Source organism: Onychostoma macrolepis, chromosome 21, assembly GCF_012432095.1.
Source record: "Onychostoma macrolepis isolate SWU-2019 chromosome 21, ASM1243209v1, whole genome shotgun sequence".
NCBI classification, from domain to species: Eukaryota; Metazoa; Chordata; class Actinopteri; order Cypriniformes; family Cyprinidae; genus Onychostoma; species Onychostoma macrolepis.
In genome coordinates, this window is record NC_081175.1 from 5,912,207 (window position 1) to 6,154,076 (window position 241,870).

At 37.0% G+C, this 241,870-nt stretch overlaps 3 protein-coding genes across 12 annotated transcripts; 1 reads left to right on the forward strand and 2 right to left on the reverse strand.

The window, feature by feature from the left end:
- The first annotated feature begins 9,836 nt into the window (after positions 1–9,836).
- Positions 9,837–41,381, forward strand: LOC131528883 (short transient receptor potential channel 5-like). 3 transcript variants are annotated; one of them, XM_058758336.1, is made up of 12 exons: positions 9,846–10,227; positions 12,559–13,079; positions 18,948–19,284; positions 20,809–20,948; positions 21,084–21,406; positions 24,189–24,384; positions 30,233–30,374; positions 34,456–34,463; positions 35,148–35,192; positions 37,419–37,460; positions 39,163–39,252; positions 40,075–41,381. In XM_058758336.1, the coding sequence occupies exons 1-12, from the start codon at positions 9,846–9,848 to the stop codon at positions 40,909–40,911; spliced, it is 3,063 nt and encodes a 1,020-aa protein (XP_058614319.1). In that variant the 3' UTR covers positions 40,912–41,381. The 3 variants fall into 3 exon arrangements, with proteins under 3 accessions (XP_058614318.1, XP_058614319.1, XP_058614320.1); XM_058758335.1 differs by lacking the exons at positions 34,456–34,463; positions 35,148–35,192 and having other exon boundaries at positions 9,837–10,227; positions 30,233–30,442; XM_058758337.1 differs by lacking the exons at positions 30,233–30,374; positions 34,456–34,463; positions 35,148–35,192.
- A 5,772-nt stretch (positions 41,382–47,153) lies between these two features.
- On the reverse strand, positions 47,154–65,784 carry alg13 (ALG13 UDP-N-acetylglucosaminyltransferase subunit). Of its 6 annotated transcripts, none has more exons than XM_058759062.1 (26): positions 65,216–65,784; positions 64,106–64,225; positions 63,818–63,901; positions 63,667–63,717; positions 63,427–63,473; positions 62,902–62,974; positions 62,229–62,310; positions 61,929–62,091; positions 60,732–60,801; positions 60,549–60,657; positions 60,366–60,430; positions 60,074–60,174; positions 59,881–59,996; positions 58,663–58,707; positions 58,464–58,560; positions 58,214–58,324; positions 57,452–57,596; positions 56,699–56,843; positions 52,555–52,590; positions 52,396–52,454; positions 52,069–52,140; positions 51,801–51,984; positions 51,566–51,658; positions 51,438–51,478; positions 49,331–49,514; positions 47,154–47,877 (listed from the first exon to the last, which is right to left on the reverse strand). In XM_058759062.1, the coding sequence occupies exons 1-26, from the start codon at positions 65,228–65,230 to the stop codon at positions 47,594–47,596; spliced, it is 2,592 nt and encodes an 863-aa protein (XP_058615045.1). In that variant the 5' UTR covers positions 65,231–65,784; the 3' UTR covers positions 47,154–47,593. The 6 variants fall into 6 exon arrangements, with proteins under 6 accessions (XP_058615045.1, XP_058615044.1, XP_058615041.1 ...); XM_058759061.1 differs by having other exon boundaries at positions 58,214–58,327; XM_058759058.1 differs by having other exon boundaries at positions 58,464–58,707; positions 65,216–65,783.
- Positions 65,785–87,264: 21,480 nt separating this feature from the next.
- dacha (dachshund a) lies at positions 87,265–235,214 on the reverse strand. Of its 3 annotated transcripts, XM_058759063.1 has the most exons (13): positions 234,529–235,213; positions 171,868–171,983; positions 142,566–142,697; positions 119,604–119,756; positions 118,793–118,855; positions 118,057–118,229; positions 116,719–116,854; positions 116,399–116,473; positions 101,787–101,932; positions 101,174–101,321; positions 99,885–100,031; positions 95,409–95,474; positions 87,265–88,719 (listed from the first exon to the last, which is right to left on the reverse strand). In XM_058759063.1, exons 1-13 carry the CDS (start codon positions 235,026–235,028, stop codon positions 88,682–88,684), a joined length of 1,893 nt encoding a protein of 630 aa, XP_058615046.1. In that variant the 5' UTR covers positions 235,029–235,213; the 3' UTR covers positions 87,265–88,681. The 3 variants fall into 3 exon arrangements, with proteins under 3 accessions (XP_058615046.1, XP_058615047.1, XP_058615048.1); XM_058759064.1 differs by lacking the exon at positions 118,793–118,855; XM_058759065.1 differs by lacking the exons at positions 118,793–118,855; positions 119,604–119,756 and having other exon boundaries at positions 234,529–235,214.
- Between the last annotated feature and the right edge of the window lie 6,656 nt (positions 235,215–241,870).

The following is a 241,870-nucleotide window of genomic DNA, read 5'->3' on the forward strand; positions in this document are numbered from 1 at the left end:
GAGACTCAACTATTTTCTGCGATTCTCCAGCTGTGATCCTTGGAGAGTCTTTAGCCACTCAAACTCTCCTTCTCACCGTGCATTAGGACGATATAGACACACGTCCTCTTCCAGGCAGTTTCGTAACATTTTATGTTGATTGGAAATTCTTAATTATTGCCCTGATGGTGGAAATAGGAATTTTCACTGCTCTAGCTGTTTTCTTATAGCCACTTTACTAATTTGTGAAGCTCAATTATCTTTTGCTGAACATCAGAAATATATTCTTTGGTTTTTCTCATTGTGATGGACGATTAAAGGGGTGGTTTACTGCTTTTTTTCTTTGCTTGATTGTGTTTATGGGGTGCAATATAACATGTCTTCATGTTTCGTTTGTTAAAAAACGCCTTATTTTTCATATATTTCACCTTTATTGTAAGCCGCTTTCTCCTCTGTCATTTGAACGACCGGTTGACTTCCTGATTCTCTGAAACCACTCCCTCAGAAACAGGCAATGGGCTCAGATTGGTTAGTTGGGCTGGTGTGTTGTGATTGGCTAAACTGAGTACTGCACATTGTCCAGAAACTTCACGCCCATTACCTTTACGGGCGACAGTTGCATGTGCTCCGGTTAAATGTAAATAATGGTGTCAATGTTGCCGAATCAGTTTGAGCCAGAATCAGTCGACCCAGAAAGCGGTAATGAAGAGAGTCAAGCAGAACTTCCGCAAGCACGGCTCTTACAAAACGTTTCTGAATGGAAGTTTGCTGTTGTGATTACATATAATTTTGTACGTTTGTACACGTTTGTCTTATACACACAAAATAGCATCGAACTAACTGGCTACTACCAAACAGCGTTGGCTTGTGTTTACGTTCTTGATCAAATCGAAAAATTACGTAATAAAGTATACATGGAAAATACATTTACAAAATTAGTACATAATTACAAATTCGGTTTCCAAAATGTTTGAATTAGTAAACTCTGTATATATATACACACACACACATATATTATAAATAACAAAAAATATAGAATTTGTAACATATATTTGTTATACAGAAGTATTATTTATTACTGAAAGTTCAACAGCAACATTGTGAAATAATATGTTTAAAAACAAAGAAAACAACAACAGCTTTCAGGCACAAATAGCAGCGTTTCTTGACAATGGCCCAGTAAGGCAAGTGAGGAAAACATCTCGATTTTTTGACAGCATTGAAAAAAGTTCATGAGCATATGAGAAGATATAAAAATTCTTCAGTAATACAGTATGTAGGTTATAGGCACGTTGCACTGATGGTCACAGGTGTACTTTGATGTACTTGACTTCTGATGTCTGTTTTCAGGTTTCAGGCTCAGATCAACCTATGTGTAAATAACATGAAATTTCAAGGTTGCTTTCACATGTTATGTAACACCATGTGGGTCAGCATCTTTAGAGTTCATTTCTGAACACAGACAATTTTTGTCTGCTCGTTTCATTTGACTCTTCGGCAAGAGTCAATAGTACTGAAATAAGCTGTTCTCCATATGAAAGGTTTCCATGAATATCTCACAAATGTGAAATTGTTACACAGAAACAAGGTGTGAGTCAAATGCTCAATTATCACTAAATGTGTGCTTGATAATCGGCTCATTAGTGTAAACGGTGCATGCATGTTGCTTAACAGTGTGCATTTAAATTATTAAGCAAACTTTTCCTAACAAAACTGGAAATGGTGTCCCAGTTTACCCACTAGATGAGGGAGACTCGGCCCACCCAAAACCTTGACTATGAATTCAAAGGACAGCTCTGAACAAATATTATTTGTTGCTATGGTCAGAATGGAATATTAGTGTACTGAATGCTGCACAGTATATACTGTATACAATGTGTTTAAAATTTCAAATCACAACTATAAACTTTCCCATATTGTTATGAAATGATCAGGCACAATCAATATTATCACACTGGAAATGAAAGGTTGATTTGAGCACATTCCATTAAGGAATACAGTATTTCATACAGTGTGCTCTGACTGTATACTCCACATTTGTGCATCCCATTCATACAGAATAGTTGCATATTAGGCACAGTATACATACTGCATGCCACAAAAACAGCATGAATAGTATGGTTGTATGCCATTCCGAATACATACCTCTTGTCTTTGTGTTTACTGTAGTCACATTAGTGAAAAAAGCTCTGTAATTTTGTAGCACTGTGATGATAATGGTACTGATGACAAATAATGGTACTGTGATGCTTCCTGGGATCATATTAGTGTGTGCTTAGGAATACAAAAGCCCAAAAATGATCCTATTGTACATCTCTGTGTTTTATCACAGAACAGCCATCTGACATCACCTCACTACATCCTGATGGCAGTACATCCGGCTAATGACCCTGTTCTGTGGTGAGAACCGTATATGGGGCTCTTGTTACTATGATTCACTTTAACAAAGAGGTGTTCAGGTTTTACATAGACAAGCCCTCTCGTCTGCTGTCAGTGATGCTCTGTAAAAAACAGCAGCAAAGGGATTGTGACGCAGGTCGGCTCTGTAGAGTTAACAGCAATCAGTACAGTGAGAGACACAGAGAGAGAGAGGAAAAAGATTTCTGTGCTGTGGCTTCCCCACGCTCTAGTAAACAGCTGCCTGTGCCTAATTAGCGTTTCGAACTGAATGTCTGCACTTTGTGTGGGCTCCAGTCTCAAAAACACTCTCACTGTTATGGCCAGCCGATGCTTTTACCAAATACCGACTGCCCTGATGCTGTCTGTGTGACTGTGGCTTCCTTTCTTTTCTCTGCAAGCCCCACGATTCCTGACAACTTCATTTTCCACGGTCTACTCTGTTGAGCACACAAGACCTTTCAAAGTACACTCCATTGATGCACTCTTTAGTTTCAAGTGCTCAAATCAGCGTGATTTTTATGTCTGTGGCTTGTCAGTGGACAAAAGCACATATGTGAGGTATTTGACCGCTTGAAAAGGAAGGTCCACCAATAGGGTTGCCAGGTCTATGAAACAAATTTCTGCAGTTTTCCACTTTGTTGATTTGAACGTACAACAGAACCAGCCTACGAATGGCTTTACATATTAAAATGGAATTGTCCAAATCATGCCTATCTGGTCATCCAGTGTACCCTTACCAATCACAATGCAATACGATTCTGGCATGTAATTTGTCTTTCCAAATCAGATGTGACACGGCTACAAGATGCGACAAACTTTATCACCAATCACAGCCAATTAGAAGAGCTTCTCTCTGTGCAAACGTTGCCTCACACTGACAAATTTGAAAACTACATAACCAAACTGAAATAAATTTAAGCATTATTAAAAATCTCTGAAAATTTTTGTCATTGAATGCACTTGTTTGTATACAGAGATCACGTGTTTAATTTTCTTGTTTAGTTTAATTTATTTTAAAGATCTGAGGTAAACTATCCTTTGTTGCTTTCATTGTGGTTATTAAAGTCAGTAAACCTGATTAAAACTTTATACTTTGCACATATTCAGTACCTTAGATTTTCATTGTCATTGGACCCATTGTATGTTCTTGTTCTCAACTGTCTGTGACGTCGCAGAAATAGAAACTATTCCAAAAATAGAGTCCCCTGTCACTCATTGCGTATCACCGTCGCGACTGGTTAAGATACCCAAAGGACCTCACATTCCCAAGTTTACCAGTTCTCCTTTCCATTTCCTAGCTTGTCCCAGCTTCTAAAGGAACATTGTGAGCAGAATTTAGAAAAACCTGCTGCGTGTTCTCCTCCAGATCACTGCAGCAGCCCCCACTCACATTTCCAATCAGTTTCAATTCACTGCTGAAATAGCCATGGTTTGGAAACTATTAACTGTGCAGCCCTTATTTAAAAGTTGTGATACGATAGAATCTAACTCGTGTAGGCGGCGCTCTATGGTACTATGTATCCAAAAAGGGCTGGAAAAAACTTGACACCCATGGTATCCAATACATGATGTTCAGATATCTGTCATGGTTCACTAACTACAGAGTTATATAAAAGTAGAACATCTAGATTGTCATGTATCAAGAACAGTCTTAGCGTTAACATTTTTTTTTTTAAGTCTATACTAGGTCAATTCAATAACATGCCACAAGCTTTCAGCAATGCACCTTCCATGGTCACACTTTTCTCCAATTCTCAGTATTAACTGCTTTTGCCTCAATGAACTCCTTATTTGCTGCATATTAATAGTTAGTGAGGTAGTTGTTAAGTTTAGAAATGGGGAAGGGTTAAAGGATCTAAAATATGGTCATGCAGAACAAAGCATTAATAAGTGCTTTATAACTATATAATAAACTTATAACTTTATAATAAACAGCTAGTACTGTATTTAAAATACATTTATTTAATACTATTCTAAACATAGTTGAAATCTATTAACATATTTACGGACATATCGCTCGAGACTTTCTGATATTTAACTTTATTTGGTGTACTACTTGTGCACAATGCACATAATTACATTATTTATACAGTTATTTTTGCACCACATTACAAAAGGGCTATACATAGATGACCGATCATGATTCATGTGTAAATGTGATCCAATTTATGTGGCAATCAAACCGCATGAAAAGAGTAAAACCAAGCTACTTCTTTCTTTAAACTATATGTCAATCACTCCCTCTTACCCATCCCAAACTAAGCCACATCTATACGACAAACTATTAAATTATATGGCTATACTGTATGTGCTCTTAAAGGGACAACATTTTACATCATTTAAATGGTTATATTCTCTAAGTCTATAAAAATAGGGTCCAATGTACTGTTAATATGAAGGATTTTATCATATACCCTCATTCACTTGCATGCTCTCCTGCACCCAATGACTCAAATCAGGTGCAAAAAGCTTTGAAACCTGTCGCCCTAAAAGCTTTCACATGCTCAAGTATGGACATTTTTTAACAACTCCCCTTTTTAATCATAGTTTTTCCCTTAAAGACATGTTTAATACAAATTTAATATGAAAGGCAGAAAAAAAGGCAGAAATGTGAAGACTATGATTTTATAAACGCGCTTATTTATTCCTAATTTAGTCTTCTGCTAAAACGTGTGTATTATATGAAATTGTAAAGCTGTTTAAGTTATTTTTATTTTAGGGTTTTAATGTTTATAGTGTTGTCAAGGCAATGAAATTGTAAAATTGGCTTTAACATTACACAGAAAATGTTAGTGAGCGATTACTCGTTACTATTGAAACATGTTTTAACACATTTTTATGAAATGGCCCCATTCACTTTAGTTGTAAGTGTCTCACTGTAACTCAGATTCAATTTCTTTCCATTTCTTTCTAAAAACTCTTTCATCCCTTTTTTTTTCTTCCCATCTTCCCCTTGTAAATAAGATTGCTCTTGTAGAGCCAGCTTGATTAAATAAGTTAATTAAAGTAATCGTTTCTGGTACTTGTGGACCATGATGATTCCTGTCATGGCTTGGTATTTTGAGGTCGATATTCGAAAAAGCATCTTGTGTTCCCACTACATCTGAACCAAAATGATATGAAAAAAAAAGCAAGCTTATCTGTGTATACTCATTCTTCGATCTCTTGTCAGGAGTATATGATTCGGGCCAGTGAAGGAAACCCGATCAGAAACCTTAACATTTATAATCTCCAAATCACTGCTCCACTGCGTTAAACTAGCAAGAAGCAAGACAGAAGGGAAAACACACAGCTGCCTAGGGAGATCAGTGTGAACTTAAATATGTGTGTTCACACTAAATGCCAGCAGATGCTCATGGAACGCAATCAATGAATCCAATCGCTCTGGGATGTTTCTTTGAGTTTGCAGACAGTATGACGTTGCTTCTCTAGCTTTTTCTTCAATGTCAGAATCTAAGTGCTAGGCTAGTTCATCTTTTGAAAACAGCTCAGCTTCTGTTTATAGCTGGAGGCAGAGGTCTGTACGGCCCACCACCAGTGATTTCTGCTTTTGCTGTTTGTTTCAAATGAGTAATTCCTGTTGTTGAAACATGCAGCAATAACATCCATCTCTTACTCTCTCTGTAAACACACACATTGTTAGTGCTCTCTGTTCTCACAAAATCATTGTTACTTAAACTGAACTTACTGTTGACAGTAAGTGAACATTTAGTTCAATTAAACTTACTTTAGATTGTGGAGCATTCAACAGATGACAATAAACCTTTACTTTCAAGAACGTCCTTCGTTATGAAATCAAATGAAATCAAAAACAATATGGTTAAATTTAATAGAAATCAAAAACAAGACACTTAAATCTAATTGAAATACATTTGAAATACATGAAAAATATCTAGAGAGATCAAACATAATTTACAAACATGACAAAAATCACATTCCAGACAATTACAGTCACTATAAGTGTGTGATCCACATCATTCCATATTGTGCATTTGATCATCTTCATTAATAAGCTGGACACAAACAGGGTGCTGATCAATAAACATTGCCTTAACATCACTGGAACATCGTAAAAGGAAGCTGGCCTTTAAAATGAGCTTGATTAATGTTTTATGCAACCCAGAGAGACGGTTCTTGTGCTGTTTCCATCTGGAATTGTTTAACCATGTATATGTTAGCGATAGTATTGAGTCTGTGTACATTCACTGCCAAACCATTCTAATGAACAAAGGTGTCCGTCCAGGTCTACAAACATGCTGAATAAAACATGGGTCGATTCCCTGTGGAAGCCTTGTTTAGCTTTTATGAAGCAGTGAGGTGTGAAGTACAACAGCAAACGGGAAAACACACGGTCTGTGTTCTACCATAATGAAATAATGAAATGCTCACAGACATGAGTATAAAGTGCATCAAATAAAATTTTATGATATTCAAATTGACTGGGTCACAGTAAAACTGGACAGCTGTCTTGCTTTTGGCAAGGTCCACAAATCCTCATGCCAGGATGGTTGAATTGCTGCAACAAACTCAGAGTGCTAATATTTGATAGAGTGAGAAAAAAGGCCTGAAAAACAATTCCTGTTTCCTATGGATTGGCCATCACAAGTCTTTAAAATTATGAATAAATGATGCTCTTTAAAAATGTTTAAAATTTTAATTTGAAAGATTTTAAATTATTTTACATGCAGTTTGTAAAGGTTACATTTTTATATTTAATTTGTGAGGTTTTACATTATTTTACATTTCATTTAAGAAGTTTACATTATTGAACATGCAATTTTACACGTATTTACATTTAATTTGTAAGGTTAGGTATTTTATTTTTATTTTATTTAAAATTAAATTTTACATTAAATTAAAGATGTTATATTATTTAATGTTACATTTGTGCGTTTTAATTCATGTTACATCATGTCATTTGAGAGATTTTTTACATTATTTAACATTTAAATTGAGATGATTTACATTATTTTATTATTAAATTGTGGACAAGGATGCTAATTACTCCTCTTGGTGTACCTACTTGGCTCTATTTATCTACAATACAATTTCATCAGTTATTTGTTAATAGGGATTGCTTACTAAAGTCTTGCATCTCTAGACAGGGTGAAGCAAAGCAACACAAGCCAGCTCTTGGCAGTTGCTCACATAATTTTACGCATCTGTTACCTGCCATGTTTAGAAATCGAAGGGGTGTTATGGACTGGTAATAGTGTGTGATCATGTTTAGAGATGTTTACTTTTCATATCACACCAAATATACTGGTAATGCATGAAGGAAAATGGAAGAGAGAGTCATCTGATAAAAATGAGAGATGGCCCTGAAATAATAATGCCTTAACACCCGTGGAGGGAAAAAAAAAATCGTAATATTCAAAAGTATGCAATCTTATATATTCAAAAAAGTATTCTTAACACAACGTATTATTCAAAAGGCTTAAATCTTAATTAATTTTCAAACTAAAATGGACATTACAGCTCTAACACTTACCTTAGAACAAAGGATAGACCCATTAGAATCGACCCTGTTGATTAAAAAAACAAACAGTGAAATGTATGCTTACATCAATAATACTTCAACAAATTATATTCCCATCTCACCTTCATTGATGTGGTTCAGTTCCTAATTATCGCAATGACAGGCGGCAGTTTGTCTGCCGCTACTATTTCCCAGGGCGTCCCCCAGGGATCTGTCATTGGCCCTCTGTTCTTTCTAAACTACATGATTCCCAATAGACAAATAATGTGACGTCAGTCCCGGTCAGACCCTCATTACTGCATGATTTCATGGCTGAAGCTCTATATGGATTCTTTCTCATGTTTCACATAGAAAAATGAGAAGTTTCATTCGCATATGTTATGCTTCTAAACAACAGCTTGTATACTGATTTTTTTTCCACCAAATGTGTCATGCTGAGCATTGTTGGGAAATGATACTTTTAAATGTAACAAATTACAATATTGAGTTAGCCATAAAAATAATTGATTAACTATGTTTTCAATTTTTCAAAGGGGCCATTCACACAAGACATCTGTGTAAGGTTTTAAAATCTGTTGGTTTATGTAAATATGCACTAAACTGCACGCATCTTGTCGTCAGTCAAAGACACCATTCCAAGTTTAAAAAAAAAAAAAAAACAAACAAAAACATCTAAAGAACAATTTTGTGCACCTAAAAGGACTAAAATATATTCTGTAAAATGACTAAAATGTAAATAATTCTAAACAGATAAAAAGCCTAAAAAATTGCATAATCCTCTGTAACCTTCTAGTTTCTTACTAAATAAGTTGACCCCAGATGTTTAGAGGGATCTCTTCAGATTGATGATTTCAAAAAGTCTCAATCACTTGTATAACTCTCCTTGGAAATCAGGGCTCAATCAAGTGTGAACAAACTGAGGAAAAAATCCTCTTTATATCACAGTGTGACACCCTTGGCCAGCTGACTCTCCTGGAAACCTGGGTGGAGCCATCGTGGGTCATCTGGATGTAGCACAAGTGTATATAATATTCCATGTTCCATCTGCAAATATGTGCTGGATAGATAATATCATTATGCATTTCAACATCTGATTAATACACGTCTTCAGAAAACTGAAGAATATAGACTTTAGCTCTGAGGTTTCATCTGCATTAGTGCTGATCTAAATGATAGATTTTAGGTTATTTTAACAAGATATATTCCACCATCTCTTATATAGAGCCTGAATAAAACTCATCAGTGAGCACAGCTTGAGCTGTAGCTACATTAGTTAGTTTTTAAGAAAAGTAGACTTCAGGGACATTGCCAATCATTTGTAAATGTAGGGATAAATCACCCAAAAATCTCACACTCATGTCATTCCTAACCATAGGCTATCACTTTCTTTCTTCTGTGGAACATAAAAGAAAATGAGAAATATGCTTATTTTGGTCCATAAAATGGAATTAAATGGTTGCCAAAGCTGTTTGGTTATCAACATTGTTTAAAATACATTTAGTATCTTTTGGAATGACATGAGGGTGATTAAATTTTTGGGTTAATCACTTTAAGTCAAGGATCATCATTAAAATGCATGTATTTTTATATAAAAATATCAGGGCGGAGCAAGTTGCCACGTGTTTTATAAATGTTTTTATTTCAAACTTTTCTCTTTTTTTTCATGTAGTCAAAATATGTGCTGTATCTTTTTAAGAGCAATAATGGTAGAAATGTTTAATGATTTAAAAAAAAAAAATCTTTGTTTCTATACTGAAACTGGCTTTAAAAAATATCTTCATTCTGAGAAATATTAGAGAGGTTAAATTTAAATATTCACTGGAGTAAAAAGTGTCTTGCCTCACTCCTGGATTTGTTCTGATTTGGCATGTCAATTATGAAAGAAATGTAGTGTCATTTTGAAATGACTAACTGATTGCTTGCTCAATCTCTGCACAGCTTTGTCTGGACTTGTGTCATTTTATGTCACCGAGTCCACATGAACCCCATGGCGCAGCTGTACTACAACAAGGCCAGTAACTCCCCGTACCGCGATCGCATCCCGCTGCAGATCGTGAGGGCGGAGGTTGAGCTGTCTGCCAAGGAACGAGCCTACCTGACGGCGGTGGAGAAGGGAGACTACGCTGGAGTTAAACAGGCCCTTGAGGAGGCCGAGATCTATTACAACATCAACGTGAACTGCCTGGACCCATTGGGCCGCAGCGCACTCCTCATCGCTATTGAGAATGAGAACCTGGAGGTGATGGAGCTGCTGTTGAGTCATGGCGTGCACATGGGTGATGCACTCCTCTACGCCATCCGCAAGGAGGTGGTGGGAGCGGTGGAGTTACTGCTATCCTACAAGAAGCCAAGTGGCGAGAAACAGGTGTGTGAGGGCATGACTTCCTTTAAACACACATCCACATCACATCCAACTTTTCTGATTGGATAGCATGCAGCTGTACTGATATGACAGTGCATTTAAGTCCTCCTGGCAAGTTCGTATTTATGAGTTGGGAAGTCATGAAGTTGAATGTATATTATTATTATTATTCAATTTATGAAGGTGGAATTGTAAACTGAATGGTTACATCTACCGTAATTTTACAATACTAGCGTATTTTGTACATGCAACTTGTATAGTTGTAAAATCTACAATACATCTATACAAGTTGCATGTACAAAATATGGCGGTATTGTAAAATTACGTTAGATTTACAGTGTAAATGAACAAAATAATAATAAAAATGTAATGCATTTCTCACTGTACTTGGGGCTAAAAGAAGTTCAGAGTTTCCTACTCGTAATTACGACTTTGTAGTTCAAGTGCGTTCAACTTGCAAATATTTCCAACATAAACACTGCTGATTTTGAGGAGAACAAAAAAACTGAAAAAATAATATGTGTTTCAGTGCTGGGGTGATTTGTTTAAACTATTTTGTTTAAACAAATTGTTTAAACAATTTTAATAGCTCTTATTTTGATTAATCAGTATTGATTCTTAAAACCCATGAATCGATGGGTATGATTAGGCCTATTTTATGCGTGAACACACCATCACTGAACAATATTAGCACGCCTCTCATCTAACAATCGCAAGGAATTTGTGCTTTGTTACCTTTGAAATGAAACAAAGTCTCAGCTTTCAAATTCTGTTAATTTTATCACAAAATTCAAAGAACAAATGAACATCAAAAGGTATGTTGAAAAAAATAGGACAACTTACTGAATTGTCTCAGTCTCATGTAATCTTTCAATCAGTGTTCCAACCACGAAAAGACGTAAATTAAACAGTTTAGTAAACAATGTTGGGTAGGCCATCTGTTATTATACAAATTAAGCAATTCAAGCTTGTTAGTCAACTAGAAAAAAATAACCCCAGAAGGATCATTATATTTTTGCTTAACTTAGCAATATCTAATTTATTTGAATAAATCTGTCGTAACAACAAGCTACCGTTTAAATATTTCCACCGTTTTATATTTCAGTAGAAACGTAACTATATAATTAAAAAGTTTGTATAAAACTGACTTATGTGCAATTTAAATGTCTGTATTTAACCTTTTCAGTGGTGATTATTATATCCAAAATAAATAGTATTTGAATTTGTGTGCATTAATTGAGAGATTGTTTTTAGCATGAGTTCAGATGTTGTTTTCAATAGGCTGACTGACATGTACCAAACGAATCAATACTGAATCAAAATTGCACATGAATCGAATCAAGAGCTTGCAAATCTGAATCTAATGGATTTGTGAAATCTGTGTCAATATCCAGTCCTTTTGCATTAGTTTCAGCCCTTGCTGTAATTTTCTATTTATTTTTCTATTCTTTTCTCCTGCTGGAAGTTCTGGACAGCACAGATTGAAATCATTTTGCATTCTTTCTTTTCCCACAGCTTTTCACACCATGTGAATGTGAGGTGCCTTTAGGAAACACCTCTGAATTCAATCACTTGCCTTTTTTAAGTGAAAGGTATAGATATCAGGGTGACTCATTTCATTTCTGAAGCGGCTCATAAGATGCCTCAAAGGAATCAGTTTGTCCTTGATCTTTTGATATCAAAAAGCTTGATGTGCTATGAACACCTAATGTAACATTCAGAACTCAAAAATTTTCACTCCAGTCCAAAAAGCGTAGGCTATTGAAATCGAGCATCAAAACAACTCATTCTTTCTAAACTTTGTGAGATGTATTCATCAGCTCAAAATTTGGATTATATTTCTAATATGGTGTACTTAGTTTTGCTTTAATGCACCCAAAGAGAATAATCGTACGAAATGTGTGATGGCATAGAAGGCTCTGTGTATTGTCAAATATGCCAAGTTCAAGTGTCCATAAAAAAGATTACAGTACAGTAAAAACTGATGAAAACGTTGATTTTATTAGAGCCATAACCATAGTATGAAGCCATTTTGTCCATTTCTATGCACCCTTAAAGGGAGGCGAAATGGGCTGATGGCACAATAAGCCGCTCTGAAGGGTCAAGGGTCCTTGAGGTCTCTAATCAATTTAAATTTAAAAGGCCAGTTCACACTGCACCGACATACACCGACAAATGGCAACAGACACATTCGTCGGGTTTTGTCTGTCGGTGTTGGATGGCAGTGTTCATCTTTAATATTACGCACAGTACATAGGACTGAACTGTAAATATTGACAACTTCCTTAATAGCGCACTTTTACTTTTATTTATTGCTCTCTTTATTTCACTCTTCTAGGTCCTTCTCACATGATGGACACACAGTTTTCAGAGTTTACACCCGATATCACACCAATCATGTTGGCTGCCCACACTAACAACTACGAGATAATCAAGCTCCTAGTTCAACGAAAAGTCACCATCCCGCGGCCACACCAGATCCGCTGTGATTGCGTGGAGTGTGTATCGAGCTCCGAAGTGGACAGCCTACGGCACTCTCGTTCACGTCTGAACATCTACAGAACTCTTGCCAGCCCCTCTCTCATCGCCCTTTCCAGTGAAGATCCCATCCTCACTGCGTTCAGGCTGGGCTGGGAGCTGAAGGAGCTCAGTAAGGTGGAGAACGAGTTCCGGCAGGAGTACGAGGAGCTGTCACAGCAGTGCAAACTTTTTGCTAAAGACTTGCTGGATCAGGCCCGTAGCTCTTGTGAGCTGGAGACCATCCTCAACCATCGGGATGACCACAGCGAAGAGCTGGACCCCCATGAGTGCAGAGACCTGGCCAAGCTCAAGCTAGCCATCAAGTACCACCAGAAAGAGGTGAGTATCCTAGACTGACAGATTTTAACAAGGGATTGAGTATCACTTCTCCACTGTCCACGGTTTGCAGGGGTGCGAATCTTGGTTAGACAGCAAATCGTTTCATAGGTTTTTGATTCAGTTCAAAAGCGATTCTTGCAAATTCATAATGATTTGATTCATCATAAAGTTTGATTCAGTTGATGATTCGAATCTGTATTTAAAAATGTATAAGATTCTTTAAATACTTCTTACTAATGTGTCTGATGCAAGAAAGAGATGCAAGACAATCTACTTTAGCTTGTTCATTGCACAAAAAAGTAACTTTTCCATGACCATAAAAACCCTGAGTCAGCATTGGTCCAAAGGCAGAGTTCCAGTTTATGAATCCAATGTTTCCGTACAATGAAAAAGTTTCATTTTGATAGTGGCCATAAGGCTGAAGACAACAGTGCACAATGTCTCCATTAATTCACATAACTAATTTAATGTTTATTATATATTCTGAAATGTGCTACTTTACCAAATCATGATTCATCAACAGTTACTGACCAAAACAACAACAACAATACTACTACTACTAATTATTATTATTATTATTGTAACCAATTAATGTTTCAGAATCATATTTCATTATCAGTGCATATAAATTGGCAGATTATTTTATTTTTATTATTTTTATTTTTGTTACATCCAGAAAAGTGATCCTTTACAACTATAATAATGTGGATTTGGGGCGGTGTGGTACTTCGGTTAATTATCTTGTTAGGTAATTAAAAGGTTGTAGGTTTGAATCCAAGTCGTCAAGGGTTTGGTGATTTTTTTCCTGGTGGAAATCCCTGCTGATAGATACTTCAACTACAATTATACTACCAAAAAGGCATCCTTTTGTATTTCATAGATGTTATTTTTATTTTATTTTTTTATCATCTTTGAAAGTGAATTGTGTGGATTTTTATTTGTGCAATTATTTTTTACATTTTATTATTATTATTATTTTTATTATTTTTATTTTATTAATTTTTTTTGCTCACAGCTTATGATACACTGTAAAAAAAAAAAAAGTTGAGCCAACTTAAAATTTTAAGGCAACCAGCTTAAGCAAATTTTTGAGTTTTTTGTTATTTTAAGTTTATACAACAAAAATGTGAGAATCTCCCACAAAAATAAGTTGAGCAAACTCAAAAATCTGCTGAAGCTGGTAAAAAAAATGTTTTTTTAAGTTCGCTCAACTTTTTTTTTTTTTTACAGTGTATAGTCTCCAGTGCATGGATGTGTAAGTTAACCTTAAGCTTGAAAACTTTACTATTATCATCAAAAACAGGGATTGGTTTAGTCATAGTGCAAGCTCATTCTCCTTGTGGCATTTTATAAGCAGCTTATGAGATCAATATAAATTAAACTGCAGTGTTTTGGTCAACCTTAATGTCAGTAGACGTGTCTACCGCTAAACTTTTGTCTTGTCCTGAGGCATCAAAATAAGTTTCACTACATGATGTTGCCCTATAAGTGTATCATATTTTGACTGTGCATCAAATACAGTGGGAATCATGTTAGGCCTTCTCATGCAATCATTTTATTGATTTTGAGGAAGTCCTTGTTTTTTTTCTCTCATTTTTCATCAATCTCTTGCTGATAAATTAGTAAAATCTTTCATTTCAACAAATGAAAGACAAAAATGAAATGAATTAACAAATAAAAATAAATAAATGACTAAACCAGGGCCTTAAAAAAAATTCTTAAAGTAAATTAGAACGTTTCTTATTTCCCTAGAAATGTCATCTTAAGATGAAGGGCCTTTATAAGAACTGTTGTTTTCTAATGCTGATGGAATCATTGCAAAATGTTTTCATGAGAGGTGACAGTTCAAGTTGCCACTGCATTTTGAATCATTCGTCTGTTTAATAGGATTCCACGGCAGAAATGACTCCTTTCATAAAAACATAATAACATTGCAGAGCAATGTAGGTCAGGCAGCAAGAGAAAAATGTGATTTGACAAACATTACTTATTCAATTATTATTATTATTATCATATATTTATTCAATATATATGGACAGGCACATCATTTTACACCTGCATTGTGTAAAAGGGAGCCATTTCTGGGTGTTTGAGTTTTTTTTTTTCTGCAGTGCTAAAATCTAAACCTAATTTTGTGAGAACATGAAGGGTTGGAGTGGTGTGGCATGAAAGTTTGATGAAAGGGCTGATTTGTGAATCATCAACACTTCTTGAGCAATTCATTCTAGGTTACTCCAAGGCAATAGATCTTGCAATAAGTGTAATGTAATTTTTAGATAAATGTTTTCCAGTGATAAAAGTAATACTAAATGACTTCTTACTCAAGGTCTGACAGTTTGATTTAATAACTGATTTCACCTCAAATGCCTGTGGGAAAAATATTACATAATGACATGAATGTCAAACCTCACTGATGTTCACTCACTTAAAAAAAATTTCAACATGTATGCTGTTGCATAACATTTGTCGTTTGTTGTCATATGTGCACTTGGCTGCTTTTTTCTTAGGATGATTAATAGATAGTAGTTTAAAAAAGACATTGTTAATACAGTATATGAGCACGTCACAAAGAATGGCCAAGGTGACTTACAATGGAGAAGCGTAAGCACTTTGTCACCGATCGAAGTACAAAACAAATGAAAAAAACAAAACAAAATTTTTTACAAATTTACTAATACTTGATTTGATTGTTTGTTTTTGCAATACATTTGTATAATAATCTATGAGAGATTTTTAAAATTTTTGGAGGAAATGTGCTTAATTTTCATCAAATTTGAATACATTTGTCTATTATATAACTCACCTTAATCATTAGGTGCATCTATAGATATCTATAGATATAGATTCAATAGTTTCTAAAGAAACATAATTTTTGTAAGGATAGGTTTAAGAGTAGGGTTAATGTAGGGAGAAAGAATATTTGTGCAATATAGAACCCATTGCTCCACATGCTTGGATACAATACACGTACAAGATCATTTGCTCATTGAACTAAAATCACCGGTTCAAAATGACACAACTTAACATCAAAGTATTACTATTCCAAAATGCAACTCACACAATGGGCCCAGAGTTCCTAGTAATGGCACATTGCAGTCATGGTTTCAGGCCTATCCACAGTTTATCACCTTTTATTTTTCCACATACTCCCCTTTCCTCACCGTAACCCACCTGAAGAATTTTTCTCCACATGGAGGTGGAAGGTTTACAAACAAGTCCCTCTTCTCCAGGCCATTGATGACGTGTGCAATGACGTCACAGGAGACCAGTGTCAGGCCTGGATTTGCCATGTCAGAAGATCTTTAGCTAATGAAAACATTTATTGAGATGAAGATGAGAACCTGTGGCCAAATCCACAAGACGAGGTTCATGAAAACAAAGAAGTGCAGTGAGGAACACTCCAGTTGACATTTTACTGTACCGTTGTTGTTTTTACAGTATCTTTTTTTGTTGTTATCTAATTTTTTTCTTATCTAAGTTTTTGAAAAACCTATGTTGTGAGTTGATCATTTCATCATTAATTTTCAGATCTTGTTCAGTGATTCCAGTGTCTGTACTTTTCTCTCTAGTCTACCTTAATGATGTATGAATGTGTAGAACCATAATGAAACCTGCATCATGCATTTTGTACAACTATATTTAACGATTGTACTAACAGTGAAACTATGGGTATCTTGTGTGGGGGTGATCTAAAGTAATGTTCCTATGGTATTTCATGATAAATGAGTTTCTACAAATGCAAGGGTTCTTTAAAAATATGAACGCAATATGCAACAATTTGAATATTGGACAGCCTGTTACAAATAATGACTGTTTTGAGTTTTGTGTCTATTGTAAAAAGGACATCAAGGTTCTGAAATTGGTGCCAAAATGATTGTAAAAAACTGTAGGAATACCTGTGTGTGTGTGTGTGTGTGTGTGTGTGTTTACCTGGTATTAATCACATTATGGGGACCAAATGTCCCCACAAGGATAGTAATACCAGTACATTTTGACCTTGTGGGGACATTTTTAGGTCCCCATGCGGAAACAAGCTTATAAATCATACAGAATGAAGTTTTTTGAAAATCTAAAAATGCAGAAAGTTTCCTGTAAGGGGTAGGTTTCGGTGTAGAGCGCCAGAAAATACAGTTTGTACAGTATAAAAACCATTACACCTATGGAATGTCCCCATAAAACGGAAACACAACGTGTGTGTGTGTGTGCCTAATCATATTTTGGGGACAAATTGGTACCCAGAAGTGAGCAAAACCTGATAAAATCACCAAAAACCTCCCCTTGAGAACATCCTCATTTGTAAAACTGTGTGTTTTGCAATTTGTGAACATACAGCAGGATAGAAGGGAGAGGAACTGATCAGAGATGTATCAGAAGAAGGGAGATAGATGGCATTAAATACAGCATTTTACATTGCATTATGCCATGTGATACTGTATAGTCTTTACCATGGTAGAGACTGCACATTACTATAACTCACCTTACATCTGAAACGTTCATATGTCATACTGCATTGACAGTAATATCTGTTCTAGCACAAAACCTTATGGCGATGTCAAAGCTTCATCATCGTTCCTTTTGATACAGTAACACACTGTATAAATGCTTTTACAAACTTTATGGATTTTATGTGAGTTATGCAAGTTAGGTAATGTAAGTGTATTTTCTAACATGACAGTTATTGCCTGTATTACTGTAATTATTTCAGCAGCAAAGGTGATTTGACACATGTATCTTGCACTGTTTGCTCTTGAATGAACGGATTGTTAAAAGTACTAAATTGAAAGAAGATCACAATGTTGTGTTTCGGGGATTAAATCAATTGTTCTCAATATATAGTACAATAATCTGAGTGGATGAAAAAATGTGTAATTGCAATGAAAGCATGAGATCAGATTTTGAAAGAATGACTGGTGTTTCAAATGTGATTAGTTTGGATTTTTGTACTAAGAGTTTTAAAAATATGCACCTTACTTGCGAAAATAGTACCAAAGCAAATAAAAATAAATGTAATAGCATAATACAAAGAATTCTGTTAACCACTACATTTATTTTAGACGTTTCTTGACAGTTTTTTTTTTGTGAGATTACCCTTTATTCAATTTTCACATACGTTCATGTTATTATCAATCATATACGAAGTTACTAAGAATATGTATAAAACATCTGTATAATCTTAATATATAACACCACGAAACAAATTCTTATAAAACTTTTGTTTCACCTTTACATTTAATGTTTCTTTTTAAAGCGTGACATGCTAAATACGAAAATCGCATTATTTTTTGTGTCACAGAGCTCATGAAAAGTAAAAAACAATATATTGACAACTTATAAGAACTAAATCTGTTTTTACTAATACATAAAAATGACATGATACATGCATAATGCTAACAACAGTTTAGTATAAACGGTTCTCAAAAATGAGTCGCCCAAAACTTTAGAAATATATGTTGGATGTTTTGTCTTTTATGACTAGTCCCACGATGTTCTGGAATGTTCCAGAAAGCACTGGAATATTACAGAATATTAAAGTTCCGATCCATGCAAAAACAAAATATCTTTAAAAAAAAAACAGAAAAATAGTACAAAACGCACTAAACTAGTGTTCCATAATTTATGATAGAAGTTCTAAAATGTACCTGACCTAAATATTTATTAAAAGTATTGATACTGCATGAAAATAAATAGTATAATAATAATTAGCACCACAGAATTACAGAAGTTTTTGTTCCATCTTGTCAGAGCATTTAATGCTTAAATGTCAGGTAGTTCAAATGTTATGCCAGATACTGAATACTGTCTTTATCTGTATTTGTCATGAATTTCACTGACTTATTAGATCATTCAACTATTATTATATTCTCACAGTTTGTAGCTCAGCCCAACTGCCAGCAGCTCCTGGCAACACTGTGGTATGATGGGTTCCCAGGATGGAGACGACGTCACTGGGCAGTGAAGCTTGTCACTTGCTTCATCATTGGCCTGCTCTTCCCTGTCTTCTCCCTCATATACCTTCTGGCTCCAAAGAGCACCCTGGGAACCTTCATCAAGAAACCTTTCATCAAGTTCATCTGCCACACTGCCTCCTACCTGACCTTCCTCTTCTTCCTCCTCCTCGCCTCGCAGCATATCGTGCAAACTGACCTGCATGTACAGGGACCTCCACCCACCATCGTGGAGTGGATGATCTTACCCTGGGTTCTAGGTAAGGCTTCTTTGGGACATTTGAGTGCAATAGATAACATTCATTCAGTTTGCACTAAAGTAAAGTGGGTGGACACTGTTGTGCTGGAATCCAAAGTGTGAAAATCTAGTCTCAAATATCCATTTAGCTCAAATAATGAAGAAACGCTGATCTGTAAGATTCGCTTAGCTGGCTCATTTCTCAAGCAGTAAAACTGGTGGCCTGCACAGGAAATAGATACGGCTATGGTTTTATCCCTCTCATGAAGTAAATGAATACTCATGAAATATTGATATCATAATTTATTGACCTCAAGACAAACGCAGAGGAAATCATATCTCAAGTCCCAGTTCAGGATTGATTACACCAGGGCTCAATCATAATGGCTTGAGGTTTTCTCTCAAAGCACACACAAGCCCAGAAGTAGACACAAGTGGAGGCTTGAAACAAATGATCTGTAGTCTGGAGGACAGGTGCAATCAGCGAGAACAGAGTTTGCTTTACTTTTGTGAATATGAGCACTAGGCAGTGGAGCAATGAAAATGTATAATGTTAGCCTAACAACATTTTTTTTTGTTTTCTGTTTTGTTTATTTCAATTAATTAGTTTTGGGGCATGTTACAGAGGCCCTGAGGGGCAGGGTGAGACAATTTAGTTTTTAAGTACATGTTTTCCAGTATTATTTATTTTTTTGTCTTTTGATCTTAACAAAAAATAAAATTAAATAAATAAAATTAAAAAGTACATTAAATTAAATAAACTAAATTAAATTAAACAAATAATATATATATATATTTTTTTTTTAAATCTAAAGGGCAAATGTTTATTTTTATGCATTGGCAGAACTATTATTTATTTATTTTTATTTATTTTTTTGCCTTTTGATCTTAACAAAAAATACGGTCACACTTTATATTAGGTGGCCTTAACTACTATGTACTTACATCAAAAAATAAGTACAATGTACAATTGTGTTCATACTGTATTGCAAAACACTATTGCTGCTTTGAGGTGGGGTACGGGTAAGGTTAGGGGCAGGTTTGATGGTATGGGTAGGTTTAAGGGTGGGTTAAGGTGTAAGGGATGGGTCAACGGTGTAATTATAAATGTAATTACAGAAATTAATTACAGATGTAATTACATATAGGTATTTTAAAAATATAAGTACAATGTAAAAACATGTATGTACACAATAAGTGCATTGTACCAAATTATTAATTTAAATGTAAGTACATAGTAGTTAAGGCCACCTAATATAAAGTGGGACCAAATAAAAAAAAATAAAATAAAATAAAATAAAATAAAATTAAATAAAATTAAATTAAATTAAATTAAATTAAATTAAATTAAAAAAAATTATCCAAAGGGCAACTGTTTATTCTTATACACTGGCAAAACTGGGGAGAAATTATGCAGAAGAATGACTTTAATTTAGTAAATAAAATATTTTTTGTTCATTTTGCCCTAAAGGACTTGTAGTGAAAGTGGAGGAACTGCACATTTTGTACTGTTTTGTTTTTAATATTTTCGTTTTGGCCCATGCAGGCTTCATCTGGGCGGAGATTAAAGAGATGTGGGATGGCGGTTTCACAGAGTACATCCATGACTGGTGGAACCTGATGGATTTTGCTATGAACTCTCTCTACCTGGCCACTATATCTCTTAAAATGGTGGCCTACTTTAAGGTTGATACCAGCATTTTAATGCAAGCTACAGTATTACAGAAACTATTACAGAAGACCACTTCTGTTAATAATTTCAGCTTGTAGTAGGAACTAGAACTGTCTCCATTTATCTCTCATATCTTCTCTCTCCATCAGTACAACAGCTCTCGTCCTCGTGTGGAGTGGGAGATGTGGCACCCTACGCTCATCGCCGAGGCTCTATTCGCCATCGCCAACATCTTCAGCTCTCTGCGTCTCATCTCTCTGTTCACCGCCAACTCTCACTTGGGCCCACTGCAGATCTCTCTCGGCCGCATGCTGCTGGACATCCTCAAGTTCCTTTTCATCTACTGTCTGGTGCTGCTGGCTTTCGCCAACGGCCTCAACCAGCTCTACTTCTACTATGAGACGAAGGCGTCCGAAGAGCCCAACAACTGCAAAGGGATCCGGTGTGAGAAGCAGAACAATGCCTTCTCTACGTGAGTGAAACACATTGTGAAGTTCTTTAGTCAAATGCCAAGACTAAAAAGAAGCATACTTTAGCCTACTTTTAAAGAAGCTATATGTAGAATTCATAAAGCTTTGTTATTAGCGACACCAGTGGCTGTTAAGTGAACTGCAGCCAGCAACGTAATATTTGTAGCAATAGCCAACAACACATTGTATGGGTCATAATTATCGATTTTTCTTTGATGCCAAAATTATTAGGATATTAAGTAAAGATCATGTTTTCATGAAAATATTTTGTAAGTTTCCTACCGTAAATGTATCAAAACTTAATTTTTGATTAGTAATTTGCATTTATAAGAACTTCATTTGGACAACTTTAAAGGCAATTTTCTCAATATTTAGATTTTTTTTTGCACCCTCAGATTCCAGATTTTCAAATAGTTGTATCACGGCCAATAATTGTCCTATTCTAACAAACCATAGGTTATATCAATGGAAAGCTTATTTATTTAGCTTTCAGATGACATATAAATCTCAGTTTCAAAAAATGGACTCTTATGACTGATTTTGTGGCCCATGGTAACATATGTGCTGCATGCTGTCCTCTCAATAACAAAATAAACACAACATAAATGACAGCAGTGAGAAAACAGCAGTTAAGAAAGCATCTGATCATAGCAATGTGGATATGTTTACATCAGCTCTGCAATTCACCACCATCATGTCGACAGATGAGGTATTTAAAATTAACATTGTTATGATAGCTTGATTATAAAGTGTATTTAAGACTATAGACTATGTAGATTTGGCTCTGTGAGACTATAGTACAGAGACTATATTCCATATGCAGTTTTAAGCTTGAAGTACACTACAAGTGCATGTTCAGTACAGTTAAGTTCACTTATTATCCACACATTGAAAAAAGATGGTGACCACTGTCACGGTACAAAATTGATGGTACAAATTACAAAATCAGCCTGGCCATTGTTTTTTCAGAGGAATGTCTAATTAAAGCAGTCCAACTTGAGAATTAAATTCCAACTTTTCCGAAGCCAAGATCAATTTGTTTCTAGACTGAATGGGGCTCACTAAAAACAGTGTTAACTACATTAAAGTAGTTGTCTTAGCTGGTTTAAGCTGATCTAGTTGATATCTGAGCCTGACCTGAACCTGAGGTTGGTTGGACTGGTCTGTTGACTGGTTTTAGAAAGGTTTTGGTCACTTTTTATCTAGTCAGTCTGGGAGGTCTGGCTAAACTAGCTGAGCACCAGCAGGACTAGGCTCAGAGACCATCTTATACCAGCTTTTTGTTCTCCTAGAGTCAGACGTAAAAAAAAAAATGTCCTGTGTGTTGAGGACATCAGACATTAGATGATAATGACACAGCTCAACAGTTGAGCTCCCTGCTTGGCTTTGCAGTAACAGAGGTCTTATAGCTTTGCTAATAATCAGAATAAATTAACTGTGATGTACATATTACAAAACCCACACAGACACTTCGGTCAAATTGATCAATGAATATAATGTGGCCAAGATGCCACACGCAGCTTAATGCTAACCTCCTGCAGAGGTCCAAATGAGAAAGAAATGAGAAAGGAAATGAGAGTGGAACTGGTTATGATCTTCCTGAATTTTCACATCATAGCATGAGCCTTGCAGAATCATTTGATCTCAGAGGACGAAGACAAAATTATAGAGCAGCGCGTCATCCATCAACTGTTGTGTGTAATGACGAGAATCTGTTGCTCAAGGCTGTGCAGTAATAATGTGTTCAGAAATGGGAAGAGATTTCAATGATACCAGTATATTTTAAAACTACAATTATTTGGTTTGAGTAAAAACAGTCAGGAAAATCATCCAATCCGCTTTTTCTTTCCCGTTTCAGTGTATAATAGGAGGTTGAATTTTAATTGAATTGGCCACTCCCATATATGAAATTGAATAGGAATTTGAATCGGATATCTGTCTGTCTGTCTACCACTCTATCTTTCCATATATCCTTCCATACTTTTTTTTTTTTTTTTTTTACTTTCCTTTAAAACATTCTAACAAGGGTTTGTTAAGTTTGTCTTGAGAAACTTTGCTGTAATTAGTTAGTTAGTTATAATAATTATTTATAATGTTCTTTCTTAAAGCGATGCTTCACTTAAAAATTTAAATGCTGTCATTAATTACTCTCTCGTGTCGTTCCAAACCCGTAAGACCTTCGTTCATTTTCGGAACACAAATTAAGATATTTTTGATTAAATCCGAGAGCTTTCTGACCCAGCGTAGATAGCAAGGGAACTACCACGGTCAAGGCCCAGAAAGGTAAGGACATAATTAAAATAGTCCATGCCTTCAACCTTCAAGCTATGAGAATACTTTTTGCGTGCAAAGAAAACAAAAATAATGACTTTGTTTAGCAATTTCTTCTCTTCCAAGTCAGTCTCGGCTGCGCGTTCACAATTAATGACAGAATTTCCATTTTTGGATGAACTAACCCTTTAATTGTACTCTCTTAAGTATTTGGTCACTTACAGTGAGTTACAGTGTTTTCAGGGAACTCAGCCCTCTCTGCTTATTAAACTGGGATAGTAAATTATCATTGAAAAAGTTGATGTTTTCAGTTTGTGTGGTTCCTTCTTAGCTATATTTGATAAAAACAGTATGTCATTACTGATAATAGTACAGGCTTAAACCCATTAAAATTCAGTGCCCCATTCAACTTTCCCTTAGTGTGTGTATGTGTGTTTGGGAGAAACTGGAGATATGACAATTCTTGCTTTGCTTCTTTCTTTATTTCCCTCTCTTCTCTCTTTGACTTCTCAGGCTGTTTGAAACTCTTCAGTCTCTCTTCTGGTCTGTGTTTGGGCTGCTGAATCTGTATGTTACCAATGTGAAGGCTCGTCATGAGTTTACCGAGTTTGTGGGGGCCACCATGTTCGGCACTTATAATGTCATCTCACTGGTGGTGCTGCTGAACATGCTCATCGCTATGATGAACAACTCTTACCAACTCATTGCTGTAAGTGCCATCTGATACTGATGATTTTTTAAACAGGTTTACACTACTTTGACCTGAATCATTTAAAAGAAATGAAAGTAAGTTTGAGAGTGGTAGAGCAAATAAGGGCCAGATTTACTAACAGCTTGCACCAGCTCAAACCCTATTTTAGCGTTAAAAAACTACTGTCAGAATTTACCAAAGACATGCAGTGAAAAATTTGCGATGAAAAGGTATGGCCACAGTCATTTTTGCAGATGACCTTATTGCAAATGCATTTGTAGGAGGTTCCATTTCAGACACAAACTTTATGGGAGGAGAGTATTTAAATGATTACGCAAGATTTACGAATTTACTAATTTTTGCACTAGTCAGTTTACTGGTATTTGTGCCATTATTTACTGCCCCCCAAAAAGATACGTCTTAAGGGAAGCCACTGCAGGCAAAAACACTGTTTTTTCATGCACCTGTCAATTTTGAGATTTTGGGCTTTTTGGTTTTTCATAAAGTGTTTTTTCAGACTAGTAGAACTAAAACATCCAAAAAACACTGTTAAGTGTTTCTTTTATAGCACTTTATCTATTTGTGTCAATAGATTTCAATTACAATACATATTTTTAAAGGCCGTTTTCTCAAAAAGAGTTTTTTCTCTGACACTGAGCCATAAATCTCCACTTCAGCAGCACTTACACACACCAAACTTTACATTTTTATTCCTGTCTATATCCTGAAGGTTTTTACTGAGGGATTTGTTCATATATAATTTGCTTGATTATATACAACATTTTAATCCCCCGCAAAATATAGTGTTTTCTGTCTGTTCTAAGTATTTTCTGAATTATGGAGTAACAAAATGAGATACCCAAAATTCCCTCTGTAAAAACTTTTGATTGTAATATGTCAAAACAATCTGAAACTGACTTCATCCAGTGTTTAGATTTTTGTACTAGAAATGTATGCAAATTAGCACATATTTCATTAAATAATGTCTCATTTGCATATTTAAACCTAACATTTTAGAAAACTTGTAATACAAAAAATTTTGCAATTATCAATGTAATCAATCAACTAGGTAAGTAAGGCGATAACTATTAGTAAATTTTTTTACCCTATTCACCTGCAGTGTCTCGCCTTGAAGGGTTACTCCACCCCAAATTGAAAATTTTGTCGTACCAAACCCGTAAAAGCTTTGTTCGTCTTTGGAACACAAATTAAGATATTTTAGAACTGGGAGGTTTGTGACTGTCCCATTGACTGCCAAGTTATTAACACTGTCAAAGCACAGAAAAGTATGAAAAGCATCATCAGGATAATCCATCTGCCATCAGTGGTTCAATCTGAATTTTATGAAGCAACGAGAATACTTTTTGGACTTCAAGGATGCGCTATTCTACATGTATTTACGCTTTGATTTGAATGAAAATAGCACATCCTTGTGTTGCGGCTGATACAGAACTGCGTATGCAGTTTGCGTCCAGTGGATAATCTCTAAAATGGCGCTACGGTGACGCGGAGAGACAGAGAGGAGACGAATTGTTGTTATTCTTTGCATACAAAAAGTATTTTCGTTGCTTGATAAAATTCAGATTGAACCACTGATGGCTGGACTATCCTGACAATGCTTTTCATACTTTTCTGTGCCTTGACAGTGTTAATAACTTGGCAGTCACAAACCTCCTGGTTCTAAAATATCTTAATTTGTGTTCTGAAGACGAACAAAGCTTTTACGGGTTTGGTACGTCATGGGGGTAAGTGATTAATGACAAAATTTTCATTTTGGGGTGGAGTAACCCTTTAAACCAGAGGCTAATTTGGGCAGTGGTGGAAAGAGTACTGAAAATTTGTACTCAAGTACAAGTACTGTGACATTGCTGAAATAATACTCAAAGCACTGGTGCCAAAACAGTACTTAAGTAAAAGTACAAAGTACTCCTCTCAAAAACTACTCAGAGTACTAGTTAGGGTTGTATGTTACATTAATATTTATTGCGTATTTCAGTTTAATGAGTCTCACCATGATGGTGTTTAGTGCACTGTGCACCTTCTATATAAGTGTTATTATTTAAAAGCTGCTTGTGATGGGCTTTGGTTCATCATATGACTTTCTCATCACCACCTGCATTTGGTGGCTATCAGTGTATTTCAAAGGTACAAAACAGATTTCAGTACTTTAATAGGTTGGTAAATGAACATTCTATCAGTTAATTCAATGACGGTATTTAACTGTAAATTTAAGTTAAAACCGTAAAACCTAAAATGTTGTTACCGTATTTTTTACGGTAGAATTCCGGCAACCACAGCCGCCGTTTTTTTACCGTAAATTTTACGGAATTTTTTTTACAGTGTAGTTACTTTTTAGCCGGTGATATTTAATGAAAACAATATTAATTCATATCAAAGATCTATGTGGATAACAGCTACTTAGAACAAAACCCACTTTTATCTTATTGACTGACATGGAATATTGGATATTGAACACTCCACCTCTTGCTCATAGCAGATTCACGGTTGGATAGGAGTGGCTAAGAATATCTGCTTGCAACGTCTGACATCACGCCTCTCCGCTTCTGGGTCCTAACACTCTGCTAGACGCCCCCAAAAAAACGCCAAACTGTGCTAATATACACCCATGATGTCATGTAATACTGAAAAATTATAACCCTAACCTTTATTTCCATACTGAAAAATATTAGTGTCTGAGACTGTAGTGTGCACAGTACATTTTTAAATGCTTAGCTTAAATATGTAATATTAATTAAATAGTGCTCATAAACGACTGCTGAGATAGTATTCTCAAGTGAAAAAAGTAGCGGCACTGACCCAGAAACAGCAATGCTTACGTCATGACTTAACAAGAGGATTTTCCCCAAGCCGTCAAACTGACGTCATCAGAGCGAGAACGCCATTCAAGAGCGGAAGCAAAATTTTCAGTTTTTGATTAAAGATTACGACGACAGGCAATTTTTTTTTCCAGTGTATCGACTTGCACGGTTGAATTGTTCACCACAAGACTAGTAATGTGCACTAAATAGTAAATAGGGTCATTTTGATTTCATGACTACTAATCATTTTCAATACCATCAAAACTACCACATACTGTGTACTGCCATATAGATATTTTGGTAACACTTTACAATAAGGTTCATTAGTTAACATTAGTTAACTACATTAGTTAACATGAACTAACTGATTTCAGCATTTACTAATGCATTATTAAAATCACGAGTTTTGTTTGTTAACATTAGTTAATGCACTGTGAACTAACATGAACAAATAATGAACAACTCTATTTTTATTAACTAACATTAACAAATAGTGTAATAAATGTATTGTTCATTATTTGTTCATGTTAGTTAATACATTAACTAATGTTAACAAATGACACCTTATTGTAAAGTGTTACCGATATTTTAATATTTTACTTTTTTTTTGTCCATCCATTTTTTTCAAGGCAATCATTATTTCAAGCTTTGAAACTGGTTTAATCCAAGTCTTCTAAAAAAGACACATTCGCTTTATACGATGAACAGATTTTAATATAGGCCTTTCTGTACATACATATAAATATTGATCAATTACCATTACAAAAAAGTCAATCTTAAACATTTGCTCATTCTGTGTATTTGTGTCTTTAAAATAGGGTAACTTTGTGGCAAAAGCTTACAATACAAGGAAGCTTGATTTCAAATTTGATTTCAAACAATTTAATTTACAAAAAAAGTACACAGTCAGTAATAAAATGATAAAACAAATGACCTCAATTTAGTTGAGGTATTTGAAATGTGACAACACTGAATTTTTATAAGCAGTGATTTAAGAGCCATATATTTTAGGCCTATTTATTTAGATAAATGGAACAACAGATTGTTTTGTTGTGTAATGTCTATACAATGTAGTGATGCAGTTAGGCAGACTAGGATATTTATATGTACAAATCAGACAAATATCCCATTCCAAAACATTTCTAGAATAAACTTACATTGTAAAGAAATTAAAGTTCCATCTTTGATTGTTGGAAGACTTTCTGGTGCATTTCACTTACAGCCAATAAAATTTCCAGTAGAATTTCCATCGGTCAGGCGTGGACGGATCTATTCTGAATGGTTGATAACTTTCGACAAAGTTTAATCCAGGAGCAAAGAGAAATAATTTCTAAAGTTACTTTAAAAGCACGGAGAGATCGCGATTGCGCACAGTCTGCGCACAAGCAATATCGGAGAGAGTACAGGCAGTTCATTTATAAGTTAGGCCTATTTGAAAGCTCGCATCCAGTTTTCTGCGATTACATGTGTTTTTATGTTACAATAAAGCGCTCGCCACATTTGCGCGGGAATGATTAAAATTATGCGGAATACCTGCAATCCTGCGCGGACATTCAGACTCTGTTATTGACAGGAGCGATGCGTGTCAAACTCACTGTCGGAGAGGAGAGCGAGACGCAGCTTGTATCGGTGTATATAGGGTAGATACTGTGGGAAATGAGTAATGGAACAATGTCAGATATTTCAGTATCGGTACCAAAATATAGAAATTTATGATAACACTACCATGTAGTTTGTTTCTCCAACCTTTGAGTCCATAAATCACGCTCAGCTCCCTCACTGTCTGATCAGCTCTTCAAAACCTGCTGCAGCGGCGGCTTTTCCCGCGGTTCAGATATCAGGGCTTTTATTGGTCCATTTACGATCGGATATCTTTATTGGCTACTGAAGTGCTGTCAAAGGTTTGAATATCAATTCAAATTGTGGGCCTACTCAGTAACGAACTATGATTTAAAAGTAACGAAGTAGATATTTTGCTTAATTTGTACTTAAGTACAAGTAAAAGTACAGCTTTTAAAAAAACGACTCAATTACAGTAACGTGAGTAGTTGTAATTCGTTACCTCCACCACTGAATTTGGGCTGCTCTTGGTAGATTGAGTTGGTTAGTATGGAAATGAACTTTGATGGGATTGAGCTCTGACGCTTATTTGCCCTGTTTGGTAAATCTGGCCCTTAATGTCTAAAATCAGTTGTAATGTGGCCAAAAAAGGGCCAAATTCACTAAAAATTTAAAGTGGTCATATGATGCGATTTCAAGTTTTCCTTTCACTTTGGAGTGTTACAAGTTGTTTGATATGATCCCTGAAGTTGCGAAGACTAAAGTCTCAAAACCAAAGAGATATTCTTTATAAAAGTTAAGATTTGACCACGCCCCCCTAAAACAGCTCATTCTAAAAAAAGTGGCAACCTTTATTTCAAATATATTTAAATATATTTCCTCATATTTTCTTTATTTACTTATTGATTATTTATTTATTTATTTTTTAAAATCAGTTTTGGAAAGTTGCACCACATGACAATTTTAATCTTCTACATATGTCTTGGTATAAAAAGGTCAAATTATTTGATATTAAGAATCTTACTGACCTCTGACAATCATGAGGGTCTTTAGGGGCCCAGTCTATGATATAATGGCCTGTTATATGTTTCTACATGTTTTATCAACATGACTTCACCTCAAAACTTTTAAAATCCCTAAATTACATAATGGTTTTGTGTATGTATTCTGAACATTAAAGCCATTAGTATCTTACTAACAAACCATCATATTTCTTCAGTTTTGTTACAGTCAGATGGGCTCTTATCTATGCATTTTTTCTGGAGATTAGTTTTGTGCTTATATAAGCTACATTTAGAGGCATTTTCACCCCTGCATGTGTCTCACAATGGGAGCTGTTATTTAAGTAAACACAATTCTGAGTAAACGCACATCATCCAATCACAAGATGATTTTTGCCGCAACAAAAGCCAGTCTGGGACACTGTCCCAATTGGCAGTTTCAGCACTCTCCTCTTGTCCAACTGGCTGTCTGTTTCTCTGCTGTAGGATCACGCGGACATCGAGTGGAAATTTGCTCGTACCAAGCTGTGGATGAGCTACTTTGATGAGGGAGGGACTTTACCACCACCCTTCAACATCATACCTAGTCCGAAGTCTGTGTGGTACCTGTGTGTGTGGCTGCACTGCCGTCTGTGCGAACATGGAGAGCCTAGACATGAGGAGGAGTATAAACACGAAAACCTCAAAGAGTTCACGGTAATGCACTGCGATCTTTCATTGTGTATGCAGTGTGGGTGGCACATTATAGCTTTCACTCAATAATTCTCACACAGTCCTTGACAAAGCAAACAAAACAGCATAATTGTCATTATAAAATAGTGATTTTTGAAGAATCACTAGAATTAGGGAAGGCAAGCTACTCATCATTATTACTCATACTTTGTTAACTCTGTCTCCCCAAGTATTATATTTTGTTTGTGCTGTGCACATGATTTATATCTCAAAGCATGCAGTTTATTGAGGAAAGTTTTGCTAATCTTTTTCAAAAAATCTGATTTTAGGATGATTAAATAAGCAAAAAGAAAAAAAAAGAGAGAGAGAAGGGACCAAGCCATCTACAAACCTTGAATATACTGTAGCTATTTCGACTTCAGCCAGTAAGCAACCATTCAGAAAACCATTGCAACCACCCTGGAGTTCCTTTAAGGTTCCTTTAAGGCAAGTCAGTTCACATGGCAGTCATATTGTCATAATGCTCTTGGGTGGCTATTTCTACTCACACAAGAGTAGATATACAGGTGCATCTCAATGAATTAGAATGTCGTGGAAAAGTTCATTTATTTCAGTAATTCAACTCAAATTGTGAAACTCGTGAATTAAATAAATTCAATGCACACAGACTGAAGTAGTTTAAGTCTTTGGTTCTTTTAATTGTGATGATTTTGGCTCACATTTAACAAAAACCCACCAATTCACTCTCTCAACAAATTAGAATACTTCATAAGACCAATAAAAACATTTTTTTTAGTGAATTGTTGGCCTTCTGGAAAGTATATTCATTTACTGTATATGTACTCAATACTTGGTAGGGGCTCCTTTTGCTTTAATTACTGCCTCAGTTCGGCGTGGCATGGAGGTGATCAGTTTGTGGCACTGCTGAGGTGGTATGGAAGCCCAGGTTTCTTTAACAGTGGCCTTCAGCTCATCTGCATTGTTGGGTCTGGTGTCTCTCATTTTCCTCTTGACAATACCCCATAGATTCTCTATGGGGTTCAGGTCAGGCGAGTCTGCTGGCCAATCAAGCACAGTAACACTATGGTCATTGAACCAGCTTTTGGTACCTTTGTCAGTGTGGGCAGGTGCCAAGTCCTGCTGGAAAATGAAATCAGCATCTCCATTAAGCTTGTCAGCAGAAGGAAGCATGAAGTGCTCTAAAATCTCCTGGTAGATGGCTGTGTTGACTGTGGACTTCAGAAAACACAGTGGACCAACACCAGCAGATGACATGGCAGCCCAAATCATCACAGACTGTGGAAACTTCACACTGGACTTCAAGCAACATGGATTCTGTGCCTCTCCACTCTTCCTTCAGACTCTGGGACCTTGATTTCCAAATGAAATGTAAAATTTACTTTCATCTGAAAAGAGGACTTTGGACCACTGAGCAGCAGTCCAGTTCTTTTTCTCCACAGCCCAGTTAAGATGCTTCTGACGTTGTCTCTGGTTCAGAAGTGGCTTGGTAGCCCTTTTCCTGAAGACGACTGAACGTGGTGACTCTTGATGCACTGACTCCAGCTTCAGTTCTCTCCTTGTGAAGCTCTCCCAAGTGTTTGAATCAGCTTTGCTTGACTGTATTCTCAAGCTTGCGGTCATCCCTGTTGCTTGTGCACCTTTTCCTACCCAAAATCTTCCTTCCAGTCAACTTTGCATTTAATATTTAATATGCTTTTAAACAGCCACACCTTTCAGTAATGACCTTCTGTGACTTACCCTCTTTGTGGAGGATGTCAATGTTCGTCTTCTGGATCATTGCCAAGTCAGCAGTCTTCCCCATTATTGTGGTTTCAAAGAACAAGAGATACCCGGAATTTATACTGTAGGGATGGTCATTAATTGAAACTGTAATATTTTGAGATACTGATTTTTGACTTTCATGAGCTGTAAGCTCTAATCCTCAAAATTAAAACAAATTTGTTTAAAATGTTTTACTTTACATGTAATGAATCTAAAATATATGAAAGTTTCACTTTTTGAAATAAGTTACAAGAAAAAAAATGAACTTTTTCACGACATTCTAATTTATTGAGATGCACCTGTATTATAGTGAAAGAAGACCAAAATCGTTTTTTTTTCTCAGAATTACATACATTGACTATAACATATTTCAAATCAGAAATACTGTATAATCTATTTCAAAAAAACTATTTCATCATAATTAGTGCTGCTTTGGCCCATATCACTCAAAAAAAAAAAAAACATGTACATGCTAATTGTAGACTATACAAACAGGCTCATTTAAATGTAAAGGTATGGTCACCAGGGTTATTATAGTTCATTAAAACTAAAACCATAAAAGAAATACATTTTTGTTACTAAAAATAAGCATTAAGTGAAATAAAATGAGTTTTTTTACAGTAGTTTTTTTTTTATTACAGTATTTTTTCCCCACTGCTTTACAAAATAAAATCAAAGTGTGACCTCTTTGAATGGCCTATTAACAATCTATCTAACAATAAAAAATAAAATAAAAAAAACTCATACAAAAAATATTATTTTTGCATATTTTAATAATAATTTAATGCAATAATAATAATAATAATTTTAACATTAAGGATGCAAATAAACCTTCATAAATCCTAAACTGCCTTTGAAATGATTTTAAGGCTGTCCTGCCATTAAATAATGTTTGGATTGATCCTGCCAGTGCTTGTCTATTTGGCGTCCAGCCTCAAGTTGCCCTAGGCCGATGTTGGTTGCTAGGCAACCCCGCTTCAACTGTACCAATTCCCGAGACATCTTTCGATCAGTTGAACTTCTCTCCACTGTGAGGTAGGCTCTACTGTTTCTGCAAGCGCGCTCACCCACGTTCTCCCACACAAAGCACATGGCGCACACAGTTTTGGGTTTAACAATCATTATGTAAGGCTGCTATTATTTATTTTTGAATTTGTAGCTGGCGTTTCGGTGAAGAATAGGCATGTCAAATGCTTTCAGAGGGTTTCGGGTCATTTCAAAGAACAGTTTGTGTGAAAATGAAACATCTGTCATTATTTACTCAACCTCATGTTGTTTCAATCCTGTATGACTTTCTTCCATGCATGGAATACAAAGCCAGTAGATTTTAAAAGATAGTGCTGGTCGCTCTTTTTTTATACAGTTACAATGAATGGGGACTGGAGCTGGCAAGCCTTTTAAAAGTAAAAAGTTACATGTTATATGGTTTCAGAAGTCACATGGACCTCTTTAATGGTACCCCTTTTAAAGCTTCAAATCTTATATCCTTTTCATTGTCATTACACACACACAAAAATTAACTTCTAGCACTATATTTTGTGTTCCACGGAAGTCAGTCATGCAGGATTGGAACAATATGAAGTTGTAGAAATTTACATTACATTACATTACATTACATTTAGTCATTTAGCAGATGCTTTTATCCAAAGCGACTTACAAATGAGGACAATGGAAGCAATCAAAATCAACAAAAGAGCAATGATATGCAAGTGCTATAACAAGTCTCAGTTAGCATCTATCTCTTAGGAAGAGATGTGTTTTTAGTCGATTCTTGAAGATGGCTAAGGACTCAGCTGCTCGGATTGAGTTGGGCAGGTCATTCCACCAGGAGGGAGCGTTTAATTTAAAAGTGATTTTTAATTTTTTTAAATCCTGTCGGCTGTTAATGATTTCAACTCAAAAATCCAAAAAGACTCTTTGTGACAATTTTCTATCACGGTTACCACCTCTCCGATGCAAAAGAACTCTCTCAATGCCCAGGAATTTGAAATCAGAAAAAGAATGTTTTGCAGACTCAAAATGTCAAAAAAACGGAGAAGTGTGATCTTGTCTCCTGATAGCACTCATATGTTCAACAATTCTAGTGCGCAATGCACGTTTTGTTTTACCAACATACAGTAAAGGGCAAGAACACAAAAGTCTCATAAACTGGCTATAGGGCAGACCACGTTTCAAAGACACGGGATGAGCACTCTTTGCATGTAAAAGAGTTTCCTTTCTATACAGAGAAGATACAAGTTGGCCATTAATAACAGATGTTTTTGTTTGTGTCCAAAAAATTCATGTCTGCTGTCCCCACATGATAGGTGAACTTAATGGATGGCCTAAGACAATTCATATAGATGGCAAAAACTTCGAAATCACTAGCAGAGCCTTTGTAAATGATGAAACAGTCATCAATATATCTTTTGAACAATACCAAATTATTGATAAAAGTATTATTAGTAAAGATATATTGATCTTCAAGATAGCCAAGATATAGGTTTGCATAGTCAGGGGCCATAGTGGCACCCATTGCTGTGCCCTCAATTTGTAGATAAAATTTCTTCTCAAAAAGGAAATAGTTCTTTGTCAAAACCAATTCAGCCATATCCACAATACATTTGGTTGGCAGACCTTCATCATCACCCTGCTAAAAAAAACAACAAACAAAGCCCAATAGAAACCATCACAGAAATTCTAATGGTTTCCATTAAAATACCATTATAAACCATTAGCTTTTTCCAGTAAACCCATTACAAAATACCTTTTTGTAGTGTGTTTTGGGCATTTTTCCAATAGGATTTAACATCCCACCAATAGAATCCATCACATACCAGTAGACACCATTATAGTTTCCATTAAAACCAATACAATTCCCATTATAACCATTAAAACCATTACATTTTCTATTGTGTTTTGGGCATGGTTCTATTGGTTTTTTCAGCAGGGCACTGTGCAAATCAAGAAAATATTACAATGCCAAAAGACCCTCAGTGTGGGGAATGTTAGTGTATAAAGAGGTCACATCCATTGTAGCAAGTATAATGTCTTCCTCTAGATCTTTTATGACTGACAGACATTGAAGAAAGTCTCTGGTGTCTCTAAGATAGCTGGGAAGAGATGTCACTTGAGGCCTCAAAACAAAGTCCACAAAATTAGAAAGTGGCTCTGTTAAACTATTAATACCTGCCACTATAGGTCGTCCAGTAGGATTTTTTAGATCTTTGTGGACTTTGGGTAAGATATAGAATACAGGTTTGGTTGGAGAGCTGTTGAAAACTGTCGAAAGACTTCGGAATTGTAGAGAGGTCTGGGCAAAATTACTAAGCCACCCCCTTTATCTGCAGGTTTAACCACTATCCTTGTCTCTGCACAATTTATCAAGAGCATCTTTTTCTGATTTCGATAAATTGAACTTTTGCATCGCATCTCTTTCCAGCAATCTACAGAAGGTATTCATTGAAGGATTTGTGACATAAGGACAAAAGGTGTTCTTAGAAATTCCCACAATCACTGTTAGTAATTACATTCTCTTGATCTGTTCTCACATTCGTATAGAAACATTTCAGTCTTGGAGATTGAAAAAATTTGAACAGTTCAATTTTCGTTACAAAATTACCTGCTGTTCTAGTGGGAACAAAACTCAACCCTTTTTTCAAAAGACTTCATGGGGCTGGAGTTCCTTGCCTGTGAGATTGAAGATCAAGTTGTCCTTTGACAAGCACCCCTCTTTTGAGTCAGTTGTGACATTCCTCCTCTCGCCAGCCCGTCTACCCCGACGGGTCTTCTTCGTCATAGTTGGTAATGGCGTGAGATTTTCCGATGATTATCTAAGAACTATTTCCTTTTTGAGAAGAAATTTTATCTACAAATTGAGGGCACAGCAATGGGTGCCACTATGGCCCCTGACTATGCAAACCTATATCTTGGCTATCTTGAAGATCAATATATCTTTACTAATAATACTTTTATCAATAATTTGGTATTGTTCAAAAGATATATTGATGACTGTTTCATCATTTACAAAGGCTCTGCTAGTGATTTCGAAGTTTTTGCCATCTATATGAATTGTCTTAGGCCATCCATTAAGTTCACCTATCATGTGGGGACAGCAGACATGAATTTTTTGGACACAAACAAAAACATCTGTTATTAATGGCCAACTTGTATCTTCTCTGTATAGAAAGGAAACTCTTTTACATGCAAAGAGTGCTCATCCCGTGTCTTTGAAACGTGGTCTGCCCTATAGCCAGTTTATGAGACTTTTGTGTTCTTGCCCTTTACTGTATGTTGGTAAAACAAAACGTGCATTGCGCACTAGAATTGTTGAACATATGAGTGCTATCAGGAGACAAGATCACACTTCTCCGTTTTTTTGTCATTTTGAGTCTGAAAAACGTTCTTTTTCTGATTTCAAATTCCTGGGCATTGAGAGGGTTCTTTTGCATAGCAGAGGTGGTAACCGTGATAGAAAATTGTTACAAAGAGAGGCTTTTTGGATTTTTGAATTGAAATCAATAACAGCCGACAGGATTAAATGAAGAGATGGATTTTGCATGTTTTTTATAAAGGGAAATTGTTGGCATGACAATTATCCCTCATTGATTAAGATCAGCTGTCAACAATTTGCAATTGTGCCTATGTGTTGTTGCTTTTTTGCCTCATGAGCACTGACTGCCAAATCGGTTGTGCGGATCACTCCGCTGTGGCGACCCCTGATAAAAGGGAGCAAACCGAAGGAAGAGAGATATGAAAAATAAAAAACTATATTTTCTGATTGAATTTTTCAGTGTGTGGACAAATTCAGCTACCTATTGGACTAACAACTTTCTTCTTTTTGTTCTACGCACCTGAGAACTTTTTGTTCATTTTGAGCGCACACAATTCTTGCTTGATTAACAAAAAATATTTTTCGAATATATATTTTATTTTAGCTAGTGACATGCATTTCCATTTTTGTTTAGTTTAACTTAAAGTTCTAAAATAATTAAAACAAACTAATAAATGAATAAAAACCATATATAAAAATTTAAAGATAATGAAAATGACAAAAACACATTTTAAAATCAAAGTGAAAATATAACAAAAATAAATTCAAAATATGAATTAAAAACTATATTAGTATATCAACGATACTAAAATAACAGAAATAGTTCAAACTATTTACCTTTGGTTCATAAGTATTACATAATGCCACATATGTATTGTTGAAATTTGCTATTGTTGTCTGTTTCAGGAAAGGCATGCCGATAACCTCATTCAGAACCAGCACTACCAGGTAATGACATTTGGCCGTTCCCATCACATTTTGGCATCCGTGTAATTAATCCGTTTCCCAGCATGCTGTTCATGTTAACAATTCCAACAGTTTATTTAAATGAGAAAACAAACATTAGCCTATGGGCATCATGCATATTAATGAATTATTAGAGCTTTGCACATTGTATTATTTGCATGTCTTTTCGTCAATGATAGTTCTAGGTGCTTACAAACAGAAACATCACGTAGAAGGGATTTTAAATCTGTTTAAAATAAATAGTGCATGATCACACTGAAAATAAATATTATGTTAAATTGTTAATCAGTACATATTCATTACTTGCTCTAATTGCATTACACCCTGTCCTGCTTTGAACTTTATAACCACTGAATCCCTGCTGATTGCTAATGCATTAATACATAGCCATCCAGACTCCAGCAACCTCTGGTGCAGGTCGCGACACTGTAATGAACATCCATTATGAAACAACACAGCTGCCACTAAACAATGTAACGTATGTGAACGCAGGGAGGAACTTGAAGCAGTAATCACACTTCTCTCATTTGTAAGCTTTTTGGAGGATATTTAAATAGTTATGCACTATAGTATATAATGGTAATTCACAGTGAAAAGGGTGCCAAAACACCATAAATGATGACGATGCAACATTATCAGAGAATGACAACTCTTACATTTACACAACAATGATTGTACTAAAACTGAAAAGTTTTTCCTTTTGCGCTTTTGAAAAGTTGTCAAACTTGACAACAACGTAGTCAAAATGACCCCTATTCACAAAGGAACTACAAATACGAATACTACGCATTATGCATGCCAGGCCCGTAGATGGCGATGTCACTTTGTAAAGAAAGAAATTTTTATAGCTTATATGGAGTTGATAACATATCATTTTCAAAAAATTGCACTTTGAAGCCGTTTTCAAAAGTTTGCAATTTCAGGCCCCCAAACGCTCTTGTCGTTTAAATGAACGGCCAAAACGAATTAAAAAAATTCAATTTTTTGTTGAAAACAGTGTTGCGTAAAACCCCCGTTAAATTTCAAATCTACTGAATGGATTTACAAGATATAGCAGAATATTGAGTCATATGACGTTTTTTGATACATTGTTTTTTTTTTTTAGGTTGACAGCTGTGCTCGTTATCTTGTATAGCAAGAGCTGTATGATGATTGTTCAAAATCTCTTATGTTGTGTGAAAAAAAAAAAAAATAGTATCATACAGACTTGTTCTATTAATCAGGGTCTTTCGTGAGTGTGAGGTTGTATATAACTGCTACAGACAAATGTTTCTCCCCAACAATTAAGAGCTGCAGTAGCGGATATTGCACTAGCTGTTATTTTGTTGTTTTGCGTAAGCGTGTTTAGAGAGCCACCGCTGGCTCATTCTTTATTGGATATGCAAATAAATGCTAATGAATGCACATCCAGATTTTCACCTCCAGCTAATACATATGTCATGAATATGCCCAAAACTGATTTTCACCGCTTATTAAACTGAAATCACAAAATATGCGCATGCCAATCAAATTCAGAGCCCATCACCCTATCTCACCCCATCCGAGAATAAATCATCACCTCCTTTGGGGATGTGGAAAGTTCTTGTGATTCATATTGAAGAGGAAAACAGGGTTATTTGTAGATCAGAATGTAATACGTCAAGAAAAACGTATTGAAGTCCATCCTGTTTGTGTCTGTTTTTAGGAGGTGATCAGAAACTTGGTAAAGCGATATGTTGCAGCCATGATCCGCAGCGCGAAAACAGACGAAGGGCTGACAGAGGAGAACTTCAAGGTATGAGGATTTTTATTTTTTTGGTTATCTTATTCTCTATATAAGCATTTATAGAGGCCATGATGATCTCATTTGTATTTGTGAAGTGTTCATTTTTATCCAAGTAGTCAGTCATGCAGGGTTGACTGTTACATGTGGTAGAAACACACTTTAGAAATTAATACTAATGAAATCAACGCTGAGTAGATACACAATATGAACCATTTAAATATTATTTATAGAATAATTTAACTTTGAATTAGAGCTGCAAATTATTTAATTCATAATTATTTACTGCCTATTAAGCCGAATTGCTATAAAAGACTACAGTGTTTAGTAAATATTTACCGTCAGTATTGTTATTGTTAATAATTAAATTAATAGTTCGTTAGCCCAACTGTACACTGTTTAAAGTGCAATACAGCAACTTCTATAAATATAAAGTTTGGTTGATGTGCGATCACAGACGTGGGTTCAAACATGGCTCATCCAATCAAATTTCAGAGTGGGAAACTTTATCTTATAAAATTCATTTTGCTTGCAATTCATAGCCTAAATAGCGATTTCCTTTTAGGACCTTTCAGTGCAAAGTGAACTAGGTACAATATGACAAAACTACATTTTATTGGTTGCTTGGTTCTCCTGTATATTAAACCTCAGACATTTGGGGAGAGACTGATTATGGAAGATGATAAACTCAAGATACGATTCATCCCTAAAGTCTGCAAGGAAAACCATAAGAACCAGAAGTCATGAAGCTAATGTCATAACGATAGAATATTTTCTGTAATTAGGCGGTGCAGTTTACGCTCCGGTAATTGCATTCCGTTTCTCTGCACTCAGGAACTTAAGCAGGACATCTCCAGCTTCCGCTACGAGGTTCTTGACCTGCTGGGCAACCGTAAACCATCGCGACGCACATATTCTTCTAGTAGTGAGGCCACTCAGCAGGATGAAACAGCTGAGCCTGAGGAAGAAGAGGAGGACGAGGAGGGAGATAGGCTCGGAGGACCCAGAAGTGGGGATGGGGGAGAGTCGTCCAGATCCAAAGCATCTACATCCTTCTCCCAGTGTTACAGGAGAAACCGAGAGTCCCAGTTCAGCGTATCGGCTCTCTTCAAGTCCATGTCGGGACCGGCCAGAGAAAGACCGGAAAGCAATGGCTTGAGGAACAACATATCCCACTCGTCTGCATTTGTGCGGACCAGCAGCCGCCTGCAGCGCTTTTCTCGCTCCAAGAAAAACTCTTTGCAGCGTTTGGGAATGCTAATGTCTCGTATGAACGGACACATCCCGGACCAATATGTGGAGACCCCGGGAGATCAGCAGTCCACATACAGCATCTCAGACCAAGTACCGCAAACGTCTTGGCATGGCCCCCAGATGCTGTCGAAGGTAACTCTGAGCGAGATGCACCTGCACACGCTGGGACTGGGGCCACCTGAGACTGAACAGAACCCAATGCAGGCCACATCTCAACAGTCAAACGGCAGGGACAGTCTCGTCCTCCGGCCGCCCAGCCACTCACTGCCCCCGCTGCACTGTGCTTCCAGCCTGACCGCCTCCAGCGCTCAGCTCTTGGCCTCCAGTGATGATCTGTGCCATGGCTGGGTGGGACCCTGTGACAGTTTGGGCTCCTCCAGCTGGGAACAAGAGGACTCGGTTACGACACAGCTGTAGAGGCGAAGTCAGCTCATTAACGTAATGTTTCACAGCTTAAGGCAGGAGTCTCCAACCCTGCTCCTGGAGAGCTACTGTCCTATCAATTTCAGCTCCAACCCCAATCAAACACACCTGAACCAGCTATTCAAGGTGTTCGGGGTTACTTGATAATTATAGGCAGGTGTGTTGAAACTGACATTTGCTGGATGGTAGTTCTCCAGCAGCAGGGTTGGAAATCCCTGTCTGAAGGTGACTGGTTCAAAGCTTCAACAACAGTCAAGGGACTGAGACACTCATACTTTAGCATCTTTATGCTTTGCACACACCAGGCCTTATTCACAAAACACGAGCAGAACGAATTGTGTAAAAACATTCGTAAAACGTCAATGCAAGTGTCAGTGCTACCATTTACATATCGCCGATCCTAACAATTAGGAAAATTTGTTCGACTTGTGTTTCTTGATTGAGGCCACTGGGAATTTATATTCAAAAGTGAAGTACGTAATTTCTGTTTTTTTTTTTTTACAATAATGCCTAACACCCCCTCCTCCTCCCTCCTCCTCCTCCTCCTTCCTCTCCCCTTGGTTGGATACTCTGAAGTAAAGTGAAATTGTGGGCTGCATCTGAAATCACATTCTTTCCTACTATATAGTAGACAAAAAAAAAAAAAAAAACAGTATGTGAAAAGACTGAGTAGTATGTCCAAGTTCATAGTATTCATAAAACAGTATGCAAAAGGTTCAGAAGTATGCATCCAGTGGACACTTTACTATCCCATGAGGCCTCGGGAGAGGATTTGTGAATAGGAAAATAGCAGAATATACCAGTGAAGCGACGCAACTGATGCTGTTAGGTTGCATGAATATGTCCGGATTACATTCATACTACACACATTCATACTATATAGAAAAGTGGTTCCCAACCCCGGGGTCACTGAAGATTTGCAAGGTGTCACCGAGCTTATTCCAGTTTGAGGGTTTCAAACAGAAATGGTTGCAGTTTGAACAAACCACAATACAATTTTAGACGTGTAATATTACTGTTTAATATTTTAATTATCATTAAAGGGGTCCTATTATGCTCTTTTACAAAGTCTTGATTTTGTTTTGGGGTGTACTAGAACATGCTCTCATGCTTGGTGGTTCGAAAATTGCATTATTTTTCACAGAATTTACATTATTACAACACCTCTCTCCCCAGCCTGGCACAAACGGCTTGATTAGTTCTGGGTTTGATGGAGGCCTGCCTTCCGAAAAACGAAATGTGTTGTGATTGGTTAGCTGTCCCAGTGCGTTGTGATTGGCGAACAGCTTAGATGGTGTTTCAGTACTGCCCCGCCCCTTGCCAAAGCAGCAAGTTAGTCAATGGCCGTTTCTCAAACGGAAGGCTGCATCCTCCGAAGGTCGCATTTGTAGGCTGCATACGTCATCAAGCCGGGTTTATTTCAGTTAACCGAGCATTACATTTGCGAGTCAAAAGCATATTACAACAATTTACACTTAACTAAGAATAATAGTCAAATTTATAACCATTAATATACTATAATAAGATCTTCTTTGTGACGTATGCAGCCTACAAATGCGACCTCCGGAGGATGCAGCCTTCCGTTTGAGAAACACACAATATTGCCATATCAATTCAGACCCCGAGAATATTGAACAAGAGGATCGCACGGATATTGCAAGACATATTAAAGTGGTCACGTTATTGTTGTTGGTTTTTTGTGTGGCTAAATCACATTTTGGATATGATGTCAACAACAGCTTAAAAATAACTACATTTACTATGTACAGATAAGTGCAATGGTAATATGTATTGTTTATTGTTAATTCTAACATTATAACATGAATTGCAATGTTGTACACGAAACAGAGCTCCGCTCACAAACGCTGCTTTATCAGACATTACATGCAAGATGAAATGAAAATGACATCCAAAATTTTCTGAAAACAGTCGGTTTCCTTCAGAAATACAGTGATATAAAATTACCCGCACCGGGTTTTGATTTTGAAATGTGCAGTGCTCAACCAAGTGTTCTCCCGCCAAACATTCGAATTGCCGTAGGCGGGATTTATTTTAATGATATTCTAATGGGTCAATTTGTGATATCACAAATACAGAAAAACAGCTTTGTAGTCCAAACGAGCCGTTCGTTGTAGTTCTTGAAAAGGGATTTTTAAAAAAACGAAATATCTCCCTTTGGAGTTTGAGATTTGTAACTTTGTAATCTTTTTATGCCCAAAAAGATGAAAAAGCATAATAGGACCCCTTTAAAAACATTTTTGATTAACTTACCGCGTTTGGAAAAACTCACTGTAAACACTGTCCAACAGTAAGCTAGTTACAGTCTCATGCAGACATAGCATAAATGAATTGAATGAATGCATCTTTGAAGGGAACCAACTGCCTTAAAACAAATTTCCATTGCATTTTCTTGTCATCTGAATGTTCCTTTTCATTGCAATGCTGCTTTGTTTACAGCAGCCACCAGGGAAACAGCTTTTGCTGCTCTTCCATAAGCACCACCTGCTGTCAGACAGTGGATTTGCATTTTCATTCACCCCATCTGCTGTTTTTGTTCAAGCCCATGCAAAAAGCAGACTGAATTTTGGTGCACTGTTGTAAAGTTTAACCGGTTGATGGAAAATAAGCTAATGTGCGTTCTAAAAATCTAAATTTGGATAAGGTACCTAGAAGTATTAACAGAGCAGATAAAATACTATTACAAATAGAAATGGTTTTGATTCATATCCATCATTTTGATTCATATAGTTTGGAATGAATTGACTTTGGACAGAGCCATGATCTATGCATATGTGTAGCATAAATACATACTACATTTACCATGTTGGCATTAACATATGACCTACAACATCATCAGTCGTGTCACTTCCCCATAATTTACGAATCCTCTCACCTGGCCTTACGGGTTAGTAAAACGTCCATCTCTGCACACTTCAAAGCATTGGTAGAAGTAGTAGGTCATCCAGGTAATTTTCACATTTTATGAATACTGTGAACTCGGACAGTGCTGATTTGACTTACCTTTCGCATACTATTAGCAGGGAAGTAGGCATGTTCCGTTACAGGGACTGCATTACACTTTTCAGGAAATCAGCTTATGAATGTCGTAAGCTGCATTTTCGTTGCACAGAACATTTAAATATGACTTTTGGAATTCGCCCCCTTGTGGCAATAGTAATGAGCATGGGCTATGTTTCCACCTCCTGTAGCTTTGATTTTTTTGTTTTTGCATGAATGTTTTTTTAATTTTATTTTATTGGCAAAATTATGTCAGAATATTACAACCATCAAAAATCCCAAAGAAAGCAAAACTTTATACACTTCTGAGCTCTTTAAAATATTCTATGTGAGTTGCTTGGATGCACCCTTAAGTATGTGTACTTGCAATATGTATTTCAAGTACTTGTTATATGGGAAGGTGCACAGATGCACCCTTAACAAATGTAGCAACCCTCTTGCACAACTCCATCCAATGTTAAAAACCTGTGTTTATTTTGCAAGGCCATAAGTTAATGTTTTAAACAAGATGCATTTACTTCTAAATTACGCACCATCTGCACTGCATGCTAAGTTCTGGTGCTGTAACGTCCTTCATTGTCAACGCTAGTGCAATATTTTTGAAAACAAGCTTAAACTGCAGACTTGAACACGTGTGTACTAGGGTTGGGCGATGTGAGCAAAAATTTATATCTTGGTATTTTTTGGCTAATGTACGGTATATATCTCGGTATTTTGTATTTGGATTAAACAAATAAAGTGAATGTAAGCATGTAGGCATATATTATGTGAAAAAAGGGTTAAAATCACATTACACTAAAAGCATTATTTTTGTTTTTAGATTGCAATGCTAGAAAGCAGAAGTTAAATTTACTAAACTAAAAATGAAAATAAAAAGCACAGACTAATTAAAAAGGCTATTTTGATTACCCCATTACACTTTACAGTTAGTGCCATCATACAAATACACTTACTTGCAGGTTTAAAATTCAACGTCACATTTATTGTCCAACTACAAATATTTCAGCAAAATGTATATTATAACAAATGTAGAAAAAAATTGTATTATGCACTTTCTCCGCAGCAGTTCAGTCTGTGTCCTCCCTAGAATATTTTCAGATGCGCTCGTATCAATTGTACATCAATATTAACAGTATTGCTTCATACCATATCGCTTATAAAGAATATATCTCACTAACTCGATATACCGCCCAGCCCTAGTGTGTACTATAGAAAGTCCTTTTTAGAGCTCAGAAAGTGGAAGTAGAACCAATATAAGAAATGTCTGATACAATGTCAATTATTTACAGATTTTGAAGTGATATTATGGTATCAGAAGATAACAGAATGTGGACCTAAAGACATATGCATCTTTGTAATACACTTGTGTCTACACTTAAATGTTTATAAAGGGCACCAAATGGTTTCAAATGAAGCTTAAAAATATGCATCTATATGACTGGTAATATATTTTCACAGATGTTTTATAGCAAATGGTGTTAAATAGTGAATTGGCTCCTAAAAACACAACGCATGATGTAATATTTAGAGTTTGCTCAATACCAGGAGCTTAGTAGAGTTAGTTTCTGTCATGACTGGTCTGACCAGGGGTGGGGAACATTGATCCTGGAGGGCCGGTGTCCCTGCAGAGTTTAGCTCCAACCCTAATCAAACACACCTGAACCAGCTAATCAAGGTCTTCAGGATGCAGTTAGGTATATATATATATATATATATATATATATATATATATATATATATATATATTTTTTAGGGTTGGAGCTAAACTCTGCAGGAGAGTGGCCCTCCAGGATCAACGTTCCCCACCCCTGCTCTAGACACTGTACCAGTCACAAATAATACATCACATCCATTTGTGCATTAGTAACCTCTCATTTGTGTTGCTGCATTATGGTTTTAATTTAAGCTGTAAGTTATCTACAGTAGATTCTAAATGTCTTTTTTGTAAAATTTATTTTCTAACAAATTATTTTTCTATTCTTTTTTTGACATAAGGGGTATGTTTTTGTTACACTTCATGTAGAATTTATGGGTGAAGATTTTTTATACCTCGATTTCAAATAGTAGCTTCAGAGGTTTTCTATTTCATTTTTTGTTTTGTGGTCACATGAACTAAATAAAACATACCTGGGTTAACATCGCTAATGATTGAAACTACACTTTTTGCTGCTTTTAAAGTCAACATGATATAGACCCTGCCTACATTTTTCTGGTGTTATTGTTAATGTTATTGAAAAAAATGAATAATGTAATCTTTCTTTGAAATGTAATAACTTGCTCTGCCTCTCAAAGACTTTACTTTTCAGATGATGTCACAAAGGCCACACAAGCTTTTGGTTAACATTAAGGCAGTTTTTAGGCTACTATTGTAGAAAATATTGCTACGACGACAATTGGGACAGTGAGATTTACTCAAAGAAGCTAACAGAGAAAAGTTTAAATAAAGACCGAGGATGAAACCAGTTAAAAAGTCTCTCCACATCTTGCTGAAGTTAAAAACAGTTAAACATTTCCCTTTGTGTGTTTCGTTAGCTAAAAAGCTAAGCTTAGCTCAGCTCTAACTGGTTAAAAAAAAAAAAAAAAAACCAAAGCAAAGAGAAGGGGTGAACTAATCTGGCCTGTCTTCTGAAATAAATTGCTCAATTATCACAATTAAATCAATTCCCAATAGATAAGTGTTCCACGTGTTAATATCCTGTTTTGTGTGGAAATGGGTCATATTTTCAAGCAAAATGGGCAGCTTCAAAGATCAGATTGTGAAAATGTGAGTCATTCATCAAGTTGCCAAGCAACTGCATGGTTATCCAGATAATGAATTGTAACCAGTTCGTCTTGCATAGTATTAATCACAAAGTCAAATAATAGCAAATAATTAACTGCTTAATGTAGCTTTAAAGATTCACATACATACAAACACAACCATTCAGAAATCAAGATTTTTGTTTTTGAAAGAAGTCTCCTACAATCACCAAGGCTGCATTTATTTTAGAAAAAAAAAAAAAAAAAAAACAGTAAAACCTAATATTTCACAATATTACGTCACAATTTAAAATAACTTCTCTATTTTTATATTGCAACATGAAATTTAATCCTGTGGTCAAAGCTGAATTTTCAGCATCATTACTCATCTTCTTATAATATCATTTGCTACATTTCAGGATGCTTTAAATGGAAAGTTAATTTCTCTCATATAAATAGGTTTCAGCTTGTAACTTCATGGATTTGGAAACAACTTGATTTGGTTTCTTATTTTTTTATTTGTGCAGCTATAAGTAGTGATTTTTTGGACATAGAAAAACAACAGACAATGGTTTCCTAAGGCTTGAACTCCTGGTGTGTTGCTAAACGACTACATTCTAGAAGTGTGCAAACATTTGTAAAAGCAAATGAGAAGGGAACTCTAATTACACTTAGAATCTGTCACCTTTTAAAATCCTTAAATAATTAGGGAAAAAATCCAATATATGCTTATTAAATGTTAAATGATGTTAATTGGGGAGCGAATGTGCGGGGTGGTAAAAGCACACCTACTCTGTCCTGCCTTTCTGTTTAAGTGCCAAGTAACACTGCAGGATCCCTAAATAACCATTCGTCTGTGAAAACAATACAGAACTAACAACTGAACATAAACAAGAACATTTCTGCTGGTAAACGAGACTTAGACAAACTGTGAGTGTGGCAGATGTGTGGGGTGGGTGGGGGTGGTGATGTAGTTGACGGTGGGGTGAGAGGACGAGGGGCAGTATGTGGCGTGGTGGATGCGGGGGTGTGGGCCGGCACTGGGCGTCCAGGGCGTGAGGTAGTGGTATGTTGTGGAGAGCACAGGCATGTAAGGATCATAGGAGGGGTGAAGGGGCTGCTGACCACACTGCTCCTGCACCAGGGGGTAGAACACCGTGCCGGGGACCACCGCAGGAGAGCTTTCCATGGCCAGAGGGGTGCCTGAGGAGAGGAGGGCAAGGGTGAGAGTGTACTAGGGCTGCCCTGACTAACGATTTTTCTAGTCAACTAGCAGTCGTTCATTTAAGCCATTAGTCGACTAATTGCACGGTTATATACATTACTTAAATACATATCATAATGAGCTTTTAAAATGTAGTAGGCCTTTCATGATTCCTCGATTAAATTAAGTACTCTATTATAAACAATTCTTGATTGCATGTTGCTCATGTCGATTAACTGGCAAAAGACCAGAAGCGGCGCATTCCACAGATGAAAATCCACGAAGAGCATTATTAGACCGTTTTCTAAGGCACCTCCATTTCCTGCGCTAATAGCTTCTACGCTCCACACAAACACTTGGATATAGGGATGCATTGATCCGATACTCAGTATCGGCTCCAACAGTGGCATTTTTACCAGATCCGGTATCGGTCAGACAAGACCAATCCAAATCCGATATTGTGGATATACTATTCTATTTTATCATTAAGCCCCACGAAAGGCACAAAAACAAAGCACTATAAAATTTCAAGTGTTCTTAAGCCGTTCCATAGTTTAATGTGAGGTACAGATGAATATTTAGCCTGAGTCAAGTTCACGTAAACTCTTCTCTCCACTGTGGCTGTCTGTCATCCTCCATTTAGCATTCAAACTGCATGTCGCATTCGGTTACTACAGTCAAAACGATGAAACTCTTTTCAAGAGCGTACAATAACTGAGATTTAAAACATAAAGGCTCAAACTGTCGCACAGACATAATACACTACGCATCAATATCTCTTCCCTTTCTGCTTTGATCTTTTTTAAGCGGAGCGCTGTGCACTGACTCTGTGTTGCTTCAAATACATCATTCTGCGCATGGGATATGCACAAGCTCTTTGTGCCGCTCTGTTTTGGAGCCATACCCTTTTGTATTATAATACTTTTGCACAATGAAAGATTATTAATATTTCTTGTTCTGTCTTATCTATCATATGTTGTTGCCTTCATTACTGTGCAATACATTTAAAAGAAATGTCTTATATTTATACATAAATATATACTATAAAATTATTTACTTGTTTTTCATAAAACTGCGCTGGGATCGGAATCGGTAGATACTCTGAATTTTCAGTACTGGATCTGTTCTGAAAAAAAATGGTATCGTTGCATCCCTACTTGGATATGCACCCAATAGTGCACATTTATCCAAGTTAATGTTAGAGGGACTGGTCATGTAAAGTTGCTGCTACTTGCAGGTTTCAATTTCAAATAAGCCATATTTGAGGTTGATGAAAGATAGGTGAACGTTTGGATTTCCTGCCCAATGTACTGTAATCACCTCTACGACAAGCTCTTAATCTGTCCGTCTAAGAGACAAAAATGTTTTTGGTCGAATAAGAGTAGATGTATGACAAGCTCAAGATGACCATGAAAGCTGAAGCTTTGGAGGTTTGCGGTAATGATGACTTACCATTGCTGGCCACGTCTCCTTGTGGATGCGGGCACATGCGGACAGGATCATGGTAGGCCTGGGGGACCGTGTGGTCAGCAGTGGGAACAGTGCTCGGGTACGGCTGGAACTGAGCCTCTGCAACCTGCTGAGGATACACCTGCTGCATGTGCACCATAGAGTGCCAGTAACTCTGCTGATACCACTGGAACAAATACAAAAACATCAATGCATCACATAGAAAGCAATTAAATGTATATGTACATTGAGGACAGTAAGCCACATTATTTGGTTTCTGCTGACAACTGTTAGTTACTTTAGTATTATTTGACCTGTAATATGCAAGGGCTCTTATACAAACACTGTCACACAGTGGTTCAATTTTGTTTATGCATTGGTGAATCAAGCCAGCGATTAAATCAGCTTCACAACACCGTTCCTGATAGTAACGTGAAAAACGGTTCTGTATTATAATTGTTTGTATACAGAAAGCGATCAAAGAGCGATCTATTTATCATTTCTGGATCAATTCAAGAACAGTGATTTGATTTCTACATTTTTACCAAAACTCCCATTCTAATCAGTGGCTACGTTTACATACAAATAATACGTTATAAATCAGATTGATAGTTCAATCGGATTGAAAAGCCTTCATGTAAACACCTTAAATCGATCCAGTTGAGCTCGATCTGAATAAAATTGATCGGATCGGAAGGGGTGGTGAGGACCTTTTCTAATCTGATTAGGAGGACATGCAAAAACTTGATTGGATTGAAAACCAAAACTAGAAAATTACTGCGCATGCGCAATGATATAGAAATGGTGTAATGTTGTATGATGCATGGAACAAGCTGTTGTTTTTGTAGAATGAAGCGTCATACTGTAAATGACTCATGTTATTCTAAAATTCTCCTTCCACTCATCGTCTGTGAAGTGGAGAAGAACAATGTCCCATAAGTCCTCACTACATACTCGTCCACAGAGGGCTTGTTTTGGCCACAGGAATGGGCGATTTTACTGCTTGATAAATAAAAACAGCACGGCACAAAGCTTTATGTGCTCGTTGTCTCCTAATTAGGACCCGAAATAGATCAAATATTAAGTCTGCTCTTTGTAATAAAAGAACCGATGGTAGGAGAACAGTATTTGCAAACTCTGTATATTCACGCAGCGTGTCCATTTCAAAAGATCAAATCCGATACTGAAGCTTGTGACATACTGTAAATGCGCACATCAACTTGAACACTTTATTTAGCGTACATGTAAAAAGTAAGTTCAGATTCAATCAATCAGAATTATTTAATTCCATTGGAAACAAAAGGTGTCCATGTAAATGTAGCCGATGACGGTTTGCATTGCTTAACCAGTCTTTTATTTATATCATATTTGCACTGTTAGTTATGATGAAAGCATTTGATCATTGCATCATGTGTCCAGCAGACATGACTGTTTGGCTATAGTACAGCGCTGCGACCTTAGATACTAATACTACTACTACAGTTGCATCAAAATATAATGCTATGATCAACACTTTTCATGATTAGTTCATCTCATTATCATTTCATATGCAAAAATGTTAGCCAATCATAGGAGTGGGAGTTTACATTTAAGTCGCAGCAGAAATGCCCCTTCTAATGGAGGCTAAATTTAGTGTAGAACATGACCATTTACAGTATATCTAAACTATGATATTTTTTTTTTTAAAGAAAGTGCTTTTGATGAAAGGAAAAAAAAAAAAAAAAAAAAAAAAGATTAAGTGCACCAAAGGAAAATTATAAAATAATTAAAAAAAAAATGCATTTCGTGAAGTCATACGTTATGACTTTTGTCAGTATTGTTAATACTGATGTACAGAATTTTCATTTTTTCTGTGCACTCATAAGACGTCACTGCATTTAATAGTTATAGATGCACATTATGATTGTTTTATATCAGTATTAATATTTTAATTCCTTATGACTTTCCATGCTGCTTTTGTTTAATAAAAAGACACGAGGCCACATATTACTAATAAATGAGGCAAAGTTTGTGTGAGTTATGCCTAAATGTAAGTCCAGGACATTACATATGCTGTAAGTCTCTAGAGATAAGTCTCAATATGGAGATCAAAGGCAAAACACCCACTTACCTGAACCCCCAAATTATAGTAGTACTGGAGCACTTTGCAATCTGTGGAGATAAAAAAAAAAACAACAAAAACAAATATGCAGAAAATATTATGCACAAATACTAGACAATGAGGTGGTTCCCTCTGACCTCTTGGAAGGTCACTGCCATTGGGGTCATAAGAGTAGGGTGGAGGCGGCGCCATGGCGACAGGTTCTCCCAGCTCATTGACAAACCACGGAACTGCTCAGGAAAAACGGCATGGATAAAACTACACAATGACTAATGAGGAACAGTGTCTAGAGTCATCTCCTTCGCTAACACTAGTATTTGATGACTGTCCTTGACAATCACTACATTAATTTAAAAAGCCATAACTGTGTACCAGGCCTGCCCAGAACATTCTGGGGTGGTGGCTGTCCAGGGGTTAAGATGTTGTTGGGCTGCAGTGGGTTCGGGGGGGTCTGGGAGCTCCCAGTGGATGAGGAGGAAGAGTTTGATGTGAAGATTGCAGCCGGGGCAGAGTTGATTGATTGAGAAGAGGAGAGGACAGACGACTTCACAACCACCTGAAAAGATCGAGTTACACATGTCCCCTCCAAGGCAGGGCAAAACTGTGTAACAAATTTATGAATACTGTGAACAATACATGCCTGTTGTGAGTAACTGTAGGTAGCGACACCCTCTTGTGGTGACCCGGCACGAGAACCTCCTTCCTGAATGGTCTGCAAAATGCGTCAAAATTCAATCCGATTAGCAATCTTCATTTATAACAAAAGCAATTTTAAACATTTCCACAATCACTCATCTAATGAGTGTAGTCACATTTTCCGTATTCTCAAATAAAGGGAAAATGAAGTTGGTTTAGGAGAGCCTGTGCAGAGCACATCTACTCTACGTTCTCTCACTGGACCTCTTGTCAGCTACAGTATTAGCATTTTGGTGAGCATTTTTAACAAATGAAGTTTGGAAGACAGTACCAGATTGGTGGTAGACTCTGCTGCTGCAGCATACACCGATGGACTCTGATATCCTGCCTCTGCAATACAGAAATGCGTTTTTAATATCAGTGCACACAGGATATCATGACGAGTATAAAGCTGAAATTTCACTAAAAATGTAGCGGTTAATGAACTAACCTGCGGCAGAGTAGATGTACTCCTCAGAGTATTCACCTAGTCAGGACAAACAGTTAAAATTAACCGCCATCCATCATATCACATATGGGCTGTGTCAAAGCCCGGTGAGCTGCCTACCAAGACAGCACTTTTAAAATGGTTGCGCACTTCCACTTTTCAGCTGTAGCGTTAAAAAAAATTCTTCTGCATTGAATTATTGTTGGTTTTAATGTGCAAATCATTACATCAGTATTTACCAAATGTATATAAGATCAATTGCAAGCATGAGTTTCAACTTGGGGGACCTGAACAGTGTCTAATTCTTTTTCTTCATGGCCTTTGTCCGAAGTGGTGAATGGAGAACTGAATGTCAGACCTTGTTGAATACTAAAATGGAAGATGACACTATGCAAGGTCTATTAATAAGAAGGAAATTTGTTTACACAATTATCAGAGCCAGATTTGACAACATCGATAAGAAAAAAAATAAATAAAAAAGCGATACCTGAGCGAAGGGCACTGAGAGAGTCTATGATTCATAGTTCCATCCAATTAAAAATATATTATACCACAAATATTGAAATATTGAAGACTAGAGGTGTCACAATATACCAGTATTAATGATGCGTAGTACTAACAACGCAAAAATGCCATTTATGTATGAGGTGTTCTCACTTTTTGGGGCCAGGGACCCAACACAGGGGAGACAATTTTCCAAAGACCACATTATAATTATAACACTGATTAAGCATAAGCTCACTACAATTTGTACTCTTAGATGCCACTGGAACTTCCATTTGAATATTTCTGTAAAATTGTTTTTAAATGGTTAAATTAAACTGTAGTAGTCAAAAAGTATCTCTAATTATACAATTTAATGATTTCTTAGTTCAAGAAGAATTACATTTTTAGGGCCCTATGAAATCAGTTTTTATATTTTCTCAAATTCTGTTTTATTGTTCCCAAATTCAGTGTTTTCCATTTCAATTATTAATATAATTTTTTTTTTTAAATAGCCAAAAAAAAGAAGTTGTCTTAATTTGTCTGGATTTATGTACAAATTTATTACGAAAACTGGTGGTAATCAAACGAAAGCATAAATCATTAACTTAAAGCTGCAGTCCGTAACTTTTTTGGGTTAAAAATGATCCGAAATCAATATTTGAGCAAGTATATAACCAGCTAGTGTTCAAAACTATCATCTCACTTTAGCCCAATTCACAACGGTTAGCTTATAATAATGTTTTGTAATTTGAGTGGTACGGGTAGGTTTTTGTGGGAAATTCGAGCATGGCACTGCATCATTACGTCACACTAGGCTCTCTCATCTGAGGATCCTGCAGGTGGCGGATCGTCTATAGCCTTTTCTCACAGCAGCTGGAATAATTAAATGTATCATTTTCAGAAAGTATTGCGTTTATATGAAACATGTGAGAATGAAATTAAATTATATTCCAGTTTTAAATGTGCTTCTGATAGCCTGGGATTACACAGGATTTGCATTTTAAAGAAAACCAGTTCGAAGGGAGCATAGTTAGCTTTTTGGGTTAAAAGAATTTAACGTGAAATTTGAATGGTATGACAATTAGAGATTAGACTGTACAGAAACTGAAATCTACATGCTAATACACACGATACTCAGTGTCACGCAATGCTGATGTTGTTAACATTAATAATTTGAGAATGAAGTATAACAATAATTTGCACGGTTAGATGTGATATGAGCTAACCGATCGTTAGATTTAATTATCATTGGGAGTGCAATTTATTGTAATTCTTTTTCCTCAGTTGGGCAGAACAAACGTGGCAGACTTGTTACTTGTTCAGATGGCAATATACAGTGGGTACGGAAAGTATTCAGACCTCCTTAAATTTTTCACACTTTGTTATATTGCAGCCATTTGCTAAAATCATTCAAGTTCATTTTTTTCCCTCATTAATGTACACACAGCACCCCATATTGACAGAAAAACACAGAATTGTTGACATTTTTGAAGATTTATTAAAAAAAACCCCTGAAATATCACATGGTCCTAAGTATTCAGACCCTTTGCTCAGTATTTAGTAGAAGCACCCTTTTGATCTAATACAGCCATGAGTCTTTTTGGGAAAGATGCAACAAGTTTTTCACACCTGGATTTGGGGATCCTCTGCCATTCCTCCTTGCAGATCCTCTCCAGTTCTGTCAGGTTGGATGGTAAACGGTTGGTGGACAGCCATTTTAGGTCTCTCCAGAGATGCTCAATTGGGTTTAAGTCAGGGCTCTGGCTGGGCCATTCAAGAACAGTCACGGAGTTGTTGTGAAGCCACTCCTTCGTTATTTTAGCTGTGTGCTTAGGGTCATTGTCTTGTTGGAAGGTAAACCTTGGCCCAGTCTGAGGTCCTGAGCACTCTGGAGAAGGTTTTCGTCAGGATATCCCTGTACTTGGCCGCATTCATTTTTCCCTCGATTGCAACCAGTCGTCCTGTCCCTGCAGCTGAAAAACACCCCACAGCATGATGCTGCCACCACCATGCTTCACTGTTGGGACTGTATTGGACAGGTGATGAGCAGTGCCTGGTTTTCTCCACACATACCGCTTAGAATTAAGGCCAAAAAGTTCTATCTTGGTCTCATCAGACCAGAGAATCTTATTCAGGTGTTTTTTAGCAAACTCCATGCGGGCTTTCATGTGTCTTGCACTGAGGAGAGGCTTCCGTCGGGCCACTCTGCCATAAAGCCCCGACTGGTGGAGGGCTGCAGTGATGGTTGACTTTCTACAACTTTCTCCCATCTCCCGACTGCATCTCTGGAGCTCAGCCACAGTGATCTTTGGGTTCTTCTTTACCTCTCTCACCAAGGCTCTTCTCCCCCGATAGCTCAGTTTGGCCGGACGGCCAGCTCTAGGAAGGGTTCTGGTCGTCCCAAACGTCTTCCATTTATGGATTATGGAGGCCACTGTGCTCTTAGGAACCTTAAGTGCAGCAGAAATTTTTTTGTAACCTTGGCCAGATCTGTGCCTTGCCACAATTCTGTCTCTGAGCTCTTCAGGCAGTTCCTTTGACCTCATGATTCTCATTTGCTCTGACATGCACTGTGAGCTGTAAGGTCTTATATAGACAGGTGTGTGGCTTTCCTAATCAAGTCCAATCAGTATAATCAAACACAGCTGGACTCAAATGAAGGTGTAGAACCATCTCAAGGATGGTCAGAAGAAATGGACAGCACCCGAGTTAAATATATGAGTGTCACAGCAAAGGGTCTGAATACTTAGGACCATGTGATATTTCAGTTTTTCTTTTTTAATAAATCTGCAAAAATGTCAACAATTCTGTGTTTTTCTGTCAATATGGGGTGCTGTGTGTACATTGAGGAAAAAAAATAATGAACAAATGATTTTAGCAAATGGCTGCAATAAAGAGTGAAAAATTTAAGGGGGTCTGAATACTTTCCGTACCCACTGTATGGTGAAAATTCTTATTTGGGTCATATAATAGGGTCCAAGACGTAGGCTAGAATCTGTGATTCCGGAGTACAGTATCCACACCGGTGCGGTGACTGACTGCCACACATTCACCTCAAAACATTAGATTCATCTGCGCTGGAGCCGTGCCGGAACACCGGATCACAACCCCGTGCACGGAAGACAATTCTGCACAGAGCTGCAATTACAGGTTTTCAAACAGAGACGGCGAAAGAGAGGCAAAACATACGGACTGCAGCTTTAAAAAAAAAAAATAAAAAACACTAAAATGTAAATCAAATGAAAACCATTCTTGTGAAAACCAAACTGTGCTTGAGTTTGTTTAGTAGTCAAAACTGTGCCATTTATTAACATGAAGACTTTATATTAACATTGCGGTTTAACATTCACAGACAGACAGTAGTCCATATTGCAATTTAATCAAATGTACAGCCATAATTTGGATTAATTCATCCCAAATTTGCATGAAATTACATGCTATTGAGTAAATTACTTTTGTTTATATTTTTTTGACTGGATTCTGTCCGCGTTTACCAAATCATAGGGCACTAAAATAATTTTACAGACCCCCTGGCTATCACAGACCCCTGCAGGTGTCCATGGACCTCACTTTGAGAACTCCTGATATAGATAATAGACCATGTGGGTAGATGTCAGCTCATTTGGTTTTGACACAGAGCCATGAGACATTTTGGCTGTACCTTGGTCCTCAGCATTACTCCTCTCATCAGGGTCCTCCTCTGATGATGTCATGGGCTGTTTGCCTGAGGGAGGAATTGGACTGGGAACTCTTGGCACCCAGTAAGCAGTGGCCCCTGGAACCATGGGGCTGGAGACTGCTTGACCCTTCAGATACACAGTGAGACAGACATAACAGTTATCTTAGTGTCAAAGCCTAAAAGGCCTGATCACACCAAGGACAAAAGTATAAAGTTTTAATTTGAATGATGGCTCTGACTTTGTGAATAGGGAATCCACCTGACTTTAAAGAGCTTGAGCATTTCAAGCAGCAAACTTTTAACAAACATAATGGTATCGTGCATTGGTGTAGACGCTAATATACGTAGTTATCTTGGTGTGAACAGGCCTTAAAGGGATTGTTCACCCAAAAATGAAAATTCTGTCATCATTTACTCAAGTAGTTCCAAACCTGTATGAATGTCTTTGTTCTGCTGAACACAAAGGAAGATATTCTGAAGAATGTGGGTAACAGCAGTTCTGGCACACCATTGACTTCCATAGTATTTTTTTTCCTACTATGGAAGTCAATGGTGCTCCAAAACAGCCTGGTTGCAAACTTTAAACTCAAAATATCTTCCTCTGTGATCAGCAGAACAAAAATTCATACAGGTTTGGAACTACTTGAGGGTGAGTAAATGACAGAATTTTAATTTTTGGGTGAACTATCCCTTTAATGCTCCCAACGGTTACTGAAGTAGAACTGGGTGTCTCACTGGTATTGGTGAGAAGGCACTCTCATCAGTCTCCTCAATTTCATAGAAGGTGATACTTCCCTCTATGTCTTGGGTTTCCTCTCCTGGCTCAGGAACACAGCTCAGACACTCTTTATTCAGAGAGTGCATCTGCCGCCGACGACTCCTATACATACACAATTTAACTCACTTTGTCAGCAGTTTGTTGAGAAAAGAAAAAAAAATATAAAATTCAACTGAAACATCTTGCAATATTGAAAATGATGCAATGGATTCACAGAAAATAATTTTACACAAAAGGAACATGATTTCTAGTGAGAAATTAGTATTGTAATGACTATTCTTACTGGCCAGCGCAAGTACACGGACACAGTCTTTGATAGCATAAACATTCATATTCCTTTGCTTTTTCCAGTAATCAATTGATTAAAAAAAAAGGGAAGAAACTGGAAATTTGGAAAATGTCTTCATAGCCATTTTCTGTGCAACAAGCTTTCAAATGGAAGGTAAACAAAAGGGTAATGACTTAAAACATTTTTTTTCAAATACTTGAAATGAGCAAACAAGCAGCAAAAGTGCACTTGTAAAACCATTTCATAAAGTCTTTAAGTCATAATTCATAATATCCACAACACATTTTTTTAAAGTTGAAAAAAAAAAAAGTTCAAAATATTTTAATACATTATATTAAAGAGACTGTATCCATCACAGGTTCATTATAGTTTGTTTCATTTCTAGCATTATCCATTTCTGATGTAGATTTTAAAGTAAATGTTTTCTTACCGAGACCTGAACGAGTAGTTATCAAAACTCTGGTAGCAGCGCTTGCTGGGACTGGGATAATAGGCTAGGTCTGGTCCAATAAGATGGTGCCTATTCAGGAATCGGGTTGAACTTCTGACCAAAAGTCGTGTGAAAAAAACCACCAAAAAAAATAAAAATAAAAACCAGATTCATACAACGAGTAAGGACAGGTTATATGTTTAGAAGATACAACAACAAATAAGCATCTGTAAAGAATTTTGTGTCTAACCTGGGTGGGGCGTAGCCACGTGGTGGTCTCGGTGGATGGTGGGGTCGGTAGTGTTCATAGGCCAGACCTGCAGGTGGTGGAGCGGGACCGTGTACCCCTGGAGAACGGACAGGATGAATGTTTCCTGGCCCGGGCTGCAGACGGGGAGGTAAGCCAGGTTGAGGACGACTGAAAGACACTGCCATCAACATCTCCTTACCACGAGGTTTCTTGAAGTACCGTCGCCGTCCACGCAGCTCTGGGTCTTTAAAGAAGAAAACTTTCATGACTCAATAATATGCAATCTGCTCTGTTCATGTGCCCTGCTGATAAATCTGGTACCTACCAGTAACAGACCTACACACTAATCAGCAACAACATTAAAACCACCTGCCTAATATTCTGTCTGTCCGCCTTATGCTGCTAAACAGTCAATGCATTCACTCTACAAGACCTCTAAACATGTGTGGCATCTAGCACCAAAACATTTATAGCAGATCCTTTAAGTCCTGCCAGTTTTGAGACGGGCCTCCATGGATCAGCTTTGTTGGCCCAGGAATTGAGATCTGGGGAAATTTGGAGGCCAAGACAACACATTAAACAAACCACTCCTGAACAAGTTTTGCAGTGTGGCAAGGTGCATCACGATGCTCATGTGTCCATTGTAGTGTGGTGGTCATCATGGGTACTCCAATCAGTCAGCAGCTACACAGCCCCATATGCAGAAAACTGTCATGCACTGTGCTCCGACACCTTTCTATCATGGCTGGCAATAAGTTGTTTTTTTTAGCTATTTGAGCTACAGTAGCTTCTCTGTGTGATCATGCTCTCTGCGAGACAAGCTTTCGCTCCCCATGTGCATCAATGAACCTTGGGCGCTCATGACCCTGATGCTGGCTTGTCCTTACTTGCATCATTTTCAGCAAGTACTAACCACTTCATACTGTGAAAACCTCACAAGACTTGCCATTTCGGAGATGCTCTGGCCCAGTCTAGCCATCACTATTTGGCCCTTGTCACTCAGATCTTTTGCTTGGCCATTCATTCACATGAAATTCAAGAACTAACTCATAACTTACCGGCTAATATATCACACCCCTTTACAGGTGTCACTGTAATGATGTAATCAAATGTTATTCACTTCACCTGTCAGTGGTTTTAATGTTGTAGCTGATCAGACTATAGACACACAAAGTATATGACAGGCCAATATCTGACCATTGTCTGAAATTCAATATAAACAATATAAGCATTATTATACACAGTTCATTTTAAGATTAACACCAGCAGTGCATGCATACTCAATGTTTTAGTATTTTAAAAGTTCAGCAGTTTTATATACATGCACTTAATTACACAAAACAAGTAATCACCCACTAAATTAAAGAAAAACAGCCTTACTGTACATCCCAATACAAATGAAGTTGAAGAGGCAAACCTATTTCTCCGGGGTACTGCTCAGGATGGTTGTAGGAATTTCCTTTTCTGCTTGGTGTGATGTTCCAGGCTGGCACAGGATTCACTGGCTTCAGATTGGTCAAGGGAACCAGGTGTCTAAAACATCAAAGAGCAGGTTTAAAAGATACTCAGGGATGTCTGCCTGTGAGAAAGTACAGAAGGACACAGCTTACTTTTCCCCAAGTTCCTCAATGAACACTGTCACCGCAGTGGTCTGAGTCCCTACTTCTTGAATGAAGGCATTGTAGTACTTCCCTTTTGGATCCAAGCGGACCTGGGAAACAAAACCATGAGCATGACAGAGGCTGCAGGGACATGAAATGCTTCAGAAATAGGATTCATTATTATGGAAAAACCCATAACAAGAGTCTGTTTTATCGAAAGAGGTGTGACAAAAAAAAATTAAAATGGCATGCCAATTTGCAATATGTTAACATTTAAACCTGATGCAAGGTTTTGTCCCACCTGACACTTATCTCCTAAAAAATACTGTCTGCCAGCAAACACCATGTAATCGGTCTTCTGTAGCTCTATAACACAGGATTATCACAAAGCACATCACATTAAAGTTATCCAAATATTATACTCCTAATTTAGGGTAAGAATCTTTTAAACTTTTAAAAAGTAACCGAGGTAAAGTAAACCAACCTTTGCGGCTGTCTTGCCACACATCAAACTCCACGTTGCGGTACAGCTCTGGCTCTAAGGCCTTCAGTACCTTGTACGGCAGAGCCAGTCTTCCTGACCCTTCTGTGGCCTGGAGCAAAGAGATCCGGTCAAATACTAGTGAAAGTTTAACATCTTAATCTCTTAAATTATGGTTTTAGTCACCTTCTGGTCCTCAGCTCCAGCTTTGGTTTTGTCTTCCGAGCGGCTGTGACCACTCGACTCCCATTCTTCTCTGGAACAAAGTCACGCTATGTACATAAACTTAAGACATTCTTTGGTGAAACACAAATGGAATTCTAAAGAATGGAAGCATAAAGCGACCAGCAGTGTTGGAAAAGCTACTTGCTCCTGCCTGTAACTTGTCAAGCTACAAACTACTCATAATTTCTAAATTTAACTACCATCAAATATCATCCTGCAGATTTGCTTTATACAACGTTAGGAAGATCAGGCCCTTTCTTTCGGAACATGCTACACAACTATTGTAATGCTCTCTTGGCAGGTCTTCCAGCCAGTACTATCAAACCTCTACAATTAATCTAGATTGTGGCTGCAAGATTAATCTTTAATGAGCCGAAAAGAACGCACGTCAAAATCCTTATCCTTGCTATGTGTACTGCGTTAGGCTAATCAAGACTTGTCATAGCACTGGCATTTTATTGCTCTGTTGTTGGTTTTGATTGCTTCTATTGTCCTCATTTGTAAGTCGTTTGGATAAAAGCATCCGCTAAATGACTAAATGTAAATCAAGCTACTATTTTTGAAAAAGTACAATACCATTCAAAGTTTTAGAATCTGCAATATATAAAAGCTGCATTTATTTGATCAATACAGTAAAAACAGTAATTTGTGAAATATAATCATTTAAAATATAGTTTAAAATAAAATTTTTGTAAGTAAAGTCTTTTGACCAATTTAAAGAATCTTCTACTGAATAAAGGTAATACTCATCTCAAAAAAAAAAAAGTATTTCCCCTCACATGAAGTAATCATATGCCTTGGAATATAATTGCAGAAGCTGTATAGGCTACTTCTGCAGGCGTTTTTTTTTTTTTTTGGCATTTTGGAAGCTTGACAGTCCCATTCCCTATTCACTTTCATTGTATAGTAAAGAACAGCTAAGACATTCTACTAAACATCTCCTTTTTGTGTATCACATGAGTCTGAACATCATGAGGATAAATTAATGACAGAATTTTGGGTCAATCATTTGCTTTCAATCTATACTCTCAAGGCATGTGAGCTTTCAACATTTCTCCATGATGAAAGAACACTTTGTATTTTAGAGATAGCAAGAACAACAAAGAGAAACATTGAGGAAGACAGAGACTACAATAAAGACAGGAAACAAGAGAAGACCTCTGAAGGCGGTCTTCTGGGGTATCGTATCCTGCGTCCTCACTGCACATAGACTGGCTGTTTCGGTATCGTCGTCCTCCTCCTTTGAATCCCTCCATCGCCACCTGCAGCTCTTCTTCCTCAACTCCCAGAACATGAGTGTACAACAGTTCATACAAAAGCGCTGAAAAAAAAAAACAAAGCAGCACATACACCATCCCAGTACTGTGATGTTACAATAAAGATACAAAATGTTTACAGTTTGGGATTGTTCAGGATGCATCATACACATGATTTGGGCTTGATGAACTGCTAACTCACCCTGACATATTGCAGCATCCACTGGATAGTTCTTGGGGTAAACAATGTCATAGTGGCCGTTGTTTGAGCAACACAACAAAATCTGTGGGGTGGAATTCAAGATGGTAAATGTGCTGGGAAATATAATGAATGCTGCACAAATTACATAGTACTTGATCAACGACGTAATGCTTAAGCATAGAAAAAAAAAAAAAAAAAATGAAACACTAAAACGGTCATCTTATTTCTTCAAATTTCAAAAGAGAATCAGATGATGGATGGAACCAGAACAGAAGACTGTGTGAATGCTGCAAACCAAAAACTGATCTCAGCCTCAGACATCCCACTCGCATGATATACATTTTGTGCACTAAAATATCTAGAGCTGATGGATTCCACTAAACCCCCTCTCATTTGATGGCCACTATGTAACTTCTGGAGTCAGGGGTCCAGCTTCCCAGGCGTCAATGGAACAATTTCCTGCTCAGATTCATGGTGTCAAATCTCTCATAAATGTTCAGATAGTGGCAAGCAAGCAAAAAATCCTCAAGCAGCTATATATACTGCTTTGGTTTACAGAGTTATTTCTGTAACCGCAGCTGCTGTTTCAGTTCATGGTCAGAATAGCAAAACCTAATTAGAACTGAACTTGAACTTTTGAATGTGAACTAATGGAGATTAACCAATTCCTCACCTTAGGCAAATTGTCCTCCTCTGCAATCTCAGTTGGCGGCTTACCTGGATACCTGTAAATGACAAAGCACCGCCTGCGCCAAAGACCATTCACATGTGAACACGGGCACAAAATTCCACATTTTAAATCTGAATGTATTTAAATAAGTGTAGTCCACATGTACTGCATGTACACTTTTTGTAGTCCATTTGAGATATTTGGTGGACGAGAAGATTAACAGTTTATGAGTTTTGGTCTGTTTATCACATAAAACTATCAATGCGACTTGGGACACAGCAAAGGAGTCTCCTTTTTGTAATTTTGATACCTCACAGCATATCAAATAGAGCAGCTAGGATTGTCCTTCAGAAATCAAACTGTTCCACAGAAGAAAAAGACGTATGGGTTTGAAACGACATGAAAATGAGTAAATGATGCGTTACCTTTTTGAGTGAACTATTCCTTTAATATGGTTACTTTAACAGATTAATAATGTTTCACAAAAAGGCCCAAGATTAAAGAAAGAGAGAGAGATGCAAAGCATACCTGTACAGCAAAGACAGTGCTTTTATTTCCACTTGACCTGTGGTTTCCTATTGAATTTGGGATATTAAAAGGACATTAATAAGAAAACCCACATTTACATGGCTGATAACCATTTTTTTTTAGTTATTCTGATTCTTGAAGCATTAAATAGCCTAATCATTAAGATGCAAAAAATAAAACACAATATGCATTGTTAATATTTTAGTGACAGCAGCCAGATGAAAGGCCCTGTATTCAAACCTGGGGATCTTCCAAACGTTCCAAATACTTCTCAAAAGATCCTTGAACAAACTGAAAGACATGGTAAAACCATAACACAACACGTTATAATGTTTAAACTTAAGGACAGTTTGTACAAAGGTTTCTGTTTGTGTAGCTTGAATTCACTCACAGGCTCAAAGTTGCATCTGTTTGCCTTAATGAAGTTGACACACTCTTTCCTTATTCTTTGATGGTAATTCTGGGAGTAATAAAGCTTATAACAAAATAAAACATCAGTTTAGCAGCATATCTCAAAACACCTGGTGCTTCATTGGAGAGGTATAATCATAAAAATGTCGTCAAGCTACTAATTTGACCAGCTATGCTACAGCATACACCACTTTCAAAATTCATACTTTAAAAACTTCTGAATGTCACAGATAAAGGTACAGTTTGAGATTACTTTGATAAAATTTACCTGCTCAGAAACAGCTCGAAACAGACAGGACGCGTCTCTAGCCATCATTTTTCGGTAAAGCCCGATGCTGGCCAGATACTCGTCCATGTTTACAAAATACTTCTTCAAGGCTTTCTGCATCTTCAAGAAATAATAAATAAAAAAACAATACACATACAGAACTTCACGGCTTTCCGAATAAAAGCGGAAAAAAATGTGAAGGTCGAAAGTTTCCTTTCGGGCTTGAGAGTGACACAGGTGCTGCAAATGAAGCCTAATTGAAGCGCATCACTGTCTTTTGGCGCGACTTTACACCTCAAAACTGTTAGTAGGCTCGCTACATTGACGTGATGTTTTATGACAACACTATTGCACGATTTTTAGCTAATAGTAAAGTAGATTTATTACACAGGGGGTGTCTGTTAACCCTTTCAAAAAAAATATGATTCATATTTATTTCATTGGAGTTTGGTGCCATCAGCATTCATCTACAAGTAAGTGGATTTCAATTCGATTTAATTCAATTCAGTTCCATTTAAATTATTATTCGGAGACTAAAATTTTTTTTATGTGTAATATAGAGAATCACTTAACTTACAGGCTACTAGGCCTACATGTATTTTTTCAAGGAAAAAAAAAACTTTCTCAAATAGCCTAATTCTTTAAATAAATCCTGTCAGTTTGTAGGTTACATTACTATATTAAAACGATTTGTAAACAAACACACAAGGCAGTGTTTTACCGATAACAACAATTTATTATATAATAAAAATGTAGCTATTAGACTATGATAATAACTTTCTAATAATAGCATGTTTCTACTCCAGTTTGTTGTGGAAATGTACACGTTTAAACAGTGAAACTTGTTTTCATGACGCATTTATAAAACGTAGGCCTACATTAAATACTGAGGAACAGGTTAAGCTAAGTAAAAATATAGGCTAATGAACTTGTAATGTAGCAAAAGGCCCGAATTATGGACTTTGAATGAATGAATGGCTTTCCTGTGGTAAATGTGACATTGCGTGACAGGCTATTTACAAGATTCACTGACATCTTTCCGCGGTTGAAACCCTCTGTGAGCGATTAGTTACATGAGGCCTGCGGCCTGTACATTTCAGTAAGTTGTACCGTTTCTTTCAGCATCCCTTCTGATGTCCATTCATGTTCATATCGTGCAGAAACTGGAAGTGGATCGGTCGCTTGTACCGAGGCGCTGCTAACGTTACATGAAAGATAACCAAAACGCAATTTACTTTCATATCAGAAGTAACAAAGATAATGATTTATTTCATGGGAGGCGCTCTACAAATAAAATGCTGTTTCAATAAGTTCTTCATCAACCGAAAACAGACCGATTCTCGAAATCGATTAATCAAATGACAATCGATCAAAACTGAGAAATCGATATTTTCAACCCGTAGTTGCTAGGCTATATTATCTTTAGGCTACTAGCCTAACTGTTCGAACTTGTGGTTTTCCTAAAATGGACGATCAAAATTCAGAAAAATCCATAGGCTTATACTGAGGGAATGTTTAATGAGCAAAAGACTATTCAAACTCCAACCGTCAAATCTAAATGTATGCCCTTTTAAACTCATGTTAGCGTCCATTCCATCTAATATCTGTAGCCTACAGTACATCGACCTGAGTCATGCTAGAAACATGCTAGCAACATGCTAAAGTAAGCTAACAACATAAAAAAAACATAGCAATTGCATAGCAGCACTCTAGCGAACACCCTAGCAAACTATAGATCAGGGGTGTTGCTAGGAAGAGATAAGGAGCTTATATAAGAGATAAAGGGCACACCCTGCTAAAAAAAACAAAAAACAAAAACAATAGAAGCCCAATAGAAACCATTACAGAAATTCCAGTGGTTTCCATTAAAATACCATTATGAACCATTAGCTTTTTGCAGTGTGTTTTGGGTATTTTTCCAATAGGATTTAACATCCCACCAATAGAATCCATCACATACCAGTAGACACCATTATAGTTTCCATTAAAACCAATACAATTCCAATTATAACCATTAAATCCATTACATTTTCTATTGTGTTTTGGGCAGGGTTCTATTGTTTTTTTTTTGTTTTGTTTTTTTGTTCAGCAGGGCAGTCTATCGGATAGTCTTGGGGAGTCTTGTCATTTAGGAATTGTTTGGGTGATTGAATCGAGATTGCAGTCTGGCTATTTAAACAGGGCATCAAAGCTGTGTTTAGAGGAATGAACATGTAATGCAGGGCTGTACGTAAACTTTCTTTACATATAGCACTGGTGCTACATTTGTAGGGCAGGCCACACAGAGAATAAAACATGTTACCATCTTTAAAAACAACCGCAAGTATTGCAGTTCATCACTTAAACCGGACATTAATGTTCTAATATTATTACTATATAAAAAGTTCAACAAAATAAGAAATGTTGTAATAACACTGTTTCACTTTAATATACAAAACAGAGTATTTAAGAATAAATATAATTATTGTATTTTACAGAAAACTGCAGGCTGATCTGTTAACATGCAGGAAGCCATTCATTAGAAATGTTTAAGGTTTTATTAAAAAAAATATTAAATTGATTTAAAAAAAAAAAAAGGTAATTCCTTTTTTTACAGTGTGGACCGAGGCATCCAGCCTTTGCTGTAGCGGAGTAAAATGTTGATATAGAAGTTTTACCTGATTAAACATCAATACAATAATCATACAATTGTGACAATCATTCATTTGTGATCTTCAAGCCATCTCGGGTATTTTTATGAGAAGAAAGTATATTTATTATTGCAATGTTAATTGATTTGGCTTTCTATCACTGTATAGAATACTATAAATGGTATGACTTCAGCCTCATTCTCTGATATGAAACCATGCAAAAGGAAGTTATTTCAAACACTCGACTGATGATATTAAGTGAATTTGGAGTAAAAACACATCATTAAATGTTCTCTTTGTTTGACATCATATGTAAACGCACATATTTACACGGTTGCTGCTAAATGCATTCATCACAGACCGAATTTTGTCAAACGGTCGGTAAATTATAATCTTCTACAGCCAGCGGCGCATGGCTTTCTAGTGCATTTCTACTACTTCTGGAACAAATTAAGTTATTAAACATATTTTATTTGGCAAGTCAAACATATTCTATCTTCAAAAAGATCAGGGGCTTTTGACAAAACATCATAGCCAATGTTATAGATGGATGGCCTTAAAATCTTCAAACTTTGAGCTTTTAAAACTACTACGTTTGTCTTGACAATCTAGTTATGTTTAAAGGTGTGTAACGTGGTTACAGTATAGTTTTAGACAGGTGTGTTTGCATAGGATTCAGACAGTAAGCTCTTTAAAGTTTTTAACTTTTGAAACAAGTTAAACTGAACAAAATTTGACTAAAGTACTTTTCCGCAAACTTACTTTTTGCTAACACACATTTAATGTCTCTACAGTAAAATATTAAATTGTTATGCATGTATGTATACATTAAATGAATTAACCTTATTCATAAAGGAATGGGCATCCCTGTATTTCCATTCATGAACTATCACTTTTACATTTGCATTTATTCATTTAGTAGACCCTTTTATCCAAAGCAACTTGCCACTGAGGAATACAAGCGATTCATGAGTAGGCAAATAAAAACAGGAATTGCTCACAATACAAAGTTTCAGACATCGTTCAGATTAGTACAAGCAAACTTTCATTTAAATATTTATGTTTCTCTTATTGGTTAGTTAATGTGTGCTTAGTTAATGTTATTTTGGTTTGTCTTATCAAAAAATGTAGTTTTAACTATATGTATTGTGAGGCATAACACAAGACACCAAAATAACATCAACTAATCTAACCAATTAGTTTAAACGATTCTGTTGAAGTGTTTTTTTTTTTTTTTTTTGTAATATAGGCCTATGTTGCCAATATATATATTTTAAGTTTCTCTTTTTTTGCTTGTTTGAAATAAAATTTTACCTGAAAAATTATTCTCCTTGCACAGATATCGGTACCAACAAATAATGTATTGAATTTCACACATAAATGCACTTTTAAATTCCACTTTTACTGCATGTTGTGACTTTATTTAAAGTGTTGTTCTTCGGAGTATCCACACGGTGGCGCCAAAGCTCGCGATGAGAGACGAGATCTCAGTCCCGGCAAAAATTGCTATCATGTGTTTTTGTTAATATTACTTCTGTAGCGTCGCATCTATCTGTATTATTAATACTTTTATACATGAAAAACGTAAAGTGATTAAAAAAGCATGGCAGGATGATTCGTTGAAATATTTGTCAAAAATCACTTGATTTAGTTACTACATTTGAGGTTACTCTACTGCATTGTCCTGCAGTCTCAGTACTTGAATGTCTATAAAATAATCAGTTATTTTCACCCTTAAAAACATCACACTCTTAAGAATTTCTGTTCTAAATATAGTACATGTTAAATGGCTTTTCTCTTTTAAATGGTTAATTGTGTGCTCATAGACAACACTAAAATGCTTGACACACATTTGGTAGGACTGTATGTTCTCAAGTTTGAAGATGCCACATAGGATAAAAATATAAAGTGTCTATATACAATTTATTTATTTTTTTTGTGCCGTTTATTAATGATGCAAATGATCAATAGTGAAAAACTAGACCCGGACTCCTCAATCTGGTGACAGACATTATTTACAACTTTAAAAAAAAATTTTTTTTAACAAAGCAAAGATTTTTGGAATATGTTTTACAAAAAAAATGCTATTTCAGTTTTTGTACAGTTTCACATTTAATTCAGTGTGTTGCTTGCTTTTCTTTATAATTGTAACATTTACTAGCAGTTTTTCAGTGGAAATTGTTTCTACACCAATTTAGTTTTTTTTTTTTTTTTTTTTTTCAGTGTACTGTAAAGATTATTATTCTTTCGACATGCATAAGAATTAATGATGATATTCTTTAGCAGTATAATTGATTTGGTTTTTCTGGTAGTGCTCTGGATTCTCTCCTTTCGCTAAGGACATGGAGTGAGATGCTGCATATTTGCCTAAAAGGCCTTTGACACCAGAATCATTGTTGTATCTGGTGTCGTTCCTTCCCCCTTCAACTAATGGATGGTCAAACACTCCGGAACTCAATCCTTATAATGAAAATACTGCATTAATTTTATTTTGTGATGTGTCATTGTAATTCAAGAGATGTTTTTAATCTTCAGATTGCTCCGGCACAAGCCATTTCAAAAATATTTGGCAGCAGCCCATCTCGCCCCACACGGGCGTATGCTCCTTTTATTGAATGCCGTTTGTCAGAGGTGGACATTAAAAGCTCCCCTTTATTTAAATGAACTATTCAAGTTTTTAAAAAAAGCCACTGTAAAAATATGTAAATTGATCCAGGGAAGAACGCTTGGCTCACACGTAGTCTTTCATATCTCGATGCTGTCCATTACAAAGTGCATCTCCTTTCCACTTTTTCATGTCATCTTGTCTTTATTGGCAGGTTGTGAGCTGCTCTCTGATGATGAGATGGTGTTAGCCTGTCCTGCGCTCTCCAGCGGAGATCCTGAAGAGGATGTGATGGACCATGAAAGGTAAGATGATTCTTCAAGTGATCAGCATACAATGCCATTACTGCAATGCTTTAAGCTTTGACATCAAATAAATGCGTATGGCCTGTAACCACCATTTAGGATGACATGTGCCCCAATATTCAGAATAGTGACTGCTGATCAGTAATATTAATTTGATCCAAAAAATATAGTCGTTGTTACATTCATACATATTACGTTGTCGTTAAAAAAAAAAAAAATAAGAATAAGATTATTTAACCTTTGATGGCAAGGTTAACCAAGGTTCTAAAATGTCATGTGGTTTGACTGTCTAAAACTGTAATATTTCATGAATTATTAATTCATAAATATCTTTTTTTTTTTTAAGTATAACTAAAAATGTGCACATGTATACAAGATGTAAGTAATTTATTGACTTTTACTTGGACTGCATGATATTTAAAAAAAAAAAAAAAAATTTAAATCATTAAATTGGAATTTTCCTGAAAATGGCAAAAGTTTTTCCAAACCGTAAGAAAACCAACATGTAGACACTCTTATTGTAGACACTCATTGAGCCTCCCCCAAATCTGGGTTACATTATTGATCTGGAAATGATCATATATGCACAATAAGTGCAGATGAACTTAACTTTGAGTCTTGTTGTGTATTAAATCACAAACTTTCATTGCTTCCAGAAGCAGTGGATTGGAGATTGAGCTCAAAATTAGGCCACAGACATTACAGCCTTCCTCCATTATAACCATGCTTGCTTTTGCTAGTTTTATGGTTTTAAACCCCTGGTGGTGAGCTATTCTTGTGTTATTTGTTCTGTAAAACATTGCTAATTTTCTCTAAGGGAGTTTTAAACATATTTATCAATGGGTATTTAGTAAAACATGCACATTTCTGAAAAGCAGTTAAGCTAGTTTCCCTACGGCACCATTGAGCGTTTGACATTGCCGCCCATCTTTGTTTAGTGTTCCTCTTTATCCAAGTTGCCTCACTTACAACACTCTAATACTGCAATAAAATCCCTACCGAGTGCATGCTTGGTCACCTTGACATGCTGTTAAATTGCATTTGTGCTCCAGAAACTACGGATGTATCTTTCCCTCCATTAGGTGCTCATGGGATTGCTTTTAATGACACTTTGCTGATTTGCTTTCACTGTAATAACAGACAGCTTTTGTGACATCCACTGGCTTCTGCAAACACCATGCTAATCTGACCACAGAACGTGTAGCACAGCACCAGCGTAATTTGATTCGCAGCACATTGTGCTTACACGCTCCAAATCTGCCTTATGCCTGTGATATCGAAGCACCTCGGCGTTTGCTGGAGCCGCACCAAATGAACACTGGGAAGAAAAAAAAAAAAGCTCCTGAACCAGACGATGGACAGTGGGGGCCAAATGAAAGCTCTCAGAATCGCTGTACGTACCCATCGGTCAAACAGTCCATTTCTTCCCTGACGTCGCTGTGGTCTGGCATAGGAGGAAGATGGAATAATCTCTGGAAATATATGTGTGTATCCTATGCCATTTTTAAATGCCACTGAAGGTCTCCAGGTGTCCCACATGAAAAAAATGTATAAATTAATGATTTATTAGTTTATTTGCATTTGTACTGTTGTAATTGTGGGACACATCGTGTTAGAAGGGTTTTTTTTTTTTTAAAGGGGCAATGTTTGCCCCCAAAACAGGTTTTAACGTTTATGAGTGTATGTTTTCCTTTTTTCGATACTTCAATTGAAATACAAAATATTATTTACAGTTATGGCCTAGCAAATACAAAAGTAGCTGTAAATAATGTACAATTTAATAATATTTATCATTTATAATATAATGTGTGTTTGTATATATATGTGTATCGATAGATCCAAAATAAGTTTGTTTACATAATGTGTGTACTGTATATTTATGTATGTATAAATACACACGCATACATGTGTATATATTTAAGAAAAATGTTAATTGTATATATTAATTATATTTATGTAATATAATTTATATGAATATAAATGTATACATGTAAATATTTTCAAAATATGCTATATGTGTGTCTTTTATATATACATAATAAATATATACACACACATTATGTAAACAAAAATATTTATTTCAGATGCGCTTTAATCGTTTGACAGCACTAATAAATAAATAAATATATAGTGTGTATGATATGAATTTTACAGTATATAGGAGAGAAGAATAAGTCTAATATGATTTAAATGTTAACAGTTGTCAGTTATTTGCAGCACACTCTCTTTCTCTCACTTGTATTCAATTTATCCATTTACTGTTTTTTTTTTCCCTTGCAATATGTTTCTCCATTTCTGGATACAGGTCACTTTGCCATTTCTTTTCTGTCACTGTGAAAATAAGTTATTTAAAGCAAATTCATCATTGGCGTTTGGATTTAGTCGGCCCCTCCTCTGAGTGCTGCTCTGACACGTGTTTATACAGCTTTTATCCTGTCCCCAACTCTTTGCTGAACAGACACTTTTGTCGTGCTGGCTGGTGAATTTTTTAACAGATCTCATGGCCACTTTCGCCTTTACGATTGCCAGGTTCACCAATTTACTGTAATGGACTGAAGTAGAGAGACTGTGGCATTACAAATGATTTTGAGAGTGAAAGGAGCAAGTGAATGGAAAAATAAACAAGCAGATATAAAACTCTTTATTTGGAAGAGCCAGAGATTAATATTTCATAAGGGGCCGAGTATGTATCGAGCCCCTTTTTCACAGGCTGTAAAAAAAAGTTCTGTGCTGTAGTTTGTGTCATAGGCTATTACTGCATGCACCATTTTCAGATCATAGTATTGACTCCTATTTAGGAATGGGAATCTTAAAGAATTGAACCATTCTGTTTTGCAAAGGTTCAATTATGCATTGTTTTTGTACTTTTAAAGAAGTAGGTATTAGAAAAAAAATTGTCAATGTGCCAAATAAGTTAGTTTTGTGACACATTTGTATTTGTAAATGTACTTTTAATTTTTGAAGAATGTAAAGAAATAAAAAAAATAAAGTTGTAAAGGAACTAGAGTTTATTGTAAAGTCATGCATTTGAACAATATTGGCACAAAAATATGCATATTTATGCTAAATAAACCTATATTCACTCTTAATTTTATGCGGTACGCCTAATATGCAGAGATTACAAATTACATTAATTTAAATTACATTTATTAAACTACAAATATTGTGCATGATATTTTCAGTCTAAAATGCAAAAATTTGAAAAGATTTGATAAAAATTTAGTAATTTGAGTTTAGTTTAACATTATTAAACTAAGCTGTCAAATATTAAATGTTTATTTACTGACATCTTACCTCGCACTCTTTATCCATTAAACTGATGCATTGTGGCTTCTGTGAACCATAACGTTCACCTTACTTAATTTGATTGGCCATTCCGATCATTTTGACATTAGACCGCTGAGTGTTATTGTTATTTTTCACTCTTAAAAATAAAGGTGCTTTACGATGCCATAGAAGAACGTTTTATCAAAAAGGTTCCATAAAGAACTTTTACATCTGAAGAGCCTTTCTGTTTCACAAAAGGTTCTTTGTGGCGAAAGAAGGTTCTTCAGATTATAAAAAAATAAGAAATAAATGGTTCTTTAAAGAACCTTTGACTGAATGGTTCTTTGTGGAACCAAAAATGGTTCTTCTGTGGCATCGCTGTGAAGAACCTTTTAAGCACCTTTATTTTTAAGAGTGTTGGTCCATTAAAAAGAACTGACTCAAAAGTGTGATTCATTTGGGAATCAGACTACACTGATCGTGCTCAGTTTTGCACTCTAGAATCACTAGCAGTGTTATGGCGAGTGAATAATGCAGGAAACGCTCTCAAAGTATTTTAGTATGGTATTCTGGTTGCCTCAGGAGAAAACTGCATGTGTGAGAACTCTTTAACAGAAACAAACATCATTCGGTTTCGGTATTTAAAAAAAAAAAACATTTATTAATAATAATAATAATAATATTATTATAATATATATATATATATATTTTTTTTTTTTTAAATGGAAAAGTTTCCATAGCCTTTTCCTTTTCAAAATCTGACATTTGGGTATTTGTCACAGCCTAGAGTTAAACCTGTGTTATCTGCATGAGCACAAAGTGATAATGGCCCGGTTTCACAGACAGGGCTCTAAACCAGGATTAGGCCATTGTTCAATTATGAAATGCAAGTAATTTTTATTAACATGCCTTAGAAAAAAACATTACTGGTGTGCATCTAGAGACAAAACAAAGGCACTGATGTATTTTAAGATCAGTCAGTGCAAGTTTCTTTCAGTTAAAACAGCTCAGACTTGCACTTTAGTCTGGGACTAGGCTTAAGCCTTGTCTGTGAAACCGTGGGAACATTTTATTTTTCCATTTCTGATGGCATTATTAATTTTTCTTACTTTTTTTTTTTTTGCAAACCTCCTAGATGGTGACCCCAAATGCAAAGTCAGTTTGCATACATAATCAGTTTTTATGCGTTTTATTTATTGTGTGACTCTTAATATCTGTGACATCATCACAGTGGCTGTGTATCACTATAAATGAGCGCTTCTGAACGCAAAGGTTGCGCAGACGACACACAGGCTCGCTGGATAATTAGCGGCAATGACAAAGGAGCAGTGCGCTGAGCCGTGGTCTAATGCGTCGCTGGTGCCGGGACAGGCATGTGCCCCCAAAGCTCCAGTGCTGCCCCATTATTAATGAATGACCTTTGCTGATGTTAAAGGGTTTGGAAACAAAATTAACGTCTGCGCTCATTTGTTGCTGTCACATTCCTTCCTTAACTTTCCTCATGGTGTGCGAGAGATTGCTTTTTTTTAGGTAATACTATTAACTCATTCACTTAAAAGCTCGATGAGTCACGTTAGATTGATGCATTCTGCTGTGATGTGCGCTTTGGCACTGGAGTCATTTAGTCTTCTATTCTTCTTTCCATGGTGACGGTTTGTGATTGTTTTGGTCATTATTGTTGCTTTTGTTTACAGCGAGTGAGCATTCAGGAAGTGTAAACAGTGGCACACATCCTCTTCTACCCAGAAGCTCCTCTACGGCCAGCCAGACAGAGCTCACTTCTACCTTACTTCAAAGAAAAAGGAAAAAAGTTCAACTCTGAACAGTTTCCTACTGAGTCTTGTTAAAACCGTGTGTAAAAAAAGAGGCACTTCAAAGGACCGGTGCTGCTGACTGTCTCGAAAGCACAGAAAGGGTTTTTACTGGCATGTTCTAGGTTATTAATTTCCACTGCACCTCACTAAATCTTAATTAGTCTGACGATAAAGAAAAAGTCAACTAACAAAAACAACATAAGATCTTACGGCTAATCTCCATGTAAAGTTCATCAAAATGTCCGTCTGTAAATCGTCCAGTTGTGTTGTTGCCATTTGTTCAGACTCTGTTTGCTCTGAGAGAATGGGAGATAAGAAATAAACACTGAAGTCATAAACATGCATATGTTCACCAGCAGCTCTTGTTGAACGTGTGTGAAATGTGAATGTAAAAAAGGTTTCAAGTTCTAAAGTCATTATGACTTCTGTGTTGTCTGGGACAGTATTGTATTTTGGGGAAATTAGCTTTTAACCTTTTTTGGGGGTATGGTATGGTAGACAGTGTTTATCACCTCAAAATAAAATTATACATCAAGTGAATTTTATTGTTAAAAGCAAGCAACAAGTTTAGGTAGTTTTGAGGACGTGTATTAGGGGTGTAATAGTACACAAACATGACGGGTCGGTACGTACCTCGGTTTTGACGTCACTGTTCAGTATGGTTTCGGTACAGCAGGGGGAACTAATTGGGCTTTCTTTAAATAAATTGTTATAATTAACATTTTTCTTATTTTCTAATCTACCTCAACTTATGCTCTAAACTATAAAGAGCCCTTTTACATTACTAAAAGGTTATAATTAACAACAGAGCCCAAACTTAAATTTATTTTAAATATATTAATCAACACTAAACTTAAAAAAAAAAATGCATGCAAACGTGTAAATTGCACATAATTCAGTTTTTAAATTAACTTCTAAATTACATAATTTCTATTTGTTGAAATATATTAATTTAACAGTGGCTGTCATAACGTGCTTCATAACACATTTATAACAACAGATTTAAACATACATTAAATGATTATGACATCACTAACAGGTTAAGTAAAATATGAGTATATAGTCTAATATTTTGCAAAATAATCTTCTCTGACTTCATTTCTCTAGCGAACTGTAGACACTGAGGACTTGCCTGAGGTAAATGAAATGCTACGTAACATTTTGCTTTGACGTCTTTCCGCGGTTGAAAAACAGATTGAGCGATTACATTGTCAGACTTTTGTCTTGTGTTTTGTTTTGCTCCCCATGTGCCTCCCTTGCCCTAGTTTCTACCTCTATGTCCTTATTTGGTTTTTCCTGTTCTGGTTTGGTCCTAATTAGTTGTCATTTGTTTCCAGTTGTGTCCCATTCATCTCCTCCTTTAGTTCTGATTATTTAAGCCCTGTGTCTTTCTATGTCCAGCATCTGGTATTGTTTGTCTTCACCCCTGCTCGATGTGTGTTACCCCTGGATTATGTCATTAAAAGAAATGCTGATTATTCCAGCGCATCGTGACATATATGAGGCACGAGATGTTCATTCATGTTTATATTGTGTTAAAACTAGGAAGGGATGATCGCGCGCACTCGCGCTTCGCCCTGCTGCTTGAATTTAGCGTTTATACAGCGATCCGTCACTCCACATCAAAGAGCGTCAAAACGCCATTTGTTTGAATTTCCTGAATAAAAAAAGGACACATTTTGTAATTTGACAATTTGTTTCTTACCAAAAGTAGCAATATATAAAACTACTAAAGTTTTGATGAACCATCCTGAACTACAGATCATTGTCCAATCAGATGCTCTTTAGAATGAGAACGCTCCACCCCCTAATTTCACCTGCCAGCAACTACCAATAACAAATAGCCCTTTGATGTCTTTTCCCAACTTATTGTTTAAATAGGAAAAAGTACACTTGTTTGTGGAGTCTTTTAAAAAAATCTGGAAAAAATAAATAAATCTGACAATGGAACAAAACTTAATTTTATTGTTATTGACCGCTGATATGGCCACATATAACTTGTCGTTTGAGTCTGATTTCACCTCCAGTGTGAACGTATCCATAGTGTCAATTACTTTTCAGGTAAATGAATCTTGTTCGTTCTATTGGAAAGACGATACTGATTAATGTGGGCTTTTTTATTTTGCTCCTGGTTTGTCCTCTCTTTCACCTCAGCAGGGTCATTGTGGCATATTAGCTGAACTGGAGGTGGCGTGTATTTTTCTCTCTTGCTGTACTTGGTGCTCTCTTTCACTAAATGTTTATACTTATGTATTATATTTATATCTCTATGCCTGGAATGGCTGCTTATGAGATCATTTCTTTTGCCTTAGGGGAGGAAGTGTTTTTTGTAGCGAATAAAAGCACTTCCTTCTCCCTTACAGGCCCAGATTTTATGTTTATCCATGTCGTGAGAAAGCTACCGCGTTGTAATGCCTTTTCCATAATTAGGCTGATGGCAGGAAACTCAAACTAAATAAATTGGTGTATAAATGGTGGAATGCGGTAAGGAAAAAACACAAGACATACAGCTAAAAAAAGGAGGTAATTTGTTATGGAAATCTGTCGTACATTTCCGAAGACTGACTTTTGGCTTAAAAGGACAACGTCCGTGTTGTGTTTGTTTGTTATCTTCATCTGTGTTGCTCTGTTACAGTCCTCCAGTGTTTCTGAGCTGAGATGAAGTTGTAATTGTTTCCGTACCGCAACACTGTGCTCTTTGACTGGATTGTTTCCTGTGTGTAATCAGGCAGATCTATTGAACACTGATCACTAAGGTTTTGTCAAGATTTAAAGCACACTTGAGTGCTTCTTCCTTGTCTGATTGGTGTAAATCGCAAATTTGCATTGATCAGTGTTGCACAATTTATTTCTTATCTTGTCATCACAGTGATTGATTGACACATTCTCATTATATGAGAAGTAACCGTGTCATTTTATATTGTTTCAACATGTCTTTTATTTTGCCTCATGTTGTTTCAATATTTAAATATTTTTACTGCCACTAGTGTTCATTTCTGCTTGGAACTGCATTGAATTTACACCAAGTGATCATTTCAAACCAGGCCTAACGTAGCATCTGCTTTAACCCCTCTGTTGCATAACAATATTGATAAATCCTAAATTAAAAGGAGAATTGGAGATTAGTGTTTAGATAGCAGACGTGTATCCATATTCAAACCATATTTGAATGCTAAAAATCCATTATTGTATGATTTTGTTGTTTACATGCATGCAACAAGATGAGTAATTATCTGTCCCAGGTGTCAGTGGAATAAAAAATAAATACATTTTTGTGATAAATGCAGCCTTGATTAAATATTAGTCTATCACATGTTGCCTCAAATTATTTGAGCCAAGTTTCATGGTAAACGAAAATTCTGTGTATAATACATTTTAATCCGATTGTGTAATAATTATTTTTTTATTATTATTAGTCATTTGTATATTTGATCATTTTAAGTGTGTGTGTTTTATACACTATAATTCAAAAGTTTGGGGTCCGTAAGATCATTTTTTCAGAAGTGCCAGTTATAGCATACTATTATAGCTGCAAAACATTTCTATTAAATAAATGCTGTTCTTTAGAAATTTATTCATTAAAGAATCCTGAAAAAAATGGACCCTTTTCACAGACTGATTACGTGTCCTGCTAAGTTTTTAATATTTTCAATAAATATGATTTATATCTATTTTATTTTTAAAAATTGTGTACATTGAAAACACTATACTTTCTGTTATATTATCTTTACATCACTTTGCAGAAAAAAAAAAAAACTGTTGTGAGGGTGTTTCTAAAACAGCGCCTGTGGGAGTGAATTTGACATTGTTCTGTCTGCCGCTCTTTTTTTTTTTTTTTTTTTTTTTTTAAGTTGTGAAAACAATATTGTGGAGGTTTTTCTTTTGCTATTTGAGCTAATAAAAATATATTTGAGATATTTGATTATTGTCTCCGTTCACAGCTATAGACGTTTAAGCAACTATGATGACTTCTGTGTCTGAGAAACCTGAGAATCTAGAAAGAGCCCATGTATTACAGTTTCCACAAACAGCACAACTGTTAGATAAATTAGATTTTTTTTTTTCTTTCTGCCACTTTTGCTCCCTTAATAGGTGCATGAGCTGAATCAACTTCTGTGAAAATGGGACAAAGGTACAGGCCACTAGAAAAACATGATTTGGCACTTTAAATGCATGTAATAAATAGCATAGAGTGTAGTGTCCTCTGTTGTAGTACCATAGTATCCAGCGTGTCTGTGGTCTGTGGCCGTCAGTAGGTGTGTGGTTTGGGTGTGGTGGTGTCTCTGTGTCCTCTTCCTCTGCAGGGACAGACGGCAGCAACGCACACGTTAACACCGCGCTCAAACGCTTTCTGACAGCTTTGGCATATGCCACCCGCTAATTACAGTGCCAGTCCTCCCCCACTGCTGTTTACTCACCCTTCACTGCTTTATCTGGATTAGCCTGACGAGCCACTGCACACTTTTATACACACACACACACACACACACACACACCCGATTGCTCATCTCTGGATCTGAAATCTCTTATTTTCACACTTTAAGGACTGCCTCCCACAAACAAGCACATATTCACATGTCACATGTATGTGAGCAACCATTCATATTTGTATATTACTGTTCAGATGATGCATGTGTCCCAAAAAGTTCTCGTCCTCCTTATGCAATGCATATGAAGTCATACTTATGGAGAACATTCATAGCTGATGGGCAGGTTAAAGGAATTCAGGGCTCAATGCATGTTAAGTTATCACATTTTGTGGTATGTCATTGTCATATAAAATTAAAACTCTTTCCTCAATTAAAAAAAAAGCAATTACAGAAATACTCTTACAGCCAAGGGTTTAAAAGCAGAAATGTGAAACATGTAGTTATATTTTATATATATATATATTAATAAGAGAGATAATTTTTTTTACTTTCGAAAAGTGTTGTAATTTTGCTTTCTGGTATCCTTGTGTGTATTGATGGGTTTATCAGCTTTAAATGGACATGACAGACTTCATATTGGCTTTACACAAACAGTATATTGATCTTTTATTCAGTAACAGTAAAGACATTTATAATGATACAAAAGATTTATATTTCAAGTAAATAATATTTTGATCTTTTGAACTTTCTATTCATCAAAGAAAAAGGGGGAAAAAGAATTAAACTAAGAACATTAAACTATAAATATATTTTAACAAATCAACATTGATAATTTTTAGCAAATTAAACTGATTTCTGAAGGATCGTGACACTGAAGGCTGGAGTAATGAGTCTTTGATCACAGGAATAAATTACATTTTTAAAAATGTAATTAAAATTGAGAAGTAATATTACATTGTAATAAGATTTCACACCTCACACTTTTGAATGGTAGTGTATAATCTTAAACTTTTGTGGCTGCATATTCAAAGCTGTATTTTTAACCCATTGCAAAGAATAGAAGTATTGTCATAGTTTGCAAATCTTTTATTATCAATATTTCAGTCAGACCTTCAGCCATTGTGTATTTCTGTGCAGTGCTTTTACTTATAGATGCATTGCACACTGTAAGGATATTACGTTTCCTTATTCTTTCCTTATATACAAATAAGTCAAAATAATTTGTTATAATTGTCACAACTTGTATTGAACCTGCCACATTCCTTTAATATCCAACATAGAGGAGATTTACTTGTGTCAGCATGATTTTAGATGACACGTACAGCTTTCATCTACATGTAAAGAGAGATGAGGAGTCCGAAAGGTATGTTTTACGATGACTCCACGCAACTGAAAAGATGGCCGATGTCTGTTTCAGCTTTGATGGCATATGAAGCACGAGGTAAATGTACCCATAAACACTCTCTAACTGAGGAAACGGTGTGGCTGCATGTGTATGTGTGTGTATATGTTTTTGAGAGGTGCATCAATAATAGATGAGGCCTGTATGGACCTGTCTGCCAGACACGCGGCATTAGCAGATGGTCCTGAGAACTGAGCCTCGGTCGCCACGGCGACACCAGCAGATGCCACTCACTCGCACCCACACACAGCCTGCAGTTTGTATACCGCGGTAAAAATGATTTACCATGATCGCTTTGCTCAATATAATCAGGAATCTTTTAGTAATCACTTCCTTTAGTTTTGCACTTTTTCAACACGCATTGAAACTTTTTATTTGGACAGTATTAATGGTGAAGTTGACAATTAAAAAATAACAAATTTTCTATGAAATTTCAACCATTATAAATTCTGGAAAAGAATACATTTACATTCAGTGACACAACTCAAGTCATACTGGTTTAACAAACTTCTGTAAATTATTACAAAAATGTACATTCCAAGTGGCATTTGTTAAAATACACTATATATTGTCATTTATCTGTTAACATTGATGAAATGCCAATCTAATTTCTCTATCGCTGTCCTAATAACACATTATTAAAATCACCCATTAGTCAGTTTGATTCAGTTAAATGAGTCCGTTCATTGGAACAGACTGTAATGAACTTGTATTCACTGATTCACTTCAATCATCATTTAGTTCCTGGAGCACCCTGCGCTGCATCTTGTCTTTTGTAGCAAAATTTTTAGTTAAACACTACATGCATTAGTTTTCTTTCAACTTGCATAAAATGTGCTGTTGTGAGGTGTTTAATTTGATCATTTGTGTAATTTAAAATATATTGCCCCATTGATACTGTAGTTAGTAAATTGTAGTGGAGCTTACTAATTTTTTTTTGTAGCTTGACTGATGTTGAACTACTTACAAAGTAGCTTTCCTTAGCACTGGACACCAACAAATGTTGCCCGTGTGTGTGTGTGTGTGTGTGTGTGTGTGTGTATCCCCCCCTCTTCATTTAATCGTTAGATGTGTTTGTAGAAGTGTGAACTCCCTCTCTCGGTGTCTCTGTTTTTGTAACAAAGAACAACATGTTTTCCACCAGTTCTGCTCCACTTACAAGGAAAACTAAAACAATCCATCAGTTGTCAGGATCACTGGACCAACTGTGGGAGAACTAAATGGATCCTGGGTCTGGGAGTCTTCCCTCATGTTTCAGTGTGTCTTCCTGAGTCTGCACTTGTGCTCTCATATACTTGGAGATGGAACTCACAGAAGTGATCCAACTTGCATCCCGCTTCACAATAGGAAAGAATAATCATGTCTTAGTTGTTATAAACATTAAATGGAGAGCATATTGAAGATGTTTTCCTTCAGAAACAGACCCTCATACAGTAATCGCATATCTCTTCTAGAATTCTAGACTAAATATGTTCTCAGATTTCTCAAGATGCCAACGTCTCAAGTTAAAAGTCAGAGATTTGAATATGAAGTAAAACATTTCTCATCTCATTTTTCTGGCCAAATGATCTGAGGTTTTCATTCCAGTTTATAGCTGGGCGCTGTAATAAATTATTTTTCAAAGTTCTATATTAAAACAAAGATTCATGGAGTACAAAAAATAAATATATATATTCAAAATTTTGTTTAATTCTGTGTTAATTCCATTTCTTTGTAGCTGTTTGAAATTTACTTAAGTCCTACACCATTTTTTTCAGTGTTTATTCTTATTGTACATTATTAACTAAAAACTTCTGAGGGTATTATTGTACAGTATATATTTTAAGAATAATTTTTTAACTAATATCTTAACAGTCAGTTTACAATAGAAAATACAAATGCTAACAATTTAATTACAACGTGTATTTCCTTGCAATTCATAAAAGAGGTTCTTTATTCAAGAACTTGTCCTACTAGAAAAAAATCTTAAACATGTACAAAAGAAACAACCGCTCGCAGCTCTAAATAATGAAACACACATCCAGCGAGAAACGGCAGCAGTGGACAGAACTTGGAGAGCTGCTGACCAGCATTATCGCCCGCAGACATCTGAGTCTGCCCCGCTTTAAAACATTCCTATTTACGGCGCGGCGGCACAGAAATAAATAAATGTGTTAATATGTTGGGAAGGCTGGTTGGAGGGACCGCTGGTGCTGTTTGGTTTTTCTGTGATGATGCCATTTATCACGCGCTGACAGCCCGTTTGTGAAGTGCTGCGCTACGCGGTCCACTTCAACTCACCGTCCCGCCGTCTCAGCTCTTTGGGAGAATGCATAAACGAGACGTCACGATGCAGAACGACTAGCGTACCTTGCCCGTGGGACTTCCAGGGTGAAAAACACTGGAGATTCTCCACAGTCAGACGTACGCACAAGTCGATGACACAGATTTTGTGTTTATTTAATGTTTTTCCTGAAGAACATGCTGTCTGGCTGCTTTGTGCTGTCTTAGTGAAATGTGTAAAGGACCCATGACATGCCCTGGGGGTACACCATATCATCAGGTGTGCGAAAGGGAAAATAGAAGTTCAAATGCATCATGAGGATGTTCCAGGAGTTTTTCCATGTAGAGGTGAACTATGGAAAGAGGGCACATTCCTGTGACCTTCATTTTTTTTTTTTACGTGGATGTGTGTGTGCAGGTTCAAGCAAATAGTACAGGTGGTGATTTATGATTTTCAGTGCAGCGAGATGCGACTTGACATTTTCCTGCTGTGGCGTAGCCCAGTTCTGGCTCCATGCTTCATTACGTGAGCCTCCCCACGCGATTCCCGACCCAGTAAAAATAAGCCTGCTCACCTCAGCTATGAGTGAATGAGCATGTGTGGATCTGTCTCGGGGGTGGGCGGCTTCAGTGTGCTCTGCTATTCTCACCTTCCCCAAAATTTCCATATGGCCATGATGCCACTGCTCCAGTCAACCCTTAAATACACACACACGGCTGACAGCAACTTTCAAAGTCTTACCTGGTAAGATAAAGGAAACTGATAAATAAGTAAACAATCACATCTGTGAGCACAAATGGTTGACATTTGGCGTGATGCAGATCATTTCTTATTTATGTGTGTTTTCATGTCCCTCGACCCACTTGCACAGGTCATATGACTAATGCCTAAAATTAGGTGATGCATTTCTGTGCTTTATACACTTTTGTTTTTACCACTACTACTACAACAGCTAATAATAAAATCACATCTTCGATTCCAGTAAATGTTGCTTTTTTTTTCTTTCCAAAATGTTCAATCAAAATCTTATAATTTTATATTTTGGTGAAATGACAGACTTTTTCTGCCAGCCTTCTCCAATTATTTAGTTATTATATGAAAAAAATTAAATCTGCCGTTACTTCTGTTATATCATGGAAAATGTACAGTCCCTTCCAGATTGAAACAAAAACAGACGACTCCTGTAATTTTATTATTTTTTTTTTTAATCCATTAAAATTTTCTGTAGACACTGCTTGAATCGACTCCTATGGAGATACTCCAAAATGTTGCCTCTTCACTTGATGTCTGAAGTAAAATCAGACAGACCCAACATATAATAAATGACCATATAGCACATGAATAGCACAGTTTTAAATAGTGGAGAGAAAGCTGTTCAAAAAGTTGTCTGTGGAAAACAATGCATTCTCATTCCCTTAAGCCTGCCACAAACCGCCACTACTTTTAACATTATTTTCATAGTTTTAATTATAATTTTATACTGTGCAGAGTTAGTCATAAGGGTGATGTACAGTGGTTTGTTTTTTAAGGGACAGCACGTGTAGCGTAAAATCATTTGAACGTGTTCCCCATCAGTGCATTTAAAATAAATAAATAATTCAAAGTCATGTTACTGACTACTTAAATTTGTAGCAGCCTACTAGCAAATCATGGTATGTGGCTGTGATGTAGTCAGAGTCTATATATTTGAAAAGCGTCCCAGCTAAACTTCATTCGGTAGGAATTGTGTAAGCACAGGAAAGAAAATTGCACTTGTCAAGTGATTTTCATGGGCTTTTTAATCTGCCACGAACCTTATGATCTCAGAAAAGTACAGTAGAGACATAAGTAGGCAGTATTTAGCATACAGTATTACCTTTGCAAAACTACAGTCTCTGCAGAAATTCATTATTCTTAATTAGCATTTCTGTAAACAGCATCAACCCCCATCATTTGCCATACAGGAAAATCTCTGCGGTGCATTTCCACTAACAGTCGCGAACGCAGCAATTTGTTGCAGTTGTTTCTACTTATTACTTCAGTTGTTCAGCGAGAGAGGAGGGGGAAATAGAGTAGAACATTCCTAGACACTGCTTTGTCTTCACAAACACACATCCAGACACCTATTATTCACTATTATCTTTTAACAATGAAATTTACTGCTGTTTGAATTGTCTTTAATGCAGCCTGGAGGTAATATCCCATGATTCCCCACTAGACAGCCACTTTAGTGAGCTCTTTAACTCCCTTTCAACTGCCTTTACTCATCTATTCATTCATTTTACAATAACATACTCCCAACTTTAACAGCCAACAACAACCTGTGTTTGGGTTTTATTTAGCCTTGTAGTGCTGGTAAGGAGTGTGTGTGTGTGTGTGTGTGTGTGTGTGTGCGCACATGGGTTTTGCTTGTAACATTGTGTATGTACACTCAAGGTGTGGGATGCCAAGTGTTGGCTTTCTTGTAAAAAGAAATCACTATTTTGGAACAAAAGGAAAAGCAACAAACAGGAAGACCATTAAAACATATAAAATTTCACAGAATTTGCTTGGCTGTTTTCAAATACAGAGATACAGACTGTTAAAAGCATTGTTTTTTTTTTATCATATATAATTTTTTTTTATAATAATAATAATATAAAATGTATATTGATGAAAGAAATCTACAAATTTAACAGATATTGAAGCAAGCCATTTCAACAAACAGGTCATGGATGTTACAGTTGTTTAATACTTGATCACAAATAATAAGCTAAAAACTTTTAATTGTGTAATTATTATGAATAGCTTTTTTCATTACCTTAAATGAACTGAGACTAATATTTCTTATAACTTTAGAAATTCATCACTATTAAAGTGAGCTGCCAAAACTAAAGGATTTTTTTTTAATGATGAAAAACTGATAATTATGATGAAAAGCATCTATGATATACACTTTGACCTATTCATTTTAACATAAAATATTGATGTTAAAATACTCCAGTGCAGTTCATATAGCGTTTGTTTAATTGAAATGTATCTCAGCACTTCTCTCTAAGAGGGAGACATCCTGCAAAGTTGCAATGTTTTCATGTCGTTCATGGTCACGGTGGCAATAATCTGTCCAAACCGCTCCGTTCCAAAGAGGTCGCGAGTTATCGATCCCGGCCACGGTCATATTTCATCTCCATGAACGTTTTTAATTGACGTGGATCTGCACTTATGGATTATAGGTTAGAGAAAAGAGACACACACCTGGCTCTGATGTCAAGCTTGTATGACTCTCCATATTCGTCCGCTCCTTTAATCCCTACCTTCTTGTTAGCCTTAATCAGATTCAATGTTTTTAATGGAACGTATGCAAATGATTCTGTTTTTATCTTATTTCCACTGATCAAATAGTCCACCGCAGCGATTGTGTTTCAAACACTCACCTCAATCCCACCCCTAAAAACATCACTAATCATAAATGAAGTACTTTGACTACTTTACATAAAGCCAGTTAGGGAGGAGAAGGGCTAATCAAGAGTAGATCAAACGACTCGTCTTTAATTGAAGTGCAAAACCGGACCCTCTTTCTTTCTTTTTTTTTTTTTTTTTTTTTTTTGGTTTGTAGGGCCAATTCAGGCAGCGGCTCTCAGGGCTCTGTCAGGAGGCCTGCTTCTTTTCCCACAACTCCCAGAAGTCCACACAGCTACAGACAACAGATGAAGTGCAGCGGTCGCGGTGGGAAATGTAGTCTGCTGCTCGACGGCTTGACGGTACGTGACTAATTAGGTCAGTTCCTTTGGCAGCTGCAGGTGAGAGGTGCCCGCTCGCGTTTGCTTCGTGTTGAACACCCCCGGGACGGTGGAGCTTCAGAGCCGTGGGTTTTTATGGATTGCTAGGGTGATGGGAGTTTCAGGCTGTGATGCGAGGCCCATGTGTATATTTATGAAAACGCTCCGCTTCAAAAAAGTACTACAACATCCATGACGTGAAGATATTAAAAAAGTTATAAAGAACCAGTGTTCCTACCATTTGTACCGATCCTGAAAAAAAAGATAATTGTTTCCACAAACATTATTAAGCAGCACAATGGTTTTCAACATTGATGATGATGATGATGATGATGATGATAATAATAATAATAATAATAATAGTGTTTCTAGAGTAGCAAATCAGCATATTAGAATGATTTCTGAAGGATCATGTGACGCTAAAGGCTGGCATAATAATGCTGAAAATTCAGCTTTTAATCACAGGAAAAAAAATACATTTTAAAATATATTCAAATTGAAAACCCTTATTTTAAATTGTAATAATATTGCCCATAACTTACTGTTTTAACTGTAGTTTTGATAAAAAAAAAGTTACAAAAACACACTTTTGATCAGTAGTGTGTGCGTGTGTACAGCAATAATAATAATAATAATAAACTTTGTGCTATAATTGTCACATTTTGGAACTGACACAAGTGGTTATTATACATTAATTTCAAAATGGCCAAATACCAGTTAACTTGGGGAAAACATCTCTGAAAATAACTGAAGCAAAACAAGCAAATGTTTCCATCTTAATTTTATTACTCAAAGGAAAAAAAACAAACAAAACAAAACCTACCAAGATGTCCATAGGGGTGTTTTATTCGTTGTGGCATGTGCAAGGCTGTGATAAGTGTCTGTTGCCATTTTAAAACAAGATTCAACATCATTGATAGCTGCCGATTTGTGATTGCATTACCTATGGAGTCGCTAGAAATGTTTAAAAATAGATTTGAAGAGGCAGCGTTTTATTTTCAATCAATACGTGTCATTTTTCATCGTTGTATTTACAAGCATGCTCGCTCTGGATGTGCATAAGGGTACTTCTCGTCTCTTTTTCGTCACTAAAAATGTATCCACGTAATAACAACGTAAGGATAGCAAACGCTAAAGCATTTTTACAAGTCTTTATAAATGGGTAAAAACAGAAGGGGGAGTACTGTAATACTGTGTTTATAGCAACATCAAATGAACACTTCTTTTTTTTTTTTCTTTTTTTTTTTTTTTTTTTTACTTTTTAAGTTAAGGAGCAATAGAGAAAACATTGTCGCGGGGCAAAGTAAGACAGCAAAGACGTACAAAGAACGTTTGTTTCAAGATCACTTGAGCATCTGTTTGAAATGCTGATTAAAATACAATGGAAAACAACAAACCAGATAATAAAATAAACACCAGAATAATAAACATAGGGCAGGGAAAAGACAACATGAGGAAAATATTTCTACACTTTCTAAAAAAAATACAACAAATTAGGGAAAAAAAGGAAATGTTGATATAGAATCCCTTTCTTAAAGGCAAAACAACAAATGTAGACAATGTTTATTAAAGAAGCACATGTGTCTTATTTGGAGTCTGTCCACATAATATTTGTCTCTTTTGTCCCTTTCATGTAGAGGTGCTGTGGACAAAGTTCTCCACAGACTCGTCAAGACTGTTGTGCTGTTCAGAATCACTGGTGCACAGAATCATGGGGGATCAGCAGATAACACTCAATAATAATAATAATAATAATAACAAACTGAAGATAGGTTTAGATTAGGGTGATGCTGTGTGCTTCACATAAAGAAGGGTAATTCATCAGGTAATGACATTTTAATCAAAAAAAAAACACTTCTTTTAATCTCAAAAAAGTGTGGGATGTAGAAGTAGTCAAAACAAGAGAGAAAGACATTTTTTTTTACAAGTCGGTGCATGTGCTGTTGAAAGGTCGCCAACAAGCAGTGCTCCAGACACACACACGCGTCTCATGAGGACCGCAAACGCACACATACACGTACATACACACTCAAGTCCTGTACACGGGTTCAGGTGCCTGGTCTTCAGCACCCGCACCACTTTTCCTCTGGGGAAAAAGCCCCACAAACCCCTCTCCACGTGGCCCCGTCCGTCTGTGGGCTGCGCTGAGCTGAGCTGTCGTGGGACTAAAGATGCCAGAGGCTTCAGTACATGATGGGAGGTTTGGAGTAGGGTCTGTTTTCTGTAATGAAGAAGATAAAATGCATGAGAGCCAGTGAATTTTATATAGAATTTTAATCATGTAATCCATAAAAAATTAACTGTAATCTGAGCCTTTTTAAAACGTAATATAATCAAGTACTGCATTTTTGGAATTTGATTACCAAATTCAGAACACACACACATAATATAAAATCAGTTATTTATATAAAATATTCATCAGATTTTAGAACTTTAACTAACCATTATATAATATGAAAACGAGGCATAATATAATTTTGAAAACATTCAATTTTAGAATAACAGTGTTCAAATTAATATTCCACCACCCCCAAGAGAATCACAAGACTTCGTAATTCAAGAATCATAATTAAAAAAGGAACAAAAACAAAGACATTAATGTCTTCCAACATCAAAACTTAGCAAGTTTAGAGAATGAATCATGTTTGCGGTGGCCGTAAAGCACTAGATCAGAGAGAAACAGCTGGTGGTTGAGGGGCAGGAGTGCTGCAGATGCATGTTAATCGGAGAGCTCGCAGCGCACCGTCACACAGGAAGCAGTTCATTAGGACTCGAGTGTTTTTACATGTTCAACATGCTCGTTTCTGCAAACACCAACAGATGAGCTAATATGTATGCAGGATGTAAACAAAACGGCACTCAAGGTACATGGACGGAGAGAGCGTAAGAGAGGGAGAGCAGGACATTAAACTGAGCGCGTTTATGTCCCTGCGCATAATCTATAGGTCACCCCAAATCTGTTCGCTTTGAAAGCGGACATGGAAAATCACATTCCAGATGCCCTGGGGTTATGTAAAAAAGTCACATGTCGATTGGTGTGGTGCCCACAGATTGGGCATTCTTGACTCTCTTCAACAATTTTGATTTAATTTGTTGAATTAGTATACATTTACTGGTGTAAAAATGATCAAATTATAATAATTACTACACTTAATTGCCAAAATTCTCTCACATTTTGTTATGATCTTACCTCAATTAGGGGGAAAAATTTAACATTCTTTGAACAGGGACACAGTAGAAATGATCATTTTCTATAACTTGATGGTAATTTCACACAAATTGTTGCATTTACTGCGCTTGTCAGTGACACTGAAAAACATCTACTTATCCAACTTAAGAAAAATTATCAGTAGCTTCATTAATAAACGGCAATTTGATTCAAAACTAGGTATGCCATACTGAGTGACAGCTTAATTTACTTTGCTAATACATACTTACATTTGTAAACCTATTCTGCTGTCTTTTTAAAATAATTCAATTCACTTGATTTATAAAATTAATCTTTTTTATTACTATAAATAATAGAATCACAAATTAGGATTAGTTTTAAAACGGTATTCAGACATGTTCCAAATTTTGCCAAGATTGGTTGCAACCATAAAACAGCTAATATAACATTATTTTAACTTCAAGAGGTTTTCAGCAAATGACATAAACTGTTCTTAACCTTCAGAAATGTTTGACTCAATATCAGGCCTTATTTTTGTACTCTCTATTTGTGCAAAGTGATTTTCTGATCAACTGTCTGTGAACTGAAGTGCATTCTCATTCAATCCTTTTTTGTTTATAAAGGCACATAGAGCATGAATATTAAATGAGCCATATAACATATTGCATGTGACATTCATTCTATACATGAACCATTTGAAATGTATGAATGCCACATTGAGGCCTGCTGGTGCTGAAAGGAGGGAGAGACACTAGAAGAGATAAATAGAAGGCGGGTATTTCACTTGCTCTGAAATATGAGTTACGAGTAATATCCTGAAGTGCAATTAATTGAGTCCTATGGCTGACAGCAGACTAAATCTGCCATGATGAAGCTGCACCCAGGAGAGACCGGAGCAAATAGTTCATACACTTAATACAGAGACCTGACAGAGCAGGACACTATCTGTTTTGTTAAGCAGGAGGTGGGCCAAAATACTAGTATTCAATGCATCAAGATTAATTTCTCTTTTGTGAAAATCAGTGTTTTCACCATGTCACATGCTAAACTCCTATCTTAAAGAAAAAAAATTATTTTATAACTCATTAATTGTAAAAATATTACTTAAAATATTGTCACAGGGCAAGTTTAAAATTAAATTGGCAACATTTTACTCATTCTTTTAGATTTTATAACTTTACATTTAATTGTAAAAATATTTTTACTTAAAACAAACTCTTGACACAGGGCACCTAGCAACAATTATTTTATCATTATTCATTCAATTCAAGATGAAATGTAAAATTTAATTCTAGCATTGAAGAATGTACCACATTTGGACAATATGTTCTCAGAATTCACAGAATTCTATGCAAATGAATGAATAAATAAACGTGCATTAGAAATAAAAAAAAATATATTGTATATAAGGAGACTATGAATGAAATGATATTTGCTGTTGGATATTTTCATATTCACATTTTCTTCATCAATTTGATCAATTTTTAGCCCTAACAGAAAGCATCCAAGTTATATTCAAAGGCAACCATTTATACATCACATTCTCCTCCTTACATCGGCATTTCAGTAAATAACTGTTGCCAGCGATGAGGTCAACCCTATGAATCTTTGGCTCTTTTGCCCCACATGTAGGATACTGTAAATAGATGGATGGGGAGGTGAGGGTGGTCCTCCTCTGGGACCTTCTCCACAACACACGGCTCCCCTCCATATAACCCTGGACTCATTTATTCTCGAAACGGAAAAACCACTTCCTCATCCTTGATTATTCATGCTCGTTATATCACAGCATGATACCAATTAATAGGTTGAAAACTTCTAGATACGGATGGTGTGCTGAAGTTACGGAATTCCATACGGAATCTGCACACTCGATTGTTGGAACGCGTACGGAATTCTCCGGAATGACGCCCATGGAGTGTGACTGCAACGTTTTGAGTTCGGTTTGCTCCATCTTAATTACATTTTCACCTCGCCTCCCTTCTTCACTCCCTCTCTCTCCCACCACTCCACACTTCTCTTAATCGGCTTGTAAAATGATGTCACCTTCTTTTGTGTTCAGCAGTTTTCTGTTAGCGCCACTTGTCTTGATTAATCAGAAAAGGCACGGGTCATCGTAATGGCCCAACACAGGGGTGGAACCTGAGAAAGCGCAAAAAGCTTTTAGCCCGACGAGTGGGATCTCGGCAAGGACAATCAAACCTAATGAAATCAGCTGTCACTGCTAAGCTTGCAAAACTGTGAAGTCCGACTTGGGAGAGAAGCATGGGCTAATTAGATTTTTGCCGGCTGTAATGGATAAATGTGGTGAGGCGCGGGAGCTCGAGGAGGGGTGGAGCGGACAACAGACTTCATACACAAACTCCCCAGGTGGGGCGGCTGCCAGACTTTGTAAGCTGATTGCACGGACACCTTTCCTCTTTCAGCTTGATGGAACTTCTAGATAAAGAAGTGTAGAGAGAAAGTGATGATCTGTGCATCCGAGAGAGTGCGGGATCATTATGTTTTCCCTTCCTGGACAAAACCAGGCATTCCGAATTAGATACGCTCTTCCTTTTAGTTTGTTACAATTTACATGCTGTTTGCACCGAAAAAGGACAAATGAAGAGTTCATTTGCAAAAACAGATGACTCCATTTTTATTTATTTTCAGAAATCATGTTTTTTTTTTTTTTTTTTTCATTGTACATTCCAAGTAATATCAATCATACTGCAGTTGGGTTGATTTGATTAAGTAATAATAACTCAAACAAATACAGGTAACTTACAAAATTAAAGTTCATTGAAAGTATGTTTTTTTATATATTAAAAGTTTGTTCTATAGCAAAAGCAGATAACTCCAACATTTTCAGAGTTAAACAAAAACACCCGTTTAATCTTTGTAATCTTCTCAGCTGACAATGTAGACGCCTGACAAACGTTGTTGTTGTGATCATAGACCGTATGGATGTGATTACACGCAATACAGGGAGGGAGCAGATTTTCTCTCACCATTGTAACGTGCTGCTTTTGCAAGGTTCCGTGAACAATTTCAGCTTTTATTTTCCTTTAATGCCCTGAAGAAGATATCACGGGTTCATCGAAATTAAATTATCCATCCTCGATCACTTTAGTCAGCTGTGACGAAACTCCCCACAGCTAGCGCGTCTCTTCAAAGTGACTGGCAGCCTTGTCACCTGACCTGAATATAGCGTGCTCATTCGCTAAAACGTGAACTCGCGATGCCTCGAAAGTGGACAATACTAGCTTTTTTGACACAACGCGTTTAGGGTTCAGATCGCGCTATATGTGAAGAATAATGCACTGCACTCAGTTCATTTTTTTTTAAAAGTGGCGTTTATCGGTTTTTGCAAATGAACTCTTCAAATATTGTATTGTTCAATATTTCTCTTCATATTACAGTGTTAATTTTGTGGCCTCCATGAACAAAAGTGAACCTTAAAACGTTGTGAATGAAATGGTTTAAAGTCATTACTTTCTATAAGCCAATTATATTCTCAAATAACGTACTATTAACTTTACAGCGCTAAACTGAATTATCAACTGTAACTGTATTGTTTTTCCCCTTTAGTGAGGTATTAGTGTTATGCAAAGCTGTTTTTTTCCATTGTACTGTGTCAGAGCGATTACAGTCCCATTGCAGAGAGACTCATTTGCACCTCGTATTAGCCTCTGCATTATAGAGGAAAGGTCTGATCTTCACGTTTCCTGGTTCTGCTCGTTGCTCTAAAGGTCAGGGGCATTGTGACAGAGCTCTAACACTAATCCCTGCTGTTATGCTCACATTAGTGACGCCTCAACTCAAGTCACAGACTACATTCCACAGGCCTCCAGAGTGCCACTAAAATGGTCGCAATTGAAACAAAAAAATGTTTCAGTTTTTCAAAATTAACTGGGAACTGTTATTTGTCATGTAAAGATACATTTTATTGTAATAAATGGTATTCATTATAAAAAATAAATAAATCACAATCGTTGTTAAGCATGGTGAGGTCTCACTGTAATCTTGTACAGAACCCCTAAAGGGACATGATGAAAAAAGAAATATAAACTTTGCATTCGTGGGCAATTTTTTTGCATTCCCCGATAAATTTTCTTTTTGCAAATGTTTAGTGTTCCCTTGAGAAACAAACGTGAGGCTTCTTGGGGAATTCAAAAATTTGTGAGTGAACACAAAGCATGGAAATATAATTTTTCCTCCCATCTCATCTTTATTTCCATCACCATGTCTCTTTAGGGCCTCCATAATGTTGAATCCATTGCAAGGGAAACTTTGGGAGTAATATGGAGTAACATGTTAGAACCATCAACACAATTTTTCCCCTCCAAAAAGCCAGAAATATTCTTACAAAACAAAGTGACCTTTATATGACACAGATCAGGATTACTAGTGACAGCATGGGAACTAAACTGCTTCTTATCAACCGCCTTTATCAAGCGATTCTATAATTTGTGATAACTAAAAAAAGCTATTGGGTCTAGGAGCCAATGGCTCTCTAGTAAATTTTTAGGCCTGAATGAAATCCAGAATGATTTCAAGATAAGTGCTTCTCAACTAGTGGGTCGCAAGCCAAAATTGGTTTCATGGTCTCGTGACTGTTTAGATTTGTTTCGGGATTGTTACTTTTTTTTACAATAAGCAAATGTGATTTTTATATGATTTATATGATATATTTATATATTTATATGATTTTTTTTTTTTCTCAAGTCATGAGTTACTCTGTCTCACAAGATTTGACAACAGCATGCTCTATTCTGTCTCCAGATGTCGGCCTACAAAATAACAATTGATGTATTTCTCAGTCTGGTCTAAGGCTGCGTGTCTTTGATCTGCAGGTTTTGCAGATCTGACCTGGAGTTGAAAGTTACAGACTTTGAAACATGAGATGTGCAACAGATTTAGGGTGAAGTTGTGTCTCTGATTCAACCCGAGAAACCTACAATCACCCACCGATGACCCCTTTACACTGCGAATGAACTCTGGTGCCGCCCCAAAGAAGAAGAAAAAACTGGCGATATCTACTCTGCAAATGCTTCAGCAGTGCTCTGTTACAGCGCCGCTGTCAAAGCCAGAAGAAAAATGGACGTCTCTTTATTTGCAGACTGTGAAATTGGCTATATAGGGGAAAAAAACATTTCGCTCATTTTCAGCGGAGCACTTTGCAGCCCATTTCCACTGCATCTTCTGTAAACATATGTATTTATTCACCTTCCCCCAGCCCCACATTTCAATAAGATGTACGGCAGCGGGTCTTTAATTCGCCGTCAGACGTGTTGATAATAGGTCCCATTTATCAAACACAACTTTTGGCCAGATTTGGGAGGCTAGCTTGGAGGGAAGGGGGAAAGACAGATGGAACAGGGAAAAGAATGAAACTGTATGAGTGTGTGCAGAAGAGCTGTAAAGCGCAAATAGATCTTGGGGAACGGAAGCGTGAAAGGCACATGAAAACATCAGTTTGTAATCTCACTCCTGAAAGAGTTGGACATCTTCAAAGGGACCCAATGAGATGTAAGGCAAGTTCAGGGATTTACTCTGGTAGTTTTGCTGGGGTTCGGCCCCAGGAGAGAGGGGGCCTCTGGACCATATGTACAGCACATGGCTGGTTGCATCTTCTCAACTGCAGCCATTTTTACCTTTCATTCAAATACTGACTGTTGACGGTATGATGTCAGGTCTTTATTTCGAGTTTTATAGTTTGTGGTAGTCACACATGTAGTTTAAATACAGTCAATTCTTACCTTGTACAGCTGAGTTCTCCTGCTGGCTGCCATTATGTTCAGACTTCACCTCTGGTATCACTGCCTCTAAAATCAAATATATCACACAATGAGTCCTCTCGGTGCTTTATCAGTAAAACATGCCATTGGTACCTCTGTCTCAAATAAATATATTTACAAATAACATTTTTAATAATAATAATTGTCACATTTTACAACCTGAACTACATCGACCTCACTGATGGTTTTCTGGATCCTCTCAAGGGAAATAAAATAAAATGAATTAAAAAAAAAAGAGGTGGAGAAAGCTTCATTACAAATACACATTCAAAACTTCAGTAAAGTGTTTTTTTTTTTTTTTTTTTGCATTAAACTCAAAATTTGTTATTTTGAACTACTTCTTCATTAAAGCATTCATTAAACATATTAAGTGCCACAATTGTTTTCAATATTGATGATAATCAGAAGTGTTTTGAGCAAAGTCTTGAGCAGAATGATTATATTATATAGTAGAAGGACCGTGTGACACTGAAAACTGGAGTGATGATGCTGAAAAATCAGCTTTGCATTACAGGAATAAATTACATTTTAAATTTTAATAAACTTTGTGCAACTGTTTTTATGGTATATTTAATCACATAAATGCAGCCTTGGTTAGTATCAGAGACTAAAAACTTACTGACCCAAACTTTTGAACAGTAGTGATTATTACACATTAAAAAGTTTTTAAATTCATGTTGTCTGCCTAGCTCACTTGAGTTGAACTGCACTTGGAAAATCTCCACAACAAAGGCTGTGTTGCACAGATAAACAAAGGAGGAAGTAGCTTTATCTGAGGAGAGATGTGACGTAACAACAGACCTTCACAATATGGATCTTTTTCTAGCATTCCCCTCAGATGAAAGGCAAAAACAAAGTGCATTTCTCATAATGAATTCGCGTCTAATCAGCCTTGGCCTAATAATTGCTCCAGCACTCATGAAAATACTTGCAGATGTCTTGCAAATGTACCTGTTTTTTTCCTCATTCAAATTCTGCTTCTGTTAAGATATTCACAATTAAACAAGTGTAATCAAAACAACAGCAAGCGATTAGGAAAATGGTTTGGCCTTGATAAGTGTGCGTATTTAGAGCGTTTATGATAAACATCAGACTCCATTTCCTCAGCTGAGATTATGATGCTAATGCATTGCTAATAGTTATGACCTAGACGGAAATACCAATATCAGCACTGACTAAAAAAATATGAGAATGAACAGAAGGTTGAACAAAATATTAATGAACAAACTGAGGGAAGTTCTGAACAAACAGATCTTTAAAGATACTGTGAGAGAGTATCACAGGATAGATTGTAAAGAGAAACGGTGTACGTCAGTGCATGCACATGTCCAAACAAGGCGAGTGACGAGTTTCCAACGTTACGTCAATTAAAGTAAAAATGCACCACAATACAACACAATCTTAAACATAAAATGTTATATTTGGCTGCGAAAGCGTAAAATCCACTGCCTACATTTTCAGTATTCTTGATGTATTTTCCAGTTCATTTCTCCAAACAAAATACTCAATACTCAATACTCATTGATTTGAGCCAGAAATTGGTATAAGAAAATATAAAAAAGAGAATGCTGGAAAACCATCTTTCCTGTTGGATAAATTCTCATCCCATAAAAGCACTGTGAACTGATTCAAATCACATTCAGTGGTTTAATATTGTACAGTTGTTTGTAAGTCATTGATTAAATACAACACATTTGACATTTACTTCAAAATATGCATATACATATATCAACTCAAATTGTGAAATTTGTTTATTAAATAAATTCAGTGCACACAGTCTGAAGTAGTTTAAGTCTTTGGTTCTTTTAATTGTGATGATTTTGGCTCACATTCAACAAAAACCCACCAATTCACGATCTCAACAAATTATAATACTTCATAAGATCAATAAAAAAAAACATTTTTAGTGAATTGTTGGCCTTCTGGAAAGTATGTTCATTTACTGTATATGTACTCAATACTTGGTAGGGGCTCCTTTTGCTTTAATTACTGCCTCAATTTGGTGTGATCAGTTTGTGGCACTGCTGAGGTGGTATGGAAGCCCAGGTTTCTTTGACAGTGGCCTTCAGCTCATCTGCATTTTTTGATCTCTTGTTTCTCATTTTCCTTTTGACAATACCCCGTAGATTCTCTATGGGGTTCAGGTCTGGTGAGTTTGCTGGCCAGTCAAGCACACCGACACCATGGTCATTTAACCAACTTTTGGCAGTGTGAGCAGGTGCCAAATCCTGCTGGAAAATGAAATCAGCATCTTTAAAAAGCTGGTCAGCAGAAGGAAGCATGAAGTGCTCCAAAATTTCTTGGTAAACGGGTGCAGTGACTTTGGTTTTCAAAAAACACAATGGACCAACACCAGCAGATGACTGCACCCCAAATCATCACAGACTGTGGAAACTTAACACTGGACTTCAAGCAACTTGGGCTATGAGCTTCTCCACCCTTCCTCCAGACTCTAGGACCTTGGTTTCCAAATGAAATACAAAACTTGCTCTCATCTGAAAAGAGGACTTTGGACCACTGGGCAACAGTCCAGTTCTTCTTCTCCTTAGCCCAGGTAAGACGCCTCTGACGTTGTCTGTGGTTCAGAAGTGGCTTAACAAGAGGAATACGACAACTGTAGCCAAATTCCTTGACACGTCTGTGTGTGGTGGCTCTTGATTGCCTTGACCCCACTCTCAGTCCATTCCTTGTGAGGTTCACCCAAATTCTTGAATCTATTTTGCTTGACAATCCTCATAAGGCTGCGGTTCTCTTGGTTGGTTGTGCATCTTTTTCTTCCACACTTTGTCCTTCCACTCAACTTTCTGTTAACATGCTTGGATACAGCACTCTGTGAACAGCCAGCTTCTTTGGCAATGAATGTTTGTGGCTTACCCTCCTTGTGAAGGGTGTCAATGATTGTCTTCTGGACAACTGTCAGATCAGCAGTCTTCCCCATGATTGTGTAGCCTAGTGAACCAAACTGAGAGACCATTTTGAAGGCTCAGGAAACCTTTGCAGGTGTTTTGAGTTGATTAGCTGATTGGCATGTCACCATATTCTAGTTTGTTGAGAGAGTGAATTGGTGGGTTTTGGTGAGCCAAAATCATCACAATTAAAAGAACCAAAGACTTAAACTACTTCAGTCTGTGTGGATTGAATTGATTTAATACACTAGTTTCACAATTTGAGTTGAATTACTGAAATAAATAAACTTTTCCACGACATTCTAATTTATTGAGATGCACCTGTATATGTGTAAGTGTAGGGAAATTGACGTTTGCAATGCTTCATGGGAGTGGACGTCACTGCTAAGCATGGTGCTCATTTCCAGTGACTTCTCTGATTGGTGGAGCTCGCTTCACGGTTATGTGTAGTATGGATTTCACCTGGAGTTCAACAATTAAACAAGTGGTTTTGGCTTCTATGGAAGCAAATATCATAAGCTGCTTTTCCACCATTGGGCCAAACGTTTCTCGTACCTTAACCATTCTGTTCTGTGCCGATCCGGGTCAATTGGCATGAGTATGGTTTCGTTTTCCACTGTGGAGATGATAGCGGAGCTTGTAATACTAATGCATCAATTGTTGCTTTGGTAATGCAAGTGTTTACATACATTATGAGACATGAATAGCGACCGTGTTATGGAAGATGACCAGATATTTCTGTTTACTTCGCTTGGCCAGCTACAGAGAGAAACTAGTAGCCAGACAACAGACAATTGACCAACCCTGAGTGGCGATGTCCCTACACATTTTATGTTGGCTAACCGTGCTGAGAATTTCAGGCCGAGAACCGTTCCTAACTGTGCCGAGCTCAAATGGAAACGCTACTAGCGATCTCATAATTATATGGAGCAGAATTTTGGACCAATGAGATTTCATTGTGGGCTTGTCATTTATTGCTTATTGCATCACACCTGCTTGGTTGGCTTGTCCCAATACCACACTTGCGGTCTTGACCACTTGTAGGTGCACAAGACTGTTCCTGGTCTCATAAATGCCAAAGCTCAGTGACTTTAACACACACTAAAATCTCTAACTGCATCAAAGTGGTATTTTCAGCTCAGTGTATCCCATCATTCATCATGTTTAGAACTCATGTGTTTTGAAATCACTAAAATGTAAGGCACATTTTACTGGTGCAGAGATGTGTATTTAGTAAAATGTTATCAACTGCTTTTTATCTTTTAATTAGAAGCACCACACTTGCTTTATTGTAAGTGCAAAGTATTGAAAATCAAAATGTGTAAGTAAACTTTAGTAGGACTTAACACTATGATGTGTGTCCCATCTGGTGATCAAAAGTTCTGCGCACTTGCAGTCTTCAAAACCACTTGAACACTTGGGCCAAATACAGGAAATGTCATGTAAGTAGACAAGTGGTCAAATGAAAAGTGCGGGTATTGGGACAGGCCCAGTGTTGTGTGTGTGTGTGTGTGTCAGAGCAGAGCCCCACCGTTGAGACTCATGCGGAGACTCTCAGGAGATGTGGCCTGTTTGAGCGCCTGTTCCACCTGCTCTCTCCTCTTGGACTCAAACTCCAGAGCCTCCTGCAGTTTCCTCTTCGCCTTCTTTTCCTTCTTCAGACGCTTCTGAATAGTGGCTGAGGGCGAGAAGAAAGAAGTTTGAACAAACATTCAAACGTAAAACACTTCTCTCGTTCAGCATGGTGTCTGAAAACACAAGGAGACTCACGTTCACACATTAGAGACTTGAAAGTGCTCATTAGCACTAGCAAAACAAAAACATATGGTGCGCTACGTGCAACAGCTTTCAAAAAGGATATGTAAAATTGCTAGGTTTTTAGATGCTTGGATTAATAAACGTTACGGAAATGTGGCCTAGTTAGTGGTGTTTGCTAGGGCATCGCTACTACCATTACTCGTATTCAGGGTTCAGAGACTGCAAGAATAAGCAATCGTTATAGCAATAAACTAATAAATTCAACCTAACAATGTGCATTTATGGGCCAACACAACAGCTGTACACACCTAACGCCAACACATCGTGTTCACACAGCACAATGTTTTCACACAACACAATCCTCTGAATATGTGCAAACATAATCAACTCTGTGTATATGTGGATTCACAGCAATTAACGGTCTTTTGAAACACGGAGTCTGGCAGAAGACCTTAAAACAAGCTCCCAGCGTGTTCACTCGCTTGCGGTGTTAAATGTATGTCCCTTCCTCCTCGCACCTCTAATTACTTGCCTTTGATTGGCCAAATCATCCACCATATAACAGTGCGCATTAAAAGAACATGAAATGCTGTAACAGCCATGGCTAATAAATTATTGAGGTGTTTGTACATATTGTCAGAGTTGTTATCCAGCTGAATAATTGGCTTAATTTCTTGGCGCAAACGGCAGGAGTTGAATTGGCAGTAAATCCACTAGTGACACGGTTTGGTTGCGATGTAGGGAGGGAATTGGCGGCGCACACACTGAGGTTTTTCTGAGTGTTCGTCATGCTTTAATGTGTTTCCTAAAAAAAATAAAATGAGGACCGTAAGGGTTCATACACATTGTGACCAAAGAATTTCCATCACCTTTTCCAGTAATTTGTTATTACTGGATAAAGCTTAATTTAACATCATTTAAAAAGGTAACACTATATATCAGCACACACACATCAACTCTGAACCTAAAATATAACTATTATAAGAGCAAGTTGAATTATGATCCAACACGACGTTCTTTAGGTTTAATTGTGTGTGTGTGTGTGTGTGTGTGTGTACGTACCTCGGCTGTGCAGTTCAGAGGTGAGTTGTCTCTCCAGACTCTCTCTCATCTCTCTTTCTCTGTACAGCTCCATCTTTAACTCCTTGCGTTCCTGTTGCACCTGTTTCTCCTGCACACGGGCATTATCCACGGCCACCTTCAGCAGACCCTGAGCCGCCAACACAACACAAGACACACTCGATTTTAATACACCAATAAACATTCACAGTTACTATACGCAACATGCATGTACTTTTAAAGCACTGCTTCTTAACCAGGAAGCCAGGGTCCACTAGGGGGCCTCAGCAAACTTCCACTTAAAATTATGTAAATTAATATGATTATTTATTACTATTATTATTATTATTATTATTACTACTACTACTACTACTATAATTGATATTTATATCAGAATTAATATATTAAAACAATCTAACAAAAAAGGGTATGACCTGAAATTATATTTAATATTTTTTTCCCTCAATAGCTATTGTTTTTATTGAAGAACATACAGTTCTTGAAACGGCTTGAATAATAAAATGAATGGGTTTCTAACATGAGTATAAATACATTGACTTAATTTTTTCATTAAACTATTTCTAACAAATATACATAAAACACACACTGCATGTACCTGGATGTTAGTGAGCAATGTCTCCACGGAAGAGAGGCCATCTGCAAACAGGAAGGGTGCGGGGAAGCCTGGAGGAAGAGTCTGAGTGCCCAGAGGCAGCTTCTCGAACCCTGGTTTCTGCATGGGCAAAGCTAACTGAGCCTCATCTGATAAAACACAGAACAGAACGTATGTTGTGAATAGTCACGGCAGTGTTTTTAGAAAGATAACATGTTAATGCATGTGACTATTTACATTTTATATAAGCTCTTAAAGCATGTATTAATATATTTTTAAATAATGTAATATTATTCAATTTAGCACCAGAAGTTTTTTGTTTTTATGTGTAAAATAGTGGTTGGCTAATATGGAATTTTACTGATAGCTAAATAAATAAATAACACATGCTGCAATTAGAATTATTTAATTTGACATCATTACTAAAAATGAAAATGTAAGATTTACCTCTTGATTCTATAATCCTATTATAGTTTTTTTTTTTTTTTTTTTTTTTTCCTTCAATAAAGAAATTGTTAGAAACTTGACTAAAAAGGTTGTAACCTACAGTAATTAGGTTCATGTACACTGGAACTCATAAGACCAAGTAGAAAGGCAAACTCTTTTTCTGTCAAGACTTGTATAATAATTTATACACTGATATACAAACATTTTATCTATATATAAATTTGTATCAAAATATCAGTTGACCACTACAGCAAAATATATTGAAATTAAATTAATAGCTTTTTAAAAGTAAATTGTGTCATTTCCGTGTCACCAAGCAGAATTGAAAAGATAAAAACATGTTTTCCAAACATCCCCCATCTACCATTGGTCAAACAAATAGATAGCTCCACCCACAACCTCACCCTATTGGTTGAGCTGTTGCTGTGTCAGGCTGGTCAAGACACACAGAGCAAGTTTTAACAGTCCCACAATTAGAAAAAATCTACCTACAAATTGCACACTTAGTCTCTGCGTAACAAACTGGAAAAAATAGAATAAAGTAATTTCCAAAAAATTAAACCCTTCACCCTTAAGTGAGTTTCATACAGCCTACAAATTTGTTTCACAGAGGATGAAAATCAAAAGCGAGGCTATAATCAAAGCGAGGGTTTACCGTACACCCAGAAACAGTAAACGTGAATATCACTCAGCGGGGAGAAGATAAAACAAGAGAAACAGAAAGCTGCCGTGTCCAAACCTCCGTATAGCAGTTAATCTCTTACTTTCACACACACAATCCATATTTTACCCACAATCCCCACAGGCAACCCCTCCCACCCACAGTGCCAGGCCGCAAACTCTAGCCCCACTGCAGCAGCAATAACAGATAGAACTGGGGCTGAATAAGAAAGAGCGCGAGCGGTCATGATTCACCCCGGCTAATCTGGCCGGGGCCTCTCTCCACGCACGTTGACACGGCCCGTCCAGGGCTCCCTACGCAAGACAAATAGGACGGCTGGGGTGGGAATTGTGATGACAGTGTATCACGGGTCACATCGATTTCCCCGCCGCGCGCTCTCCCGCGCCCCACCAGATAACCCTGCACTGTTTTCTGCCCATTGTTCATACCCCACCTGTCCCACCAGCCATAAATTTTCCCCCTTCTTTCCTCGCCACCGCAAAGGGCATTAAAGAAGAGAGGAGCCGAGAGAAAGAGGGGAAGGATTCGCCCTCCTCCTCCTCTCCTTACAGGTTGACAGTGTGTGATTAAGTTTTTGGTGCCGGCTGAAAGTGGCGAGCAGATGAAGGTCACACAGATAGAGTGTGAAGAGGAAAACGCGCGAGAGTAAGAAGGATAGGGTGAGAAAAGGGGTGAGCGGAAGGGGACGCTGGAGAGAGAGGTGTGAGGTGAACTGTGAGATAAAGCTGGAGGTGAAGACCGCAGAAATGTTTAAAAACACACGAGGGGCTGTGCGTCGGTTTCCTACATTTAACATGAATGTTTTGATAGCATGTTTCTGTCTTATTGTGTACGGTTCATCACTGCACATTATTCCGAAGAAAAATGTCTTCATAATCTTTCACTAAAACATAGCTTCTTCACCGCTAAAATGGCTTTAGTTTCAAAATTTGCTTCAGTATATTGTCTATTTTGTTCCTGAACAAATCTGTCATTTCAAACTAATGATTTTCAGTCTGACTGATCAACTCATCATAAGAGTTTCATTCACAACAAGGAGAGAAAGAAGTGCATGAATTATTAATGTGTTAAAATATCTGATTTATACTTTATTGAAACCTGCTTTGCCCACTTTCTATGTGTAATATATAGTACATCCAACTTTGCTTGCATTCAATAGATGCAAAGCAATATACTATATGGCAAATCTCAGCTACGTGATTGTTTATATCATTGTAAAATGTATTATCGCACAGCTCTCTATATACAATTGCATATATTATATACAAATTTATCCGCATACATATACTATATACAGTAGCAAACCTATTTATGTATATAATACTAGTATTGCCCAGCTCTATATCCAGCTTTACCCACATACATACAGTAACTTACATAAATCAATATACTATATCTCAACTGTATACTATATCTCAAATAGTTTTTGTGTCGCCTCGCCCCACTCTAATCTGCTAAACAAAACCGTAAGGAATAAAGAGATGAGGTGCTATAAACATTAACATGATTTTATGTAAAGCTGCTTTGAAACGATGTGTTTTGTGAAAAACACTATACAAATACAATGAGACTCAATAGACGGTAGAATTTTTTTTTAACAAATGGACGATTCAGTGACTCATTTGTAATACACAGACATTTAAGTCAATCGTGACCACCTACTGGCATAACTTGCAGAACGAATCAGCAAACAAATCTTGAATTGATTCAAAAGATTCAAGTCACCTAAATGAATCATTCTGTTTTACGCAGAAATGTCACTTTACAGAAGCAAATCGGGCTTTCAACACCGTTTCACGAACAGGTCAAATATTAGCATCAACCTCTTTGTAGTTCTTTTTGGTGAGCGGATGATGCAAATTCAGGCTTGGGGAACTAAAAACTACACTTCCCAGGTCAATGCGGCAGTAGAAAGGAGGTTAATGGCAGCAGGCTCTTGAAAGCCCTGCCCTCCTGCTGGCCCCTGCACACCTAATTGCAAGTCCCTTTTAAACGACAGATTTATCTTGCTGCGGCTGCTGATAGTGTTCACTTCAATTCATTTTATTCCATCCAGCAAAGAGGGTGGAAGAGCCCTCGGCCCATGACATTTACAAAGTGCCCCCGTTCTGTCTCCTCTCACTGTAATGTGCACGAGTAATGATACCGTGAGAGTGTGTGCGTGCGTGTGTGTGTTAGGCCAAGCACAATGGGATCTGTTTGTTTGTACATATTGTGTGTATGCTTGTTTGATAAAAATGTCTTTTTGGTTCTAGGCAGAAGACAATACTGAATCGTTTTTTGCAAATGTAAACATTTTTACAAGATGCAAGTACTGAAACAAAAAAAACACCTCTGACCCACGGAACAAAACACATCCATCCACTCAACCCTACAAAACGGCACCAGCCGAGAGTACAAAGTGAACAAACAGATAAATAAATAAACTAACAAAAAGAAGGGAAGTGCTTTTTTTCTTTTAACTGACCATTGCAATCAATAATTCATTTATCAGACCTTTTATTTGCTGTCCACTAAAAATAAAGACAATATGAAGTTTCTAGAAAAAGCTTTCTTGCCGGTTGCAAACAAAGAAACTCAAGCACCACCGTGGCCACCAGAGAAAAGCAACAAAAAAAAGAAAGAAATGGGGCAAAGCATTGTTTTGAGATTTAAAACAGTTGGAAAGCTCTTTTTTCTAATTTTAATTATTAAAATATTAATATATCATTAAAATTAAATAAACAATACATTTCCAATTGGTAACTGGATACTGCAATTCTTTTAAAATGTAGTTAGTGCTTTGACTAGCCTTATCCAGGTAAAGTGTTCTCGAATCTATGAGAACCTCATCAAATTTGTAAATGCTTTCTCCTCATGTCTCTTCCTCCAACTTTTCTTCAAAAGATGCTTTTCTCTCAGCGAGTTGCTTGACATAATGTCAGCCTTCCCAGAGACGGTAGATTCTGCCCCCCGTTCCATATGGATGAACAGATGCCAGGGACAGGAACGAGAGAAAGAAGGCTATCTCCCTCAGCGCCTTTAACCCCAATGTGCTTTTCTTGCCCCCACATATTTGTTAGTTTTTATTTTGTACATGTGTCGGAGGGGACGTCTCTTGAATATTCAAAGGGATCCAATTAGGGGGTAATTTAGTGAGCGTCTACAGCACAGTGTTTTTGTCAGGTACGTGTACATGATCGCACCCACACTAATATAGGTTTGTTTACACAAAGATTTACATATGAAGATCAAGGCACACAACTAATCACCATAATTGCCAGAGTAAATGTTAAGAGATGGGCAACAGCTAATTATTTGAGGTTGTTTTGAACTGCGAGGTCCTCTTTTAGCACTATATTAATAATGTCATGAAAGAAGAAATTAATGACAAGTGCGTATATAATGCTGCAGTCTGAGCAAAAAGTTCTAGATGCTGACTTTGTTTAGATTAAATCAGGTCAGGATGAGGACTGTTTAGGTGTCTCAAGGTCATTTTCCACCAAGAAGATATTTTTTTAAATCAAAACAAGCCTTTTAGTATCATTTAAGACCGTGTAATGATGTTAATATAATGGCAATTAAGCATATTTTCTCCTACATTTTTATTACTGTAAAATGTCTGGATGATTTTATTATTATCATTATTATTATTGTGAATCCCATTACTCAAAGTTCTCATGTGATCAATGTAATTAAGTATGCATGTAAGTGCAAATTTTAGAATAATAAATGTAAAGCAATGTTTTTTTTTTACATGCTAATATGATGTATAAATGCTTTAGGGTTTTATTTAAAACATTATTTACATTATTTTACATTTATTTGACCTTTTTGTTTTTAATTTGACACCATACATAAATAAATAATAAAAATTATTATAACTATTATAACTATTATAATTAGCATTTGAGTGAAATATTTAACAGTCATGAAAATAATGTTAGAATCCAAATTGTCTTAATGGTCCTAAAATATGCTTCATTTTCTCGGTTTCTATTCATTTTTGGATTAAATACGACATTGTTTTGACCTATGAACAGGTGAGATTCACTTGTCTCATTTGTCAGCTTTTACTAAACATCACAAAGGTTGAGAGAGCACACAACACTTGTTCTGAACACTTTGTGTCTCTGGAAAAAATATTGGAAGGCAGTGGTTAGAGGAGTTTGTATTCGTAATTAAGAGAAATCGGGATGGGGAGGAAAATGCAGGAGAAATAACCAAAAGTAAAAACTGAGGGAAAACGAGAGGAGATCAGACCTTCCCGCCGAAGCTGATGCCACACAGACTCTGATGGAGCGTTAGCCCGCTAGAGAAAAAAGCTTGAGAGAGACAGATCGCCCCTCTGCCAGTTAGACATTTATTCCCAACAAGATGGCAGTGTTTGACAGGAGGCGCCGGGGGAGCCCTAAAGCATGGGGATCCAAACGCCTGGGTGGTATTTATAGCTGTGAGACACAGTCCAATCAGAACCAACTCACAGAGGAGTAACACGACGGAAGAAACTCCTAGATGAACAACCCCACAGATTCACAAACACACAGACGTTTGTTACTGGGCAGTCCTCAATCTACCAATCTACCATGCAATTTATATGAAAATAGAGGGTTTCATAGTGAACCTACTGTATTGTTTATAACAGTAAAGGTGCGGTCACATTTGCAGATGCTTGGCGAAATTTTGCGGGCGAAATCCAGTCATTCCAACAAGAATCCACACAAATTGGGAGTTTCACATGTCTAAAGTTGGACATGCTGTTCAACAGAAAGCGTCTGTGTGAGCCATCCTTCATACATCTCTATGCTATTGACAATGGAAAAATAAAACTTTTTTTGCTAAGTAGACCAGTAAGTAACCGCCTGAATCACTAGCTACTGCATAAATACACACTTCACAACACTTTAGCTTTGTGGCAGCCTATGCAACATTCACATTTTCACATCTTCAAGAATGTACAAGTCTGGTTTGACATGCTATAACACAAATTCAACAAAGCACAAAAACTTCCTACCACTAAACCACAAGCTATATTACCGGCACAGTAAATGGAAGTCAATGAAAGCGATACAGCGCACGAGTCACTCCCTATCACCTCTTAATTTCGTTCTTCAACTTCAAATAATTCTCAGGGGTTACACTTCCAAAACTTGAGGTCCACGGGGCCCCTGATTCACTAGAGCGCAGAATAACAAGCTACATTAAAACCAGGCCCCCAAAAGGAAATGCACAAAGCACTTAATGAGCTCAACCAAAGCAAAGGACCAATGTTCGTTAGTTAACCCCCACGATACATACGTATACACAAAAAAAGATGAAAGCAGGACAATAAAACCCTAGCAGTAATAGGTTGGAGGAGGAAGTGAATGAGGGGGTATTAGTGTATATTACATTTTAACAGCCATATGCAGGCTGGACCGCAGAACACGTCTGGGCTGCTCGGGAAGATAGAGGATGCTGGGAATGTAAAATGAAAGAATAGTTGGCGCAGTGAGAGCTATAAAAGTGGCACTGCATTGATCTTTGCCCTGTTTGGCTTGAATATTCTGAAACTGGAAAAGTACAGTGTTTTTCAAGTATAGTAGGAACGCCAACTAGCAGGAAACAATACAGCGAATTGGAGAACTAGAAAATTCAAATAAATCCATTTTTCAGTTTTTGGCCAGTTTTTCTCATTTTGATCAATGGGTATAAGAGAAAGGAGATGACGTTTAAGGAAATAATATGAACTTGACTCAAACCTCTGTCTCCCAAGTAAGCACTATGGCTCAATGGGTCACAAATCACTAGGCCACGGTGGCAACAAAACCATCAGGATTTTAAGATCCACAGGCACCGACATGTTCGAACTTTCACCAAATGTAAAACTCCTTTTTAAAGAACGACGTAGACTAAGAACAAACAGAACTAATTTGGCCGCGTTCTCACTTATGTTTTCAGGAGACTACAGGAAAGGGCAATTTAAACGAACAAATACACCTGCAAATAAACAGGAAAGTAAACAAACTAGAAAAGAGGCCAGGCTGCATTTTCCTGACACTCCAGCCCTGCGCCTAATGAATATGTGTACATGAAATGAGCCTTAATGAGTGCTTCCTTCTCCCCCAATTAGCGTGTGAAGAGCGGTAGGTGGAATATTAAATGAGAGGAATACTAGGTCAACACCGCAGCCCTTAACCTGCGCACAGGAAGAATGGACCTGCGAGATGAACGCGTCTCAAGGGATGATGAAGAGAGCCCGAGAAAGTTTCTCTCATACAGTCCGAAGTTCTTTCATTTTCTTTATTTAGAAATGTGAACTCATTTGTAACTTTCTCTGTTTTTACAGAAAGATCAGAATATGACTTGAAACACCACATGAAAGGAAAAGGCCTTTAGCTTTTATGAAAATGAACCATGGTTTTATTGTAGTAAAAATGTAGTAACCATGGTTTTTTGGCATATTGATTACCATTTGTATAACCACAGTTGTACTACAAATGGTTAGACTAGCAAAACCAGGGTTAATTTGTGGTTACCATGGTTCAACTATAGTAACCATAGTTTTTTTGGTTTTATTTGTAGTAAAACCATGGTTATTTTTTGTAAGGCTTGGGTTGCATATGTAAATGCTATATGTGACCATGGACCACAAAACCAGTCTTAAGTGTCAATTTTTCAAAATTAAGATTTATACATAATCTGTACATAAGATGAATGAATAAGCTTTCCATTGATGTATGGTTGGTATATTTGGCAGAGATACAACTATTTGAAAATCTGGAATCTGAGGGTGCAAAAAAATCTAAATATTGAGAAAATCGCCTTTAAAGTTGTCCAAATGAAGTTCTTAGCAATGCATATTACTAATAAAAAAACGACGTTTTAATATATTTACAGTAGCAAATTTACAAAATATCTTCATGGAATATGATCTTAACTTAATATACTAATGATTTTTGCCATAAAAGGAAAATCTATAATTTTATACTCCCATAGGCCGTGTTCACACTTGGCGTCTTTTTTGACTAGAAAAAGTTGACGAGAGCGCTTTTTTAATGAAAAAAAAAGCTGGCAGCGTCTGTTACAAATAGCAGAGCGTCTTTTGTTTCCATAGCAACAGCGGCAATGGAAGCTAGCGATGTGTGCTGCAGAAACGTCTGCTTTTGAAGTTAATGGGGAGGGTGTCGGTTCACAACGACGTTTGTGGGAGCGCGACATTATACGGGGAAGGAAACTGTATGCTGCTTCCAACAATTTAGTCCAGGACCTCCGGTTGGATGATGCACGGTTTCATACTGTTCCTTGTGCTCCGAAACTAGTACTTCTCCTTTTTTCTTGTTATTTTTGTTGTTATGGAAACGACTCGCCACTCGCTTGCCATTGGTCAGCTGTCAAAAAGGCGCTTGACGTAGGGCGTATTTTTCAGAAAAGTTAAACTTTTTTCAACTTGAAAAGACGCTCTGAGCTGCAGAAAAAGACGCCGGCGGTGGCGTTTTAAAAAGCGCTCAGGACTTTTTTGAAAACATGGTTTACTCCATAGGATTATAATGTAAAACAGACGCTGGCAGCTTCAAAAAGACGCCAAGTGTGAACATAGCTATACAGTGTATTTTTGGCTATTGCTACAAATATATCCCAGCAACTTAAGACTGGTTTTGTGGTCCAGGGTCACATATGTATATCTGTATAAAGGTTGATTCTGTCAACTTTTACAAGTATGCTAGCATATAAAGTAGCTTCTGGTACTCAAATCTTGCTCTCAGGGCTGTATACTATTATTTTATTTATTATTATTTTTTTTTTCACAGTACAATGTTATCTACAATGAGAATGTCCTCTTCCTCTGATACCAGTCGCCAACGACTAGCATTAGAATCTAGCTATGTTAGAAGAAGTTAATTTTACTTTGCAAGGCTGTACACGATTGTGTACTTTTTACATACTTAAATACTGAACGTACTTTTTAAAGGTCTTATTCAAATGTAGTACCTACTAAACTGTATGCAATTTCAGATGCAGCTACTTTTTTTCAGGTAGCCTTTGGTTAGCAAGCTAACAGTTTAGCCTATAGCTTAGCATAATGCTAAGTGGTTAAAAGGGCAATTTGATTAGAACTCACAATAAACTAAAGGACAAATTTGTATGTATATGATGTAGAGTTAGACCTGTACATGTCTATATGTTCATGGCTTTGTTTTCTCTGTAAACTGGTAATTGGCATTATTTAATTCTGGCTCTTGTATTGTTTTCTTTTATCGGAACGACTGTCTCTGTCTGCCTTGGGGCAACTTTACTTCGGATGCGATAGTGACACCGCACAGGAGAGTGCGCAAGCCTGAGAGACAAAAACCTGTTCCAACTCTTCCCTCAGAACCAGAGCAGAACACAAGCACCTGTCCTCACCCTTCTCCTCCTCTCTGCCTTCATCTGTGTGTGTGTGCGCGGGAGAGAGGAGGAGATAGAGCGCACATCATTTATCACTTGTGTTCTCGTCCAAAAATGTCGCTTTTGTGGGGTGACTTTCAACCGTGCTAACCTTGCCCCAAATTGCTAACTGTAACAGTTTACTTTTTCTTTCCAACATGTCATTGATTTTTCTCGCCTAATATCTGTTCCTCGTCATTAACACAAAGAAGAAACGCTGTGTGCCGCGAGCAGACCCTCAAACCCTCCAGCCGGAGAGCTCTCGAGGGCCGCTGGGGGCCCGCAAAGGGTCTTGGTTTAATTAAACCATCACAAACGCGCTTAGAACAGCAATCAACCTAATGATCAAAAAGGGTCTTCAAAGCCCATGGATGGTCCCCTTTGCACATATCTGAAGGAGGAGCTTGCGAATAAACAAACAAAAATGAAGATTAAAAATACGAGGCTCGAAAAGCCAAGCACTTGCCGTTTGAGGCCTGATCCCTGACTTGGAACGAGGTAAAGCGATCGTTTCGTTTGTTGTGACTTATTTACCAGCACGCTTATCTCAAAGGGCGAAACAATGGCGCACATTTCTATCAGAAATCATTACAGGCCATTTCAAATCATTTCCGCGCAGCTAATTTCATAATAGCGGAGGGAAACATTGATTGTAACCAGATGCTACGTATCTACTCAGTGGAAAACTGGACAGAGCAATTACAGAGCGCAAGTCTCGGCCTACCCATGCTTCTTCTCGTACACTCAAACGTACACTAAGTGCTTCTATAGCCAAAGTGCTTCACATCAGCTCAAGCCAAATACATTAGCACACTATCATACAACACATATAGACTCTGGACTAGACTTTATGTGTACAATGAAGTGATTTCTGACACAAAAGCCAAAGAGAAACACACTGGTATTGTCAAGTCTGTTAAATCAGACATCCAGATTATGGATGTATATTTCATCCTAATCAAGGTGTAAATGAAACATCCGGTAACACTTTAGTATAGGGACCAATCCTCACTATTAACTAGTTGCTTATTAGCATGCCTATTATTAACATACTGACTGTTTATTAGTACTTAGGAAGCACATATTCTGCATGACCAGATTCTACATCCCTAATCCAACCCAATATCTAAACTTAACAACTACCTTACTAACTATTAATTATGAGTTTGAGGCAAAAGTCGTAGTTAATGGTTTGTTAATAGCGAGAACTGGACCTTAAAGTTTTAATGGCTGTAAATTGCCCTCCTAAAAAACATTAGTCTCTCTTTTCTGGAAAACACCCATATATTCATGTAAAGTTGGTCACTTGGTTTCTGCTCGCAAAATAATTTGGGATTCAGTTAACCGTAATAATAGGCCATATCTAATGTCACTGATGTGTGGAAAAGCATTCCGTTTTACTATTTAACTAAACGAAATCTTCTGCATACCCACTGCATGGCTTGGTCACACTTTTCTCAAAGGCATGCGAGAGTCAGTGGCCTGATTGTAAGATTAATGTTAGTGTGTGCTAAATGCTTCGCACATGAACCAAAACCACACAGAATAATATCAGAATTTCCTTTTGCTCTTTAATGGAAGAAAGGAGAGACCCTGCCTGCAGTGAGAGCAGCTCCTGTTGGCATTCAACCAGCCCTGAGTGAAAGAGAGGAAGAGAGGTAAAGAGAACGAGTGATTTATGGAGAGCTAGAGAGGGGGTTCACTCGCTAAAGTCCCACTGAAACACAGTGCTCCTGGCCCCGGGCTTCACCATTCATCACCACGTACCACCACGTCACTTTGTTTATCATCACCGACACACACACACAAAGGCCAAACAGTGTTTAAAATTCAATGGCCTTTTCGTGAGGAGTCGGGAAAATGGGCCCCGAGTAATCTACATTTGTGAGTCTCTGATCTTTTTAACTTTAGGTTGTTAACTTTAGATTTGAGGTTGCAGATGAAATCCAGTCTTTGAAATAAAATCCATGTGATCAGGAATTTTGTACGAAGGCGGAAGTTTTGTCTGCGTGGATTTCATATCAGGTTTAAGTGTTCACAAACAGAAAGCTGATTGGTTTAAAAATGATTTGTTTGTATTGTTACTAGAGCTGGGTAGTAACTGATTACATGTAATCTGGATTACATAATCAGATTCCAAAATTAATTACTTGTAATTTAGATGAAATTACTTTTTAAATTACTCTTAATCAGACTACAGTTACTTTTTTATGGATTATGATGACATATTATTTAGCAATAGTTTAATCAAAATTTATTGATTTTCCCTAATTCCTCTTTTTCATCTTTAAAATTTTCCTTTCTAAAATAACCTTCCGCTTATGTACATTCAGTAAGTCTTCCAGTTCTGTGGACATTCACACAGATATCAGTCATTACAGGATTTACAACATGGCATCAACTACTGATGAACACATACATTTTTATTTGAATTATCACTTAGTCTCTGATTTTTACCATGTATTACTTTGGAAGGCGTTTGTCTTTCAAACACATTAAAATGCACAAATTCACCAATATTTTTGTCATCTTTTTGTTAAAATCAATATTTTAATAATGAAGCAATGAAGTGTTTTTTGATTCATTTTTAAATTATTTGTTTTAATTTAACATTTTTGTGATTTTTAATTAGTTATTAGCTTTTCATTAAACTCATAAACCCCCTGCAGTTCCTTCACAAACCCAGTTTGGGAAACCTTGACGTAATATAATATATGGTACAGATCACCCTATTTAAATCAATGTAAAAACGAGATGGGTCAAAAGTAATCTGAGTAATCTAAAAGTAGTCCGATTATATTACCTAAAATGTGTAATCCAATGGACTGTTACTAACTATAATTTGTAAGTAATCTACCCAGCTCTGATTGTTACACTGTTGACAATAGACAATGGATCTCACTAAAATTTTGCTAATGTGACCATACTTTTTCTTTATTTTTACTTTACCAAAATAAAGGGATATTACAGTAAACATTAAATTTTAGGTATTAAACTGTACTTTATAAATCATTCCCTAACCATTTATTCTACAAATATAAATGAATCTATGCAAATTATGCTGCTCTTTGAAGACATACGTGTTATCAATTTTCTGAGTGATTAGACTTTCACCTGTCAGGCAATTAAAAATGTGAAAAATCCCATAGACCCAAACCATATGTAGGGGCCAGAATATCATAGAGACTTAGGGGTGGCTTTTTTTGAATTAGGCCAATAAGCAACATCCTGGCAACCGCCCAGAACACCCAAGCATCGTGGTGGCAAGTTTTGCTCAGGCAAACATCACTCACACTTTCTGCAGAAAATATAGAAATGAGCTTTTCTGATATGAGAGCTTAACATCTATCCGTTCTGGGTCAAATATGTGGTTCTAATACCTTAGAAAAATATGCAAAAATAAAGTTTAATAGGTACTTGGAAAAGGAGGACACAAAATGAAGTGGAAAGAATTACTGGTCAATGAATATACACACACTAACAAGAACAGAAGAGAATTCATAGCACCATGTAATACAATTGGACAGCACATTGCAGAAGTAAACTAGAGCAGACATATTTGATATAATCATGGCCAATCTTTACTAAGTCAATCCTCTCAGGTGTTCAGAGCGGCCCGCTGCTGTGTGTGTGTGTGTGGGTGTGTATGTAGGTTAAACTGACGCTCAGATTGGATAAAGTAGCGCAGAAGTCTACTGATACGTGTTTGAAGATGTGTGACGGTGAGTTTGGACTATCCTGGAATGAGCGGGAGAGATTAAGAACGTGAATGTAAGAGTCATTGGTGGTCAGTGACCTAAATTTCCTGGGTCCTGCATTCTGTTCTCAACCCTGCATTAAATGCAGCATGCTGCACTTTTAAAAACAAGAGCGGTTTGCGGTGTTCACACATTTGTGTGTGTGCGTTTGGGGTGGATTCTTTTCCAGACGCATTAATAAAATATGGTTGGAGGCCAGGTGCACACTGAATCTCTTTAAGAGAGCCTCGGGGCATCTTTGCATCGTCTCCTCCCAGCAGCCCAGTGTGTGATGTGCGTTAGGGGCCGCCACCTGCTGTACCAACACACACAAGTTACGCTCCAGAAACGGTGCCCACACACACCACAACATTCGCTGATTCTCACACACGCAACTGCGTATCATTGCGTCATAGAAAACGAAAAAAACATTTTCTTATAATGATGAATTACGCACTTAGCTTCTCTAACAGCTCTCTTACACTCATCTACTCACACAGGCCGTAAATATGAACTTCATACATGTTCAGTTAAGCTCCTAATTAAGTCATTAATTAAAAGAGAAGTGTTGTGACGCTGATATACTGCCAGTCTAAACCAACGGGGTGTAAATTTCACTAACGAGCATCAGTCCGCATTAAAATGTTATGCGTGATGTCAATACAGCGTTGAACCGATGGCTGCGTTTACTACATTGTTCCTGAGACGATGTTTAAAATGTGCTCTACATCTCACATCTGAGTGGTATGTCTTCCACATGGGTTTCTGTATTGTTACTACAACAAAATAATAATTGTGGGATTATTTGTTTTTATGTGCACAGGAAACTTTAAGAATTTAAGATAAAATACCTATGTATTCAGTTTCATTTTGACATTTTTATAAGGCCACCCAAAGTGAGATATTTTTCTGTAAATGTAGATCAAATTTAAGTAAAAAAAAAAACACGTTATTGGTGAATCACGATTTGTTAGTAAAATGTCCATAGACATTTCACGCACAAATTTGTGGATTGCTTTGTAACGCATTTTTACTTTCAATGAGGACAGAGATATTATTTGACAATGGAAATTTGCATTACACCTGATTAGGATACAGTGTTCATTTACCGCTGTATAGCAAAATTTCACAGGTGAACTCCAGTTATTTCAGTCAATCGGGAATTTCGCAAAAAGATGAAAAATTCCCGCACAGAGGTTTTTCCTCACAAATTTGTTGCGTTGACTGACAAAGGTGCGAGAAAAAGGTGCTTGATACATTGCTACACTATTGACAATTAAGCTTTTTTTGCACACACAATTTCGTAAATGTGACTGCACTTATGTGGTGTAGACAGTGTTTTAGAGTGCTGTTGAGGAACTAACCTTTCTCTTTAAGGATTTTCTTCATATTGATGCCGCTGTCTCGTTCTGGCAGTTCTCCATCGGTTGGGTTCAAAACTGCACACATAAAGAGAAAGCATGCGTCCTCATAGTTGTCCCAGAAGTGATGTAATTGCCTACCATTGGGAATATTTTGTCATTTGTAAAAACTAAGATCTTTGTTTTGTTATTCAAAAAAGTTTTCTTTTGTGAGTGGCTTAGTCTGTAGTCATTATAATTGGCTTTATAGAAAACAATATGCCTATGAGGGGTATTAGACATATTTAAACTAAATGTACATAGTATTGTGTGTTTGTACTGACCCAGGCGTTCAGGACTCTGTGTGTGTGGGTTTGGGGAGCTGGACACACTACTGCTGGGGTGGGAAGAGGGCTGTGATCCGGGACGATGGGTTTCCTCCAGAGACGGAACAGGAGACGGACTGTCCTGTACACACTCCTGACACACATACACACATATTCAGTTCACATTTTCTTTACAAATGACTCAAACAGGCCTGCCATTTTAAATGAACAAAACTAAAACCAAAACCATAAAAAAACTTTTTTGTTGCTTGACAAAAAAAAATTAAATGTTAACTGAAATAAAATATAAAAACTTGCTTGTTTTATTTCTCGTTTTGGTTTAAGATGAAGTACTACAATAACTAATAAACAAAAAAAAAAGTAATATCATATAGACATTTTAAAAATAACAAAAACACAACAAAATTACTAAAACTATAAACCTATAGTGAAAACAGACAATGTAAAAATAAAATCTAATTCAAAATATTAAAAACAACATAAATAGCATATCAATGATAGTAAAATAACACTGTTATGGAAATATAAGTGATTTTAAGATTTTAATCAACACTCTCTCATCACATTCTTCCAAAACAAAATTTTCACTCATTCTCTACAGTAATTTCCTCATTGCGTCTATTCATTTCCAAAAAGAATTTTAGGAGAAACATCTGGGACAAAGTTGATTCTTAAATGAAGCATAACTAAAAAGTCCATTAAATCTCCAGAGGTATCAACCAAACCAATTCTGTATGTTATATAGTGGTACCCAGATGGAAGCTATTGCTATTTTAAGTGCATTTGTGTGTGGCAGTGAATTTCTATGTAAAGGGGTGTGTGTGTGTGTGTGTGTGTATGTGTATGTACTGTACGCCTCGGGCCTTTCTGCATCTCAGAGAAACACACAAGTGTCCTCCTCGAACTGTAAATTGACTCTCACACTCTCCTCTCAGGGGGGACATGGCAGTAAGATAACAGATAGTGTTTGTCTTTAAAGTCTGCATCTAATATTCCCTAACACGCTCTCCGCACGGACCCGACACAACATTTATTCTGTTATTCCTCCTCCGAGTATTTCGAATCAAACTCTCTCTTGTAGAAATTAAGATGGTTTGGTATACAGCTCTCTCCCAGGTGTTAAATGGCTCGTAGAGCGAGACCGGCTCGTACCGAACGTATCATCGGAGCGAGACACCAATCCGAGGGGATCTGCAGTTCTCTGACTGATGCGCTGTGCACGCGGTGAAAATGAGCTGACTCTAGCGGAGAGATCCGAGTGCACATTAGAGCCCTAATGAATGACTTCTCTGCGTTTGGCCGCTAAAGTCTCAACTTTGTGGCTGCGTGTATTACCTTGATGACGGACGCTCCTGCTCTGGACAGGGGGCTGTGCATCTGAGCAGCTGCGGCCATGTTGGCGATGGTGTTCAGGTGGTTCATCTGGTTCATCGCCATGGCAACGGAGGCAGGCGGCAGACTGACAGGCAGCAGGGGGTGGGGCATCATCATAAACGGCAGGTCCAGCCCTGAAAGACCACAACAGAGACAGGGAGAGACTGTTTATATGGAACTTGGTTGGTAAACTGTAACTGCGATGCACTAATCACTTCTGTTTACCTCACTTTATGTTTAAAGGCAACATGAAATCAATTCATAGTTTTCACATAACGTCACATTCGTATTGCACTTGGAGGGCAAAACTAAGACAGTAATGTAAAAATACTATGTTAACTTGCATGTTAAGCCTTTTCCCATAGAAAACCAGCATAAAGAAAATGCAGTAATATTGGAGGATCACATATTAATAAAACATACTATGTACAGCCAACCAGATGAACCCAGAACATGAAGGCGATGCACAAAGTTTCATTCGTATTCTGGGCTCATCTGCTTGCCTGTATATAACATGCATCATCAAGAATGTATATATAATTTGATCTTTTAATATCACTGTCTGAAGACATAAGGGCACAAAACATTCTGCAGCAGGTGCTGTATGACTTTCAGTTTGTTCACATATCTTTGTTTTTCTTCTTTTGAGAGGTGATGTAAATATTTGTGGCTTGAAACAGATGGAAAATTGACCGACCTGTGCTGCAGTTCTGTGGATGTTTTGCCCTCCAGGTCTCTGCGCCAGTCACGTGACTGAAAACTATGAATACAGATTATTTTTTCTATTTTAAAGGTGATATTAATATTCAATAAAAACAATCACACCAGCCTGACACAGAAACACTGGCTCAACCAATGGCATAAAGTTGGGGCAATGACTATCAGGCTGTCTGACCAATGATAGAGGGGGGCGTATTCAGGAAACCTGTTCGAAAACATTATTTTTACATATATTCCACAATTCACCTTTAATAAATGTTTTGATTTATTAAAGATAGATTAGTCAGTGCAGATGTTTTTATGCTAAACAAGAAAAATTATTATTTATTTACTTATGTATTTATATAGCACTTTATACAAAACAGAAAGTTTCAGTGTCACAAAAATGCTTTTTTCAGTTTTTCAAATAACTTCTCTTTTATAGTTATGTACCTAAGAATGTGCAGGTGAGGGAATACAATATTAAATATCATAGCTAATATTTTACAATCCAGTCAAATCCCAGTGGATAAAATCAATGTTTTCCTCTGTTTCACTCAAAATATATCACATGACAGAATTAAAATGTGTTTGAAAAGCTGTTTCAAAAAAAAAAAACACTTGCTAGTTATGAATACACTATACATTGACTCGGAGAACAGTCTAAATGTGCGGCTTGAACGGCAGTATGCACTGAACCCAAGAATGAATGACTAACACGACGTGTAGCTCAATCGGTCTGAGCAGAATCAATACACCTGGAGCTGGTGATCAAGTGAATGAGTGGATGTGATGAATGAATGACTCACGGTTAGCCAGGAGATGACTCTGCTGTAGGGAAGAGAGATGAGACCCTGACAGGCCGTGCTGAGCGGAGAGACCGGCGTGAGCCAGACCATGCTGGGCTCCGGAGGAGGGGGGGGACTGGAGTTTCTCTTTATCCCAGGACGACTCGCTGCCGCCTGAGGACAGCAGAGAGATAGAGAGGGAGATGGAGTGAGAGTCTGGATCCCTAAACAGAGCCAGAACTCCACATGTAATCACAGAGACAAGACTGGAGAATACATGGGTAGAAACCAAAACCAGGGCTTCTCTTGCTCTTATGAAATAAAACTTTTGATTTATACTATGCAAATATATTACAACGTTCAGACTATCATTTGATCAAAGATAATTTGATCAAAAATATTATTTGATTTAACATTATTTGATCAAAAATACAGTAAAAACATAGTACTATTTTTTTTGCGTGTTTTTCTATTTAAAATAACGTTTTTAATTTTTTATTTTAATATATTTTCAGCATTCATTACTCCAGTCTTCAGTGTCAAATGATTCTTCAAAAAATGATTCAGATATGCTAATATCTGAAAGTTTAAAGAAAGTTTAAAATGATGCATTTATTTAAAAAGTAAATTTTTTTGCAAGAATGTAATGTCAATTTGATCAATTTAATGCACCCTTTCAAAATAAAACTATGAATTTATTTTAAAGAAAAAATCTAACACCAAAACTTTTGAACGGTAGTGTGAGCATAAATAAATATATAAAATAGAGATTACAATCAGTATAAAAATAAAGGCTATTTTTAAGACTATTAATATTTATTGTATTGTGACATTATTTTCATGACATAATTTCTCATTACTTTACTGTGTCTGAATGTTTGAATTTTGAGCTTGTTTAATTTGACAACATTACTGTAATATTTTTTTTTTTATTATTTAATTAGGAGAACAACAAGTTGGAACAACATTATATTAATTTAATATTTTAAATATGTGCAAAAAAAATCATCTTAAGATGGCTAAAGAGGACACTTGTAGGGGGTATTTTAAGTGATATTACAGTGAGTAAATGAAAGGGCGGCGGGGATTCGGATATGACGCAGTCCAGATTCGAACCCCGTGTTCTCGGCAGTCTGACCGCCTCCACACCTACAGACAAAACTCCTGCACAAAATCCCATCTCTTCCCAGGCCGTTAAAGAGTTAACCCCTCTGCCAATCACTCCGAGCTCATCCCAAAACACATGACATCTGGGAATTAATCACTGGAATGAAATGCAGCAGAAAAGCTCGTTGCGAAGTGCCATAAAACAACTTAAGTTGAATTAGTTGAGAGAGGAGGGAGAAGGAATGCAAAGCAGAGGAGAGGAAATCATTGTCTAATTCTGCCTAATAAGCAACGGAGGTCCTACGAGTGATCCAGCAGATGGTGTTTTTGCAACAGATTGCAGTGAGTGATTCTTTTAATAATAATACGAATTAAAATCTCTCTCTGTAGAACGCGGGGGCGCCGTTCATCAGGGAGCCGTTTGAATGAGCAGGAAAAAACAGCCTGATAAAGTAATGGCTGTGCCCAAACACCTGAGGCCGAGCGGAGAGCGAGTGTACATGTGTGTTTGTGTGTGAGATGAGCGGGCCGGACGGCTGATGAAACACAAAACGATGAGGGAACAATGACATTTGATATCAATATTCAATCCATAAGCAATAAGCGCCCTGTGTAATGAAGTCGTAATAGGATGTAAACTGCTTTAGAATGAATTCTGAAGCCATTTGTGAGGCCCATCAGCGCGTAATGATGCATAGATATCACTGTAATCAGTTTTACTATGCCTTCAACATCAAACTCAGCGTTACGACAAAAAACAGAGTGTTATTTTTTCCAATATTGCTTTGTAATCTCCTCCTGAAATCGGATTCGTGTTTAATAAACACTCCTCCTCATATGTTAATATTCAGATAACAGAATGACGAGTTATATTTCAAGTAATGTATTCGAAAAGAACAAGATACCCAGAAAAAGATAGAGGTCTGGTCTGAAATGTCATGATGGTGAGCAGATCATGACAGAATTTTATTTTTGATTGATCTATCTCTCTTTAAAGAGAGATGTGGATGAAGAGGGACAGAGAGCAAAAGTGTGTGCATTGCAGATTCCACATGACCTATATTTGCGCTTGTCTAATATAATTAATTTCTGAACATACAAGCCGAGCTCTGAGGTCCCACAGTGTAGGTGCTAAATAGCCAACGGGTGTTTCTGGCCATTTTTAGCCCTGCGAACTTAAATAAACTCTCTTAAAACATACTTTTTATTTTCATTTGTCTACCAACCAAGAGCAGACAACCATATATCATTAGAGAATTTTGTAATTTTGTGTCAAAGTCATGAACATTTCCACAGTGCTGTTTTCATCACATCTGAAATGTGTTGTTTAATAACATTCTGTGGTGGAAATGACATTCTAAACCTTGCTAAGGTTTCATAGCTAGCATTTTCTTGTCAATTACTTGATTAATCTAAAATGGTTTATATACACTACCATTCAAAAGGTGGAGTTTTTTCAAATTTATTCAGAAAGGACACGTTCAATTGATGACAAAGACATTTGAAAAGATTCTTATTTCCTAAAAAACTAAATATCAGTTTCCATAAAATATTAACTGTTTTCAGCATTGATAATAATAATAAGAAATGTTTCTTGAGCAGCCAATCGGCAGATTAGAATGATTTCTGAAGGATCATGTGACACTGAAGACTGGAGTAATGATGCTGAAAATACAGCTTTTCATCACAGGACTAAATTACATTTTAAAATGTTAAATTCTAAAATTATTGCACAATATAATTTTTTCAAATAAATGCAGACTTCTTTCAAAAACATGAAAAATAATTACTTCTAGCTGGTAGTGTATTTTGGAAAGGTTTATATTGATCTCAGTTCAGATGAACACTGTTTAAAATTTTAATAATATATTTGGATTTTAATATTCCAGATTTAAAGTCTGTGTCTGAGAGGATAAAACCGAATCAAAAATAAATAAATACATATACAATTCAACCAAAATGTGCCTTCAATTGAAGAAACTTCCACATATCCATGCACATGTATGCATGAGTTTGTCTCACTGTGTTCCTCTACATCATTAAAAAGGCTTCGTAATAATCACAATGAGCACATCTCAACAGTTCTGAAGTGGCATATCTCTGTTTATCATGTATCCAATAACTCAATTCTGTGACCTCTGTAAGAGGCCAACTGCAGTAGAAGACTTTGCAAGCGTGTGTGTGTGTGTGTGAGAGAGCATGCAGTACATCAGAGCGAGTGTGGAGTTGAACTATCCACAGCTCTGGTGCTGATGGCCCATTTGGGTTTGGTCCAAGAGCTCCTCCAGTGTTGGCTGCTAAAGTAATTAGCCTAAAAGTGATGCCAGCCAGTGGAGCTAGAGGAAGAGCAAGCAAGCACGAGAGATGGAGAGTGTCTGTTTCGGCATCCCGTCCAGCCGTCAGTCATGCTTTGAGAATGTGTCCATCACCGCGATGCTCCTTAACCACACGCTGACAGAGCTGGTTAACTGCATCCCTTTTTAAAAAGTCTGCTGTAATTGCGACACGCATCTGTGGGCATGTGTGCAGAAACTCTGTTCTCCACTTCCCGATTTGAAACTCAAACTGATAAACACATATTGAGACTTGGGAATTTGTGTCAACCAATACGCCTATTAAGCATTTAAATCTAAATCATTAACACCTAATTGTTTTCTGTGATCAAACTCACCCCGGATACAGTCTTCCGTCTGACTCACACTCACAGTCACACACTCTCTGCCGTTATTTACAGTTCATTCCAGGTATCTAATCACTATGTGTGCTCCTGGGAACCTCGGGTGTTGTTAGCACCACTCATTGCCATTTAAGCTACAGGAACAGTTATTTTTATTTGCACATACATGCTGGTTTTGACGTCATGAGTAGCAAAGGCTCATGAATGTTAATTAGGTGGTGCACAAATAATTCAAAATGACTCCTTACTGTTTTGATAAATAAATAGTCTAAGTGGTGTGTTGATCCAGAAATCAGGTCTGTAGAAGAGCATTTGCTCATTTTTGAATCTATTTTCCACATAAAACAAGTTCCCATCATTCTCTCTGACTAATTTAAGCGGTCAAATGAACTTGTGACAAACTGCATTTGATAATTTGATTAAAACATCTGTTGCAGTTGGAAGTAGGCATATGCAACAAAAGTGACCAACTGGTTATAGTGCAGCATACTTTAAAAATGTAAAGTTTGTTGCTTATGCACAGCCCTTCATAAACAGAGTGCATCTGTTTTTATGTAAAATGCACACTTCAGAGTGCTAACAGCATTATTTCAACCTATTTTTTTTTAAAGAATCATCATGTTTAACAGCAGAATTCCTGATGAAAAACCATGATTCTGCAAATAATCTCCAAAAATCAGTTCACAGTGAGCAAATCATTCCAAAAGAGCTCTGCAGGGAACGTCCACTCCCATGAAGCAGAGCGAAAGATGTAATCAAGATGATCTCCTACGCTCTTAAAATACTTTAGTTGCATAAAAAAAAAAAAAAAAAAAAATATATATATATATATATATATATATATATATATATATATATATATATATATATATATATATATATATATATATATATATATATATATATATATACACACGCATGCATGCATGTATATATTTCAGAAAAATAGGTTGTCAATATAATAAATATATTTATTTATAATATAAATTATATGAATATAAATATAAACATGTAAATATTTTCAAAAAATATACTGTATGTGTGTGTATTTATGTATACATAATAAATATACACAGAACACACACATATTATGCAAACAAAAACTTTTATTTTTTATGCAATTAATCACCATTAATCGTTTCACAGCATTAGTTTATATATTTATTTACTTTTATTATTATTTATGTTTATATTTATTAATACACACGTTTGTGCTGACACAAAGAATATTTTTATATTTCTCCACTGTTTTTAATTTGATTATGTCATTTGTAATGCTTTATGGGATTGTAGTTTATCCCCTCATTAAAGCCAATTTTCAAAAGGTTTTTTTTTGGGTTCAAATCAAAGTTTGTAATGTTGTAATTCACCTAGTAGCTGGTTGGTTTTGTTCATGGCTAATAAACCATTTTGAAGCCATATGAGAAAAATTAATGGAAAAAAAAAAATACTTCTAGAATGGTGCTGCACTTTATTACACAGAACTGTTAAATGCTGTCAGAATAAAAGTCCTAGTGCTGTCAAAATAAAAGCTTTGGACACTTATTCAAACAGAAAAACTTATTGGCTATTGTCGATAATTAAAAAATGGCAATTATCAGCCAATATGTACGGCTTGGCTATATATATATATATATATATATATATATATCTTGATCGACCACTAGTCCTGACCCTTTATTTGTGGGAAAAGATGACACTAAGTTTCTTCTTCCTTTAAGCCACTGAAGTGGAGTGTTTTTTTGGCCAGTCAGACTCACCATCTGGCACCTAAGCCTGCCTCCACCTACAGAGTCCCACCGTTCACTGCCTGGAGACTCAAGTACATGCGTGTGTGTGAATAATATAACACTGGGCAGCGCATTAGCACTGAGGTCAAAAGTATGGTGTCTTAAAAGGCTCACGGCATTAGTAAGCACAAAATATGGCTCAGAAAACGACACAGATCAAAACAAGAGCAAGCAAGCTTTGATCAGAGAAATATACAAATATTCTTGTGTTTTTGGGTGGGTCATTACTTTTTTTGTGGCCTGTGAATCATCTTCTCGGCTGTGTTGTTTGGGCCCCTGATGGGTTTAGGGTCTTCAGGCCCCCATTTGAGCGGTCGCATGTGTTGATGTTGGCCCTGTCAGTGTGTGGGACTGTAAACAGTGTGTGTGTGTATGTTTATGCCTTTGGTCAGTGAAAAATCAGCAAGTGTGCGTGTGTGTTTACTCCACCCCAAACAACATCCCGGGCTAAACATCTCACATTCAAGAACAGACAGGATTCTGGTACTTGTGTCACAACATGGGCTAGACAAATGCAAAATTATTAATTAGGTTCCTCAAATGGTACCCCTATTTGTTACTTATCGGACAAAATGGACATCCCGCCTAAAGCTCCATTAGTTGAGCCAATAGAGTGCTGCAGGGATGACGATTGAGCATCTTAACACTTCCTGATCCATCATCCTTATGGTGTGTGCACACCAATTATTTGCACACCAATTATTATTATTTTATTTATTTGCACGAGTAGATTACATACAAAGAAACGCAATGCGAATGATGCAAATTGGGCAATGCGTTTGCCACGAACACTTCATCCGCACAAGTTGAAAAATTTTAACTCCAGTGGAAAATTTGCATGAATTTGTATGTCCAGATGTATCAAAAATGTTTTTTGTTTTTGTTATTATTCACATGAGTGATGCGAAAAACATCCCCCGAGTAATGCAATGCAAATATTCGCTTCGCTTTTGGTGTGCACCAAATTTTTAATTTTAATTAATTTAATAAAATTTTTTTTTTTTTTTTTTGAGTTTGGTTAAATGCTTGAAATAAGCTTGAAATAAGCTATTTTCATGTGCTTTTTTTTAAAGCTTGTTTTAAAAACTAGTTTTGAAAAAGGTGACAAGTGACTAAATTGGACTACAGAGATTGTCAGGAACATTAAATGTCATCACGCCGAACGGGAAAACTCATCTACTTACTAGTCCACTTCTACAGCCTTATTGGGTTTATAATCACACTCATTTATGCTAATTGTCATAAACAACAAATCATAAACATTTCTAGTAGTTTCATTTAATGAAATGATTTGCTACTCATCAAAAGTAACTTACTTTTCCCCCATCAGTCAAATCCACAATTGCTTTTACTATCAGTTCATTCAGCAGTTCTTCAATCAAGCTCAAAAGACAGTTCTCAACAATTAGTTGGCATTTTTCAGAGGAATCAATGCTCTGTACATTAAATTGGAATTGTAGAAAATATTTTAGCATTAAAAAAATAAAAAAATAAACAATGTCAGCTTTTAAACTGTTTGATATTTATTTATTTATTTATTTATTTAAAGCCTCAATATGTAATGCATTATAAAAGTATTTTAATGCATTAATTTTGCCTTGTAATGCACCTTATAACTAGTTATAATACATTATTATACTTCTATATCTCCTATTTCTATTTATACTTCTATCTATTCATTGTTACACCTTCTGAAATGTTATTGCATTAAAATACATGACAAACAAGCCTTCAAATATTATAATGCATTTTAACTTCAGTTACAATTATTTATGAAAAGATATAAAGCATTGCAATGTACATTATGAATACTTTTATAATGAAAGTAAGTGTTACCAAAGTCTTCATAAGATTGTTAAACTTGAACTGATATGATTAAGGTCTACCTCATCTCATCATATTAGTGTTGTACATAACCTCTCTGTAATGTGTAGCATGTCAGTGAACACCGTCAAGAACCAACGGTAAATATACAGTACACAGAGGTAGTAGCTGGAAGGGTCAGAGAGTGCATTTCAAACAACAAACCCCTGAAGTCATACGTGTTCGCCATGTATAGCAACAAAACTCACTGTGTTGCTTTGGTTCTGCCGTCTATTTAAAACTAAACATACTGTGCGACACACACATGCATTCATTAATATCGTTATGCCGGCAAACCTTACAGTCTCATACACACAAACACACACACACACACAAACTGTCCGGGAGCGCATTAACAGCTTGTAGCGGGTACGGGCAGAGGACGGCACGCTGGCACTCTGTTTGTCATATTTCTTGTGGGCCTCGCCATCTGCCGGGGTGGCATTTTCATGGCTGTTTACCCTGACTCCCGCCAAGGAATCATCTGCCACCGCATAATGCAGCCCGCAAAAAAAAGGGGGGATTAAGTTGGTAATGCAACTGAGACTATTGCTAATTTGGTGTAATTGGGAAGAAATGAAGATAAATGAGGGCGAGAGAAGGAGAGGCAATCAGTACGGCAGGCAGTACAGCTGTGCTTTTGGCCAAACTCAGCCCTCCCGCCCTCCCCCCTTCCAAGCGTCACCCCCCTGCCACGTCACCCCGTGCTCAACAAGGTGCATGCAAATTCAAGCAAATGACAAATACGCTGGGCTGACATCCACAGCACAGGTTATCTGCCTTTCCGTTCATCTCACTGGTGTGGATTTCAGCTTATGGGTGTGCACAGATGACCTTCACATAACAAGTCTTTAACTTTGCCTTAAAAGGTCTACAAATGTTGAAAAATAAAAATGAAATAAGATTACAACGAAATTAAATACAAATATTTATTAAAATATTTCAAATGTATTAGGTTTTATTTTTGTATTTTTCTTTTTCCTTTTAATTTTTAAGTATATGTAATTTTATTACTTTTTATATATTATATAATATCGTTTTTTTATTTTTTATTCAAGTTTAAGTTAAAAAAGAAAATTACCTTTGGCAACTAGCCGATAAAATAAACTTTTTTTATTTTATTGCAGTTAACATTTACTTTGTTTCAGATAATGATAAATATTTATTTTAGTTTAGTTTAGCCCTGGGCCAAACGAATGCAGTTATCAGGCTTTAATCTGGTATGTTGGTTGATTTTTATCTGATATATAGCTAATTTGCAACCAAAAAAAAAACCCCAATATAACAGCCAAAATATTCATATATAACTAGTAGGGATACACATTATATCAGTAACCATATGAGCCAATAATATAATTTTTATTTTCATTATTCATATTGATTTGATTAGGCTGATAATGGAAGCAGATATCAAGATATCCCGTTCAAAGTATGCCAGATAGTAATTCATGTTTTCTACTGAACACTATATTGTTTTTGTGCCTGATATCACCTGAAGCTTATGAATACAAAGAGTGAATGTTAAGTTATTGATACTTTTGAACAGGCAAAACAGGTATCATATTGGTTATCGGCCACAACATGAATATTGTATTTATCCGAATCAGCCAAAATTTTGGTGCCTCACTAAAACTGAAAAAAAAAAAAAAAAATCAAGATTTTAAATTTAAATAAACATTTTGATAACTGAAATTAAATGTTCTAATATAAATTTGCTCTAATATAAATTACATTTTTCATGGATTGCGTTTGAGGCTGCACCTGGTTTTAACCCCATTAGAGATTTTATATGAAATATGTTGCAGTATGTCATCTGACATAACTGTCATCTTTGAAGTCTGGAAGGATATCTTGTCTGTGTGTAACATACTGGTTCAAACACTGTTTACAGTGTTAAGACTATCTTACATGTTTTAAGGTTAGGAGGCTGATGGCGGTGTGTGTACATGCGTCTGTGAGTGGCAGTGTGTTTTCAGTGCTTTGTGGGGCACCCGCTGAGCTCTCTATATCCAAATACACTGTGCCAGACACCCCTCTGGCTGGCCTCCCCACAGTATCCACCCTGCTCTGCACAGATGTCCCCACACACACACCCTGACACACCTCACACACTACAGCCCCCTGAGGAGGACAACCTTCACGGCTATACATCAGTTTCAGCCGCCATGGAGATGCGACATCTGCGTGGATCCCCATTCTGTCCCACTGTATGTGAATGATCTGTGCTGTGCAACATGATGCAAGCAGGTAACAACACATACTGTAATATCTGCTCTGGGATAGAGGACACAGGACAGTAGGAGAGGGTGGGGGTAAGCTGTGCCACTTTCAGATTGCCCTCTATGTAAGGAGGAATGAGGTAAAACTAATATACTAACTTCTATCTGAGGATGTCAACTATCAACTCAATTTGAAGAAAGCAACTATAAGTTAAGGCCATAAAAACTGTCCAGTGACACAACTTGCCCCACATTAGGGGCAAGTTGAATCACTGGGGGAAATGTGAACAATTTTTGTTTCAAATAAAAAAATATATGAACACAGATGGGGATAAAAAGAGTTTACTAATGCACAATTCCATTGCAAAGTCTTATTTTGTAGCTAGCGACAGTTTTATACATTTACAATTCACCAACATCTCTGATATACAGTGGGTACGGAAAGTATTCAGACCCCCTTAAATTTTTCACTCTTTGTTATATTGCAGCCATTTGCTAAAATCATTTAAGTTCATTTTTTTCTCATTAATGTACACACAGCACCCCATATTGACAGAAAAACGCAGATTTATTAAAAAAGAAAAACCTGAAATATCACATGGCCCTAAGTATTCAGACCCTTTGCTCAGTATTTAGTAGAAGCACCCTTTTGATCTAATACAGCCATGAGTCTTTTTGGGAAAGATGCAACAAGTTTTTCACACCTGGATTTGGGGATCCTCTGCCATTCCTCCTTGCAGATCCTCTCCAGTTCTGTCAGGTTGGATGGTAAACGTTGGTGGACAGCCATTTTTAGGTCTCTCCAGAGATGCTCAATTGGGTTTAAGTCAGGGCTCTGGCTGAGCCATTCAAGAACAGTCACAGAGTTGTTGTGAAGCCACTCCTTCGTTATTTTAGCTGTGTGCTTAGGGTCATTGTCTTGTTGGAAGGTAAACCTTCGGCCCAGTCTGAGGTCCTGAGCACTCTGGAGAAGGTTTTCGTCCAGGATATCCCTGTACTTGGCCACATTCATCTTTCCCTCGATTGCAACCAGTCATCCTGTCCCTGCAGCTGAAAAACACCCCCACAGCATGATGCTGCCACCACCATGCTTCACTGTTGGGACTGTATTGGACAGGTGATGAGCAGTGCCTGGTTTTCTCCACACATACCGCTTAGAATTAAGGCCAAAAAGTTCTATCTTGGTCTCATCAGACCAGAGAATCTTATTCAGGTGTTTTTTAGCAAACTCCATGTGGGCTTTCATGTGTCTTGCACTGAGGAGAGGCTTCCGTCGGGCCACTCTGCCATAAAGCCCCGACTGGTGGAGGGCTGCAGTGATGGTTGACTTTCTACAACTTTCTCCCATCTCCCGACTGCATCTCTGGAGCTCAGCCACAGTGATCTTTGGGTTCTTCTTTACCTCTCTCACCAAGGCTCTTCTCCCCCGATAGCTCAGTTTGGCCGGACGACCAGCTCTAGGAAGGGTTCTGGTCGTCCCAAACGTCTTCCATTTAAGGATTATGGAGGCCACTGTGCTCTTAGGAACCTTAAGTGCAGCAGAAATTTTTTTGTAACCTTGGCCAGATCTGTGCCTTGCCACAATTCTGTCTCTGAGCTCTTCAGGCAGTTCCTTTGACCTCATGATTCTCATTTGCTCTGACATGCACTGTGAGCTGTAAGGTCTTATATAGACAGGTGTGTGGCTTTCCTAATCATGTCCAATCAGTATAATCAAACACAGCTGATTAATACACTCAAATGAAGGTGTAGAACCATCTCAAGGATGATCAGAAGAAATGGACAGCACCTGAGTTAAATATATGAGTGTCACAGCAAAAGGTCTGAATACTTAGGACCATGTGATATTTCAGTTTTCTTTTTAATAAATCTGCAAAAATGTCAACAATTCTGTGTTTTTCTGTCAACATGGGGTGCTGTGTGTACATTGAGGAAAAAAAATGAACTTAAATGATTTTAGCAAATGGCTGCAATATAACAAAGAGTGAAAAATTTAAGGGGGTCTGAATACTTCCCGTACCCACTGTATATTTTTAAACCTGAAGAAATTTGGTCAAAAGGTTTTTAGTTCACATTTTTTCCTCAAACCACACATATAGTAGCTGTACATTATGTGATAGGTCTTTGCCTAATATATTGTCACATGACCAAAATAATGCAGAGTTTACTAAATTACAGAGCTGGCACATCTTACCCCACAAGTATATGGCTTCAGAGCATTCACTTTCAGGCCAACTACCTTGAATTCCATTACGACACATTTTCTATTTTAATCAAGCATGCTATGCTGCTTCTGGAAAGCACTTTGACAAGTCAACCTCAAATATGCTCCTGTTTCATGTTGCACCTAATGCAATACTGCATCTAACTGTTAACATCCATCCCAGGTCAGTTGGATAGATTCAGCACAGAGCAACAGTAAATCATATTAAGCAGAGCGACTCACTCGCAAACAGCTCTGTAGAAGATGTTGTGATGACTAAGAAGACACAAAAGCATGGATGTCTTTACAAGTTTATGAAAACACCTCCGCTCCAAACCCCATAGGAAAGCATGGAGCTTTGAGTTTGGGGTGCAAAAAAAATCTATTTACACGGAATAACAAAGAAGTAATAATGAAGGAGAGCGATCAAGGGAGAAAAACATATAAATTTTAAGTCATTAATTCCCTCCCTGAACAATGAGAGAGCAATCCACAAGAGGCCCGACGTAAAAGTGTTTGAATTGAAAGTGAAAATGATTAAAGAGCTCTTTTAATGAAGTGTTAATTGCTGTGAGAAGTAGGAAGAAGGTTGGAGGAGATGCACTGCTTTGACAGAGTGAACGCTATAGCAAAAGCCCATTTCTACACTGATAGAAAGCTAAACACCATATGAGAAAATAGTTTACTGGATTGGGCAGAGAGGCCGAGCTAAAAGGGTCTTATTCACTTATAAATGTACATAGAAAAGATGCTCATGCAAAATTGGTTTCTCACACAAACGGCTTCAGTTGGCTCTAAATTTTAGTATTAATTCAGAATAAATACACTAAATGCAAACTTTTCTGACAAGGGTTTTACACACAAGACCCACTGATTTTACTGATCAAGGAATAATTCGAGTGAACCAAGGACAGAGCCTTGGTGAACACCAAGTGACAAGAAGTTGGAAAATGGAAACAAGGATGCATACTAAAAACCTAGTTGAGCTCCTGGATCTCCATGCATCAGTTTAGCCTTAATTCACAGTAACTGTAAACTTATTTGATGAGGTTCTTATACACAAGACCAATTCATTTTTACTTATCAAGGAAAAATTCAAGTGAACCAAGGACAGAGCTCTGGTGAACACCAAATAACAAGTAATTGGAAAATGGGAACAAGGATGCATCCTAAAAACCTAGGTGAGCTTCTGGATCTCCATGCATCAGTTTAGCCTTAATTCAAAGTAAATGCACTAAGTGCAAACTTTGTTCTGCTGAAAAAAGGAAAAGTTAAAGTGGACCAAGGACAGAACCCTGCTAAACACCAAGAGACAAAAAGTAGAAAAAAAATGGAAACAAGGTTGAATCATAAAAACCCAGGTGAGCTTGTGAATCTCACTGCTTCGGTAAATAAGTTACTATTCTTGCAGGGGCCTCTCAATAATGAACATCATATTTATACCTCTGACTACAGCTGAATATTCAACATCTCATCATCCTCTCTAACTGAGTCCTATATTGTGTTTCTCATGGGCCTTTTGTGCTGCATAAGATGGCACAGTCTTTCACTTACCCTTATCACAGACACACATTAATGGCCATCAGAGAACTCTGTTCTCTTTGAACGGTTTACGGCGACTAGCCTTTGATCATAAGTAGTGCTCGCTTCACAGAAAGCCTGAAAAGATGTCTCTTTGATATCGCCCTGCGTTTACATATCAATGAGCGCCACCGAAGATGGGGGCCCAGGCGACTCTCTTGTGCCACGCTTTTGGGAAATGTGGCTTAGAGGATATGTGTTGACCAGTAAATGCATACATTTATCAGACAATTTCGTAGATGAGGTTGAGTAGCCACCTTCATCCAGAAGCAAGGACTTGTCAAGTGTTTATCCTCGATAGACCGTGGCTCATTTGACTGTTTTGGAGTGGAGAGCCCCACGTCTTTATGGGCTTTCATTAGACGTCATTTTGAGGCTCATTTGAAATCAATCCCCCTTCGGACCCTCACGCCAGCTCCAGTGTCGGCCGGATGAAAAATGAGGCGGGGCATTGGGGCTTCGGGCGGCCCCCCGTCCGTCCTGCTTGGCCCAGTCCGTTAATACAGCATCATCTGGTCGAACGGACGGGCAATTCCCACATCTCATTACCGACAGGAACTGTGGGTCATTACGCGGGATGGATTCCCATTAGCTGAACCGAGGGTTTGAGACTAAATACAGAAGCTTTGGACACAAGCACATACTCACAAGCACTTTGTTACATACTCCTCAGCCACTCTTAACTTGTTCACACACTTCTGGATGAGAGGAAGGTGAAAATTACTTGAGAGAATTTATCTACTTTGAGCACTTCAGGTAGACAGCAGGATTTTAAAATGCATTCAAAAAGCATGCACTTAAAGGAATAGTTCACCCATAAATAAATAAAAAATAAAACAAAAAAAAACCTGTCATTTTTTACTTACTCTCAGGTGGTTTCAAAGCCGCACACTGTTATTTTTTAGAATTTTTTTTCCAAAATAGTAATGCAGCTTGTGTCTTAGTTGACAGTTCATAGTGACCAGGGGCTGTGTGAACTGTTCCTTTAAGTCTGTCCTTTAGGGTAAATCCTTATAAATTGAGTCACCTCAATGAAAGCAATTTAGAAACATGCTGTCCCCAAATGAAATATATACAACATATCTCTCTTATCCCTGAAGAGGAGTTCATTCTCGAAGAAACATTAATTCAGGATGACTGCACGGGCATATGGAAATCAAGGTAACGGAGAGGCAGTCAGGAGTGGGTTTAACCTGCAAGAGTGCAAGGAAGATGCAGGGGCCGTTGAGTGAGGATAATGCAGGTCCTTCATATGGTCGGTTGCTATATGAGCCATCTGTTTATATGACAGACTGTGTCCTGATGGACAGAGTGGGTAATCAATGCAGCTCTGCTCCACAGGTTTATGTATGAACGTACAGTGTTCAGCTGTTCAGCTTCATACAAGCTTGAGTGCGTGTATTTGCTTTTACAATTTTAAAATGGGGTATACCTGACATGTTTATTTATGTGAGTATGCCTCCTTGTTTAGTGTGAGCGTAAATATGCGTGTCTGTTCAAAAGTGCTCATCTCCGGCAATGGTCAGCAAGCAGCTCCTGTCCCTGTGGGGATGATGATTTATGGAACATTAATTTTGGATGGCTGGATCCGGGCAAATGTTTCAGTCAGAGGACACAGATTGGGAGAGATTTCTGATAAGTCAGCATGACAGGCGAAAGAGACGAATATGATAACGCCAGACAATCTATAATGTACAGATCACCTAAAAAGCTAATGTATGTATAATAATTTGTAAAATCCCATTTACCTCAAAAACATATTTAAATACTTTTTGCTACATATCAATAATGTGTAACAAAACATGATAATATGATAATGTTAAACAGTATTGACACCTTTCAGTTCCTGATTTTAAAATTCTGTCCACATGGGGCAATGTAGACCACTGACTTCTGAATTTCACCTCGCATACAAGATGTTGAACAAGATAGTAGTTGATTAATGACCTACTCTGACCTGTCTGAACTTACTACTCGGGTTAAAATGTATCTACAAGTCAAACGTGAATATATTGTGATTGATTATTTTGTGTATCAAGGGTCAAACTATAACATACAGTAGCCTTTGGAATATGCAAAAATAAAGTTTCTCAAAGATCAACGACTTTTAGAGCAGATCAAGTAAGTGGAAGAGAAAAAAAAAAACCCTAATTGAAAGACTGAAATAGGTTCTTCACCTAATTAATTACGTAAGTACCCATTATATTTAAAGCACTACATGTGTTTAGGCACCAGAGTAGTAAGTAATTCTGTCTTCGTAGTCTCTGCATATATTGTAACTATACAGGACACTAATTATCACAAATAAGCATAATTACATTAAATATGCATTGAAATGCACATTATTTATATTAATTTAAAATTGTTGTTGAAAATATATAAGTAATACATATTTATTAGTAAATAATATAAACTGGATTCTTCAAGGAGCAGTTGATGGCTAGTTAGTGCAAATACTCCATATGCATTAAGCCACAGTGCTCATATGGAAGAAATGGGTTTGAGTCTGAGCAGAAACCTGTCAATTTCCTATCATTCCACACTATTTATCAATTTTACTCTCTAATAAAATACAATTTTATAAGACGCACGGTCACCACAAGCCACTATCGAACCACACACAATCCATAGTCAGTTCCTCAGAATCCCACAATATACATGTGTCCGTTTGAAAAAGAACATGAAATCACATCTACAGCCAGGTATCATCCAGACATCCTAATTCCACCAAATTCCACCATCATTTCCACCAAATTCTTTCTTTTCCTAACAAAACCTTGACCCTGCACCCAAGTTCAGAAGGTGAGCTCAACTCTCTCAGAGCTGCTCCGCTGGAGTGATACGGGAAACCGATACTCCCCCACCTCAGCCACAAGATCAACACTGATTCCTCTTGCTCTCGACACGCTCAATATTTTACATAAAACAAAGGGCTAGCTGAGATCAGATGATGCGTTTATGGGAGCTGAGAGGAGGGAGAAGTGTCTCCGGTTACAGTGGGATTATAGGTAGGAACGGGGAAAGTGTTTTATGGTGAATCTCGCGGAAAAAAAACTGTCAAGAAATATCCTGGTCATATTACCAATTTCAAATATTACACTTGTTCGGGACTTGTCAAGAAGCATAGTGAGTTTAGCTAGTGCTACATGAGAATCTGAAAGCGAGAAAGAGATGAGCGAGTGAGGCGGTCTTCAGTGGCAACACTAGGACAATCCAATCTGATTTAATAAGAGTGACAGTTGCTCTCTGATGACAGAAAAGCTCTTGAAAGTGTGATGGCAAAATGAAAGGATAGGTGAGAGACAAAAAAAGAAGAAATAAAAGTGCTGACCGCTTTGGTAGTTAGGGATTTGCAACATACACAACTCTGAGTCCCGCAATCTCTGCATGTGCGCTCTCTCTCTCTCTCTCACTCTCTCTCTCCAGCACACACCTGGTTTTTGCTAACGCGGCAAATCACATGGCTGACAGATTCCCGAGCCCGTTTAAATAATGCATGGGATTTCTCTTTTAACTTGTCAGTCGCCCTACAAAAAAATATATCAGTTCTTTTCTGATGTCATTTGTGACAGTGATTCACCCTGACAGTTCTCCATTAGACCAATGAGTCCCTTTTCGTTTGCTCATTCTTCTACCGCCGTTCCGACAAGAAACACATGTTACTCCTTTTTCTTTTTCCCTCTCTCTCTCGCCCTCTTTTTTTCTTGTTAACAGGGGTTTTCAGAGCTGTATTTATATTTAAAGACACAATTTCACAGGAGCCCCCATTAACTCGCCTCACCCTCCAGTCCTGCTGCAACCGTATTAGTGCAAACATTGTTCTCTGCCTAACGCCGAAACCGCACATCGGCTCTGAGTCGCTGAACAAACTCCGGCATGCTTTGTGCTACTGGATAAACTCAGGGGGGAAAAAGGCAGACTGTCTTTTTCCATGCCAAATACTTCATCAAATCTCTTTGGCCCCTGTCAAACATTTCGTTGCCGCGTGTTGTTGCGTTTTTTGATTCCGTGCTCTTTTCTCGCGCTCTGGTGGTGAGGGTGGGGTTAACGTTTGAACGGACCGAGTGAGGGGGGAGATTGAAATCAAGCCTATCTCTGCTGACTGCCTGCTGCAGATAGCTCAGGCTTTTTGTGGCACGATCCACACAGTGGAGGAAAAGCGCAGATTAGCCGTTTCCCCTTTGAAGTCCTCCTTCAAAAAAAATGCAAAAGGCTCACCACCAAGAGTGAGAGGGGAGGGGACCAAAAACACATCTTGCGGGAATGTAAAGAAACAAAAAAGGGACAGGAAAAAGTGCCATCGGGACTTTGAGCAAGCAGTGTCGTGGCGGCGCACGAGAGAGAGAGAGAGCGAGGCAAAAGAGAAAGAGGTTAAAGTTGTAGGACTGCTTCAGAGGGTGTTTGTTTAACTTCAGGGATTCAAGAAAACTAGATCAGATTCCAAGACAACCCCCACCACCACCACCACCACTACCTCTCATCTCCAAACAATGCGCATCAAAGACCAATCCAATGTAGTTTGGGTGGTATGGCTTGCTTTTGAGGACTTAAAAAGTCTGGTCCAAAACCCAAACGTCTCTTGGTTCCTCAAAGTTCCTCAGAACTCCATAGCTTTGGCTTGGAGTATCCAATTAAAAATAACAATAAGCAGTGGCACTCGAAATCTGAGCCTGCATCCGTTCGAACGCTGGTCATTCACAAAATTCTCTTTATTTGTTCATTAAAGACCTCATGTTGGAATTTTGCAGCTTTTATTTCATCTCTGTGAGCTCTGTGGAGGTCACATTTATGGTAGGACTTTATAAAGTTTACCGAATGAACGTCCTGGCTCGTGGTCCTTTCCGATTTCACCTCCCCTCTTTCTCCCATTTAGTTTCCTGTCCACTCTATACTGTACTATTCAAATAAAGGAGAAAAATGACAAAAATAAATTTTAAAAACAAAACATGCCCTCAGATTGCAGCAAGAATCTCTTGAGTGATAACGAGAAGTTTAAAACTTACAGGCTTCCATATGTTGAAATTATTTCTGTTTTTTTTTTTTTTTTAAATATTCAGTGCATCCTGGGTACATCAGGGTAATTTCATGCATTCTTGGTATTTGCATTATTGAGTATTGAAAATGAACTTTAGCAGTTGATGATGATGTGGATCGGATAAGAACGCATATTGAGAAAATGGTTTGCACGTTCTTTCTTGAAAATGGACCAAAAATATATCTATAAATATTTTGCCCAATCAAACATTCGTTTTCTGCTGACTCCACTTAACCGATCTTTTTTATCTCCAATATTTGCGCATTTCCAGTGGCAGTCGCATGGAACTTTCAAATTATTTGCGAAGCAGTCGTTACCTGTTACCCACTATGGTAAAATGAATGAATAACGAATTAATGTATGAATATATCCACACAAAGCCAATTACCGCCAAAATAAAGCATAGTGGGTTTTCAAGGGCTAATGAATGCAATAATTACACAATTCCTGACATAATTATCCATAACTACCCATTTTACAGAAATCATGTTTAAAGAATAACATTTTAGAGCAAAAAATATTGGTAATTCTCTCACCTCATGCTCATTTTGATTAGAATATATATCAAATACAATATCGGGTTACACATCTAGCCGCAAAAGTTCAAATATGTCAAAGGACCACAAGCACAAATGCGATGTATTTTTTTTTTTCATTTTTGATTTGATTTATTTATTTATTTTTTGCTGACAATTTGTTTTGTTGTTAAATATGTGACATTATGGAAGAAAACTGGTTGTAATTCACCCTGATTTGTAACCCAAAAAGCCATCCGAAAGAGTTGATCTAGGCTTATCAGATCTGACATCACACAAACTAATGCCTATAGTGCTGGGTCTGTGCTTACTGTGTTTCACGGCCCGGGACTGTTGTTCACTCAGCACGCTGACATCCGCAAACAGGAGTGAAATTTGACTCTGTGTGATTCTCAGTTTCCATTGATGCAGTTCTCTCCATCTCTATCTCTCTCATCATCAACATTAGCTCTATCGGCAGCCAGAGTACATTAGAGGATGTGTGATTGAGTGCGAGACAGACGTCTTCTCTCCACCCCTGGCACTGGCTCTTCCTCCTCTCTCCTGCTCTCTATTCTCTCGCCATCATCTTTCTGTCACTACACACACTCTGTTTCTCTCCGCATGCATGGACTGAATTCAAAGGTGATTTGTATTCATAATCTCAAGTGCTGATCTACAGTTGGAGCAGCTTTTTGGTGAAGCTTGTTATGAACTGATAGTTCAGTCATTCATTCCAATAGGATGAACCACATCTGAAGTTGCTTTTACAGAGCAAATAGCAGTAACACTTGCGACTGCACATCATTTGAGTTTTACATAATTAAACTACATTAAAATTCTCCAAACAGCTGACACATATGCGTGTCATAAAGACATTTCGTCGGTCGCTTGCACTGAACAGTCTGAATGAAATCTCACTGGTCCAAAATTACTGTATATTACATATCAGATGTGTTCTGATTAGCCGTGATTTTTAGTCAGTACTGAACGATTACTTGAACTGGAAACTTGTCATGTCATATCTGGTTGGGTCACCCTGTTTAAAACATTTATTCTTTAACCAGCCCATATTAACCACTTAGCAACTAACTAAAACCTAATATGTGACCCTGGACCACAAAACCAGTATTAAGTGTCAATTTTTCGAAATTTCGAAAGCGAAAAAGCTTTCCATTGACGTATGGTCTGTTAGGATAGGACAATATTTGGCCGAGATACAACTATTTGAATATCTGGAATTTGAGGGTGCAAAAAAAACTAAATATTGAGAAAATCGCCTTTAAAGTTGTCCAAATGAAGTTCTTAGCAATGCATATTACTAATCAAAAATTAAGTTTTGATATATTTACGGTAAGATATTTAAAAATATCTTCATGGAACATGATCTTTACTTAATGTCCTAATTATTTTTGGCATAAAAGAAAAATGGATAATTTTGACCAATACAATGTATTTTTGGCTGTTACTACAAATATACCCCAGCGACTTAAGACTGGTTTTGTGGTCCAGGGTCACATATAATAAAACTAGACAGGACTGAGAACTGAATAACATTTTTTCTCCCCCAAATTAGTGATTATTATTTATTATAATGTTTTTTGTAAGTATTCTGCTAAAACGTGTACAAAAAATTGTAATATATATATATATATATATATATATATATATATATATATATATATATATATATATATATATATATATATATATATATATATATATATTGTGGACATGAAAACCATTTTATATGATAATATTATGTACACTTACACTACCGACCAAAGTTTTGGAATAATAATTAAACCGAGGCTGCATTTATTTGATCAAAAATATAGTAAAAACAGTAATATTGTGAAATATTATTACAATTTAAAATAACTGTTTTTTTATATAAATATTTTAAAATGTATTCAGTTTCACATGATCATTCGGAAATCATTCTAATATTCTGATTTCTTGCTGTTGTTGTCGTTTAATATTTTTGTGGAAATTGTTCAAAAGTTTGGGGTAAGAGGGAAATAGAAGAAGAAGAAAAATATTTTCACAAAAAATATTAAGCAGCAAAAACTGTTTTCTACATTGATAATACAAACATCCATTATTAATAATTGAGCCAATGACCCATAATAATTGAGTACCAAATCAACATATTCGAATGATTTCTGAAGGAACACGTGGTACTCAAAACTATTAAGATATTAAAATGGAAAACAGTTATTTAAATGTATAATAATACTTCACAATATTAATGTATTTTTTTTTTATCAAATAAATGTAGACTTGGTGAGCAAGTCCCCCCCCCCTTATCTTTAAACACATTTGACTGCAATTTCAAAACCTTTGCAAACTGATATGAGGAGTGAATTGCTGGTATTAATGTCTCCCTCTACATATTCACACACACGCACTGTGTTTCTGTTCACTATGTGTGTGTTGTTCGTGTATGTAAGCGTTATTGGTCTTGGCAATAACAACGGATGGCATTTGTGTCTGTGCTCACAGTTGTTGACTGTGATAATAAAGAATGACATTTTACTTTGTGTGTGTGTGTGTGTGCAGTGATGGTAACATCACAATCTAAATGCACAGTCAGGTGGGGAACATTAAAGACGTCATTAGCCTCAATAAAGCTCAGCAGAAAGGAGAGGGCTGCGTGGGCAAGAACCCATTACCTCAGGTCACGTGCCCATGCGCATATGTGTGTGTGTGTGTGTGTGTGTGTGTTGAGGTGATTAGATTGTTTAACGCTTCCTAACAGTGCTCTTTATTTTCATATTGTGAATATCTATAGCCTGCTCTGTAAGTGATTCAAAGCTAGTGAGTCATAAACTGCTCAAAGCTAATGGCTGTGTAGCCCTGCACATCAGAGATGTGTTTTGCTGTTGCAGTGGATTTGATGTGTTTGATTTCCAGGTGAGGAGCTCAGAAGTGATTCTACTGAACTGTGGCAGGTGCCATAACTCAAACACAAAGCATTTGTGAGAACATAGAATCTACAAACTACAACAGTGAAAACTATAATAGATAGGCTTTAAAAAGTCAATTATGCATTAAAAGTATTTGATAAAACTCATATTAAAGGTTTGCTTGATTTATATCACCTCGCATGCGCATGGGTAATGGGAATTGTAATGAATTTAATGACTCTACTATGAATTTTCTAAACGATCCTTGTTCCTTACCGATTTCATCAGTACTTTTTTGAAAAAGAAATATTATTACCTTATTAAATATTTTTTTGAAAGCCCTGTTGTCAAATTATCAATCATAAATGATCAATAAATTTAAATGAATCATTTTTGTATAAATTTTGGTTTATATATTGTTTTTGATGTGTTTTTATTTTTGTTGTTACCACTCTACTTTTTGCATCCTTTTTAGTGTAAAGCATTTTGAGAAGTAACTTTTAAAGGTGCTATATAAAATAAAATGTATTATTTATTATTACATATTTTTATACACAATGTTCAAGTTTGGGGTTAGTAAGACTTAAAAAAAAAAAAAAAAAAACTTCTTATACTCACTTTTATTTCATTTATTTATAAAAAAAATAGCAATATTGTGAAATATTACAATTTAAAATAACTGTTTTCTATTTTTGTGTATTTTAACGTAATTTCTTCCTGCGATTCCTGTGTTACATGATCCTTCAGAAATCAGTGTAATATGCTGATTTGCTGCTTAAGAAACATTTCTTATTATCAATTTTAAGAATGATCGTTCTTAAGTTTATTCTCACTTTTTTAGCAGTCTTTGATAAAGAAATGTTCAAGAGGACAGCATGTATTTGACTTGTTTTGATCATTTTACTGTGCCCTTGGCTAAAAAAAAAAATCTTACTGACCCCAAGTTTTTAACGTTAGTGTATATAATAAAAGGCTTTGATATGATTAAAAATGACTTCTGACTTTCGGTCATACTTTTTCAGTCAGAAGAAACAGAATGATTCAGTGCACTTTTAAAGTATCTTTGTATGTGTGTGACTCTGACCTGCACTGGAGTTCATCTCCTCGTTCTCTGACTCAGTACCGTTCTGGCTTCCTGCTCCGTGAATGTTGTTCATGGCCATCAGTTTCATTTTCTGGAGTTTCATAGCTTCAGCCATGGCTGCTGCTGTTAGACCTGTGGACACACACACACACACAGAGAGAGAGGGGTAAGTGTACCTGGTAACATACTTGGCCCCTTTTACACCTGGTATAACATCCGTCTCAGGAGATCTGATGTCAAGTAAACAGCCGTCAGAAATCACCTGGTATTAACATGAGGGAAGCTCACTTACTACCTCAGTGTGTTGATAAAGCACAAAAAGTCACCGATATTGAAAATCCATAGTTTTACCCGTCCATAATCAGTACTGGTCGTGACTGCCGCCCACCGGCAGAATGTGGCCCTCTGGAAGAGGAGGGAGGGATCTAATCCCAGAAGGCCCTCTGCTCGTGGTCTTGTGCTAGTGTGTGTGTGTGTGTGTGTGTCCCACGAGGATTTCCCAGTGTTACTCACTGTCTCACACACACTTCCCGAACTCAACCCTCCTCTCATCAAGGGCTCCTCAGCCCTGGAAGCCATCATCACTCAGTCCAATTAGGCCCCTAATTAATTCAATTAAACAACGGAGGGACACATTAAGTAATTCATTAAGTGACGATGTGATGCCTTCTCGCACTCCGCTCTCGAAATTTCCCCCACAAATCAGGTTGGGAGGAAGTGATGGCCCACGTCCTGTGTCTTTTTCCCCAGGTTCAGACAATGGATGTCACCTTGATCTAATTCATTAAAAATGTAGCCTCCAACGGAATACGTGAACTAGCGCAGAAAAGAAGGCCGAAGAAAATTCCTTTATCCTCACTTTCACATGCTCTGCGTGGATTTGGAAGCACAGGGCACTTCTGCTCCCAGAGGGCCGTGCGATCCCCCGTCGAGAGCTTACGGCTGAAAATTAACAACGACACGACTGCTTTTGCTTTCTGCGACAGACGGCAAGCCAAATAAACTAGCAAATTATTCATACTTAGAAAAATACAAGTTGTGGATATGCTGGACTGGAGTGGAGGAAGAGATAAATGAAAAAAAGACAAGCATCTGAGTATTTTTTTTTTTTTTTTCAGAGCCAGTAAGAGCCAGCAAAATCAGTCAAAACTGGCAAAAAAATATATATATATATATAAACAAAATGTCAGCAATTATTGCTCAATAACTGATAACAAATATAAACAATATAGTACTATATATATATATATATATTTACACACATTTCACACACATATGTATATATTATATATACTTATAACTTATATATATATATATATATATATCTATATATATATATATTATAACATTCGTATTTGAATATTATTACTGTTATTATTATTGATAATTTACAATGTATAATATTATCAATTATTAAACTAATCAAATAATAATACATACATATATATATATATATATATATATATATATACACACACACACACACAAAAGGGAATATGTATATATATGAAATTCACATAAAATAATATCATTAAATATGATATTATTATCGGCAACTGAAAGCATAAGAAAATTAAACTTAATGAATGTTCTAAATATCTTTCAAATATGTAATGACTACAGACGGATAAAGCGAACACTGCTTTTATCAGTTAGCGGTAAGATTTCATGAAAGGGTCCTTCTGAGTTTTGTTTCTGGAAAATGTAGGCGCGCTGAAGTGGTGGAGAAGCATCAGATCATTTCCTGTGAGGTCCAAATAAACTGTGCAAACTAAACATGGTCGTTTATACAGAATACAAAGCGTAGAAAAATAAAGGAAAAAAGCCCTCACAATTGGTGCATTGTCTCAGCACACACACACTATAAGCCCCCTCCCGCCTCCCGATACTATGTCAAGGAGAAGCCCCGAGATCAAACGGCGTACGTAACAGTAATTGATGTTTGAGGAAAGTCGCGACCCGCGGAAATGGGAGCCGGCGGATGAAAGGCGAGTGCCGTTTTGCAGGGGTGGACAAACAGATTGCTTATTGTTTGCCTTTCATATGGCCCTTCAGATCTACAAGTCTCTCTGCCTCAGACTCCCGCTTTGAACACTCAAGGTATCACCCCCCTGCCGCATGAATGGAGGGTGCTCGGGCACGTCCTGAGGAGAGGAGAACACATCTATCCTCCTTTCCTCGCCCCATACTCCCTCGTTCTCGAGATCTGACAGGTCCATCTCGGTCGCTAATGGTTCACCTGCTTTGGAAGTGAGGAGGTGAGCCGACGGGTCGGACAGACGGGGGCTTCTGTAGTCTTGAGGGGGGTCAGGTACGGGCCAGTCTGGATTCCTCTGCTATGACGTGCCTGAATTGGCCCTTTTTCATACCTAGACAACAATGTCCCATTTAATTAAAGAGTGGTATGAGAAAAGGTAGATTCCGAAGCGAAGGAAAAATTGATCCAGAGGAGTTTCTTTTGATCTCAGAGTCAGTGAGCGTTACATCAATGGATTCTTTTCAGTATTGAGAGGCTCTCTGTTTCACTGTGTTTAACTTTGTCTGTCTTTACCGCGGTAATGAAACGTTAAAGACTCGGGGTAAAAGACGTAGAGGCACTCGCACCTGAGATTGCGGCCTTGAATTCTGTTACAGGTCAGCAAATACTGGACGTGTCCATGTCCCTTGCTTTTGGTTCATTCAAAGGCTAACATAGATTTAGTTAGTGTGTTTGCGGATTATAATAATAATAATGATTATTATTATTATTATTATTATTTAAAAAATATATCATTTAATCATTGCTGTAATTATAAACTGAAACATACTTTGTATGAAACGCATGTTTTCATTGCAATGATTATTTATTACTGAACAATAAAAGAATAAAAAATGTGAATAGTCAGTTTTGCATATCTGGTACCAGAAAATAAAAATATATATTGGATTTGATCTCCAGCTGAATCAAGTCAGATATCTCTTCTTTTTTTTTAACCTGCTTTTAAAGGTTTCGTGTATATCTCAGACTCTCAGCATCTGTTGAGTTTCAGTGGAGAGAGTGGCCAGGCTTCCCAACAAATATTTATTCCAGAACTTACTTCCCCAACCAAACATGCTCACAACCCAATTCCACTTATACAGCGATCCTCACATTCGAAGGGCTTCTGTGATTGTATGTCCACGTACATACAAAAGGGAATAGATAAATAAAGCAGGAAGAGAGAGAAATAGAGACCAAACAACACACACAACATAGATTGCCTGTGAGAACAAGCCCAGAGAGATCATGTTTTCCACAAAGAGGGTCAGTCAAGCACTCCCTTCGTTTCATGCAACCGGACGCATTATTGCATTTTGCATTTCTCCTTTTCAGACAAAACAAGGATAAAAAAAAGAAAAAGGAACGGGTTCTTTTCTTCGCTTTGATAGAGCGTCTCGGGAAAAAGTATCAGATTTGTGCACAAGACGGCGGGGGGGGGAACAGGCAGAGAATCTCCTTTGATTCACTGAAGAGTAAATATTACTGTCCGATTTCACGTCGAATAGTAAACCGAGAAAGGACAAAAAGGTAGAAGAAGGGAGGGCAGAGGGAGATGGGGGCGGCATACTGTATTTAATTCACCTTTGGAATTTCCGAACGGCGGAACAAGGGATGAGATGAACGCCTGACAAAGGCATATGGCCGGCGGGCGAAACCGGACTCTGGTGCTTTTCAGCGCACGACGGTGAGAAAGAGAGAGAGAAATGGGGCGCGATGGAAGTTGTAAATAAAAGCCCAAATGAATGCTGAGATTTCCGCCTCATGACCCCACTGTTTGTGTGAAACCCACTGGAGGACTGATACAACTAAATCTAGGTTGTGTTAGTTTCCACCAACCAGAGTTTCCTCCCAAAGTGGGGCTGTTTCTGTCCGATGCGAAATGGCTCAAATGAACCTAAACTATTGATAAAATCAGTTTAGAGTCATTTCAAAAGAAACACTTTGATTTGGAGAAACAAATCTAGTTATGACAGAATGATGGTCTGGATATGAATGTTTCATAAAGTGCATCTGAAAAAAAAAATAGGGTTTTGGAATATTTTTTTGGAATCTCAAGACTCTCTTGAGGTTCTATTCCATTAACGATTGACAAACGTAACAATTTTTCCACCAACGTGAATGGATGACATTGTAAAACACTAGCATTTTTGTTAGATATGAATGGCTCAAATAAACCTAAACTACTGAAAAGTCAGTTTAGAGTCATTTCAAAGAAAAAAAAAAGTATAACTGCAAATCTGTGTTTCCCTACCCGGAGTACATTTGTTTCTTTGAATTGCAGGGATCCATTTGGAAAGACTTTGATTTAGAGAAACCAATTGAGTCTTATATGATGGTCTTTATACAAAAGATCCAGAAGGTGAATCTAAAAAAAAACTTGCATTTTGGAATCTATTTTAAAAATGACTTTATGTTCCATTCCGTTAAAGATTTGCGACAATCCAAATTTGTTTTCCGCCAGAATATGCATCTAAAAACGGGTTTGTGAATCTATTCGTAAAAATACCAGATAGTGACTTTCTTGACATTCTATTTGATGAACAATTCATAAACATCAGGATTTTTCTGCCAATGTGAAAGCAACACATGGCTCAAATGAACCTAAATAACTTATAAGTCATTTCAAAGGAAATACCCTGATTTGGAGAAACCAAATGAGTCTTAACAGAAAGATGGTCTGGATACGAAAGTGCCAGAAGGTGCATCTAAAAGAAAATAGTATTTTGGAATTGATTTTTAAAAATACTAGACATAAGTGACTTTCTCGAGATTCTGTTTCTATTTGTGTAGTCTAATTTGCAAACAAATGACTCCTGAGGTGATTCTTTGAATGAACAAAGCCAATGATTTATTGGTTTGAACTGGTCTCCCTGATTCACTGAATCATTCAGTGCCGTTCTTCACACTGTCTTAACAAGGCATGACACGAAAGGCAACAAACAAGTTATTTTAAGATTTACAACGTGTGCTAGTTCTTATTTATTGACCAGTGAACATGACTGCCTGGGGTCGAGGGGTCTCCCTGATCCTGAGTCAGCTCATGTGGGCCGAAACACTCTGTCTGTGAGTGAGCCCAATATGAGCAAGACTCTGTAATTACTTTTAATGAAGGCAGATGCTGATGTGGAGTTCTGCCATTATTGGAGCAGAGAAAAGATGATACACACACACACACACACACACAGCGTGGGAATGAGGGCATTGACGGCCGTACCCAGAGGACAGGCAGAGGAGTGGGGCGGACAAAAGAAAGGAAGAACAGAAAGAAAGATTGAATGTAACACCATGGAACAGACAGATGACGCGCCACGACGGCTTGAGGCTGTCTACAATGAACACAAAATGCTCACTAACACAGATAAATCAGCTGTAAATGCTGGCAAACTTCAGCTATGGTAAAATGGGAGAACAACTTTCACTTTTTTTTCTAATTAAATCAATTGGTTTGAAAAATTATTAAAACAGAGACCAGGAAGATTACTATATTACAAATAAAAGCACATTATATTATGTTCATGCACATTATATTTATATATGTATATACACACACTTTTGGGGTCAGTTGTTTTTTTTTTTTTTTTTTAAATACTTTTATTCAGAAAGTAACAGTGAAGACATTTATAATGTTACAAAAGTTTTTTTTTTTTTTTTTTTCAATAAATGCTGTTCTTTTTAACATCAATCCTGGAAAAAAGTATCATAGTTCAGCAACAAATCTGTTTTCTTGAGCAGAATATTACAAAAATTTCTGAAGGATCATGTGACGCTGAAAACTGGGGTAATGATGCTAAAAATTCAGCTTTGCATCACAGGAATAAATTACATTTTAAAACACATTAAAATAGAAAACAGTTATTTTAAATTGTAATAATATTTCATAATATTACTGTGTTGACTGCATTTTCATTAAATAAATGCAACCTTGGTGAATGTAAGAATACTTTTTCCAAAGACTTTCATTCTTACTGACCCAAATGGTATGCATACATATATATTTTTTAACTTGACAATTTTAATATGCATTTTCTTTAGGTTCAAAAGCGAGCACTTTTTCATATTTCAAATGGTTGTGGGTAATATTAAGCATAAAAATCAAGTCATAAAAACCAAAAATCTACCAAAACCATTGCTATGATTTGAGATACACTTCTAATCTAGTATGCAAATTGGGACGCGGCTTCTGATGTGACATGAAATACAGGAGAGAGATGTCTAATTTAGTCTTTGTGGGTATCTGCAAAACTCCACAGACATTATGGAGACTTAATATGACGATGTGTTTTACATGTTAATTTGACCTCTGGATGCTCAGAGGGATACCATCCAAGATGCAGAGTCTTTTTTTTTTCTCTCTTCGGCATAAAAATGCCGACAAAACAGACAAATTGGGCCATAACATTATCCCTCAGCACTCCTCTTTTCCTCTACATTACGTTAAAAAACATTAATATAATCTCTCCTCGTAATTTCTGAGGCAATTAAAGGTAAAAGCGGACCAATTTAACACCCGCTATATACCAACCCAGTTTAATGTCTAATAGCAGTGCCTTTAATTGTAGTATTGTGTTTTTTTGGCATTAATAGGTGCTGAGGTCCTAGTGGCCACTAGACACAGGTGTTAATTATCCAGTGCAGCAGTGGCAGCTTGCAGTTTTATATTGCATCAAGGTAAAATTACAGCGCATTATTTTCCTATCAAACAGAAATAAGCCGTTAATTAACTCCCTGCTGTAGTAATCGCTTCTTTATTTATTTATTTGTTTTTATTATTTCTGCAAGGCCCACATCTAGTTTCCAGCGGTGTCTCACATTTGCACACTTGTATGCGCTAAAAGTTACGGACCTAAAAGTTTCTCACTCAATGTACTAGAGGTGATGTTTTATGCTGATCTGAAGTCAGCACAGTGCTATATAGTAAAATAAAAAAAACCTTTTCAAAAATATTTTTCAGGGTCAAGGGTTTTTTTTATTTATTTTTTTTAAGATATTTAATTTTATATCATAAACTGAGGGTTTTTTTGTTTTTCCAGTTATACCATTTGATAAATTGAACTGATCTTGTCATGTTACAAACAGCTCAAATGAACTGATAATTAGCACTCTCTTACACTCAACCACACGGGTCTACAAGGGTCTTCTACTGTATGTGATATCACTTGCTGTTTTGTTTTCTTATGACAAGGAAATTAGCTATACCACACTGACAGTTGAGCTGACAAACAAAACAACAGTTATTTAATGTGTTTTTTCTTTTTTATGACTGATTCTTTTCTTTTTTTATTAAATAATAATATATCCCAAACTGCAAAATATGTTTTAGTTGTAGTTGTAATTAGTTAATAATAACCTGTTGACAGTTGAGTTGACACACAAAAGCTACGTAAAATATGAACTACAGGTGCATCTCAATGAATTAGAATGTCGTGGAAAAGTTCATTTATTAGAAAAGTTCAGTAATTCAGCTCAAATTGTGAAACTCATGTATTAAATAAATTCAATGCACACAGACTGAAGTAGTTTAAGTCTTTGGTTCTTTTAATTGTGATGATTTTGGCTCACATTTAACAAAAATCTCAGCAAATTAGAATACTTCATAAGACCAATAAAAAAACCATTTAGTGAATTGTTGGCCTTCTGGAAAGTATGTTCATTTACTGTATACTGTATATGTACTCAATACTTAGTAGGGGCTCCTTTTGCTTTAATTACTGCCTCAATTCGGCGTGGCATGGAGGTGATCAGCTTGTGGCACTGCTGAGGTGGTATGGAAGCCCAGGTTTCTTTGACAGTGGCCTTCAGCTCATCTGCATTTTTTGGTCTCTTGTTTCTCATTTTCCTCTTGACAATACCTCATAGATTCTCTCTGGGGTTCAGGTCTGGTGAGTTTGCTGGCCAGTCAAGCACACCAACACCATGGTTATTTGACCAACTTTTGGTGCTTTTGGCAGTGTGAGCAGGTGCCAAATCCTGCTGGAAAATGAAATCAGCATCTTTAAAAAGCTGGTCAGCAGAAGGAAGCATGAAGTGCTCCAAAATTTCTTGGTAAACGGTGCAGTGACTTTGGTTTTCAAAACACAATGGACCAACACCAGCAGATGACATTGCACCCCAAATCATCACAGACTGTGGAAACTTAACACTGGACTTCAAGCAACTTGGGCTATGAGCTTCTCCACCCTTCCTCCAGACTCTAGGACCTTGGTTTCCAAATGAAATACAAAACTTGCTCTCATCTGAAAAGAGGACTTTGGACCACTGGGCAACAGTCCAGTTCTTCTTCTCCTTAGCCCAGGTAAGACGCCTGACGTTGTCTGTGGTTCAGGAGTGGCTTAACAAGAGGAATACGACAACTGTAGCCAAATTCCTTGACACGCCTGTGTGTGGCGGCTCTTGATGCCTTGACCCCAGCCTCAGTCCATTCCTTGTGAAGTTCACCCAAATTCTTGAATCGATTTTGCTTGACAATCCTCATAAGGCTGCGGTTCTCTCGGTTGGTTGTGCATCTTTTCTTCCACACTTTTTCCTTCCACTCAACTTTCTGTTAACATGCTTGGATACAGCACTCTGTGAACAGCCAGCTTCTTTGGCAATGAATGTTTGTGGCTTACCCTCCTTGTGAAGGGTGTCAATGATTGTCTTCTGGACAACTGTCAGATCAGCAGTCTTCCCATGATTGTGTAGCCTAGTGAACCAAACTGAGAGACCATTTTGAAGGCTCAGGAAACCTTTGCAGGTGTTTTGAGTTGATTAGCTGATTAGCATGTCACCATATTCTAATTTGTTGAGAGAGTGAATTGGTGGGTTTTTGTTAAATGTGAGCCAAAATCATCACAATTAAAAGAACCAAAGACTTAAACTACTTCAGTCTGTGTGGATTGAATTCATTTAATACACGAGTTTCACAATTTGAGTTGAATTACTGAAATAAATTAACTTTTCCACAACATTCTAATTTATTGAGATGCACCTGTATATTTTAAAATAAAAAATGTTTTATTTTCTGTTTAAAATAAACCCCAAAATGTTGTGTTTAATATTTTTTAAATTATAATAATTTAATGAAATGTTTTTCTTTATTATAACTGCAGGCGTTTTTGATGACAAAAAAATCATAATCAATACATTTGGGGGCAAAAAAGTTGTTTTTTGTTTTGTTTTGCAAGTCTTCGGAAGTCATATGAGAACAGTCCAAAATTTGGGTTGTTATTTGCTAAAACGTTCTCAATTCAAACTTGCACAAAAATATATTGACAGAAAAGGGCATTAGTTATTTGTATTCTGAAGTATATTTATGGTTAGGAGTATTATTGCTAATTATTATCATACTTTTTTGAGTTGACATAGAGAAGTTAATTTAAGTTGACATACAAAAGCTATTAAAAATATGAAATATATTTTAAAATAGTATATATTTTCTTTTAAACATAAACCCTAAAATGTTTATTATTTTTATAATGATAATTTGATGAGATTTATTATGAACATATTTATATATTTATTTTAGGGCTGCAAAACGATTAATTGCGATTAATCACATTCAAAATAAAAGTTTATGATTACATACTATATGTGTGTGTACTGTGTATATTTATTATGTATATATAAATACACACACATAAACGGCTGTTGGAGTTCAGCTGGACTCTAATATCGCATTCTTATCAGCCATTTAGATTCGAGGACCACAAAGAACTGTTGTATAAATTATATATATTTTTAAAAATATTTGTTGTATATATTTTTACTTGTATATCATTTATATTATATATATATAAATATAAATATTTTATATATAAATCAAACATATTTTTCATTAACACACACACATATATTATGTAAACATATCGCGATTAATTGTTTGGAAGCCCTAATTTATTTTCTTTATTATGACCATGGAGCTACAGGCATTCTTGATGACAAAAATATTTTTTCAAAATCTTAAAGTGTTGCCTTAAAGTGTTGCGTTGTGTTTATTAAAATGCATCTGGCCAAAAAAAAACACAAAGCACAAACACGCAACAGCACTTGGTAAAACACATGTGTACAAGCATTAGTCTGAGTTTAAAAAAGCAGATGTGTAAACTACAACTTACAGAATACATTCACCTTCAACTTGATCTGTAGGCTTTCTATTTGGTAGGAGATACGAAATCTTTCCATTGGTTGTGTTTTATGGACTCTAGAGAAGAAACACGTGTGAATGTGGAGTGTGTGTGGAGTGTGTAGAGTGGGCAGTGCCGACTGCAGCAGGATTGTGAAGCACTGAGGATGAGATCTGTGATTGGCTCGTGGGCGTCATGATCTGTACGTGTCATCAACAGTCGCCCTGGAGGAGCGCGGGGTGGTGGGTGGCAGAGGCAGTGTAGATTAATAACCCTGTGTCCTGCAGTCAGACTGCCTATGGAGAGAAATGTGTGTGTGCACAATGTCCAGGATGCTAAAACCTCTCACAACCCAATGCAGCGTGTGGATTTATCTGTATGCACACACCTTTGCCCACCCCTTTATGTTTTTCAATCAATGCTGTACATTAATTTCTGCCCGTAACGTTCGCATACACACACATACATGTGATCGCACACTCATATACACACAAGCTGCAATCAGCAGTGATTTCGAGGCATCCCTTTAACCCCAGGAACTCGTTAATGTTTCATGGAAAGAGCCACTAGAGTCTTCACTGGCCGACTCAGAATCTCACGACTTAGCAGAAATAAATGGGCCAAGTGTTCAAAGAGTAACAAGGCACTGCTCACTGGGCAGAAAGTGAGTGGAGAGCACTTTTCCTACCTCCTCTTTCTCTCTCGCGCTGTGTCTTTGGCTCACATACTCCTGTATTTCAGTCTTTACTCTTTTCTTACTATCATCCAACCCCTCCATCCAAAACAGCCCAAAGCATTCTGAGAATATGGATTTTAACTGTCTGGAATGTCCATGAACATAAATTCTTACTCTCACATCATTCCAAACCTGTATGCCTTTCTTTCCTCCGTGGAACATAGAAGGAGATGTTTTGCAGAGTGTCCAAGCTGCTCTTTTCCATCTAATGAAAGTAAATGGTAATATGGACTGTTGAGCTCCCAAAATGGCACGAAAGTGCCATAAAAGTAGTTCACGTGAGTCTGTGAAGTCAAATGATTGCTTTGGGTGAGGAACAGTCCAAAATTTGGGTTATTATTTGCTAAATGTCTTCCCTGCATCACAGTTCTCAATTCATTATTAAAAATTAGTACGCACAAATTTTTGGACCAAAAATGGCATTAATTATTTTGATTCTTAAGTATATTTGTGGCAGGGGTATTATCATTAATTATTATTGTAATTTTTTAATTAAAATAAAGCTAATATAAAAAATAAAATATAAATATTAGATGAAAAACAAATTAACAAATTAGAAATGTTGCATTGATAATTAACTGAAGGTAAATAAACATTAAAATGATTAAATGCAATTAAAATAAAAACTCAAATTGAACTAAAAAGCAAATTAAACCTAAACAGACAGTAATATAATTTTTTTTTTTAAAAACGCACACAATCACTAAACAAACGCGAACAATTAGTAATAAAAATTCAACTAAAGTTAATCTTGAAATTGAACTAATTAAAACATTTTTCATGTTTTATGCTTGGACATTATGCAAAATATTCTCTTTCATGGAAGTAAGAAAGTCATATGGGCTTGGAACAGATAATGGCAGAATTTGCATTTTTGAATGAATTATCCATTTAACTAGCATGACATAATAATAATAATAATAATAATAATAATAACAATAACAAAAACAACCAAGTTTTAATAAGTTAAAAGTTAAAGTCATGTAAAATATTAATTATGACATTCAAATGTATTAAAGCTGCAATTTGTGACAGATAACATCATGTGATCAGTGTCCTGTGTCTGCAGGTTTTTATTTATCTCACATTAACCATGGTTATGTGATATGTGCAGAGCATTTGATAAGAATACGATAAAACTCAAGGTCCACCTTTCACAACTGACTGCCCAGACTGTTTCTGAGAAACAGCACTTCACCTCATATTAATATTAATAATGACGATCAAAGTTCACATCAACCTTCCTGCTCCCGTTCAAACAATCCGGTTTAGTGCAGTCTGGAGGTGTGGTAATGTAAACTCTAGTTAGGTTTATTAGTTCATAAAACCTGATAAATTCATTTATTACTTTCATTCTCTGAACGTTTACTTCTTCATGCATGCACTGCACAAATAGAGCGCTGGATAGTGTAAAACCTTGTTTAAATGTGCAGAAGGAAGGGATTGTGTTGATTAGTGTGAAACTGAGCTGCTGTAAACCCTCGGGCATCATACCTGAAAACATCCTCACAAACATCTTCAGATCCGCCGCAATTTTAGCGTGTCTTTCTCCTCCCCGATACGATTGTGTGTGTGTACAGTATGTATGTGTGTGCGCACGCTCTTCTAACTGCTGTTGATCTAGATTAGCTAAGATACAGCTGCAGGCATCAAACAAAGCGAAAGAGAGAAAACAAAATAGGCGTTGCTGCATTTGCAGAACCAATTGCATTTAAGTGGAAATATGAGGTGGAATTTCATTAAGGTTTTATTAAATGACTGCGCAGCTATAATAGTTAATTAGAGTTTTACATTTTCTGAAGGAAATGTAAGCGCTAAAATATTCTGAGTGGTTTTTAGCACATTTCTGTAAGGTTGATAGGGTGTTTATAAAACTCATAAGTCACGATATCGAACGATATCGTCTGTTTATTCTAAGCACACGCTCGTCTGCCACTTTAAATTCTCGAGCTTGTGATAGTAGGATTGATTCTGATTGGGTGTCAATGATTTTATCGTTCATCAGCTGGAAAAAGTAGTTCTGGAAGTGATTCCAACAATATTGTTTCTTTGTGCCTTTATCGTTATAGCTGTGGTGTGGACTGTGCTATTCTTTAATATTGAGAACGATTTTTAAAACTATATATTTATCGTTATCTTTATCGTTATCGTCCTTGGTGTGAACGGACCTTAAATTTAGTTAGTTAGAGAAAACAATGTGCATCAGTCTTGAATTTCACCCTCATGCTTTTCGCTAAAAACAAAACCATGCTACGTTAAATGTAAAAAGGCTTTAAATGCAGACTTTATACGTACTAACTTTTAGGCTAATTTAGTGCAGAATAAGCAAATAAATACACAACACCTATGTCTTTACAACAGTGAGGTGCTTATTCGCTTAACATACCAAATTTGGTGTTAGCGCTAATGGCTTAGCCTCGTTAACATGGTTAATTGCAGAGGCGCAGAGGTATGACCTCCCTCACATTTCAAAGGAAGACTGAAGCTGGGCCATTAAAGACAGACCACCCAATTCACTCTTCAGACCCCCGAGCGTTTATTTTCCCGCAAGACAGCAAACCCAGAGAGTCCAGACTCGAACAAACAACGCTTTAGCTTGAGTTGCATGTGTTGTGTGTTCGACAAAACCCTTAACCTCTTTTTAACTGTTGCCCTGTGGTGAAGTAGAGTCATTCACTTCTCCCTCTCTCTTTTCTCTCTCTCACTGTGGTCAAGGCTTTTTGATGGCCTAATCAAGAAAACTACACATTTTATATAAATATGTATTAGTAAAGGGAATTACTTCAAGATTATGGTTGTGCTCTGAATGTTGTTTTGATGTGTTTGCCGTTTTGTTGAGCATCTATTGTAGTTCATGGAAATGCATGAGAAGCTGTAGTAATTATAATCAATAACTTCCTGCAGTACAAGTGCGAGGTTTAGATTAAAAAAACAATGATATATAGCAAACTTCTGTTTCCTGGATTTTTCTGTTTTTGGAAGAAACTATTGTGTATTATGTATATATACACACATACACACACACACACACACACACACACACACACAAACAGACAATTCATTCATTAATATATAGCCTAGATAGATAGACAGACAGATAGATGCTTATATATTTATAAAACTAATATCGATTTTATGTATATATTTTACAATTATATGCTTAGATATTTTTACAAATTACAAATTTTAGAACTGGGGGAACATCTAGTATAGCATCAGGATTCATATATGAAAACATACTAAATACACTAAAATACTAATATATATATTTTACTTTTTTCCCCAAATTTATACTTTGCTTATATATTTATATAAATAATATCCATTTCACGTAGATATTTTACAAATACAAAATAATACAGAACCTTTAATGCTAGTATAGTATGTGCCAACTGCTAAATTTCACAAATAATTAACAAATAGACTGAAATAGTATTTTCTTGTAAAACATAATCCAATAATGTTTTATTTACAACTTTGAAAAATCATTTACATTGTGCATTACTTAAGTGATTAAATTGATTTAAATTACTGCTTTCTAATGTGGATAACTCTGATGCATATATTGTATAAAAGAATGTGTAAAGATGTAACGCATAAAAATTCTAAATGAAGTCTATTAAACCATAAAATAACCTTTCTCTCTCGCTGTCTCTCTCTAAGACTGAGTAGTTTCTGCTTGACTCAAGTACAGATAAGGAAACGACAGAGCAACTGTAACCATCTTCAAGAAGCGTGACGTAGAGAAAGAGAAAGTGGGGGGCTTCGAGCCTGTCCAAATGAGTTTAATATGATTGATGAGATCTCCTTCCCGCTCTTTCTCTCTCCATCTGAGAAAGCTCACTTCCATCATGAGCTGGTACTGGAGCAGCCCTCCCACTGAAGGCAAGGTGCATCCAAGAGCCGAAACAATAGTGACAGGCGGGCCGGCCGGGGGTTTGCTCGTAGGATTAGCTCCAATAGCCATAATAAATGAAACAAGAGGACCCAAATGAAAACAGTTGGGCGCTGACTGGCGGAGGGGCTGATGGGAAGTGGCAGCTCTGCCGGCCCCCGGGCGCCGAATTAGTTTTGCCACTCGATAATTTGACTGATCCACTCCAGTGGCCGGAGAAAGCCAGAGTAAAAGAGAAGTAGAGAGACAGAAAGAGGGATAAGTAGGAAGGTGAAAGGAAAAGGCTCATGCTAGTTCACTGCACCTGTTGAGCTGCCTTTACTCTCTTTCTCAAATACACAGAACATTTAACATCTTTTGTATGGCTGTTTCTGTGCTCCTGAACAGCATGATGGGAAGGCTCTCACAGGATAGGGGTAGGGGTGGGCGATATGGAAAAAATAACATATCACGATTCATGATTTTATCACGATTCTTTGTCATGTTGGTTTTACTATTTTGCAAGTTGTCGGAGCATTACAGCCAAACTAATTTCCCTATTATAAAGACAAAGCCTTTCAAGGTAACAAAAATATTAAAAAAAGAATGGTGGATATTTAGGCCAAAGTGGGCGAAGATAAAAATCTTGGTCATTATTTTATCTTTGTTGCTTTAAATCTAAGTTGCTTTAAACCTGAACGAGTTTCTTCTGCTGAACATAAATGCTATTTTGAGGAACGTGGAAAACTAAACAGTCGCTGGTCCCCAGTGACTTATTCCATAGTATTTTTTTTTCTTTCTATCAAAGTCAATGTGGACCAGCTATTGTTTGGTTACCCACATTCTTCAAAATATCTTCTTTTGTGTTCAGCATAAGAACAGGTTTGGGACAACATGCGAGCTAGTAAATAATGATAGAAATTTAATTTTAGGGTGAACTATCCCTTTAATGACAGTCGGCTGCATGTTCAGTACTGTCCCTTTAAGACCTGCACGCATCTAATAATACAGGCACGCATCCGTTTTCTCTCAGCTGTTTACTTACTCATTTTAGACATAACCAACGGATTCTATACATAAACCTTGTGTGTTTTGACAGTATTAGCGCAAAAGATAACTTAGTTCAGTGATCAGGCGCTGTTTGGCAGGCTTTAGTATGCATGCTTCAGGTGTACGGGCTCAGAAAAAACGCACGTCAGACCAGCGCGTGAATAAAACATTTAACCGGCAAGGCTTTAAAGCAGATCCGAATAATGTACATTTGTGACTGCGAATAAGTGCAGTGTCCCGTGAGAGTAACTCTACCGCTGAGTCAACACTGATGTGAATATACGGAGGCACCAGAGCTGCAGCTGACAGAATACTACGATTGTTCTTCAAAAGCAGATCATGGAGACATTTTTATCGTCCACGATCAAAAATCGTCATATCGCACACCCCTAGATAGGGGTGTGTCTTATTCAATGACATGAACCTGTACAATGGCTGAATGACTATATACGGGTTCATATATATATATATATATATATATATACACAGTGGTGGCCAAAACTATTAGAACACTAGTATCTTCACCAGCTAAAAAATGGTTTTAAGTCAGTTATATGAAAAGCCTAAACAATCATTTAATTGATTTAATCGAGACTTGTCGTAGCACTTGCATATATTTTGTTTTTGATTGCTTCTACTGTCATCATTTGTAAGTCGCTTTGGATAAAAGCATCTGATAAATGACTAAATGTCAGAGAAAAACATCAGAGAAAATAGTATACAAATATCATCATCATCATCATCATTATTATTACTAATTAATTAATTAATTAATCAGCCATATACCTATTTAATTGTCACAAACACGTGACAATAATCATTTTAGTGCTGTCAAACGATTAATCGCGATTAATCACATCCGAAATAAGTTTTTTTTTTACATAATATGTGTGTACTGTGTATATTTATGTATATATAAATACACACAGTATATATTTTGAAAATATTTACATGTATACAGTATATTTATATTATTTATATTACAGATAAATATATTTAATATATAAACATAACATATTTTTCTTAAATATATACATGTATGTGTGTGTATTTATATAGACATAATAAATATACACAGTATACATATTATGTAAACAAAAACTTTTATTTTGAATGCGATTAATCGTGATTAATCGTTTGACAGCACTAAATAATTTATTAATAATTAAATATACAAATAAATAAGTGGTCCCACACATTTAAACCAGTAAATAAAATGATAATATTTTGCATTAGTTTTATTTTATTTGTTGTTGTTTTTTTTATAGTAGCCGAGGCAAAATGTAGTTTTTCAACTATTATTTATATTTTATTTCAGTTTTATTTTAATCAATTATTTTCGTTTTAGTTACCAATAAAAACACAGGTTCTTAGTGCAGACTGTAGTTCAGTAAAGGGATTATGGGTGTTCATTTTGAGGGTGACCAAAGGGCAGCAGAGCAGAGCCTGTCTGTCAACAAACGGTTTACAGTGTCTTGATCACAACTCAAGACAATCTCTTCTTCACCACTTCATCTAAACATGTCTTGTGTACCGTGAGATGTTTGTCTATAAGCTACACAACAAAAGCAAGAAAGGATGAGCTCTCATGTCTCACCAACAAAGCAAGTTCAAGAGAAAACGGTGAGCATCTGTCTCTCCGCGTCTCCCTCGGCATGCTGGTGCCGCACTTGAAGGCTAACCTTTGTGTAACCTTTCTGAACGTTGAAAGCGTGTTTCGCCACTGACTTATTAATTTGGACAAGGTCACCCTTTTATTCATTTTAATACCAGATTAACGAAGTCAGATCTTGAACTTTGATGTTAAGTTAAAAAAAAAAAATGTGCAGATGAGGGCAAACTCGAGGACAGCGTGTAAAAATTAGCGTGACTTTATCGATGTGCTATTGACATTCTCTCTTTTTTTTTCTTTCTTTTTTTATTCAAGGGGAAGAAGTGTCAGCGTGGCCGATACCTGCTAACTAGCAGCGTAAGCACTAAAATAGGCATTTACATACTGCACTGTCAAAATTAATAAAGCTCGCTGTGGGATGCTGAGACTCTTTGTTTTTTTTTTGTTTTTTTCTTGGCCCTTTTTTGTTTGAGTGTGTGTGTGTATCTGTGTGTGTTTATATTGAAATTCTGTATTAAGTGTCCAGGGTGTGTGTGTGTGTGTGTGTGATGATGCCCTTCACATGGAGAACAGTAACTATTTCTGGTAAGCACAAGCTCATTTAGCTGCAGGTGCCCTGATGGGTAATTAACATGGACAGATTATTCAGACAACCTCTTGATGCTTAATTCTCTGCTTACTGCTTATTAACACTTTATTAGCACTTGAAGAAAAAATAATAACAATAACTTTGACATATACATCATGTATACACACACATACACTTGAAAGAAGTCTCTTATGCCCACCAAGTATCAAAAACTGAAATACAATTTCTATGTGTAAAAAATTACTATTTTCAACTTTTTGAAAATCTAACGTATTGCTATGATGGCAAAACTGAGCTTTCGGTATCATTACTCAAGTCTTCGGTATCGCATGATCCTTCAGAATTCTAATATACTAAATTATTGCACAATTATTATAAATTATTATGTGCTTAATCATTAATAATGTTTTTTTTTTTTTTTTTATCATTATCTATGTATAAAAGTTTGTGGAAAATATGACATTCTTCTCATGATTCTTTGATGAGCAGAACATTCAAAGAACAGCATTTATTTGAAATAAAAATATTTTTTGTAACTTTAAAAATGGCTTTTCACATCACTTTTGATCAATGAAGAAATTGATATAGTGTATACTAATTATAAAAATATAGTGTATACTAATTATAGTGTATCACAGTTTCCACAAAAATATTAAACGGCAAAAATAGATTTCAACATTGATAATAATCAGAAATGTTTCTTGAGCAGTAAATCGGCATATTATAATGATTTCTGAAGGATCATGTGACACTGAAGACTGAAGTAATGACGCAGAAAATTCAGCTTTTTATCACATGGATAAATTAAATTTTAAAACATATTAAAATAGAAAACAGTTCTTTAAATTGTAATATGTTACTGCTTTTACTGCATTCTTTAAATAAATGCAGCCTTGGTGAGCATAAGACACTTTTTTTGAAAATCATAAATTAAAAAAACAATTATTAAAAAAATGTATACACATACTGTATATTTGAAATGATAAAACTCTGGTACTCTAGCATCTTAAAATAATCAGTATTTACTACAATTATCAAGGCTTTATAAGTTGTCAGACGACGCCAGAAGGATTCTACTTGTACATTATTTCATACTAAGGCATTTGACTGAAATTTGTCACTCCAAGGCTTCATAAAGACGACATCATTTATTTGGGATTAACAAATGTGTAACATTCCCCAGAACTAATCCCACTTTTGTAATCTCTGACACACACAGATTGACTTGTACTAACATAAGAGGTTTTGGCATACGAGTGTAGGACTGATCTTAAGGTGGGTCTTAATGTGTCGCCAGCGGCGCTAGCACACTCAAACAACACACATACGCTTAGACGTTCGTCCTGAACGTGAGTCATTGGCTCCAAACTGTCAATCAAGTCCCCTTTGCTAATTAAGTGGCTAATTATAGAGTTAACGCTGCCGAGCGGTGCAGTGATAAAGGAGGCCAGCGGCTGACAAACAGACAGATGAGTATCATATCGCTTGAGTTCTGTAGGTGGACGTCTCAATAGCTATTAATTCTTCAATAAAGACGTCCGTGTATGCGAAACTTTGAAGAGGGAGACGTTCGTCGATGTGTTTAATAGCTAATCCGCCCTTGAACCATAGTTTGCGTCAAAATAGCTCCTGTAGTTTTTGATACTACAGTAATACGTTTATATGGGATCTTCTTCCAAATTTAATTTGGTTCTATTCTATAATTTGAACATAGTGTTCGACTTATACCAAGTATAAATACCAACTTAAAATACTTTGTAGCATTTTTTCACATGGTTAGGGACACAGGGACATTACGGATAAATGCTTACAATAATTACACAATGGTTCTTGTAACAAAACTTTCATAATGGAGGATTTTACAGCAAATGTAACAATTCAACTATTATTCCTGTAGTAAAACCTAGTTAATTTCCATTCAAATGTTTTAGTTGTGTTTATTATGACTTTATCACAGTTAAACTTGTTCCTCTAGTTAATTTTAGTTAAGGACTGTGGTTTTAGCGCAAATACATAAGTTACACTACAATTTTTGAGGTAAACCCTTGATTGATTTTCGTAACAATTTGTGCTGTCAAACGATTAATCGCGATTAATCGCATCCAAAATAAGTGTTTGTTTACGTAATATATATGTGTATGCTTTGTATGTTTATTATGCATATATAAATACAAACACATGCATGTATATATTTAAGAAAAATATGTTATGTTTATATATTAAATATATTTATATATAAAATATAAGTATATGAATATATAAATGTATAAACGTAAATATTTTCAAAATATATACTGTATTTGTGTGTATTTATATATACATGATAAATACACGCAGTACACATGCATATATAATGTAAACAAAACTTTTATTTTGGAGTGTTTCGTTTGACAGCTCTAATAACAATCTGTGGTTACTGTAAAAATACTACAAATTGTACATTTTTGTAAATGGTTTATTGTAGTTGTACTGTTGTAATTTCTATTTCAGCAGTTTACCATAGTAATTTATGTCAGAGACAAAAGACAACTAAAAGACAAAGACAACTAAAAATAGTTTGTGCGCAAATGTAACCTTTTTTCTTTTTTTTTCTTTTCACTAGTGCTTATTTTCTCACCTCTGGTTTGATACCAGGTAATAAATTTCAGCCTCCTTCATCTTTGGAAGACGTGTGTAGTGATAAGTGAGGAAAAACAGTTTAAAGACAAAAAAAAACGAAAAAAAAAAACATCTCATTCTTTGCCGTCCATTCACTTCAGTAGATCAATGCAGGAAGTGCGGGAGAAGCACTGGGAAGCCATCGGAGAGCGGCCAGCCTCGTCTTTATCAGAAGAGCAGTGGAAATAAACACTTGAAGATCTTCTCCTGTGCGCTAACTCTCTCCGTCCCCGAGCCGGTGCGTGCTCTTGTAATTATGATGTCTTTGTGCTTTTGTTTTTTTCTCTGCCTGCAATAATGAAGAGCTATTGAGACGTCTCCAGCTAGTGTGTTTGAAGACAGGCAGATCACTCTATGATCCAAAAAAAAAATAGCATAGCCTTCATTAAATAGGGATTGAAGGCCACCCACCTATGCACCTGGGGGCAGATGGAGATCTGTGCGTGTGTGTGTGTGTGTGCGTGTGTGTGTGTGTGTGTGTGTGTCTTACAGAAGGACTATGCAGAAATGAGTTACAAGGTGGGAAAGTGTGAATGTGGTGCAAATGAACACTACTAATTTTCAATTAATGTTCCACACTTATAGTTAAACTACAGTCAAAATTTAGAACTTGATTTATATATAAAAATTTGTATATATTTATTAAACATTACTTTTAATCAAAAAATTATTCATGACAATTATTCATACTTTGGTAACACTTTACAATAAGATGTCATTAACTAACATGAACAAACAATGAACAATGAATTTATTACACTATTTATTCATCTGTGTTAATGTTAGTTCATGAAAATACAGTTGTTCATTGTTTATTCATGTTAGTTCAAACACAACTTGTGATTTTAATAATGCATTAGCTGAAATTAATATTAACTAAGATTAATAAATGCTGTAGAAGTATTGTTCATTCTTAGTTCACGTTTTCTAATTTTGTTAACTAATGTTAACTAATGAACCTTATTGTAAAGTGTTACCCACACTTTTAACAGAAAAAGATTCTAATAATTTTACAATAAAAATGTTCATTAGGCTAGCTATTTAAATTACCTCACCATATACAGTAAAAATGATTGAATTGGCTATAATTTTACTGTAAAATACTGTAAAATTGAAGTACAACAGTGTGCATTATCTTATAGTCCACTGTGAAAATCTATATTAAACAGGAATATTAATACAAGAAATATTAATGTAAAATAATACTAATGTACTTTTACAGTAAAAAAAATAAAAATATTAAAATGATGAATGTTTTTTTCTAAGTAAAAAATACGAGTCAACAGAGTGAAAACCAAGTCCTAGCGTGACACATCGCATTTGATTATAATTTATTTGATTTATTTTGTTGCTTCTTATTTTTGTTATTAATTATGTGTCAGATTTATGCTCAATTTTGTGTCGTTTAGTAAAGTCTATATGTTTTTTGTCATTGTTCATAAAAAGACAAAATTTGATAATGTTTAATTTGATATTTAATTTGACATAATTTGGTATTCTACTGTACTACCTGCATTATTATGCTAGTTACCAGTGTATTTGTATCAACAACAAAAAAAAAATTCAGCTGTTCTAAGTATATTGAGAGTTTCGCTTTAGTTATACAGTTATGAACTGTAAAACATACAGGCGCCAACATGTCTCCCATAAGGCTTGAAACATTATTACTGAATTACAGTAAATTTCTGGTAAATTAAACTTTTGAAGCTCTGCATATTAAGCTGCGACATACGGTATAATCAAGAGAGTCTGCGCCTTCACTTACAGTTAGCAGCTCTACGTAAAATACATCAACAACTTCTTCTACACCTGTCAAACTTTACATTTTGGTCACAAATGTAACCCGTGGGATTAAAAGATAAAAAATTCTCCCAAGTCTGTACAGATGTCACCTTTATCAGAAATCAAAAAAGATGTCAAAAAGTCACGGATGTGCTAATGACACTGAGACTTTGAGAAGTTTTTTTTTTCTCTCTCTCTCTCTGACACCAAAAAAAAAAACAATTTGCAAATTAAGAGCTTAATTTGTGTTCAACTGTGGATTTTTTTTTTTTCAGCTGACTTGTCAATTGACTACCATATGTTAAATCTGCACGACTGTGCCACTTCAGGATGTGCGTGTTAACTCATGACTCCTTATGACATTTTACAAACCCAACAAAAGTGCAAAATTAAGTTTAGTGTTGCTGTACGCAAGCGTTCACGTGAATCACAGGTTTAGACAAACGTAACCGCTCACTGGTTCTTGCTGATATCTATATTCCTGGCAGCACAAAGCTTTCGTCTCACACAGTTTGAAAGGCTTAGCGTTCATTAGGATGCAGGAGATGGGCTGCACTGGCCCATATGTCACTAAACAGATCTCCATGTTTTATTTATCCTAGCTCTTTTCCTACACACACACACACACACACACAGTTAACCCCTCCAGTCGGACTGCAACGCAAGTGACCAGCTCTAAATCAGACAAGGCAGCAGGTCACAGTGTAAAACCCGAATTGGTTTATGCAGAATATTTTGAGTGGCAGTGCCAAAGAGCAGTTTGTATACTCTCAGAAAAAAAGGTACAAAAGCTGTCACTTCCAAAAGGTACACTTTTATACCTATTAGGTACTAATATGTGCCTTACATACCAATATGAACCCAATTCTGGACTGAAAAAATCAAGTTCTGACTCTTTTTCTTTTTATATATATATATATATATATATATCTTTAAATGTAGAAACATATCACATTACCGAAGTAAAATGGGTTGTGAAATGCAAATTCATATTGACCTTAAGTCTGACCAGGTGACTAACAACACACAACAACGAGACTCTAGGTGCTTGAAAAAGAAGATGTCTTGTGCGTGCGAGAGTGCTTACAGGTGCATGACGGAGCCAGCGGCAGTCTTAAATACTCCTGCACTGAGTGCGCTGTGTGTTTCTGCACATGTGTGTGAGTGAGTTTAGGGAGGGGGGCAACAGAAGGGGGGATAAACAGATGGAGAAACTGCTCCCCAAAGGGACATGTCATTCATCAAAGTCACCAGCTAGGCCTGCAATTGTTTTCACCCACAGAGAAAGAGAAAGAGAGAGAGAGACAGTGTGTGTGTGTGTGTGTGTGTGTTTGTAGACAGGTTTGTGTAAGAGTCGCTTTCTACAAGTGTGTATGTATGAGATGGAAGGCCAGGGACGTGTGTGTGGGAATGTGTGAGTTTGAGAGAGTGTTCAAGTGTCCTTTCGCTGACATTTCGTATCAGTGCCGCCCATCAGTTATCTGTTATCAGCGGTGGGCCCAGACTCGAACCCCAGACAGGCAAGTGAGTTGGGAAGTCTGTGAAAGTCAAATTACCCTGCATACGGTCAAATACAAAAAGATTATTAGATTTTTTTTTTTTTGATATTTTCTGAAATGAACAGTAGTTTTGGTTACCAGGGTGTTGAAGTTTTTGTTTACATAATATATGTGTGTGTACTGTGTATATTTATTATGTATATATAAAAACACACACATGCATGTATATATTTCAGAAAAATATGTAATGTTTATTTGTGACCCTGGACCACAAAACCGGTCTTAAGTCGCTGGGGTATATTTGTAGCAATAGCCAAAAATACATTGTATGGGTCAAAATTATCGATTTTTCTTTTATGCCAAAAATCATTAAGATATTAAGGAAAGATTATGTTCCATGAAGATATTTTGTAAATTTCTTACTGTAAATATATCAAAACTTCCTTTTTGATTAGTAATATGCATTGCTAAGAACTTAATTTGGACAACTTTAAAGGCGATTTTCTCAGTATTTTTTTGCACCCTCAGATTCCAGATTTTCAAACAGTTGTATCTCAGCCAAATATTGTCAGATCCTAACAAAAAGCTTATTCATCCAGCTTTCAGATGATGTATGAATCTCAGTTGGAAAAATTGACACTTAAGACTGGTTTTGTGGTCCAGGGTCACATTTACTAAATATATTTATATACAATATAAATTATATGAATATAAACATATACATGTAGATACATGTAAATATTTTCAGTACATATACTGTATGTGTGTGTGTTTATATAGACATCATAAATATACACAGTACACACATATATATTATGTAAACAAAAACTTTTATTTTGGATGCGATTAATCGCGATTAATCATTTGACAGCACTACTAGTTAGCAAGTTGTTAAGTTTAGGTATTGGGTAGGATTAGGGATGTAGAATATGGTCATGCAGAATATGTGCTTTATAAGTACTAATAAACAGCCAATATATTAATAATAGGCATTCTAATAAGCAACTAGTTAATAGTGAGAACTGGGCCCTATTCTAAAGCATTACCAAATATTTCAGTTAACAGCACATTGTTGATTATCAAAAATTATTTTCAACTTGTCTCCCTTAAAATGGTTACAGTGCAGCATTCACAGTGGAAGTGAACGGGGCCAGTCTGTAACTGTTAAAATACTCCGTTTCAATAAAATAGCCACAAGACATTAACAGTATACATGTTTACATGATTTTAGCATGATAGAATTACTCACTAACCTTTTCTGAGTGAATTTATATTCAATTTTACAACTTCATTGCCAGGACAATATAACAACAAAAACCCTAAAAAGGCCATAAAAGTGACAACTACAACTTTACAGCTCAAATAATACACAAGTTTTAATAGAAGAATAAATGTGAGTGCTATTATTAAATTATAACCTTCACATTTCTGCTTTTAAATCCTCCAAATCTGACCTCCATTGTAAGTGCTCCACCATAACCTCTTTTTTTGCAAGGGATGAATTGAAATTAATTGAGCTTAACTCGTATTGAACTAGAAACTGATATTCTGGCCTCTAGATATGGCTTGGGTGGCTCCTTCAAAGGGTCCCTCCTTAAAAGATTGTGATGTTTTTTATTGTCCACGGGTGAAAAAAAGTTTTCAAAAGTAATAGCATACCTCTTCTCAATAAGCCGTACAGTTTCAGGTATCATGCCCAAAGCACAAACAACATAAGTTATTCTAATGTCCTGTGCATAAGCGTTGTATATCAGCTCTCGTTCTCTCTCTCCACCGCTCAAGTGCCACAGGCTTATAATGTTTCTGTCAACAGCAATCCAGGAAACCAAATGCAAAAACAAACCCCACAACAACACCTGGTTTACCAGTACCCCCCTACTGCATTCAGACGCTCCGTCCTGACTGGAAACACAGCGGAGGGCTTCGAGAGAAGAGAAAAACACTTCATTTCTCCAGAGACTCTTTTCTCTGGCTGTTTTTTTCTCTTTCTGAGGGTGAGGGTGAGCATTGATATCCTCCGCTGAGCGCCGTATCAGCCGAGCCACCACTTTGTTCTGCCTAATTATGGCGTTAGCAGGAAATAACAGCACAAATTGCTGCTAATAATTAAATGACAAGTCTGATCAGAATCTGCTGATGTGTTAGTAATGCTGCTAAAATGTGACAATAGTTTCAATGCCTCAAATGTATTTCTAAAAACTAATGTGATGAACTGATGTATGGCCACACATTTTAAACAGTGTCTTTATTATGCGTTTAGATTAATATATATATATATATATATATATATCATATATTTAACAGATATATCATAATGAAATAATACATATACAGATAAAATTAGAAAATAATTAATTTAAATAAAAACAAAATTAAATAACATTTAACACACACACACACACACACATATATATATATATATATATATATATATATATATATATGTAAGGTCACACTTTATTTTAAGATCCAATTCTCACTATTAACAAACCATTAACTACGACTTTTGCCTCAATAAACTAATTTGCTGCTTATTAATAGTTAATAGTTTGTAAGATAGTTGTTCAATTTAGTTATTGGGTAGGATTAGGGATATGGTCGAATATGGTCATGCAGAATATGTGCTTTATAAGTACTAATAAACAGCCAATATGTTAATATTAGGCATGCTAAAAAGCAACCAGTTAATAGTGAGAATTGGTCCCTATATTAAAGTAAATAGTTATTTCATTACATCATGAATTCATTATAAATACACACTCGTATAATTACTGACTATAATAAGGACAACTGTAATTAGAATCCATACTAGATTAATATTACAACCAATACTAATTGCCTAATTACATTCATTTTTACCTCATTAAAAAGTCACAAATTCAGTCATTTGCTGTGAAATATCACAAAATTAGTCGTCTTTGATAATTGTGGCCCATTTACAAGTTAATATTTTCAGGTGTTATATTACAATGAATACTGTATCTCCATGGAAGGGTGGTACATCTATGTAAGAGTATTATGTAAAGGTTTTTAGATGATTTACAGGAATTGTTTTTACACATTTAAGCAGCTTGACTTCATCACTTTATTGTGTGTTGTCTATTCTTGCTGGAATACATGCAAGTAACTGAAGAAATGCAAGTGGAAAGGAGTGATTGTTCGCTATAAACATTCAGAATAAGTTCAGCTCCTCAAGTTTCACAATATGTTGATACTGCTGTCATGGGGAATAGACAGAGGCATTCTGACATACATGTGGATGTCAGTTCTTTTAGCGCTGCATGGATTCATGCATGGAATTACAGCAGAAAAACCCGAGGGGTTTGGAACACATCCGGATGGAGTCCAAAATAAACACTTTATTTCATTTAACATGTTTAAAAGGGTAAATGATACCAGTAACTAACATCTGGAAGAAGTACATATTTAAAAGTTACACTATTTATTTTTAAAAGGTAGTCTATTATGCAACAAGGCTGCATTTATTTGATCAAAAATACAGTAAAACCTATAATACTGTGAAATATAATTACTATTTAAGAGAACTGTTTCTGGATTATTCCTATGATGCAAAACTGAATTGTCAGCATCATTTCTCCAGTCTTCAGTGTCATGATCCTTCAGAAATCACTCTAATATAATGATTTGCTGCTCAAGACTATTTCACTATTTTATATCTACTATTTAATTTTTTTTTAACTAATAATTTTATTCAGCAAGTGAAGACATTCATAATGTAACAAAATATTTCTTAAAAAAATAAAATAAAAATAAAAACTTTCTAAAACTTAAAAAAAAAAAATCCTGAAAAATATATCATGGTTTCCAGAAGAATAACAAGTAGCCCAACATAGATAACAATAAGAAATTATTTCTGATGGATCATGGGGCACTGAAGCTGGGAGAAATGGCTAGTGAAAATTCAGCTTTGTATAACAAGAATAAATTGCATTTTAAAATATATATAAAATGAATATGGTTATTTTAAATTGTAATAACATTTCACAATATTAGTGCTTTTATTGTTTTTCTGATCGAATAAATGCAGCTTTACCCTGTTGGACCAGCTCATAACCAGCTTATAACCAGCTCAAGACCAACTAAGGATCAGCTTAAACCAGCTCAAACCAGCTCAAACCAGCTGCCAGGCTTCAAAACATACCTAGCCAACATATGCTGTTTTTTTCCACAGGGTAGTGAGCACAAGACTTTCAAAAAAATAAAATAAATAAATAAATAAAATAATGATTCCAAACTTATGAGCAGTAGTGTATAGTCTTCATGAAATATGATTGTTAAAAATGTGACAGTAAATCCACCTCTGCTAGAGGCCAACTTAAATTAAATAAACTTAAAAATTAAATAAATAATAACCTGTATAGCAAAAAGAAATAAAAATAAGAATTGTTTTTTTTTTTTCATGTTACGTAAGAATGGTTTTACAAACGATTCACACAGAAATTCATGTTCACGTTTCATGAATGAGGCCCGTAATATCAATGTCCCTATTAACTCGCGTTGCTCTCAAATCGCATCGCATCCTACAAAGTCAGACGTTTGTTGGCGTTGGGGACGGTGAGATGAGCAGAGGGATTGAGAGAAATGTGGACGCACATTTTAAAGAGCTCCTCCCCCCCCCCCGGAGCGGCCGGCAGAAATAACAACAGAGTCATCTAAAATCAATCAGCGGGGCCGGCTAACGTACTGCTCCGGCTACTCCGCGACGCAGATCGATACACGCGCTGGCCATTGTGAGAGCTAAATTGCCACTACCATCAGCAATTTAGAGAACTGAAGCTAAAAGGCAAGAAGAGGAGAGAAGAGCAGACATGACGTTAACGTATCCGAGCACGACGCTAAACGACACATGCGGTTTAGTCGCAAAAAAAAAAATACGCAAACAAACACGCAGGTGATGTCCAGTGGTTTGGGATTTGGTCTAAAAGCGATAAAACAATTCCTCTGAAACAGATTGAATTCCAAAGGAAGGAAAGATGAAAGAGGGACGACGAGAGAGAAAGAGAGAAAGCAAATGCGTGCACAGGAAAAAAGCAAAGAGGCAACAGAAATCCAATAGTTTAACCTCTGTTTGAGACGCAGTGGTGGCCAGTGAAGGACAGAGGGAGAAAATCAATATGAGCTGATTTGCAGAAGGTGGAAGAGTGGGAGGAGGAGAGAAAAGGAGAGCGAGAGAGATGGGAAACAAGACAGACAGCACAGATCAAAAAATACAGATTCCACAGAAGAAAGAAAAATCAAGCATAAATGAGACAAAATGTTCATATATGTGGTTTTACACACTGGCGTCCGTCGTTCATTGACAGGTGAGGCTGGTATTTTTAGGTCTTGCAGGTGGGTGAGCGAGAGAGGGGGGTCTTACCTGTCGGGGAGAGCAGACCGGGAGAGAGCAGCCCGTGAACGCTGTGAGGAAGCAGACGAGAGCTGTCCTGCATCGCCACGCCGAGAGAACGCTTGGGAGGACGACCGGGCCGAGAACTGCACAGAAAAAACACAACAGCGGTTTAATATGCCATCAGATACATTTGCATCTAAATGTTTGTTTGATCATGTACAGTAGGTCACAGGGACACATGATTGAGAGATGTATTTTGATTGATGAACACCAAATATAGGCTACTTATGGGTCAATGACATGACCCTCATTCATTAATAAAAAATAAAAAAAAATTCTTGAATAGACACATGATGACATTATTATTATACATTGCCCACAATACATAGTCTTTTTAATCTTTTTTTAACTGTTTAAATTTTGATAAAGCCTTGTTAGAGGAAATAAATTCTTGACTAGAAAAATAGTTAAATTATGCCATTAAGGCTTTATCAAAAATTAAACAGTTATCCTTTTGAAAAAATGCTTATAAAATTATTTTCAACAATAAATTCTTCACTTTTTTTAAAGGTAGTAATATTATTATTATTATTGTTATTTAATTTGGGGTACAACCAACATAAAAAAAATCACTTTTTTTATGAGAAGGAAAGGTTAGTTCTGGTTGTAAAATGCTGTCGTGTGACTCCCTAAAAACTTAATAACATTTATTATTAATAGAAATTCATGATATTTGTATGAAAAAAACTTTTACTCTAAAAACCCTAATAAAAACCCTTTTACCCTAAATAATAATATGTTATTACTTTTCTAGAGTCACCTTTAATTTTAGTCATTAAATTGAACCTTTCTTTAAATGTAGAGTTTTTTTAGAGCTTGCAAGTCGATTAAAATATTTAATCTAATTAATTGCAAACTAAACTCAGCTGTGAAAATACCCACAAATATTATTAAAGCTATTATTGTGTTAAATGAGAAAGTATCAAGTAGACAAATAGTAGCTTTAGAAAGAAATATTTTGTTTGATTTAACATAAAATGTATTACACATAAACTTTTGTTTAAGTTTAGATGTAAGTTTAGACTACAATGGACTAACATAAACTATGGAACATAAAAGAAGAAAATTAGAGAAACATCTCAGTAATTTTTTCACTGGTAATTAAAACAGTTTTGTTACCAACAGTCTTCAAAATACCTTCTTTTATATACTGCGCAAAAGAAAGTAAGTCATTCATGTTTGAAACGACACGAGGGTGAGTAAATGATGACAGAATTTTTATTTTGGTGAACTATCCCTTTAATGTTTCTGTATTTATTTATTTATGTTTTAAAAAATAAAATGAAACTAAAACTGCCAGCAGGTGGCGGTAAATGTCTTTAAGTCATTCATTCATTCAATTTGTTCAAACGGCTGATTCATTCAGGAATTAAAGGGTTACTCCACCCCAAAATGAAAATTTTGTCATTAATCACTTACCCCCATGTCGTTCCAAACCTGTAAAAGCTTTGTTCGTCTTCGGAACACAATTTAAGATATTTTGGATGAAAACCGAAGAGCCTATACTGCTTGTGTCCAGCGGATATTTTCCAAAATGGCGCTACACTGACACAGAGAAGACGAACTGTTGAATAAAGTCGTTGTTTTGTTTTCTTTGCGCAGAAAAAGTGTTCTCATCGCTTCATTAAATTCAGATTGAACCACTGATGGCAGATGGACTTTTCTGACGATGCTTTTCATACTTTTCTGGACCCTGACAGTTCAATTTACTATGCAGTCAATGGGACAGTCACAAGCCTCCCGGTTTTCATCCAAAATATCTTAAATTGTGTTCCGAAGACGAATGAAGCTTTTACAGGTTTGGAACGACATGGAGGTAAGTGATTAATGACAAAATTTTCATTTTGGGGTGGAGTAACCCTTTAAGTAAACGGCTCTTTCTATGAATGGGCCTTTGAATCATTGGTTCACGTGATTCGTTCAAAACGAGGATTTATTCAGAAACTAAACACCGCTGTGTTGCTCACAGACGTACAACAATTCTGCTGTGGCTTTATAGGTTATATTTTTGTTGGCAAAATTGAGCAAAAACACAATATTTTGTTTAAAATATAGCACAATATTAACTTATTTTCTGAACAGTTGTATAAAATTACATTTGCACTCGTGCTATTTGAACATAAACAGCACTCCTGTGATATAGCTCTCACTGCTCATGGGATATCGTATCATATAAATATGAGACAAAAACTCATACAGGTGCAGTTTTTGCGGCAATATCTTGAATTTTAGAGCATAACTGCATTTATGAAGTTGTTGCCTTGCATCATATTTGTCAACAGTCAACTGTATGAAATGTAAGATGACACGGGTCTGGGGGCGGGGCCAGTGCGTTAGCGGTTATTTTTCATAACTAATAACGCGTTAAACTGACAGCCCTAGGCTTTTTTTTTGGTTTGTTTTTTGTAACTGTATGAAGCCAACATGAATACAAAGGCTACATTTCTAAGAAACTGGCTTTTTATATATATATCTTTATCATCAGCGTTACAGTAAATGGTGCAAATGTGATTTTCTGGAAAGTTCAGCCTCTTCTGACAGACCAATGAAATTGTTTCAGAGCATAAGCAAGTTACTATTTTACACACATCAAACAAACATACATACGGTTACACATCATCGCCTGTCATGATAGATACGTGAACAAGCACGGCTTTAGAATCCCATTCCGCTAACGTACAACACGCTAGACAAATTATTCAACACAAAACACAAACACACACTTATCTCCCACACTTCATTGTGAGACGGGGCTATCAAAGAGACAGGTACATGACAGTTCGAACCCTGCGCAAGGGTGCTGGCAGAGCAAAATAAGCCAGAAAAGCAAAATGCTAATTCTACTGCTGCATATCATTGGATCATGTCCAAGTACATCAAGCAGCACGTGTTTTTCACCGTTCTATTAATACTGCAGCGCTAACAAACACAAACCAGAGCAGAATCACCACTGACCTGATCATAGTAAAGCCAAGAGGAAGATCGCCACAGCAAGCCACTTGTTCTTAATAGAATTACACTGGAGTTTCAGAGAGTAGTAGTATTACATAGATGTTTCACAAATCATTCATGGCAGCATACAACGTGTGCATATATAGCCAATGTAGACAACTAAAGTCAACACAAAACAGCATTTTCAACCAGTTTTACATCCATTATATGATGTATTTTTAAGCCCAACCTGAATGCAAGTTTTCTACTGATTGTGGAGAACAAATGAAATATCACCAGCACCAACTTACATTAATGTTACATTAATGTTAGCATGAATTTAAAATTGGTTACTTTTGATGTAATTTGTTCATAACATTAAAAAAGAAGTTTTGTTCATTGCAAATTTGTGGAGATGTTTATTTTATTTTATTTTATATCACACCAACAACACTATTCAGCAGTATAAAATATTTGAGGTTTTCAAAATTGGGGAAAATTTCTGAGAAAAAGTGCTATGGAAGGCTGTTTCTGTCACAGAATTAAAAAAATAAATAAAAAATAAACAAATTCTGACTTGCGAGATGTAAACACAGGATTGTCTTTTTTCTGACATTACATCTCACAATTCACAATTGTTTTTAACCATGGAAAAGTCTTTGTTTTTTTTTTTTTACAATTTTTACAATTCTTACTTCTCTTCTCAGAATTGCAAGGAAGAAAGTAATTTTATATCATGGAATTCTATTATATCTCGCAATTCGGACTTTATCTGAATTTTGAGTTCATATCTCACAATTATGACTTTTTTCTGAAAATGGCGAGGAAAAAAGTCTGAATTGTGAGATAAAAAGTCCCAATAACCTTTTACATTTTTTATTCTGTGGTGAAAGCAGGCTTCCAATCCATACGATACAGATAAATTCAAATTAATAATAATTATTATTTAAATTTAATAGTAAAAGTAATTTTCCACTTATTTTAATAATCTTTAATGCAATGATAACACGTCATAAGATAACATATCACATTATTATTTACTTCATTTTTTTTTTAATTATATATATTTGAGTTACTTGGTATTAAATTTCAGCCTCTGGCCTAAACTGCACTTCCATCACTCTCAGGTCCATCTTCATTCTCTAAGACCTTAGTAGTGCACTTATGTGTATTTTTAAGTACTTACATTTCAGACCTGAAGCAATACTGCAGTCAAACAATGCCAATAAACAGAAAATCTACTAGAAGCCAAATGGATCAATGGTAAACTTCAAAAGACCCTTCAACCTCCAGTTTCATCCATAAGGTACCATACTGTCCTTCCTCCCTTTCCTGCCCCAAGATATCCCAGTTTGACTTGCTGATGTGTTGACAAGCTTGTCATGGTCCGTGGCAAATGGGAATCACTTTGGACCGTCACATTACTAATCCAATTAAAAACTATGAACAGTGGAGCGTGGTGGAAAAGAGAGGCAATCAACATGAATCACTTTAGCCGTTGTAGTGCCTGTAAGTGGAGAGCAGTCGATGGAGTTAACTGTACTGTAAAAAAAAACGTCAGCACAGTTTGCCAGACCACAATTCCTCTCTAGTGCGGACAAAATTAAGGGAGTCCTTGATTCTGGGAGAGTTCAACAAACTACTTTTAGCCTGGTTTTGTTTGACTTTTTACTCTGAGAACATGTTTGATTGAAAAACTCGCCGTATATGACTTTTTACGAACTGATTTAACTGACAGAGAAAGTGGAGGGAATCAAGACATGACACTGGGTGGATTCGAACTGGTGTCTCCCACATGAACACCATGTAGTGCTAACTTCTAGGCCACAGGTGAGAAAGAAACTCACTATAACTTACTGTTACTAAAAAAATCCACAAAGACCTTTGTGTACAAAGGCCTGAGTCTGTTTCAAAGTTGGTTTTTACATCATTCTGACAAAAGCCACGTTGGAAAACAATCAATTACCTCAGTGTTCCGATAACACGACTCCATTTCCTTTGTGGAAAGCAAATTAGAAAACAGCCTGGTGGGGCAGCAAATGATTCTGTGGGGTCATTGTGGTGCAGGAAGAAAAAATCAGCAAAATGTCAAAAGATCCCGCCTTTGAAGACGGTCAGCTACTAATTTGAAATCACACATCAGTGATTGTTAAAAAAAACTTAAGCAGACGTTTCCGGTCATGCTTAGAGTGAGGTGGAAAACCATTTCCTGTAAAGCTCCACATCAGTATACGTGTATGTTGAAGAACAAGACTAATTCTTTCTTTCCTCATTTGGAGCATCTGACTCACTTGCTCCTTTCGAAGGCATTCCTAATCGAGGCGTGCCCGAAGTACAAGATAGAAAAAAAGCCAACATGCTGGAGTCGTTAGAAGTCTGCAGTCAGGCGATTGTGCATGAACAGGCACTTGACTCCCGCGGGACTCTTAAAGCTATTTTCTTATTTAGCTCCACTTTGACTGGGTATTGTTAGAGGCCGAGCAGTTCTTTCCTCGCTCGTGACAGGTGCTTCCCTTATATAAAACCCATCCTTTCATTTTCAAGAGCGCTTTCGGAAAGGTACAGCCGTCGTGTACTCAACACAATGTTCCAGAAAGAGTTCTGGAATTCTAATTGCGTGGAAATATGAGACTTGGTATTATTACTACGAACAAGGATATAGTACTGAAAAAGTGATTTAATTAATATATATTTTACAGTGGTACATATTTCATCTTATGGCTTATATAATGAGCTTTTTTATTGTTATCAACATTTTGTTATACGTGTAAATGCACTTGTGTGTGAACGGAAGGCTGTTAAACAAAATACAAATATTTGCTGTGCAAGAAAAGTTGGGAATTAGCTTTAATAATCAGTTGGGTATGTGCTCTTGTATTGCACAATTATCATTTTTGATTATGAAAACTGTGACACCAATATGAATCAAATTTTTAATTTTAAAAATTAAAATTTTATTTTGGTGATGATGCATGAATGGTTGCAGTACGAGTATTGCGTAAAATGCAAACATTTAACGAAAAAGATAATTGGGCAATTTTACTGCAATTTAACAAAGTTTCATGTATACAAATTTTCAAAAGTTTTATACATTTTATAGACTAGTTGTTGCAGCCATAATTTCAAATTCTGCAAATAAAATAAAAAAAATAAAATAAATAAAACTACAGAATTTCAAACTGCTGCTAAGTATCCAATAATGTGGAGGTGACAATAGCCAAGTTCTCGAGTTCTTACTGTGAAAACAGGATTTTTAAGAACGGCAGAAACCGCATGAAGACTCCTAATCAGAGTGTCCTGACTTTGTCTCCATTAAACGGCTGTAATGCAGGTCTATTGAGGGCTGCCGGTTGTCGGTATATTGAACCGGCACCCTGTGAACCGCTCAGTTCTTCAGTCAATCTGACTGTAATAGAGCCTCTTATACCCTGAGAATTCCCTGATATGGGAATATTTTTCATCTCCCTTTCCCACTCGCAGGCATGATGCCCATGTGCGTTCCCTACAGCCACGACAGACAGTGAAGAGCAGCGAGTATACAATCACACACACACTCTCCTCTCTTTCCCGTATCCCATCGGGCTGGAGGAACAGATGGCAGTGAAAAGTCATTCACACGTTACTGCACGTTCCACACGCCGGAGAAGAAAACCCTGTCAGTACGCTCGTCGCAACCAATCACTCTGCTCAAATCCCCGGCGACAGCATCGCGCTCTGCTGGGGACCGGCGAAAACTGGGTTACTAAGCACTTTTTATTCTCTCCCGGCTTCGTAAATGTGCCCTTGTCATCTTTTAAATGGCCTTATTCAATATTCATGAACAGGCGACACCTGCTTGTCTCGCTGAGACAATGTGGCTGAAAAGATGGGGGCGGGGCAAGTTCCGAGGTAGGTGATTCAAACCACACCCCTTTCTGCAGAGTGGGCGTGGCCTAAGAGTTTGTTCGCAGGATCGAACTTTGTTTTAATCTTCTCGTTTAGCGAGAACTGTTTGTAATAATATTTAGCCCGAGAAGAAGCAAAGGCCAAGAGTTGGACCGTGGCCGGAGGGGGGTGAGGGAGGACAAGGAGGGAAAACAAAATCAGATTTCCAAAATTATAATGGAAAACGGTTTTAACAACAACAAAGACGGCAGCTGAGGCAAGAGAAAAATGTACGAGTCAGGGTGCCTTTGAAGATATTTAATTAAAATCTAATCCTGCATTCTTAAAGGCTCACATAAATTAAGCTGTCAGTCAGGAGATTTATGCATTCACATTTGCATATTGCATACAATTCATCAATTACTCATGTTTGAAAGGCTTGAGTATCCCAGGGAGAGGAACTACCAGTGTGCCAGCTCAGAGAGACAGACAGCGAAAGAGAGACAGCGTGAGGGAGAGAGACAGACAGAGAGGATGATGGGGCTCTTGGTACCCGCTGATGCCCAAGAGGAGTCAGTCTCCATATGTCCATGCATTCAACCAATACTACTCAAATCCTTTCTCTTGCAAACGTACACACACACACACACACACACACTGTGCGTGAAGCTGTCTGGTCTCAGACTGCCACATGTAAAGCTCTATTCTCACAGTCAGACAACTGCCGCTGATTTCATTCTGCACTTTGCTCTCAGTGTTGTACAACTAAACTAATTAGTGTACACTAGAGCGGGCCACAAGTACATGTGGCAGGCACAAGCTAAATGATTCACGCTTTACACAATAGTTACTACATAAACATTTCATATGTCTACAATATGTTATTTTCATGACTTAAAGTCTCTTATGCACACCAAAGTTGCATTTATTTTATCAAAATTACAGTAAAACACTAAAATTGTGAAATATCATTGCAATTAATCTATGTAAATATATTTTAAAATGTAATTTATTGCTGTGATGCAAAGCTGAATTTTCAGTTTTCAGATTCACTTGATCCATCATAAAATCATTCTAATATGCTGATTTGCTGCTCAAAAAACACTTATTTTAATATTTTTGTGGAAACCATGATACCTGATTTTTCAGGATTATGTGATGAATAATAAGTTCAAAAGAACAACATTTATTTGAATTAGAAATCTTTTGTAACAATATAAATGTCTTTACTGCCAGAAGTTTTTTTTTTTTTGTAAAAAGTATCATATGTAAGTTTAATTTTATACAAATCGAAAAAAAACAAAAAACAAAAACATAGCCAAGAATAACAATATAAAGTGAAAGATTTTACATGTTTTTTTAATATTCCAGGTTAAAAATAAAAACACTATGACTATGTCTATACAACTGCCCCTTAGTTTACCATTTAAAGTACATTTATATTAACAAATTTTACAGACTAAACTAAAGTTCAAATTATTTTCTGATATCACGACCCACAGATGTTGTCAATAAAGCTTGTATTGTCTTCTATCGAACTGCATTTCAGTACAGGCAAGGTCACACCTGACATTTCCAGGTATGTATGTTCAGTCATCACTCTTTCTTATAAAGCCATCCAATATTTCTCAGATTAAAGGCCAATGCTTTTAATTTGGGAAAGGCTTTGGCCGTGGTAGGGCTGTTTTTCCCCACAGGCTTGTCTCACACTGTGTTCCATTATCTTGATTGTGATTGTCAGACGAAGACTATTGTTAACCATAACTAGCGGTTTTGCTGTAGGGCCGAGGCAAGCCAAGTGCAGGGCGGTGCAACCGAGGAGACGCCAAGAAATTAGGACAACCGTCTCCAACCACCTACTGGTTGGCTAGTTGAATTTCAGAGTGGATGGAGTGTTTAATAATCCGTGGCCAAGAAAAAACAAAGATGGGGAAAAACATTAACGTTAACGTTGATCTCTTATAGGAACCTAAGAGTTATTCCAGAAAGCAGGTTATGCAGCGACATACCTGGCAAGTTTATGGATAGGTAAACGGATAACTTCAACTTATACTTGTATGTGTATATATATATATATATATATATATGTGTATGTATGTATGTATGTGTGTGTGTGTGTGTGTGTGTGTGTGTGTGTGTGTGTGTGTGTATGTATGTAAAGTGCCGTGAAAAGGTTTTTGCATATGTATCACACTTAAAAGATTCAGATCATCAAACACATTTTAATATACACAGATAACCCAAGTAAATACAAAATGCAGTTTTGAAATGATGATTTAATTTATTAAGGGAAAAAAGCTGTCCAAACCTGCCTGGCCCTACGTGAAAAAGTAATTGCCCCCTAAATCCAATAACTGGTTGTGCCACCCTTTGCAGCAACAACTGCAATCAAGCGTTTGCGATAACTGGCAATGAGTCTTTCACATCGCTGTGGAGGAATTTTGGCCCACTCTTCTTTGCAGAATTGTTTTAATTCAGCCACACTGGAGGGTTTTCAAGCATGAAAGGACTGTTTAAGGTCATGCCACAGCATCTCAATCGGATTTAAGTCCGGACTTTGACTTGGCCACTCCAAAACCTTCATTTCGTTTTTCTTGAGCCATTCAGAGGTGGACTTGCTGGTGTGTTTGGGATCATTGTCCTGCTGCATAACCCAAGTGTGCTTGAGCTTGAGGTCACAAACTGACGGCCGGACATTCTCCTTCAGGATTTTCGTGACGTGACGTGACGTGACGTGACGTGACGTGACGTGACGTGACGTGACATACAGCCAAGTATGGTTACCCATACTCAGAATTCGTGCTCTGCATTTAACCCATCCAAAGTGCACACACACAGCAGTGAACACACACACACCGTGAACACACACCCGGAGAAGTGGGCAGCCATTTATGCTGCGGCGCCCGGGAAGCAGTTGGGGGTTTGGTGCCTTGCTCAAGGGCACCTCAGTCGTGGTACTGAGGGTGGAGAGAGCGCTGTACATTCACTCCCCTCACGGTCTGAGGAATTTTCTGATCTATCAGAATCTTTTCTGATAGAGTGCAGAATTCATGGTTCCATCAATTATGGCAAGTCGTTCAGGTCCTGACCATCACACTACCACCACCATTTTTGACTGTTGGTATGATGTTATTTTTATGAAATCCTGTGTTGGTTTTACGCCAGATGTAACGGGACACACACCTTCCAAAAGTTAAACTTTTGTTGCATCAGTCCACAGAATATTTGCCCAAAAGTCTTGGGGATAATCAAGATATTTTTTGGAAAATGTGAGACGAGCCTTTGTGTTCTTTTTGGTCAGTAATGGCTTTTGCCTTGGAACTCTCCCATGGATGCTGTTTTTGCCCAGTCTCTTTCTTATTGTTGAATCATGAACACTGACCTTAATTGAGGCAAGTGAGGCCTGCAGTTCTTCAGATGTTGTTCTGGGTTCTTTTATGAGTCGTCTTTGCGCTCTTGGAGTAATTGTGGTAGGCCGGCCACTCCTGGGAAGGTTCACCACTGTTCCAAGTTTTCTCCATTTGTGGATAATGGCTCTGACCATGGTTCACTGGAGTCTCAAAGCCTTAGAAATGGCTTTATAACCCTTTCCAGACTGATACATGTCAACTATTTTCTTGAAAGATCTGAATCTTTTAAGTGTGGCAAATATGCAAAAAAATTAAAAAACAGGAAGGGGACAAAAACCTTTTCACGGCACTGTATATTCACACACTTATATAAAAATGTATATGTAAATATATATATATATATATATATATATATATATACACGCATATATATATATAATAGGGGTGGAACGGTACACAGATGTCACGGTTCGGTACGTACCTCGGTTCGGGGGTCACGGTTCGTTAAGATTTCGGTATAACAGGAAAAAAAAAATCTACTATGCTCTGTTTCTTTTCATTTATTTTGAACAGACAGTAGTGCAAATTAAAAAAAATTCCATCTAGATGTGAAAATAATAAATATTATTACGTTATATAAAATCTGTTTTGTTTTCATTGTGAGTGTTTACAAATAAAAGCAGACCTTTATACAGAGATTATTAATAAGACAATAAGTGTTTAAAGTTGATTCTGCTAGTATAAGGAAACAGTTGAAGTGATCGTGCCAGAGCGTGCACACACACACACACACAACACATTGCTAACTTGACAGCACAGTTGGTATTTTATCAAAATAAAATACAGTGAGCCAAACATCAGCACACCCGCCTCTGTGTCACCGTTGGAACGCGACTGAAGTACAAAGGCTATAATTTACATAATAAATAATAGTTTAGCATTCAGATACGTTACATCGCAAATATGGAAATATTATGGAATATTTGGATTTGTGTCGAATTGAGAGGTAGGATACTCGAGCACAAAGCTCCATTTCGCAAACAGTTGAGTGCGCAAGCCTTTAAAGCATACTCCATTGTCGGTCTATGTGAGAGATGCGTTCAGAATCAGCACATGGTCACTGTCTAGGGGGCTTTGTTTTCAAGTGCGCAACTCATGGCATTCGCTGTTCTTCTGCTGGCGGTTATCAAACAGCGCTGCATTACTGCGGGCACCCCCTTCTGGATTGGGGGTGATTTGCCTGTATTCGTCGTAAGGCCTAATGCACCGAACCGAGATGTTCGTACCGTGACGGTTCAGTACGAATACATGTACCGTGCCACCCCTAATATATAATGATTATAACTATAATATATTTATATTAAAATGCTTATTTTACTCTATTTTGTTTTATTTAATTCTCATCTCACACATTTACATTCAAAAGTTTATTTATTTAGTGTTGCAACAGGACATTTCTATATCATGTATTTTTATAATAAATGTATAAATGTGATACACCTCACTTTACAATAAATGTGGAAGTAAAATGGATAAACTTACACAGCCATATATCTTTACAAGCACAGACTGTTTTAGCTCTATCTATTTAGATATTTAGCACCAAACAAACAATATAATTCTTGCTCATGGTAATAAAACCTGATTAAAGATTAACTATTAAAAGATACCATTAAAAATGATTGCACAACCAGCCAGTAGGTGGCAATATGCATGAAGACTGTAAATCACCATTAAACACCATTTGTTTTCATGGTGATTATTTTCATGGTTCACGTTCTCCTGGTTGCATTTTTGGAAGCGATAACCATGAGTAAGACCAATCGAGATTTTGGGGTTTATGTGTTGGTATAACCCTGCTTTCTGTTTACCTACAGTACCCACCTCAAGTATATTAAAGAAATTTTAATCTAAAAAATCTTCTCTTTACCTAAATTAGATGATTAAATTCTGAATTGCTTTTGTCGAGGCGGCCGCCATAACGGATGACCTCACATCAGCTAATGACAGTAAACAAAGGTGTGTTTTTCTAAAATGCCGACTCCTGGGATGCCACCAGAGAAAGGTCAAGCGCTCAGAGCGACAGAGTCCCGTCTATGTGGCACGGTCTCTTTCGCACGCATACACACAAATACACATGCTGTCCGGCCCTCACAATGTCGCTTTTGTTCTGTGTTATTAACTGAGAGAATTCCTTTGCTTCAAGCTTTTATTAAAAATCTCGGTGCGGCTGTGCGCAAGGAACCGTTTCGGAAAGGGCCCAGAAAAAACAGAGCATCTCCCGAAGAGAAATCTCCACTCGTGGATTTCTTTAAGTGCTGCCTCCGTCTGACACCGTGTAGCTTTTAGCTTAAGTAACCGCCGATCATAATTTTTCCCTCCTTCTCTCAGCAGTGCCACTACAGAGCTACTGATGGTATTGAATAAATGTCAGATGTCTTCCCCCCTGCTGTCTGCTCCGAGAGCGAGAGGAGCGAGAGAGAGGTGTTGCCTTATTCATGGTGGGCGGGCGGGTGGGGAGGGAGAGTTTGTTTGTGAGCCATTATCTTCATCCATCAATCAAATCCGAGAAGCGCGTGACACGAGCGCATCATTTGATTGCACATGGGAGCCTGTGTGTATGAATATCCATAACAATATGGACGTCCAGTGAGATGATCTTTATTTCTAAATGACACACAAGGCCTTGACACATGCTGCTAAACAGCAGATCACCAGGTCTGCGTGGAAAAGCTCTGCGGATTTACACAGAATTAGTATGTACGGCATTCACAAAGTTCTACACGGCCCCTTGGTCTGTTTAAGACATTTTACCATACTGAAATCCATTCCACAATTAATGCAGAAAATGCAATTAAAGTGTACAGCTTATATGTGAACCAGCTGAGCACAAAACAGGCCCACTTTTGTCACACCTTTTCAAGATTATATTCACAAATTTAAATGTGTTAAAGTGAAACAGAAAGGAATTTCACGACATCTCAGCACTACATCAGTTATCGGCCTAAATTGGATATTTTTGAATGTATCATAACTGGTTGATATCTATCCCAGCATCCCAGAGATCCCTACTGTATTGTTATGAAGGTTTTTTTTTTTTATATACTACATATTTAGGGTAAAAGTATAAAAGACTATTAATTCTACATTTTATTTTATCTGTCATACTGTGCATACTATTCGCTTCTAGCATACTGTACATACTAATAATTTTAGTTCTTGCATGTGCAATTTCCTTTTTTTTTTAAGTAGTATACATAAAGATATAATATTGGCCATTTATCGGTTATGAAAAAGATGATAAATTAATGCTTGTATGATTCAACAACCATGCAACATTTGACACAATTTATGTAACTTAAAAACAGTGAAAATTTACACTGAAAGAAATGATTTTCAAAATTCTAAATAAAACAAAGACTAGTTTAAAAAGAAAATATGATTTCAGTCTTTCTATTTCAAAATTTCATGCTTAATTCTTTGTAGTTATTTGTGTAATTATTTCTTTGTAATTCTTCATTTACATTCACAGTAAATCCTACATAATTCTTTTTTCAATTTTCATAGATTTCCCTTTCTACTATAAATAAACAGCAGAAAATGAATGAAATCAATGGAACTTTCATTTTTAAGATCTATTACAGTGAGCTTGTACATTTAAATGTGTGATAAAGCGTGTGTTTGTGTGTGTGTGAAAGGGGTCAACGAAGAGGCCATCTATCCAATACTCAAAGGAACACAATACTCAGACACACACATCATTTTTAAAATCGTCTGTTCCAGCTGAATTCACGGTTTAATCCTTCCTCTTTAGACATGCTCACTTCCTTTTTTCAGCCCTGCATCTCTGTGATTCTGTATTGACTCTTCACTGAACATATGATGAGCCGGTGATTTACCACACGGGGGAATGGACGGACAGAGAGAGAGAGGGATGGGAAAGAGGAGGGAGAGGCTGTCGTCACTTGACAGCTCACTGAGATACGACTCAATGCGCGGCTCTTAAAAATAGCAGCTCTCTGATAAACAGCACGCTCTCCCTTTAACCCGCAGCAGAGACAGCGGACACAATGTGCCCGACTGCGCTTAAGTTAAGATGTGATAGATTCAAAGCATCCCAGCAATGAGACTCGCTCTGACAGCCTGTTAACGGTGAGCGGACGCACATGTCGGGGCCTCCGGTGTGTGAGAGAAAACAGACAGAGAGATTTCTTATCTTTGTATACTCTCTCTCACACACACATTCACGGTCTGTTTTACCCATGCTGCTTTAATACACACTCGTATCAGTCTAAGTAAGTTTGATCTCTTTTTCCATTCCACCTGTTTCTCAGTCTCACTCCATCCATCTCTGTAAGTGCTGCATTTCATTCTGTCAAAGCAAGTCTTGAATGTTTAAGTCAACATGAAATCGCAACTGACCTTTTTTACTTTTCTGTGATATGATTTATCAGATCACAGCATTCTGAAGTCTGACTTGCTCTGCCTCTGAAACAACTTATTATTATTATTATTATTATTCTTTTTATTAGTATTATGGGTGTATTAAACATGGTCTCACATTCCTTTCCATTTATTGCCTTCAACAACTAAAGACAATGAAATGGAACCATCCTAAACTCCTTATCAAGTGTTTGGGGTTATAAAAAGCCCATTTAATAATTAAATATTACAAATAAAGCCCAAAGGGTTTTGGGTAATAATATATATATATATATTCTTTTTAAATCATGGATGCATAATCTCAAAATCAAATTTTTTAAATATATAAAATAATTAAATAATCAGATTTCATCGTGTATAATTGCACAGCTGTTCAAAAGTTTAGGGCCAGTAAGATTTTTTTAATGTTTTTGGAAGAATTCAAAAGTACAGTAAAAACAGTATTATTGTGAATTCTTAAAGTTTTCAATGAAAAAATAAAAAAATTCCCGTGAATGGGTCATTACTTCAGTCTCCAGTGTAACATGATCCTTTAGACATCATTCTAATATGCTGATTTGTGCTCAAGAACATTTCTGATTATTATCAATGTTGAAAACAGTTGTGCTGCTTCATTTTTCTGGAAACTGTAATGCTTTCAGGAATCTTTGATAAATAGAAAGTTAAAAAGAACAACATTTTATTTAAAATAGAAATATTTATATAAATATTTAAATATTTAACATTATAAATGTTTTCACTGTTGCTTTTGAGAATTTTAATGCATCCTTGCTGAATAAAATAATTAATTTCTTAAAAATTTTTACTGACACCAAACTTTTTTACAGTAGCATACATAAAGTGTTAAAAATAATTCTAATTAATTATGAGTTACATTTGCAGAAATAAATAAATAAACAAACAAACATTACCAATATATCGACTACTATTTGTCAAATACAAGCAGTTTTGACTGAGAGTTGTCAGTTAAAGCTAATAACATTAAAATGGGCAAATAACAGTTGATATATCATTCTATCTACATACACAAGTTGAGAGAAAATATTGTGACAAAAAAAAAAAATTTATTTCTATTTTTTTTCCATACTATGGAAGTCAATAGCTACCATCAACTGTTTGGTTACCCATATTCTTCAAAATATCTTCTTTTATGTTCAACATGAAGGTGAGGTTTTTTTAAGTGAATTATCCCTTTAAGTGCAACAAGTGCAATCTCCTGATTGTGTTCAGACGAACTGAATTATTAGGACAAAATGTGGCTCACTATCACTTGATTATGGGCTCTTTGCCGTCGGCACGACTTTACATTAACGGTCGACTGAAAGCAAACAATTTAGATTGCAAAACGCATTGAACCTTAACACATACAAACACATGCTATTACCACAAAACACACACACTTCTATATCCTCTCTGAAGTCGCCAGGTTCAGATCCCACTCAATTAAATTAGATCTGCTTCCTGTAATTCTGCCACTCTCAGCGCCAAAGCTGACAGCAATCGGCTTTCTTCCTACCCGACACAACTCGCCGTCCCTCCACTGTGAGTCTTTGTGGACCCCGGCGGGCGGGATGATGTGTGTGTGGGGGGGGGGGGTTTGCCTTCAGACAATAGCGAGGGTTGGCACTTAGCTGTACGCGGATTAAATTCTCTGACATTATCAACCCGCCCGCTGAATCCGTGCAGGGGGCGGGAGGAACAGGGGTCGGCAAGATGCAGAACAAACCTTCTATCCCTGATGCTCGACGTCTCACCGCGGATTACTGTCACTCACCGCTGAGAGAGAGAGAAAAGTGAGAGAGAGAGAGGAGGCGAGGGAGGGTTACTCTCATTTATTTAATAACCCGCACCCTAATCTGTTTCAAAACAGCAGAGGGAGGGAAAATGTCATGGGAAGATGTAAACATGAGAAGCCGGTGGCTCTTGTACCTACAAACAGAGTCTTTTCCGAATTTAACAAGTCTTTTGCTTCGTCTGTGTGAGGACTGGAGATGAAAGTTGATGGGCTTCTTTCTCCGGCTGTTTTGGTTTAAGCATTTTATTTTGACCTCTATACTTTTTTTCCACACACATTATTAGACTAGATTAAAATATCTCTGAAGTTCTCATGAGAAAATATTGCAGATAGCAGCTATTTTTCCAGAGAAAGGCCTTATGAAGTGAGAAAACCAGCCCTTATAATGCACCATGAGCTTGTATTCCAATGCATTTGGCAAAGACTTTTATCCAAAACAATTGACAGCATTTATCATTTTGCATGTTCCCTGGGAATCAAACCATGATCTTGGCATTGCTAACACCACAACATCATACAGTAAAAAATGATTTAAATTTTAATGGCAAAAGACTGTAAAAGACCTGTTGATTGATTAATGGTAAGTTCCCTTATTCTATGGTGAAAAATATGTATATGTGCTTTAGGGTTTTCTAACTGCTATTAAATCAACATTTATTGCTTTATTTTAGTGTTGTGTGTTATCAAGATGGTGTGCACTGTGAACCTTCTATATATTAGTATTTACCTTAGATTGCGGAAAAACTACTTGTGATGAGCTTTGATTCATCAAGTGTTTTTAGTGCTTGTCAATGTATTATGAAGATAGTAGGCTGATATATTAATATTATATCAATTGATGAAATAAACAGGTTTTAATGTAAATTTAAGTTCAATCTGTAAAAACTAAAAGTGTTGGTACCGTATTTATTACGGTTCAAATCTGGCAACCACAGCTACTGTTTTTGCTGTACATTTCACAGTTGTTGTTGTTTATTATTATTATTAAAGTCAACATAAAATGTCATTTACAACCCCTTATACTTATATAATACTAATTTGAAAATGTAAATAATGTTGAGCATAACGTGAATTGATTGGACTGTGAAAAGTTACAAGGTGTCAGAGGGAAGTGTTGATAAGCAGTATGTTGACGTCAGAATTGCCCAGAGTAAGACCAAGAACACGTACTGAGAGTTCATTTTGATTTGATGTTGACTTTAAATACGGCGTAAGGCAGAGCATCGTTAGATTTTAACCTATGATGGTGCGGGACAAGAATCTGGCTGTGATCAGTCAGATGAAACTCATCAGACCTGCAGAAAACTCATAAACTACCTTTGTTTTCACCAGTGTCTCCTTTACCTGTGGAAACTTTCAAATAAAAAGCCAAAAAGTTGAAGTGACTCTCTTAACTCTCTATTCTGCACGATGAATTGCCTGTAACGATTTTACCAGATTACAAGATGCCATGTTCAACGCACAGAAAGCTAGGGTGCAGAGCCGGGCCATAGGTCAGGATTAGGGACTGTTTACAAGGCTGGGGTGAAAGGTCACAGGTCAGGGGCTTAAGACACACAAGCCCAATTGACACAGTAACCTTATTGAGTTTTTCCAGAGGCAGCTGCCAAGCATTCGATACCGCATGGTGCATTGTTTATACCAAAAAGCACTGCGGCGAATTGATAAATTGCAAAATTAATCCCTTCGCACACATTTGGAATTGCAATGCTTTTCGCTCATTCAGGAGGGTCACCCTGACCCTGCTTTTGTTTTAGGCAGATTGTAGCAGCTTGACTTGATTAAATGCATTTGATCCTTTTAGCAGTGTACAGTTCCATTCATATTGTGCTGAGGAGATGGAGGTGAAACATTAAATGATCCGCTCTATGCAAAGTCACACGCCGAACTGCATGCACAGTGGACACGAGAGCATTTAAAGAAGTGAAGAAAAAGTGTGATATATTTAACAAAACTTTAAATGATACTATTATAAAATGTGAATTAACTTTGAAAATATGTAGATTAATAGATTTCAAACTACACAAGATTTAGGATATGACCAAAATCTTATATCATAGACTAATGACTAATGATTAACTTTACTTTAATTTAATTAATTTAATTAATTGAGCTTTTGCTGAAATTATAATTTTTTATTATTATTATTACAATTATTTAATAATCTAGTGAATTAAATAGTTTAAAAATGTAAGACAACATCTGATTATCCTTTATTTATGATAATTTTTGATTATTTTCTTCTTTTTTTGGATCTTGATGGACATTTGTATGAGCTTTGTTGAAAGCAGTGGTAAAATTGCCGATAAAACCTTTCTTAATGCGATAGCTGGCACTTTGCACTGCGCTGTCTAGATGCATTTTTAATTCACCCCTATCAAGTTTAGATATGATATGCCACTAATCTTCATGCTCTAACAGGTCACCATGGCAATGGCCATCTGATCAATTTCCTGCCCTCGCCTGTGTATCCTGAGAGACCATAAACGTTCATTACCATTGCTCTTTGTAATGTTTGGAGAACACATCTAATGTTGGGTACAGACATAAAGTTGGGAACTGAAACGTGTTACATCTGCTCTTTCAGTTGCAATTACATTATATGCTGAGTGCAAACAAACGTAGACACTCACAGGCTCAAGTCATTCACTTGAAATGCGACTAACGACACATCACACAGTGCCTGAATTACGAGCATTTCACTTCGCTCTCATGAGTAACACCTACCAGATCTGCTCTAATTTGATGTAGGCTGAGGCAGACGTGGAAAATCAATAGTGGGCTATGAGAGTGGATTTTTGTCCTATCAAAAGATGCCATGGATGGCCGTCACTTTGCTAGAAACATTCCTCTTTTGAAGGCCTTTCCAATTAAACTAATGGTTTGGCCTGTTGAATGACTATTTGTTCAGACCGGAGTGAAACTGGGTGCTCTGAGCCAAAACGGAGTAGTGAAGAACATATCACTGTTTAATGAGGAAGTAAATGGGTTTTGTCCACATTGCAGAACAGTCTTTTACTTAATATAGTTGGCTTGTAATTAAAGAACAACAGATTAAATTGAAATGCGTGAGTGTAACGCACAAGCGCTCAAAGTGCATTATTGCACCAAGGCACAATTACATTGTGTGTCTGGCACACTCTTTAGTATCTCGGACCCTTCAGTTTGTCTCCTGTCAGCAGGGCTAACCGCTGACCCTGCGTTTGGCCTGCCTGTCAACTTCCTGCTAAGGTTAAACACACCAGGCCAGCATCCTCTTTTTCACTGTATTAACTAAGCAAGCTACCATGGCTACAGCAGATCACAGCACTTCTATCCTATACAATTATTTCAGCATATCTGTACAAAAATATAACAGCTGCTGAACACTATAAAATATAATTTCATTATAAAAACAATGTGAACTCAAATAAGCAAAAATACATCGATTTTTAATTTGAATTTCAAAGATAGATAGATAGGTCTGCATTAGATGTGCATTTCCTTTGAAAATATGTAGATTAATAGATTTGAACGGAATTGTTATTTTAGTGCAACTAAACTATTTTTACTTGTATATGGACAAAATCATATCATATCACAACCCTCTATATTGTGAGTAAATCACTCACATATGCAACTAAATCTTCACCCTGGACGACTAAATTCTCCGATTTTACTTGCCAGTGTGTGAGTTGGAGGCTAAGTATAAGTTTAGCACAGATATATTTTTACTTGCCGAACACTCAGAGACGCTTCAGAGTTTCACTCTCCGTCAAGCCATCTGTGCTATTTTTCAGATCATCTGAATGAATGTGCAGCGCACCTGTATTTGACGTAACATGAACTCAAGTGTGAAGGCGCACGACTCGCCGTCGCTTTGCTGTTTTCTCACACGAGAGAGAGCGAGAGTCTTACATACCACGCAGAATTGACATTTTCCTGTCAAAATAATGTTCCTTTGGAATTCCTCAGCTTTTAAGAACTTTGATCTTCAGCTTTTCTAATTAATAAAGTTCTATCGTTAGTCTGGCGAGTAAACTAAAAAATATACTAGCCAAAGGCGATTCAATTGCCAAGGTGTCCTTGGAGGCTTGTAGTATGACTAAGTTTAATTACTTTAATTTAATTATTTTAGCTTTTGCTCACATTAGTAGTAGTAGTATTAGTACTAGTAGTGAAGTATTTAGCATTTAAATTAATTGAAATAATTTAGCTTTTGCTTAAATTAGTAGTAGTAGTAGTAGTAGTTGATGTAGTAGTAGTAGTTGAAGACTTTTTGATGATTTTCTTCTTTTTTTGGAACTTGAACATTTGGATGAGCTTTGTTGAAAATGGTGGTAAAATATCCAATAAACTACTTTTGAAATCATTCTAATATGTTGATTTGGTACTCAAGAATCAAATCTTCTTATTATCAATGTTGAAAACAGCTAAACACTTTTTGTGAAAACCGTGGTACATTTTGGTCAGGATTAATTTCTCTAACATTTATATGAAATATAAATATTTTTTAGCATTATAAATGTCTTTACTGTCACTTTTGATCGATTTAATGCACTTCACATTCATTTTACTTTTAATTGTTAAAGGCAAGTCACGGAGTAATATCCAAAACAATGAATTTATAATACTATTCCTAGGTATTTTCGATATACAGAAGTCTTCTTACATTGTGAAATTAACATACGCGTTCTATCAGTGCTGTTTCGCACAGTGAAGCATTTATGTGCAGATTATCAAAAGCAGCTTGCGTCCTTATTTACGCACCCCGCAGGTATGTGCTCTGTCTGCACTGTAAATACATGTATGTTCTGATTAATGCTGCCACATGTGAACGGTTAAGCAGGCCGACGTAATGCGGACCAGACGCTATGGATTCCTGTACAGTCTTAAATGGACACATGTTTAAAATGGATCCTTTTGAAGTTGCCAAACAATGTGCAATATCAGGAAACAAGCTGTGTGCATGAGGCTGGAATGTGGAGCGTGGGGGGAAACGGAGCGGAGAGGGGGACACACTTAGCAAGCCTGTGGGTAAAAGTAACACACAATGAAACATGAAAAAGACTCCAGTCCCCATTAAGCCAGAGATCACAAGACAACAGCGTGTGTGTGTGTGTGTGTAAGCCACTTTCAGAAAACGTTTTGTGTGTTTTGCTAATCATGTGCACTTAATGTATACTAAATCCTTGCTTTTAAGAGTTTTCAACATAACACTCTGGATGGATTCAAACTCTGTCTTTCAATTTCACTGGCTTTATCTCTTGTAGACAAACACTCACACACACAAACGGGATGGCCCTCATGGTGAGAGCAGGTCTATTTTTGTGCAGGTAGCTGAGCACTTGGTTTGCTTTAATCAGGAGTGCATTGTTAGCTATGGCCTGATGGGAGGCAGGAGGCCCACAGTTAGAAAAAAAAAAAACAGAATAGAGGAAAAGAGGAAGCCAACACACTCCTAAATCATATTAAGGAAATAGTTCAACGAAATGAATGTTCTTTCATATAATTCCATATTTTTCTTCCGTAGAACACAAAAACGATGTTTGCTTTGATCTTTCATTTAAAGTGGATGGAGAATCTGGTGCTGTCAAGCTCCAACAAGAAGCAAAAAGCACCATACAAGAACTGTAAGTAGTCCATACAACTTATATAGTAAGTCCTAAGGCCTCTGAAGCCATACAATAGTTTCGCGATGAACGTTAAATTAATGTTGTTATTCACTGACAATATTGCTTGAAAGCTCCATTCGCTTTCATTGTATGGGAAACAACAGCTTTGACATTCTGATATAAATTTCTCCACACAAGAACATACGAGTTTTGAATGGCACAAGAGTGAGTAAATAAAAAATTATTCTATTTTTGGGGTGAGCTTTCCCTTTAAATATAATCTACCTTTTGCTGGAATACAACAACTCAAACAGGCCTAAATGTAACTATAAAATATGATATGCAAAATGTGAAGCTCACTGGGTAATTGATTTTTTACTGCTTGTTGGTTCAGTGGTATTAATGAAGGTGAATTTCAATCTTGCTGCAATATTATTGACACTTGCTAACAGAGGCATGATTAATTGGCTTACGTTAAAATGTCACTCGTTGGCTTTATTTAAATGTATCTCTGCCTCTTTTATGGCATTTTAACAATTTAAACACAAACACACATATGCATATTAATAAGACAACAGCATATCTATCGAAGGCCACGCCCTGACTTAAAAAACCCACACACATCATAAATAACAAAATTGTGCTCCAGAAAGCAGCCATGAATTCTCCTCCATTAACATTCTGCAGTGTTAATGCCGACTTTTAGAAACATGAATAAATCTTTTTCATTAACGTGTGCGTAACGGATCTTGTGAGGACCGTTTCTCCTCCCTCGTCCTGCAGGCGTGGGCACTTGTCTGCCAAGAGTGTTCTTTAATTTAGTGAGTCTGAACTGTCAAGAGGCATTGTGGGATACGGAGTTGAGCCTTGGTGCTTGTTGACAGTCCCCTCCTGTTTTCTTTCACAAAGATTAAAGAAAAAAAAAGAAAAAAAAAACCTCTATCTAGAATGTTTTGTAAAAGTAAAATGCAGCAAATTATGTTATATTATTCTATATATTATTTTATTATTATTTACTTTATTACTTTTTATCTTATTTTTCCAGAAAAAAAGTTTAGAAATGTTAGTCATGGTTTCCCGCAGTTGTTTTGTGCTACTGTACCTTTAAGACCTTTTTGGTTGTGATGTCCTAATCTGCATCTTGTCATAATAAACATAGGCCCAACCACTGAAATTAGTTTAGGGCGGTGCTATCTGATTAAGAAACAATGGCAGATGGGTGGATTATTCAGGAAACATGTTTGAAAACAGACATTATTTTTGCAGTTCTGATTGGTGATGGTAATATTGCAGGCATTACAAACTTTTAAATGTGCAGACATCGTAAAAATGTAATAACCGGGGATTGAAATATCAAATGTAGTCTTGCTGCTAGGAGTCTTTAGAGCACTGCTCATCTCGGCTGATCTATCATCAATAATTACACAGTCACACACTGAAAGGGCCGTTACCTTGGTATGAATCAGTCAGCTTTGTTGATTAACCTATTCGGTGTGCATAAATTTTCATGCTTTTGTGTCACAATAGACTATATGCTAAAGACAACATTAAAAGACTAAGCTTAGATTTAAGGCCTTTTTCTATTCTGTGCTTTAAGGTTACATGAAAACATATAGTATTGCATATGAAAAGAGAAACAGCACCCACACAAAAATTTAAGATTAAGCACTTTTAAGATTAGACTGCAATAATTGTGACATTGTTAAAAATAAACTTCTATCGTTGGCGCCAGTAGCCTCTAGCCTACCTATAAAAGGTATCCCATCAAAATAACTCAAAATAAATAAACTTCTACCAATACTTTCAAACTCTGGAATCTTTAGAATGATATATATTGAAAGCCAGAATTTTTCCATATTTACCCTTAAGCCCAAAACTTCAGTTTTGACACAAACACTTAATGTATGCATACAGCCGAACACATAGCCCTCAAACTACACAACATTTGCACGAACACCAGCAGTCGACAAGTGCACTAGAATGTTTCATCTTGTTGAGAGATACTTAAACTAGAGCTTAAACTAAAGTTGCGTGTATCACTAAACCCCATTCACACAAATGCTCGTCAATGCATGCATCTTTTTGAGTTATTTTAGATATTCAGTAGTTTATAGCTGTTCCATCTCCTAAGTTTCTTCTTTTACTAAGAAACAATAGAGGGAGCCACTAAATTAGTGCAAAACAAATTATGACGCATATGCCAGTTGAGCGTACAAAGTAAGCATGGTTAAAAAATATAGTTGCTGATGATGATGAAATTTACGTCACGCATTTTGTACGAATGCGTTTGCGTAAAACCTTAAGTATATGTTGAGCTTTTGCATTAATTCTTTAGGAATACCCAGTAGGCATCACTGAGATGTGAACGGGGCCAGTCATTTTAGTGTTCCCCATTTCTAACATCAGATCTCCAAGGATTCTGAAACCCCAACTGGCTTTAAATCTAAGTCGCGAAGTCCTCTAGCACCTCTCTTCCCAGATCCGCTCCATCTCCTCTCATCCTGCTCTCGCTCCTCCCCTCGCCTGGCTCAGTAGAGTGCATTTTAGCACATGGGATCGATGCTCAGATCTGTAGTTAACCGTGCACTGTAATGCAAATGCAGAGCCGCATTGATCGACAGGATCTCACCCGCACCGCTGCTGCTGTCCCCGCAAGGGCACTCCCTCGCAATCCGATAAACGTCCCGGCTACAACGGCTGCTGTGTGCACTGGGTTTTCAAAGTGCCGCTTCAGCACTACGGCCAGCTGCACGAAACGCGGGCAGCGAGAGAGAGATGTCAGGCTTTCAGTGGCGTACAGGGAGGTGAGGAGACGCAGATGAAGGAGGCTGAGTGGGCGAGAGGTGTAAACTTGAGAGGAATATAAAGTAAGTTTGAAGTAATTACAGCTTAGATGGCAAAGTCTAATTTCATAGCAATTAGCGGAATGACTTATCATCAGCGCAATCTTCACAGTGGATCACTAAAAAGAAGCAGCGCCCATCTCTTAAGACACAACGTTTAGAACGGCATCAATCAACGACAGAGATTATATCGTGACAGGGCAGATCTTCTGTGCCTCAAAAACTTCAGATCTCAAGACACCGACTTATCACGCTGAGCAGAACTAGATAGGAGCGAGAGGAAGTGAGCTGGCCTCCTCAGAGCACTTGCTTGATGTTGTAGCACCAAATACACAGGAGGTCGCGAGAGCGGTTCGGCCCGTTTCGGTCCAGTGCAGCATTTACGTTGTCAATTCAGTTTAGAGCTGCTGTTGAGCAAGCAGATGTGTGAAGGAATGAGGGGGCGTACGCACAGGACAAAAAAAAATCATGGAACAGACTTCAGCACATCGTCGTAAAAATGCTGAAAATGAGTGATATGCTGAAAAACAACAAGCAGACTTCATGACATCTTCAGTGTTCAAGAACTTAAAAATGTGTTGACAGCTAGCATCTTATTTTCCTGTGTGTGAGCAACCATTACTTCTGCATAAATACATATATGCTGTTCACAGTTTTTTGACTCTTTTGAAAAAATAATAATTTAGTATTTTAATTTGAAGCCCTCCGATCTATAAATGGCAAGACGGCTGGCTAAAACATGAATTTAAGCCTGTCAAATATCCTTTAAGTAGTTACATTATAGCTCTTTATTACATGGCTCTCTGGAACACTTGATTACTTATTTCATTTTGTGGTCAAATATTTTTGCATAATGGCTGCTGTACTTTATATCTGACCACTGTCCCTGCCAACCAGCCTTCTGCAGTGTGTTAGATTCATGTCTCTCAGAGTACTTTGTGGATTTTTTCCCTCTCACTTAATCAAATAATTTCAACTCAAATCAATATTTCATGTCAATGTATTTATTTAGTAAGCAGATATAAAATTAGTGAGATATTGTACAGTCATTACTGCAAAAATGGCCAACTGACTACATTACTGGATAGAGTCGATATTATTGGAAATGATAAATGTAATTATAAATTTAGAATTTATTATTAGCATACCATTTATATAAAATAGAACACACACACATCTAAAATATAAATATAAAATATAATTATATATAAAAGTATCTAATTAATTAGGCGATATAATATACAATTATAATAATATAATATAGAATATAATTATATAATAGTGCTGTCAAACTATTAATCGCGATTAATCACATCCAAAATAAAAGTTTTTGTTTACATAATATATGTGTGTACTGTGTATATTTATTATGTATATATAAATACACACACGCATGTATATAATCAGATAAGAAAAATTTTACATTTGTATATTAAATATATTTATTTATATAAATATATACATGTAAATATTTTCAATATATATATTGTATGAGTGTGTATTTATATATACATAATAAATATACACAGTACACATACATATATTTTGTAAACAAAAACTTTTATTTTGGATGCGATTAATCGTTTCACAGCACTATTATATAAAAATTCAATTACAAAGTTCATCTTCATTTTTAAGCTTGCTTCTGAAGGTGAGGTCACATTTACTATTGAAATCCAGTGAAATTTCACCAAAATGTGACTTTAACACTTCACTTACAAATATGTCATTAAAATAACTAATATATATAGTTACCAGCTACAAGCCTGAAAGGGGAAAGGAAAAAAATCTTGTAAAACCCGCTAACCGGCAGGCTTTCGTCTCGTAAGTGATGACACCCGAGGCCCCATTTTGTCACTTCCTCTAACCCCAGAATTCTTTAATGCATTAAAACATATTTGGTCCAATTCAAAACTATCAATCACTGAGGAAGGGCATAAATTGAAAGCAGAGCAAGAGACTTACATGCACCAGAGTGATTCCACATGTGGCCAACAACTGGAAAGTTCTGCATCAAGACTGCTCAAAAAACCTCAGGCTGTTACTAATTCACCCCCGCTGGTACTCGCCAGTTAGCAGTGGGATATCCCAGCCTGATCAAGCAATATTATATCAGTGTCGATTTTAACCTTGGCTGTAAAGCTTTGTCAGTAGGTTTCTCTGTCACTGCTTTCCTAGAGGATGAAGCTGAGAACATATAACCTGTTCTTTAACTTTACAGTAGAGTTATACAAGCCCTTCCATGCAAACAGCACTGTTAAACGTTCGGATCAGAGCTCTATGGCCAGTAAAAAAGGCAGCACACATAGTAAAACCCTTGCTGGGGACCTGCTAAGTCCAACCGGTGAAAAGTGGACTCAAATGTCCTGTAAAATTACATACACAGTGTATTGCAATGTAATATTGCATCATAAACAGAAAAAAGCTAACTAACTAAAAAAAAAATCTGTAGATTTGGTTATATTAATTGCAACAGCTAAAAAAATCAGATTTTCTGATATCAGATGATTACGCGTATCGCCACAGTGGAGGTGAGCAGAGAACTTCATCTTTGCCCCCTAACGCTCCTGTCCTCTACCTCGGCTCAATTCAATTACCATTCCCCACACAAACGAGCGCACGTTTTCTTCTTTTCATTCTTTCATCCCTCTTTTCTTTTTTAGCATAGACGAGGCTTATGGAAATGAGCTCTTCTCTGCCACTGAGGGTTGCCAAGCCCTGTGCCCCAGTGTAATGTCATCCCACTTAAAGACTATGTAAACAGCATTATCGGCACGTTTGCACGACGCGCCACGACCCCCGAGCGCTCGCCGCAAGGTCAGGGTGGGCAGGCAGGAGTGCAGGGGGAGGCATGCAGAGCGGGACCGGTGTAGTGCATGTTATGCATCTGAAGACAGACGCTGAGTGTGTTCTCAGGTGTGCGATACACGGCCTTCTGTGACTTTCGCCTTAAGACCATGTTGCATTAATGAAAAGCACAAACGGACAAACAAAAAACTTAAATAAAATAAGGTTGTATTGCAAAACACTTTTGTTGCTATTGAGGTGGGATATGGGGACAGGTTTGGTCAGGATAAAGGCTGGTTTAAGGGGTAGGGGAAGTAAACAGTATAATTACAAATGTAACTACAGAAATTAATTAGCGATGTACATGCATAAAATACAGCAGGCATTTAAATATATATATATTATTAAAATCATTCAAATAAAATAATTATTTTTATTTATTAATTTATAATTATTTACTATTTTATGTAATAATAAATAAATTATATATATATATATCGTGATTAACTCCATAGTAGTTAAAGAAACATAATAGAAAGTAGGCAATAACAAAATCAAATAAAATTAAATTAAATAAAATTAAAATAAATGGCACTAAACTTCTCACAGTACCAAAAATCTGTCAATCAAATGGCTATCAGTCTTATCTCCAACTGCTCAAGCAGAACACATTAAGACATAAAACTTGAGAATGAAAACTCTTAAATATCCCAAATGTCTCTCAGAGAAAACAATGAGATTAAATGGAGATAAAATTGAGAATTTTACCTAATTCTCTTAATTTTTCAGGAGAGGGCCCTGCTGATATTTTTTAGACATTCACAATAATATATCTCAAGAACATCTCAAACTGTGCAACCTCTCATTTCTCATCAAACCATTTTATCTATTTCATCCACATTCATACTCTTTCTGTTTGTCATCAAATATCTTTTCTGTGTCTATTTTATTTCTCTTTCCAGCTGATGAAGCACAACCAAAAATAAGGCTCGTGAGCTATGAAAGAGCAATAACCCCAGAGCAATAAACCCTTCCTCTGGGTATCGGCCGATTCAGTCGTATTTCTCTTTTACCCTCTTCAGTTCACAACATATCGCTAATGCCACTTCCATTCTTCTTTTTCCCCTCCAGAAAAAACGGGAAAATGCCTCCCCGTTTCATCCGTGTCCAGGAGCACTTGTGTGACACAATGAAAGTATTCGAGACCCTGGAGGCCCCTACCTCGGCCCCTGACTGCCTGAATGGCTGTTGTGCTCATTAGCTGCCATGGCGACGCCCAGGCCGGCGAATAGCATTTGAGCTGCGGCCCGGCACAAAAGCACCTCCAATTAAATGTCAATAATTTAACAAATCCTTTGAACTCCTCGCAGCTCCATGTTTACAGGGTCTTACAAGAACACTGGAGCACCATTGTCTCATTATCTGCACAAGCCACAGGAGAGATAGAGGGAGGGAAAGAGAGATAGATAGAAGGAAAAATGTTAAGGGGGTGGTTGAAAGGACACACGGGGAAAGGGGTGGAGGAGAGCACTCTCTCATGTTTGGACTGAGGATATCTGGGAAATGAAGTCCATTCATGCACTCTCCCTACAACGCGATATCCTGTTGACTCCGTTAACTTCCTCGAGCCTGTGAAGAATCAAACCGTAGTGGTGTGAGGCTGCTAATGAAATCCACAGCTTCGGTCCTGCAGGAGAGAACGAGGCTCTCGACGTGGCTTCTTTCGCAAGTTTTAGCTTGTGAAATTTCATTATAAATAGTACCTGACATCTGCCATAAATAGAAAATCAATTAACATTCATACACCTTTGTTCTAAATTACAGTGACAGCCGCCGAGCATATGAGAGATGTTTCTAAGGTGTCTTTTCAAGTCAGCGACCTGGTAATTTGACATGTTCCGCACTGGCACTCTTTCAGATATTATTTTGTCAAATAGGACTATCGTGACGGCGAATTTCTACTTTGAAATGAAAGGTGAAATGTGTCACTAGTATCACCAAATAAACTGTAAAAACAACAAACTTTTGTCAAATCAACCCACTCTGACTCCCATTGTTCGGACAAACAGATACAGTTAAACTGAGATAGGAGGAAGTGGGCTATTTAACCAATTTTAAGCTCAGACTTTTTCCTCGTGCTCTGCTGATGACCCTACAATAAGCATGCGGTTCGATTCACTTTGAAACTCAGCATGTCAAAAACGCAAAGATGGTTTTCTCTGCAAACACTTCCAAAGGAATGGGACAAATGGATTAGGAAAACAACACCCCTCCTTTTTCCTCCATCCCTCTGCTAACCCTCGTCCCGCTAGCAAGAAAACTCCAAGAAATCAAAAGCCTCGAGATTTCCTGACTCCCTTGCCTGGCCAAACTTTTACATCTCTGTTTACTGGGATTTTTTCCTCATTACAAAATGATTTCGGTCTCCAAACATGCACGGATTACTCAGCAAGTACGACCCGGGGTCATCCCTGAACACGAGGCCAAGGAGGAAAAGAAAAACAAGGATGCGATATGAAAAGAAAATAGCGCAAAGAAAAGAGCATATTGTTGTCTGAATGTGTTGCGCTTTTGTTTAAAGCAATTAAGTCGGTGGGCTTTTTGTTTTGCATTTATTAAAAACAAATGAGAAAAAGTGGTAAGAAAAGAACAACCTGAACATGTCGGGAGAGAGCTAAAGGAAAAAAGGAAAGAAAGAAAAAAGATGCAGTGGCTGCACAATCTAAACATTGACCGGCCCGTGTTTTTCTTGCAAAGCCTGCTTTCAGAGAGATTTGAATTTAATTGATTCCTTTTTACACAAATACATTGTTGGAATGCCAGTAATGAAAAGGGCCACGGAGAGGTCAGCGGGACACAGCGGTGCGGGGAAGAAAGAGACCAGACAGAACAGGACAGGACAGACAGACAGATGGACAAGCAGGCAGGGGATGTTGATATAGATCTACTCTACACCTGCTACATCAATGCCTGAGACCACATCTCTCTTGCATCTTTTTCTCTATTAAAAATATAGAATGTTAGGACTTTGATATTTAATTGATTAGCTATTTAAAAAATAAGCAATGAAAAAAAGAATACAATTACAGTCCTAATAACTGAGTCTTTGGTGATATTTTGATTAAATGACAACTATATTGGTGCATCTATAAAAACACAGCTGATGTTGTCATTGCGCACCTGATTTTTTCAAATGAAAAGCAAGACACACTATTGCCTCACAGGCATTTTCCAATGCTCCAAGTAGCTTGGAAACATGTCCACCTGTGTGCCTCATATCAATGACAATTGCCCTGTCCTCTGGGGCACGTCACTGTTTTGTATGTGTCCCACCCTATTATAGCCCAAGGACATCAGCACAGCCCCTCTGTAACTTAACACCTATGTAAAATAATACTACATGTATTATTCATACTAACATGATGGAGCAGTTGAAAACAGCCCAGAAGACAGGCACCTATGAAAATGATGACCAAACACAGAAAGAGTCGTGAATTATTGAGGCGGCCATCAGCTGCGTTTTACCAGCGTAAAGGGATGCTGACTGGAAACTCATAATGCCTTGCAATGTTTTTAAAAGGTTAGGACCAAACTGTGGGGTATTCGCTTTATCAGTGCTGAAATTTCATAAAGTTAAAAGCGACCCTTTTGGAAAAGTCGTTAGCTACACATAAAAGTTTCAAAAAGTATCAACTACAATGAAGATATTTAGGGATTCGATATATTTAATGACATAACCAGTAAATGATTTACTGTATTTACAGCTAATACAACGAAAAACATGATAAAAAACAGCATTTGTACCTAAATATTAGTACCTAAAAAAACAAAACAATTTTGGTGCAGAAAAAGTCATATATTTTATGTAGGAATTTATGAGTGATGACTTGAATCATTAAAACTTTTTATTTATTTATTTTTTTGGAGACGATTCATTGAGATGTGCCATCTGACCAAAAAACATCTTCAAACTGAAACATTGTCAAAAATGTATACAATACAATTGAACCAAAACCGTAATGGAGCAATTTGTCACAGTACTGTATATGTTACTTAACTGAGTTACTTCTTTGTCAAAAGTGAATTTTTGTATACTATATTATAAATAGATGCTTAGAAGAGATTACTCTTTTGAGGCAAACAACTAACAGATTACTTCATCCAAATATGAACATTTGTAATCATTTACTCACCTTCATGTTCAGAGCCTGATTGAATTTTTTTTTCTTCTGTTCAACACAAAATAAGACATTTTGAAGAATTTTGGTAACCAAAAAGTTGCTGGTAGCCATTGACTTGCATAGTATTTTTCCATGCTATGGAAGTCAACAGCTACCAGCAACTATTCTTCTCACATTCTTCAAAATATGTCCTTTTGTATTCAACAGAAGAAAGAAAGTCATAAATGTTTGGAACAACTTGAAGGTGAGTAAACAATGACAAAATGTTCATTTTGGGGACAGGAGAAGGTATTTTAGCATAGAAAAATACATCACCTATGAGTTTCCTGTGCATTTAGCACATTTTAACATTCAACAAAAAAAGAGTGTAAAAAGAGTGTAGTCTGTGCTGTAATCTGGTCTGTTCCTAATGCAGTCCAGAAATGGCTACATAAGATGGTCAAATTCCATTATTTTAATCTAATATCAACAGGGCCAGCCATATAAACATCCTTTTGTAACTATACTGCCACTGCTGGGATAACAGGCTTTTTTTCCAGCCCATTTCCCTCAGCGCTGGGTGATCTGAACACAAGGGTGGACCTCTGGGTGGAATTTACGGCTATGTGGCTATGGTGAGCACCACAAAGGCTACCATCCTACGCAACCCTTCAAAAATGACCGTGCGAGTCTAAACACCAAAACTATAGGCCTTGTTCACAAAATAAGAGCATTATATGTAAATATTAATGGGGATGAAAGTTAAAAAGAATCTTTTTTGTGTATGTTAATACACTAGGCAGATGGTCGTAGAGCGGAGGATGACTAAACGAATAAATAAACAAATACAAGACTGTATTGTTTTTGCTGAAAGTTTATCCAGCGTGGCCGGAATTAATGCCGTCCACAAAAGAGTCCCGACAGGCAGAGCATGAAATGGGAATGGTGGGGTGTGGGAAAAGAGACGAGCGAAAGAGAGGCTCCCATCTATTGTTTTCATTGTCTGGGATCAGAAGCTGGAATGAGAGCCGAGAATAGGGGGGTAGAGCGAGAGTGAAAAGAGAACCACTCAGAATCCACATAAACGCTCTTGACACGGAGTGCAAAGATGAATTACAGGTATCCATTTAGCCTAAACAGCTGGGGTGAGGGGGGGAAGGGCAATAGAGGAAGTGGTAGAGGAAAAAAGAGGAGAGATAGAAGGGCAAAGCATCAGTTTTTTACCATACTCTCTCATCTCTAGGTGTGACTCCTCCTTGCCTCAAACAACTCAGTTCATAGGCCTGGAAAGAGGATCTGAATCTTACTAGCAAACAAACAAGAACTTGTACGCTTAAGAGGAACCGATCAAAGAAACATCAACTATAAATCACAGACCAGATATCGCACTGTCAGATTAGACTATAACAGCTCTGCTTGGTCCCAGGCAACAGGATCAAACTGTACAAGCAAGAACTCTTGTATACAACGGCTCAGCGCTAGTCAACATACACCCACAAGCCTTGACTTTCCAAAACCATTACCTTTCAACATTGGTGCAAGTCAGTGATAAACCTTCCTTTGGAATGCAGACTACAAATGCCCATTTTCCACCGATGCTTCCAGTGCAAGTTCCTGGACTGGTTCCCATTGTCAAATCATTTCGACCACAAAAAGGTTTTCTGGCAATTCCAGGCAGGAACAACTGGTTTACTGATCTGGAACTAGGAACCCATTGTGTCCAGGGGTGGAAAAAATCTTGTCACCAGGTAAAGTTTTTCGAAAAACAACAGGAGTTTAGCTTGGCCTTCTACAGTAGGCAGTGGTTCTTAACTGTACGACGAAACACGGAAACATCCAATAACAAAAGCATTCAGCAGTGATCTGTAGAGGAAATTTGCTCTCTACTTGTGATATGGTCTTCTATGGAGATCCAAGAGAAGTTAGAATGCTCACAAAGGGGGAAAACCTATACAGTTGGTAACCTTCACAATTCCTATCAGTCGCTATTGGGGCAAGTTTAAGACTAACTTCTCCGATCGGGAGTGACTCCACACAAGGAAGAAAAAGTGAATTATTAAATTTTACAGCTCATTACTTGGACAAAAGAGGAATCGACTCTGGAGGGGAAGAGGATTAGTGGTGAAATGAAGCCAGTGATATGTAGTGGGGGCCATTATCTTGCCCAGTTATCTGGATGGCGCGATAAGTAAATAACCATTGCGGGAGTAACCCCCGGGGATGTAGAATCAAAAAGCGCTCTGATTAGCATAATCTCTCTTGTCTTTCACAGAAGTCTCACTCTCCCCCTCTCACACGTTCGGGGAAACTATGTTCTTTCGTAGGAAACTCTGTCAGGCAGAGATAGAAGTCGGAATACTGTTTATGCGAGCTTATATAAGCAGAACTAACTGATATCTGCAAATATCAAAGAGGTATCTCTCATATCGCTTTCAATTTGCGCCACTTTCTTTTTTAATTAGCGTTTTAAGCGGTGTCTTCGGTGGAGAGCACTTTGACGATAACGCGGAGTAGTCGTCCAAGCTTTATGGTTCCAATTTAAGTTGGAAAAGGATCCCCTCGATGCACCTACAGGTTGGCCTACAGTGAAATGTACCTTTGCTTCACGCATTAGAGTCACATAGCCGGAGGTTCTTAGCTGGTACTCAACCCTCTGCTAAGGGCTCACAAGTGCCGAGGAAAACATAAATGACCTCAGACTTTCACGACCGCCTTCGCTCTATATATAAATTTCAAAACGGAGTGCTGGAAAGGAGAAAAGGTTAGACAGGAAAAGGGTGAACACGTTGTGTTTCCTGCACCGGGCCTCAATCAGAGAGAATGGACAGATTAGTGAATTGATTCTGCAGCCATGTTTACCCAAGAGCGCAGAAATTTCCCTTCCCTCGCACCATGCTCTTATCTATATTATTCCAGTTTGTTTTTAACAAACAGCAGACTCGTAATAACCGCAGGGGCCCCTGCTTGCTTTACGTTTGTGAATAAATGGCCATAAAGCATTTAATTTCAGACTTTTTAACAGTCCGTAATAAATATTTTCAGATAATAACTGAAGGTGAAGTTGGCTTTATGGCACTGTAAATTAGCTCCCAGTTTTATCAGCATATTCGCAAGCTGTTTAACTAGCACACAGATGTCATAATAACGTCCTGAAGAATAACCTTGTTGTTCCAGCGATTGCGCCGTAGTCCTATTACCCAGGGAGCTGTTACGCGCACACGCGCTCACCTTCCTCTCGTGAATCTTTAACTGTTTAGTGAGCGGCATGCACAGAGGACAGACGAATTGCCCCAGGCGTGACTGTCACACCAGCCATTATTCTCCCGTTGACTTCCATTCTCTCTCAGGCCTTCAGCTGCAGAGGTTTTCCCTCGTAATTCACCCACATTAGCCCTCCTAACTACAACCCCCCTCCCTTGGCTCCTGCGCCCAAATAAAAGAAGAATGAATGCACACCAATGGGGCGGCTATTCGGACAGACAATATTCTCATGCATACCGCCCCGCCGTTTTTTGTGTCGCATACTTGGGTCCAGTCAGTGAGAATGCCAATAGTCCGCCAGCATCAGGGGGGGGAGGGCTTAGTTAAGACTTCACATGTCTATGATTAATGAAAATAAAATGCAATGGGGAGCGAGTCGCCACCCCTGTTCGCCCCCAGAAGGCTTAGGTTTGTGTGGAAGCAGCGGCGTGATAATTACTGATAAATCCGAGGTCTCAATGAAGCGCACTTTCCCTAATCTCACTGGAAACATCACAAAAGGTCCGGCTCTCTCGCTCTGACACTTGACAGTGCTGGTCTTTGCTCTAATTTCTGTTGGCCTGCGGCAGGCAGACAGCATCCATTGTCAGAAGCCACTCAGTGGCGAAAAGAATCGGGCCGCATTTTTGGCCTGGCTAATTCCTATTGTGTGACCAGCACATGATGACCTATGTCCATGTCCTTTTCAGAATATGTAGTCAAACATTGTCTGTTTTATCTTGAGATGTTTCTGCTTACAAACCCTGCTAAAAACCTGCATTTGTCGGGTTTTGTGGTGCTGTACAACAGGGTAGGATGGTGGTTTTCTCTTATCTTGTTTTGTACAGCACTTTGGTCTACATTGGAAGTGCTTTAGAAATAAAGTTGAGTTGAGGGGTTAACTATCATAACCAGAGAGACTACCCTGGATGACCGGTTTTAAGTTTTTCTGGTGGCATGGCTATGTTACGACCAGCATCTTTTCAGCACAGAACAAGCATATTGGTTGGTTGGTTCTCACTAATCGTTAATATTTGGTTACATCCCTAGCTACCTCTGTATATCTCTTTTTCCCCCTCATGAGATAGGAGCTAGAATTTGTGTTTCTTCAGAGATGACAACTATAAACCCGCTACTTCTTATACTTAAGTTTCTTGATTGTTCCGCTTATATAATATAAAGATCCTTCACCTTTAGGAAAACTGTGACTGCATGAAAAATAGGTGGCATGAATTCAGTGGTATTTTTTTAGACCAAGGCTGCTGTTTACACTTGCACACACACACACACACACACACACACTGACACTCTTAAATCCCCAGGTTGTGTATATGCATGGGGAAGGTGGGGAGTGTCGCGCTGGTCAACATTTCTGGAGGATTATTTGATTAATGCTGAGGGCTGCAGTGTGTTTAGACAGGGTCACGACCCCTGGGCATCCATTTAATCAAATCTCTCTTTTTCTCAGTTCACCCAGAGGAGGTCAAAACTAATACAGCCTCCCCTGTCTCCCTTTTTTCTCTCTCTCTCTCTCTCTCTCTCTTTCTGTTTAATACGTGTAGCCGGCTTCGAATGCATGAATGAGGTGTGCATGTTTGTGGGTCTGACCGAGAAACCAGGAGCATAAGGAAAACTATACACACACACACACACATATACAGTATATATATATATATATATATATATATATATATATATACATATACATATACATATACATATATATATTAAAAAGCAAAACAATTTTGTGTTAGGGTAGACTTAAAATAAGAAATACTACAGTATGTTCAGTCTACAGTATGCACATTATTATTACACTGTAAAATATATTAAAAATAAATTTTTACATTTATTTTTAGATATATTTATATTTTTCTTTTGTTTTCTGATATAAATAAGCCACATAAATGTATTATATATAATACAGAGAGAGAGAGAGCGAGAGAGAGAGAGAGAGAGAGAGAGATGTAGTATAGTGAGGCAAAAGGCCAAAAAATAAAAATTACATGATTCATAATAGATATATTTTCTGAATATTATCCTACAAAATTCTGCTTCAAGTATATTTATCTTGTTTTGATATTTAGAAAATTTTACTGGAAAAATAACAAAAAATCCTGATCAAGAAAATGACCTTTTACAATGTAGCTAAGGAAATGTGTGTGCAGACATATTTGAACAGTGTTACACTGTGTCTACAAAGTTGTGCGACAGTTTGTCGTGTCACTGGCAGTGTAAGCATTGTTATTTTTGTGTGTGTGTTTATGCATGAGCCTCTCTTTGTTTATCCAGTGTTAAGTAATTATTTCGTGGCACAGCCCACTATCAGCACCCCCCCCACTCACTCGTACCCGGCCACCAGGGAGGCCCTGACCTCCGGAGAGAGCAGAAGCCCTTATTCAGCGCGATATTACTTAGTCCTTTATTCCTCCACTCCAATAGTGACACTTCAGCGCAAAACCGCCTTTCTTCTTCCACTCCGCTCACCTCTTTGAATACATTAGCCCCTGAGAAAAATACACGCTAACAATCCTTTGTTAATGATATGCTTATTTACCTGCTGCTGTCTGAAGTCGACACTCCATCCACGCTCACCTTACCGCCAATCGCTGCTGATGTCATCATAATTTTTAAGCAATAGTGCAATATTAACATTTCCCCTGACTTTCTCCTCTATGGGTTCCGCTTTCCTTTTTTTCCCCACTTTGAACAAGCCAATTACCCTGCTGGCCCGAGCCAATTACACAGTATTTGTTCAGGAGTTTTCAATAATACTCTCTCTGTCTCTCTCTCTCTCTGTGTCTCTCTCACTCGAAAGGTTTTCAAAAGGTTTGAGCTGTAATTGCCAACCATTGATCAGCATAAACTACAGGCTAAATGAAGTGTATTCGTGTACAGAGGGGAGGGGGGTTGACATGACGCAGGTCTCTATGGTAATGGCGTCAGCATAAAATTGAAATAATTGCCTTGTTTGAATTACATGCATCTCGTAGTCTTTGCTTTTAATTAAATCTTTACAGCAACGTTATGAACATAAATCTTTAAAAGCTGCAATTTAATGGCATCTGCACAAAGCTACAAGATTTCTAGTATGCATCTCAGCATTTAAGTGTTTATATAAAAACTTTTATGAAACTAACTGCGGGAAGATAGTTTCATAATCACTTTAAAACATGGTAAAATTTGGTCTGTTCACAAAGCAATCATATCAATTCAAAACACTTGGGATATAGCACACAGTCCCTATTCACTTTCGCTGTATGGAAAAGAGCAGTGTGAACATTCTTTAAAACTTCTCATTTTGTGCTCTACAGAAGGTTTCAAACCAAATGAGGGTGAATATATGGTGAAAAAACGAACTAGTCTAACTAGTAATATGTCCAGTCTGATATAAGCTGTTATAGTGGGAAAGTCATACCATTAAAAGATCTGTGAATGCATGTTTGTGTACAGGATACACACACACAGGGGGAATAAGAGAGATGTCCAGGCTGCTTGACTACATTTATTAAGGGTGCAGGTGCAAGTCTGTCTCACTTTCAAGCTCACACACACACACACACACACACGGCTCCATTCACACCGACCCGCACAGCCCTGGGGTATGGCGGGTCACGGCTATGAGTGACATGGCTGAGACTGAGGGACGCACACACACTCGCACACATACACACTTGTGTCCTGACTCCAGATTAAATTCCTTTAAACGTGGGAGGTGGACTATACACATGACCCTTATTTAATTAAAAATCACAGGAGTGGCCCAAAAGAGAGAATCTTTCATTTTGTGCACACAGTACAGCAACAAGAAACAAGAGAGAAATTCACCATGAGAGGAGTGAAAAAATGCTTGCTCTCTTGCTCAATGTGAATGAGGAACAGTTTACTGTGCCATTTGTTACATATTTATATATATATATATTCCTCCATTACTGAAATTATGTAATTAACAATCCATAATGTATAAAAAATGACAATTTGACACATGACCAAACTTGTACAGTTAACATCAAAAAACGTATTAATATCATTGAACAGAATTAAAACAACATTTGCTAGCAAAAATTAAACGTTTTATGTACAGTCTCCACTGTACTGACGTGAGCTGACAAATTTAAGAACTGTCTACCCTATTTTATTTTTAAGAGGTCAACTGTCATAAAATAAATAAGTCTAAATGAACTTTTTAATTGTCATATGGTTTTGTTTCTAGCAACAAGCCCATTAAAAATTGCTAGAGCTAAAGTTAGATTCATCAAATGGATATTGTATAACAAGTCATAAGTCATATTTTATGACTTAATATAATGTATAAAGTAATCAAAACAAAGCAATAACATGATTTATTTACACAACATGCAAGCGTAATACTCTGAAACTGACTTGCAAAGCAAAGCCTTGGATAACTTTTTCTTTTTTAATTGAATTATTGCCTCCATCGCTGTCGTGAGCCATCACCAAAACCCGCCGCACAAAGATCTAAACCTCAAATGACAGATAGCTGTTTGTTTTTCATGCTGTTCTGCAGCACTTTAATCACTTTTTCCGAGTCCTGAATTTGTACCTCCCAAGCAGACAGGATGGGACAATTAATTAACTTTTATAACATTGAAACGAATAACAGGATGTTTTCAAACACAGTGCTGTTGGAGCAAAGAAAGGCTATTGTTTAAGAGTGCAATTGTTCAGCCACCGAACACAGATGACAAGAAATAGGTATATTTAAGCCAGAGAGAACGAATGCATCTAGCGAGTTCTTCTTTTTCCTGAGATCGATCCGAGACAAAGCTTTGGGAAGGAACTGGGCTAATTTAGGTCCCTTAAGACAATTAAACATTTGGTGTGCATTCAGCTGGACCGCATCTCATATGGCCTTCTAATCAATTGTGTTAATGCTACTTTAGAAAGCCGAAAAGTGCATTTAAAACTAAAGAAAGGGGCATTATTGCTGAAATAAAAATGATTTAAATAGCACATCGATCTAAAAGGACTCGGTTTGAGAGGTCCAAACAATACACGTGCCGAGAAATGTCTTTAACCTCTGAACCCAACCTTCAAAAGAGGAGAAAAAGGACACGCTCTCACATAGCAACAACAGTCGGTCATATTCTCACTTCCATACTTCAAACACGATGCATTAATTCCCTAATTGAGTCGCCCTCTCCATCCAACCGTCGCCGCTTCTTCTCCACGCTTCATTCTCTCCTTCGTTTTCCTGCTTCGTTTTAATAAACTTCTTGTTGGGGCTGCCACGGCACACACAGATAGACAGTGTGATTTGGTGGCGTTGTTTAATTTGATTTGCTGTAATTAATTTGCCCCGTGCGCCGAGACACTCGGAGGCGTGCGTGTTTGCGGCTGTGCGCGTATGCGTGCTTGCGCGCGACCCGATAGCGGAGTGCATGAAATAAATCATTTCTGTCAGAGCCTACCACTCACTTTAATTAAAAGCATGCCGCTCTATAGAAGACAATTACGCCGGCGATTGTGACAAAGAGGTGTATTAAGCCGGACCAAATGTCATGCCGTGCATTATCTGCTGCAGGAGGCCTGGGGGAAGAAATGCGATGCAGCACCTGTTTCTAAAAAAAGGAGCGCTGTTCGCGGCCCTCTCAGGAGCGACGCTTGTGTGTGAAGTGGACATTTCTCTTAACCCCTATCAATGGCACATTTTTCAGGCTGTGACATCATGACCTTCCCGTGTCTCTTTCTGCATTCCTTACTGCGAGTGGCTCTTGCCGCGTGTTTCCAAAGGTGCCAGATCAGATGTCTGTGATGTGTGAGTGTGGTTCTATGCACTTACCTGACGTGAGGAACCCAGGAACACACGGGACGGTTCGGCACATGAGGAGAAAGAGAGAGAAACGGCAAGATGAGAATGCAGACAATACAACTTCAATGCATAACTGTACTTTGTCAAATGTGAAGTTAAAATGTTCTGGCATTGACTTTAGTCCCAGAGGATGGGTTGTACAGTATTCTTGATCAACTGTGGTTTGATAATGTGTAATTGGTTCAACATCAAGCCATTCTACACCAGAAACAGGTTATTTTGATTTTACTGCAAAAGCGTCAATTTTATAAATTGGAGATTTATTATGTCTCTAGAGTTCAAAAGTCACATGCACACTTTATAGTCAGCACAGAATGACCGTTTAACTTCTGTAAAATGAAGCATTTCAATTTTTTTCCCTTTGGAATTATATACACAAAAAAGAAAGAAAAGACATGAAAAAGAAAGAAAAGAAAAGAAACAAAACATGTATTTTTAAGAAAGTTAAATAGCTAAAAGTTCAATATATTTTTAATGTATATTTGATATATATATCAAATTTTAGATATCAATTTTAGATAGATAGATAAATACATACATACATATATATATATGTGCTGTCAAACGATTAATTGCGATTAATCGCATCCAAAATAAAAGTTTTTGTTTACATAATATATGTGTACTGTGTTTATTTATTATGTATATATAAATACACACACATGCATGTATATATTTCAGAAAAATGTTATGTTTATATATTAAATATATTTATTTAAAAAATAAATTATATAAATAGAAATATAGATGCATAAATACATGTAAATATGTCCAAAATATATACTGTATGTGTGTGTATTTATATATACATAATAAATATACACAGTACACACACATATATTATACAAACAAAAACTTTTATTTTGTAGGCTTTTATAATTGTTTGACAGCACTAATATATATATATATATATATATATATATATATATATATATTGTTTTATTTTTTGCGCACTCTCTCTCGCTCTAAAAAATTTCCATAACCTTGGATGTTTTTGCACCACTCAAATTTCCTTTAGAAAATAAACAAATCTAATTGTTTATTGAACTTTATTATTATTAATGAACGTAATTACTTACTGAACATTGGTGTACTTTATCATATTGCTTCTGCTGCTTTGCTTTTTGCCTAAAACACTCCTTAACCGTGGTAAAACTCACTGTCACTCACATCCTCTTACTCTATCAATAGTTTATGCAACTTTACAGTGCGGAGCTGGACCGGTAATTAAATTTTAAGCTTGTGACAATGTACTGACTTTATAATGACATCATTTCACGTTAATATTTAAGCGTAGCTTTGTGGTAAATGCGAACATACTCGTTGTCGTAACCTTATAATAATCAATTTACCAAACACAAACTGTAATCTGCTTGGCAACTGCCCTCACTGAGCGACTTTATTTGAAAGCCGAATCTTTCTGAACTCATCTCGAGGTGACGTGAAAACTTTCTGCACACCCCTAAAATAATTCATGAGCACTTTGTGAGTGACAAGCTCACAATGCTCTATAGGAAATTAATCTCATAACTTGTTCAGCGTTTTGACAACGCTGTTGCCTAACAGCTCAGATTAAGGGAGACACCATCCAATTATGTGTCAGTGTTAGCAGGCAAATAATAGCACTCATCATTTTGAGAACTATTGTTGAGGAAGAAATGCCGAACAATGCTAAGGACTACATTTTGGACGGAAACGGCACTGAAGCGAGAGGCTCTTGACAGGAGAGGCGTGAAACTGCTACATCTGTGACAGGAATTTTGCCGAAGTTCTTTTAACGGTAGCGTTCGCATTTTGCTTCGTCGAGAACAATTGTAGCCCACGGACCGTAGAGGTACGGTAATCAAACAGTACCGACTTTCTCTTTTTCTTCCCAGTCTCGGAACGGTGGGCGGAGCGACTACCTGCCAGTCAGTCGACGGAGAATGCGTATCGCGGCCTGACGTTATAATTAAACTATCCTGTAAGACATTCACAGACCTGCTGACAAGCACGTTCGCATTATGACAAAGTGGTCAGATGTTTGAGACTTATTCGTAAAGCTGCTATTAGGGAGGACCTGACAAGTCGAGCGAGGAACACACACACACACACACACACACACAAAAGCGCTTTGTGGGCGTACTGGGCGGCATAAGCTTGCTGTGGCATGAAATATTTCAATGCTGCGTTAAAAAGTTGAAAACAGGCTTCAAATTTTTTGACTTCATGTATTGTCTGTTAAGTATGTTTAAATTACAGTGGTTTAAAATTGTAACTTTAATAGACGTAAATAGGAATAATAACAAAAGTTAATCCCAAACTACTGTACCACTTCACACAGTTTTTCGCATTCTGTTAAATTCTCATTATTCTAACTCTTACGATTCATCATCCTATAACCAACTTTATCATCCATCAAAAACTACATTTGCATTTTAGTGCTCCGGGCCCCTGGCTACAGAGTCCATCTCTTACACACTGTCCCCCTGAGGCCCCCTCGGGCCCCTCCGGCCTGGCGACAGCGGAAGAAATGAGGGAAAAGAAGATTCTATTACAGATGACAAAAGAGCAAAGACCCAACCTCCGGTGAGCTCTATTATTTAACATACATTATAACCCAGATCCTGATTTGTCAAAGAAGACGGAAGATATTTGCGACTGCTTGGAGCGGTGACCTGAAAAATGTACGTTTGGACATGCAGAAAACTTTTGGTGTTTGTTCACTTTGAGTTCTTCCTCAAAGTTGAGCTTAGAAAATGTACAACTCAATTTCTGCACTATAAAAAAAATGTTGTGATGAATATATAAAATAAACTACAAACAAATAATATATATATATATATATATATATATACACACTATTTAGATGCAGTGACTAAAAGTTTTCACTATTTTAATCACTTTTACAGATAGTTTCTCAAGTCACACTGCCATTGCCACAGTTGCATTCTGCTTTCTATTTTTCTATATTGTCTATTTCCAGCACGTGCCCTCTATTTAGAGTCTAAATTGGTGTGAGGCCATTAAAACTTCATGCATGGTTATTGTAAATAACTAGCAAATTGTTTAAACCGTTCTCACTGCAGTTACATCCCTGACGAAAATGAACCATGGTTTTATTGTAGTAAATGTGCAGAAACCATGTTCAAATGACCACTTGTAAAACAAATACCATGGTTAAGCTATGGTTAGAGTAGCAAAAACATGGTTAATTTGTGGTTACCTATATACAGTTAATACTGTATTAACCCTGTTTTTTTGGTTTTATCTGTAGTAAAACCATGGTCAATTGTCGTCTGTCTATTGCACAGTAACAGCAACTTTCCAATAACGGTTCAAGACCACACACCTGCACATGCATGCCATGCACAGACACAATCACAGTCTGCTTTAAAAAAACAAAAAGGAAGCATTAAATGGTCATTTTCCTGTACATGCCCTCGGTACAGTTTAATGAATATGAGGTTATAAAAAATGGCTTGCATATTAAGCGTAAATTAAAAAGTTATTAAAAAGCACAATGCTAATTAAAACTGTTTTACAATCTCAGAAAAAAAAGGTGCAAAAGCTGTCACTCGGGTGGTACTGTACCTTTTAGGTACCAATGTGTACACTTTAAGTACTAATATGTACCTTTAAGGTCCCAATATGGATCTTTTAGGTACAAAGATGTACCTTTTGAAAAGGTTCCTCCCCAGTGACAGCTTTTGAACCCTTTTTTCTGAGAGTGTAGGTAGAGTATTGTATGTCACTCACTCACACTGCAGGACATGCCAACTGTGCCAATGCAGCTTGAACTTCTCTTCTCAATATCACAAAGAAAAAAGCAACTCACAAAACATACCAAACGGTAATAACAGTTCAAGACCAACAACCACACATGCGTGAACACAGTCGTATTCTGCTTTCGGTTTTGCAAAAAGGAAGCATTAAACGGTCAATTTCCTGTACGTGACCATCTCCCCTTCTACCTTCACATATCTGACCACTCCCTGAACTGTGACCATAGGGCAGAGAGGAAAAGAGAAAGGAGATAGATAGCACACCAGTGAGAAAGAGAGAGAGAGTTACTGCGGCTCTTTCAAAGGTGAACTCTATCTGTGCTGCTGCTATAGTGAGCAGAGGCGGGTAATAAAGAATGCCGGGCCTGACAAGGAAGGTCTGGGCGCAGGTGTTAAATCAGGCAGTGCGGAGGGCAGCCGTATGCGCAGGCTGATTTATGGGCCCTTCCAACCCGTGTGTTTTAAACGTGACCTTGCGTATACACTAACCCTGACCCGCTTCTTCACCGGCCCATTTTACCATGCGCTTCTGCTCAAATACACACGCTTTCATTCCCATGCAATGCTGTGCATAGGGATGTGTCAGTGTGTGATGCCACGTATATGTATATGTTTATGACTCTGGTGTCCTTCAGATGCTGAGGTGCTGGAGTTGGACGAGAAGGTGTGAGATGAACACAACATGTCTTCATGCATTAGCTCTGAAGATCTGATTCATATATTGCTTGATGCATCTCAGAGTGTTTGTGATGTGCTGAAAAAATGTGTATGTGCAAGACATTTTAGACTGATTCAAATTAACTTTATGAATCACTGGATGTTTGCAAAATGCAGTAAAAAATGTGTGTGGATTCATGTTATATGATGTTAGATGATTCACATGACTTCATGCATCTCAAACTTATGTATTTCAGTAAGATATTTCGGACTGATTCATAGTACTTGATGCATCGCTGAGTGTTTGTGACATGCTGATAAATGCGTGTTGCTGGAAGACATTTCAGACTGATTCACAGTACTTTATGAATCACCAGATGTTTGTGACATTCAATAAAAATGTGCATGCAATGATGCATGCAAGACATTTCAGAATATTTCACATTGCATCTGTGCATGATTGTGATGTACTGAAAAAATGTAAGCACAAGACATTTTAGACTGATTCACATTACTTCTTGTATCACTGGATTTTTGCAACATGCAGTATAAAAAATGCATGTGTCTGCATTAATTTCAGATGATTCACATTACTTGATTACTCTGGGTGTTTGTGATGTGCTGCAAAAAACGGGTATGTGTAAGACAATTCAGACCGATGTATGTCACTTGATGCATATCTAAGTTTTTGTGACATGCTGAAACATGCATGTTTGTGTACATTTCAATGCAATTTTGAAAAACCAAAAAAGTCTGTGCATGCATAAGACTTTTCTGGCAGATTCACATTAGTTGATGCATCTCTGGGTGTTTATGACATGCTGAGAAATGCAAGTACACATTTCATACAATTCAAACTGATTCATATTACTTGAAGCATCTCTGGGTGTTTGCAAAATGCTGGAAAAAAATGTGTTTATCCACAAGTCATTACATGCAGATTCACATTAGTTAATGTATCTCTGGGTGTACGTGACCTGCTAAAAAAATGCATCTTTGCATAAGACAGTTTAAAGCGATTTAGTTGATGCATCTCTGGGGGTTGGTGACATGGAGAATAATTCGCATTTGTTAATGCTTCTTTGGCCATTCAACAAGCTGAAAAAAAATTGTAGATGCATAAAGCATTTTGAACTGATTAACATTACTTGACGCATCTCGGAATGTTTAGGATGCAGTGAAAAATGCATGCATGCATGTAAGAGAGTGTTTTTGCAGCAAGCTTGCGTAGTCTGATGTCTCCCACATTGCTGACTTGGACACAGAGATAACCGTTTGTACGCCAGATCAGATAAAGTTAACACCAGATAACTCCACTTCATATGTTTCGCCGTACAGCTGTACCAAACGCATCAGTCCTCTTTTAGAGTTATTAAACTCTGAGCTGTGTCTATTCAGAGAGCTCTCCTCGTCCAAACGGCTCGACACACTCTGAATATCAAAGAGGCACCGTACACCCTGCGCAGGGGCGACTGAAGGAAACTTTGAGGGGAAAATTAATGAGCTGAAATGGTTACGAGAGATATTAGCACGGCCGTGCGAGCATCCCGGGATACGCATTTGCCAAAAACGCACACACTCACACACTCACACTTTCCCACTTTCCCATGTGTAGCCAGTGTGTGTTATGAGCTGCACGGGGCTCGTAAAAGGTGGATCGTGCCTGCGGTTGGGTTTTGGGCTGGGTTTTACAGCAGGTAAGGGTGTGCGAACAGCCCTCCTCTGACTCGCAGTCTGTGCCCATGCCAGCATGCCTGGTGCCAGTCTGGCAAATCACTGGCGTTGAGGGTACTTCTTTCTGCAGAGTGGTAAATTTATAAAACATACACTCACAGCATGCAGAATTGAAGGACTCGTATATAGTAATCCACAAACAACATCCAAATATGCTGATTTAAAAAAAAAGGCTTCATACTCTTTCACCAAAATAAAATTACTTGTTCTGCCTCTCAAAAGACATTCCTTTTCCACTGAGGTCACTTCAATGTTCACTTAATAGCAATAAGCTATTTAGATATTGTTTTAGCAAAATTGTCTTTCAGGTTTGACTCCATTTCATTATGAAATGCCAAATTTTCACAATCCAAAAAGTCTTGTCCTGCCAATTTCTTGTCGAGTATCCTGTTTCACAATATGGAAGTACATTATGGAAGTATAATGGCTTGTAAATGTTGACTTTAAATGTAAATTCCATATTACTAGAAAAAAAAAAGTTTGCTTCCAAATAGGTTTCCTAAACACTCCAACCACGCCTTTTGTAGTACCACCATAAACTCCTGCCATTGGTTGAGCCAGAAGTTCACATGTTATGCTATTCCAACAAACAGAGAAATATTTTAAAACAGCTCCAATACACCGGCATGGAAGCTTCTAGTTATCCTGAAGACCTTGATTTAGCTGGTTCAGGTGTTTATAACTAAGAGCTGGAGCTAAACTCTGCAGGTCAGTGGCCTTCCAGGAAAAGGTTGGACACCCCCGTTTAGACCCTTTAGAAAGCTGACCCGAACTTGACATTTTAAAGTCATGACTCAAAATCATGTTTTTCTTGCTACTGTGTTTTTATGAATTCTTATCTGCAGAGAGATATTTCACATGATAAGGCTGCATAGTGAAAGCAGTATGTACATTGCATAATGTATGAAATGTATTGCACAGTGAATTTACTGATACTGGCTTTGCAAACAATAATAATACATTTAAATGAATCAAACATATTTCAAAAATCAAGTTAAAGCAAGCAAAAAGCATGCAATAGATTTTTGCCAACTGTCTTGGCCTATCCCATGACGTCACAATTGAATACATCCAATTCCAGCGTTTTTTGTTCAGGCCAAATGAGGAGAGATGGTGTGTCATAAACACTAATGATGATGCAATTCAATCATGAGTCATTTATTGATTGAACTGATGGATTTATATGTGGCTGATGGGCATCCAATCAATGGACCTGGGGCTCTTCTTAAATGGATGGAGGTTAACACAGCCCTATTACCTGCCGCTTGATTCCAGTGTGTTTTTATTACATGCAAAGCCATCATTCAAGCACATACGCGTCTGGAGATACATTCCCTCGATGCTCTCTCACACGCACACACACCATTATCACCTTTAACATTCCTAACCACACATCACACCAGCTGCGTCGTCCCAATGACAGTATCAGCCCGAGCTTTCAACAGCTCCGCCAGCAAATAATTAAAGACCATTATTTACCTTCCGCGAGATGAACAGCTATCTCGCGCCTTTCCGTATTCCACCTTTCCTCCCCCACTTTCTCTCTCATTCTCTTTCTCTCTTATTCCGGTCTCCCCCCGCAGTGACACGTTCATGTCAGCGCCAATAAATCATCCCAATTTGTTCCTTCTCCGCCAACATGAGCTTTAATCTTCATTTACGACTTACAAAAAAGGTCTGTTTGTCTGAATCCTCTGATAAAACACTTAAGTAACATGTTTTTTCTAGCGATTGTCATTTGGATGTACCGCATATATTTTTCAGCCAAATGTGGAATATGATAAGAGAATAAAGTGTGAACAGTATGCAGGGGACAGATGTCAAAACGTGGTGAATACAAAGTGGGGTGTTATTGTAACACATTCGAACAGAAAATTAAGCTCAATTCATGGACTTCTCGGTTAAAATACATTTAGAGAATACACAGGCCATCAAAATCAGATAAACAGCTGTCATTACTGTACATTTGAACTTACTTATGAAGTATGATTGTTAATGGCTGACTACAGACCCCAAACCCATTCCACTGGCTAAAGCAGCTTTCATTGGAAATTATCAATCATTTTATTAGTAAATATGTAAATCAATGTATTTTCAATTTCATATCACATTATATTACAAAAGCTGAAGCCTTTGTGTTTTCAGTTAGCCTTCAGTTAACAAGCTAACATCTCCTACTTGTGTAACATGAGTTATTTGGTTAAAAAAGCTGTTCTGATTGAACATTTGAAGGGGGTAAAATCTTGCACAATAACAGAAGGCATGAACCAATAATAGCTTAACTTGATCGTTTGTTGCTTCAGTTATATCATGTTGTCATATATAATGTAAATAACACTTTCATGGTTAAGATGAGCGGTTCCAATCAGGCAATGAACAGGACACTCAAAACAAGTTCTTTCAGTCGACGGAAATGCTTTGATGTCTAAATGAACACTAATTGCTGGAATATTGTGCCAGCAGAAACAAAAATTGAGAAACTGGCTATTGCTAGATTTTGGAAATGTCCAAATATCGGTCCGATTAATCGGTCTGGGTGATCTGTCAGTCGCTGAAGATCGTAGAGCCAGAGGCCAAAGGTCAAGTGAACTGGTGCTCACCAATTTCCCAATCTTGTTCCCTCCACATCCTGTACTTCCCTCTGGCTACTACTATGCACAAAAAAAGACAAAACCATCAACGTTTAAAATAAAAACAAAAACAAAAACAATAAAACCATCCTAGATGCCAACTTGGTTCAAAGTTTTGTCTACATACTTTTTAAGTAGAATCGTCTAAAACTTTAGCCTTGCTTGGTGCCTTTTGCTACCACAGAGGCATTTTTGTTCAGTTCCCCGGTGTTCCCACTGGTCCCATGTTGGTGTGCGGTGGAGGGGAGCGTATGTGTCTCAATCATGGCTCAATTACAGCCTTCTTGCTTCAGTATGAGAGATCTGTTATGAATACACAACCGCCGCCACCAATCACCATAACCACTGCTCTCATTACCATCCCTTTAACCGGAGCGATTATTACCCTTTTATTAATGGAGAGAGAGAGAGAGAGAGAGCCGAGAGGGAGATTGGAGAGAGAGAAAGGAGATACAGCGGCGCGCAGTAAACGAGTGTCAGGTTCGGTGCACGCACTGAAAAATTAAACCAATTAGGAGTGCCGTTTGGAGCCCCTCCGTTCGCATTCCTCTCCGAGCCACTGAACAGCTCCGAGGAAAGAGAGACAGAGGGAGAGAGAGATAGAGGGAGGAAAAGAAAGAGCTCGGCACTCTATTCTGTCATGCTCGGTGAAGAGCGGAGAAGAGCGGGAGCGAGAGAGCAAACGCTGCCGCTGAGAGGCGGATTAAAAGCAATCTATATCCACATAAATCATTGATTAAATGAATCATGAAATTAATATGTAAATTGTGTGTTTAACCTCTATTTATATACCACTGTCTGTCATCGTAGCGTAAATCTAAAACTAATTGCGATTTCTCAGCGAGCCTGGGAAACTGCAAGAGAGAGACAAGGAGTGGAAAGAGGGAGGGAGAGAGAGAGGTAAAAGTCTGACATATTTATTAACTAAACGTTCAACTACATCAACTTACTCATTAACAGCAGTATTAAGGGAGAGTGGTGAGAAAACCACACTGTTTGTGCTGCATCAGCACTCTGAGCGTAACTAACGTAAGAGGGATGCTTTCGGCCCAGAAAGACGACAGTATATTGAGGGGAAAAAAGCAATTTATGGTTGTCTGACAACTACAAGAGCCAATTATATGAATGCTGTATAATCCATACAATGTGTACCTAAATGTATAACTCTGATAAAGGGCTGCAACAAACAACTCGTTTGATAATCAGGTTGCCAATTTTCAGTTCGATTAATCAATTAGTACAAAAAAAGTTCAAAAGCATTTACTAAAAAGTGTGTTATCTCACATCTGGTCTAGTGTTATCCTAAAAACAATGTGCAACTAGCACTGCAATTAACAACTATTTTGATAATCACTCTTGAGTACTTGTTAGATTAATCGATTAAAAGGGTTAAAAAAAAAACATCATTTTATTTTAAGCAATTTAATGAAAAGCGTGCAGTTTTCTACATATGGTCCAACATGTCTTTCAACAAGTTATACAACTAATATCTCATTGATTAGGCCTAATCTGCCGATTATTTTCAGATTAATCCATTTTTAAAAATCTGCATTTAATCAGAATACATTATTACAATATTACTATTTGAAACGGATTAATTTCATTTATATAATCTAGAATTTACAATAATTGATTGATTAATATGAATGAATAAATATTAGTCAATTACTCAATTATTCTACTAAACAAAAGCAAATGTTTAATTTTTAACGAGTGCAACAGCTTATTCTTATTAATCTGTTGGATTAAAAAAACAGTAACAAATCAACTGAAGATTATTTAACATATAATATGTAGGCTATAAAGTGCATGCAAAAACATATTTGACATACAATGAGCACAGACCCAACTAATCAGTCACAACATCTTGTCCACTATTTTCATCATCGATTTATATTGATCTCATTGATTAACTGTTGCAGTTTGATATATATCTCATGAACACCTGACAGGATCTTAAACGGGGGCTAAAACACAATAGCAAGAAAAGCTCCAAAATACTGCAGATACGCTAACGTTGATATATATATTATGTAAGTATCAAAGCTGACTGATACCTGCATATGTGTGTATGTCTGACAGACACATTGTTTAGGGGTCCCATCGGCTGTTCTAGAGGTGGTAGTGCTGTGTGTGTGTGTGTGTGGGTGGGTGGGTGATATAGGTGAGGTGGAGTGATGGGATCGGAGGCCCTTCCTGCCCCGGCTGACATAAACCACACTCTGGACAGTCCAGCAGGCCACAGAGGACCCTGATTTATAGTCAGGCGAAAGCCAGGACAGCCGTGGTGATCTTTCAATAAAACATCAAAAAAAGCTCTGACCCATCCATTACCCACAAGCCCCTGTGGAACAGACGGGTCAGGTGTGCCTGCCATCCCTCACACTGCAATCTCACACTGAGGCACCATGGGAAAAGCCAGGAAGAGTGTGTGTACTGTTGAATTACAGCACAGTGAAAAAGATACTACTATTAGATTCTGTTCAATTACAGCTACTCTGATCGTAAACTTTGGCACTGTTTTAACTATACTTGATCAAATTGCTACTGTAATAAACTATAAAGCAAATGTCACTTTTTTCCTAAGTTGGGTCTGTGCTCATGTATTATAAAGTTTTATCTGAAACTTTTCTACTCTCATTGGACGTTGTTCATCAAACACAAGCAGAACAAATTTGTATGTCATTTGTTTCATTTGTATATTATCCAATTCGAGTGAATGTGACAATGGTTTTACTAATGATTTACACCAAAATTCATTATTTTTTATGTTTAATGAATTAGCCCCAATGTATAGCACACATTTACTCCTTTTTAATAACCAGTATTTTTTTAAGTGATTTATCAAACAAATAATTGTCAGATAAATTGATCATTAAAATTGCATGAGACTGTTCATTAAAGTATTAATATATAGTATGTTCCAAATTTAATTATATAATAAATCATATTTCTTTTTTAGCAGAACTTATATTTTCTGACTTCCATTTATTATAATATAAATTAATTAAAACAGGAGTTTTCAAACTAGGGTCCAGTGACCCCCAGGGGACTGCGAGGGTGTACAAGTAGAGGGAAAAACTTGAAAGAAAACACAAATATTATACAAGACTGAGTTAACCTTAAATATGTTTAATACAATACATATAGCCTACCTTTTTTCTCACAATAAAAATAAATGGGTCTTTATGCATAAAACTATGTGGGGTCCTTAGCATCAAAAATCCCTGAAATATATATTAATATATTTTATATACTGTATATATTTGCAATGTACTGATGACATTGTCTTGCATCAAATTTTTCAAATAGGCCAAAAGTTAGAAAAGATCCAGAGACAAAGTCAGAGACAGGAAGGTGGAAGACAGTGTATCCTACATTTGACAAGAATGCAGCGCAAGACGAGCCCACACACTTTACCTTTACTCGCTCTCTCACACACACACACACTCGGAGGTAGTTTTTGATATGTTATCTGATACATGCACTAAACTGAAGGCAGATCATTGTCAGTGTGTCTTCAAAAGAAAGCAATAAAGCGTTGTGCATGCTCTCCCCCTTGTTTCCCTAATTCACTTCATTTCATTTTAACTATCCGTAACAATCTGGCGAGACATTACCCTGTAATGAAACCACACAGGGCCTGATTGTTTTCATCAGAGAAACCCCCACCCCTCCCATCTCACATACACACACAAATGACACCCATTGCTACTGACAGACACAATATTTACACGGTTTCAGACATACACACACATGCACAACATCAGCCCACCCATCCATAAATACAAATACACACACTGACCACGCATTGCTTTGTAGGAAAAGAACCATCCCGATGGATGAAAGCTGCTGATGATAGTGTGTGTAACTAATTCAATTTGTTTTATGAATTCAAAAAGAGCAAAATCTTTTTTTTTTACTAATCTACGGGATTGTAAAAGTTGTTATTATTAGGGTGTGTGTGGGCGTGGTCTTTAGCCCTCTCTGATTGGATGAAGTGTCTCTATAAGGCATTTTTAAGACGCGGCCATCATAATGGTGAATAAACAAGCATATAACCTGCTTTGTGGTGTGGTTCCAATTTACAGTCTGTGCACATGCTTAACATGTTTCCAATCAGGCCTAGGGCCGCTATTAACGGGAACTATCTTCATACTTATGAGGGCACGGGAAAAAAACATGAGGATGGAAAACACATAAAAGCAGCTGTTATTGAGCATTCGCATTTAGGACTGTTTGAATCTCTTTCAAACTAACAAATGAAGTGCAATGCAAACCGGAGCACGGTGAATATTTTTGTTGACAATTTGAAGATTGCTCATATATTTTAACTTAAGTTAAATTGTCATTATTAAAAGTATTAGGAGTGGCAGTATGATTGAAATCTTACATTTTGTTAATGAGTAATTTTATATCGCAGTAATATTTCACTATAGCTATTTTTGGGTTTTTTCAGTAACTGAGTGAAATGTTAAAAATATATATATATATATATATTATATATTATTTAAAAGCAAATTAAGTCTTGATATCAGCGTATATCTATATATGTGTGTGTGTGTGTGTGTGTTTTATTAATTTGTATACTTCTGTTATTTTTGTATACTTCTGTTTTTTGTTTTTTTTTATCAAAAAAGCTGATCAATATTTCCCAGATGAAAATATACTGAAGGCAATTTACTGTAGGCCAAAGGAATCTCAAAGACAGTGCAGAGGATGACAGGAGACATGTAGCATGTTACAGGTGGAGGTCACATGATCAGAATACTTATAAAACATTTGGCAACTGCGTTCCATCATAAGGTGCTCATACCCTCTGCTTTAGTCTGAAATGATTGCATTTTTGGTAATATGATCTTTTCTATGTGTATGATGTGAATAGTGCAGCGCTCCTGGGTGGATTTTTAAAGTTTTATAGGCTTATTCTGCAGACTTCCGGATGGTGGTGCGCAGAAGGGTGTGTGTGGGGGGGTGGTAATTGGAGCTGGGCTGCCCGGGGCAGATAGAGACAGAATGAATCCCTTACAGATCCGACGAGAGCACCAAACCGGCCATGATGTCACCACATACCCAGGGCTTTTCTTGATTTAACCCAGGCACAGAAAGAGACTCGCATACATACAAACACTCACCCACACCCTCCTTGACCCTATCCCTCCTTGCATTCCACCTTGCTTTCATCTTCACTTCTTCTTTTAATAATCCAGAGCAAGCAGATGTTTCTACGTTTGACTGCAGCATGAATGTACCTTCATTTTGTCAAAGCATTTAGTGAAATCATTCATTAATATGGTGATTCGGTTTTGAATTTTGACAACATAATTTAGCGTTTCCAATCTATACTTTATTAATTATATTAATTATTAAATTAATATTCCATTACATTTCTATAAAACTTCAAGTGCATGGCATTTCTCATGAATAAATATTTTCTACATTTTTAAAATAACATTTTAATGTATGGTTTGTTATATATTTAATACACTACAGAGAGGTATGAAACAACTTATACTTTAATAATTATATAAAATGATATACATTTTTAAATAATATTTTAATGTATTGTTATAGATTAAATACGCTATAGAGAAAGAGAGAGTGAGAGAAAAAAGTACACTTTAATAATTACAATAATTATTAAATTAATATTCCAAAATAATTCAAATAATTCAACTTTTAAAAAATGATTTCATAATTAATATTTACTGGTGATTTGTTTTTTTCATTTGCAATAATAGATGGACAGTACATATGAAGTGTAACAGATGGACACAAAAATTCATAGAGACACTTTTGTTGCATAAAGTGCAAAACAGATTTGTTTGATGCTTCCGAGACTGTTACTGTTATTCTCACAATTTCTACAAAACCTCATGTATGTTAACATGTGGAACAGTGGAATTTAAACCGGCGGAATTCCACAACATCCATATTCAATACATCACACTCGACGTTTAAGGCCTTTCAAAACTAGGGTCATTTTAAGCCTGAGCTCGTCATTTCCAAGCAAGCCTCCCTTGAGGTCATTAACACGACTGAGAAAAAGTTGAACGGCATTGTGCTCTTCAGGTGAACCCATCTGCCCAAGCCAGACAGAGGGGGGTAATGCGGGCGAATTATGGCCTCCAGATGTGAGAGACAACTGTAAACACTCTTCTGAGCGGGGCAAAGCACGACTTTGTCATTTCCTCAGATCTTCACATCTTTCAAGTGCTTCAAAACGGGATTCCGAGAGTCAGAGCGTTTTCAGACAGTGTCAAACGCTCACTTGAGCTCGCCTGTCATTACCCTAACCTCTCCGTTCTGGCGCGCCAAACGCTTTGTGCGAGCGGATCAACAGCTGCTAGCTCGCAGGAACGGGGAAGTGCAGCGGAACATGTCATGAAATATTAATCGGCATAATTGGGATGCTAGTTAGCGCTTCTTTGACCAGCTTTAGTCCCCTCCAGCGCAGTGCGGCGCGGCTACCGCTTAGTGTCAAGCTAAACTATTAAAGTGGCAGAAAAAATGATGAACTCTTGAAAATGGATTAGATGGGGCTTATGTTTCAGGGCCTTTAAAATACTCACTAAAACGCTCTAATCGTCTTCTCGCCGCCAACGACAGACAATGGGGGGGAAGAAAACACCAGCTCTTCCGGTACAAACTACTTTGCCGATTTCAGTGTCACATTCAATTTTCTGCTTCCTGCTTCTCCCCGGATCCCCATCCAAAAACAAGCATTTAAAACATCAGTCCTAATTAGATGATTAGTGCTTGGAAGGGCAGGAGATAAGTCATTTGCATAATTCAATCATAAGAGTTAGAGATACATATTTCGATGTTCGTTTGTACAATTATCTCCGCTGTCCTGGGGGCTGTGATACTAATGTGATTAAACAATACTCTTGCACGGGGCCTAGTGTCCTCCATTAAAGCACTGCTAGAGGCAAAGCAAAAATTAATTTTAGGAGACAATCAATTTTATTCTACATGACTGTAATAAATATAGCCCGGCTGCAGATGTGTCATTAAGCTCAGGAGGAGACTTTCCCAAAGTCAAAATGACACTAGTCTCTTTCTCTCCTGCTTTTTTTTTCTCCCGCCGTAACTGCGGGTCTGCGGACGGTGAGCGGAAAGTGTCATTTTTCCTCTTGTGAGATTCTTGACAGGCCATATCCATCTGTCTGTTTTAACCTCTTATATCTCTCTCCCACGTCGCTGCACATCAGCGAACACCTGCTATTCCTCATCCCCATCGAGACGGTGTATATTAAGAGCTAACTTCATAATTGCAGCTTCTAAATGCTCCTCAAACATCGTTTAATGATTGCGGATGTCAATATGTAATTTGTGCAGATTCACATACGTAGTGGCGTTCTTAATTTGTTTTCGTGATTTCCGCGCCTAGAAGATTCAAGTAGCGCCTTTCCATCACTAATTGACCACATGTGTCTTTGCTTTGCCTCTAATTCATTGGTTACGCATGGGACTAGTTATTAAAGCGCTGTGGCTTGGAACAGGCACCCGCCAACATTAATGAGAACTCACATGGCCACAAGTTGTTTTATAAGAGCCCGTCAGCAGTTAAGCGCTCTCACGTCTCAAACATGTTCGCAATAAGACAGAGATGGACAGAATAGCCGGTCTGTAAGACCATCTGCCAGCTTGCCTTTACAAAATACGTTCAACTACCTGTAAATAAAACTCTCTATCCTTTTATCTTACATGGTGGCCCAAACACTATATGGACTCTTAATCCCAAAAAAAGGAAGAATGCATTCAAATAAATGCCACTTAGTTTATATATGTATATATAGGCTATGAAGAACCTCTAGCATTTTGAAAATAAGGCATTTACTGATTACTGACTAATAACCTTTTCCTTGCCATTAAAGTGAAATTACTGAACCTAAACATTGAAGCCTGATAAAAATGCTCACTTAAAAGAAAAAATCTCAGACATAGTTTTTTGCATCAGAATCATATATATATATATATAGACACACACACATATACACATATATTATATATATTTTGCTTGTTTGTCTCTTTGTTAGATGATGTTGTGTTTGTTTGTTCAATTTAAAAATCAATATAAATAATAAAAAAGAAGGTTGTTAGGTTACAAATCATGACATACTGTTTAAAAGAGAAGACAAAATGCATGGCTTGAGTGTCCATATGGGGCCACTGGATATGAGATATGACAGCCGTTCACATACTAACATACAGATACACTGAAGCCCCTCTTGATGCTTCTAACTGTATTAATTCATAATTTACTGTGCAAAAAGGGTAAGGGAAAGAGTGAATCTGCAAAAAAAACAACCTCAGAAAAAGGTGGATGTATAATTAATGGCTGACATTAAGGTGTGCCGAAGGAAGAGGACAATCTGAGGAGATTTGATGAGACAGCGGGGTGTCTCGGGTGCCTCGGGCGAAGCCAAAGGCGCTGAGCCTCTGTCCATATGGACCGAGCGCGCACACGTGCACGCGCGACGAAACGGAGAGACCTGGAGGCTTGCTCGCGCGCACTCCTGACACGAGATGTGGAGACAATTGTGGTCCTTGTCCGTCATTGTGTCTTTGTTTTAAAGTTTCCGGTTTTACTTAGTGTTCACACTTTATGCGCGACTCAAAATCAGACCAAATCAATCATACGTGAGATACTAATTCAAACTAATCTACAGATTATGCTTCTTAAAGGTGTCAAATTGTGCATTTTAGGGAATCTTTGAAACGCCGCGCTTTGACGCGCGGTGTGATGGTAGCTCGCGCCTGGGGCAACGATGGGAATTAGACACATTTTAAATTAATGACTAAAAAAAGCAAATCGCTTCAAGAGACGAAAAAAAAATATGACAGGCTTTCGAACAAGTAATGCGTTTTATGATTTAACCTGACAATTCCAGCAACTCCTGCTAAAGTGCGATTGGCATGAATGCAAACAGGGATGTTGTTCTCATTTTTATGATGTTACTCGCATGAAGTAACTCCCTGGTCAGTGATGCAATAAATATTAGTGGACAAGAGCTTTCTGCACTTTTTTTATTTTTGGATGTTCTTGCACTTGGTGGAGAGGAAAAAAACAGTTAAACTAATCCAATCCACCTTTGCGAAGAGGCAGGAGAGCAAGCACAGATGTTCATCTCTAATGTAATTCCCATTCAATTTCCTAAGTGCAGTCCCCAAGTGCAAACTAGTTTAGTGTTATGTTTAGCTTGCAAATTTCGTTTTAATAAATAATGAATGCATTAAAAACCTGGAGATCAATTGCGAGCTGAGAAATCATAAAAAGCGAGCCGTAAGTGCCGCGTGCGTTTGCTGATTTGGACACTTTCTGTGTGTTTCAGTCTGGAAGTTTTAAAGAGCCCTTTGCATATTTTTGGGCTGTATCTGAAATACTAGTGAGCTCCCTACCTAGACAGCACATTCAGCTGCAGACTCGGAAAGCGCAGACTGCTGGGCGTTCATAAAGGACGCCTTCTTGCGTAATTCTGTATGATTAAAACCCAGAACCTACTCTTTTTCAAAACCGGTCTCGTTTTAAATAAATAAATAATTGTATGATTTCGGGCCCTAAAACGTGGACGAAACGAGCAGTAGCCTATAGTATAACAGTGTTGTCCTATTTTCCGATCGAATGATTCTTATGAGCCGGTTCTTTTTAGTGAATCAAAAACGTAGAGCGCAATCAGTGTAGTCCGATTCCTGAACGAATGACTCTTATGAGTCGGTTCGTTTTAGTGCCTCAAAACACAAAATGCAACCCAGGGGTATGACTTTAAATTATATTTTGTGAACGATGACTACTTATAAATGGGTCCTGCTGAATAAACTAATTTAGGTTACTAATTCTTCATGTCTGACTTCAAAAGGCCTAAAAGTTATGTTTCCAAAAAAAAAAAAAAAGGTTTCTTCCTTTTTATAAATTTTATTTATTTATTTATTTTTTTAAATGCTTTATTTAAAATATAGTTAACCTACAATCTTACATTTGTCACCCCTAAAAAGTTTTTAAATGGTCTTTTGCAATATCTGTTTTATATTATCTGTTCTGTGAAAGGTGATATGATCTGATTATTTGAGTGCTGAGGGCATTAAATGCAATAAAATGTGCATTTACTTTTTTCCAAATATTTACTCTTTAACAGTCTTCAAAGAATTGTGGAATAATGGAACTTTTAGGGAATCACTAAGAGGAAACAAAAACAATATGGTAAAAATCCCTAAGATTCCCACCCCTATCCATTTTGTTGGTCTATCTAAACATGCATGAGATGAATGCCTTTGGCCATTGCGTCGCACTCTAAGTGTTTGTAAAACGGCATGTCCTGTGACCTCTTTAATTCTGTCGCTCCCTGTCTGGCTGCTTTCAATAGGACAATCCGTCCTGTTTGAACACCCCTTAAGTAGGCAGCTCAGAATAAATTTTGAGACACACTCCTCACTTGCTTCGCCATGGCTGTCCCGTACAAACCGATGCAAAAGACACTCATTTGTCTCAGCTTAGCCCTTCTCCCAGTGAGCCTGTGCTGAAGGAGGAGAGGAGAGAGAGAGGGAGAGGAGGCGAGGGGCCAGCACGCACATTAGTTTCAGCCATCTGGTAGCGGGACGGTGGATGATGTTTAAATCTGACTATAAAAGCGATGCTTGCGAAGGTGAACTGTAAAGCAACGATGCCGAGGAGCAAATTCAATTTCAGGGGGGCCCATTGCTTGGGCAATTTCATTATCCGACCGTATGCTGCAATCTGACAGAAGAGTGAAAAGCGCAGCGTTCCGCACCTCATTCTCTTATTGTCCATTTTGCCTGGACTCAAAATTAAACAAAATAATGTTGTAAAACGGTCTCTCCCCCGCTCACTTTCTCCTCGCTCTCATTTCTAATTAGATGTGCACGGCAGATTGATTCAGAACTGCGCAAAGCCCAATAAAGTGACGGGGGATTCTTCTGGAGGTTGTGCTGGGGATGTTAAAAGGTTAATTACCGAACCTTGCCCAGAATGGCCATCTGGATATGCGCTCTCTCTCTCTCTCCCTCTCTCCCTAAAACACACATGCGTGCATCTCCACACACACATCCGCTGTGCAAAAGCGCACTTTAAGACCACGTTCCTGAACCTTCTTGCCCCGACCAATTTTCAATACCTGACCTTTTACCTGTGAGAAAGTAAGAAAATGGAAATAGAGAATTGAAAATACTAGACCTGATGCAAAGCACTTTCGTGGAGAGGAATACATAGAGTTACTGAAGTTAAGGTTACTAAAGGTTGTGAACTTTTGGGGACAGACTTCACTTCAAAAATATATATTTAATGTAATGTATAAATTGTATTTAATATTACGTAATATATGACACAATATTACATTTTTGTATAAATAACACAAATTATTTCAACATTAAGTGTCTTTTAAAAAGTCAAATCATTTTTATACACAGTGTTTTGACTGTTATTCCACTAAAAGCGAAGATGCTGCCGTTTTTATACTAACATATAATTACAGACTTTTTCCTTGGATGATAAAGGTCTTTAAAGGTGTACTGCTCCCTTGAGTCCCACCACACCAATCACACACACATAAGCTGATATTGCTGCAGGAGCCTGAGAACACTAATGCATCTGTCATGATAACAAGCTAAGAATAACATCTCTACACCGAACACAGCCACAGATCCAGGAGAGGTGATTCATTGATTTATGCAACATGGCCCAACACCTTATCCAAATGAGACGTGGGACATCATCCAGACAAATGGAGTATCAAACAAGAATTCCAGATCTGGCCCTGGATATTACAAGGGTTAAAAGTGCATAAATGATATTGATGTCTATTCACGTGAGCCTGACTCAGTGGAGCAAATAACAGAATAAAGTGAAATGCAACCGAAGTATGACCCCTAGTCCAAAGAGCTGTCATTGTATAAGCAAGAATAAAAGTGGGAAAAACATCAAATATAACTGTACTGAAAACCTTAATGTTTCTAAACACTAGTGTAGAATGATCAATAAAGTATAATGAGTCAATTTAGTCATTTAACAAATCAAAACGTATACCAATGAAGGCTATAAATCTAGTAGAGCCAAGAAAAGTTAACTTATAAAGATTATAAAGACAAAAAGTAAAAATACATGCTGATTTAAAAAAAAATCAATCTTTACCATCTTTGTTGTGCGGATTGTTTTATGACATCAGTTAAATAAATCTTGCAAGTTCAATTAGCAGAATTTCAGAATTGCTATTAAAATTTGCCTTCCAAACAGATTTTATTACAAGGCAGCTGGAATATTGAAATTTGCATTTTGTTTTTATATATATATATATATATATATATATATATATATATATATATATAAAAGTGTAAATGAATATCATAATATTTTTTTTAGCTTATGATTAAAATGACCATGTCTGCGCTGTAATAAAAGCTTGTATAAAGACAGTTACGTAAAAAGCAGATCAAGTGGTCAGCGAGAAAAATAAGATTCCGGACAAAGTTATTTGCTTGATTTTGGAGAAAGCTGTCATTCATTTCACGGTTTTATTAGCCTATTTTTGTTACTATTGTTTTTTCTCAGGACAATGATTGGATTCGAAACGGAAAAGAGGTCAAAACTGCAGGTGGTTTGGCAGAAAGAAAAACTGATTGCAACCAATTTTATACAAAAGTTTCATTTAGGACATTTTATGTGTTTTGACAAGTTCACAAACAGCACTTTATAATAACTTTTTTATAAGTAAATGAACTTAAAACATTATTAGTTTATATTAAAGGTAACTATCTTGTTTAGATCACGTGCGTTAAAATAGAAATGTCATAAACGTGTAATTCATATATTTCCATAAATATTCCTATTTACACACGCATGAAATCATTTTTATTTAAGTTATCATAAAGTGTTTGCAACTTTTCCAAGTAGCTACGACAACCCTGCTAGTTCTGAATGAACTTGAAAAGCACCTCATGTTCCAAAGCTGAGCGTAAATGTGAGATGCATATGCGATATAAGACTTGCCTGGCATTGGTGCAGTCGTTATAAAGCGCCTCGAAGTCTTTTCGGGTGATGAGTTTGCACCGGTTCACGCCCGGCTGAATGGCCCCAAGTCCGCGCAGGATCCGCACCTGCTCCACCGTGCACACCACCGGACATATATCCAGCCGCTTCAGCTTGGTGTAGACGGTGTGCAGCCCGCCGACCAGGTGCTTCAGGAACAGGTCGAACACCTGCGGGAGGCAGATGAGCTCCTGACCGTCCACGGTGAACGAGGCCACTTTCACCCCGTGCACCTCCACCATCTTACACTCGTTATTGTGGACACCGCCGGGCCCGTTCCCGTTAGTGCTGCCGCCGCCGCCGCCGCCGCCGGTGCCGGTGATGAAAGAGTTGATCATGCTGCTGGTCAGTCGCGGGGACTCGGCCGGGCTGGAGTACAGAGAGTCGGGACGGAACAGGCTGCTCGCGCCCCCGGGAGTGGAGGTCGGTGAAAGCACCGGAGGAGTTGCTGATACGGCCATAGTTTATGCGAAGTTTCCTCCTTTCCGTACTTTTGAGTCAAGCACACCTTTGCTGGCTCCTCGTACTGTTTCGCGGCTTTCACTCGGTGTTTCTCATGCGTCTCCGGTAGCGACTGCTGATAGTCGGTAATGTGCAACTACCTTCCTCGCGAGTGAGATGGATAGAAGTGTATCGCACTCAGCGATTCAATTAGCCTGCCCACTAAAGGCTGGAGTGACAGCCCTCTCAGCCAATAAGGAGCGTGATGGCACACGCCTTCAAATATTATTGGCCATCTGCCAGTGATGGGCGGGGACTTGTGTTCTCACTATCAAAAGCAAATACAACTTTTTAGACGGATGATAGGCTATATATATTTCATTCGTGTCTTTAGCTTGTACTGACTACCGCTGTTATTTTGGTTACACGTTTTCTTTCACAGCCTTTATACTAAATCAATTTAATGTTAAACATAAGAATAGTGCATAATGAAATTTGTGTAGCTTGGCTAGATTCCTGTCCGTTAAGCTTTATAAAATGTTTGTTAATAACGACTTCATGAAAGTTATTAAAATGATCATAATTACACTTCTATTATTGTGGTATTACAGGCCTATAACTGTGAGTGTCAGCGATGAAATTTGTAGTATTTAAGAATACTTCAGGCTACTTCTAGATTTTAATATTAACAAATATTAAATATGACAACTGTTCACAGTTACCAGTGACTACCCATTCCAGCTATACCTAATTAACACAGCATCACATAATTTTAAAATTGCAGTAGCCTACATCAGCAAGCACAATATTTTCTTTAAGTAGACCTGAAATATATGATGGAAAATATTATGCTTCATATTTTTGAACAAACTGATTTTTTAAAGGCCCCCGAACATCATTGCTATTATAACATGTAGGCTAACACATAAGGGTAAACTAAGGTGAACTAACTTTACTGTCTAAGCTTTGAGTAAGCACTTCTGTTGTTATATAACATTGCCTTTTAGGTAACTTATCTGGATTTTAAACATTTGGCCTAATTTGAAGTGGCATGTGAATCTCACTTAGAATTTCTAGTATATTATAATTGTTATTTGTCATGTTGCATTCTTGTACCATTCATCCATAAACCTGAGAGCAAAGATTATTTTTTGTATATGACTGTAAATGAACATCTGCTTATTTTTCAGTATCGTTTTGTTCAAACATCCCATGGTGTTTGTTTATTTTAATGTTTTTATTTTTATTTTTTTCTCTCTCTCTCTTAAACGTTTACAAATGAATTCACTGATATTAACAGAAGAAAAGACCCTCTGAAAAGATCTGGGTGGATTTCAATAAAGAACAGCGATCTGTAAGGTAAAAAAAAAATCTACAACATGTCTTAAAAATGTCAGTCTCTCTAATACAAATTTTTGACAGTAACACATCTGATTCACTTTTCTTTTTTTCAATACTTTATCTTTGCTCTCATTATGAACCACTTAGTGAAGCAAATGAGGACCTTTGTAAATGAGAATCTTTATACAGGTCAAAAAAAGTCGTTGTAAAATTAATGTAGGAATCATGCTTAACCTTTGAGCCCTTGCAACTTTTGTGGGAAGATTAATATTGTAATGAGTGCCTAAATGCCATGCAAATTTCTGCCAAGTACCTGCTGAAATTAAAAAGCTAGGTGGCAATCTAGAAAATTAGATACATATTTTACCTAGCTTTCAATCGCACCTCAACCCTTCGTCTTATATTTAATCTTAATGAATACCTGATTAACATACCTGGCCCTGCAGGCACACATGCACCACCCCCTCCACCCGCCCCTTCAGCACCGCCCCAATGCTCCGTATGCATATTCACGAATTATACACACATACGTAATGGAGCTACATACTTACACTGGCATATGTTAATAGCAGATTTAAACACTGGTCTCAGAATGTAAAGCTTCTATCCACATTTTAACAAAATATATATAGGAATACTGTTAAAGTAATTAATAGTATAAAATAAGAGAAGAGGGAAAAGACAAAGTAAGAAGGAGAGGAGTCATAATGAGAGGCACTGAGAGCTGGGAGAAGATGAATACTGGAAGAGAAGATACCAGACAAAACAAGACAAGAAAAGACCAGATGAGGCCAAGGGAGACAAATCAAGAAGAGATGTGAGACAAGACAAGAAGAGACAAACCTAGCCTAGAAGACAAGAGGAATGACAAGTTGAGCATAGAAAAGATGAAAATAAAATGATGACATTTTGACACAAGACGTATAGCAATGGACAGCGAAGAGACAAGGCGAGAGGAGAGGAGTCGTACAATGAGAGAAGACGATATAATTGAAGAGATAAAACAAGATGAGAGGAGCAGAGAGGAGATGAGACAAAACAAGAGAAAACAAGAAAAGAAAATACCAGCTGAGCATAGAAGAGACCAGATGAGATAAGGTAAGACTGTGTGAGGCAAGTTGAGAAGAGATGAGACAATAAAAGACACACTGAACATAAAAAGACAAGAAGAGAAGAGTTGAGCATAGAAGAGATGAGACGAGACAAAACAAGACAAGATGAGGCCATGAGACAAGTAGAGAGGAGGTGAGACAAAATAAGCCATGAAAAAGACACGCTGAGCATAGAAGAGACAAGATGAGACCAGGTGACACAATTAGAGATGAGACAAGCTGAGCATAGAAGAGTGGAAAAAATGTTGGCCAAGCCGTGTAGCTATAACAATGGAGAGCAAAGAGACAAAGTGAGAGGGGAGGAGTCAAACGATGAGAGAAGATGATATACTTGAAGAAAAGCAGAGATTAGACGAGACAATACAAGACCAGAAAAGACAAGATGAGCATAGAAGAGAGAAGATGAGGCCAGGTGAGACCAGTCGAGAAGAGATGAGACAAGAAGAGACAAGCTGAGCGTAGGAAAGAGAAGAAGAGAAAAGCTGAGCGTACACTGTAAAAAAAAAAAAAAGTTGAGCGAACTTAAAAAAAAAAATGTTAAACTTACTTTTGTGGGAGATTCCCAAATTTTTGTTGTATAAACTTAAAACGACAAGTTGAGAAAACTCAAAAATCTGCTGAAGCTGGTTGCCTTAAAATTTTAAGTTGGTTCAACTTTGTTTTTTTACAGTGTAGAAGAAAGGAGACGAAAGGATGACACAAGATATGTAGCAATAACTACACTCTTAAAAATAAAGGTGCTTCAAAAGGTTCTTCAAACGATGTCATAGAAGAACCATTTTTGGTTCCACAAAGAACCATTCAGTCAAAGGTTCTTTAAAGAACCATCTCTTATTTACATTTTTATAATCTGAAGAACCTTCTTTCACCACAAAGAACCTTTTGTGAAACAAAAAGGTTCTTCAGATGTTAAATGTTCTTTATGGAACCATTTAGACCGTTGGTCTCAAACTCAATTCCTGGAGGGCCACAGCTCTGCACAGTTTAGCTCCAACCCAGCACACCTGGTCCAACTAATCAAGGTCTTCAGTATCACTAGAAACTTCCAAGCAGGTGTGATTTTGGGGCTGGTTGGAGCTAAACTCTGCAGAGCTGTGGCCCTCCAGGAATTGAGTTTGAGACCACTGATTTAGACAAAAAAAGTTATTCTATGGCATCGTGAAGCACCTTTATTTTTAAGAGTGTATGGATAGCGATGAGATAAAGTGAAAGGGGAGGAGTCATACTCTGAGAGAAGATGATATAAGAGAGAAAACAAGAAGAGACAAGCAAAGAAGAGAAAAGACGGGACACAACAAGAAGGGACAAGCTGAACATAGAAGAGACAAGACAAGGCAAGATGAGATGAAAGCGGGTGAGACAAGTCGAGAAGAGAAGAGACAAGACAACACAAGACAAGCTGAGCATAGAAGAGAAGAGACGAGACAAAACAAGACGAGGCAAGATGAGACAAAAAAGACAAGAGATGAGACAAGAAGAGACAAACCAGATGAGACAGGTTGAGCAAGACAAATCCAGACCAAAGAGACAAGATGAACATAGAAAAGGAAATAAATAAACAGAAAAAAAGCAAAGAAAATAAATGTGTAAATAGATAACAATGGATAATAATGAGACAAAGTGAAAGGGAGAGGAGTCATTCAATGAGACTTGAGAGAACAAGAACGGGAAGAGAACAGGACAAAACAAGAAGAGATGAAGACATGAAAGACATGAAAAGTGATGTTGAGCGTATATAGAAGAGACGAGATGAGGTGAGATAAGACAAAACGAGACAAAATAAGGCAAGCTGGGCACAGAAAAGATGAGACGAGACAACACAAAACACCAGAAGAGGCAAGCTGACCATAGATGAGAAGAGATGAGTGAAGGGCAGAAGAGACAAGTTGAGCATAGAAAAGAAAAGAAATGTAGAGGTAAGATTTGTGAAGAGATAACAATGGATAAGTATGAGACAAAGTAAAAGGGAGAGTCACATAATGAGATACAAAGCAGAAGCTAGATGAAACAAGAAGAGTAAGGAAAAAAGAGAAGTTGAGGATAGAAGAGACGAAGCAAGATGAGACAAGGGATGTTGAGAAAAGAAAGAGACAAAGTGAGACAGAGCAAGAGAGTTCATGTTTGAGACAGAGGGAATGACTGGCTGTGTTTTAATAGCATCAGTCTGTCTCTCATGTAAAATATTACACTGAGGCCAAAAGCAGATCAGCAGTCCCTCTCGGTGTAATGAAATGTTTCTGCGTTCATTTCCACCTTACGCAAATCAATAACAACAATAAATTACAACTGATTTTAATTGAATGTTGTTTCTAATTTTACTGTCACTCGTGATAAATATTTATGTCTATTACAGCATTTTAAATTCATTACACTCCCACATCTTTTCACTCAACCGATTGCTACATACATCAGCAGTTCAGTAATCCATTTGGGCTGTGACACGTGCCAAAAAGTTGCCTGACTCTTAATTTAGGGTAAAATATCACCCTTTAATACTACTTAAGAATAGACAAGCTGTCGCTTGAATATGCTCGACGTACTTAATTTCTCAGAGAATGCCACCGCAGATGATTTAAGGACACTCTTCTCACACTTGCTGCCAAATCACGGGTGACTGGACCTTTTTGTGAGAGCCTCGTGTTTTGGAAGACGCACCGGCTGTGTGTACGGCACTGTCCATCAACAAAAATTACTCTGGGAGAAAAGTGGCCAAAGGAGGTTAACTGTTTCGGTCACGTCAGACTGAAATGTGTTATTTCATTTTTCAGCTCCTGGGTAGTGCTGCCTTCAGCGCTCTGAATGAGTGATGTGGACTTATGATAATGGACAACGTTACGTAGAAAGGTCCTGTTGTGCTGTAAAGTGGCTGTTGGAATCCCAAGGTGACCTGATTCATTTAATAAAATGTTTCTTGGATGAAGCTCAGAAAAATAGTCACGTTTTCCAACAAAAACAAACAAACAAAAAAAAATCCAAATAAAGATTTTGCACGAGCAAAGTGATTTTTATTATTATTACGTTTGTAGTATTTGTATTTGACTTTTTTTTTTTTTTTTTTAATCACTCTTATGACTTTCATTAGATTCTATTTGTGGGTTTTTTTTCTTATTTAAAGGGACAGTTCACCCAAAAATAAAAATATTTTTATCATTTATTCACCTTCATGTGACTTTCTTTCTTCTGCAAAACATAAAAGAAGATATTTTCAGAAATGTTGTTGCTATGGATTTCCATTATATGGATGAAAAAAACAAAATTAATATAAAGAAAGAAAGTCATGCAGGTTTGGAATGACATGAGGGTGAGTAAATGATGACAGAACTTTTTTTTTTTTTTTTAAATCAGCATTATTTAAAAACAATATAACAAATACTACTACATTATAATATAATTTAAATTAATTAAGAAGATTTATTATATAATGTCACAAAGCAATGCACAAGATTTGAAACAAAATATTTTTTGCTATTTATTAAATATTATTTATTTATTTATGTATGCATTTATGCCTTCATGCTTTTTATGTTTTTATGCATGCTTTTTGGGGTGAAATTACACCTATTCTTGATAAGATTTATAAAGATAAAATGATACTTCAAAACTTGTGGCATGACAATGAACGTAGTTTAAGTTTGCACAAAATACTACCACATTACATAAATACAACGTAAATTAATTAAGAAGATTTGTTATATAATGTCACAATGCAATGCACAAGATTTGAAACAAAATAATATTTATTTATTTATTTATTTATTCTTTTTATGTTTTTATGCATGCTTTTGGGGTGAAATTAGACCTAAATATATTCTTGATGAGATTTCTAAAGATAAAATGATACCTCAAAACTCGTGGCATGACAATGAACGTTTAAGTTTACACACATTTATCAGCGCTGATACGTATTCATCAGGGCATTTCTGCATCACCCATGCATTCACCGTGTGACACACTCTGATAACCGATCTCTAATTTAATTTATATTTATGGTGAGATTTATAATGCAATAATGTTCTCGTGGATGTTTCATTTGGAGAGTTTACGAGGGGCCTGACAGATGGTGTCATTGTACGTTGCTTCGCCACCGCTCACCTCTCTCTACTCAAGATGGCCACCCTCAAAAAGAGCTGAGAGAGAAATGAAATGAACTGTGAAGTCTCCTTGAATTCCACTTCAAAGTTGCAGTTAAGTATGAAAAACTTTGCCACAGTATTTCGCAATCGCCGATTGAACGAACGCCAGATCTTTGAACAAACACTGGCGGCGAAGGCTGCAACTTTTCCACATGTAGTCTAGGTTTGGTTGCGGTGGCTCTGTTGATGAATTGTGTACTCTTTCCTTGTCCGAATCGCAATCTTAATCCTTCTTAATCAACACCGGCTCTCCAAAGTGCTTTGCGATACAACAGT

Coding starts and splice junctions, on each gene's coding strand:
- LOC131528883 (XM_058758335.1), top strand. CDS start 9,837: ATGAACCCCATGGCGCAGCTGTACTACAACAAGGCCAGTAACTCCCCG. Junction 13,080..18,947: donor TCAAGTACCACCAGAAAGAG/GTGAGTATCCTA, acceptor ATATTCTCACAG/TTTGTAGCTCAGCCCAACTG. Junction 21,407..24,188: donor CAGAACAATGCCTTCTCTAC/GTGAGTGAAACA, acceptor TTGACTTCTCAG/GCTGTTTGAAACTCTTCAGT.
- alg13 (XM_058759057.1), bottom strand. Junction 63,474..63,666: donor AACGTTTGGAAGATCCCCAG/GTTTGAATACAG, acceptor CAAATTCAATAG/GAAACCACAGGTCAAGTGGA. Junction 58,708..59,880: donor GCAGTACCCCGGAGAAATAG/GTTTGCCTCTTC, acceptor TCTTCTTTAAAG/ACCCAGAGCTGCGTGGACGG.
- dacha (XM_058759063.1), bottom strand. CDS start 235,028: ATGGCCGTATCAGCAACTCCTCCGGTGCTTTCACCGACCTCCACTCCC. Junction 171,984..234,528: donor AACGACTGCACCAATGCCAG/GCAAGTCTTATA, acceptor TTTTCTGTGCAG/TTCTCGGCCCGGTCGTCCTC. Junction 100,032..101,173: donor CTCTGAACTGCACAGCCGAG/GTACGTACACAC, acceptor TCTCGCCCTCAG/CCACTATTCAGAAGCGTCTG.